The sequence below is a fragment of the Oncorhynchus kisutch genome, linkage group LG27, assembly GCF_002021735.2.
Source record: "Oncorhynchus kisutch isolate 150728-3 linkage group LG27, Okis_V2, whole genome shotgun sequence".
In the NCBI taxonomy this organism is placed as follows: domain Eukaryota; kingdom Metazoa; phylum Chordata; class Actinopteri; order Salmoniformes; family Salmonidae; genus Oncorhynchus; species Oncorhynchus kisutch.
The window spans coordinates 25,886,946-26,175,303 of record NC_034200.2 but is presented as its reverse complement, the minus strand read 5'-3'; the positions used below and the strand labels follow the sequence as shown (position 1 = coordinate 26,175,303).

At 42.4% G+C, this 288,358-nt stretch overlaps 1 protein-coding gene across 5 annotated transcripts; it reads right to left on the bottom strand.

Moving 5' to 3' along the window:
• Positions 1-57,817: 57,817 nt before the first annotated feature.
• Positions 57,818-274,970, bottom strand: LOC109871558 (partitioning defective 3 homolog). Of its 5 annotated transcripts, none has more exons than XM_031806546.1 (26): positions 274,524-274,970; positions 228,386-228,487; positions 186,248-186,428; positions 181,992-182,191; positions 181,023-181,166; positions 168,692-168,786; positions 167,561-167,644; positions 165,582-165,707; positions 160,888-161,089; positions 160,410-160,635; positions 157,298-157,437; positions 157,053-157,181; positions 154,578-154,613; positions 145,214-145,399; positions 143,142-143,312; positions 139,027-139,183; positions 133,387-133,561; positions 132,295-132,446; positions 129,353-129,397; positions 126,321-126,551; positions 125,166-125,394; positions 123,072-123,191; positions 110,648-110,902; positions 72,801-72,921; positions 67,012-67,160; positions 57,818-60,613 (listed from the first exon to the last, which is right to left on the bottom strand). In XM_031806546.1, exons 1-26 carry the CDS (start codon positions 274,641-274,643, stop codon positions 60,196-60,198), a joined length of 4,194 nt encoding a protein of 1,397 aa, XP_031662406.1. In that variant the 5' UTR covers positions 274,644-274,970; the 3' UTR covers positions 57,818-60,195. The 5 variants fall into 5 exon arrangements, with proteins under 5 accessions (XP_031662406.1, XP_031662404.1, XP_031662405.1 ...); XM_031806544.1 differs by having other exon boundaries at positions 145,214-145,402; positions 274,524-274,969; XM_031806545.1 differs by having other exon boundaries at positions 67,012-67,157; positions 145,214-145,402; positions 274,524-274,969.
• Positions 274,971-288,358: the final 13,388 nt, after the last annotated feature.

Genomic DNA, 288,358 nt, shown 5'->3' with positions numbered 1-288,358 from the left:
CAAACATGCTGTTATTAAAACACACTGCAAACATACGTTTTTTTTTAAACACACTGCAAACATACTGTTATTAAAACACACTGCAAATAAACTGTTTATTAAAACACACTGCAAACACTTTTTTTTAAACACACTGCAAACATACTGTTTTTAAACACACTGCAAACATACTGTTTTTTAAAACACACTGCAAACATACTGTTATTAAAACACACTGCAAATATACTGTTTATTAAAACACACTGCCAACATACTGTTATTAAAACACACTGCAAATATACTGTTTATTAAAACACACTGCAAACATACGTTTTTTAAAAACACACTGCAAACATACTGTTATTAAAACACACTGTAAACATACGTTTTTTAAAAACACACTGCAAACATACTGTTATTAAAACACACTGCAACTATACTGTTTATTAAAACACACTGCAAACACTTTTTTTTAAACACAATGCAAACATACTGTTTTTAAACACACTGCAAACATAGGTTTTTTAAAACACACTGCAAACATACTGTTATTAAAACACACTGCAAACACTTTTTTAAACACACTGCAAACATACTGTTTATTAAAACACACTGCAAATATACTGTTTATTAAAACACACTGCAAACATACTGTTATTAAAACACACTGCAAATATACTGTTTAGTAAAACACACTGCAAAACATACGTTTTTTAAAAACACACTGCAAACATACTGTTATTAAAACACACTGCAAACATACGTTTTTTAAAAACACACTGCAAACATACTGTTATTAAAACACACTGCAAATATACTGTTTATTAAAACACACTGCAAACACTTTTTTTAAACACACTGCAAACATACTGTTTTTAAACACACTGCAAACATACTGTTTTTAAACACACTGCAAACATACTGTTTTTAAACACACTGCAAACATACTGTTTTTTAAAACACACTGCAAACATACTGTTATTAAAACACACTGCAAATATACTGTTTATTAAAACACACTGCAAACATACTGTTTATTAAAACACACTGCAAATATACTGTTATTAAAACACACTGCAAACATACATTTTTAAAAAACACACTGCAAACATACTGTTATTAAAACACACTGCAAACATACGTTTTTTTTTAAACACACTGCAAACATACTGTTATTAAAACACACTGCAAACATACTTTTTTAAAAACACACTGCAAACATACTGTTTATTAAAACACACTGCAAACATACTGTTTATTAAAACACACTGCAAATATACTGTTTTTTAAAACACACTGCAAATATACTGTTTTTAAAACACACTGCAAACATACGTTTTTTAAAAATACACTGCAAACATACTGTTATTAAAACACACTGTAAACATACATTTTTTAAAAACACACTGCGAACATACTGTTATTAAAACACACTGCAAACACTTTTTTAAACACACTGCAAACATACTGTTTATTAAAACACACTGCAAATATACTATTTATTAAAACACACTGCAAACATACTGTTATTAAAACACACTGCAAATATACTGTTTATTAAAACACACTGCAAACATACGTTTTTTAAAACACACTGCAAACATACTGTTATTAAAACACACTGCAAACATACGTTTTTTTTAAAACACACTGCAAACATACTGTTATTAAAACACACTGCAAATAAACTGTTTATTAAAACACACTGCAAACACTTTTTTTTAAACACACTGCAAACATACTGTTTTTAAACACACTGCAAACATACTGTTTTTTAAAACACACTGCAAACATACTGTTATTAAAACACACTGCAAATATACTGTTTATTAAAACACACTGCCAACATACTGTTATTAAAACACACTGCAAATATACTGTTTATTAAAACACACTGCAAACATACGTTTTTTAAAAACACACTGCAAACATACTGTTATTAAAACACACTGTAAACATACGTTTTTTAAAAACACACTGCAAACATACTGTTATTAAAACACACTGCAACTATACTGTTTATTAAAACACACTGCAAACACTTTTTTTTAAACACAATGCAAACATACTGTTTTTAAACACACTGCAAACATAGGTTTTTTAAAACACACTGCAAACATACTGTTATTAAAACACACTGCAAACACTTTTTTAAACACACTGCAAACATACTGTTTATTAAAACACACTGCAAATATACTGTTTATTAAAACACACTGCAAACATACTGTTATTAAAACACACTGCAAATATACTGTTTAGTAAAACACACTGCAAAACATACGTTTTTTAAAAACACACTGCAAACATACTGTTATTAAAACACACTGCAAACATACGTTTTTTAAAAACACACTGCAAACATACTGTTATTAAAACACACTGCAAATATACTGTTTATTAAAACACACTGCAAACACTTTTTTTAAACACACTGCAAACATACTGTTTTTAAACACACTGCAAACATACTGTTTTTAAACACACTGCAAACATACTGTTTTTTAAAACACACTGCAAACATACTGTTATTAAAACACACTGCAAATATACTGTTTATTAAAACACACTGCAAACATACTGTTTATTAAAACACACTGCAAATATACTGTTATTAAAACACACTGCAAACATACATTTTTAAAAAACACACTGCAAACATACTGTTATTAAAACACACTGCAAACATACGTTTTTTTTTAAACACACTGCAAACATACTGTTATTAAAACACACTGCAAACATACTTTTTTAAAAACACACTGCAAACATACTGTTTATTAAAACACACTGCAAACATACTGTTTATTAAAACACACTGCAAATATACTGTTTTTTAAAACACACTGCAAATATACTGTTTTTAAAACACACTGCAAACATACGTTTTTTAAAAATACACTGCAAACATACTGTTATTAAAACACACTGTAAACATACATTTTTTAAAAACACACTGCAAACATACTGTTATTAAAACACACTGCAACTATACTGTTTATTAAAACACACTGCAAACACTTTTTTTAAAACACACTGCAAACATACTGTTATTAAAACACACTGCAAACACTTTTTTAAACACACTGCAAACATACTGTTTATTAAAACACACTGCAAATATACTATTTATTAAAACACACTGCAAACATACTGTTATTAAAACACACTGCAAATATACTGTTTATTAAAACACACTGCAAACATACGTTTTTTAAAACACACTGCAAACATACTGTTATTAAAACACACTGCAAACATACGTTTTTTTAAAACACACTGCAAACATACTGTTATTAAAACACACTGCAAATATACTGTTTATTAAAACACACTGCAAACACTTTTTTTAAACACACTGCAAACATACTGTTTTTAAACACACTGCAAACATACTGTTTTTTAAAACACACTGCAAACATACTGTTATTAAAACACACTGCAAATATACTGTTTATTAAAACACACTGCAAACATACTGTTATTAAAACACACTGCAAACATACTGTTATTAAAACACACTGCAAACACTTTTTTAAACACACTGCAAACATACTGTTTTTAAACACACTGCAAACATACTGTTTTTTAAAACACACTGCAAATATACTGTTTTTAAAACACACTGCAAACATAGGTTTTTTTAAAACACACTGCAAACATATTGTTATTAAAACACACTGCAAACATACTGTTATTAAAACACACTGCAAACATACTGTTATTAAAACACACTGCAAATATACTGTTTATTAAAACACACTGCAAACATAAGTTTTTTAAAAACACACTGCAAACATACTGTTATTAAAACACACTGTAAACATACGTTTTTTAAAAGCACACTGCAAACATACTGTTATTAAAACACACTGCAACTATACTGTTTATTAAAACACACTGCAAACACTTTTTTTAAAACACACTGCAAACATACTGTTTTTAAACACACTGCAAACATACTGTTTTTTAAAACACACTGCAAATATACTGTTTTTAAAACACACTGCAAACATATTGTTATTAAAACACACTGCAAACATACTGTTATTAAAACACACTGCAAACATACTGTTATTAAAACACACTGCAAATATACTGTTTTTAAAACACACTGCAAACATACTGTTATTAAAACACACTGCAAACACTTTTTTAAACACACTGCAAACATACTGTTTTTAAACACACTGCAAACATACTGTTTTTTAAAACACACTGCAAATATACTGTTTTTAAAACACACTGCAAACATAGGTTTTTTATAAACACACTGCAAACATACTGTTTTTAAACACACTGCAAACATACTGTTATTAAAACACACTGCAAACATACGTTTTTTAAAACACACTGCAAATATACTGTTATTAAAACACACTGCAAACATACGTTTTTTTAAAACACACTGCAAACATACTTTTTTAAAAACACACTGCAAACATACTTTTTTAAAAACACACTGCAAACATACTGTTTTTAAACACACTGCAAACATACTGTTTATTAAAACACACTGCAAACATACTGTTATTAAAACACACTGCAAATATACTGTTTATTAAAACACACTGCAAACATAAGTTTTTTAAAAACACACTGCAAACATACTGTTATTAAAACACACTGTAAACATACGTTTTTTAAAAGCACACTGCAAACATACTGTTATTAAAACACACTGCAACTATACTGTTTATTAAAACACACTGCAAACACTTTTTTTTAAACACACTGCAAACATACTGTTTTTAAACACACTGCAAACATACTGTTTTTTAAAACACACTGCAAATATACTGTTTTTAAAACACACTGCAAACATACGTTTTTTAAAAATACACTGCAAACATACTGTTATTAAAACACACTGTAAACATACATTTTTTAAAAACACACTGCAAACATACTGTTATTAAAACACACTGCAACTATACTGTTTATTAAAACACACTGCAAACACTTTTTTTAAAACACACTGCAAACATACTGTTATTAAAACACACTGCAAACACTTTTTTAAACACACTGCAAACATACTGTTTATTAAAACACACTGCAAATATACTATTTATTAAAACACACTGCAAACATACTGTTATTAAAACACACTGCAAATATACTGTTTATTAAAACACACTGCAAACATACGTTTTTTAAAACACACTGCAAACATACTGTTATTAAAACACACTGCAAACATACGTTTTTTTAAAACACACTGCAAACATACTGTTATTAAAACACACTGCAAATATACTGTTTATTAAAACACACTGCAAACACTTTTTTTAAACACACTGCAAACATACTGTTTTTAAACACACTGCAAACATACTGTTTTTTAAAACACACTGCAAACATACTGTTATTAAAACACACTGCAAATATACTGTTTATTAAAACACACTGCAAACATACTGTTATTAAAACACACTGCAAACATACTGTTATTAAAACACACTGCAAACACTTTTTTAAACACACTGCAAACATACTGTTTTTAAACACACTGCAAACATACTGTTTTTTAAAACACACTGCAAATATACTGTTTTTAAAACACACTGCAAACATAGGTTTTTTTAAAACACACTGCAAACATATTGTTATTAAAACACACTGCAAACATACTGTTATTAAAACACACTGCAAACATACTGTTATTAAAACACACTGCAAATATACTGTTTATTAAAACACACTGCAAACATAAGTTTTTTAAAAACACACTGCAAACATACTGTTATTAAAACACACTGTAAACATACGTTTTTTAAAAGCACACTGCAAACATACTGTTATTAAAACACACTGCAACTATACTGTTTATTAAAACACACTGCAAACACTTTTTTTAAAACACACTGCAAACATACTGTTTTTAAACACACTGCAAACATACTGTTTTTTAAAACACACTGCAAATATACTGTTTTTAAAACACACTGCAAACATATTGTTATTAAAACACACTGCAAACATACTGTTATTAAAACACACTGCAAACATACTGTTATTAAAACACACTGCAAATATACTGTTTTTAAAACACACTGCAAACATACTGTTATTAAAACACACTGCAAACACTTTTTTAAACACACTGCAAACATACTGTTTTTAAACACACTGCAAACATACTGTTTTTTAAAACACACTGCAAATATACTGTTTTTAAAACACACTGCAAACATAGGTTTTTTATAAACACACTGCAAACATACTGTTTTTAAACACACTGCAAACATACTGTTATTAAAACACACTGCAAACATACGTTTTTTAAAACACACTGCAAATATACTGTTATTAAAACACACTGCAAACATACGTTTTTTTAAAACACACTGCAAACATACTTTTTTAAAAACACACTGCAAACATACTTTTTTAAAAACACACTGCAAACATACTGTTTTTAAACACACTGCAAACATACTGTTTATTAAAACACACTGCAAACATACTGTTATTAAAACACACTGCAAATATACTGTTTATTAAAACACACTGCAAACATAAGTTTTTTAAAAACACACTGCAAACATACTGTTATTAAAACACACTGTAAACATACGTTTTTTAAAAGCACACTGCAAACATACTGTTATTAAAACACACTGCAACTATACTGTTTATTAAAACACACTGCAAACACTTTTTTTTAAACACACTGCAAACATACTGTTTTTAAACACACTGCAAACATACTGTTTTTTAAAACACACTGCAAATATACTGTTTTTAAAACACACTGCAAACATATTGTTATTAAAACACACTGCAAACATACTGTTATTAAAACACACTGCAAACATACTGTTATTAAAACACACTGCAAATATACTGTTTTTAAAACACACTGCAAACATACTGTTATTAAAACACACTGCAAACACTTTTTTAAACACACTGCAAACATACTGTTTTTAAACACACTGCAAACATACTGTTTTTTAAAACACACTGCAAATATACTGTTTTTAAAACACACTGCAAACATAGGTTTTTTATAAACACACTGCAAACATACTGTTATTAAAACACACTGCAAACATACGTTTTTTAAAACACACTGCAAATATACTGTTATTAAAACACACTGCAAACATACGTTTTTTTAAAACACACTGCAAACATACTTTTTTTAAAACACACTGCAAACATACTTTTTTAAAAACACACTGCAAACATACTGTTTTTAAACACACTGCAAACATACTGTTTATTAAAACACACTGCAAACATACTGTTTTTAAAACACACTGCAAACATACGTTTTTTTTAAACACACTGCAAACATACTGTTATTAAAACACACTGCAAACATACTGTTATTAAAACACACTGCAAACATACTGTTATTAAAACACACTGCAAACATACTGTTATTAAAACACACTGCAAACATACTGTTATTAAAACACACTGCAAATATACTGTTTTTAAAACACACTGCAAACATACTGTTATTAAAACACACTGCAAACACTTTTTTAAACACACTGCAAACATACTGTTTTTAAACACACTGCAAACATACTGTTTTTTAAAACACACTGCAAATATACTGTTTTTAAAACACACTGCAAACATAGGTTTTTTATAAACACACTGCAAACATACTGTTATTAAAACACACTGCAAACATACGTTTTTTAAAACACACTGCAAATATACTGTTATTAAAACACACTGCAAACATACGTTTTTTTAAAACACACTGCAAACATACTTTTTTTAAAACACACTGCAAACATACTTTTTTAAAAACACACTGCAAACATACTGTTTTTAAACACACTGCAAACATACTGTTTATTAAAACACACTGCAAACATACTGTTTTTAAAACACACTGCAAACATACGTTTTTTTTAAACACACTGAAAATATACTTTTTTTAAAACAAACTGCAAATATACTTTTTTTTTAAACAAACTGCACACACAAAAAGTGATGGACTGTTAGACTTCCCCTAAAACACCACCATTTAGAAAACAAACAAACGCAATAAGAAAGCAATAGCAACATCTAAAAGTGAAACATGTACTAACTACACAACAGATGTAGGATCTTAATTTGAGCCAGTTTGCTGGAAATTTGAGTGATTACGTGGATTACAATGAATGGACATTTTTCTAGGGGTTGATACATTTTTCATTAGTGCAAATTAACTCTGAATTTAAAAAGTATAAGCTTTTTAAAATCTCAAATACACTATAAATGTTCATTTCCTGCTGTGCAGCAACAAAAGAGTGATTGCATAAAAAATCTGTGCATTAATCTAAGTAACATAATAAAAACATTTGCATCAAAATCTGACAGTTTAAGCTAGAGATATATATTTTTTTGCATGGGCACAATCCACAGCATCCGCTATGCCGGCAGTAGAAGTATGGAGGTAGTTTGGTGCCATCAAAAATAAGGGGTTAAATATGTGTAATCTCCTGAGATTTCTTATATCTCCTATACAGTTTAGATTTTTAGAGGTTTAAGATCCTACAGCTGTATGCTCTCTTGATAGCGCCCAGCTCCTAGCTCCTTCTGGATCTGCATGATACGGTCCAAAGCAAACCCAGCCAATCCTTTCACAGCTGAGACATCTCTCCATCTGCAGTAGTCCCATTTCCCAGCCCAGGGTACATCACACAGATGGCTGATTGTGAAAGATGATTCACTCACACTGACACTGTTCATGTTAACAGGTCCTCCAAAGACAAAATGCTGACGCCTATACCCTAGCTGGGATAATTCAATTGCAGTGCCATTCCAGAGGTAATAGAGTGTGCCAGTACCTCCTTGGCTTGCATGTGTATCATGGGAACTTCCGCTGCTCAGGGCCTGTAAAGCATCTGAGAGTATCTGAGAGTAGGAGTGCTGATCTAGGATCAGGGCCCGTAGTTATCAAGCATCTCAGAATGACTCCTAGGAATTGCGCTAAAAGTATGACTGTGACCTAATTTACTCACCGCTCAGAGTAGGACCTAAAAGGTAGTTATCAAGCGTCTCTCCCCTAGTCCCAGCAATGAGTAGGACTCAGTCGTATGACTTGATCTCAGCACGTTTTTATGGCATGAGAAGAGCCGTTAAGTGAAAGTCTGATGACATTTTGTCGTTTTTCCAAGTAGAAAAAGGGCACACTGAGTGGATTCCACATTTCCAAAAACAACACTGATACATTTAAGCAACATTAATATCAAACCAATTATAGGCTTAGCAACATAGTGTTACGATGTTTGTTTTGTATGCTATTCTTTCTTCTTATTATTGTTATATTAAAATGTAATCATCATAAAATATAATCATAATGGTGTTGGCCAATATTAAATGTGTTAGTAGGCCTATTTAGATGAAATAATAATCCCAGGCACACCGGCGTATGAAAGGTTGGCACTGTTGTGAGAGATAGGCTAATCTAACTCACCAAATGAGTTTGAGAGGACATTATGAACAGCTCTCACATTACCCTCTTTACATACTGTAGAACTACAAATCCCTTTTCAGTTTCTAGCTTTTTTAAACACATCATGTCATATTGTTGGAAATAAAAAAGAAAACTGAACTGGTGGGAGGAGGAAAGTATTATATTTTACTTGCAGGGCAAGTTGAGAAATTCAAAAGTATTATCAAGTGCAAATGTAATCCTACATTGACCAGACAGCAAAAGAATGACTCGTGGAGAGCCGTCTCTGAATTAATAAACGACACATTTCATTTTTCTGGAAGAACTCCTGAAGAATGTGAAAAACGCTGGTACACCATCCTACCAAACTGTAGGTTGGAGGTGGCCAACTTCTGGAAAAAAAAACAGATAGGCCTAAATTCAATTGATATGTTATCCACACTGTAAAGTAGACTATTTTGTTGTCTAATGGGTATTCTCTGCATTCAGGAGGTGGCCCTCCACCCAAACCTCTCAGTGCCATAGCTGAATGTACCTGGGGTGCTCAAATGTGACCCTCCGGCATTGGAGAGGGCCAAGACGCTGCACTTTTCAGGGCCAATGGGCAGTAGGATAAGTAGGATTTAAACTTACTGTTGAATTTAAAACACTTCACATTATATTTTTATTTAAAAAATAGAAGATTTCTTGTAAGCTAAACTGAAAACAATAATTATATTGTGCAGCGGATCTCTCGCTCCAGTGTCTGAGGGGATCTCCACTTCGCTGTTGCTGCAGGACGCACCATGCACCAGCAGACCCCGGAAGGGCTGGTGCCATCAAACCCCGAGGAGGACATTGCTCAGATGCAACTGGAGAACACAAAACATTAATACAAATGTAGCATTTGCAGGAGGAATATTACTCTCCTACAATAAAAATGGGGCACCCCAGCAGCTCCCTGGAAGGTTTGGTTCCATCAAACCCAGAGGAGGTTTGTACAACAATGAATTCAACTGAAATGGGTCTTCCACATTTAACCCAACCCCTCTGAGTCAGAGAGGTGCGGGGGGCTGCCATAGCGTCACCCGGGGAACAGTGGGTTCACTGCCTTGTTCAGGGGCAGAACTACAGATATTTTACATTTACAGCTCGGGGATTCGATCCAGCAACTTTTCGTTTACTGGTCCAAAGCTCTAACCACAACGCTACCTGCCACCCGACATTGCTCAGACGCAACTGGAGAAAACAAAACATTTTACAAGTTTTGCATTTGCAGGAGGAATATTACTCTCTTGCAATAAAAACGATTAAAAAACATGGTGTGCTTATTTGTTCATGGAAATCTAGCCTATACTTACATGTTAGTCCACTATGGCATATCTGTATGACGCTCTCCCATTCCAATAGCTTAATGTTTATCAGTAGCTAGATATTGGGTTCTGCCAGACCATTCTCCTGTGCTCACACAGCGCCAAACGAAGTGTGGAGATTGCTGTGCCAGCCTACCTAAAGTGAAGGTCGGCAAACAGTTGGCAGAAAAGTGTTCCCTCTTCACCCGTGGCATTGGGGTGCGCATTATCATCGTCTACATCACTTTCGTCAATATCAGTTTCTGGGTTTCCATTGACGGAAGGTAGAGGGATCCGCCGTAGTTTGTAGATGTCCTGCAATATTGCTCAATCCATTATTATGCGGCAGACTATCCATGGGCTGTGACGCATCTCTCCATGGAGTACATGAAATCTCTTCCACTGGCCAATTCTCCTTTCTACCACGCTCCTTGTGATCTTGTGAGCCCTTCAGATAAAATAATTGTACATGTCATTTTATATAGATTAATATGTTAATTATGCTGAAATAAAGTCCACTATATACTGTAGCCCAGTACTGTGGTACAGCTTTCGATTGATGAACGGGCCAATGATTTTAATGGGAGTACAGTCAATGACGCCAACTCCCGGAAAACCAGCGATTTGCATTAAAACAGCTTGTTTTTGAATAATCTGGCATTGACTGATGGATCAATGAACCTTCGATGATTTGAGAAGCCGTAATTGCCATCAGGGTTTGACAGATTGCTTTGCTGATAGTAGTCTGTGATGGACCCAAATCATGGCGGTTACACAGTCTCATTTTTTTCTGTAGCCAAGAAGCATAAAGTGGCGATAACTTTGATCTCTACAGAGAGAGCACACGCTCATCCCATAGATGGACAAATAGCATCACGGCCAAGGTCAGTCTAACCGATATCTTTTGATATCATTTTCAAATGTTTTTAAAACACACCTCCTCTCCCTAAATGTGCGTGCTTGCCGTCGTCTGGCAACTCCTAACCCGTTAAAGACACCTCTTGAGCTCTCTTAAAAACACCCTGAGATATGACATAAGTAGGCTACTCATAAGAATGTTGATAACATGCTCTTACTCCTATGCGTAAAATTAGGACCACATTTGGGTAATTCTGAGAATCTTCGGGCAGTTAGGACCAATTTCTTGATAACTAAGGCCCCAGGTCCCCCTGTCCATGTCATGTTACTCATTATGATCTTAAAGGCCAAACTCGAACTCTGAGACGCTTGAAACCTATGGCCCCAGGCCTGCTGACCTATTTAGTGCTGAAATCGGGTGAATTTGGAAAGGTAAATTTTTCGGTGAGTGTTGTTTATTTATTTATTCCATTTTTCGGTGAGTGTAGAGTATCAGTGTGGAGTGGAAGCTGAATAGAAACTGTAATGGTAACCCTTACTGCATAATATGATGTTTAATGGTGTCTTTTTTGTTTAAAAAAAACAGTAATGTAGTGTTTAGGCCGTGCACATGCATACAGAAAATAGCATGTGCAGCAGACCATTAGATTGTCATGGTGAAAATAACTACACATTTACATATCAGGCTTGCTTTCACATTCCAAGCCTTTCTAAAGCCTCCTCTGTGTTTAATCCAGTTATTTTCCAAAGATGAACAGTTTGTTGTTCAATGTCACTTCAGAGCAGCGAACAACCAGTCATGGCTAAATGTAACCTCCAGTAAATTATTGAAATAGGCCCATAAGTGGACATCAAGCCACTACAGCGATAATCGTCGCCACATAAGCATTAGTACCTTGCTACTAAGAGCTCATGTCTACTCACCTGACTACACATAGTGATTGCTTCCCAAATGGCACAATCCCTTAATAGTTATCTATAGGCCCCGGTCAGAAGTAGTACACTATAAAAGGAATAGGGTGCCATTTGGAACGCATTCATAATACATCTAAGGATACAATCGGTAAGGTATGCTATTTCTCAATGGAATCAGGAACATAAAGATCCAGAAGAATGTGATTAAGTAAAAATCAATAAAGCACATCCTTTGCACATTGTATGGACGTCATCATTACTTCCAAAAGTATCCCTTGTCCCAACCTGGACATAGAGTCTATCTTCCATTCAAGGATATTTGGTGTAATAAACCCAATCTAAAAGCCTCTCTTTCCATTCAGTGGAAGTTGTGTACAGATAGACTACATCCCAAATGGCACCCTATTCCCTGCATAGTGCACTACTTTTGACCAGAGCCCTATGAGCCCGAGGAAATAGGGGTGCCATTTGGAACGTAGATCCTCATCTTGGCCTGTTATTCAAGCTTGACTGAGGAGCTGTTAGCAGGCTGTGAAAGCCTCTGTAATGAGAGCAAAGGACGTTAGGCTGTTTAGCACATCACATAAACCTTCATTACTGGGGGCTTCCATACAGCGTTAGGGGAAGGAGGCTGTTGCTTATTAAATTCACTACTCTATTGAATGGTTGGGGGAACAAACATGTCCGTCATAAAAGCCTCAACAAAATGATGCCTGTTATCCCATTTTGGCAGCGCCGTGGGTAACACGAGAAGACATAAGGGTAGGAACAGGGGGGGAGAAGAAGGGTGTAGACCCCTGATGAGTCCGATTTTCTGTCGACATAAGTTACAATTATTTCCGTCTGGATCGTTTTAGAGTGCCACTTAGCATCAGTCTGTCCAAATGGCACACACGTGTCCACCTGGCATGGGACTGTGTCCCAAATGGTACCCTATTCCCTACATAGGGCCCTGATCAAAAGTAGTGCACTATGTAGGGAATAGGTTGCCATGTTACTCATTGGTCCCGGAAACTGAAATAGGAAGTGATGGACAAAATCAAATCAAATTTTATTTGTCACATGCTTTGTAAACAACAGTTGCAGACTAACAGTCAAATGCTCACTTATTGGCCCTTCCCAACAATGCAGAGAGAAACAAAATAGAGAAACAATAAAAAAGTCATAATAAAAGCTGTAAAAAAAATACACAATGAGCAACCATAACTTTACTATATACATGGTACCGATATATATATATATAAATACACATATACATACACCACCATACATACACCACCATACATACACCATATGAGTCTTAGTACCGAGTCGATGTGCAGGGGTACGAGGTAATTAAGGTAGATACAGTTGAAGTCGGAAGTTTACATACACTCCACAAATTTCTTGTTAACAAACTATAGTTTTGGCAAGTCGGTTAGGACATCTACTTTGTGCATGACACAAGTAATTCTTCCAACAATTGTTTACAGACAGATTATTTCACTTATAATTCAATATATCACAATTCCAGTGGGTCAGAAGTTTACATACACTACGTTGACTGTGCCTTTAAACAGCTTGGAAAATTCCATAAAATTATGTAATGACTTTAGAAGCTTCTGATTGACATAATTTTAGTCTATTGGAGGTGTACCTTTGGATGTATTTCAAGGCCTACTTTCAAACTCAGTGCCTCTTTGATTGACATCATGGGAAAATCAAAAGAAATCCGCCAGCCATCAAATTGTAGACCTCACAAGTCTGAAGGTGCCACGTTCATCTGTACAAACAATAGTACGCAAGTATAAACACCATGGGACCACACAGCCGTCATACCGCTCAGGAAGAAGATGAGTTTTGTCTCTTGAGATGAACATACTTTGGTGCAAAAAGTGCAAATCAATCCCCGAACAGCAGCAAAGGACCTTGTGAAGATGCTGAAGGAAACAGGTACAAAAATATCTATATCCACAGTAAAATGAGTCCTATCTCGACTTAAGCTGAAAGGCCACTCAGCAAGGAAGAAGCCACTGCTCCAAAACCGCCATAAAAAGCCAGACTACTGTTTGTAACTGCACATGGGACAAAGATCATACTTTTTGGAGAAATGTCCTCTGGTCTGATGAAACAAAATAGAACTGTTTGGCCATAATGACCATCGTTATGTTTGGATGAAAAAGGGGGATGCTTGCAAGCCGAAGAACACCATCCCAACTGTGAAGCACAGGGGTGGCAGCATCCTGTTGTGGGGGTGCTTTGCTGCAGGAGGGACTGGTGCACTTCACAAAATAGATGGCATCATGAAGCAGGAAAATTATGTGGATATATTGAAGCAACATCTCAAGACATCAGTCAGGAAGTTAAAGCTTGGTCGCAAATGGGTCTTTCAAATGGACAATGACCCCAAGCATACTTCCAAAGTTGTGGCCAAATGGCTTAAGGACAACAAAGTCAGTGGCCATCAAAAAGCCCTGACCTCAATCCGATAGAACATTTTTGGGCAGAACTGAAAAAGCATGTGCGAGCAAGGAGGCCTACAAATCTGACTCAGCTCTGTGAGGAGGAATGGGCCAAAATTCACCCAACTTATTGTGGGAAGCTTGTGGAAGGCTAACCGAAACATTTGACCAAAGTTTAAATTGTTTAAACACCAAACACTAATTGAGTGTATGTAAACTTCTGACCCACTGGGAATGTGATGAAATAAATAAAAGCTGAAATAAATCACTCTCATTTCACATTCTTAAAATAAAGTGGTGATCCTACCTGACCTAAGACAGGGAATTTCTACTAGGATTGTCAGGAATGGTGAAAAACTGAGTTTAAATGTATTTGGCTAAGGTGTATGTAAACTTCCGACTTCAACTGTATGTACATATAACTAGCAGTAAAGTGCTATGAATAAATAATAAATACATAAATAAATAAATGATAATGTGACAAGCATCACCAGCTCTGCGGGGAAAACATCTGAATGATAAATAGTGTTCTTTGATATCTAACCAAGGAGATTGGTTAGATCCACATCTTCGATTGGAAGAAATCACATGCAGGCAGCCAATGCAGGAATGAAACAGAGAACTTGTGGCCTGGTTTAGCATAAAACCACCATCACTTGAAAGTAGTAAGAATTTATAAAATAACCACATCATGTCAGACCAACAGATATAAGAGTTAAAGCTGCAGTATGTATCTTTTTGGGTTACCCAAACAATTCACATAGTGTTTTTTTTTTGTCTTTTTCTTTTGTACACCAGCTTCAAACAGCTGAAAATACAATCTTTTCACAGCAGTTTAGATGGTACAATGATTCTCTACACAATAGTTAGCCTGTTTTTTCACATAAATCGAAATTAGGCAAACTATTCGAATTTCAGCAACCAGGAAATGGCGGATGGATTTCTGCGTAGTGCATCTTTAAAATACTAATGGTTTACAACAGGATTAGTCTTTAGGATTAGTTAGAGTAAGAGGCAGCGGTGCACTATGCTATGATAATGTAATGTACAAAGGAGCACATAAACAACTTAGATCCACTCTGACCTCCATAGAAGTAAATGCTCACTTTATTCCAGGTATTTAAATAAAGGCAGCAGCACTAACCATTTGCATAATCTGGTTAACTGCAATGCAGTTTGAATTCAACTAACGTGATTTTAAAGATGCACTACGCAGAAATCCAACCGCCATTTCCTGGTTGCTGAAATTCGATTAGTTTGCCTAATTTAGATTTATGTGAAAAAACAGGCTAACTATTGTGTAGAGAATCATTGTACCATCTAAACTGCTGTGAAAAGATTGTATTTTCAGCTGTTTGAAGCTGGTGTACAAAAGAAAAAGACAAAAAAAAAACCACTATGTGAATTTTAAATACAAAGGAACCAGTTCATCAGGGCTACACATTTATTTAATGAACACAAAAAAAAACATGTCAAATAATGTAGCAAATAGTTGAAGAGCAGTGTCTGAATCAAGTTCTAGCATTACAGTATTTTTGGTGTGTGGCTAATTGCTACAGTTGGCACTAGATCACAGTTCAAATTGACTGTGTGGAAAAGAAGACATTGGCGATACCGTAGAGATCCTATTAAATTGATTCAACAAAATGTATTTATTTATTAATTAAAGTCTTTAAAAAAATAGCCACTGCCCCATGTACTAATTGATTCCAATGTGAGAGACATTTGATCTTCAACAAACTAAAATGGGCCATGACTCACCCACTATTGACTGGCCAACATGGGAGATGGGGTAGGGTTATCATGGTAGCTGGGGTGGGGTTTGGTGGAGGGAAATGCATCTCTTCCCACAGCAGGGCTTCTAAAGCTGAATTTCAATACACCCGCGTCTGAATGTCAGTCCCAACTAGCGACAACTCAGAGGTTTACCCTACACAGCCACACAGCATGCGGTACACGCAAGCATAGAGTAAAAGCACAATTCTAACTTGGTGGTCAGTCATCAGTCATAACACTGCCTGATGCTAAGGGACATGCCTGAATGGGAGGAGGTGTGAAAATGGCCAGTATCATACAAATGAATCATCACTTGTTGAGCTTGTTCATTAGAGTCCTAGTGCCTCTTTATTGGTTTAAATAAGCTTTGTCACTAGGCATTACACTGTGGCTACACTCACTCACCCAGATGGGAATTCATGAGGCAATTAGTCAGCTAATGTTATGGCTTGGTGTATTGCCATGTGGAACCATGTGAAAGAAGCCATTGGTTTAGTTTGCTGCATGGGATAAATTGTCAGCTTGTGTTCTGAATTAGCATGAAGCTAATTTGGGCCTCCACGCCTTTTCATAAACAATAGGAACGAATCAACCCAGCCATGTTGCCATACTAAATCCTGTGTTTCATCTGATTTAGCCTTTGTGTTGTGAAGCGTCGGGAAATATGCTTCTTGAAAATGAAAGGTGGAAAACCTGCAGCATCAAACAGTGTTACTCTGTGTCTTCCAGTGTGTGAAGGGCAAACCCAGGGTAACAGATTGCACATCACAGAGAGGCCGTACAGGCTGGGCTCTCGGCTGTACATCAGACAATCTGGTACCTTCATCATTCTCACAATCATGATGCTCGACTCTGCTGTCATCATTCTCACTGGAGGACTCACAGCTTTCTCTTTTGTAAGAGACAAAAAGACAGTTCATGTTTGTCTGCCTCCATTACAGTATGCTTTAACTTTGTTGTTACTGTACATCACATTGATCTTTTGCCATGATTTGACCTTGCATCATCTCTCTAAAGGGGAATCCCATGCATTCAGTCAATGGGTATATTGAGGTAGATGGATAGATAGTAGAACTAGACACAGTGTGTCCTATTTAAGTAAGTCTTTCTTTATCACCCCCTTGAGAGTTCACTCGCTGTAATCTATCACAGACGTGTTCATTAGTTAGTGTGTACGGAGCATTCAGAAGACATCTCTCGCCTGGGAGCCCACATTAACTGCAGCATCAATGTGCCATATGCTTGGATCAGAGAGAGAGCAATTAAAATACTTTGATCATTATCTTTTTCATCTCAAGGTAAACCAGCCATGGGCATGGAGCCTTATGACAGGGTAGAGAATATATTACATGTATTCTTGCCAAGTACCTTACTATTTGTCTTCTTTACACCTAGGGAGAGTAAGAGTCAACGCCTTCAACCCATAACCTTCTGTCAATATTCCTATTCCAGAACATGGAAGGTAGCTGTTGTCATGGAAACACACTATCAACATGTCATGCTCACAAAAGGGATTGTATTCCACGTTTAACAGTAACAGAAACACTTTGCATCTTAAATGGGGAATCTGAGGTATCTTTTCTAGATTTCTAAATGAAAGTCACACACTACTGTAAGCTGCTTTTGATAAGTGTCTGCTAAATGGAATATTATATTATAATATTTCTAGCAAATTCTATTTTAGTGTTTTCTCTTACTACAATTTAATGTTCAACCACACTGATTCCATCAGCCTCATACTGTGCATTCTGTTGCATGATGATCGTGAACTACAGGAAACGGTGGGCCGAGCAGTCCCTCATTTTCATTGCCATAGCTGTAGTGGAGCGGGTCGAGAGCATCAAGTTCCTCTGTGTCCACATCACTAAGGATCTATAATGGTCCAAACACACCAACACACTTAGGAAGAGGGCACGACAACGCTTCTTCCCCCTCAGGTGGCTGAAAAGATTTGGCATGGCCGCGTGGGCCCTCAGATCCTCAAAAGGTTCTACTGCTGCACCATTGAAAGCATTTTAACAGGCTGCATCCTCGCTTCGTATGGCAATTGCTTGGCATCTGACAACAAGGCGCTACTAATTGACTCATTCGTTTCCCTCCTCTCCCCTGTAACTATTCCCCAGGTCGTTGCTGTAAATGAGAATGTGTTCTCATTTTAAAAAACAAAGGGTAGTGCGTTCGGCCCAGTACACCACTGAGGCAGAGCTCCCTGCCATCCAGGACCTCTATACCAGGCGGTGTCAGAGGACGGCCATAAAAATGGTCGAAGACTCCCGCCACCCAAGTCATAGACTGTTCTCTCTGCTACCTCATGGCAAGTGGTACCGATGCATCAAGTCTGGAACCAACAGGACCCTAAACAACTTCTACCCCCAAGCCATAAGACTGCTAAATAGTTAACCAAATAGCTACCCGGACTATCTGCATGGACCATTTTTGCACTAACTTTTCTGACTCATCACATCAAATCAAATTGTATTTGTCACGTGCGCCAAATACAACAGGTGTAGTAGACCTTACAGTGAAATGCTTACTTACAGGCTCTAACCGATAGTGCAAAAAAGGTATTAGGTGAATAAAAGGTAAGTAAAGATATAAAACAACAGTAAAAAGAGGCTATATACAGTAGCGAGGCTACATACAGACACCACAGTCAGGCTGATTGAGGTAGTATGTACATGTAGATATGGTTAAAGTGACTATGCATATATGATGAACAGAGAGTAGCAGTAGTGTAAAAGAGGGGTTGGCAGGTGGTGGGTGGCGGGACACAATGCAGATAGCCCGGTTAGCCAATGTGTGGGAGCACTGGTTTGTCGACCCAATTGAGGTAGTATGTACATGAATGTATAGTCAATGTGACTATGCATATATGATTAACAGAGAGTAGCATTCGTGTAAAAAGAGGGGTTGGGGGGGCACACAATGCAAATAGTCTGGGTAGCCATTTGATTACCTGTTCAGGAGTTTTATGGCTTGGGGGTAAAAACTGTTGAGAGGCCTTTTTTGTCCTAGACTTGGCACTCCGGTACCGCTTGCCATGCGGTAGTAGAGAGAACAGTCTATGACTGGGGTGGCTGGGGTCTTTGACAATATTTAGAGCCTTCCTCTGACACTGCCTGGTGTAGAGGTCCTGGATAGCAAGCAGCTTAACCCCAGTGATGTACTGGGCCATACGCACTACCCTCTGTAGTGCCTTGCGGTCAGAGGCCGAGCAATTGCCGTACCAGGCAGTGATGCAACCAGTCAAGATGCTCTCGATGTTGCAGCTGTAGAACCTTTTGAGGATCTCAGGACCCATGCCAAATCTTTTTAGTTTTCTGAGGGGGAATAGGCTTTGTCGTGCCCTCTTCACGACTGTCTTCTTGTGTTTGGACCATTCTAGTTTGTTGTTGATGTGGACACCAAGGAACTTGAAGCTCTCAACCTGCTCCACTACAGCCCCGTCGATGAGAATGGGGGCATACTCGGTCCTCCTTTTCCTGTAGTCCACAATCATCTCCTTAGTCTTGGTTACGTTGAGGGATAGGTTGTTATTCTGGCACCACCCGGCCAGGTCTCTGATCATCTCCCTATAGGCTGTCCCGTCGTTGATCAAGCCTACCGCTGTTGTGTCGTCTGCAAACTTAATAATGGTGTTGGAGTTGTGCCTTGCCATGCAGTCGTGGGTGAACAGGGAGTACAGGAGGGGACTGTGTATGCACCCCTGGGTAGCTCCAGTGTTGAGGATCAGCATGGCAGATGTGTTGCTACCTACCCTCACCACCTGGGGGTGGCCCGTCAGGAAGTCAAGGATTCAGTTGCAGAGGGAGGTGTTTAGTCCCAGGATCCATAGCTTAGTGATGAGCTTTGAGGGTACTATGGTGTTGAAAGCTGAGCTGTAGTCAATGAATAGCATTCTCACAAAAGTGTTCCTTTTGTCCAGGTGGGAAAGGGCAGTTAGGAGTGCAATAGAGATTGCATCATCTGTGGATCTGTTTGGGCGGTATGCAAATTGGAGTGGGTCTAGGGTTTCTGGGATAATGGTGTTGATGGTGTTGATGTGAGTCATTACCAACCTTTCAAAGCACTTCGTGGCTACGGACGTGAGTGCTACAGGTCTGTAGTTATTTAGGCAGGTTGTCTTTGTGTTCTTGGGCACAGGGACTATGGTGGTCTGCTTGAAACATGTTGGTATTACAAATTCAATCAGGGACAAGTTGAAAATGTCAGTGAAGACACCTTCCAATTGGTCAGCACATGCCCGGAGAACATGTCCTGGTTATCCGTCTGGCCCCGCAGCCTTGTATATGTTGACCTGTTTAAAGGTCTTACTCATGTCGGCTACGGAGAGCGTGATCACACAGTCGCCCAGAACAGCTGATGCTCTCATGCATGCCTCAGGGTTGCTTGCCTTGAAGCGAGCATAGAAGTGATTTAGCTCGTGTCACTGGGCAACTCGCGGCTGTGCTTTCCTTTGTAGTCTGTAATAGTTTGTAAGCCTTGCCACATGAGACGAGCATCGGAGCCGGGGTAGTATGATTCAAACTTAGTCCTGTATTGATGTTTGCCTGTTTGATGGTTCGTCGCAGGGCATAGCAGGATTTCTTGGAAGCCTCCGGGTTAGAGTCCCACACCTTGAAAGCTGCAGCTCTACCCTTTAGCTCAGTGCGAATGTTGCCTGTAATCCATGGCTTCTGGTTGGGGTATGTACGTACAGTCACTGTGGAGACGACGTCCTCGATGCACTTATTAATAAAGCCAGTGACTGATGTGGTGTTCTCCTCAATGCCATCGCAAGAATCCCGGAACATGTTCAGTCTGTGATAGCAAAACAGTCCTGTAGTTTAGCATCTGCTTCATCTGACCACTTTTTTATAGACAGAGTCACTGGTGCTTCCTGCTTTAATTGTTAGCTTGTAAGCAGGAGTCAGGAGGATAGAGTTGTGGTTGGATTTACCAAATGGAGGGCGAGGGAGAGCTTTGTACGTGTCTTTGTGTGGAGTAAAGGTGATCTAGAAATATTTTCCCTCTGGTTGCACATTTAACATGTTGATAGAAATTTGGTAGAACTGATTTCAGTTTCCCTGCATTAAAGTCTCCAGCCACTAGGATGAGTGGTTTCCTGTTTTCTTATTTCCTTATATAGCTGACTGAGTGCGGACTTAGTGCCAGTATCTGTCTGTGGTGGTAAATAAACAGCCACGAAAAGTATAGTTGAAAACTCTCTAGGCAAGTAGTGTGGCCTGCAATTTATCACAATATACTCTACTTCAGGCGAGCAAAATCTAGAGACTTCCTTAGATTTCGTTCACCAGATGTTGTTTAAATTTATGCACAGACCGCCCTCCCTCGTCTTACTGGAGTGTTCTATCTTGCCGGTGCAGCGTATTTGCCGCTAGCTGAATATCCATGTTGTCATTCAGCCACGATTCCGAGGTCGGGCACTGATGTTGGGCGATTAGGCCTGGCTCACAGTCGGCGTTCCAATTCATCCCAAAGGTGTTTGTTGGGGAGGTCAGGGCTCTCTGCAGGCCAGTCAAGTTCTTCCACACCGATCTCAACAAACCATTTCTGTATGGACCATGAACCATGACCATGAAAAACAGCCCCAGACCATTAATCCTCCTCCATCAAACTGTACAGTTGGCACTATGCATTCGGGCAGGTAGCAGGTTCTCCTGGCATCCGCCAAACCCAGATTTGTATATAGTCAGGCCATTCTACTGCCAATGTTTGTCTATGGAGATTGCATGGCTGTGTGCTCGATTTTATACACCTTTCAGCAATGGGTGTGGTTGAAATAGCCGAATCCACTAATTTGAAGGGGTGTCCACATACTTTTGTATCTAATTCAATTACCTTGTACCCCTGTACATCGACTTCGGTACTCTGTGTATATAGCCAAGCTATCGTTACTCATTGTGTATTTAGTATTACTTTGTATTATTGTGTTTTTACTTTTCTCTTATCTCTCTATTTTCTATTTCTCTGCGTTGTTGGGAAGGTCCTGTAAGTAAGCATTTCACTGTTAGTCTACACATGTTGTTTACCAATTATGTGACAAAAAGCATTTGATTTGATGGACAAAATGAAAGAGGGGACATTAAACTGATGTTCTGTCACGGGGGGGCACTCTGATCCCAACATACAGGTAATGCACTTCTTTTGACCAGAAGCCTATGGACCCTGATCAAAAGTAGTGCACTAAATAGGGAATAGGGTGCCATTTGGGACGCAGATGCAGACCTAATCAAATGGGCCTTGGCTGCAGCAGGATTCAGATGAGGTTTTTATGCAGCGGTTGGATGGGAGTCCATGCACAGCACTACAGGTGGGGAAGTGTCAAACAACCTCCCTTAGTTTCTCTATTCCAGTCAGACAGTATAGATTACAACAGTATGAGTCATAATAGCCATAAAACCTAGCGGTCAAAAAGGGAAATGGTTCCAATAGTTTTTCCACCATAAATTTTGCCCATAGGTGATTTTAGAAACACTTAAAATAAGGGCAGTGTTTTGTGTAGGCTTACTCTGGCGTGGCGTTTTGATAACCGTGTCAATCCCTTTCGGACAAGGTGACTTTTATCAAAATAGTTACCTGTATTTGTCCTCAACAAATTAAATGCTAATTAGCTGCTTATGTGGCCATCACAAAGAACTACAAAAACCATGATGAACTGGACAAGACTGCCAAATCGAGTCAAAGGTAAGAATCTCTGGATTAATAATTTATTTAAATGTACAGTGCCTTGCGAAAGTATTCGGCCCCCTTGAACTTTGCGACCTTTTGCCACATTTCAGGCTTCAAACATAAAGATATAAAACTGTATTTTTTTGTGAAGAATCAACAACAAGTGGGACACAATCATGAAGTGGAACGACATTTATTGGATATTTCAAACTTTTTTAACAAATAAAAAACTGAAAAATTGGGCGTGCAAAATTATTCAGCCCCTTTACTTTCAGTGCAGCAAACTCTCTCCAGAAGATCAGTGAGGATCTCTGAATGATCCAATGTTGACCTAAATGACTAATGATGATAAATACAATCCACCTGTGTGTAATCAAGTCTCCGTATAAATGCACCTGCACTGTGATAGTCTCAGAGGTCCGTTAAAAGCGCAGAGAGCATCATGAAGAACAAGGAACACACCAGGCAGGTCCGAGATACTGTTGTGAAGAAGTTTAAAGCCGGATTTGGATACAAAAATATTTCCCAAGCTTTAAACATCCCAAGGAGCACTGTGCAAGTGATAATATTGAAATGGAAGGAGTATCAGACCACTGCAAATCTACCAAGATCTGGCCGTCCCTCTAAACTTTCAGCTCATACAAGGAGAAGACTGATCAGAGATGCAGCCAAGAGGCCCATGATCACTCTGGATGAACTGCAGAGATCTACAGCTGAGGTGGGAGACTCTGTCCATAGGACAACAATCAGTCGTATATTGCACAAATCTGGCCTTTATGGAAGAGTGGCAAGAAGAAAGCCATTTCTTAAAGATATCCATAAAAAGTGTTGTTTAAAGTTTGCCACAAGCCACCTGGGAGACACAACAAACATGTGGAAGAAGGTGCTCTGGTCAGATGAAACCAAAATTGAACTTTTTGGCAACAAGGCAAAACGTTATGTTTGGCGTAAAAGCAACACAGTTCATCACCCTGAACCCACCATCCCCACTGTCAAACATGGTGGTGGCAGCATCATGGTTTGGGCCTGCTTTTCTTCAGCAGGGACAGAGAAGATTGTTAAAATTGATGGGAAGATGGATGGAGCCAAATACAGGACCATTCTGGAAGAAAACCTGATGGAGTCTGCAAAAGACCTGAGACTGGGACGGAGATTTGTCTTCCAACAAGACAATGATCCAAAACATAAAGCAAAATCTACAATGGAATGGTTCAAAAATAAACATATCCAGGTGTTAGAATGGCCAAGTCAAAGTCCAAACCTGAATCCAATCGAGAATCTGTGGAAAGACCTGAAAACTGCTGTTCACAAATGCTCTCCATCCAACCTCACTGAGTCTCTCGATGTGCAAAACTGATAGAGACATACCCCAAGCGACTTACAGCTGTAATCGCAGCAAAAGGTGGCGCTACAAAGTATTAACTTAAGGGGGCTGAATAATTTTGCACGCCCAATTTTTCAGTTTTTGATTTGTTAAAAAGGTTTGAAATATCCAATAAAATGTCGTTCCACTTCATGATTGTGTCCCACTTGTTGTTGATTCTTCACAAAAAAATACAGTTTTATATCTTTATGTTTGAAGCCTGAAATGTGGCAAAAGGGCACAAAGTTCAAGGGGGCCGAATACTTTCGCAAGGCACTGTACCTATTAGCATAGGTGCCAGCTACAGATTACGTGTAGGAGATTGCAGGGATTTTATGCTGATAATATTTTTTAAATCTGAGAATAAATAGAGCCGAATATATTAATACAAGTCACCTTGTCTGAGAGAGATTTACATGGTTATTAAAACGTCACAACAGGATAAGCCTAAACGAAACACAGCCCTTATTTTTTAAGTGTTTCTAAAATTCACAATGGGAAAAAATGAATGGAGGAAAAACAATTGGAACCATTTCCCTGTTTGACCGCAAGGTTTTATGGGTATAATGACACATCCAATGTGGGGCTCTATACTACCTCATCTACCCCATACACACATGCTTAACCAGATCCAAAATGGCTTCTCTGTATTTCAATAGATGCGTACACCTACTTTCGTTCAGAGAGATAGGCCTCCCTGGGCTCAGGTGCATCTCAGTGTATGGTCATGACTGAGCCAAATCTTTTCAGGCTCCTAAGATGATATTTCATTGAGTGGATCACAATGGACCTACAATACAAAGCAGAGTAGCTGTCATACACATAATACATACTGCAATTCATGTCTACTCTATGTTGTGACCTTACCATCCTATTCCCATTAGGCAAACCTCTTGGGACCCCTGGTTCACTTTCAGCCCTGTGAAGCACAATTCACAGCATTTACTGTAGACTGCTTGCCTCTTGCTATGGTGGTTATTTGTTCCATAGAGAGCCTCACAAAGTAGAGTCATTAATCACAAAGTACAGCTTGTCCTGAAGTTACTAAAAAGCCTCCAATATAGACCTTGAACACCAGGAAAGTTTGCCCAAGTTTTTTCAATGTAATTATTCTATTTTTGCAAAGCCTTTACTTTTCCATTTACTGTAATTGGGGTTAGCTCACACAGCATGAGCTCATTCATTTGACATCGTCGCATAAATGTGATTCAAAGTCTAACAGCTTGGCTGTATTTGGAGTATTCTTCTAATACAATATGACAAGTGATGGGTCCTTCTGCGACATCTTGTGCTCGGGCAAAGGTGACTCAGTGTTCCAGTAATGACATTGAGACTTTGAGCTATGACATCATGCAGCATACGCTGGCCAAACACTACTGCCACCATCCAAGGCAGTCAAAGGGGACCATTGCTCAACATTATGAGCTTGACTTGCTATCCCTAGTGCATGCGCGTTTCGTGTTATTGTGTGAAAACACATTGCTATTTCAGTTCACAACCACTCTAAGCAGTATTTTCTCAATCCAATTATTTTTTTATACAGACCATCATTTTGTCTTAAGCTTGATTGTTTGTGTGCCCATTCAAACACTTCAAACATGATCCCTTATAAATTCTTACAAATACTTTCCATCAGAGACTGTTTGCCAATGATGAAAACCATTTTGTGGGACTAAATGAAGCCATAATAGCTAATGATGCTGCCACTTCATCGCCTTTCTATTTTACCAAGCTGGATTGAATCCGTCACTTAGGCACATGATCACACTATCAGCCCACTGTTAAGGATGGAAATGAGAGATCCTCTTTCAAATGGTTGTTCTGTGCTGATACAGGGGCTGGGCAGTGGTGGAGAGAAACAAAGGACTGTGGGTTAATTATATTATCTGGCTAGGCCCAGATACAGTGTGTGTGTGTGTGTGTGTGTGTGTGTGTGTGTGTGTGTGTGTGTGTGTGTGTGTGTGTGTGTGTGTGTGTGTGTGTGGATGAATGTTGGTGGAGGAGATAAACTAGACATGTAGTTCCTCTGTCACAATGACTATAAACCCTTCAGCCCTCCATGCATCAGGCATACAGGGCCTGCCTGGGCCTCCCCTCTCAGAGAAAGGACCAGGTGGACCCAGTAGACACACACCATACATATATTTTTGCCATATCTGTATGGTGTTTTTGAGTACAAGCCAAGTTATACTGCTGATCTCAATTATTCTGTGCGAAAACGAAGATAACAATGGAATGTGGAGCATCTCAGAATTAATGGATCCGTGTCATTTAAAGTATACACATTTCTCTGCTAGGTTTAAAATATATACACATTTCACGAACAGCAACGAATGGAACAATAAACCTCCTGAAAAGTAACCCTTAACTTATACAACAATTGTAAATAGTTTTCTCTCAGATGCAGGAAGATTTAATGTTGTATGTACACAGAGTCAAGATTGTATCTATTGAGAAGATGACTTCCATATTGTACTTCCTTTCTTATTCCTGGTGAAAAACTGTGTCCTAAAAACTTTACTATGTGTGCTACAGTAAAAACACATCGTAGTACTGTAGTCTTCACACGTATTGCAATATTGCACAACATAAACCTTTTACTGCAGTGGGCTAAATCAGGGTCACACAGAGTGTTTCTGGGTAGTCTTAAATACATTTACTTTGAAACAAAAGTATACACCTCACACACATGGTTATGGGCTTAAAAAAAGAAGACACCTGTACCATGTCAGATACAGAGTTGAAACGTGTTCAAATTTGAGTTTGCATCCCAATATTACCCTTTATACACATCACAGAAGACTGAAATATAACAAAACTGTTTGACATAAAAACACCGGATTTTTGTCATAAAAAAACTCTTTATTCATTATGAAATTATGGAAACTATTAATAATATTCCACCCATGAGGCCAAAGAGGGCACGTTTGTAATTGACTGAAGGCAAGGGCTATAAAACAAACAAACCATAAAACAATGCCATTTGTTCAATTATAATAGCTTAATTGCTAATCAGTTACTTTAGGACAGTGTTAATTTCATTATCCTCATTTGCACTGATGCAATCTCCTGGCTAATTAACTTGTTCGGATGAAATGTCTTCCCTTATCTCCCTGCAAGGCAATTAACAAACCAACCAAATGGACCACCAAGAATGCAGTGTAATTGCAAGACAAAAGAGAAACTGAAAGGTGATCAACATAGGAATCAATGGCTATTTGTTATTAACAAGCTGGTTATTACTGTAAATTATGGATGAAATGCTGGGTAACATACTAACGTCAGTAAAAATAAGAACATCTCTAGCACACTGCTGGAGTGGTGGAGTTATCTTTTTTATTTAGTACAGTATACCTTTCTCTCCATGCACCTGTTGGCATGTCAAGGAGTGTGAGTTTACTTTCTAACATTCTGAAGTCCATTAGTATACTTTCTAACATTCTGAAGTCCATTAGTATACTTTAACATTCTAAAGTCCATTAGTATACTTTCTAACATTCTAAAGTCCATTAGTATACTTTAACATTCTAAAGTCCATTAGTATACTTTAACATTCTAAAGTCCATTAGTATACTTTCTAACATTCTAAAGTCCATTAGTATACTTTAACATTCTAAAGTTCATTAGTATACTTTAACATTCTAAAGTCCATTTGTTCACTTTCTAAAGTCCATTTGTTCACTTTCTAACATTCTAAAGTCCATTAGTATACTTTAACATTCTAAAGTCCTTTAGTATACTTTAACATTCTAAAGTCCATTTGTTCACTTTCTAAAGTCCATTTGTTCACTTTCTAACATTCTAAAGTCCATTTGTTCACTTTCTAACATTCTAAAGTCCATTAGTATACTTTAACATTCTAAAGTCCATTAGTATACTTTAACATTCTAAAGTCCATTTGTTCACTTTCTAACATTCTAAAGTCCATTTGTTCACTTTCTAAAGTCCATTTGTTCAATTTCTAACATTCTAAAGTCCATTTGTTCAATTTCTAACATTCTAAAGTCCATTTGTTCACTTTCTAACATTCTAAAGTCCATTTGTTCACTTTCTAACATTCTAAAGTCCATTAGTATACTTTAACATTCTAAAGTCCATTTGTTCACTTTCTAACATTCTAAAGTCCATTTGTTCACTTTCTAAAGTCCATTTGTTCAATTTCTAACATTCTAAAGTCCATTTGTTCACTTTCTAACATTCTAAAGTCCATTAGTATACTTTAACATTCTAAAGTCCATTAGTATACTTTAACATTCTAAAGTCCATTAGTATGTTTTAACATTCTAAAGTCCATTTGTTCACTTTCTAAAGTCCATTAGTATACTTTCTAACATTCTAAAGTCCATTAGTATACTTTCTAACATTCTAACATCCATTAGTATACTTTCTAACATTCTAAAGTCCATTAGTATACTTTAACATTCTAAAGTCCATTAGTATACTTTAACATTCTAAAGTCCATTTGTTCACTTTCTAACATTCTAAAGTCCATTTGTTCACTTTCCAAAGTCCATTTGTTCAATTTCTAACATTCTAAAGTCCATTTGTTAAATTTCTAACATTCTAAAGTCCATTTGTTCACTTTCTAACATTCTAAAGTCCATTAGTATACTTTAACATTCTAAAGTCCATTAGTATACTTTAACATTCTAAAGTCCATTAGTATGTTTTAACATTCTAAAGTCCATTTGTTCACTTTCTAAAGTCCATTAGTATACTTTCTAACATTCTAAAGTCCATTAGTATACTTTCTAACATTCTAACATCCATTAGTATACTTTCTAACATTCTAAAGTCCATTAGTATACTTTAACATTCTAAAGTCCATTTGTTCACTTTCTAACATTCTAAAGTCCATTTGTTTACTTTCTAAAGTCCATTTGTTCACTTTCTAACATTCTAAAGTCCATTTGTTCACTTTCTAACATTCTAAAGTCCATTTGTTCACTTTCTAACATTCTAAAGTCCATCAGTATACTTTCTAACATTCTAACGTCCATTTGTTCACTTTCTAACATTCTAATGTCCATTTGTTCACTTTCTAACATTCTAAAGTCCATTAGTATACTTTAACATTCTAAAGTCCATTAGTATACTTTTACATTCTAAAGTCCATTAGTATACTTTAACATTCTAAAGTCCATTAGTATACTTTCTAACATTCTAAAGTCCATTAGTATACTTTCTAATGTCCATTAGTATACTTTCTAACATTCTAAAGTCCATTAGTATACTTTCTAACATTCTAAAGTCCATTAGTATACTTTCTAACATTCTAAAGTCCATTAGTATACTTTCTAACATTCTAATGTCCATTAGTATACTTTCTAACATTCTAATGTCCATTTGTTCACTTTCTAACATTCTAAAGTCCATTAGTATACTCTTCTAATATTCTAAAGTCTTAATCAAATGTAATAGCAACAGAATGTGGGCTGATAATACAAGTCCCACTGGGCACACACTGGTTGAATCAATGTTGAATCAATGTAATTCAATGAAATTACGTTAAACCAACGAGAAATCGATATTGGGGTGGGATTTGCTCCCAGAGGCATTGTATCCTACATGTGGGTATGGAATTCCTCCTCAAAAGTTATAAATGTCCACCATCTGGTTATAGGGTGGCCGGGCCAGGCCCCACACGTCAGACACTTCCACAGGGTTTAGACATGGGGAGGCGTCTGGAAGTCTTCACCAGTCTACATTTGATTATTCTGTTATTTACTGTTAAGGTCGCATTGAAGAAGGGGACTTTTTGATGTCAGACTTGGTTAGGCAGAATGTGACACGCGCACATTTGGTTAAGCAGATAGTGAACTTTTCCCCCTCTATGGTCTGAACACTGTCCCCAATGAGAAACAGAGAAAATAAATGCTAGCTACAGATGCAGGATTTTAATTTGAGCCAGTTTGCTACAGCAGGAAAATAATCCCGCAGCAACAGGAAATTTGGATTATAATTAATGAACATTTTTGTCAGGGCTGATACCATTTTCATGAGGGCAAAAGAAATCTGAAATCTGAGAGAGAAAAAAGAGAGCGAGAGAGAGAAAGCTTTCTGAACTAACGAATACTATAATACTGTGTTCAGACTGTTCAATCTGTATTCCATGCATTGAACCCATTTACATTCAGGACGATTGCATTGTTTCTCAAATCCTTCAGAGCTGAATGCATTTCTACCCTGCAGACAGGCTTCTGAAGCTCAAACTGACTGTGGGTAAGAAAAAACGCACAACAATACACTGCCAGTTCCCTGGGCACTCTCTCTCCATCCTCTCTGTGCGCTTATGAGTGCAACTTTTCCCATCAGGTTGCAGTTTTACATATGCAATGTCATTATCTCAAAAATTATTCCATGTGCGTTTTTTAAGCCATTTCGCTTCATTTAATTCCAGCAGCGATCTATGCTTCAAGTTCATATGGTATCTTGAGATTGAATCAAAGCCCCAGACGTACGTACATGATGTAGAACCATCCTCACACCATAAAAAATACATGTAATGAGTCTTGTTGTCGTCCATAATTACATGCAATCATCCTTGCCCCTGGACGTAAAAGATTGTAAGATCAGTGTCTCTAATCATCTATTTCTTATAATTTAATGAATCATCACCGGTTCTGTGTTTCTGTGAAAGGCCTGAGAACAAGGCCTCTTATTTACTGCTGTGATGGATGGCGAGATGGTGCTTGTCTGTGTGTGTGCTTGTGTGTGTGTGCTTGTGTGTGTCTGCTTGTGTGTATGTGCTTGTGGATGTGCAGTAGATGGTGTGTGATGGTGATGAACCCGAATCATCGTGCTCCTCCTTCAAGGACTGTCATCAATGGTCTGCTTCCTGAAACATCTGCTGCCTGGTTATCAATCATCAGATGACCGCAACAGAACCCCCATGCAGGAAATTATAGGCTTTACTGCAACTTCAGGGCTGTGACCCAAATGGTACTCTATTCCCTACATAGAGCTCTACTTTTGACCAGAGGCCCATAGTGCTTTGGCCAAAAGTAGTGCACTATATAGGGAATAGGGTGCCAATTGAGACTTAACCCAGGCCTCTTCAGCTATGGAGGGACACAGCACAAGACCTTCAGCTTTTCAATCACCACTGTATTTCATTATCACAGTCATGTTTTCCCGCCACACATACAGCAGTTACTGAGTAGCTTCTAACATCGAGTATTGTAAAACCTAGAATCTGCACTGATTGCAGTGCAGGGAGGCCATCGGTTGTGTTTATAATGGTTTATTTTGACAAATAATTTGAGGTGGCTGCCTATGATTGTGCCAGATGTTGTCCCTAATCAAGTTGACAAAAACAGCAGGTCACAATTTAAATGATGATTGTTTAACATGCAAGCAGCTATAAGTTCACGTGTGCTGTCTTTTTCAGAAACTAAGGGTTCTCTGAGTGTCTGAAAGTTGCTATCCTGAATAGGAGATTCTCTGGATTTCTTGAAAACGTACAAATATGAGTATAACTACTGTTCCCCGAAGGGGGGAACGAGGCATGACATAAAATGGGGAGTCAACGACCAATCACATTCACCTGAAAAAAAAAATAGAAACACACCCAAATTTCAAATGAATGAAGAGCCCGCCCTCGGAAGCCCCGCCTTCCTGGCTATAGCACCGGGGCTCCATTAATATCCTCAATTCAATACTGCTCTTCATTGAACCCAAACCCCCTGATGACGCAGGGCCAAGTTATGTAATGCCCTGTTCCTCCTTCAGGGAACAGTAGTTATATTCATGACTGTACATTCCCTTTCAGTCGGGCACTCGGTATAACATACTATGGGGACATATACAGAGCCTTCAGAAAGTACTCACACCCCTTGACTTTTTCCACATTTGGTTTTGTGTTACAAAGTGAGATTAAAGTATTTTTGTCAACGATCTACACAAAATACTCTAATGTCAAAACACTAATATATCTTGATTTGATAAGTATTCAACCCCCTGAGCCAATACATGTTGGAATTACCTTTGGCAGCGATTACAGCTGTGAGGGTTTTTTGAATGACTACCACAGCACTGTCCCCCACACATACAAGTATCTGCAAGTTCCATCAGTCGAGCAGTGAATTTTAAACACAGATTCAACCACAAAGACCAGGGAGGTTTTCCAATGCATCGCAAAGAAGGTCACCTATTGGTAGATAGGTCAAAATAAAAAAAGCAGACATTAAATATCCCTTTGAGCATGGTGAAGTTATTAATTACAATTTGGATGATGTATCAATACACCCAGTCACTACAAATATACAGGCGTCCTTCCTAACTCAGTTGCTGGAGAGGAAGGAAACCGCTCATGGATTTCACCATGGTGACTTTGAAGGCCAATGGTGACTTTAAAACAGTTAATGGCTGTAATAGGAGAAAACTGAGGATGGATCAACAACACTGTAGTTACTCCACAATACTAACCTAATTGACAGAGTGAAAAGGAAGCCTGTACACAATAACAAATATTCCAAAACATGCATCCTGTTTGCAAGAAGGCACTAAAATAATAATGCAAAAAAATGTGCAAAGCAATTAATACAAAGTGTTATGTTTGGGCCAAATACAATACAACACATTAACGAGTACCACTCTCCATATTTTCAAGCATAGTAGTGGCATATTTTCAAGCATAGACAAAACTAACTAGGCCAATCAGTAACATTCAATGTCGTCTTGGTAAGCAATACCAGTGTGTATTTGGCCTTGTGTTTTATGTTATTGTCCTGCTGAAAGGTGAATTCATCTCCCAGTGTCTGGTGGAAAGCAGACTAAACTAGGTATTCCTCTAGGATTTTGCCTGTGCTTAGCTCCATTCTGTTTCTTTTTTTATTCTGAAAAACTCCCCAGTCCTTAACAGTTACAAGCATACCCATAACATTACAGTAAATCGGCTTTAAAATCTATGGTAATACTTGAAAATGGCTGTCTAGCAATCATCAACAACCAACTTGACAGAGCTTGAAGAATTTTAGAAAGAATCCAGGTGTGCAAAGCTTTTAGAGACATACCCAGAAAGACTCAGAACTGTAATCTCTGCCAAATGTGATTCTAACATGTATTGACTCAGGGGTGTGAATACTTACAGTTGAAGTTGGAAGTTTACATGCACCTTAGCCAAATACATTTAAACTCAGTTTTTCAAAATTCCTGACATTTAATCCAAGTAAAAATTCCCTGTTTTAGGTCAGTTAGGATCACCACTTTATTTTAAGAATGTGAAATGTCAGAATAATGGTAGAGATAATGATTTATTTCAGCTTTTATTTATTTCATCCCATTTCCAGTGGGTCAGAAGTTAATATACACTCAATTCGTATTTGGTAGCATTGTCATTAAATTGTTTAACCTGGTCAAACGTTTTAGGTAGCCGTCCACAATTTTCCCCACAATAAGTTGGGTGAATGTTGGCCCATTCCTCCTGACAGAGCTGGTGTAAACGAGTCAGGTTTGTAGGCTTCATTGTTCGCACACGCTTTTTCAGTTCTGCCCACAAATCGTCTATGGAATTGAGCTCAGGGCTTTGTGAAGGCCACTCCAATACCTTGACTTTGTTGTCCTTAAGCCATTTTGCCACAACTTTGGAAGTATGCTTGGGGTTATTGTCCATTTGGAAGACCCATTTTTGACCAAGCTTTAACTTCCTGACTGATGTCTTGAGATGTTGCTTCAATATATCCACATAATTTTCCTGCTTCATGATGCCATCTATTTTGTGAAGTGCACCAGTCCCTCCTGCAGCAAAGCACCCCCACAACAGGATGCTGCCACCCCCGTGCTTCACAGTTGGGATGGTGTTCTTCGGCTTGCAAGCATCCCCCTTTTTCATCCAAACATAACGATGGTCATTATGGCCAAACAGTTCTATGTTTGTTTCATCAGAGCAGAGGACATTTCTCCAAAAAGTACGATCTTTGTCCCCATGTGCAGTTGCAAACCAGTTTTGGAGCAGTGGCTTCTTCCTTGCTGAACAGCCATTATGGTTATGTTGATATAGGACTCATTTTACTGTGGATATAGATACTTTTGTACCGGTTTCCCCCAGCATCTTCACATGGTCCTTTGTTGTTGTTCTGGGATTGATTTGCACTTTTCGCACCAAAATACATTAAACTCTAGGAGACAGAACGCATCTCCTTCCTGAGCGGTGTGACGGCTGCGTGGTCCCATGGTGTTTATACTTGCATACTATTGTTTGTACAGATGAACGTGGTACCTTCAGGCGTTTGGAAATTGCTCCCAAGGATGAACCAAACTTCTGAAAGTCTACCATTTTTTTTCTGAGGTCTTGGCTGATTTCCATAGATTTTCCCATGACGTCAAGCAAAGAAGCTCTGAGTTTGAAGGTAGGCCTTGAAATACATCCACAGGTACACCTCCAATAGACTCAAATGATATCAATTAGCCTATCAGAAGCCTCTAAAGCCATGACATAATTTTCTGGAATTTTCCAAACTGTTTAAAGGCACAGTCAACTCAGTGTATGTAAACTTCTGACCCACTGGAATTGTGATACAGTGAATGATAAGTGAAATAATCTGTCTGTAAACAATTGTTGGAAAAATTACTTGTTTCATGCACAAAGTAGATGTTTTAACCGACTTGCCAAAACCATAGTTTGTTAACAAGAAATTTGTGGAGTGGTTGAAAAACAAGTTTTAATGACTCCAACTTAAGTGTATGTAAACCTCCAATTTCAACTGAATGTAAATTAGATATCTGTATTTCATTTTCAATAAATGTGCTAAAATTTCTTAAAAACATGTTTTTGCTGTCATAAAAAAAAAAAAATGTTTTACCTTTACTTAACAAGGTAGGCCAGTTGAGAACAAGTTTTGATTTACATCTGCAACCTGGCCAAATAAAGCAAAAGCAGTGCGACAAAAACAACAACACCGAGTTACACATGGGATCAACAAATGTACAGTCAATAACACAATAGAAACATCTGTACACAGTGTGTTCAAATGAAGTAAGGATTTAAGGCAATACATAGGCCATAGTGGCAAAGTAATTATAATTTAGCAATTAACACTGGAGTGATAGATGTGCAGATAAGGACGTGCAAGTAGAAATACTATTTACTAGTACTGTCAGGCAAACGTTTGACAATCCTTCCGGTGTGTCTGAGCTTTAAGGGTTAGTGGATAGTTAGTTGAAATGAACATCTACTGAACATTTACAAATGATCTACAATCTAATTGGGACTATCCAAATAAAGTGTTACCGGATCCACTGCCAAGGGATGTTCAGTTTAAAGATACACAGACTAGGTGTTGTTTTGGTAGCCATCTTGTTAAAAGTTGCTGTGAACTCCTAACCCAGACTTCAGTTGGGGAACTTGAAGGAACCAATAACATTGACTCCCTTGAATATCTCCCAGTCAGACACAAGCCAATCATTACATAACATCTACATTAATTGTTATTATGGGTTCAGGTTTCAATGTTCTAGTTCCAGTGTTTATGAGAATAAACACTAAAGTGAGTGATTGACATTTGTGATGTTGCAGTAGACCCCACATTGTCCTCCTGGGACCCCCAAAAATATTTTAATCCTCTAGCAGCTAAATATTCAAATCAGGGACACAGCCGTGGATCAGGACATCAAAGAGTGACCAGGTAATAATGCAGAGGGCAACCAGGACTCCTCCTGACCCCTAGCCAATTGGGGGGCTTGAGGACAGGCAATTATCCACACTTTCACATTCACCCCACCACCTTAAAGGAGATTGCAGGGACATGTCTAGGTGTGTGTGTGTGTGTTTGTGTGTGTGTGTGTGTGTCGAGGTCAAATTTGCCTTATCACACCTGGCTGAAGAAACAATGTTAAAACTCATCAAAAGAAGGGCAATTCCATGGTAACAGAATTACGCAGACTCCGATTTTTCACTTTAAAATGTATACCAAACAAAAACCATTGATTTCAAAGTTGAACAAATCCATACAACTCTATGCACAACGACTATTTTGAAAAATATATATTTCCTGGAATAACAGTGCAGATGGAAACTTTGTTCTTCCTGTAAATGTGTTTTTGTAAAAGGCCCAGTGGATTCGAAAAACGTGATTTTCCTGTGTTTTATATATATGTCCAAACTATGAGGTTGGAATAATACTGTGAAATTGTGAAAATGATGCCCCTTTAGTGTAAGAGCTGTTTCAACATTTCAGCCTGTTTTGGTGGGATGGAGTTTTGGCCTTCCATGGTGACATCACCATACAGTAAATTAGTTAATAGACCAATAAGAAAGAGAGTTCCAAATCTCTCTGCCAATAACAGCTAGTTTTCAGTTTTCCCCTCTCCAATCAGACCACTCCCAGACAGTCCGAGCAAAATTCTTGCTTGAGAAATTGCCCTTTGCTAAGAAGCTATTGTAACTGCTTTCTTCTGTGGACGAAGGAGAGGACCAAAGCGCAGCGTTGTTAGTGTTCATCATGTTTAATAAAGACGGTAAATGTGAACACTACAAAATACAAAACAACAAATGTGAAACACCGAAACAGTTCTGTCTGGTGCAGACTCACGAAGACAGAAGACAACAACCCACAAAAACCCAACACAAAACAGGCTACCTAAATATGGTTCCCAATCAGAGACAATGACTAACACCTGGCTCTGATTGAGAACCATATCAGGCCAAACATAGAAACGGGAAAACTAGACACACAACATAGAATGCCCACTCAGTTCACGTCCTGACCAACACTAAAACAAAGAAAACACAAAATAACTATGGTCAGAACGTGACAGCTATTTTATTTTAGACCATATTAAATTTAAATAAATCTAATCAAATTGTATTTGTATTTGTGTGTTTCCAAGGGTATGGAAGTCGGCCATAATAACGGCCATCTTTAAATCAGGAGACCCTGCTAACGTGAGTAACTACAGGCCCATTAGTATATTACCTGTGGTGTCAAAGGTTGTTGAAAAGTGTGTAGCAGAACAACTGATTGCCCACCTCAACAACAGCCCCTTCACATTACACTCCATGCAGTTTGGCTTCAGAGCGAAACACTCCACAGAAACGGCCAACTGCTTTCTTCTGGAAAATGTGAAATCCAAGATGGACAAAGGGGGTGCTGTTGGGGCTGTGTTTCTGGACCTAAGGAAGGCTTTTGATACTGTTAACCATGAGATTCTCATCACAAAATTGTCCAAGTTCAACTTTTCCCCTGATGCCTTGAGATGGATGAAATCATACCTTGAAGGCAGAAATCAGTGTGTCAGAGTGAGCAATGAGCTGTCGCCCACTCGTAGCTATGATGTGGGCGTGCCCCAAGGGTCAATACTGGGGCCCCTCCTGTTCAGCCTGTACATTAATGATCTGCCTTCTGTCTGTACTGGGTCTGAAGTTCAAATGTATGCAGATGATACAGTGATATATGTGCATGCAAAGAGCAAACAACAAGCTGCACAAGAACTCACTACTGTAATGGTCCAGGTTACAAAGTGGCTCAGTGACTCGTGTTTGCATCTCAATGTGAAAAAAACTGTTTGCATGTTCTTCACAAAGAGGGCAACAGATGCTACTGAGCCAGATGTCTATGTGTCAGGGGAGAAGCTCCAGGTGGTATCTGATTTTAAGTACCTTGGCATCATACTTGATTCCAACCTCTCTTTTAAAAAGCATGTGAAAAAGGTAATTCAAATAACCAAATTCAACCTAGCTAATTTCCGATTTATACGAAATTGTTTGACTACAGAGGTAGCAAAACTGTACTTCAAATCTATGATACTCCCCCACTTAACATACTGCTTGACTAGTTGGGCCCAAGCTTGCTGTACAACATTAAAACCTATTCAGTCTGTCTACAAACAGGCTCTCAAAGTGCTTGATAGGAAGCCCAATAGCCATCATCATTGTCACATCCTTAGAAAGCATGAGCTCTTGAGTTGGGAAAATCTTGTGCAATACACCGACGCATGTCTTGTATTCAAGATCCTCAATGGCATGGCTCCCCCTCCACTCAATATATTTGTTAAACAGAAAACCCAGACATATGGCAGTAGATCCACAAGGTCTGCCATGAGAGGTGACTGTATAGTTCCCCTAAGGAAAAGCACCTTTAGTAAATCTGCATTCTCTGTGAGAGCTTCCCATGTCTGGAATACACTGCCATCAGACACACATAACTGCACCACATATCACACTTTCACAAAATGCTTGAAGACATGGCTAAAGGTCAATCAGAGTTGTGAACAAGGTCCCTAGCTGTGTGTTGCCACTCCATGTTGTCTGTTGTCTGTAGCTTGTGAGGTGTGGAAACACTTTGTTGCTTTTATGAATTTTGTCTTGATGCTTTTTGTTTTATGCTGCTCTGTCTGTATGCTACGTCTTGCTTGTCCTATGTTGCTCTGTCTGTATGCTATGTCTTGCTTGTTCTATGTTGCTATTGTCTATATTGTAATTGTTTTTAATAACCTGCCCAGGGACTGCGGTTGAAAATTAGCCGGTTGGCTAAAACCGGCACTTTTACTGAAATGTTGATTAATGTGCACTGTCCCTGTAAAAATAAAAATAAACTCAACAAACTCAACTCAACAACCTTACAGTGAAATGCTTACTTATAAGCCCTTAACCAACAATGCAGTTTTAACAAAAATAACAAATAATTAAAGAGCAGCAGTAAATAACAATAGCAGGGCTACATACATGGGGTACCGGTACAGAGTCAATGTGTCAATATGTGGGGGGTACTGGTGTTGAGGTAATTGAGGTAATTATGTACATGTAGGTAGAGTTATTAAAGTGGCTATGCATAGATAATAACAGAGAGTAGCAGCAGCGTAGGGGGGAGGGCAATGCAAATAGTCTGGGTAGCCATTTGATTAGCTGTTCAGGAGTCTTATGGCTTGGGGGTAGAAGCTGTATAGAAGCCTCTTGGAGCCTAGACTTGGCACTCCGGTACCGCTTGCCGTGCGGTAGCAGAGAGGGTGACCAGGGTGACTGGAGTCTTTGACAAGACCTTCCTCTGACACCGCCTGTTATAGAGATCCTGGATGGTAGGAAGCTTGGCCACGGTGATGTACTTGGGCCGTACACACTACCTTCTGTAGTGCCTTTTCTGGGTATAATGTAATTATACTCAGATATTATTTTATATTAAGATCGAAACAGCTACATTGGACCTTCAAAAGTAGTCCGTGTTCATAGAGTTGTGGTTATGTTAAACTTTGGGGGTATACATTTTAAAATAAATCTGAGCCTCAGCATAATTCCGTTACCATGGAGAGGAAGAATGGATGAGGGAAGGAAAGAATCTGTCGGAATTAATAAGTCTTCTCCAGGATAATTGAATGGATAGATTTAGTGTGCCCACCTTTAGGGGAGCGAGTTGAGCAACAAGTAGACAGAATGGACGGAATGCGAGGCAGTTGATCTTGACCTTGAGATTCTGAATCCCCTCTCTGTTTGCTGGTAGCACTGTAGCACTGTAGCATTGACTGTGTGTTGGGTGGTGAAGGGGACAGACACTAAGATAACAAAACAGGAGGAATGAAGCTAAACAACACAGACTGTCTGTGTCAGAAATATTACCCAATTCCCTATATACTACACTACCATTTCCAACATAGCCAAAGATGATTTTATATCCGGTGTTAGAGAGATGCAGTTGTGTCTCTCCCCTCCTAGATTTTCTTCCCTTGTGGGAGAATGTTCACTCAAAGGTCATAGGTCAGCCAATGGGCTTGGCTCTAGCGGAGGCTACTACTCTTAATCTTATGTGAGTTCTGAGGCTCCGCTCATATCTGACTCTGGGGAAGGGAAATGTCAGCAGTCAAGACCAAGGTCGTTCTCTCTGGACACTGGCACATATGGTCAGGGATGAGCCTCAGCCCTCCCAGCCTTGGTAAACATGATGTAATAACCTCCCTCTGTGAGCCTGTAGTGTCACAAATGTCACCCTATTCCCAAAAAAGTGAACTACTTTTGACCAGGGCCCATAGAGTTCTGGTCAAAAATACTGCACTATTTTGGAAATAGGGCATCATTTGGGACGCAGACGTGATGTAACATCTCCCTATGTGAGCCTGAGTGTGTGACCCCAGGGGTCAACTTCTTCTCCCCTCAATAAAGACACAATGAGCCGTCCCTCATAATCTTAGTTAACAGAAGAGGATATGATAGAATGGTCTGTTACTCCCGTCTAAGCATTTAATAGGGAAACTCGAGGAATGGGCAGAGCTAAAGAGTGGAGAGTAGAAGTTGCTCAACCAACATGAGACATAAGAGCATTTGAAAGGAATAGGCGCAACTCTCACTCACAATTAAAATCTTGATGCTTTACAAAAATCGAATTCAAGCTAAAATCATGACATTTTGGCCGTCAATGGCTTTCATCAGAATCAGAACGGGAGGATACGACTATTGATCAGTATGCATCTGGCGTTGCAGAAGGAATGATAAGCAGGACTTCTTTGTATGGGCATTTTCTGAATGTGATGGAGGGATGATTGAAAAGGAAAATTGCAGCTATTCAGACAGGACAAAAGGCCAGTCATTTCAGACAGACTCCACACCTTTTCATACGTATCTGAGATGTGTTATGCTGAAGGTAGATTGGCATCGTGGACAAAAGCGTCTGATGCATGTTAAATAGGTGGCATTAAATAGGGAACAGAAACAGTGGAAAAGCTGTGTTGACTGAGTGGTGGGGAGAATTTGATATTGGCTGCCACCTACATACATTACAATAGGAATGACAGTGGGTGCTGAACACATGCTATTGTTTTCAACTGAATTCTGAAAATGGTGTTACAGAATATTGTTTTTCTTTAGTTGTGAATTGTGTTCTGGCAAGTGTCAATTTAAAAATAGATTTTAAGTTGTAGATTCAACTTAAAATAAAAATGGTCACTTTGTCTTTACCTCTGACTCTCTGGTGTCTGTGTTGGTGTGGCCCAGGATCCTAGAACATGTAACGGGAAATAAATAGGTTTAGTAACTATTAGAAACCTGTGACATTATTCTGAAGGCTGATCGAATGACAGTGGATTCTGAACACATGTTTTCAACTGCTTCATTTTTTCTACATACCAGATAGCACACACCACTGCATATCTTAAAGAGAAGATCAAATCAAATGTATTTATAAAGCCCTTCTTACATCAGCTGATATCTCAAAGTGCTGTACAGAAACCCAGCCTAAAACCCCAAACAGCAAGCAATGCAGAAGAGCCTCTTCTGCCCAGTCAGCGACATTGGGTTCCAACAGACCAAGGAAGGATCCAGGGTTCTGTCAGGCACCAGCCTGCATGTCAATAGACACACAGGTTACATCCCAAATGGCACCCAGTATATGCCCATAGGGCTCTGGTCAAAAGTAGTGCACGATTTAGGGAATAGGGAGTCATTTGGGACACAGACAGTCAGATCCATGGTTGAGAGAGGTAGGATAGTTACATGTGCAGGAAATCAATAGTATTGACACTCTATGAACTTAACGAGATTTAAACAACGGTCATGGTAGAAAGCATCAGAGATCACACTGCCTTTGGTTTGGAAATCTATCGTACCATGGCGTTGTCACGTCATCTGAGTGCTGTAAAGCAGGTCAGTGGAAAACACAGTAATATTCCATGGTATAGTGCAGTAAAATGGCCAACTTGTTTTTGATTGGCTTGAGCCTGGTTGTTTTGCTAATGTAGTAATTGGCCGAATCCAAATTAGGCCTAAACTGTAATGCAATTAATGTCCATCATATTATGATGAGTGAACTGACAGTTTTTCAATATGTCAACACCATGAGATTTTATTCCCTGTATTTTTTATTTATTGTAAATGCAACCTTATTTTAACTAGGCAAGTCAGTTAACTAGGCAAGTCAGTTAACTAGGCAAGTCAGTTAAGAACCAATTCTTATTTGTTTATTTAACCCGGACGATGCTGGACTAATTGTGAGCCGCCCTACGGGACTCCCAATCACATTCGGATGTGATACAGCCTGGATTCGAACCAGGGACTGTAGTGAAGCCTCTTGCACTGAGATGCAGTGCCTTAGACCGCTGCACTAAGTGAATGAATTCTACATAGTTCCGTAAGGAAGCATGGTGACACTTTACTTTACACCCAGTGTCATTACACTTGTCATATCGTCTTATCACTGTCATGATCCATATTGTGACATATATTGCGTTATTTTATGGCTGCTTATGACACCTACATAAGAGTGTCAAAACCCACATTCATTAAAACTAGTTTTTCCCTGCCAAGAAGTTTCCTTAAGTTTGAAAGTTTGTTTCTTAAATCATTTGTTGTTGTAATGAATTCTTTACAGTTATGTTTTTTTCATTATATTTTAAATAACTTATAGAAAATACACTTCATGAAGCATTATGACCATCCTGTGTCACTTTACTTGGACTAAGAAAATACACTTCATGAAGCATTATGACCATCCTGTGTCACTTTACTTGGACTAAGAAAATACACTTTATGACACTGTCAGGACCATCATAATCATATAAGACAGATGGGCCTATCATTTACATGTCCTTATATCAGTCATCAGTCAAAAAGAGGGTGTCTTGTCCTGCTCCTGAAATCTGCTCCTGCATTCATCCCAGTCAACAGCAGCAGAACATTGGGAAAGGTGAATGTGTCACATCAATGTGTGCGCAATTACAACTATAATTTAATATGTTCAATTTCAGAAAACGTTATGGAATATAAACATACTGTTGACACGTAAACTATGGTGTAATGGAATGTTTTGCCTTGTGGTAAGTTTTGCGAGTTTTGACACTCATGTAGGTGTCATAACCAGCCAGGTCTAAATATATGTGTCATGACAGTGTTAACTGTAACCTGTAACAGGTTATGACAGAATATATTAGCTGTTATAACATATGAGGACATGGTTATGACCGTGTCATAATGTGTCATGATGCTGGGTGTCACATAAGGTGTTACCGGAGGCACTTAGCTAAGTGAGAGCACCTTTAAAATGGTATGGTGAAATAAAAATGAAAATACGCAAGTATTTAAAAAGGCACTGATGCTTGGCAGCTTTGTTTACTGGGCTGGACATGAAAGGAAACAAACCTTAACTGTTCAATAATCACGCCACATTCTCCATTTAAACCCTCTTTGAACCTTCTTCCCACAATCCACTATGTGGAATTCCTTTCTCTGGAAAACATGCGTATCTCGTAAATTCAGCATGAGCGGGACTGGAATTGGAAATAGAATAAAACCTAATTGAACTACTGTGAGCCTCTGTGTGGGAATTGAAAAGCTGAATGTCTTTCAAAGATACACAGTTGAATGGTGGTGCAGAATGTTCATTGAATGTACCAACAATGCTCCCGAAACATCATTCCTCTATGGCTGCTTTTGAATTGGCTTGTTAGTTTGTCACACAATTGGCTCATCTGAATGCTGGCATGCCGGCAGTAGACACAATAATTAGCTATTTTACAATCATGTCTAACCAGAAGATGTGTAATTGTTCTGGTGATGGCACAGACACCAGGTCGGGGAGACACAATGAACCAACATGTGTGACTGTCTCACATTAACATGGGGTTAAATGATAGAAATCCCATTAAAATTACAAAGGTTGAACTGCCTGCCCTCCACACATTTCATGTTAATAAACACATAAGTAGGAAGGGCGTCCTACCATAAATCATTTCCCTTCATAACACATACGTAGATTATAATTTCCCTCACTTGTAATGCTTTTATCCATATAGATTCAACAGATCTTACCATTGTTTTTCCTCATGCTTACAGATGGAAGTATCTTACATTTGACCTATATTGTCATTTAGTCCATAATGTTGCTTGATTGGTGGTTAGGGTATTAGCAATACTGATCATATAACTGTGTTACTGCGGGTTTTCAGTGAAATTAGTTAGTACATTTCCTGAGGTACAGGAATATTCTCAGCGACAAAAGCGTGACCAGATTAAGATGCTACATCCATATTCCAGTCATTTTGTGAGACTTCTCATCACATCATGAACCAGGTGCTGAAAAGCACAAGATAGAATACAATTACATACGATATACATACAATTCATGCATTAAAGGAGTCATTGGTTCCCTAGATGTTCTGCCCCAAGCACAATGGGCCGGCCTGGGATGTTCTGTGTCCTAAATGGCACCATTTCTTTTGACCAGGGACATATGGGCTCTGGTCAATAGTAGTGCACTATATAGGGAATTGGTTGCGAGTGGGGACAAAACAATGGCATCAGAAGGACATTTGTCACAGTCCTGGGCTGCAGTGATTGTGGCACGAATTGATTTGGGATTTGGCCCTCTTATTTTATTTCCATTGCCTTCCTTTGATAACCCCCCCACTGCCACCACCACTCTTCTTCCTAGTCCACAGCTGGGCCTGGCTCAGAGAGAAGCAGCTGTTGGCATCAGACCAGACCAGGGGCCCAGCGCTGCATGGAACTAACAGTCTCCGCCTTCCAAATGGCACCTTTATCCTACATAGTGCCCATAGGGCTCAGGTGACAAGTAAGGCACTTTAAAGGGAATAGTGTGTCATTTGAGACACGATCTCCATCTTCCTCGGTCTGGATGGACAAGGCATGGGATCCTCTGAGGTGCTAGCTGCTGGAACATACAGCTCAAGGCATGGGATCCTCTGAGGTGCTAGCTGCTGCAACATACAGCTCAAGGCATGGGATCCTCTGAGGTGCTAGCTGCTGCAACATACAGCTCTTTCTCAATGTGCTCTTGTGTTTTTGCTTAATTTGGTCTCAGTGGTCACTGATAAGTTGGAAGGAAGTGTCGTGTCTTTGGCAATGCCGGATTAAGTGATATGACATGCTATTCTATAAAATAATTTCTCCGTCATCAATATTACCTGATTGAGCTAATCATGTAAATATAATTAACTAGAGAGTCGGGCACCACAAAATAATATTTATAGAGCTGTTATCTTCCGAATAAACTCTTAAAGGTCTAGTAATATTTTACATCAATAACAGTCAATATTAATCAACATTTTAATTCAGTCTCATCTGAAAGTTGTAAATTCTTAGTTATCTGCACGAACCCTGATTAACAAGTTGAACCAGCAATACAAAATTGTGTTTACTGTTAAATACCTAACTAATCACACATAATTACGCATACACATAATTAAATCATAATTTGATTAGAAATTACGTCATAAAGGAAAACGTCCCTGGCGGGCGGAACAGATATGACAGCTTGTTACACAAAAGAAAAGGGGCTGGGTTTGAGTGAAAGAGCGGGAAGACTGAGGAACAAAGGGCGAAGCTGTGATATCGTAAATACAGTATTTTATGCATTCTAAATTACCGCCCATTTGGAAAAGGAAAATGCAATAAATAATTACTCTGAGCTGTGCTTCGGTAGGTTGGTGGTAGATGGTTGGGCAACACGGCCTCCCGAGTCCTTTGAAGAATGTCTCTAGTCGTCAATTGGATCGTTGTAGTAACGTTGTTGGTTGATAGACGGGATACTCTGTCTGTTCCTTCCTAACCCTTGTTTGCATCTGCTGTTGCTAACTCAACGGCTAGAAGGTATCACTTCTGTAGTGAATAAGAGTTCAAGGTTCATACCATTCGCAACCAAAGCTCACGCTGATGTTGGCTTCGTTCTGTAGTTATTATCTGAACCATTCTGACATAGGACCGTCGTCCTCACGTCCTCGGAACAGGAGGTTACATTGTCGTCAAGGGCTTATATAGGAAGGGAAAGGAGGGCGTGTTTGAAAAGTTTTATAACCCATGTACCTTCACAGGGGTGGGCCACTGATTGAGCAGAGCCCTATCTTATGAAAACCCAAATCTCACATTTAAGAAGCTAAAATCACATTTCATCCCATCACGAATAATTTTTATATTCAAACATTTAAATTGAACAACAATTCCATGTGAATCCGATAACTCTGATGTGTAGACTTTCCACTGTAGAGTTGATGTCATCTTATCATTGATGAGAATGTATCAGATGACAACCGAACTGACATCATATTCATTAAGTACCACCGCATATGTTCCATTGGTCGGATTACCAGAATATAGTTAATTTCCCCCCAATCTCTATGTTAACCAAGGGTTTTGCAAATGTAACCTGAGTAGGGAAGAGAGAGGAAAAAGGGGGGAAGAGGTATTTATGTCTGTTATAAACCGACCCCCCAGGCCAACGTCATGACAGAAGGATGTGTATACTCGGCTCATCCTCTCTCCTAGCCACCACCCCCCTATTGCTGGTGGCTAATCCTAAAGCCAGTCAGTCAGTGAAATAGAAGCAGGTGACTCCTCGAGATGCAGCCAGCCAGGTTTGTGCCAAACCCTCTAAGGATGTAGCTGCTGACTGGGCCATGGTTGGGATTTATCCCACAGAGCATGGACCCCCTGGAAAACAGTGGCCAACGTTACAGAGTTGACTGCGGTGGCTAATAAAACTAAATTAGATCAAATATGATACTCACCATTTTAACTCACGTTCCCATTGAGCTCCTTTCTCCATGCTGGTGCATCATGTCTGAGATAATGAAGCTGGATCTAACATTACTTGTTGTGTACTATGGTATCATGTAATAACTGTCATTTTCATTAAAATGCTGACAAATTTTAATGTCTGTCTTATTTCTAAAATAAAACAGTACACAATCCACTGAAATATGAAATCATACAATGATAATATCTTCAGATGTCCATATGGTCTGTGATGATGAAGGTTAAGATGTTGGTCAAAAGTCGTGCACTGTGTAGGGAATAGGGTGCCTTTTGGGAAGCAGACCTGGTCAGCAGCTGTACTAGGCTGAGGAGATGGACAGAGCCTCCATGTTTTTTCATTTAGACCCCATCTTGGAGACTCTCCAGTCTTTATTTGCCATTATGGGCAGAAATGCCAGAGCTGAAATGGGTTTCTATTAAGCAGCAGTTTGAGGACAGAGGTCCCTTTCATTTCTTAAATTGTAGCTCCTTTTATTTCATGGTCTTTCTGTCATCTTGGCTAAGGCATATGGGTTGTGTGTACTGTGCAGTGCTTTCAAATGAAATAAAATATGTTTTACGTGCTCTTCAGCTATCAGACTACTTGATAGGATTATACACTGCTCAAAAAAATTAAGGGAACACTAAAATAACACCTCCTGGATCTGAATAAATGAAATATTCTTATTAAATACTTTTTCTTTACATAGTTGAATGTGCTGATAACAAAATCACACAAATATTATCAATGGAAATCAAATTTATCAACCCATGGAGGTCTGGATTTGGAGTCGCACTCAAAATTAAAGTGGAAAACCACACTACAGGCTGATCCAACTTTGATGTAATGTCCTTAAAACAAGTCAAAATGAGGCTCAGTAGTGTGTGGCCTCCACGTGCCTGTATGACCTCCCTACAACGCCTGGGCATTCTCCTGCCAACTCCTGGACAGTCTGTGGTGCAACGTGGCATTGGTGGATGGAGCGAGACATGATGTCCCAGATGTGCTCAATTGGATTCAGGTCTGGGGAACGGGCGGGCCAGTCCATAGCATCAATGCCTTCCTCTTGCAGGAACTGCTGACACACTCCAGCCACATGAGGTCTAGCATTGTCTTGCATTAGGAGGAACCCAGGGCCAACTGCGCCAGCATATGGTCTCACAAGGGGTCTGAGGATCTCACCTAATGGCAGTCAGGCTACCTCTGGCGAGCACATGGAGGGCTGTGCGGCCCCCCAAAGAAATGCCACCCCACACCATGACTGACCCACCGCCAAACCGGTCATGCTGGAGGATGTTGTAGGCAGCAGAACGTTCTCCACGGCGTCTCCAGACTATGTCACGTCTGTCACATGTGCTCAGTGTGAACCTGCTTTCATCTGTGAAGAGCACAGGGCGCCAGTGACGAATTTGCCAATCTTGGTGTTCTCTGGCAAATGCCAAACGTCCTGCACGGTGTTGGGCTGTAAGCACAACCCCCACCTGTGGACGTTGGGCCCTCATACCACCCTCATGGAGTCTGTTTCTGACCGTTTGAGCAGACACATGCACATTTGTGGCCTGCTGGAGGTCATTTTGCAGGGCTCTGGCAGTGCTCCTCCTGCTCCTCCTTGCACAAAGGCGGAGGTAGCGGTCCTGCTGCTGGGTTGTTTCCCTCCTACGGCCTCCTCCACATCTCCTGATGTACTGGCCTGTCTCCTGGTAGCGCCTCCATGCTCTGGACACTACGCTGACAGACACAGCAAACCTTCTTGCAAACAGCTCGCATTGATGTGCCATCCTGGATGAGCTGCACTACCTGAGCCACTAGTGTGGGTTGTAGACTCCGTCTCATGGTACCACTAGAGTGAAAGCTTCCTAAGTGGACAGTTTGATTTCACAGAAGTGTGATTGACTTGGAGTTACATTGTGTTGTTTAAGTGTTCCCTTTATTTTTTTGAGCAGTGTATATTAAAATACACACAGTGGACATAAGAGTATTCACATATGACGAAATTGAAACACACTCAATGGTATGGAAGGCACTTCCGGCGCCTCTCTTCGCGTTCCTACGTGTTATTTCTTACATTGGTACCCCAGGTAATCTTAGGTTTCATTACATACAGTCGGGGGGAACTACTGAATATAAGAGCAACGTCAAGTCACCATCATTACGACCAGGAATACGATTTTCCCGAAGCGGATCCTCTGTTTTGCTCACCACCCAGGACAATGGGTCGGATCCCAGCCAGCAAACCAAAACAACGTCGCCGTAAAAGGGGTAATCGAAGCGGTCTTCTGGTCGGGCTCCGGAGACGGGCACATCGCGCACCGCTCCCGAGCATACTACTCGCCAATATCCAGTCTCTTGACAACAAAGTTGATGAAATCCGAGCAAGGGTAGCATTCCAGAGAGACAGAGACTGTAAAGTTCTTTGCTTCATGGAAACATGGCTCACTTGAGACATGCTATCGGAGTCGGTACAGCCAGCTGGTTTCTTCACGCATCGCGCTGACAGAAACAATCATCTTTCTGGTAAGAAGAGGGGCGGAGGGGGGGTATCCCTTATGATTAACGAGACGTGGTGTGATCATAACAACATACAGGAACACAAGTCCTTCTGTTCACCTGACCTAGAATTCCTCACAATCGAATGTCGCCCGCATTTTCTACCAAGAGAATTATCTTCGATTATAATCACAGCAGTATATATTCCCCCCCAAGCAGACACATCGATGGCCCTGAACAAACTTTATTTGACTCTATGTAAACTGGAAACCACATATCCTGAGGCTGCATTCATTGTAGCTGGGGATTTTAACACGGCTAATCTGAAAACAAGACTCCCTAAATTCTATCAGCATATCGATTGTGCAACCAGGGCTGGTAAAACCCTGGATCATTGTTATTCTAACTTACGCGACGCATATAAGGCCCTCCCCCGCCCTCCTTTCGCCTATAGACCAAGACTAAAACAGGAAGCTCCCTCCACTCAGGTCTGTTCATCGCTGGTCCGACCAATCTGGTTCCACGCTTCAAGACTGCTTCGATCACGTGGATTGGGATGTGTTCTGCATTGCGTCCAACAACAACATTGACGAATCCGCTGAATCGGTGAGCGAGTTCATTAGCAAGTGCATCTGCAATGTCTTACCCACAGCAACTATTAAAACATTCCCAAACCATAAACTGTGGATTGATGGCAACATTCGCGCGAACCATTGTTTCGCAAGACCTCGCTGATCTTCAACACTAGGGCCCCACAAGGGTGCGTTCTGAGCCCTCTCCTGTACTCCTTGTTCACCCATGACTGCGTGGCCATGCACGCCTCCAACTCAATCATCAAGTTTGCAGACGACACTACAGTGGTAGGCTTGATTACCAAACACGACGAGACGGCCTACAGGGAGGAGGTGAGGGCCCTCGGAGTGTGGTGTCAGGAAAATAACCTCACACGTCAACAAAACAAAGGAGATGATCGTGGACTTCAGGAAACAGCAGAGGGAGCACCCCCCTATCCACATCGACGGGACAGTAGTGGTGAGGGTAGAAAGTTTTAAGTTTCTCGGCGTTCACATCACGGACAAACTGAATTGGTCCACCCACACAGACAGCGTGGTGAAGAAGGCTCGGCTGCACCTCTTCAACCTCAGGAGGCCGAAGAAATTTGGTTTGTCACCAAAAGCACTCACAAACTTTTACAGATGCACAATCGAGAGCATCCTGTTGGGCTGTATTACTGCCTGGTACGTCAACTGCTCCACCCACCGTAAGGCTCTCCAGAGGGTAGTGAGGCCTGCGCAACGCATCACCGGGGGCAAACTTCCTGCCGTCCAGGACACCTACACCACCCAATGTCACAGGACGGCCATAAAGATCATAAAGGACAACAACCACCTGAGCCACTGCCTGTTCACCCCGCTATCATCCAGAAGGTGAGGTCAGTACAGGTGCATCAAAGCAGGGACCGAGAGACTGAAAACAGCTTCTATCTCAAGGCCATCAGACTGTTAAACAGCCACCACTAACATTGAGTGGCTGCTACCAACACACTGACTCAACTCCAGCCACTTTAATAATGGAAAATTGATGTAATAAATGTATCACTAGCCACGTTAAACAATGCCACTTAATATAATGTTTACATACCCTACATTACTCATCTCATATGTATATATATATACTGTACTCTATACCATCTACTGCATCTTGCCATCTTTATGTAATACATGTATCACTAGCCACTTTAAACTATGTCACTTTTATGTTTACATACCCTACATTACTCATCTCATATGTATATGTATATACTGTACTCGATACCATCTACTGCATCTTGCCTATGCCGTTCTGTACCATCACTCATTCATATATCTTTATGTACATATTCTTTATCCCTTTATACTTGTGTGTATAAGGTAGTTGTTGTGGAATTGTTAGTTAGATTACTTGTTGGTTATTACTGCATTGTCGGAACTAGAAGCACAAGCATTTCGCTACACTCGCATTAACATCTGCTAACCATGTGTATGTGACAAATAAAATTAGATTTGATTTCAACATCAAACACATACTGTTAAAGGTACTGTTCCCCAATAAGCAATCATATCTTGAGACAATTTGGACACGTGGGGACATTTCACCGGTCCCCACAAGGAAAAAGGCAATTTTAGGCATAGGGGTTAGAGAAAATAGGATTTAGAATGGAAAGCAATTTTTTGGTCCCCACAAGAAAGATAAAACAAATGTGTGTGTGTGTGTTTACAGCTTCCAGAGGCAGACAGGGACAGTGATGAATAAGCATTATTAACAGGAGACACGGTCCTGGTGGTGTCATTAATCTTCATTCACCCAGGGTAGGTCCCAAATGATAACCTATTCCCTATGAAGTGCACTACTTTTGACAATTACTCATAGGGATCTGGTCAAAATAATTCACTACATAGGGAATAGGGTGCCACTCCCTCTCTCCTCCCAGCAACAGGCTCATCTGCAGGTCACTGTCAATAACAAGAAAGGAGGGGGAAATATGCTGGGAAACTAGAGCCACAATAGTACCAGTGGCTCATTTTGTGATTGTGTTAATGTGCAATGCTTGAGCCAAAATGGACCCATCTGTAGGTACAGCCAATAGGCAATACAGAGTAATTAAAAAGGCAACATCACCAGAGGGGGTTCTAATAAACATTCAGCCCCACGGCCCTGGTCAAAAGTAGTGCGCTTAATCTGGAATAGGGTGCCATTTGGGACACAGACATTGTAATGTAGAAATGTACCATATTCCCTTTGAGACAGTGGGAATATGGTACATTTCTACATTACAATGTATGTGTCCCAAATGGCACCCTATTCCACATTAAGCGCACTACAGAGACTGTAGCAGTGTGGCACGGCAGGGCATATGACATTACACATAAATTAAATGAAGAGACTCATTATTCAACTGGATGTACAGGAGATGCGCTCTATAAAAGCAGAAGAATAAATACATTATCTGGATATCCTAAAATTACAGGGAGAAAAAGAACAAAAACAAGAGAAAGTGTGTTTGTGTGTGTATGCTTGCAAATATGTATGGCCATTAGAGCCCAGTCCAATCCCAGAGACAGATCGTCTCTGGGGGCAGCTCCCACTACAGGTGTTGGGGTGTCCCCCTCTCTCACCTCACACTCTCCCCCATGCCCCCCTCCCTACCTTCAGGCTATGCTCAAACCCTACACCCCAACCCGGGCACTCCGTTCAGTCACCTCTGGTCTCTTGGCCCTCCCTACGGGAAGGCAGCTCCTGCACAGTCCAGTCCAAGCTCTTCTCTGTCCTGGCACCACAATGGTGGAACCAGCTGCTAGGACAGCAGAGTCCCTGCCCATCTTCCGAAATCATCTGAAACCCTATCTCTTCAAACAGTATCTTAAATAATCCCCCTCCTCACCTCGACCTCACCCCCCAAATAAATAAATTACCTTAAATAAGTGGGCTAAATCAAATAAAATCAAACTTGAAATTCATTTTAAATAAAAATATTTAACTTACATTTTTGGTTGAGATGGATACCTGATTACAACATAGCAATTATTCATTTGAAAACAAACTGGAATTAAAGCCAGACTAAGTCAGTGCTACAGATGGAACTATCCAAGCACAAAATAAATATCCTTCAAATATTGATATTTGGTTGCATTGACAACCAAACAATTCAATATCACTAAATATCATTCAATGTAAAATCAACCAGAGTTTGAAACCCTAGACCTATGTATTGCCTATTTTTAGTTGAATCCTGGGTTGAAAGCTGTTGATGAATTTGCAAATGCTATTTAGGCCTAAACAACATCATGATATTTGAGTGATAAAGTATGGTCACATTTAATTTGCTCTGTTAAACCTACCCTTTGAAATTACTTTAAAAGCAATAGTATATCTTATTTAGTTTTTAAGCAGAGATTGCTTAACAATGATTCTCACGATAGCACATTGGTAATAGTCGGTGACAAATATCATAGCTAAGCAGGGCTGGGCTTGGTTAAAACCCTGGATGAGAGACCAAAGGGTAGCTGTAGATAGATTCCCTAGGAGGTGCTGCCCAGCCTGTTCTTTTTTTTCTTCTGGTAGTGAATGTAACACTGAAGATCTGACGTTGTTTTAAAAAGGTACAAATTCAACATATTTTATACAAGGTTTGTCTATGTTGAAATTTGGTAATCATAATTCTGTGGTAGACATTTTACCTTCAAAACAACAATTTATGTTGATGTATTTTCTGTGTAGAATCCACATCACAAAACATTGACAAAGTACATTGAAACAATGTTGATTCAACCATTTTGCGCCTAGTGGGAAGCCACTTCCTGCATATGAAATATATCTGTCACAGAGAGCTGGACCATAACTTTTACAGTAAGTTTACACACTAGTAATTTATTGGAAGGGAAACTATCTATAGGCGCAAACTCTCCAGACTGCCTGGGCATCCCAAATGGGATATATAAGGCACTATGTAGGGAATATGGTATATTTTGAACACAGAGAACATGCTAGCCAGTATCTGTCCAGCAGGCATCAGAGAATGATTTTATGGCTAACTGGGGTTAAACAGAGGGAATAAGGCATGTTAGAGCCATTTCAGGGTGCATTTGAAAGACAAGCTGGGTGAATTCTGTTTGGAGTATAAACGCCTTTAGGAGTCAGGACTCAGTCATTTATTCTGTTGTATTCAGCTAGTGCTGCCAGGCTGCCTTTCTTACTTCCCCACAAGTCAAGAGCAGTAGCTACAAATTATACTGTACAAACTAAATACTGAGATAGTTTTTATAAAGCTTCCACAAAGAAGTGCCACAATCCTTTTTAATGGTGTTCCATGACAGGCCACAGACATGAGATTATTTTAGAGAATAGAAAACTGCACCAATGTGGATGTGATGAAACAGTTTGCTGAGGATTGGGGTGCCTGTCAACCTGTCTGTGTGTGGTAGGTAGCTAGATAAGTAGACAACACTATGGTCTATGTTTATCCATAGTAAAATCCCACCAGAGGTTCCTCCAACAGCAGAGGGTTAAGATTAGACCTGGGGGACTTCCTCCTATTGGTTTCCTTTGTCTCAGTCCCAAATAGCACCCTATTCCCAATGTCGTGCACTACTTTTGACCAGGGCCCATAGTGCTCTGGTCAGAATAAGTGCACTATAATAGGCAATAGGGTGCCATTTGGGACAATACCTTTGTCTCCTTCAGGATTTATGCTTCAGATTCTCTGTGACTAGCACAGCTTCCTCTCGAAACACCCTTAAAGACTCGATCCATCCCAGAGAATACAGCGTAAATACAGGGAAACCAGCAAGCAAGCAGAAACAGGTGTCACCTCAGTAACAACAGCCCTCACTGTACCAACCCACCCGATCTCCAAACGTGCTTCAGACCGGTGTTCAAAGACTTTTAATAAATAGCTTTACTTCTACTTGCAATGTTGGACTTTTCTATTGTTTCCATTGCAACAGGTAAGCACAATCAAGGACAGATACAGTATTTGAAATGACTTTGATGAGTATATGAACCCAGGTCTGACGTGTTCATGAGCTTGATCAAATCAAAATCAAATCAAATGTATATAGTCCTTCTTACATCAGCTGATATCTCAAAGTGCTGTACAGAAACCCAGCCTAAAACCCCAAACAGCAATCAATGCAGGTGTAGAAGCACGTTTTATTGCGTTTCAATATAGAATGATGGGGTATAATGAACCCCACTAAGTCTACGACGACAACAGTGAAATAGGCGGTTCTGAAGCCCAGTGTCTGTTATTCATTTCTCCATAGAGAAAGGCCTTTGAGGAAGTGATCCGTGGTGTGGCTGGGAGTTATGGAGAGAGGAGAGCATTACAAGCTCAGAGTTAGCTGTTAAGAGTATGAGTAATGATATGGCAGCACTGGCTTGGCTGGGGTACAAACACTTATTACCCTCAGTCCACACCAGACTGCTGCGTGAACCTGGGCTGAAAACAACTCAAAAACACAACAAAAAACTGAGATCGACCCTTCGGATGCTCCCTTACATATGGATTCTAGACTATTGTAAAATTAATCATCGCTTGTCTTACATGATGCAGTGTTCTTTATATTTTATGTCCCATCTAAAATGTATCCAATTCTCTATCACTAGGCAAGCAGATGAAGACCTCTGATTGTTATCCTCCTATCTTCATACTGATTCCATGGAAACTGTCCTGGAGAGGTCAACACGGTTAATCAATGCCAGTCTGAGCTGCAAGTTGAACACCATTGTTAAATAATGTTATACCATATACACGCCATATACGCACGTTTATATCAGACATATATTTATATACTAATGAGAAGAGGTGATATCCATATTGTTAAATGTATGGTATGTATGTTGTTAACTCAAAGCAGGCTGTGTATCCTGTGAGCTGAGCACCAGCTGAGGGTGAACACTGACCTCTCCGTGACCCTGGATGACCTTCACATTAGCATGGCGATGTCGGGCGATGCCCGGAATGCTGGAACTCAGGAAAAGGCCTCCGCAGCAACAACACGCTGTTCTGAGAGGGATTCAACATGTGTTTTTACTATCATGGACAAGAATGTGTAATGGCAAAATCTACTGTAGATTTGGAAACTGTGATGCATAAAAAAATGTATCTAAGGTCCCTCGTCATTCAGCTGTCTTTCAACTGGGTCATATCAGTTAGTGCACACCACAGAAAAACATTTTGCAATGTTTATGGAAAAATTCAAATTGGCCCGTTTGCTTCCGTTTGGTTCCAAGTGAATACGACCCAGTAGTCATGTGTTTGAAAAGACACAGCAAGAAAGCAAAAGAATGGTTGAGTGTCACATTTCCTAACTCAAACTACACACCAAGTCAGTCATAGTAGTAAAACAGCCAGAGAACGGGATCAAACGGACACGCCGTACGCAATAATACATATTTCTGGTTCCTCTGGTTGTGCCATAGAGGAAAGCCTGAAGGTCATTGACTATCTACGAGTCAGAAATCAAAGACAATCCTCCTCTGGCCGGAGGCTTTGCCAAAAGCATAGGGAGACGCCTCTCTCTCTGTGAGGTGTTCTTTTATAAATTGATGAAAGAGCAGACAAAGCTAAGAAGATAAAAGAACAGGATGAGATGAAAGGATTTCTTTCCTTCAACATATTTTTTCCTCCTCTCTCATATTCCTTTCAAGAGAGCCCCCCCCCCCCCCCGGTAGCTGAAACAGCTTAATGGTATTTGCTTAGAACGTCAACTTTAACCCTAGGAACACACACAGTAGCCCGAGTAATTTAACACCAACCGTATGAGAGACAATGGGAATGTGAGTGCAATTAAGAACAGGAAACACATCAGCCTTAAATTCTACAACATTCTGACTGCATTGACTATACAAACCCCGACACGCAGGCACTAAAGCACGCACACGTACACATAATCACAAACACACACACAAGCATACAGAGACAAGGATACAGAGACAAGGATACAGAGACAAGGATACAGAGACAAGGATACAGAGACAAGCATACAGAGACAAGCATACAGAGACAAGCATACAGAGACAAGGATACAGAGACAAGGATACAGAGACAAGGATACAGAGACAAGGATACAGAGACAAGGATACAGAGACAAGGATACAGAGACAAGGATACAGAGACAAGGATACAGAGACAAGCATACAGAGACAAGCATACAGAGACAAGCATACAGAGACAAGCATACAGAGACAAGCATACAGAGACAAGGATACAGAGACAAGCATACAGAGACAAGCATACAGAGACAAGGATACAGAGCCAAGGATACAGAGCCAAGGATACAGAGCCAAGGATACAGAGCCAAGGATACAGAGTCAAGGATACAGAGCCAAGGATACAGAGCCAAGGATACAGAGCCAAGGATACAGAGCCAAGGATACAGAGCCAAGGATACAGAGACAAGGATACAGAGACACTCGTAAAGCTGTTTACATGAAAGATGTGAAGCTAGAACTGCAATAACCTATTGATAGAAAAGGCAAAAGCATATTACAAATACAAGAGTGGATCAAACCAGACTCACTGCTACTAATGAGGATATAACCTGATATCACTGCCAGTTCATTATTCTAAGGAGAGGATGAAAAATCGAGGACAACCCAGAGATAGTTGTAAACAGGATGAAACAGCCTTCCTTTTATTCTAAATGTGATATGTACAGGAAACGTGTCTGTATACATGTCTAAACATATCATGTCAAAGTCTGAAAAACAATTGCACTGTGCTTACAATAGCTTTATACTTTAAACATTATGATACGTACAGCATTGTGAAGGCAATGTCAAACAGACAGGATACAAATACACTGATCAGCTGTGCAGAGGCTTATTTGAACTCTCACTGTAAAAAAGTCCCAAAACAATCAAAACACATAATGTGCTGTAGAGATGATAATATTATGTTAAAAACACATGGTGTGATGGTGTTGTGTCTATTTAGCTACAACAAGGAACAATCCACATTGTTTTCCCTATTCAGGAACTGCATGGCATCTCAGGCACTTATTATTGAACTGTCAACCTAGCCAGTGGTGTTCAGATGGTCCACCTGATCCCAGATCTATTTGCCCTGTCTTATTTACTACTCTGGGGTGATGTTTCCCCTAGGTACAGATATAGGATCAGCTTCCCCTCCCCCCAATCCTAACCTTAACCATTTAGTGAGGAAAATGAAAAACTGACATAAGATCAGCAACATAGCCTGGGGAACTTCTGCCTACACCCTTGTTAACTATAACGACCATAGAAATTAACAAGACAGATCTGGAACTAAGCTAGCAATGGACACCATACAACAGATTCCAACCAGACTGCAGACATTGGCAAGGTACTGCAGTACAGAGGACAGAACACAGTCTTATTTCCATGTTAGACGTGTTCAACAGCTGATTCCCTATTTAATGCACTACTTTTGACCATGGCCCGTAGTGCACTGTGTAGATAGTAGGGTCCCATTTGGGACACAGACTGTATTAACTCACAAATGGAAGCTAATGCATTTCGTATGGCTGTAATTGGCATAGGGAGAACACTGAAGCACATCTCCAAAGCAGTGAGGTGCCAGACTGTTCTGTTATAGTATACCACGAGGCGACACACAGAGTACGTACCACAGTCATTAGATTTTTCATCTTTTTTGTGCTCTCCTTTGTTCGGTTGAAATTCATCTCCACCATTTGGTACATTTCATAGACATCAGAGCATCGTTACATTAAAGGTCCAATATTTACAAGAGGAGAGCGACTCACTAGTACTCCGCTATACGGCAGCTGAAAGCAATTACCACTCAAACACTATTTATTTTTTATGAACAAGGGAAGATAGAACCTAAATCTTGAGTCGGTACTCCGATTGTCTCTCTGCAGGAGAGAAACTGTGGTGTGGCCCTCCACTACACAGCAGCCTCTAGGTGCTGTGTTCTGTTCTTTGGCTGTGGCAGGCAGCTTGTGATGCAAAATTCAGTGCAGGGTTGACGGGGGAAGAGTTGGAAAAGGACGTGAGGGGGAGGAGAAGAGGTGAACTAGGAGTGGAAGGGGGAAGAGGAGAGGTGGAAGGGGTGGTGGGGGGGAGGAGGAGAGGTGGAAGAGGAGGAGGTGAAAGAGGTGAGGGGGAGGAGGATAGGGGAAAGAGGAGGAGAGAAGGAGAAGAAAGTGGTGGTGAGGGAGAGGAGGAAGCCAGAGACAGGCAGGCCAGGTTAGCCGTGCCCAGAGCAGAGAGGCCAGGCAGTGGATCAGACTCTCTCTCTCTCCATGGAGATGGCACACACATGAATAATTTATGAGAGTCCTTCATTAATAACCAGTGCTATGCTCCCCCTCCTTTTACACACTCCCTCTCTTTTCTCTAGCCCACTGGTGACTACTGAAGTAAAGAAAAAAAGGATGAAAACAGAGAAATAGAATAGTGAGAGCTCAGCGTTGTTGTTTTGACGTGTTCGTGTACTACCAACTATGGGGAGGTTCATGTCCAGGGGAGGGCAGGTCAAGTAGGAGCCATGGTTTAACAAAACCAGGCGACCTTGTAAGTGTCCACACCACACTAGCATAACGCACATACATACATTAAAACAGTCTCGCGCACACACACACACACCTCCATGGTTTGAAAAAACATCTGTTTGCCTGTATGATTGTCAGAGCGTGAGGGTGACAGATGTCTATGAATCCCACAACACCACTACTACCCCAGAAAGCATCATGTCCATGAACACAGGAGGCACTGAAAGTCTCATTTAACAACAGTCTGTGTGAGGAAACAGGACTGACTGGGACTGAATGGAGGTCACTAAGAGGCCATTAATACTAACACTCACTGTGCATTCCCTATTCACATTGTCCACAACTATGGCACCTCTGGCCCATCCTGTCCCTATCCCCTCAGGAGTAGAAGGGCCTCCCCATTCATAGCTAATCAGCTCCTGAAGTCGTCGCCACCAACTGTGGCCTCTTCTTGGCTGCCCTGTCCCTTCCCCGCCCTTATCCCCTCAGGAGTAGAAGGGGCTCCCCTTCTCAGGCCCCTGCAGCCTGTTGAGCCTGGCCAGCTGGGAGGGCGAGGGGGGTATGTCCTGTCTATAGGGGCCCTTAGGCGACACAGGGTCCATGTGAGCTGAGTATGACGGAGTGGCGTTGTAGGTGTTGTTCCCGTGGTGCTCCTGCGGGGGTGCTAGTAGTAGCTGCTTCCCTTTGGCCTTCTGCTCCCTGCGTCTCTGCTCCTGCCTCAGCAGCTCCTGGGCCTCCAGCAAGACGCGGGCATTCACACTGCTCACCCCCGGGGAGCCGTTCCTGGAGCCCTTGTAGCTGGAGTAGCGAGGGTTCTCCTTGGTCGTCTGGAAGCCCTCGCCCGGCGGGTAGACCTTGACCCAGGAGTCCTGAGAGATGGAGCTAGGGTTTTTCCTGGGTTGTCTGGAGGGAGGGAGAGAATAAAAAGGAGACAGGGTGAGACACGAGTAAAGAGGTTAAGAGGGTTTTAAAGAGAAGGAGTTCAGAAAGAGAGGATTTTCCACAGAGAGAGGCTGGGGCAGACAAGGCACAGCGCCACACATGACCAATAGGCAATTTAGCACACGATAAACCAGAAATAAACACATACACCTAGAGGGACAGTGGCACAGCCATTCCCATCCATTTAGGCCTGTTGTGAAGCACAGACCGGCCCATTGGGTTTGATAGGCAGTAATAGCAGCCCTGTTGCAGATGAGACTCAACTCGGCCCACTATGTGTCTGCGGCGGTTTGACACTAGACATCTGACATGGTATCTTACATTTTAGTCATTTAGCAGAGCAACTTACAGTAGTTTATATTTTTGTTCCATACTGGTCCCCCATTGGAATCGAACCCCCTATCCTGGCGTTGCAAGCGCCATGCTCCACCAACTGAGCCACACAGGATCTTAAAAGCAGAGCTGTCAGCTTGCTCCCTTCCCTACTATATATATATATATATATACATATGTGTGTGTGTGTGTGTGTGTGTGTGTGTGTGTATGTGTGTGTGTGTGTGTGTGTGTGTGCGTGACATCACCCAGACTCATGCTTGACTGGGCACTTTGTTGACTCTGTATTCAGCCCTTAATAAGAAATGCAGGCCTTGAACACTGCTTATCGCAGGGGCAGGACAAATGGAACAGATACAATAACATCAACCAACTAGACCTGGGTTCAAACACTATTTTAAATCATTTAAAAAAAAAACTTAATCTGTGCTTGTCTGACCTAATGGACCAATAGAATAGTCCCAAAACTGTAAACCCCACCTATCTGGCACTCTTGGCAGGCTAGAGTAAATGCTCAAAAAGTATTTGAAAGACTTAAAATAGTATTTGAAGCCAGGGCTGAAACAAACAGGCTTCTGTCTCAGAGCCATGCATAATTAGCAGGTTTATCAACCAGCTGTGAAGAAACTGTATTATTTCTGTATTTGAAGGAAAAATGATAATGAGAAATGTACCCAGACCATTGTGTAAATACAACCGGCGGTTAGATACAGAAATGCTAGCCTTTCAACCAATAACAGAAACACAAACCCAGCTGTTTATTTTAAACCCATGCTTCAATGATTCCAATTTCAAAAGATGGGGCTCCACGACTCCATATCTGATTATATTTCATACATTGACACAAGAGACACACTTGGGCTGTTCCTCTGTAAATACATGTAAACCAGCTATCTATTCTCTTTTCCATTAGATATTATGCCAGTACTGTACATGTGGGCTGCACCCTATTCCCTATAGCGCACTACATTTGACCAGGGCCCATAAGGCTTTAGTTAAAAGTAGAGCATTAAATAGGGAATAGGGTGCCATTTGGGACACATGTCATTAACATGTAAGACACATTTTCTCTGTAAATAAATGTAAACCAGCTATCTCTTATGGATGGCATCTGTGTCTAAAGGGCACCCTATTCCCTACATAGTGCTCTCCTTTTGGCCAGGACCCATTGGACTCAAGTAGTGCACCATTTTAGAGAATAGGGTGCCATTTGGGAAGCACTTAGACAGCCTCTCTACAGACACCGAAGCCCTTTGGTCCTGATGTAAATGACAAGACTTTTGCTGTGAGATCTATACTGTGTGTCAATGATGAACATGGGCTCTCAACAAGCGTCATTGTTCAAGGCCTATTTTCACTTGAACCCCTTGTTTAGCAAAGCTTCACCAGGAGGAAACTGACCTTTATCTAAAACGCTGTTTATGAACACACTAACATGAATCACAAATAGGCCATGATTCATCCATTCAACCAATGACAGTATGTGTGTGTGTGTGTGTTGGAGAGTTTTGTGCTCTATGGGCCATATGAAATCAATCAAGATTGCAGAAGCTGATACCAGGCCCCATATTACTCCAAGTCAATGGCCTAGAATTACAATGGAATGTTTAAACAAACAGGTTTATCCAAACACAACTGGCCTTAATAGAATTACAATGAAATGACACCACAAAGCCACAGGATGTTTCTTTGACCAGGCATCGGGGAGACATTTATACAATACATCTCTGCCGTAAACAAAGCTGCTTCTTCAAATATTCATCAAGCGGGAATCTGTATCAGCAACCAATGACTAAGCTGAATTGATGAAGTACTAGCTAGCAGCAGTGGCGATAATAGCATGTCTTGGTGTGTAAATCTTGGTGGGGTAAACATTTTTTTTTTATGCATGCCAACAAAGCCACTACACAACACAACACTAAACAATACATTAATTGCACTATAACGGTGACAAACAGTGCACAGAAACCGTTAGGACCTACATAAAGCTGTCCCAACACCAGAGCTTTCTTTTCAGCACCATGGAGTGAATCCTGCTACACCTGGCTATAAGTGGAGCCTTGTCTGGCAGCGAAACAGCTAATTCTGCCTCATTTATTGCCTTTAAAAAAATATATAGCTGATATGGATGACTTGCTTAAACAAATGTGGTTTCTACTGACAATTAAGATGTTCAAACTATGACAAAGGAAGGATGAGCAGATAAGAGGCAATCCATAATTCGATTAAGACATGAATGAGCTTTTTTCCATCTACGTAATATTGCAAAAATCAGAAACTTAATGTCCAAACATGATGCAGAAAAATGAATCCATGCTTTTGTCACTTCTAGGTTAAACTACTGCAATTCTCTACTTTCCGGCTACCCGGATAAAGCACTAAATAAACTTCAGTTAGTGCTAAACCCGGCTGCTAGAATCTTGACTAGAAGTCCAAAATTTGATCATATTACTCAAGTGCTAGCCTCTCTACATTGGCTTCCTGTTAAGGCAATGGCTGATTTCAAGGTTTTACTGCTAACCTACAAAGCATTACATGGGCTTGTTCCTACCGATCTTTCCGATTTGGTCTTGCCGTACATACCTACACATACGCTACGGTCACAAGACACAGGCCTCCTTAAGATCCCTAGAATTTCTAAACAAACAGCTGGAGGCAGGGCTTTCTCCTATAGAGCTCAATTTTTATGGAATGGTCTGCATACCCATGTGAGAGACGCAGACTCGGTCCCTTCTTACATCAGCTTACATTATAAAGCCCTTCTTACATCAGCTGATGTCACAAAGTGCTGTACAGAAACCCAGCCTAAAACTCCAAACAGCAAGCAATGCAGGTGTAGAAGCATGGTGGCTAGGAAAATGTATTTAGTTATCAAGTCTTTATTGAAGACTCATCTCTTCAGTAGGTCCTATGATTGTTTGTAGTCTGGCCCAGGAGTGTGAAGGTGACCGGAAAGGCTCTGGAGCAACGAACCACCCCTGCTGTCTCTGCCTGGCCGGTTCCCCTCCCTCCAATGGGATTCTCTGCCTCCAACTCTAATACAGGGGCTGAGTCACTGGCTTACTGGTGCTCTTCCATGCCGTCCCTAGGAGGGGTGCGTCACTTGAGTGGGTTGAGTCAATGGCGTGATATTCCTGTCCGGGTTGGCACCCCCCCCCCCTTGGGTTGTGCCGTGGCGGAGATCTTTGTGGGCTATACTCGGTCTCAGGATGGTAAGTATGCTCTCTCTAATTCTCTCTCGGAGGAGGAGGATCTGAGCACTAGGACCATGCCTCAAGGCTACCTGGCCTGATGACTCCTTGCTGTCCCCAGTCCCCCTGGCCGTGCTGCTGCTCCAGTTTCAACTGTTCTGCCTGCAGCTATGAAACCCTGACCTGTTCACCTGACGTGCTACCTGTCCCAGACCTGCTGTTTTCAACTCTCTAGAGACAGCAGGAGCGGTAGAGATACTCTGAATGATAGGCTATGAAAAGCGAACTGACATTTACTCCTGAGGTGCTGACCTGTTGCACCCTCAACAACCACTGTGACTATTATGTTATTATCTCCACCCGGCACAGCCAGAAGAGGACTGGCCACCCCTCATAACCTGGTTCCTCTCTAGGTTTTGGCCTTTCTAGGGAGTTTTATTTTCTTACCTCCCTGGCATATTACATCATTTACGCAGCATACAATACATTTTTGGAGTCGTCTTGTAGTGCTGTGCTCACTTGAACAGGAAGGTGGTGCGGTGGTCCTTCTTGTGGGCAAATTTTGTCATAAAACGTTGTCAAAGTCTGGCATTGTCTGGATTTATGGTGCTTTCAATACAACTGAGAACTCTGGGGGGGGGGGGGGTGAAATAGGGCGAATCATGACGTCAGTGATCTTCCTCTAGAAAGAGGCCCGAGTTCCCGACAAACTAGACACAAATGTACTTATCTTCTTGCTCAGTTGTGCACCGGGGCCTTGCACTCCTCTTTCTATTCTGGTTAGCACCAGTTTGTGCTGTTCTGTGAAGGGAGTAGTACACATCATTGTACGAGATCTTCTTTGTTGATAATGGGCCTCTGTACGCCTTTGTAGATATTCCATTACAAAAGAAATCTGCCGTTTCCAGCTACAATAGCCATTTCCAACATTAACAATGTCTACACTGTATTTCTGATCAATTTTATGTTCTTTTAAATGGACAAGAAAAAATGCTTTTCTTTCACAAACAAGGACATTTCTAAGTGATCCCAAACTTTTGAACGGTAGTGTACGTGCTTTCAGTTCGTCCCATTTATTTTTTCAGCAATTTTCAGGACGGAAGGCATGGGCAGATTAGCTACTCGTCGCCTGATCCTCAAAAGGCAACTGAGATTTCAGGGTTTCAGTGTAAGAGAAACTCTTCGTCTAATCTGAGGTGAGTAATCTCAGTTCTGATGTCCAGAAACTCTTTTCGGTCATACGAGACGGTAGCAACAACATTATCTACAAAACAAGTTACGAACAATGCAATTTTGGTTTTAACAAAATAGCATGGTTGGTTTAGAGCCGATAAGACGGCAGCAATCCCCTCTGGCGACAATGTTTAGCTTCTCGCTAAACAAGGATGAACAATCCTCCAATGGTTCAAATTTGAAATTGGGTAATGCATCAGCAGGTTTCCTTGTCATGTCAGTCATTGCAGACCTTAGAGAGCTATTTAGAACTTGTCAGAAATGTCCAGAACAACTCAACCCATGTCAGCCAATGTTTTTTATCTAGGTTTTTTAGTCCATTGATTTTGTTGTAACGTTCGAGTACCTCAAATATCACATGAACACACAAGACAATATGTATAATTGCAGGAAATTCGCTTTAAACCTGCAAAATGTTATCTCAGCCAACAAGAGGGGTGTGAACAGTTTGTCAGTAACTTGTACCCATAGAAATAGACCTGGGGGTGGGGGGGGGGCAGGATGTTCTCTAATGTTGGAAAGGGCGGCTGAGTGAAAAAGTTAAGGAAACCCTGCTCTAATCCCTGAGCCAATCAGAAGCGTGAACTATACCTCTAACCGTGGGCAGATAACATGCTGACCACATCGCAAAATAAATGTACACATACGTGTTATTCAATCGTTGTGTCCAAGCACTAAAATAGAACTTGGTTCTATTTGTGACGCTCAAAGCGCAGCTGGTCCTGCCTCTCCCATCTCATTGTTTTTAAGTGCAAATACCCACGTGGGTGATTGAAAGATGAACTGAGATCCACACTCAGTTCATCTTTATGGTAATGCACCATAAAGTTGGTTGCCAACCGCCATATACAGTCCAAAGAAAAATAAGCCTGAAGGGAGGAGCGATGACGAGAAACTCTTTTGATTTACCTTTTTATCTGTGGATTCATTGTTTATATCCCAAGACAAATTAGCTAGCAACAGCAAGCTAAATTGACATAAACATTTAATGCTTTTTGACCTGTCCCCAAATTATTTTACTTAGTTCAGAGTTAGTTTGAATATTTCAAATTTCTGCGTGTCCTGATTGCATCTGGTGTGGGTGAACAAAATCAACTTGCGCGCGTGCGGTTTCTTCAGCATGTAAGGCCACAGACAGACACACCACTTCCTGTAATAACACACAGATCATGTAGTTCAAAGGTAACTTCATTCTCAGATTAGTGCGATCATGTCAGATTACTGGGGTGGGTAATGTGACACCCTTGTTGCATCCCAAATGGAACCCTGTTCCCTATATCGTGCATTACTTTTGACCAGGGCCTATAGTGCTCTGGTCAAAAGTAGTGCACGATGTAGGGTATAGGTGGCCATTTAGGAAGCAGTCCCAGACTGTGGTTTAACTGAGCTTATTCTGAGATTTGGCTGTGGGTTTGGTGCTTTGGACTCCAGACAGGAATGACCTGGTTGTAGATTCCGGCTGATAATATCAGGCTGATGTCATCCATATGAATGGTTAATACCATGGCCAATTGGTCATTAATATGTAATGTTACCTTGACCTGGGAAAACAAATAGGGACTACAGGTGTTCTTTGTGTGTGTTACACACATACACACTTACCGTGGCAGAGAGCTGTACTGTCTCTGCGCCTGTTGGAAGGCGTCTCTCTCCTCCTGCCTCTGTCTCTGCATCTCTACAGACACAGAGTGTCGGCCTGTCTGTTGTCTGTCTGTCTGGTACGGGCTTGGACCGGTGTTGGTGGTGTTCTGCTGAAAGAGGAATGGGCCAACATCCTGGTTATTCAACACACAACTTTCACAGACATGTACTGTACACCAGAGCCATGTATTTAGTGTTTGGACATTGAGTTATGTAATATGATGCATTTACAGTACATGAACCCTTAGACATGAACCTACGGATAAATGGAATGCTCAAAGGCACAAACATGGCGTCCATTCTAAAAGTTGGCCGAACTATCTAAATATATAGCTCTGCAGTACACTTACCAGGAGGCATCCAGAGATGACATTACCTGTCCTTGTCCTTCATAGTGCTCAGGTAAAACGGACAGAGAGGTTAGGGAGGATGGAGGACCATGCTGGAGATGTAGGGACAATTGAGATGTGATGAATGTTAAGTAGATGTTAAAAGGGCCAAAGCACCGTTTTTATCTCAGTATTAAATCATTTCTGGGTAACAATTATTAAGTACCATACTGTGATTATTTTTCTTTTCAAAAAAAAAAAAAAAAAAAAAAGTCATTTCTCAAGCATGATTTCTGCTTGGACAGCCTGGGAATGGTCTGAGTGGGAAGGGCAGAAAGAGTTGGAACTCTTTCTTATTGGTCTAATAACTAAATTAGACTCCAACCCACCAAAGCAGGTTGACATTTCAGGTGGTCTTTTCAAACAGCTCTTACACTATAATTCCAACCTCATAGTATGGAAATAGATACAACAGGAAAATCACATTTTTGATTGCACTGGGCCTTAAAAGAAGCAAGTAGCTGCTCCGCTGACATCGTGACAGGGCTTCCTCCCTCCTCCCTAGCACAGGTCATTAACCCGCCTGAACACACAGTGTACACCACCGTACGGCAAGGCACCTTGGAATAGCATCATCATTTAATTATCTCCAGCCCCTCCTGGCAGATGACTGCATCACAAATGGCACCCTATTCCCTAAATAGTGCATGAATGGATAAGGTCCTAGTCAAAGGTAGTGCACTATATAAGGAATAGGGTGCCATTTGAGAGAGACATCCCACATCCTCCCTAGAACATGTCGGCGTAACTACTAACGACCACACCTTTGTTCTTCTTCCCCATCTTTCATTAGCCATGAGGTGGGTGTAATGGCTGCCGATCAGTCATAATACAAAGGCAATCTAATTATTTTTATGGGCAATGCCAACTATTCATACAGTGCCACACTAGTGGTGGGAGGGCCATAAAGAGATTAGTCCTGTCATCGCTGAGAGGACTTCCGAGACATGCACATAAACATAATGAATCCCTGCAATCATCGGGGATTGATTGGCATAACCTGGCTGTTGCCGTGCTGTATCTGTTGCCATGGCGACACCAGACAGAACATGGAACAAGGCCAGGGACACGTAAAGGCAGCTCACCTCCATCCATGTCGCTAGCTCTCAGTCATTTTCAGATGTGAATTTTACTGTGATTATACACGTACAAGTAAATTACAATTTGCAATATGGGGGAGTATTGGGGAATGATCCCTTTAGTGTCTTGAAATAATACCTTAGTAACATGAGGAAACACCAGTAGATAAAACATGACCCAGAAGATCTAAAGCTAATGGAGGTATTAAAATGAACAATACAGTGTGGCAATATAGCGCTGCTGGCGGAAGCAGCCAGTCGATGCACTGCTCTGTGTGGTAAATGACTTCAATAAAGGTTCCCCAATGCAACCACAACACAGATTGGATATCTATCCATCAGTCACTGTGATGGAATTAGCCCACGGAAACTAGGGTTGTGGTTCTGTAGGGCACACCATAGCAAAACTCTTTGTAACGGAAAGTGAAAAATCGGTGTTCTTACTTAGCAAGTTCAGGTAGTACCCAGTTCCAAAACATTTTCTACCTACTGAACTTGCTCTCCTCTATAGTGAGAAATATACCATCCACAGGGGTACCAATCAGGGGATGTAGAGCTGTCTAACTGCACTTCAGCTAACCTGGAACACCTAACTAAACAGCATGCAGAACCGGATAATTAGGGAAATTATTCTGCAGCCCACAGAAATTAGACAGGCTGGACTTCAGAGAAATTGGACAGCAGGCCTCAACAGGCAGGCTGTAGAGGAGATAATGCACAGAGCTGGCCAGATCTTTAATATCAATACCTGCTAAGAACACTTACAGTGACAGGGTCAGTGCTTCTACATGGCCGTAACACCTATACTCTCCCTTCACTGTTGACCCTATGGGCCCTGGAATAGAATTCCCAGAATTCCATTCACCTTGTGTATGTTCCATGATGGGTGGGTCAGCGGACATATTGAGATAACCCACTGCGATTCTATTCCTTTGGACTTGACATTAGTCTAGATCAGGCACTGTGGCCACTACAGAAGGCATGATGTTGATTGAGCACTCTGGTCAAAAGCAGTGCACTATAGGGGTCGACCGATTATGATTTTTCAACGCCGATACCGATTGTTGGGAGACCAAAAAAAGCCGATACCGATTAATCGGCCGGTTTTAAAAAATGTATTTGTGATAATGCCAATTACAACAATAATGAATGAACACTTATTTTAACTTAATATAATACAATAGGTCGTTATTGCGTTGGACTTGTTAACTGTAAGGTTGCAAGATTGGATACCCTGAGCTGACAAGGTGAACATCTGTCGTTCTTCCCCTGGACAAGGCAGTTAACCCACCGTTCCTAGGCCGTCATTGAAAATAAGAATGTGTTATTAACTGACTTGCCTAGTTAAATAAAGGTATAAAAAATAAAAATAGGCAAATCGGCGCCCAAAAATACCGATTTCCGATTGTTATGAAAACTTGAAATCGGCCCTAATTAATCGGCCATTCTGATTAATCGGTCGACTTCTAGTGCACTATATACGGAAAAGGGTGCCGGCTATATATGTTCCTGTTTTCCATAATGTGGCAATTAGTATGGTAGGGAAAAAATAACACAAAATGACTCTTTACGATTCTGTAAGAGGTTGGTTATTCAGAAATAAATTGTGATTGCAATAATGTCCGACTGTCCCTTTAATGTTGCTGTCGTGGGAACATTATGTTCTATCAGTAATGTAAACAAACAATGCAGTGGTATTCCCATAGGGCTCGGTTCAAAAGTAGTGCACTAATTAGAGAATAGGGTAACATTTGGGACATGACCTACACAGAAGTATTCAGACCCCTTACAGTAGTAGGATTAACATGGATGTAATTGTTATCAACAATCTACACAAAATACTCAGTAATGTCAATGTGGAAGTTTTTTAAAGATAAATAAAAACGTCATAACCAAAATAGTCATTGCTTAAGTATTCAGCCCCTTTATTAAGACGAGCCTAAAGTAGTTCAGGAATAACATTTGGCAAAATAAGTTAAATGGATTCATTCTGTGTGAAATAATAAGGGTTGACATGATTTTTATTTGACTAACCCTTCCTCAGTCCCTCATACAAACAACATCTGTAATGTGTCAAGTATTGAATTTCAAGCCCAGATTCAACTACAAAGACCAGGGAGCTTTTCAAAAGCCTCAAAGACAAGTGATTGGTAGATGGGTAACTAAAACAAATCAGACATTGAATATCTCTTTAAGCATGGTCAAGTTAATGATGCTGTGGATGATGTATTAAACCACCCAGACACATCAAAGATAGTCGTCCTTCGGAACTGAGCTGCAGGACAGGAACTGTTCAGTTATGTTACCATGAGACCATTGGTGATTTTAAAAAGCTACAGAGTTCAATGGCTGTGATGGGAGAAAACTGAGGATGGATCAACAACGTGCTTACCAAGAAGACCAGTGAATGTGAAAACCTATACCAAGACTTGAAAATGGCTGTGTAGCCATGATACCCGACATCTTGACAAAGATTAAAGAATATTTAAAAGATAATAATGGGCAAATGTTGCACAATCCAGGTGTGCAAAGTTCTTCTAGGCATTCGTAATCCAAAGGTGTTTCTAACATGTATTGACCCAGGGAGCTGAATACTTATGCAACCACTATATTTTCATAACATTTTGTTTAATCTTTAAAAAATGCATTGGCTACTTTGAGTATTTTGTGTAGATTGTTGAAAAAAAGTTTACAATTAAATCCATTTTAATAACACTAATCCCAACTGTGAAGAAATCAAAGGGGTCTGAAAACTTTTACAAGACACTTCATATGCATGTTGACTGTTCAGAGAAACAGAGTGGGGATGGAAAGCTCTCTCCCACACATTGCACACAACTTACTCAATTATAGGGTACTAATATCAAACAGAACTCAAAACAAGACCAAGCCCTTTATTTGATTTATCATCACCTATAAGCGAAGCCCAGGGTCAGTACGCATCAGGCGTCTCAGAGTAGGCATGCTCATCTAGGATCAGTTCATCCTTTTAGAACACAATGAACGATCCTAGATCCGTACTCCTACTCTGAGACACCTGATACATACAGCCCCAGATGTCAATGGAGTCGGTTCATTAGCTATCAGTTTACAAATGTTGGAACATTCATTCAAATCAAGCCTTAGACAACACAATAAACACAAACTACTACATGTTGACAGTCTAAACCAGCTCTAAAAACGTCACCGCAAATTACAGGTCTATATGATGAAAGTTGAATTAGTAGAAATGTACGTCATATGGACAATGTATAAGATTAATACAACAAGTCAATAAATACATTAGTGCTTACAGGAAAACAATATCATACAACAACAGACATATTAAAGTAGTGACTCTCAAACATTAGGCAAATCATTTGGTTGATATTCAGATTTTTACATCATAATTGACAATGTAAAATGTATACTTAAGGCATACTGCTGGTGCAATGGAAGAATAGTGCCGATTTTAATCGAGGGACCAAATACCTTCAATTAGGTCATAGAAAGGTCTCCAATTTTGTTCAGTTTGAATTCTCACTCATTCTAACTTGGTGGCCAACAGCCATGCCATCAAAAGGGAGAAAACCATACCTAAACCTAAACCCATATTCTAAAAAGGCACAGTTAAAACCAGAAAGCCACACACACATAAAAGAAACCTCCAACAAGGAAACACAATCAGACACAGATAGGAGTCCATTGGTCCATGTGAAAGTGGGGGGGATCCTTGTGTTGTGAGTGACAGACAGACCAACAAATGGCACTGATGGCAGATTGGATGACAAGGGTGGTATGAAGGGAGTGGTGGTGGTGATGGGGGGGCGGGGTTAGAGGTCAGGTGAGCGTGCCAGAGGGACACATGCCGGTGGAGAGGTTGTTTGTGTCCCAAATGGCACCCTATTCCCTTCATAGTGCACTATTTTAACCAGGTCTCAGAGCTCTGGTCAAAAATAGTGCGCTAAATAGGGAATAGGGTGCCATTTGGGACGCAAACATTGTTAGAGTTATCAGAGCTACACAGCCTGGGTTAGGTGGGAGGCCTATAGAGGAGTTAAAGAGAAGAGGCTCCATGGGCTGACGTTCAGTCAGTGTCATACTGGACAGTCCATGCTCAGGCCAGGCCTTGTGGTTGTGTTGTTAGGTAGTGGGAGGCTCCACGGTGCAGCCAGCCAGCAAGTATAACCAGCCAGCCAGGGTGTTAGCAGCCCTCCCAGGCTGGCAGTGGAAGTGGTTAGTGAGGAGTTGGTCCATGGAGAGGCAGGCAGGCCTGGTTCTCAGCCCGGTCTCAGACACTCACCCAGGGCTGCTCGAAGCTATAGGTGCGTCTCCGGTCGTCTGGGTCATCGTCCTCCCTGGCCTGCTGGAACTCATGCCTCAGCCGCTGTATCCGGTCGTGGTTGCTAGGCGCTAGTCTGTTGCTGGAGGGGGGAGAGAGAGGAAATACTAGATGAGCGGGGTGGTGGGCCAATATGCATCCCAAATGACACCCTAATTCCATATAGTGCACTACTTTTGACCAGAGCCCGTAGTGCACTACATTAGGGAATAGAGTGCCAATTAGAATGCTGTTTATCAGCGTAGCTGGGAAATGGTCCAGAAATGGGTAGATACAATGTATATTTATGATAAGTGAAGGGACTAACACACAGTAGAGCCTCAGACATGAATCAAACTAATAAATAATGATGTTTTATTTATAACCATGGCGTACGTCCCAAATGGCCCCACTTTTAACCACAGCCAATGGGTGCTGGTCAAAGGCAGTGCACTATAAAGGGAATAGGGTGCATTTGGGAAGCAGACGAACAAAGCAGAGTAATGAACAACAGTAACTAGTTTAGCTACATCCCCAGGTCACTCATCACTCACCATCCATTGTCTTTAGGCCCACTCATAACAACCAAGCCATTAAAACATCACCTGGCTCACCTGACTAATTACTGAATTGACTTTGACAAGAGACAAAGAGGGCGGAAGTCTCTGCATTATCCAATGGAGCAGACCTCGTCCCAGAAGCACTGATGAAGATTACATGGGGGGGAGAGCAAGAGAGGGGGGAGAGGTGGGCTATCTAGATGTACGTGAGAGGACAGACAGGTGGAGGTCATCTGTGTTCCCATAGAGTGAAGCTAATTAAAACCAGTGTTAGACTCTGAACAGCCATGTCAGGACAGAAGACCAGAGAGCAGCAGCATAAGAGAAATCCCAAGTTTACTGTTCAACTTTCAAACACAGCCAGTAACTTTTCTGGACATCCTTTTATGATCTCTTAAAAGTACCCCGTCTCCTCTAATTTTAAAAGGAGGACCTTTGAAATAGCTTAATATAAGATCCCAAACATCACCAATAAAGCACTGATTCCAAAAACAGACCCATCTAAGGCTGTTTGATAATCTATGAAACAGCCTCATATGTTTTCACAATCATTAACAACATAGCATTGGATAAATAGCTAAATCATTAATAACATAGCATTGGATAAATAGCTAAGTCATTAACAACATAGCATTGGATAAATAGCTAAGTCATTAACAACATAGCATTGGATAAATAGCTAAATCATTAATAACATAGCATTGGATAAATAGCTAAGTCATTAACAACATAGCATTGGATAAATAGCTAAGTCATTAACAACATAGCATTGGATAAATAGCTAAATCATTAACAACATAGCATTGGATAAATAGCTAAGTCATTAATAATATAGCATTGGATAAATAGCTAAATCATTAATAACATAGCATTGGATAAATAGCTAAATCATTAACAACATAATGATTTAGCTATTTATCCAATGTTATGTTGTTAATGATTTAGCTATTTATCCAATGCTATGTTATTAATGATTTAGCTATTTATCCAATGCTATATTATTAATGACTTAGCTATTTATCCAATGCTATGTTGTTAATGACTTAGCTATTTATCCAATGCTATGTTGTTAATGACTTAGCTATTTATCCAATGCTATGTTATTAATGACTTACCTATTTATCCAATGCTATGTTATTAATGATTTAGCTATTTATCCAATGCTATGTTATTAATGATTTAGCTATTTATCCAATGCTATGTTGTTAATGATTTAGCTATTTATCCAATGTTAACAACATAGCATTGGATAAATAGCTAAATCATTAACGACAAACACTGGTTCCAAAACCAAAGAACAGACCCATTCAGCCTGTATGGGGTTCGAAACTGTCATGCGTGATCTGTCTAATCCCTGTGATATGTAACACAGCCATATACCCTTTGAACACATATGAACCCGGGGCACCATGTGTGCCCCCCTGCCTATAGGTCACAGCCCCATCAGGGGTCACAGCAACAGAACCCCTTTATTAACAGATATTAGCCTGCCATGCAACCTGTGAACATATGGCTCTCAACAGAGCACTGGGCTGTTCCCAAATGGCGCCCTATTCCCTATAGTGCCCTATTTAACCAGGGTCTATAGGCCTCTGGTCAAACATAGTGCACTATGTAGGGAATAGTGTGTCATTTGGCAGTGCTGTAGCATCATTTTATTTTGAACAGTCATTGTTTAGAATGACAGTTTAAGAGGACAGTCAGTGGTCATAATACTATGGCAGGCTATTATTGAATTGAAAAAGCAAGTGTGTGTGCCCTATCCTTCCTTCATCACAACACTGTGTTTGAAATGGAACAGAAACGTTTGGAAGCTTCAATGTACCACTATCATCAAATAGCCTTAAAAAAAGGGACTTCAATTATCATGGATCGAGAGATTACCTCAGTCTTTTATTGTTTGCCAAGACTCTTAAAATCAATGATAAAACAGAACAAAAGAAATACAGAAGGAGTTAAGAAAATCCCCTGCAGTGTGGTGAGATTTAACATTAGATGAGTTACATCCTATGGACAAGCTCCCTCAATATCTGCTGTGTCTGGCCTGATGGGTCATTGTTTACAGACTTAAGCCTCTGGGGCTCAACAGACTGACTTGGGCTGCATCCCAAATGGCCCTCAGTTTCTTTGCAGAGCCCTATAGGCCCTGGTCAATAATAGTGCACTACATAGGGAGCCATTTGGTACATTGGATTGGCCTGGCTGCTGACTAGGAAGCCTGGAAAGCTATTTATTTCATGTTATGATAGGATGTGCCCTTTGAGTTCTGTCTGTGGCTTATAGCTTGGTCAGGACACAAAGAGGCTGTGAGTTTAGCATAACACGACGTCAGCCGAGAACCGAACAAAACTACTTTAAAAAGTGCTTGGAGGCCCACTGTTGAGGGAATATTAGCCGTGGAATGGGGCCACAGCGCCGTCTCCGGCCTTGACCTGGAGGAGACAGTGGATCTGTCCCCCAGATGCGGACTCCCGTCTGTGTGGCCCTGTGTGAATGTAAAGGCTAACAATGCTTTAATTATTTCCCCTCAAAATCGACAGCAGATGTTCGCTGCCATAAATCTAAAACCTGAAGCTCAGGTTTGAGCGGCAAAGAGAAAGTGGTGGGTCAAACTTTGAGCCCTCGTCCAAAACTCATCTTTATGCCAACGGAGTTGGAAGCCGTCACATTAGCCTGGTCCAAGATCGGTTTGTGTGTTCTTGCCAACTCCTATGGGAGCTAGACAGTACAAAGATCTAGAAACCAGGCTACTGTCACATTACCGTCCCTATTAATCATCCCACCCCAAATCAAAGGCGGTCTATAGGGGAACCCCCTACAGTAGAATGTACAGTAAGTGACAGTAGCAGCTGATCCAAAGGCTGTCTATAGGGGAACCTCCTACAGTAAAACGTACAGTAAGTGACAGTAGCAGCTGATCCAAAGGCTCCTGATCCCCTGGATTACATCTGAATGGCCTCTTTCAGAACTCCTCTTCCTTCCCAGCCTCAGGACACAAGAGGCACCTCACAGATCGATTGGTACACAGCATAAATGGAAAACACCCATTCTGGTCATATTAATATGGGGGTTGGAGACCAGCATTCTTATTGGACTCAGAGGGAAGAGAAGAGTACCACTGGGAGTGATTGAGGCTTTACGAATCCATCTCTGAATGAGAAGTTCATCCCTGTTCAATCCCAGGCTGTAAAAGCCAGCTGCTGTTCTGACAATGTTGCCAGCCAGCCTTGCTGTGCACTGTTTTTACTTGACCACTGCACTGACTCATGTTGTTTTAGTCTACATTGTGTTGTGTAAATAAATGTATGCTGTTTTCTTGGCCAGGGCTCATTTGGAATAAAGAGTTCAACTACATGTGGCTTCCCTGCATAAATAAAGGATAAATAAATCAAATAAAACCAGACAAAAAGGAGTCACATGATTATATGATCATTGGGATGGAGACCGTTTTTGTTGTGATGAACACCCTTGTGGCGAGTTTAAGGGGAAAAGCACTAGTGGCATTTCTGTTTAAAGCCCCCATGCAATATTTATCATTTTAAATCATCACTGTATGTCTAAAATCACTATGTTTATTTATAAATGAAAATAACTCATTTATTTCCATGAGCCTCCATTGGCCCTTGAAATGCTCAGTCTGATCATGTGGGTGTTAGGAAACAAATGTGAAGATTTACATATACAGCCCTGGTTGGCTGGTAAGATGGTCTAGAGCAGGGGTTCCCAACCTAAGAATGAACAGTCATTGGTCTATTATAATCAGATCACATTCTGACATGTGGGACAAATACTACATTCCACCTGAACAGGCTGAATAATTCTAGCTATTTTTTCAAACATCTTACACAAAAAGGGCATTATTATAATTTAACAATTTCAGAGTATTATTTATAAATACTTAATTTAACAATGTCAGAGTATTATTTATAAATACTTAATTTAACAATGTCAGAGTATTATTTTGACAGTGTGGAACTATATATATATTTTTTTAAAGAAGGGAAATCACATTTTTAAACTGCACTGCCCCTTTAAGCTGAGAGGAAGAGAACACATCTCAAAGGCTGCATTTACACAAGCAGCCCAGTTCTCCATTTTGCTCCCTCTATGACATGTTACAGCACCCTTACAAGTTAACGGCCTTAAAGAGGCAAGTTGGTGATGCTGACGATTTCTTTATTTCTTTATGAAATTAGAAATGGAAAAACATGGTTAACCAAAAATCCTTACAAAGTGGTTGCAGATTATACAGGTAATTTAATACATTTAAATCGGGTGTGAAGTGCATGGCGATTATGATAGGTACTCGCGCAGAGCTTAAGTTATGATTGGTGGGTTCATAACCATATTTAGGGGCTGTAGATATATTTCAGTAAGTGCTCTTTCTGACAGCTGTGATTGGTCCATTGACTGATTGATTTGACGTGATGTATGGAGGCCATAGCCACAGGAAGTAGGGGTGCCAGGTGTGCTGTAGCACCCCCTGAAAAATCAGAATTTTTTAAAAAGCAGACCGATATAGCAGTCTGTAGCTACTTTAGCCCTATGGGCCGTGTTCAAAGTTAGTGCACTATAAAGGGAATATAATGTGATTTGGGACGCAACCTTTGTCTCTCTGTTACGACGCCCTCATAGCCACCCAACCGCCATCCATCACACATGACATCTCACCAGTTGATCATGGCCTTGACTGCAGGACATTATGTCAGAGCTCTGTGATGGTGTAGACTAGGGGATGAACACTTAATACAGTATACACGATCATTTTGCATGTCATCTGTGCATTCAGTGTATTTATGTAGTGATGTGTAACAGATTCCTAGGGGTTGAAGGCTACTGTTCTATGAAGGATTTTGCAGGAGGCCCAGATATTTCACTATTGTCTGGCTTTGGTGAAACAGATGTTATAAAGTACAATGATGCACGCATGAGATGAACTGTCTGTATGGTGCAGCAAGGATTTGAGATATGGCACTTATGACAGATCGCAAGTCCTGCTTAGAAAGCTCCCTTCCTAGTAAAAGGAGAGACTGTAATAAAAGGAGGACAAGCAGTTCAATGTATTTGCTGGTTGTAACCTAGTACACAATTTATATATTGGTTTGTAAATCATGAAATTGTCCAGAAATTAAAAGCAGGCCTATACCATGTTACATGCTTTAGTACTACTGGTGGCGCCATACTTTGAAATCAAAAACCATCTCTCTCCATAACAGCACAATTTCACGTGAGTAAATATCAGGCAAATATCGCATTGCAGTCTCTGCTGACAGCAGTGTCTCTGGAAATATATGGCTACATTGTAAAACTGAAAAGACAATTAAATCTAATCCATTATGTCTGTGGATTCCAATGTTTACTGTGGAGAATGTTACACATGTGGTTGCATCCCATGGAATGGCTAGTACTTTAACATGGTGCTATTGGAGCAGAGGAAAGCTTGGCAGTGTATGGCTACTGTTGGACATTTACATGCGTTTTGGATCATTGTTTTGTTCTGTAACCATTGTTTTGTTTTGCCATTTCTTAAATCACACTGAACAAAAATATAAACACAACATGTAAAGTGTTTGTCCCATGTTTCATGAGCTGAAATAAAATATATTCCATATGCACAAAACGCTTATTTAGCTCATTGTGTACAAATTTGTTGACATTCGTTAGTGAGCATTTCTCCTTTTCCAAGATAATCCATCCACCTGACAGGTGTGGCATATCATGAAGCTGATTAAACAGCATGATCATAACACAGGTGCAATGGACAATAAAAGGCCACTAAAATGTGCAGTTTTGTCACAACACAATGCCACAGATGTGTCAAATTGAGGGAGCATGCAATTGACATGCTGACTGCAGGAATGCATTGAATGTTCATTTCTCTACCATAAGCCACGACCAATGTCATTTTGGAGGATTTGGCAGTACGCCCAACCGGCCTCATAACTGCAGACCACATGTAACCACACCAGCCCAGGACCTCCACATCTGACTTCTTCACTGGTCATTTATGAACATTTGAACATCTTGGCCATGTTCTGTTATAATTCCCACCCGGCACAGCCAGAAGAGGACTGGCCACCCCACATAGCTTGGTTCCTCTCTAGGTTTCTTCCTATGTTTTGGCTTTTCTAGGGAGTTTTTCCTAGCCACCGTGCTTCTACACCTGCATTGCTTGCTGTTTGGGGTTTTAGGCTGGGTTTCTGTACAGCACTTTGAGATATCAGCTGATGTACGAAGGGCTATATAAATACATTTGATTTGATTTGATTCACCTGCAGTATTGTCTGAGACCAGTCACTCGGACAGCTGGTGAAACTGTGGGTTTGCACAACCAAAGAATTTCTGAACAAACTGCCAGAAACAGTCTCTGGGAACCTCATCTGACTGCTCATTGTCCTCACCAAGGTCTTAACCTGACTGCAGTTTGGCGCCGTAACCGACTTTAGTGGGTAAATGCTCACCTTCAATGGCCACTGATGCTGGATTAGTGTGCCCTTCACAGATGAATCAACTGTACTGGGCAGATGGCAGACAGCATGTATTGCATCGCGTGGGAGAGTGGCTTGCTGACGTCAACGTTACGAACAGAGTGCCCCATTGCATTTTATCGATGGCAATTTGAATGCAGAGAGATACCGTGACGAGATCCTGAGGCCCATTGTCAGGCCATTCATCTACCGCCATCACCTCATGTTTCAGCATGATAATGCATGGCCCCATGTCACAAGGATCTGTACACAATTCATAGAAGCTGAAAATGTTCCAGTTCTGTCATGACCTGCATACTCACCATGTCACCAATTGAGCATGTTTGGGATGCTCTGTATTGATGTGTAGGACAGCATGTTCCAGTTCCCGCCAATATCCAGCAACTTCGCACAGCCACTGAAGAGGAGTGGGACATCATTCCACAGGCGACAATCAGCAGCCTGATCAACTCTATGCAAATGGTGGTCACATCAGATACTGACTGGTTTTCTGATCCACACCCCTTCCTTTTTTTAAGGTTTCGGTGACTAACAGATCCATATGTATCTGTATTCCCAGTCATGTGAAATCCATAGATTAGGGCCTAAAGAATTTATTTCAATTGATTGATTTCCTGATATGAACTGTAACTCACTCAAATCTTTGAAATTGTTGCATGTTGCGTTTATATTTTTGTTCAGTGAAAATGCAACAGAATCCTTATTTCACCATACTGAATTATTTTTTTTGTTATATACAGTGGGGCAAAAAAGTATTTAGTCAGCCACCAATTGTGCAAGTTCTCCCACTTAAAAAGATGAGGCCTGTAATTTCCATCATAGGTACACTTCAACTATGACAGACAAAATGGGAAGAAAAAAAATCCAGAAAATCACATTGTAGGATTTTTTATGAATTTATTTGCAAATTGTGGTGGAAAATAAGTATTTGGTCACCTACAAACAAGCAAGATTTCTGGCTCTCACAGACCTGAAACTTCTTCTTTAAGAGGCTCCTCTGTCCTCCACTCGTTACCTGTATTAATGGCACCTGTTTGAACTTGTTATCAGTATAGAAGACACTTGTCCACAACCTCAAACAGTCATAGTGTACCTATGATGAAAATTACAGGCCTCATCTTTTTAAGTGGGAGAACTTGCACAATTGGTGGCTGACTAAATATATAATATGAATATATAATATATATTAAAACAAATATATAAATAAATACATATATATATTTATATATATTTATTATATATAAATAAATAAATAAAATATATTTATTTATATATCTTTATTATATATAAATAAATATATATATTTATTTATATATATTTATTATATATGGGCTGGCATGGTTATATATATATTTACACTTTTTTATTTAATCTTCATTTATCTAGGCATGTCAGTTAATTAAGAACAAATTCTTATTTACAATGACTGCCTACACTGGCCAAAACTGGCCCTATGACTTGAAAGAGGTGATGAAGCAAAAGATGACGTTCTGTCATGTCCTGATTTGATAGTTGAGTAAATAAACACAATTCTAAAAGTAGTACATAATTAATCACTTTGATTTTTGAATTCCTGATTCATGCTTTCGGGAAGAAATTGTCCTCCCTTGAAACTTTGAAGAAGCTGCTGTGGAGCTGGTTGGTAGTTCTGTCAATGTCTGCAGAGCCTATATCCCAAATGGCACCCTATTCCCTATATAGTGTACTACTTTTCAACCAGAGCCCAATGGACACTATATAAGGAAAAGGATGCCATTTGGAATGCACATGATGTTTCATCCTTGTGAGTAAGCCCTCTCCGTGTTTGTTCCGATGTACATAGAGAGACAGAGCTGGCAGTGTGTGTTGGCTCTTGGCCAGAGGAACTGCCCTTTGAGGAGAGTGTGTGCTTTGAGTCGTGTCTGAGAAGGTTTGGAACATGCATACAGAGTCTAATTTGGCCCGGGGTCATAGACAGTAGGTGAATCCATTAGCCTTAGGTCCTCTGACCCCCTGAGTAAATAGATACACTGTAGATCAAAATAAAGATGTCTACATTCCTCTCACTGAAGAACAAACTAGACCAGACACAGTATGATCTGGGTTTCTACCTCAAATGTCCTATATTTCCTTGAATTAATAGTCTAAACCTGTGTGTGATGACTTTGGTATTGATCAGCCTCTACTGCAAATTAAGAATCAATGCAATTTGATCACTGTTAATTCCAGATAATCCTGAGATTACCTTTAATCCCAGGTAGTAAACTGAGACCTAATGAATGTCAAAAATGACATTTTTAGCGACATCATGTCGGACACAGACAGAGGCACATGTAGCATCTAAAACGGGTCTGTTTAATTCCGGTCCTGGAGATACACTTCTGGTTTTTGTTTCTACCTGGTAGTTAATTGCACTCATCTGGTGTCCCAGGTCTGAATTAGTCCCTGATTAGGAGAGGATGAAAACCAGAAAACCAGTATGTTGTTGCCAGGCACATGACTACAACATACTGAGCAGCAGTCAAGGAGTCTCTCAGTAAATGTTTTGAGTTGCTCTCAATCAATACAACTGGATTATCAGCTAGCCTCATTTTTCACTGTGGAGAGAGGCTCTAGCTAGCTACCAGCTGCTGTGTTGTCTTTGTGAGATGGTGTGCTTCTCTCCGTGAATCTGATAACATTTCTTCAACCAACAGCTACAGCTGCTGCTGGCTTTGGTTTGGGCTGGGGGGTGACATCCCTTTGGGACCTGTCCATCTTCCTCATCAGCCGGGTATATCAGTAACTACATCAGCAAATGTTTATTCAATACTCGTATTGTAGTTCGCAAAACAGTCACGTCTCCGGGTATAAATCCCAGATAATTTATCTGTTTAATTAAATGTTTAATTAAAACTGTGATTTTTAATTAAGCATTCACTCAATGATTTTATTAGAAATTCACATTATGATTATTCTCTGATGAGGTAGATAACCACCAAACCCCACAGTGAGTCCCAATGGAACACTCCCCCGGTCTCATGCAACACTCCCCCGGTCTCATGCAACACTCCCCCGGTCTCATGCAACACTCCCCCGGTCTCATGCAACACTCCCCCGGTCTCATGCAACACTCCCCCGGTCTCATGCAACACTCCCCCGGTCTCATGCAACACTCCCCCGGTCTCATGCAACACTCCCCCGGTCTCATGCAACACTCCCCCGGTCTCATGCAACACTCCCCCGGTCTCATGCAACACTCCCCCATTCTCATACAACACTCCCCCATTCTCATACAACACTCCCCCATTCTCATACAACACTCCCCCATTCTCATACAACACTCCCCCATTCCCATACAACACTCCCCCATTCCCATACAACACTCCCCCATTCCCATACAATACTCCCCCATTCTCATACAATACTCCCCCATTCTCATACAATACCCCCCCCCCCCCCCTTCTCATACAATACTCCCCCATTCTCATACAATACTCCCCCATTCTCATACAATATTCCCCTGTTCTACCCAGGTCTTTTTTCAGTTAATCAGATACTGTAAATCCATTTAGGTCAAAGAATGAGATTCCATTTACGTAGTCTATAGGCCATGTTCAGGTTATTCAGCAGCTGGAGGGAGCAGCATACAGTATGGGTGGACTGTTCAGACTGGAAATGACCCTCAATCAGCAGGCTGATTCTTTCACCATGTCCAGAGAGGAGTAAAGGAGGGCTCTGATGCCCTACACCATACACTGACCACGCCATATGATTCAAAAGAACACCACACAATCCTGCATCTCAAATGCCACCGTATTCCCTATATAGTGTTCTAGAGAGACATACACATAGAGAGAGAGAGAGAGAGAGAGGAGAAAGAGAGGGGTGAGAGGATTGAGAGAGGATCACTGGTCAGTTAGAAAGTTTTTCTTTAGTAAATTACTATGGGTACAGGGGCATGAACTTATATTTCATCCACTGGATCATGGAATGCATAAACGACTCAATGGATAGTCAATAGGTGATCAGGTCAGGTGGACATCCCAAGTGGACACAAAGTGAACATTCCAGGGTCTGACAGTCAAAGGAAGAGGGTCCACAGCCAGGGTATGAAGCCAGCGTTAGCCATCCATCATGATCTCAGCTTTAGCATATCTGGATATACTCTGAATAAGGGACACATTACTCACATAAATGAAAAGCGGATTTCAGTCATCAATACTATGCAATGAAAGAGAATCCTTTCCAAAGCAGCAACAGGAAACAGATAAGACGCCCGTGGCTGGGCTAAGGCGACAGAAGCCAAAGTGAAATAAGCGACGACGGAGGATAAATATAATTATAATGTGAACTCTGGAATGGGGGAAGGCCCTGACGGATGGTATAATTCTAATGCCCACTGATAACTTCAGCATGCGGTTGGTGGAAAGGGGGAAATGGAATTGGAGCTGTCCAATTTCTAAGCTGGATCTAAGCAGGCATATGGCTTATGTGTTTCTCTGTCCAAAACACTGGGAGTGACTGATGGCACTTTTGAGGTAATAGTTCCCATTTCAGAGGCTTTAATGTCTGAGGAGTTGGAGGAAGCCTGGCTAGCATCTGATAAAAATCACAATTTAGTCAAATTAGAGGCCATTATCATCACGAAGCAGGCAGGGCCTGCTCTGTTTAGGCCAGAATCCCAAATGGAACCCTATTCCCTATAGAGTGCACTACTTCTGACCAGAGCCCTATGGGGTCTGGTCAAAACTAGTGCACTATCTAGGGATTAGGGTGCCAATTGGGTAGCATCCTAGGACTTCTCACAGAGGTGAAAATGGAGGTAGAAAAGTAGACAAGGTCTTTGTTCTGGGAGTGCAGTGAGTTTTTGGAAAACTCATATTTTGATGCTGTATGATTGCTATGGTAATGTATGTCCAGCATGCCACAGGAACAGTTCAGAGTTGGACTTCGTCCCAAACGGCACCCTATTTCCTGTTTCTGGCCAAAAATGTGTGCACTATGTAGCTAATAGGGTGCCATTTGAGACAACCAAAGTAAAGCCTAGCTGTGCCTGCTGTTTTAATGTTTTATCTATAGCTACGAGCAAGAACAAAAACAAAGTCTGTATTCAATTCACCCTGGTGTGGGTTCCCACGAGTTTATTGGAAACATGGACTTTCCTAACACTTTGAAGATACACATTCTGACTGGGGTGTCAATTTTTGCAGGGAAACACACTATGGATCTGACCCAAATGGGACCCTATTCCCTATAGTGGACTACCTTTGACCAGAGCACTACAGCATATAGGGAATTTGAGACGTAAACCATTGGAATGTCCAGGTTAAGCCTAATACCCCACGTTCACACAATATCCAACGCACATTTATCAAATAAAAATGAAAACATGACCAAAAATGAATTGAATGTGATTTGCTAGGGGGAAGGAAAGAGGACAATCTTCAATAGAACATCCTGCCTAGGAAACTCCAATGGGAAGTGAGGCAACTGGCTCTCTCACAGCGGCTGCATCCCAAATGGCACCCTATTCCCTTTATAGCGCACACTTTATTTAGGGTGGCAGGTACCCTAGCTGTTAAAGCATTGGACCAGCATTCGAAATGTGGCTGGTTCGAATACTCGAAATCTGTCAATGTTCCCTTGAGCACGGCACTAAACCCTTATTTGCTCCAGGGGCCCCATACTACTATGGCTGACCCTGTGAAGCAAAACATTTCACTGCACCCATCAGGTGTATGGGACAAAACATTAGTTACATTTTCTGGACAAGGGCTCATTGGGTGATTTTGATCAAATCATTTCTGAAGCTCAGAGATCACTGTTTTAGATCAAATACAACACATATGAACATCTATACTAAAACAGACAGCGAACAGATGTAGTCCCAAATGGCACCCTATTCCCTATATAGTAAACTACTTTTGACCAGGGCCTCATACTGTATAGGGTGCCATTTTGGATGTAGTTCCTGTATATCCCACCAGAGCAGAGAGCTTCGATCCAGGAGCAGTGCTCGGCTTGAGGATACCCTAGGCACCCTCTCCTTGGCCTAGAGGGGAAACCAGGTGCTGAGGACTGAACCAGGCTTAATCGGTCTTCCCAGGATGCAGCACAAAGACTTTCCTGCCTTAGTTTCTCAAGACAAATATTTCAAAAGGAGGCCATCAAAATACCCACCACATCAGTAGGGTAGAGCGGTTTCCTCCCCCACACCAGTCTCCTTCCTGTCTTTAAAGGCAACACTGCCATTCTATTCTCTCATTGTGCTGACCCACAGGGACTGCCATACGATGGAATGCTCTGCTCTCTGTGCTGCTGTGTCGAGAGATGGTTCTTCCAACCCAATGCCATTCATACATACAGTTCATTTTGCTGTTCATTCTGGGTTTGACTGCTTCTTGCCTGTACAGATGTTCTGCACAAAGATTCCCCTCCCAATGTAAAACATGTATTACAGTATTCTATACTTGTCCAGCAGACATGGCTGTCCTACTGTAGGAGCAATATATAGTACCCATAGAGATGTATTTGCTTAGCTATATGTTGAAAGCAACATAATGGGACATCTTATTTGAACAGTCATCTAAATGTAGGTTAATAGATGAACTAGGTATAGGCCTAGCTATCACAACACCACCTTGAAAGGGTAGGGGATAAATTAAGAACATAGCCAACCAAAAACCTTCCCTGGTCTTTTCACAGACTCACCTCTATGACCCCTCTAAAAAATATCTCCAAACTAGGCCTGAGCACAGCTGTTCTGTATCTGAAAGGTCAGAGGGCTAGGCGGTGTGTGCGTGCGTGCCTGGACTCAAAGCCTACCAGACAGACACGAGATGAGACAAGTGCAGAGCATCAAAGACCACGACTGGAAATCTCTAGAAATCATGTCAGGTTATTAAAAATGTTTGGCAGACACACGTCGCATGTCTCCACGGTTCAAAACTCTCCAGACAACCCGGCAAAAAAGAGGCCTGACAGGACTCCCTTCTGAAGGTAGGGCTGGGGTGTGGGAGCAGGACAGAGGGGGGGAGAAAGGGGCTCAGTGAAGGTAGGGCTGGGGTGTGGGGGGTAGCAGGACAGAGGGGGGGGGGAGAAAGGGGCTCAGTGAAGGTAGGGCTGGGGTGTGGGGGGTAGCAGGACAGAGGGGGGGGGGGAAGAAAGGGGCTCAGTGAATGTAGAGCTGGGGTGTGGGGGGTAGCAGGACAGAGGGGGGGGGGAGAAAGGGGCTCAGTGAAGGTAGGGCTGGGGTGTGGGAGCAGGACAGAGGGGGGGAGGGGAGAAAGGGGCTCAGTGAAGGTAGGGCTGGGGTGTGGGGGGGTAGCAGGACATAGGGGGGAGGGGAGAAAGGGTCTCAGTGAAGGTAGGGCTGGGGTGTGGGGGGTAGCAGGACAGAGGGGGAGGGGAGAAAGGGGCTCAGTGAAGGTAGGGCTGGGGTGTGGGGGGTAGCAGGACAGAGGGGGGAGGGGAGAAAGGGGCTCAGTGAAGGTAGGGCTGGGGTGGGGTGAGAGGGTCAGTGGAGGGAAGGTAAGATTGGAGTGAATGGAGAGAGTTTGAAGGAAGAGACTAAGGCTGAGAGAGAGGGGGGAGAGATTGAGGTTAGATGAGAGAGAGAGGGTCGGTGGAGGCAGGGGTGAAGGGATGAGGAAGGGTCAGTAAATGGGAGGAGGGGTGAGGGGAGACCTGGGGAATAGTATGACTAACCCATGGAGGATGGAGAGGAGGGGTGAGGGGAGACCTGGGGAATAGTATGACTAACCCATGGAGGATGGAGAGGAGGGGTGAGGGGAGACCTGGGGAATAGTATGACTAACCCATGGAGGATGGAGAGGAGGGGTGAGGGGAGACCTGGGGAATAGTATGACTAACCCATGGAGGATGGAGAGGAGGGGTGAGGGGAGACCTGGGGAATAGTATGACTAACCCATGGAGGATGGAGAGGAGGGGTGAGGGGAGACCTGGGGAATAGTATGACTAACCCATGGAGGATGTTCAGGGCAGCTGCTGACACAGGCCTGTTTCATACAGCACTTACAGGGTCCCAGAAATAACACCCTTACTATGAGGAGCTTCTGTGGTGCCACTTTCAAAGGACCCACTGTCATGACATCTCCTTGCGTCCCCAATGGCACCCTATTCCCTTTATATACACTACTTTGACCAGAGCCCATTGGGGGAATATGTAAGGAATAGGGTAACATTTGGGGCAAAGTAGCCTAAGCCCAGGGCATTTGTAGTGCAGACAGGCCAGCCTGGTGTGGACCTGGAGGTGGTAACCTCACTAGGGTAGGCCTGTAACGCTGACACTGGGCCAGGTATAAGTCACAGGCCCCCTGCCCAGGGATCACAGCCCAGGCCCCAGCATTCCTAATGGGACCCTATTCCCTATGTAGTCCACTACCTTTGACCAGGGCTCACAGGGAACCCCTGGAACATACAACCCCATCCCTCTCTCTCTCCCTCCCTCCCTCTCTCGTGATCACCCCCATTACTCCTCCTTATTGAGCTGTCAGCTTCCAACACCTAAGGGACCACCCACCCACCAGCCTCAAAAGACAGCAGCAAAACAATAAAACTAACATTACAGAACATAGCATAACACATCCGTTTATTTCCCAGGGTCTGTATTCCTAAAACTCTCTCAGAGTAGGAGTGCTGATCTAGGTTCATTTTTGCCTTTTAGATCATAATGAATACAATTATATGGACAGGGAGGACAGGATCAGATCAGCATTCCTACTCAGAGATGCCAGGTCTATGAGGAATACCTGGATATTTCATATCTATTCACAATAATGCATTGATAATGCATTAGTTACATACATTAAATCAGTGATGCACAAGTGTCTTATTATTTATTCACTCTTCACTAGCCTTTAGGGTATGGCAGGAAAGGGAACACTAAGGGAATAGTCAAAAACTGGAAATGTGCAGTATTACTACTTCCATGAAGTGGATTGTATAGTAACTCTAAGGAACTAAAGCACAATACACATGCTCTTCATATACTACTACAGTACTCATACAATCCTACTACAGTACTCATACAATACCTTCTTTGTCTCACTGAGTTGTCAAGTTCAAGCAGCATGCAAAGCCACAAGGGAAATGGGGGGGAAACCAACACAAGTGTTATTATTCCGATTGACATTAAGCTTTATGGCAAAATTGACACAAATCCCACACAAATAACACTAAGAAAGAAACCAGGGGGATATGATAAAGGTTTTAAGGATTAGTAAAAACCAATGGCTGTTCAGTCACACCCAAAACCTTTCCTTCTTGGAAGGATTATCCAGAAAAGTAGTCACCTAATACAGATGGTATTAAAGTCCTAAACTATGTTATAAAAAGGTGTAAGCTTCTCTTCTATTAGAGATTAGTGGCCAGAATCACTATGGCTGCGTTTACACAGGCATTCCAATGACCAGACCAATTAGTGGGAAAAAATGATCAGAATTGAGCTGCCTGTGTAAACGCAGCCTATGAGAAACATGGAGTTAATTTAAAGAGATAAAAAATAGTTTTTGCACAATAACACACAACTACAGAACTAAACCAACCAAAGCTCTGTTGAAGCTTCTTTCCGTTGTCATCAAGTTTTACTGAACTATTTAGTAGTCACTGTTGTAGGTTCCATTTCGTAGACACAATATTTCATCTGGGCAAAAATTGGGCAATTCACACAGAGGCGATTTCCAAATGGTTGGTTTTAATGGCGGTTTCCTGTATATGCCTATGGAACCAGAGCCCAGAGGGGAAGGCCCGGGTAGCCTCCAGTAGCTCTGCCTGACCCCGTTCCCTTTGAGCAGGCTAATACAGTCACCGGGACACCCCTCTGGAGAGGTATCATATCCCCTTCATTCACTCAAATATTGAGTCTCAAATGAAACCCTATTCCCTATGTAGTGCACTCCTTTTGACCAGGGCCCATAGGGTAGTGCACTATACAGGGAATAGGGTGCCATTTGGGACTGAGATGAAGTCACCCCCCTCACACCCACTCTATAATATGCCTCTGACTGAGGGAGAATACATATACAGTCCAATTTGCAGCATCACTCAGACACAGATAAACAGACAGTGACTGATGGGTACTTAGCAGAAAAAGGACACATTTATACACCACTCTGTCTCTAGCAGTCTCTTTCTGACTACAGTGAGATATTAATATTCAATAAGCACACATATCATATAGGAGAATAGAGAAATAATATGCCCTAATCAGAAGGTGTCTCCGAGGTCACATCTGCCCAGATACGAGCCAGGGAATGGACCAATAAAAACCCACGGAGCATCTTAAATAATGGATATGATGAAGGGCCCCTTAGTTGATTGGCTAAATTGATTGGCTGGTAGTAGAGTGACTAACTGCTCTGTGCTGGTGTGGTATAAATCATGTGTTAAAAGGATGATCACCAGGACTCCAATACATATTGATTAGTCATTATTTGTGCTAACAGAACAGGGGTGGGGGCCAGTGGCCATCCATTACTCATGGGGGGGAAAAACTAAATCAATAAGTCTGGGTCTGCGTTCCAAATGGCACCCTATTCCCTAAACAGTGCACTACTTTTGACCAGGGCCCAAAGGGAATAGTCTGCATTTCAAAACAGCCAATATCGAGGATAGGTCTGGCCATAGATCTTTTGTCGCACACACACACACTCCTTCTCCTCTCGTCAGGGATAGTTTAAGAAAAAGTGACCAAGGCTCGGCAGTCTTTACAAAGCCAGGGGGGTTCAGTTCTGTTCTAAGAGATGTTATGGTCCTTAGATGTGGCTCTGTAACCATAAGCTGACTGTCAAAGGAGTTAAATGGCTCCAACCATAAACATACACCATGACAACGTGCCATCTGTTATAAATTCCCCTATAACCACCCATGGAACATCTAAATAGCATCCCAGATGGCAACCTGATGGGCCTTGGTCAAAAGTAGTGCATGACATAATTTTTTAAAATTTGACCTTTATTTAACCAGGCAAGTCAGTTAAGAACAAATTCTTATTTTCAATAACGGCCTAGGAACACTGGGTTAACTGCCTGTTCAGGGGCAGAACGACAGATTTGTACCTTGTCAGCTCGGGGGTTTGAACTTGCAACCTTCCGGTTACTAGTCCAACGCTCTAACCACTAGGCTACCCTGCTAGGACTAGGGTGAAATTCAGAACGCATCCCTTACTGTACATGCTACAGATGGATCAAAGACTTGGTTCCTCAAGTATGTCAGGTCCTGTTTTTTCATCCCAACAAATCCTTCTGTAAAGGAACGCAACATCAGCATCCGTAACTCTTAGCTACTGATGCCCCTACACCAACCTGTGTGTCAGTGATCACAGATCAAAGAGAAAAAGGGGAAAACCATGCTACAACCTGCAACTACACACATGTGCACATAGAAGCGCGCACACACACACACAGGAAAATACCCTGGACCACAACCGATAGAACTATGACCACTGGCCCTGCTCTCCCCTCATGGGCTCTCAATTCTACCAACCACCGATCATAGGACCTCTGTAGTCTGCTCTGAAATGGACCAGGGAACTAGGGGGCCCGTCCTCAACCAGTCACCCTCACACACACACACACACACACAACACAGTGGAAGGAGATCTGGGATGCCTCCTAAATGGCACCCGAGTCACTGAGCTCTGGTCAAAACTAGTGTACTACACAAGTGACATGGTTCCATTTGGGACGCACACCTGCCTGCGACAGCAGCAGTCAGACCTCTGCAGTGAAAACTGACAGTTCTGGGTCTGGATCTTCTCAACAGTGAGACAGGAAATGGATATTCATCTTAATAGCCCCACAATCTGAGAGACCTTGGAAATGAAATACTAATTATGATTCTTTTAATGTTAGGTTTCCTTTGTGGAACTGCTGGGGTATGACAGTGACTGCTGAGCTAGACTCAATCTGTGGTAGAATAACCACTAACAGATAGTGGTCACAGTGCACATATTCCTTTCGTGGAGTTTCTCTGTTTTTGTGCTGTTGACATTGTGAAAACTACAAGCGACTCGACACACAGCTTAACAGTTGTGTCACTGACTTTGTCATGGTTATATTCATTTAATGTTTCAATGTAAAAAAAAGGTTCCTTAAACAGACTTTGAACTAGTCAGATACAGGGGCTTCAGAAAGTATTCACACCCCTTGGCTTTTTCAACATTTTGTTGTGTTACAGCCTGAAATTTAAATTGATAAAATTGAGATCGTGTCACTAGCCTACACACAATAACCCATCATGTCAAAGTGGAATTATGATTTTAGAATTTTGTACAAATTAATAAAAAATTAAAAGCTGAAATGTCTTCAGTAATTAAGTATTAAACCCCTTTGTCATGGCAAGCCTAAAGTTCAGGAGTAAAAATATGCACTCACACTGTGTGCAATAATAGTGTTTAACATGATTATCTCTGTACTCCACACATACAATTATCTGTAAGGTCCCTCAGTGGAGCACAGATTTAACGACAAAGACCTGGGAGTTTTCCAATGCCTCGCAAAGAAGAGCACTTAAAAAAGCAGACATTGAATATCCATTTGAGCATGGTGAAGTTATTAATTACACTTTGGTTGGTATATCTGACTTTTCAAACTGTTTAGGCTCCATGGATTGATGAGGAATTGTAAAACTATGGTTGAAAGATGGGGCAAAAGGAGTGGCTAATAAGGAGCAGGAGCTGCTCATCTGACTGGCTTAATGCAAATTGAGAAATTATGTGACTAAACTCAACGAAAAGAAGAAGAAACTATTACAAAGCCAAGATCAATGATATAAAGAATGACGGGGAAAAAAACTTGTTCTTTAAATGAAATTATGGGCAGAAAGACAAATTCAACTACATCTTTCATCGAATCTGATGCTTATTCATCATAAAACCATTTGATGTTGCCAATTATTTTTATGATTATTTCATTGGCCAAGTGGGCAAACTTAGGCAGGAAATGCCAACAACGAACAGTGAGCAATTGTATTCATGCATAAAAACACAAATCAAAGAAAACCAGTGCAAGTTTGAATTTTGTCAAGTTAGTGTGGGAGAGGTGGAAAAATGATTATCATCGACCAATAATGACAAACCTCCTGGCATTGACAACTTAGATGGAAAGCTACTGAGGATGGTAGCTGACTACAGCCACTCCTATCTGTCATAACTTTAATCTGAACCTCAAGTCTTTGTCCTCAGGCCTGGAGGGAAGCCAAAGTAATTCCGCTACTCAAGAGTGGTAAACCTGCCTTTACTGGTTCTAACAGCAGACTTATAAGCTTGGTGCCAGCTCTTAGCAAACTGTTGGAAAAAATTGTATTTGACCAAATACAATGCTATTTCCCTGTAAACAAATTAACAGACTTGTTGAAATAAATTGATTAATAAGAAGATTGATATTATTGACCATAACCTGTTGTTGAAAAAAAAAATGTGCTATGGCATTTCAACCTCTGCCATATCATGGATCCAGAGCTTTATCCTTTAATGGAAGCTTCTCTAATGTCAAACATGTAAAGTACCACAGAGCAGCTCTCTAGGCCCTCTACTCTTTTCTATTTTTACCAATGACCCATCACTGGCATTAAACAAAGCATGTGTGTCCATGTATGCTGATGATTCAACCATATATGCATCAGCAATCACAGATAATGAAGTCACTGAAACCCTTAAAGAGTTGCAGTCTGTTTTGGAATGGGTGGCCAGTAATAAACTGGCCCTGAACATCTCTAAAACTAAGAGCATTGTATTTGGTACAAATCATTCCTTAAGTTCTAGACCTCAGCTGAATCTGGTAATGAATGGTGTGGCTGTTGAACAATGAGGTAACAAAATTACTTGGCATTACTAGCCTGTTCAACCTCCCTTTCGAATCGTCTGAGATCACCGAAGATTGAAAAGCTGCCACGGTCATCCCCCTCTTCAAAGGGGGAGACACTAGAACCAAACTGTTACAGACCTATATCTATCCTACCCTACCTTTCTAAGGTCTTCGAAAGCCAAGTTAACAAACAGATCACCGACCATTTCGAATCCCACCATACCTTCTCCGCTATGCAATCTGGTTTCCGAGCTGGTCATGGGTGCACCTCAGCCAGGCTCAAGGTCCTAAACGATATCATAACCGCCATCGATAAAAGACAATACTGTCTTTCGACTCTGTCAATCACCACATTCTTATGGGCAGACTCAACAGCCTTGGTTTCTCAAATGACTGCCTCGCCTGGTTCACCAACTACTTCTCAGATAGAGTTCAGTGTGTTAAATCGGAGGGCCTGTTGTCCGGACCTCTGGCAGTCTATGGGGGTGCCACAGGGTTCAATTCTAGGGCAGAATCTTTTCTCTGTATATATTAATGATGTCGCTCTTGTTGCTGGTGATTCTCTGATCCACCTCTACTCAGACGACATCATTCTGTATACTTCTGGCCCTTTATACACTGTGTTAACTAACCTCCAGATGAGCTTCAATGCCATACAACTCTCCTTCCGTGGCCTCCAACTGCTCTTATATGCAACTAAAAATAAATGCATGCTCTTCAAACAATCGCTGACCGCACCTGCCCGTCCGTCTTGCATCAATACTCTGGACGGTTCTGACTTAGAATATATGGACAACTACAAATACCTAGGTGTCTGGTTAGACTGTAAACTCTCCTTCCAGACTCACATTAAGCATCTCCAATCCAAAATTAAATCTAGAATCAGCTTCCTATTTCGCAACAAAGCATCCTTCACTCATGCTGCCAAACATACCCTCATAAATCTGACTATCCTACCGATCGTTGACTTCGGCGACATCATTTACAAAGTATCCTCCAACACTCTAAGCAAATTGGATGCAGTCTACCACAGTGCCATCCGCTTTGTCACCAAAGCCCCATATACTACCCACCACTGCGACCTGTATGCTCTCGTTGGCTGGCCCTCGCTTCATATTCGCCGCCAAACCCACTGGCTCCAGGTCATCTATAAGTCTTTGCTAGGTAAAGCCCCACCTTATCTCAGCTCACTGGTCACCATAGCAGCACCCACCCATAGCATGCACTCCAGCAGGTATATTTCACTGGTCACCCCCAAAGCCAATTCCTCCTTTGGCCACCTTTCCTTCCAGTTCTCTGCTGCCAAATGACTGGAACAAATTGCAAAAATCACTGAACCTGGAGTCTTATATCTCCCCCACTAGCTTTAAGCATTAGCTGTCAGAGCAGCTTACAAATCATTGCACCTGTACACAGCCCCTCTACACATTCCAACATCCAACTACCTCAGCCCCATATTGTTTGTTGTTGTTGTTGTTCCTTTGCACCCCAGTATCTCTACTTGCACATTCATCTTCTGCACATCTATCACCCCAGTGTTAATTGCTAAGTTGTAATTACTTTGTCACTACGGCCTATTTGTTTCCTTACCTCCCTAATCTTACCTCATTTCCACACACTCTATATAGACTTTTCTATTGTGTTATTGACTGTGCATTTGTTTATCCCATGTTTAACTCTGTTGTTGTTTGTGTCGCACTGCTTTGCTTTATCTTGGCCAGGTCGCAGTTGTAAATGAGAACTTGTTCTCAACTGGCCTACCTGGTTAAATAATGGTGAAATTTTAAAAAATACAAAAAATGATTCAATGGTTGTAAAGATGGGGAGAGGTCTAGCAGTAATAAAGAGATGCTGTTTTTTGACACCACCATGCAAAAAGCAAGCTCTGCAAGCTCTAGTTTGTCTAATCTTGATTATTGTCCAGTCGTGTGGACAAGGAAAGACCTAGTTACGCTGTAGCTGGCCCAGAACAGAGGGGCACGTTTTGTTCTAAATTGTAATCAGAGGGCTGATAAATACTATGCATGCCAGTCTCTATTGGCTCAGAGTTGAGGAGAGACTGACTGCAAAAAAAAAAGAAAAAAAAGAAACAATGTTTTGAAAATCCCAAATGGTTTGCATAGTAAACTTACACACACTTATCCCACCAGACATGCCACCAGGGGTCTATTCACAGCGTACAGTATTACATATATAGAGCCCTTATTGCATAGAACTTCCTTCCATCTCACATTGCTCAAATAAACAGCAAATCTGGTTTAAAAAAACAGATAAAGCAATGCCTCTCCCCTATATAACCTAGATTGTTTGTGTGTATGCACTGATATGTAGGCTACTTGTGCCTTTTCAAAAAATGTATGTAGTTCTCTCCTTGAGCTGTTCTTGTCTACTGATGTTCTGTATTGTTTCATGTTTTGTGTGGACCACAGGAAGAGTAGCTGCAACGTTTGCAACAAGCAAATGAGGATCCTAATAAAATACCAATACACAGTCACTACAAAGATACAGGCATCCTTCCTAACTTAGTTGCCAGAGAGGAAAGAAACCACTCAGGGATTTCACCATGAGGCCAACAGTTACTTTAAAACGGTTCCATACACTACAGGTCAAATGTTTTATAACACTTACTCATTCAAGGGTTATTAAAAAAAAAAACTATTTTCTACATTGTAGAATAATAGCGAAGACATCAAAACTGTAGTAACCAAAAAAAGTGTTAAACAAATCAAAATATATTTTTAATTCCTCAAATTGCCACCCTTTGCCTTGGTGACCAGCTTCACCTGGAATGCTTTTCCAACAGTCTTGAACGAGTTCCCACATATGCTGAGCACTTGGCTGCTTTTCCTTCACTCTGCGGTCCGACTCATCCCAAACCATCTCAATATTGTTGAGGTCAGGGGATTGTGGAGGCCAGGTCTCTCCTTGGGCAAATAGCCCTTACAAAGCCTGGAGGTGTGTTGGGTCATTGTCCTGTTGAAAAACAAATTATATTCCCACTAAACTCAAACCAGCCATGCTGGTTAAGTGTGCCTTGAATTCTAAATAAATCACAGACAGTGTCAACAGCAAAGCACCCCAACAACATAACACCTCATCCTCCTTTACAGTGAGAAATACACATGTGGAGATCATCCGTTCACCCACAACACGTCACTCAAAGACACGGCGGTTGGAACCCAAAATCTCCAAATTGGAATGGTTTCTTTGCAGCAATTCGATCATGAAGGCCTCATTCACAAGGTCTCCTCTGAACAGTTGATGTTGAGATGCATCTATTACTTGAACTCTGTGAAGCATTTATTTGAGCTGCAATTTCTGAGGCTGGTAACTCTAACGAACTTCTCCTCTGCAGCAGAGGTAACTCTGGTTCTTCCATTCCTGTTGCGGTCCACATAGGACTCGATTGTTTTTGCGACTGCACTTGAAGAAACATTCAAAGTTCTTGAAATGTTCCATATTGACTGACCTTCACGTCTTCAAGTAATGATGGACGGTCGTTTCTCGTTGCTTGTTTGAGCTGTCCTTGCCATAATATGGACTTGGTCTTTTACCAAATAGGGCTATCTTCTGTATACCCCCCTACCTTGTCACAACAACTGTGACTCAAACGTATCAAGGAAAGAAATTCCACAACTTTTCACAAGGCATACCTGTTAATTGAAATGCATTCCAGGTGACTACCTCATGAAGCTAGTTGAGAGAATGCCAAGAGTGTGCAAAGCTGTCATCAAGGGGTGGCTATTTGAATAACACTTTGTTTACTACATGATTCCATAGGTGTTCTTTCATAGTTTTGATGTCTTCATTACTACTCTACAATGTAGAAAATAGTAAAAATAAAAACATGTTTTCACTTCGTCAGTATGAGGTATTTGTGTAAATGTGTTAGAAAAAAACCCTACTTAATTAATTTCAATTGAGGCTGGAACAAAATGTGGAAGTCAAGGGGTATGAATACTTTCTGAAGGCACTGTACTTTATACAATACCAGATTAGCATAGCAAATTATTGGTTTCGAAAGGAGTGATTGGGTTGTGCTCTATACAGTTATTGCCTGGGCAATCTCCAAACAGCAGATGCTAGTTTCATAAGACCGTGTGCTAACTAATTTCTATGGCCTCACAAAAAGAAAAGCACTAGATTGTCAGATATCAATACATGGAAATTCAAGTCAAACATTCTTCAAGTCAAAATCCAAAACCCGCTTTCTACGCCAGATGCACTTCTTTTATGTATTCAATCTTGTGAATGAAAACCCACTGGGCCTTAGATCCTCTGACTTCAGCTCCAAATTAACCAAATTGCCCTTTCAGTTAAATCATCTCATTTAATTAAATAAAGAGGGGACTTTTTGTACTAACTTTTTGAGGGAACTTGTGTGGGCAACAGAAGTAATTGCTCTGAAGTGAGTGGGTGAAATGGTGGTCCCCTAAGCCCACAACAGTTTCAGCTACATCACAAATGGCACCCCAGTGCACTATATAGGGAATAGGGTGCCATTTGGGATGCTACCTTATTTTCATTAGAGGGCTCTGTGAATGCAAACTACCACCAGGGCCATTTCATTTCAATACAGTTTGGATGAAAAGTGACACACGCACGTAAACACTTCAATTTGGAAGAAAACTTGATGTGAATTATCTCCACTGCGTAAACCTGAAAACTAATTTCACATGTTCGACTTGATTGCTTTGCACAGCTCTGCCGTGGTGAGTGAAATACACCAAATAGCACAGAGTCTGCTTTGGGAGGGAGTTTTCATTAAGCTGATTTTTAAAAACAACTAAATAATCAGTGAATTATAATAAGATAGATCATATCTTTAGAGCCAATATTTTCCTCAACTATTAATATTCAAATGACAGTCAGACAAAAAGCAGAATTTGAGTTTTTACTAGGGACCAAGGTAATGGGGGAACATTTTACAAATACAAAGCACTTTTAGAAATGTAATGTGGTTTAGGGAGTTGTGACAGTGTTGGCTGATTTGGTTCTCGGGCAGAGATACGGGACACATCTCTCCTCAACCAGTGAGTAATATCCAGACTGATGCCATCAAACTGTTCTCCCTATCTGACACAGCCAGGAGTTGGGAAGATGAGGGTGAATTAAAATGTGTGGTCCAGACGCAGGGCTGGCTTTCTGACTGCTGATGTGAAGAGGAAACTCAGACAGTCTTGGAGGACAGTGGAAGTCGATAAAAATGCTTTTTAGGCTGTAGTGTTCTGTTTTTTATTGCCCGACTGCTGATGACAGCTGTAGTGCTACAGTCCCCTCTTCCCTGCCTGGTTAAACCTGAGGCTAGGGAGGGAGGGAGGCTATACTGGGCACTGGGATCACAGATCTGCTCCTCATTTCCTGTAAGGGGACACCACACACAGTGCCCTCCCTGGCTCTTTCTCAATTCATCTTTCCTCAATTACTTGTATGTTCTCTCCTCGCCGACGCCTCAAACGCATTGGAGAAGGTCTGAAGGGAGGGACCTTGGACCTTCTCTTCCAATAGGGTTGAGATGGCAGATGTAAGGAATTGTGGAAAGACTAATTGAGATCGTGCTCCTCTCCATCTCACTCTGGCTGCCCAGCTTCACCGATGTCACCTGACCACCTAATTCTGAATTCTATCGTCAGTATTTCTGGGCGTGCTGCAACAATGATTGGCACACTGCTTGTACCAGTGTTTTGTATTATGTGTGCCAGCACACAACATAATACACATCACTGGTACAAGCAGTGTGCCAATCATTGTTGCAGCACGCCCAGAAATACTGACGATAGAATTCAGAATTACAGTTCCAAAATCAGATTGGGCAAAGTGTATTCTTGAGCATTGAATCGGAACATCAGTCAAAAGATCCTGACAGCGTTAACCTACAGTGCAGGAAATGAATGTTTCCTGTTGTGTCACTGCAAACTGGAGGCATTGTATGGATTCAAGCCATTGGGTAAAGTACAGGTGGCAGAAAACAATGCAATACTCTATTTGGGTGTGATTAAATACGGGTCAGTCCCATTAAAAAAATATATACAATGTGGGCTACTAATGTCGCCAACTCTATTATCTTACAAAGACGCTTTCCCATCCCAGAGTGAGGCATCATGGCACAGCTGGTATTATCTACCTGGGGCAACAGAAGACATGTTGTGGAGGGAGAGAGAGGGAACACTCGGTGGGCTGTTCATTCAAAGGGACCCTATCATTAATGATTAACGAGATGGCGTCAGTGATCATTTTCTCAGAACACCTCAAACAGAGATAAATTGTATTTATTTGAATAGCCCGGAAGCTACTGTACTAATGAACACACTTCAATCCATAAATAAATGTCACAGACTAGCGGTATTAAAAGTGTAGTAGATACATTTTTTATATTGTTTTTTAGTGGGAAAGTAACAAACATTTGTACTGCTTTTGACGTATAGACCAGAAGGTTTGAATACAAAAACATGAAAAGATGAGTTGAGTGAAACTACCACAGAACTTCCTTGCTTCAGTATTCCCTACCTGCGTTCCTGAGGGAATACCAACATGCTAACACATCCAGTTGAAAGGGAATGGCTGATAACAGTAGCTTATGAAAGTTGGAGTTTCATACTCAGATTTGGTTGTGTTCTTTAATTTCCCATGGTCCCAGAAGCATTGAGAATGAAGGGGGATTCCTGCCAAGGCAGGAACGGCATAATAATGGTTTCTCTCACTGGTGATCTTTCAAAACTGTCACCGCCTGCCTGTCAGCCAGTGATTTAATCGAGCAAGATTTTCTAATTCCCTGTCGCTCCAGGTATCTCGGTTGGAAACTGAGAACATTTGAAAGATTACGCAGCACGTTGGAGAGAAGAGAGAAAACAAGCACAAATAACACATTCAGAGTGTCGTTGACGGCTGGGCGGGTGGCAGGGAAAAGCAAACAATGCAGGGCTTGACATTCACTTTTTTAGCCACTTTTTTTTTTTTTTTTCACTTGTCCAAAAGCTCAAGGTAGTTGTCCCCAAAAAAGTAATGGTCTGTAACACCATGGGCCAAAAAGGTGACTGAAAATTGTGTTTTATGATGCAAGAAACCACAAAATAACATGCATTATTATCACCGGTATTGACAATGTAAGACTGCTGGTCTCTGATCCCACGCATATCTCCTGCCGGTGTGGCCTTGAGCAAGGCACTTAAGCCACCATAATGTAAAATACTGCACGAATAGGCTACTGTATAAAACACATGTGATCTGTCAACCCTCTGGAGAGCTACTGGGTGTGCAGGCTCTTGACCCAACCCTGCTCAGACACACTAGTCAACTTATCAAGGCCCTGTTGAGCAGCTGATTTTTTACAATGTAGTGAGTTCGAGCAGGGCTGGAGCAAAAGCCTGCACACCCATCTCCTGGTGGATGGCCAGGGAGATATTGACAGCACAGGAGTTAGGAATCTAATAATATTTGTTTTTACTTTGTCAGAATTATATGGCTAGTAATGAATAGAGGAAAATCCTAGCAAATTTTGAGCGCTTGAGAGACTGTTTACAACCATAGTTTGCAGCAGTTGTTATACAATGCACTCTGCAGAGATTGGTGGGACAGTGTGCAGCACATCGCATCCGGAGGACACTTTGATCCAATTCTGATCGGCATAGCCTAATTGTTTGATAGTGATTTTTGCATGATTTTACATTTAATCTATAATCTTGTTAGGATGACCTTCAGAACAGTGTAGGGAATAGGATGCCATTTGTGATACAGCCCAGGCCTTCATGGGATCAATGATTCTAACAAAGACAAAGCCATCTTAAAAGCCAGGCAGTAGCCTCTCTCTCTACATCTCAGCATCCCTCTCCTCTCAATAGGATTCAAATCTGGATTGTGTAGGGAGGGTCTCTCTCCTTGGATTCTTCATCTCTATTGCAGCACACCCAAATATTGCAGTCACTATCAAAAACTCTGTTCACAACCTCCTCCTCCTCTCTCCCTATGATCAGACCCAGACATCTAGCCAGAGGAGAGAGCAGACCTGGGTTCAAATAGTATTTGAAATCTATTACATAGTTTGAGGGTTTGCTTTAGCCTGCCTAGAGTGTCAGTTGAGCAGGGATTGCCCTTTAAATTAGTTTAATTTCTCCAGACAAGCTCAATAAACAGGGCTAAAGTACTTGAAAGATCTCAAATAGTATTTGAATTCAGGTCTGGAAGAGAGCTGGGGCTTTATGAGTAGAGATGAGCCACAGCCCTGTATGCCCTGTCCTCTCTGATGTGCAGTGTTGTCTAGCAACGGGAGTCTACAGTTCAAAGGTCTTCAGTCAAATAGGTTATAATTCCCTTCCTCAACGTGTTAATGTCATAATACGGCCCAGTTTAGGGTGAGTTAACGCTCTGGAGGAGAGGGCCGGGCAGTGAACCTCCAGCGGTGGATTATTTTTAAAATATTTTTTATTTAACCAGGTAGGCTAGTTGAGAACAAGTTCTCATTTGCAACTGCGACCTGGCCAAGATAAAGCATAGCAATTTGACACATACAACAACACAGAGTTACACATGGAGTAAACAAAACATAGTCAATAATAGAGTAGAACAAAAGAAAAGAAAAAGTCTATATACAGTGAGAGCAAATGAGGTAAGTTAAGGAAATAAATAGGCCATGGTGGTGAAGTAATTACAATATAGCAATTAAACACTGGAACGGTAGATCGGCAGAAGATGAATGTGCAGGTAGAGATACTGGGGTGCAAAGGAGCAAAATAAATAAATAAATACCAGTATGGGGATGAGGTAGATAGATGGGCTGTTTACAGATAGGCTAAGTACAGGTGCAGTATTCTGTAAAATGCTCTGACAGCTGGTGCTTAAAGCTAGTGAGGGAGATATGAGTCTCCAGCTTCAGAGATTTTTGCAATTCGTTCCAGTCACGGGCAGCAGAGAACTGGAAGGAAAGACGACCAAAGGAGGAATTGGCTTTGGGGGTGACCAGTGAGATATACCTGCTGAAGCGCGTGCTACGAGTGGGTTGCTATGATGACCAGTGAGCTGAGATAAGGCGTGGCTTTACCTAGCAGAGACTTGTAGATAACCCACTGGCTACAGGTTTGGCGACGAGTATGAAGCGAGGGCCAACCAACAAGAGCGTACAGGTCGCAATGGTGGGTAGTATATGGGGCTTTGGTGACAAAACGGATGGCACTGTGATAGACTGCATCCAATTTGTTGAGTAGAGTGTTGTAGGCTATTTTATAGATGACATCACCGAAATCGAGGATCGGTAGGATGGTCAGTTTTACGAGGGCAGCATGAGTGAAGGATGCTTTGATTGAGATATAGGAAGCCGATTCTAGATTTAATTTTGGATTAGAGATGCTTAATGTGAATCTGGAAGGAGAGTTTACAGTCTAACCAGAGGTATTTGTAGTTGTCCACGTATTCTAAGTCAGAGCCGTCCAGAGTAGTGATGCTGGACGGGCGAGCAGGTGCGGGCAGCGATCGATTGAAAACATGCATTTAGTTTTACTTGCAGTTGGAGGCCACGGAAGAAGAGTTGTATGGCATTGAAGCTCGTCTGGAGGTTAGTTAACACAGTGTCCAAGGAGGGGCCAGAAGTATACAGAATGGTGTTGTCTGCGTAGAGGTGGATCAGAGAATCACCAGCAGCAAGAGCAACATCATTGATGTATACAGAAAAGAGAGTCTGCCCGAGAATTTGACCCTGTGGCACACCCATAGAGACTGTCAGAGGTCCAGACAACAGGCCCTCCGATTTGACACACTGAACTCTATCAGAGAAGTAGTTGGTAAACCAGACGAGGCAATCATTTGAGAAACCAAGGCTGTCGAGTCTACCAATAAGAATGTTGTGATTGACAGAGTCAAAAGCCTTGGCCAGGTCGATGAATATGGCTGCACAGTAATGTCTCTTATCGATGGCGGTTAAGATGTTGTTTAGAACCTTGAGCGTAGCTGAGGTGCACCCATGACCAGCTCTGAAACCAGATTGCATAGCAGAGAAGGTATGGTGGGATTCGAAATGGTCAGTAATCTGTTTGTTAACTTGGCTTTCGAAGACCTTAGAAAGACAGGGTAGGATAGATCTAGGTCTGTAGCAGTTTGGGTCTAGAGTGGCACCCCCTTTGAAGAGGGGGAGGACCACGGCAGCTTTCCAATCTTTTGGAATCTCAGACGATACGAAGGAGAGGTTGAACAGGCTAGTAATAGGGGTTGCAACAATTTTGGCAGATAATTTTAGAAAGAGAGGGTCCAGATTGTCTAGCCACATAGGTTGCATCTGAATTGGCACCCTATTCCCTATATAGGGGACTACTTTTGACCAGTGCCCTATATAGGGAATAGGGTGAGGAGTAGGGAATAGGGTACCCTTTGGTGCAGACATTGATAGAAAAAGCATCCAAACACAAACGACTGGTGATTGGTGTAAATGTGGGTCGGCAGGCTTCAGTGTTACATGGTCAGTGGTGGTGTGTGGAGTGAACCTAGGCAGTCCACAGGAGAACTCAAACCAAATGTGTTTTTAGCTGGATGGATCCAGAAGTGATGAGACAAGAGGAAATCATGTCAGAAGTACATAATGAGGCCAGTGGCATGAAAGAAAGGTGTGTATGAAGCAGATACAACAGCTAGGACATTGGAAATGCAAATGTTGAAGCCACTTTGTTTTTGTTTTTTAGGATGGATCAAAAACAAGTGGATTCAAAACACATAAAACCATGAACATAGTAGGGTAATAAAATTGCTGTTGTTCCACCAGCCTAGCGTGTCAGTGGAATAGGCCTTCAGACAGTGACCCCAGAGGGAAACCACTATTATTGCACGAATAAGGACTCTGTCAGCCTGGAGCCAGATATAAGAGGAGAGATGATTACATCTTTCTGTCAGACATCAGACAGGGTCAACACTGGGCAGCACAGATGGCCATCTAACTGTCCCTGAATGACCAGAACGTATTCTGTGCTGTGTGTGTGTGTGTGTGTGTGTGTGTGTGTGTGTGTGTGTGTGTGTACACGCCACACTGAGCCAAAGGTTCTTTGATAATCAGATGTTTGTTGGGTTCAGATGCATTATCCAACCCCCAGAGGAGTTCTGTCTCTCTGGGTAGGGTCCTGCACTGAACAGTAAGCCACATTATTCACAAATGGAGCAGCCTTCAAATGAAATGACAAGATAGAAAATCCATGGGCACTTTGAGGGAATACATACCGTAATGGTATTCCACCCTTTTGTTTCAGTGGGGCTTTAGCATCCATCCCTTAAGCCTACATTTCATTAGGATAATAAAATAATTTAGGTAAACTATACTCATCTCAGTATTCCATACATTTCAATAAAGTCTAAATTAAATACATAATACAAAAGATTGCTGTCTGCGATGTCCTAATTTTGCTGGCTATTACTCAAAGCACCAGTCCTATAACATGATCATCCCAGCATGAAAACAGACAGACACAGATACAGTAAACAGATTTGAGGCTTATCATATGTTAGTAGGGAAGGATAGGAGATGCAGGTAGCATCCTAAATAGCACCCTAATCCCTATATAGTGCCACTACTGGTCAAAAGTAGTGCACTGTATAGGGAATAGTGTGCCATTTACCACAAATCGCACTTATTCAACCGACTGACATTGTCACCCATCCCACTCACATTCACACAACCTTCTTTTCAGCTTTAAACCTTGGCGTTGTCAAGGTAAATAAGAGCTTCAAAACCTTTTTAGGACTGGAACTAAGCTGTATAAAACACCAACAACCTAGCCAGAACAGTGAAGACAAAGACAATGGCCACAGAGGTATACTCTCCCACATTCAGACAGGATTAGAGCTGCACAATTCCAGTAACTTTTCCCAAATTTCCAGGTTCTCTCTAAATGGTAATCAGGAGAGAATCAGCAGGAAATCCAAAACCCTCCAACCAGGATTTCTGGGAAACCTAGGTATTTTGGGAAAGTAAGCTGGATTTTGCAAACCTAGACAGGATTTCTATAGAACCATAGTGTCCAGTCCTGCCTCCCCAGAGGTTGTTGGCCAAGAAGGATCCCTGGATTAGGCAGAAAACAGAAAGGCATGTCTCCCCTATAGATTAACTAAGGGATGACTCTGTCACAGAAGTTCAGATGGGAGATGACAGTAGCTGATTGTTAAATTCTGCAGCCACATATTTAAACAGTCACTGATATTACCAAATACAGCACACGATGGTTTACTGAGTAAAGAGTAACGACTCTGTAATAAACTGTTAATTACAGTAACGGGTCCAAGAGTACATCAGCTATACATTCTGTCTGAGTCCCAAATGCCACCAGTACTTCAAATATATTGCCCTACTTTTGACCAGACCCCATAGGGCACGGCAAAAGTAGTGCACTATATTGGAAATAGGGTGCCATTTGGAACGTTCCTATATACCAGACTTGATCATGTCTATCTGCTGATTATCTATCAGAGGTCAAACGTTGGATTATAGTTTATCAAATGAACGTATCATTTTAAATGACAGATGAGGTTTGTGTGTAGTGTCTACAGCTTATTCAGCCTGCTGTTTTAGTAACACTATTTCAACCACAGTGACTTTCTCTCAACACATTCTTACCGATTTCACGGTTTCTCTTAACAGTTTGGTTTTCCACAACACCCATTCTTTCCCCATCATTGTAGGTGGTAGAATCTGTGGTGTGTATGTGTGTGTGTGAGAGAGAGAGAGACTCGAGGGACTCCTGTTGGGTATCTGAAAGCCCTCTGTCTGAATAAAGGGGGATTACCTGTGTGTTTACCCACGTTTTATGTGGGAATTAATTGCCCTCGGACGCACGCGCACACAGCCCCACCCCCGAGTGGTCCCACATTCAACTGCCTTTTCTATTCATCTGCAAAGCTGAGCAGACGGATCAAGGTTGAAGTGACCCCCCGTGGTGTGATGTTACTCACTCTAGGGCCTTATCAGGCTCCCAGAACCTCATTATACATCCCAAATGTCACTAGTGCACTACTTTAGACCAGACACTATATAGGGAATAGGGTGCCATTTGTGACTGCCTCTCAGATGCTGCTTGGCTAGCTGTTTTATATAATGCTTCGGGTGTGTTTGTGACTGCCTCTCAGATGCTGCTTGGCTAGCTGTTTCATATAATACTTCGGGTGTGTTTGTGACTGCCTCTCAGATGCTGCTTGGCTAGCTGTTTCATATAATACTTCGGGTGTGTTTGTGACTGCCTCTCAGATGCTGCTTGGCTAGCTGTTTCATATAATACTTCGGGTGTGTTTGTGACTGCCTCTCAGATGCTGCTTGGCTAGCTGTTTCATATAATACTTCGGGTGTGTTTGTGACTCGATGTGACCACTCCTGTATGTCGCTTTGCTCCGACGGAGTTTTCTTACAGGCCTAACTGAACACAATAGAGCAGATTCAATAATAACAGAGAAGGGGAATCAAATCACATAAGATCCCAGAGGGAGCATTCAACCAGGTTCTCTATTCTCCTGGAGGGGGATGACACAATACAGACACAGGAGATAATTCACTAGTTTAAACTCCATCATGTGATGGAACACTGCATTTCAGGCATTCACGATATATACACCAATGAAAGCCCACCTCTCTTGAACACATTAAAGGGGCAAACAGGGATTGGAATATCCTTTTTTGGACAGGGGATATTTTTGATCTCATGGATGGTCTATGAATTTGAGAGTTGTTACATTACTTCAGCCCAGTTCCTCAGCTGTTTACCAAAAACATGTTGGGTGACCGCTTTGTTGCTGTTTAAATCCCAGAATTCTCCCAGTGTTCTGTGCTTCTCACTAAAGTAGACTACATTGTTATGGCCAACACAGTTGTTGCCAAGTACATAATTGCATTTTCAGTCTATTTGGGGGCTTAGGACTTACAAGGTTATGACAAATGTTACCAGATGTCAAATTTGAACTCAAGACCTTGTGAAATATACACAGTAATTGTGGGAAAAGGTTACTGAGATAAGTTTGGGCTTTGCACAATATTTTTTTTGGCAGACGGAGGGGGCAAGTAGGACCAACCACAATATCCAGGAGAGGTTATGCAATTTGGCAGAGGACCATGAAGGACTAGCTCACAGAGAGAGAATATTCTTACCTTACAGCTACAGTACCACCAATACAATAAATATAGGACCCGTACCAAAATAACAATTACTGCACAACAAACAGAGTAATTTCAACATAAATTATTTTCTTTCACTAACTCTATAAATCCTTTACCAGGCAGCCCATACTAGCCCAGCCATGTTGCAGTTCCATACTGTAGGCTAATACACAGTACCGATGCCTATGAACTCCACAGAAAGCTCTATGCTGTTTCAACTATGTTGCACCAGTATGGTTGCGTCTCAAATGGAACCATATTCCCTATATAGTGCACTACTGTTGACAAGGCCCTGGTCGGAAGTAGTGCACTATATAGGAAATAGGGTGCCATTTAAGACTCCGCCTGTCACAACAATATGATTGAGCTGACAGAAGTCAGTCATGGTTCTCAGGGTGGAGGAAATGGCTGACTTCTCCTCTGGGTTTCATGAAGCTCCCGGCAGACTAATTTTACGCTGCACAGTTAAATTGAAAGTTCTGATGGTCCGCAGTTTTGCAAGCAACTACTGTAGGCAATTAGAAAATGAATTCCACTGCATGTTTATGCAGCTGCAGGTTTGTTTTCCTTCTCTGCCAAGCAGACAAAAAGGGCAATGGGTGATGTTCCAGCTCTAAGAGGAATGAAAGAGGGAGGAGACTAGTCCCCAAACGGCACTATTCTGGCTTTCATATTCGGAGACAAACAAGGGCAGTTGAGAAAGCACATCACCCCTCACATACAGGGTATGACTGTCCAATGTCCACCATTATCATAGTAACACATACCGTAGGTCTTAGTGCCATGGACATGAGTAGATATTATATTGTGGGTCACATATCAATAATTAAATCAGTCTCTCAATCATAGCATTAGCCCTGAACTACATAGTAGAAGTCAGGGTTTTTTACTCTATCAAAAAAGGGCTTAGTAGGTGGGCGTGGCAATGGGCGCGGTCGGCCCGGTGGAATTTTAGATAACATTTTTAGAGGCCCCCACATTGTCGGTGTAGAGAATTTCCCGGAATTCTACACCTTTCTCCATGGAGCTGAATCGTTGTGGTGCATCATGAACACAAACATGAAGTCCTTGACTGTTTATTGAACAAGTGCTCTATGATTTTGCTAGTCTCGTTCAACAGCAGCAGTGCATGGTAATGCTATTCACTTCTTCACACATCCTCGCTCTAGAACTACAGGTAACTGCCAAAATAAAGGAAACACTTGAGTAAATGAGGGATACAAAGTATATTGAAAGCAGGTGCTTCCACACAGCTGTGATTCCTAAGGTAATTAACATCCCATCATGCTTAGGGTCATGTATAAAAATGCTGGGTAGGCCATTCTTTTGTGTACCATGGCTATGCCCCCATAGGATGACAATGCCCCCATCCACAAGTGATCACTGAATGGTTTAATTAGCATGAAAATGATGTAAACCATATGCCATAGCCGTCTGTCACCTGATCTCAACCCAACTGAACACTTATAGAAGATTCTGGAGCGGTGCCTGAGACAGCGTTTTCTCATGGAATAATGGTATCGCATCCCTCCAATAAGAGTTCCAGACACTTGTAGAATCTGTGCCAAGGTGTATTGAAACTGTTCTGGCTCAACACCCAATTAAGACACTATGTTTCCTTTATTTTGGCATTTACCTGTATAAAGGAACACTAACACTGTGGCAGCACAATAATTTACAAATCAATACTACATGCAGTATTAATAATATACACACTGCTGTGAGTATAGGAACATGTGAAATAACACCCTGTATTCTCTTTGGCTAGAGAAATCACATAATTCATTATGTAATACGCTTCAGGCCATACAGACTTACAATTTAATACTGGTTCTGCGTCCCAAATGGCACTGTAATATTGGGTCAGCGTCCCAAATGGTATCATATTCCCGATGTAGTGCACAAAAGTTCTGCACAATAGGGCACCATTTGGGACGCAGGCACGGACTACTGCTGTAGACAGAGGGCACACAGGCTTATGGTTTCTCATAGCTTCATGTGTGATGTACAGTACTGTCACTGGTACATTGAGTATGAATGAATACATGGTAGGAATACAGATCATTGATGTACGATGATGTTGGAGTATTGTTGTAAAACCAATCTGGGACAATTAAGTTGAAGTTGGTAAAATTAAAATATCTTCCATTCCACAAGAGTCTGGGGAATGGTGTGAGATGATTGACAGATGCCAATCCCAAAGGAAAGTAAACCGGATCAGCCTGAGGACCAGACTTCGATTCTGAGTCACAAACGGTTTATCTACAGTCCTAAACCAGCACTATATTCCCAATATAGTGCACTACTTTTGACCAGGGCCTATAAAAGTAAAAGCGCAGCTATGTAGGAAATAGGGTGCCATTTGGGATGCATTTTATGAACATACAACAGGAGTGAGTAAGTGAAAATGTAGAAATGTTGCCTCCCTTTCCCCCTAGGACCAAGGTAATCACCAGTGAGTCCCTGTCAGTAGAGTGGTGATATTTAACTGCCTTTCATTCCTGTGGTTATTTTCCTGGGGTGAGGTGTGTTGACTGGACTAAGACACTTCAGTGCAACAGTGTTTGGCCTAGCGTTACCTAGGCACAGCAAGATACTATTTTACCTATAAAGGAATGAGTTCTTCAACATCACCAGGGCTTGAATGATGGTCTTTAGCGCGATGAATTGGTCCATAAAAACAATGTACCAGGCAGAAGTGCTAGTTAATAGTAATAGTAATTCTTGATAGTGGTATTTATAGTGGTATTACTACCTCTCTTCATCAGCCCCGGGTTCAAAGACAAACCCTGCCCATCTGCCACTCCTGGCAGGATTGAGCAAATGGCCAAAGTATTTAAACCCAGTTCTGCCCCTCATAGCGTAGGACCGACCCTCGGCCCCCTACCTGTCGGCGGAGGGAGGGCGTCCGTTTGCGTTGCGGGCCTTGCCGAATTGTGTGTAGAGGGAGGAGTCTTGGTGGTGGTGGTCGTTGTCTCGGGGGCTCTGGGGACGGCTGTGACCGCTGCCCAGGGATGTGTCCAGGGGCCCGATGCCGGCATAGGGGTGCTCCTCGTCTCGGCTCAGGTTGATGTCCAGGATCTCAGCGTAGTCCCTCTCCCGTGCCTGCCGCTCCCGCAGCTCCCGGGTCTTAAGCTGGATCCTGGAGGAAAGGAGACACGGAATGTTTCTTTATGGATTCAAAAGGAAAACCGTGGATGACACCCTATTGAAATCAAATGTAATTGACACATGCACTGAAAGCAACAGGTGTAGACTTGACTGTGAAATGCTTACTTACGGGCCCTTTCCAGACAATGCCAAATTAAGACTGCACTGAAGATAGGAAACACTGTCACCACTGATAAATCCACCATAATTGAGAATTTCAATAAGCATTTTTCTACGGCTGGCCATGCTTTCCACCTGGCTACTCCTACCCCGGACAACAGCACTGCACCCCCAACAGCAACTCGCCCAAGCCTTCCCCATTTCTCCTTCTCCCAAATCCATTCAGCTGATGTTCTGAAAGAGCTGCAAAATCTGGACCCCTACAAATCAGCCGGGCTAGACAATATGGACCCTTTCTTTCTAAAATTATCTGCCGAAATTGTTGCCACCCCTATTACTAGCCTGTTCAACCTCTCTTTCGTGTCGTCTGAGATTCCCAAAGATTGGAAAGCAGCTGCGGTCATCCCCCTCTTCAAAGGGGGGGACACTCTTGACCCAAACTGCTACAGACCTATATCTATCCTACCGTGCCTTTCTAAGGTCTTCGAAAGCCAAGTCAACAAACAGATTACCGACCATTTCGAATCTCACCATACCTTCTCTGCTATGCAATCTGGTTTCAGAGCTGGTCATGGGTGCACCTCAGCCACGCTCAAGGTCCTAAACGATATCTTAACCGCCATCGATAAGAAACATTACTGTGCAGCCGTATTCATTGATCTGGCCAAGGCTTTCGACTCTGTCAATCACCATATCCTCATCGGCAGACTCGACAGCCTTGGTTTCTCAAATGATTGCCTCGCCTGGTTCACCAACTACTTCTCTGATAGAGTTCAGTGTGTCAAATCGGAGGGTCTGCTGTCCGGACCTCTGGCAGTCTCTATGGGGGTGCCACAGGGTTCAATTCTTGGACCGACTCTCTTCTCTGTATACATCAATGAGGTCGCTCTTGCTGCTGGTGAGTCCCTGATCCACCTCTACGCAGACGACACCATTCTGTATACTTCCGGCCCTTCTTTGGACACTGTGTTAACAACCCTCCAGGCAAGCTTCAATGCCATACAACTCTCCTTCCGTGGCCTCCAATTGCTCTTAAATACAAGTAAAACTAAATGCATGCTCTTCAACCGATCGCTACCCGCACCTACCCGCCTGTCCAACATCACTACTCTGGACGGCTCTGACTTAGAATACGTGGACAACTACAAATACTTAGGTGTCTGGTTAGACTGTAAACTCTCCTTCCAGACCCATATCAAACATCTCCAATCCAAAGTTAAATCTAGAATTGGCTTCCTATTTCGCAACAAAGCATCCTTCACTCATGCTGCCAAACATACCCTTGTAAAACTGACCATCCTACCAATCCTCGACTTTGGCGATGTCATTTACAAAATAGCCTCCAATACCTTACTCAACAAATTGGATGCAGTCTATCACAGTGCAATCCGTTTTATCACCAAAGCCCCATATACTACCCACCATTGCGACCTGTACGCTCTCGTTGGCTGGCCCTCGCTTCATACTCGTCGCCAAACCCACTGGCTCCATGTCATCTACAAGACCCTGCTAGGTAAAGTCCCCCCTTATCTCAGCTCGCTGGTCACCATAGCATCTCCCACCTGTAGCACACGCTCCAGCAGGTATATCTCTCTAGTCACCCCCAAAACCAATTCTTTCTTTGGCCGCCTCTCCTTCCAGTTCTCTTCTGCCAATGACTGGAACGAACTACAAAAATCTCTGAAACTGGAAACACTTATCTCCCTCACTAGCTTTAAGCACCAACTGTCAGAGCAGCTCACAGATTACTGCACCTGTACATAGCCCACCTATAATTTAGCCCAAACAACTACCTCTTTCCCAACTGTATTTAATTTTAATTAATTAATTTATTTTGCTCCTTTGCACCCCATTATTTTTTTATTTCTACTTTGCACATTCTTCCATTGCAAAACTACCATTCCAGTATTTTACTTGCTATATTGTATTTACTTTGCCATCATGGCCTTTTTTGCCTTTACCTCCCTTCTCACCTCATTTGCTCACATTGTATATAGACTTGTTTATACTGCATTATTGACTGTATGTTTGTTTTTACTCCATGTGTAACTCTGTGTCGTTTTATCTGTCGAACTGCTTTGCTTTATCTTGGCCAGGTCGCAATTGTAAATGAGAACTTGTTCTCAACTTGCCTACCTGGTTAAATAAAGGTAAAATAAATAAATAAATAAAAGACAATGCAAAATTAAAAAGAACATTTGCACAAAAGGAAATAGTAACAATAAAATAATGAGGCTATATACAGAGTATACCAAACATTTGCACCCCCCTTTTGCCCTCAGAACAGCCTCAATTCGTCGGGGCATGGACTCTACAAGGTGTCAAAAGCATTCTACAGTGAAGCTGGCCTATGTTGACTTCAATACTTGCCACAGTTGTGTCAAGTGGGCTGAATGTCCTTTGGGTAGTGGACCATTCTTGAAACACACGGGAAACGGTTGTGCTTGAAAAACCCAGAAGCATTGCAGTTCTTGACACAAACCTACTACAATACCCCTTTAAAAGGCTCTTTTGTCTTACCCATTCACCCTCTGAATGGCACACATATCTCAATTGTCTCAAGGCTTTAAAATCCTTCTTTAACCTGTCTCCTCCCCTTCATCTACACTGATTGAAGTGGATTTTAAGTGACATCAACAAGGGACCAAAGCTTTCACCTGATCAGTCTATATGTCATGGCAAGAACAGTTCTTCATTTTTTTATATACTCAGTGTACAAGGACTTCCAGTACAGTCAATGTGCTTAGGTACAAGGTAGCTGAGGTAATTGAGGTAATATGTATATGTAGGTAGGGGTAAAAGTGACGAGGCAATCATGATAGAAGATTATAAACAGCGTTGCAGCAGCATGTGTAAACATTGTGAAAGAGTTTAAAAGTTTGTCTGTGGGGAGTCAATATGCATGTGTATGTTTTGTGTGTATAAGCATATGTAGTATCTATGTAGACTGTGTGACTGTAGAATGTGTGACTGTGTGGGTAGAGTCCAGTGAGAGTGCATAGAGCCAGTGCAAAATATATAATATATGCAAATAGCCTGGGAAGCCATTTGATTAGCTGTTCAGTGGTCTTATGGCTTGGGGGTAGAAGCTGTTCAGGAGCCTTTTTTTGTCCCGGATACCGCCGAGCGGTATCATAAAGAAAAGTCTATGACTTTGGTGGCTGGAGTCTGACAATTTTTAGGGCCTTCCTCTGACACTGCCTGGCATATAGGTCCTGGGTGGCAGGGAGCTCGGCCCCAGTGATGTACTTGGCCGTACACACTAACCTATGTAGCGCCTTGCGGTCGGATGCCAAGCAGTCGCAATATCAAGCGGTGATGCAGCCAGTCAAGATTCTCTCAATTGTGCAGGTGTATAACTTTGAGGATCTGAGGGCCCATGCCAAATCTTTTCAGCCTCTTGAGGGGGAAGAAGCATTGTCGTGCCTTCTTCATGACTGCGTTGGTGTGTTTGGACCATGATGGGTCCTTCGTGATTTGGACACTCGACCCGCTCCACTACAGCGCTGTCAATGTGAGTGCGGGCGTGCTCAGACCTAATTTCCTGTAGTCCACGTTCATCTCTCGTCTTACTGACATTGAGGGAGAGGTTGTTTTCGTGGCACCACACTTCCAGGTCTCATCGTCGTTGTGGATCAGGCCTACCACTGTTGTGACATTGGCCAAGGTAATTATAAGTTGTGTGCGGCCACGCGGTCGTGGGTAAACAGGGAGTAAAGGAGGGGACTAAGCACACATCCCTGAGGAGCCCCTGTGTGGCAGAAGCACTGTTGCCTACCCTCACCAAATGGCCCCTCAGGAAGTCCAGGATCCAGTTACAGAGGGAGGTGTTAAATCCTTAGCTTAGTGATGAGCTTGGAGGGCACTATGTTGTTGAACGCTGAGCTGTAGTCAATGAACAGCATTCTTACAAAGTTGTTCCTTTTGTCCGGGTGGCAAAGGGCAGTGTGGAGTGCAATAGCGATTGCGTAATCTGTGTATCTGTTGGGGTGGTATGCAAATTGGAGCGGTTCAAGCGTGTCTGGGACGATGGTGTTGATGTGAGCCAGGACCTGCCTTTCAAAGCATTTCATGGCTATAGATATGAGTTTCTACGGGGAGATAGTATTTAGACCGGCTACCTTGGCATTCTTGGGTACAGGGACTATGCTTGGTCTGCTTGAAATATGTAGGTATTACAGACTGGGTCAGTGAGAGGTTGAAAATGTCATTTGCCAGCTGGTCGGCGTATGCTCTGAGTACGCAGTTAACCTGTTTAAAGGTCTTACACTCTATCGGCTACGGAGAGCGTGATCACAGTCATCCGGAACAGCTAGTGCTCTTATGCATGGTTCAGTGTTGCTTGCCTCAAAGCGAGCATTGAAGGAATTTAGCTCGTCTGGTAGGCTTCCCCCTATATAGTGTACAGCTTTTGACCAGAGCCATAATACAGTGAATAGGGTGCATTTGAGACAAACATTTTTACATCCTTATTGTAAAAGGCGGCTGCACCTTCTTTCTATAACACTTATGTAATTTTAAACCCCCGTGTAAACTTTCCACTGCTGCAGTGAAATAGTTCGAAATTCTGTGACGGTCTGAGTAGGCTACCTTGGGAAGGGTGGAGAAGCAGAAACTTTAACCTAATCAATGTCTGATCTGTAATGGCAGTTCCTTTCCCAAGGATCAGTTGGGATTTGCAAATCCGCCGGTAAAACACATATTGATTGGTCAAGGCCAGAGGCTAGAGAAAATCCACCTCTAATTGACTGTCTGTATGAATTTACTCCTCAGGTGAGGTTCAGGGCCTTCTCTTCACAGCTAGACAGAAAAACAGAATTGTTTAGTGCGTCCTAAATGGCACCATATTCCCAATGTAGTGCACTAGGCCTGGTCAACAGTAGTGCACAATATAGGGAATACGGTACCATTTGGGACACCGACAAGCTTCTGTCTGGTGAATCAACTGTCCGGAATATATTATGTATACATCTAATCCCACTTTCCTTTCATTCAGTATGTTTTATCATTATTGTGTACCTTTTACCACCAAGCAAAGGTGTAAAGTACTTAAGGAGTATCTGAACTTGACTATTTATATTTGACAACATTTACTCTAATTCCTAAAGAAAATATACTTATTGCTCCATACATTTTTCCTGACACCCAAAGTACTCGTTACATTTTGAACACTTGGCAGGACAGGAAAATGGTCCAATTCACACATCCCTGATCACCTGTACGTCCTCTGATCTGACGGACTCACTAAACACACATGCTTTGTTTGTAAATTATGGCAGTGTTGGAGTGTGCCCCTGGCTATCCTTAAATCAAAAATTAAAACACAAGTGCCGTCTCGTTTGGTTAATAAGGAATTTGACATTTTTTATACAGAAGTATATTTTAGCAATGAGGTTCACATTTGATACTTAAATCGGTAGGCAACTTTTTGGGCGATCAGACAAAATTCCCAGAGCAATGCGAGTTATAGATGTTTTCAAGTAGTGATCAAAGTCTAAGAAGGGGTAGATCTGTTCTATGTGCACTATTTCTATGCTTCCCGTTCTTTAGTTTAGCGTATTTTACTTTTGGTTTTGTACACCAGCTTCAAAACAGCTAAAACAACAACATTTTTGGTTATTGAAAATATATTTCACAGTGATTGATGGTACAATGATTCTCCACACTATACTAGCTTATTTTGTAACAAACTGAAAATTAGCTAACTATTAGAGTTCTAGTAACCAGAATATGGCAGAACTATTTCTACTTAGCGCAACTAGGTATATTTAAAACCTAATACTTTTACTCAAGTAGTATTTTACTGGGTGACTTACTCGAGTCATTTTCTATAAAAAGTATGTCTACTTTTCCTCAAGTACGCCAATTGGATACTTTTCCCACTGCTGTCACCAAGGGACATCACATTATTGTTACACAGTGAACACAATGGAACATTGTTCTGTGTGGAAAATGAGGAAAGGCCTCTCACCAACCCTGGTTCTTATGCCATCTACTACCCCCTCCTTCCCTAGTGTAGAACCCATTATAGCTCCTAGCCACCTACTCTTTGCCAAGTAGAGATATTTCCATCTCTCATCAGGACCAATCATTAAGACCTGGGAGGGTTTCCTCACAGAAACATGTCAGGGCTGAGGCCATTGTTTGGTCCTACGATTAACTCAGTCCTTCTTTCTGGCTGGCCCACTTGGATAGAGGCTCAGGATTATGACATGTGTTGGCACTTGCTATTCTCAAGATAGAATATCTCATCTGAATGGATTGGGGAACAATTAGCATTTTTGTAGTACAGGGTAAACAGAGCAATTTGAGGAAGACGATTCAGCTGTAGTGGTTCTTTTAGAAGATGTAGGGATTGAGATTGTACAGGGCAGCTGCTGTTGTAAGGAGACAAATTCATTCCGTCGGTCTAGCTAGCCTGATTAGAACATAGCATTGGTGACCCCTTTACCTCCCTTCCATGGAAAGGCTTCTGAGGGAGCAGATTGCCATGTCTGCCCTCATCAGCAGCACAGTGTTTCCCATCACTAGCTTACTACACTCGCAACACAAACCTTGTTTTCTCCAGGTTTAAAGAAAGATCTCTCAAGGGCCTGTTTCCTTCTGGTAATGTAGATATTCGCTGAGTCTACAAACAAGCTTTAGAGTGTCTTCACTCAGGGCAGGCTACAGTGCTAATGTGTTATTAGAGGACTTTGTTTTCTAAAAAAAATCCTAAACATAATATTATTCAAAAGATTGCTTAGTCTATTCATCTCAGCGACTGCCTAGAATATGTGATGAGCTCTTTTTGAGCTCATCAGGGAAATATTACTGCCTTTATGGAGAAATATTGTCCCGTATAATGACTATTTTATTTCACAGTTAAATGGAAAACCCTTTTCTTTGACTTACCATTTCATTATGCATATTTCTTGAGGCATAATTATTTAGATTTCCCTGTTGAGTGCTAGACGAAGCAAACCTGTCCTCCTTTCTCTTTCCCTCGTTCCCCGGCAGTAAAGAGGCCCAGAGAGAAGCAAGGGGATGATAATTGCTAGTTTAAAGGTTGATAATTGGCGTAGCTGTAATTATGTGCTCGTTGAGGTAGTCCCTCCTTGCACTTAAAATGAATACCTTAGCTGTTCACCACAGAATGGTCTGTAGGGAGAGGGGTGGAGGAGTAGGTAGATAGCACACTGAGAACACAAGTGTTTCATCTGGATAAGAAACGAAGCATGATTGATGATCCACCCACACTGACTTACTGTAACTTGAGATCCATCTAGAGATTAGTATTGAATGTGATCAAAAATGTACAGAGGACATTTTGTGTTTAATGCAGAGACCTATGTACCACAGTGATGCAGATATATACTCCATGACCAAAAGTATGTGGATACCTGCTTGTCGAACATCTTTATTCCAAAATCATGGGCATTGATAAGGAGATTGTTCCCCCTTTGCTGCCATAACAGCCTCCACTCTTCAAGGAAGGCTTTCCACTAACAGTTGGAACATTGCTGTGGGGACTTGCTTCCATTCAGCCACACAAGCATTAGTGATGTTGGGCGATTAGGCATGGCTCACAGTCGGCATTCCAATTAATTCCAAAGGTGTTGAATGGGGTTGAGGTCAGGGCTCTGTGCAGGCCAGTCAAGTTCTTCCACACCGATTTCTACAAACCATTTTTGTATGGACCTCGCTATGTGCACAGGGGCATTGTCATGCTGAAACAAGAAAAGGCCTTCCCTAAACTGTTGCCACAAAGTTGGAAGCACAGAACTGTCTACAATGTCATTGTATGCTGTGCGTTACGATTTTCCTTCACCGGAACTAAGGGGCCTAGTCTGAACCATGGAAAATAGCCCCAGACCATTATTCCTCCTCTACCAAACGTTACAGTTAGCACTACGCATTCGGGCAGGTAGGTAACCCAGATTTGTCCGTCAGAATGCCAGATGGTGAAGTGTGATTTATCACTCCAGTCCAATGGCGGCAAGCTTTACAACAGTCCAGCTGACACTTGCGCATGGTGGAGTGCGGTGGCCCCGGCCATGGAAACCCATTTCGTGAAGCTCCCGACAAAGTTATTGTGCTGATGTTGCTTCCAGAGGCAGTTTGGAACTCGGTAATCAGTGTTGCAACCGAGGACAATGATTTTTATATGCTACACGCTTCAGCACTCGGCGGTCCCATTATGTGAGCTCGTGTGGCCTACCACTTTGCGGCTGAGCTGTTGTTGCTCCGAGACGTTTCCACTTCTTAATAACAGCACTTACAGTTGGCCGGAGCAACTCTAGCAAGGCAGAAATTTGAACTGACTTATTGCCTCCTATGACGGTGCCATGACAGAGCTCTTCAGTAAGCCCTTTCTATTGCCAATGTTTATCTATGGAGATTGCATGCTGTGTGCTCGATTTTCTACACCTATCAGCAACGGGTGTGTCTGAAATATCCAAATCCACTAATTTGAAGGGGTATCCACACACTTTTGTGTATGTATATATATATATATATATATATATATATATATATATATATATATATATATATATATATATATATATATATATATATATATATATATATATATATATATATATATATATATATATATATATATATATATATATATATATATATATACACACACACTTGTATATATATATATATATATACATATATACATATATACAAAAGTATGTGGATACCCCTTCAAATTAGTGGATTTGGACACAATCATGAAGTGGAACGACATTTATTGGATATCTCAAAGTAAAGGGGCTGAATAATTTTGCACGCCCAATTTTTCAGTTTTTGATTTGTTAAAAAAGTTTGAAATATCCAATAAATGTCGTTCCACTTCATGATTGTGTCCCACTTGTTGTTGATTCTTCACAAAAAAATACAGTTTTATATCTTTATGTTTGAAGCCTGAAATGTGGCAAAAGGTCGCAAAGTTCAAGGGGGCCGAATACTTTCGCAAGGCACTGTATATATATATATATAAATAAAATTGCTACTACAGTAAGTCATGTCAGATTTATTCATACAAGTGTTTCCTATAGGTCTGATCATAATGATTTCTGGAAGGTTCAACTCTCGGTATTTCATGACAAGATAATTAACATATGTATAGCAATGTCTTATGATCTAAATAAATTGTGCATAGATTCACCTTGCAGTATATTTCCTTCTGAATCCATAATCTTCAACACTTATTAGCCGAGAGCCCAAAGCAAAGGGAGCTATTTTGTTGATGTGAATTTATAATGGCAGTCCCTTTGATTTGGTCTCCATGTCCAAGTGATTGGCTGTGCATCAGCACTGTAATGACATGGTACGTAGAAATGGAAGTGTTGTGATGAGTGTGATCATTATCACCCACAGCCAGGGCACTAAATATCTTGGCTTCAAAAGAAGCTCTCATGTCAATGATTGCCCCCAAAACTTTCAGTCCTTTAATAGAGGGTAAATCAAAGGAAACACTCAGTGCTGCAGTAGGGTGGTGTACATCAAGCCCCAACAACACTCCCTCTCTCTATTTTTTAGTTGCATCCCAAATAGCACCCTATTCCCAATATAGTGCACTACTTTAGACCAGGGCAACTATATAGGGAATAGGGTGCCACTTGGGACTCTCACCCTGTCTCTAGCGTATGTGTGAATGTAGCTTTCAGTTGACTTGTGGGATCACAGAAAAGGATGTAGTCATTGAGACAGGGGCAAGTAAGACAGGCCGGGGAAGGAAGACAGAGCAGGCTCTTTCAGTGAGGCTTCCCAATATGTTGACCCTTGAACTTTCTTTGGCTCCTGGTAGAAATAGAAAAGACGATGTGACCGACCAGAAAGCCCTGTTAATGGCTTTAGTTGAGTTTTGCATCAATGGTACATTTCAGTGACAGCCATGTCTTGTGCAATATCCTATTTGACCTCAAGTAGTATAATTTACTGTATGATGCCTGTATAACTAAGTACTACAAAAACACAATTTTAATTTTGAGGAATCCACGGTTGTGTCCCAAATGCAGTAGTTGGAGAGGAGAGGAAGCAGCGTAAGTACACAAGAACATGTCATAAATCGGTGAAAACATCACAATATTCAGTTGCATTTTGTCAAACCAGTTATTACTAAACATTATAGGGTGTTATCACAATGTGAATAATCGCCCTCAAAACTGATATCTGAACTTTCTAATAATGTGAAATAGAAGTGTTAAATACCATGTTTTAGGGGCAGTGATCATGTACCTAAAACATGTACAGTTGAAGTCAGAAGTTTACATACAGCTTTGTCAAATACATTTAAACTCAGTTTTTCACCATTCCTAACATTTAATCCAAGTAAAAAAATCCCTGTCTTCGGTCAGTTAGGATCACTACTTTATTTTAAGAATGTGAAATGTCAGAATAATAGTAGAGTGTGATTAATATCAGCTTTTATTTCTTTCACCACATTCCCAGTGGATCAGAAGTTTACACACACTCAATTAGTATTTGGTAGCATTGCCTATAAATTGTTAAACTTGGGTCAAACATTTCGGGTAGCCTTTCACAAGCTTCCCACAATAAGTTTGGTGAATTTTGGCCCATTCCTCCGGACAGAGCTGGTGTAACTGAGTCAGGTTTGTAGGCCTTCTTGCTCGCACACACTTTTTCAGTACTCCCCACAAATTTTCTATAGGACTGAGGTCAGGGCCACTCCAATAACTTGACTTTGTTGTCCTTAAACCATGTTGCCACAACTTTAGAAGTATGCTTGGTGTCATTGTCCATTTGGAAGACCCATTTGCGACCAAGCTTTAACTTCCTGACGGATGTCTTGAGATGTTGCTTCAATATATCCACAGAATTTTCCTACCTCATGCCATCTATTTTGTGAAGTGCACCAGTCCCTCCTGCAGCAAAGCACCCCCACAACATGATGCTGCCAACCACGTGCTTCAAAGTTGGGATGGTGTTCTTTGGACATTTCTCCAAGAAGTACGATCTTTGTCCCCATGTGCAGTTGCAAACTGTAGTCTGGCTTTTTTATGGCGGTTTGGAGCAATGGCTTCTTCCTTGCTGAGCGGCCTTTCAGGTTATGTCGATATAGGACTCGTTTTACTGTGGATATAGATACTTTTGTACCCATTTCCTCAAGGTCCTTCGCTGTTGTTCTGGGACTGATTTGCACTTTTCGCACCGAAGTACGTTCATCTCTAGGAGACCGCGTCCCCTTCCTGAGCGGTATGACGGCTGCGTGGTCCCATGGTATTTATTCTTGCGTACTATTGTTTGTACAGATGAACATGGTACCTTCAGGCGTTTGAAAATTGCTCCAAAGGATGAACCAGACTTGTGGAGGTCTACCATTTATTTTCTGAGGTCTTGGCTGATTTCTTTTGATATTCCCATGATGACACGCAAAGAGGCACTGAGTTTGTAGGTAGGCCTTGAAATACATCCACAGGTACACCTCCAATTGACTCAAATTATGTCAATTAGCCTATCAGAAGCTTTTAAATCCATGCCATAATTTTCTGGAATTTTCCAAGCTGTTTAAAGGCATAGTCAACTTCTGACCCACTGGAATTGTGATACAGTGAATTATAAGTGAAATAATCTGTCTGTAAACAATTGTTGGAAAAGTTACTTGTGTCATGCACAAAGTAGATGTCCTAACAGACTTCCCAAAACTCTAGTTTGTTAACAAGACATTTGTGGAGCGGTTGAAAAACGAGTTTTCATGACTCCAACCTAAGTGTACGTAAACTTCCGACTTGAACTGTATGTATGTATGTGTGTATGTTCAGTAATAAGCTTCGGCATTTACAACCTGGTGCCCAAATGACTGGCACATTGCCCTCCTGCCCTATCCTTCATTAAACTGAGTTGAGCTCGTGTCCTGGGGTTTGTCTAGTGGGTAGCACCCCCCAATGCCTTTCAGCACATTACGCTTGTATTCGTGTGGGATTGAATCCCAGTCCCACCACAAAACATCTATTTTTTAACTGTCCTGCCAGTCTCTATAACAATAAAACATTATTACAAAATGGTGTGTGTAGACAGACACTGACCTCTCCTGCTCCAGTCTCATCCTCAGTGTTTCTTCCTCTGAGGCTTGCAGCTCTTCCGGCCTCCACTTGCTTGACCCTTTACGCTCAATTTTCTCTCCGTCCTTGCGATGTTTACCAAACCTAAAACATAAATGGGATCAGCAGACAATTTTACCGAAATGGCTTCGATTTGGGTATTTCTATGTGTGCATCCCAAATGGCACCCCATTCCCTAACGCACTCCTTTTAACCAGAGCCCTATTGGATCTGGTTAAAAGTAGTACACTTTATAAGGAATATAGAATATATTGCCATTTGGGACACATTCAAACAGTTCCCCCAGAGATAATAACTAGTTAACTACTAATGGTGATCAACTCTGCCACTCTCTCCAACTTACTTCTGATAAAAACTCCAAATGTTTAGCTCTCAACTTTTACATTCTACTTGACTGAGTTTTCCTAGGCTAACTCAGAGGGAAATCGGCCTGCAGAGTCTCAGAGTGTGAGAAACAGAGCGGAGCGAAATACAGCAGGGGGAGGTCTATTGCCTGATTAATTGATCAACAAATGGCCTCAAATGTAGCATAAAGTGGTCGACAGTGATGTGTAGATGTTAATATTGAGAATTGTCCTATCTATCACAGAGACAGCGGGTGACAGTTTCTCTTTCCACGCCAGTGGCTTCCATTAAGTCTCCTTAAACACCAGCCACGTCCCAATATTAATTGGGACTCCAAAATGGTACCCTGTTCCCCTTATAGTGCACTACTTTCAACCAGAGCCCCTATGTATCTAGGGAATAGGGTGCCATTTGGGACACAGTTGAGATTTATGACAGGAGGCACAAGTGAAACTTTGAGATGAGGACATTCATCATGACAGAAGGGCATTTAACATTCTTAATATTCTGCGCACAGAACCCTTATCACTTCTCTGCTCACGAGTTCAACACCACTGATAAGATGGGAATTTACAAGAGATATTTGAACTAAAGAAGCAGGTGACTTGAGACTTCAAGTTCAACGGCTCTGAGAAAAAGCGTCAACAGAGAGAAAGAGAGCGAGAGAAAGGGAGAGAGACTGCATTGCTTTATATATTTGCGGTCAAGTTATTTTCTCAGATAAAGAATGTCCATGAGAAGATAACGATGAGCCACGGCAGTTTAACATCCAACGACAGAGATATTAGATGGACAGACAGGATGCATTGCAATCACATAAGACGCATTTCAAATTAATCTTGATGTGATAAGGTCTGGCTTGACAGTCTGACTATAGCACAGCTCGAAACCTTTCATGAGTTACAGTTCTTCACTTTACTACACCGTAGCATTGAAAAACCAACCATATTGACAAATCCACACGTGTGTGTGTGTGTGTGTGTGTGTGTGTGTGTGTGTGTCTGGGCAGTGGCCATTTTGAGGAGGCTGCAAAGCGAGCAGATTGGGTGTTGCTTTGAGTCCAAGTTTTGATTGGTGTAGAGTAGGAGGGAGGATGCTGTGGTCTGATGGTAATGAGGCTTTGATTGGGCTGCAGTGTGTGTGTATGTGCGTGGAGCCCAGAGAACTGAGAGGGTCAGCTCCGACTAGCCTCTGTCTGGTGTCTCTGTTTAGAGAGCGACTAACACACTCCAACCAGACCTGTGTTTAAAAAGTATTCAAAGTTATTTTAAATACTTTATCTGGGCTTGATTAAAGTGTGTGTGCGTGTGTGTGTGTGTGTAACTACTGACAGTGCTCAGGTCAATAATGATTCTAACTTTCCCTGCAATTATAGCAGCCAAACAATTCAAGCTTCCAGAAACCTTTAAGCCAAACACATCTGATCTGCATGTCTGACAGGAGCTCCTTATTATTTTACACTATCGGCATTCTCTGTCAGAACCACTTTTGTACACTACTTTTACTAAATAAGTTGTGCACTATATATAGCGAATAGGGTGCTATTTGGGACATAACCTCTGTCAAAACCACTAGGAATAAATAATGTATGCATCATTGGCATCTCAGAGACCATCTCAGACAATCAGATGAAAGGCATGACCCACTTATAAGGGTGGGTAAAAGACTGGTAGAGGAGAATGGAGAGTGTGTATGTGTGCGTACGCGTCCTACCTGAACATGTCTCCCAGGCCTTTCAGCATGCCTTTCTTAGCCTTGTTCTTGCTGTCCTTCTCTTTGTCCTTCTGTTTCTTTTTGTCATTCCCTCCCTTGTCCTTCTCGTCTTCATCCGTGTGGTTGCCGTTGACCAACGGTCTCTCGGTGTTAGGCAGTGGCGTCAGATCTGCCACGGTGGACACAGAGTCGCGCCCGGACCGAGAGCTCCCCTCGGTGTCCTCCTCCACTGGACAGACAGTAACAGAACGTTTTATATTGCTGGAATCTTTAAAGAAGAAATGGTCTTTGAATCTTTGATCTTGAATCCTTACTTTTAATACACACAGGTAACTTGAACTTTAGCATTAATTGTGTATAGATATCAATGGAAGATAGAGTATGTGTGAAAGTATTTGGCTTTTGGTTAGCTAATATTTCTATCCAATATAATTATATCTTACATGTCTCCTGAACTAAGATCTGTCCAATAAATGTCTATCTTACGGAGGTACACTACCATTCAAAAGTTTGGGGTCACTTAGAAATGTCCTTGTTTTTGAAAGAAAAGCTAATTTTTTGGTCCATTAAAATAACATCAAATTGATCAGAAATACAGTGTAGACATTGTTAATGTTGTAAATGACTATTTAAGTCGGAAACGGATGATTTTTAATGGAATATCTACAAAGGCGTACAGAGGCCCATTATCAGCAACCATCACTCCTGCGTTCCAATGGCACGTTGTGTTAGCTAATCCAAGTTTATAATTTTAAAAGGCTAATTGATCATTAGAAAGCCCTTTTGCAATTATGTTAGCACAGCTGAAATCTGTTGTTCTGTTTAAAGAAGCAATAAAACTGGCCTTCTTTAGACTAGTTGAGTATCTGGAGCATCAGCATTTGTGGGTTTATTAATGATCAATTATCCTTTTAAAATGTAAATATTCCATTAAACAATTGTTAAAAAATCTGCCGTTTCTAGCAACAATAGTCATTTACAACATGAACAATGCCAAAACTGTATTTCTGATCAATTTAATGTTATTTTAATGGACAAAATGATAAAAAAAATTCAAAAACAATGACTTTTCTAAGTGACCCCAAACTTTTGGACGGTAGTGTATGTCCAACAGAAGTCTATCTTATGGAGATTTGTCCGACAGAAGTCTCTTACATGTCTCCATGTCCTCATCGTCATCCTCTGTAGCGGCTGGCCTGTCGTATGACTTGTCGATGGCAGCCCGGAAGCTCTCATTGCAGCCCCGCCCCCTGACGATGCGTGGGCGTGGCCTGTGGAAGGGCATGTCACCGTTCAGCGTTACCTCGGCAACGGCTGTCTGTAAACTCTCTAGAGAGCTGGACTTCTTGAGGCCTAAGAAAGGACCCACGTCCCTGGTGGAAGACCCTGGGGAGGAGCAACAGTATCAAAACTTACTTATTTGATTAAGCTGTGAGGGAACCAAAGGAGATTGTATTTTTTTAATGCAGGGCTGTGTTCAACTAAAGCACCTTGTTATTTTACTTGACTACCCGTGAGTTGAAAAGAAAACTTGGATGGGGCTCACACTAACATGTAACCAAAACAGGTTGTGTTGCATTGAGAAAAAAGTGGAATAACTTTTACAAATGATAGTGTTTTGGCTAAAGCCTAGATAAGAGTATGTCCCACAAATGCAAATCTGGACCTTATATTTTTCCTCTCTAATCAGGAACTGATTTAGACCTGGGACACCAAGTGGGTGCAATTAATTATCAGGTAGAACAGAAAACCAGCAGACTTCGGGCCTCGTAGGGTCAGAGTTGAGTACCCCTGTAGGTGTACAGTACATCTCTTGTCCATCACTCACAGGTTGAGGGGGTATTGTAGATAAATAAAATGTAGAGTGGTATGGAGGCGTGGCGAGGATATGTCTCAAATGGCACCCTATGTAGTGCATTACTTATGACCAGGACCCTTATAAAAGTAGTGCACTATACACAGAATAGGGTGCTATGTGCATTGCAACCAGAGAGTGGGATGGATTACCTCAGGGGAACAGCCCAGCTGACTCTACAGCCCTCTAATCCACAGAGTATACTGTAGCAGAGCTACTGGAACTGGGTAAACAAGAGGCCCGGGGAGCTAATACTAGTAGTGCTTTTTATAGGGAATAGGGTGCCATTTGGGACGCAGGCCTGTTGTTTCTAGCCTCCAGTTCAAGACTCCATCCACAAAATATTTGTAAAACACGATTTTTGTTCATCGGAAAAATACATTGCACAATAACCACTCAATTACAATTTAAATTGTAGAAATGTAATTTCACCCTAATAACTGTTATTATAGGCTAATAGATTTCAGGCTATTTTCTTAAGCGTTTCAAGGGTTATTTTGTCTGCCCGGCCCCTGTGCTACACTCTCCTCTAATCTACACATTCACTCCGAGCTAAAGCAGCAATGAGGCATGGTCCATTTAGCAGGCCCAAAACAAATCCCAAATCCTGGGAAAATGGTCACAGTGACAGCCTGGGAGAGGGAGTGACGTCCCATAGAGTTCTGGTCAAAAGTAGTGCACTATAGGGAATAGACATAGCATAGCCTGCGAGAGGTGGGACACAATAGCCTGGGCCAGAGGGCCATACTCCTCCACTGATTGGCTATAGGACATTTTTGACACAGGCTATATCCACATGTTTGTCCACTAGGTTAGTAGAGGGCAATGGAGAGGTGTTTGCCCACTGTTATACAGCTCCCTAATGGCCAATAGCAACAGTTATTCCTTCAAACTTTCCAAGACGTTTCCAGTCGATTACGTGCCTACATGTGCAACTCCAGTGGGTCCTATAGTCACACAGGGATTCTCAAATGGCACCCTATTCCCTACATAGTGCACTACTTTTGACCAGAGTTCCATGGGCCCTGGTCAAAAGTAGTGCACTATAAGGTTTAGGGTGCTATTTGGGACTCTTCCAGGGTATTCCCTGTTTGACATTCCTCCTGACTGCAGGGTGATTGATACCTGTATTTATTATCATAAGGGAGCACCACCGATCTCTGTACGACCCACGTTATCTTCAGTTTGAATAGGGTGGCGGTCTGTATAAATACGCCTAGTACAGATATGTAGAAGGTTGGAGGTTGCCAGGTCTGACTATCTGAAATTCTCAAACAAACCGCTGCCTGATGTTCTTGACTCACGCCGTCTGTCAGAGGTCTGAATTCATGTCATTTTTAAGACTACCACCGAGGTGTGACTGGGAAGCGTGCGGTGGGGCTGCTGACTGAAGGCTAAAACCAAATGAATGTGGTTTGATGCATGAAAGCCCATCAGCTGCTGCTTCAGTGAGACGTTAAGAGGACAGGACAGCCTGATGAAAATGAATAGGCACCAGCCCTGCTTGTTCAGGCTGCAATGTATTCAATTTACCACCTTCCACCTTCGCTCCACTTCTCACTCCCAGCCAAGCAGCCACAATATCCACAGCCACCCACATTGAAGCGTGGGGCAGCTTCCCTAATGGAACCCTATTCCCGAAATAGGACTCATAGGGCTCTGGTCAAAAGCAGTGCAAGAAAATAGGAAATAGGGTGCCATTTGGGACGCACTCCAGGTATCTCTGTTGCAAGTGACTGCTCAGACAATGTTTGGAGAAAACAAGAGACATTAATGACATATTTAGTCTCGTTCATGTGTTCAGTAGTTCTACCAGACTGCTTCTATTTCCTGATGGTTCCCTTCATTTTTCCTGCTTCACTGTGGCGTACATTCTGCTAAACCCAATTCTTTCTCTTGCTTTCACTGTGCCATTCAGCTAAATCCCATCCTTCGAAGGAACTTCTATTTAGAGGTGGCTGTGAAAACACACAGCTGACAATGACGGATGACTTGCTGTCAGTTTGCAGCCCAGCCAAGGACAGAGCGTTCTCTTTCTCTTGCTCTCTCTCAATCTATCGCGCTCTCAGTCTCTCCCCCTCCTCACATCCCCATCCACAGAACAATTAGCAGTGCTACCGTGTCTTAAGAAAAATCACTGCCAAGTCCATATTCACCCACCCACAATTCCACCGCAATGACCTCAAACTGTCTCAAGGTTCTTTGTATTCTATTCTCTTCTCATAGTGAGGTGGTAGATTCTAAAGCAGGTCTGGATTTGCAGGATGGAATGTGGGTAGCAACTGGAATGGATGAGGTGTCCGTTCTCCCTCAGTGACATGTCACTCCTTACCTGGTGTGTTCTCTCTGCGAGGGGTGAGGTTAATCTCGTCGGCTACTGTTAAAGGGGGGCAACACACAGTTAGGATTGGTTAGTGAGCACATTCCACATGCAAACATTCCAGCAATGTTACTGTACAGTGCGTACATCACATCTTTGGGCAACTTCAAGGGCAATCAGATACCATGCGAGACACAGACAGAAAGACAGGGAAATGGAGGGGTTTAGGATAGCAATCAGAGCTATTGTGATATAAACAGTGCAGGTCTACAATAATTCAGTGGGGACCAGAAGCAGATTAGATATAGGCTGTGTCCCAAATGGCACCCTAATCTCTTGATAGGGCATTACTGGTCAAAAGTAGTGCACCACACACACATATAACAGGGTGCCATTTGGGACACAGGCATAGTGTGGGTGAGGTGGAAGACTGTCAGGCAAAGCGATCAGGAAGGTTTAATGTCATCTGAAGTGAGCTGAAACCTTATTCTGAGGTGTGCAGCCTGTTTGATGTCACATAAAAAAGACAAATGCATCACACGTGGATTACATAGAGTAAAAGCCACAAATATCAGGGTGTACAATACAAGTCTTACAGATGCAATTAACAATGAGTGGGTATGTAGGGTCTTCGGAAAGTTCTCAGAACACTTGACTATTTCCACATTTTGTTTTACGTTACAGCCTTATGCTAAAATGGATTGTTTTTTCCCTTCAATCTAAACACCATACCCAATAATGACAAAGGAAAAACAGTTTTTTGCTTTGTCATTAGAAACTAAAATATAACATCTTTAGGATCTCTCTGTACTTTGCTCCGTTCATCTTTGCCTCAATCCTGACTAGTCTCCCAGTCCCTGCCGCTGAAAGACATCCTCACAGCATGATGCTGCCACCACCATGCTTCACCGTAAGGATGGTGCCAGGTTTCCTCCAGACGTGATGCTTGGCATTCAGGCCAAAGAGTTCAATCTTGGTTTCATCAAACCAGAGGCTCTTGTTTCTCATGGTCTGAGAGTCTTGAGGTGCCTTTTTGGCAAACTCCAAGCGGGCTGTCATGTGCCTTTTAGTGAGGAGTGGCTTCCATCTGGCCACTCTACCATAAAGGCCTGATTGGTGGAGTGCCGCAGAGATGGTTTTCCTTCTGTAAGGTTCTCCCATCTCCAGAGTAACTCTAGAGCTCTATCAGAGTGACCGTCTGGTTTTCTTGGTCACCTCCCTGACCAAGGCCCTTCTCCCCCGATTGCTCAGTTTGGCCAGGCGGCCAGCTCTAGGAAGAGTCTTGGTGGTTCCAAACTTCTTCCATTTAAGAATGATGGAGGCCACAATTTAATTTACCACAGGTAGACTCCAATAAAGTTGTAGAAACATCAAGGATAATCATTGGAAACAGGATGCACCTGACCTCAATTTTGTGTCTCACAGTAAAGGGTCTGAATGCTTATGTAAATAAGGTATTTATGTTTTTATACATTTGCAAAAATGTCTAAAACCCTGTTGTCACTTATCATTATGGGGTATTGTGTGTAGATTGCTGAGAATTTTCATTTATTTAATGAATTTTATAATAAGACTAACGTAACAATGTGGAAAAAGTCTGAATACTTCCGAAGGCACTGTATTTACAGTAAATATTCAAAAGTATGTGGACACCTCTTCAAATGAGTGGATTCTGCAATTTACACCACGGCCGTTAAAATCAAGCACACAGCCAAGCAATCTCCATAGACAGGCCATTCTACTGCCAATGTCTTATTGAAGAGCTCAATGACATTCAACATGGCACCGTCATAGGATGACACTTTTCCTACAAGTCAGTATGTAACATTTATGCCCTGCTGGAGCTGCCCCGGGTTAACTGTAAGTGCTGTTATTGTGAAGTGGAAACATCTAGGAGCAACAACAGCTCAGTCGAAGTGGTAGGCCACACAAGTCCACAGAACAGGACTGCAGAGTGCTGCACGTAGAGCGTAAATATAGTCTGTCCTCGGATGCGACACCCACTACCGAGTTCCAAACTGCCTCTGGAAACAACGTCAGCACAATAACTGTTTGTTGGGAGCTTCATGAAATGGGTTTTCACGGCTGAGCAGCCGCACACAAGCCTAAGATCACCATGCGCAATGCCAAGCATCTGCTGGAGTGGTGTAAAGTTCCCCGCCATTGAACTGGAGTGATGAATCGCGCTTCACCATCTGCCAGATGGGTTTGGCGGATGCCAGGAGAAAACTACCTGCCCCAATGCATAGTGCCAACTAACGTTTGGTGGAGAAGGAATAATGGTCTGTGGCTATTTTTCATAGTTCGGGCTTGGCCCCTTGGTTCCAGTGAAGGGAAATCTGAAAGCTACAGCGTACAATGACATTCTAGACGATTCTGTGCTTCAAGCAGTTTGGGGAAGGCCCTTTCCTGTTTCAGCATGACAATGCCTCCGTGCACAAAGCGAGGTCCATACAGAAACGGTTTGTCATGATTAGTGTAGAAGAACTTGACTGGCCTGTACAGAGCCCTGACCTCAACCCCCTCAAACACCTTTGTGATGAATTGGAACACCAACTGAGAGCCAGGCCAAATCTCCAAACATCAGTGCCTGACCGCAATAATGCTTTTGTGGCTGAATGGAAGCAAGTTCACGCAGCAATGTGGAAAGCCTTCCTTGAAGAGTGAAAGCTGTTATAGCAGAAAAGGGGGGCCAACTCCATATTAATGTCCATGACTTTGGAATGAGATGTTCGACAAACAGGTGTCCACATACTTTTGGTCATGTAATGTATGTGCCTAATTTGGGTATTCCTAACCATTCAGAGGGCTGGTTTCACAGACACAGAGGACTAGGGCTTAATCTCTCTGGTAAACCGACCTAAAACATCGTGCCATTGGTTCCAGGAGGAGCTGACCTATAGGGTGTCAATGAGAGGTAGGAAAGGGACATGGGTGGATGTTTGGGTTAGTACCTAGATCCATGCTCTTGGACTTGCGTGTCTTGATGATCTCCAGCTGACCGGCATCTCCAAACTGCTTTGTCCGTTTCTCAGACATGCTCTGTCTGCCGAAGCCCTCCCTCTGAAAGGCTCCGTCTGGGTCAGTGTCATCAGGGCTCAGAGGGCTACAGGGGGGAAGGCAGTGATGGAGAGAGACAAAGACAGACAAAGAGGAAGTGAAAGTGAGGGAGAGGATAAAGGATAGAGAAAGAGAGAGAGAAAGGACAGAGGGAAAGAGAAGGATAGGATGAGATTATTCTCGTGCAAATCAAACAGTCATCATCAATGCCTTCCAATCATCAAATCAAGCCACTGCAGCTCTTCGAGTCAGGACCATACCTGAGGAGCCACTGATTACAGCAGAGACTAATTTGATTGGGCTGGCCCAGTTACAATCACCACCCACTCAGACCAGCCCAGCCCCACTGATGAGAACTGACTGGGCCTCCTCATCACATAGTGGCAAAAGCCCTTCACGTCCAGGCTACTACCCAAATGACACCCTATTCGTATTTACAGGACTACTTTTGACCAGGGTCATTGGGCTCTAGTAGTGCACTATATAGGGAAAAGGGTGTCATTTGGGATGCAGTCCCAGTTAAGTGGGTAGCAGGTAGGTGTGCCTGAGTTTCCTTTCAAAATCAGATGCTTCAGCAAACATAGGAGACACATCGACCGTATGTTTCAACATACAGTATAAAGAAAAATATATACCTACAGTGTATTTCAGCATAGAAAGAAACAGTGGAATCTTTTGAACACACAGTACTAGGTCTAAATAGCTACAACTGAAATAATACTAGCATTCCATTGCGAAACCTTAGCAAAACATCTTCCGGATTATCAAAACAAATGTTAAGCATGACACACTAACAGCTGATATACACAGAAAGCCTAAGCGGTGTTCGTGGAGATATGTGTGTCGTTTGACTGAGGTAACAGAAGGTAATGAGCCAGTGCTGAAATAAGTCCCAAATGGCACCCTACTCCCTACGTAGTGCACTACATTTGACCAGGGACCATAGGCCACTATGTAGGGAGCCATTTGGGACTTTGTCCTCTCACCTCTCATTCTGAATTTGAATCTCTTTGGCCCAGGGGGGAGGGACCCTCACGTCGTCATGTGAGCTGGAAGACGATTGGTCAGAGAGATGGGTAGGAAGTACAGGCAGCCTATCGTCTTCGATGATGACTGTGTCGTCCTGGGGCATGTTGACTGTAGGGGAGAGCTGGTAGTTACCTATAGGACAAAACAGAGAGGCATGATTGGAGAAGGCTTTGATATACATCACACAATAAACACATTTAAAGCGTTCATTTGATATTCATTGGACATTTGATCCTTTGATATAACACGTAACTAATTTACCACAATACATGCTTTAATTTAAAAGCAGACCCAGAGTGAAATTCTCAATCAGTTCCTATTTAAATCATCATGCTGTGTTTGGCAGCATCTGGCATGACATTGTCAAGTGTCATTATAGTGAGCTTAATGCAAGCTGTGGCATTGTGAAAAACTGAAAACTATTGACTTTGGCACGCTCACCGAGCAAAGCAAAAAACCTTCCCCTTTCTTTGTGTCCAATAGAGGGATTTAAAAACACATTGCTATGCAATGCATGACGCTATCCTGTCTTTGGGGGTAACTGAGCATCTGAAGAAGGGTGGTCTCAATGCTGTATAATAGCACTCCACAATGACGGAGAGAAAAGTTGGCGTTAGGAATCTGTTTGGGTCTCATGGCAGGAATACAGGACTTTCCACCCGGGACGTGAGGCCTTGCGCCAGGGTTAGTGTTTGTTTCTCATATCCTTTCACACTGAGAATCTGTGTGGTACTAAATATAACCATAGTTCCACACTGCCCGGCCAGCTAGCATGGCTGGATTGATGAATTGTGGTGTGCTGAAAGTTCATAGACTCACCAGTCTCAATAGCAACCAAAAGGTCGCTGGTTTGAATCCACGATCATACTACGTGAAAAATGCCCTTGAGCAAGGCACTGACACCTAATTGCTACTGTAAGTCACTCTGGATAAGAGCGTCTGCTAAATGACTACAATGTAAATAGAGCAGAGGGAGTGTGTGTGTGTTTGTGCGTGCATGCTTGCGTAAATTTAGAGTTGTTCCTGTCGTCTCTATCCCTGCTGTGTGTGTGTGTGTGTGTGTTTGTGTCTTTTCGGGGAACTCTGGTGTGTGTGAGTTCTAAAGCAGTGTACATTGGTCTTCTAAGGCAGTGGGTCTAAAACCTCTCCTCGCGGAACCCCCCCAGACGTTCTCCTCGCGGACCCCCAGACGTTCTCCTCTCGGACCCAAAGACATTCCACAACTTTGTTGTAGCCCTGGACTAGCTCACCTGATTCACCTAGTCAAGGGCTTGATGATTAGTTGACCAGGCTCAATGGCTCTGTAATGAAACACGACTGTAGGTGAGTAGGAATGAAGGTGGCAGGCACCGAGTAGACCAATGAATAAATCTACTTCTGTTCATGCTTTTTTCTAGAAGCAATCAACTTTTTTGGCAGGCATCCATCCATACATAAGAATGTTATTATGGGTCCCAAATGGCACCCCATTCCCTTTATAGTACACTACTACTCTATGGGCCCTGGTCAAAAGTAGTGCACTATATCGGGAATAGGGTGGCGTTTGAGACGCACAAATTGTAGACCAATCCAAGGTCACTATTTTACCAACAATGGTGAGCAGAACTCAAAGCACCTGACTCGGTGGGATTTATTTATTACACTTTCATTACAGTTTACAGTAGCCCTAATAAAAATAGACATCGCGACAAAGGAACAATAGTTGCAGCGTCTTTACAGAATTGTCTCGTCTTCGGTAAAAGCAATTATCAGATACTTTATGTGGCAACATGCCGGTGAATACTGAAGAGGAGCAGGATTTAATAGCTGAGAGGAATGCCAGGCCAGATTAAATGGGAGATAGAGTCTGGAGGTGAGAATAATTGGGCAAGGGATGCAGGAAAAGGAGGGTTTTATTTTGCTACTGTCCAAGTCCATCTGCATAATTCGCATAAGCAGGGAAATTGCCTTCGGTCCACTTCTTGAAGAACGAGCCGTTGCCAAAAGATGAGAATAATTAACTCAAGAAACATCTAATCCTCTAATTGTCATAGCAGTGCGGTAGGCCTGCACAACAATAGGAAAATGATCAGAGAAATCAGGCGAAGCCAAACCGGGTGTTAAGTCTTAACTAAAACAATACAACTAACTCATTATGCCATTGTATTCTCAGGATATATTTAGCAACATCATCAAGTCGAGCTTAGAAGTGTTGAGGTACAAAGTGATATGTATTTATTCAGTTTAGAATTTTGGACGCACTGTTTTTTAAAACTAGCTAGTCCACACGTATTCCTGCTGCCTGGTCTGACTGTAATCTGAACACAGCACAGTCTCTCCTGGCCCATAGACTACTACTGAGGGGAATAAGGTACCATTTGAGACAAACATCTTCCTTCATCCAATCTCTGTTAAACAACGCCAGTGAATTAAATACTGGCTTATAAAGGGCTTTAACTCTATTCCAACCACTTTCAATCTGACATTAACACAAAGCCTCACTGGCAATTCCTAACTCTAGGCCTGCCAAGACATATGGAGAAATAAGCTTAGCTAAATAAGCATCGCTATGAATCAAAGTCAAAGTTAAAACATTTGCTTTTCTAACCAGAATGACTCAAATTTAAGGCCCACGAGTGATGCACACAACCGAGATGAATATCTATACTTTTGAGGAGATGGGAAATGTTGTCCATGCTACATCAATGGGCTGTACGGTGCATTCTGGGTGATTCTGATACAAGGAGCACTCTCCTTCAAGGAGTAAATGGGAGTCTATTGAGCACTAGCTCAGACAAAACATTAGCACAAATTACATCAACAAGAAGTTAAACATTACAAATCTTTCCCAAGATGTCCAATAAATAACTTGCTATCATGACATTACATACTTTCATGGAAAATAGGCACTTTTCTTGACATATACACTGACTTTGAGAAGGGATTGAGTAACGATTAGCGTAGCAACCACGTGACGCAGCATGACAACGTGAACACAATTCATCGACAGTCTACTGGGTGGGGCGTTATAGGTTCCTTCATTCATTGGATTCCTATCTCTTTTCTATAATCAAATCAAATTGATTTATATAGCCCTTCTTACATCAGCTGATATCTCAAAGTGCTGTACAGAAACCCAGCCTAAAACCTCCAACAGCAAGCAATGCAGGTGTAGAAGCACGGTGGCTAGGAAAAACTCCCTAGAAAGGATCTCTGGCATCGGCACCATGCAATGCATCCTGGACTAAAAAGAGGCAGACAAAACGGGAAAAAGTTGAGACAAATATGACCAATAGCTCATTCAATAGAAGACATCCTCCCGAGTTATGACATCAGTCAGTATTGAAATCTATGATGGACGTTTTCGCAATCTAAAAGTGGTATTCCTATTAACTTTCAGTATGGTGAGAGCGACTATCACGGTGCTGCGTCATACCGGACGGATTTCTCCCTGCTTGAAGGCCAACAACTCAGATACACATGAAAACATTGAATTACCCAGGAAATTGATAGTACATCACTCAGAGATGCACAAAAACTATATAACATTCAAAATGGGTGAACCTTTCCTTTAAGAAAATGAGTTTAGTGCTACTCCAATAGAAAAAGTAGTACATTCCCCTGCGACCCCCAATGTGTGTGTTTACAGTAGATTAAATGATCTGCGACCACCTGGTTTGCCAACACAGGAAATGGAGTAACTGACTGTGCTATGAGTTCAACTTTCAGTAGATCTTAATGTCTCGGAAAATGTACGGGAAAAGGTCAGACAATTTACAGCTCAGGGCCCTTGTATGGTGTAGTGCAGACCTTCTGATTGATTCAGTGGTTTGTGTGCTCTGTGAATCCCTGAGCTCTCTGTTTGGAGTCTGCCTGTTCTGTCAGCTCCTCAGGGTGACCCTGGAAGAGAGGAACAGTACTGTTTGTGTAACCATACTGTGTGTGTGTCCGTACTGTGTGTGTGTGTGTGTGTGAGGGCCTTGGGCTGACAGACAGACAGAACAGCAGGCAGTTTGATGGGAGGACAGCTTTTAAATGGTTCGGTCACCACAGAGATTTAATCAATCACAGGTTTTAGATACCAGCCAGCCAACCAACCAACCGCTAGGCCAGGTGTTACAACAGAAGATAGTGCTGCACCTATTCCAGTCCACCCAGTTTGGTAACAGAATGAAGGCACAAACAGCCCAAACCGCCATTCTGTTTGCAAACGTTGCAATTTTCTGTGGAAATTGTTCAAACTAGTCCTTGTGCATAGAGCTGTATGGTTTGTTTAACTTTGGAATCATTGGTTATTGTTTGACATACATTTTAAAGTCAAAGATCTGAGTCAATGTCACTGTTACCATGGAATTGCCTTCTAATATTATGACGTGAATACTTTTTTAGCCGTATGAATAATCAAACGGTGTCCTATTAGTTCTGTTTTAATTAATAGGGCTTTTTTTTTTAAAGTAACACACATCTCAGCTTGGCTCAGGTGTAAATTGGCTCTTATCAACCCTGTTAGTTTACAGTTTGTAGAGTGTGATGTGTGAATGACAAGAGCTGGCATTAACCCAGCAGTAAGGCTGTAAGAGGAGCTGGTGCTAACCCAGCAGTGAGGCTGTAAGAGGAGCTGGTGCTAACCCAGCAGTAAGGCTGTGAGAGGAGCTGGTGCTAACCCAGCAGTAAGGCTGTGAGAGGATCTGGTGCTAACCCAGCAGTAAGGCTATGAGAGGATCTGGTGCTAACCCAGCAGTAAGGCTGTAAGAGGAGCTGGTGCTAACCCAGCAGTAAGGCTGTGAGAGGAGCTGGTGCTAACCCAGCAGTAAGGCTGTGAGAGGATCTGGTGCTAACCCAGCAGTGAGGCTGTGAGAGGATCTGGTGCTAACCCAGCAGTGAGGCTGTGAGAGGAGCTGGTGCTAACCCAGCAGTGAGTCTGTGAGAGGATCTGGTGCTAACCCAGCAGTAAGGCTGTGAGAGGAGCTGGTGCTAACCCAGCAGTAAAGCTGTGAGAGGATCTGGTGCTAACCCAGCAGTGAGTCTGTGAGAGGATCTGGTGCTAACCCAGCAGTAAGGCTGCGAGAGGAGCTGGTGCTAACCCAGCAGTAAGGCTATGAGAGGATCTGGTGCCAACCCAGCAGTGAGGCTGTGAGAGGATCTGGTGCTAACCCAGCAGTGAGGCTGTGAGAGGATCTGGTGCTAACCCAGCAGTAAGGCTGCGAGAGGAGCTGGTGCTAACCCAGCAGTAAGGCTGCGAGAGGAGCTGGTGCTAACCCAGCAGTAAGGCTATGAGAGGATCTGGTGCCAACCCAGCAGTGAGGCTGTGAGAGGATCTGGTGCTAACCCAGCAGTGAGGCTGTGAGAGGATCTGGTGCTAACCCAGCAGTGAGGCTGTGAGAGGAGCTGGTGCTAACCCAGCAGTGAGGCTGTGAGAGGAGCTGGTGCTAACCCAGCAGTAAGGCTGTGAGAGGAGCTGGTGCTAACCCAGCAGTAAGGCTGTGAGAGGAGCTGGTGCTAACCCAGCAGTGAGGCTGTGAGAGGAGCTGGTGCTAACCCAGCAGTAAGTCTGTGAGAGGAGCTGGTGCTAACCCAGCAGTAAAGCTGTGAGAAGCTATTGGGGGGACCTGACTCACCCATCATTCGGCCCATTAGTGTCTGCCGCGGCATCAGGTTGTCGTCCAGGCCCTCTATGCCTCCGTACAGGGAGTGGGAGATACGACGCTCCCGGTCGTCCAGCAGGGTGGAGTTGAGGGTCTGCTCCGGTCCCAGGGGGCTCCCAGAGGCCTCCAACTACACATACAGAGGCATTGGGAAGACCGGCACAATCAATACATTGGATGAAGGAATCCTTATTATACTGGAAATGTGCAGTATGAGACAGAAATTCTCCCTTAAGTACATTTGTATTAAATCTTGATATTTGAGCTCGTGTTTTGTCATTCTAGCTCAAAGACACAACCCTATTATGGCTATTTCACTCACTGTGGGATTGCAGCAGCGATTACAGCTAAACCTAGAGATTATCCATCACCCCGTCTGTGAGGGACCGGTTGCACCGGTAGACACAGGCAAGTCTCATGCTACATAGCCCCAGCACCACCACAGCTAGGCTAGCTAGATAAATGACAGACCTGTAGAGGCAGGTTAGGTTCATGCTACATAGCCCCAGCACCACCACAGCTAGGCTAGCTAGATAAATGACAGACCTGTAGAGGCAGGTTAGGTTCATGCTACATAGCCCCAGCACCACCACAGCTAGGCTAGCTAGATAAATGACAGACCTGTAGAGGCAGGTTAGGTTCATGCTACATAGCCCCAGCACCACCACAGCTAGGCTAGCTAGATAAATGACAGACCTGTAGAGGCAGGTTAGGTTCATGCTACATAGCCCCAGCACCACCACCACCACAGCTAGGCTAGCTAGATAAATGACAAACCTGTAGAGGCAGGTTAGGTTCATGCTACATAACCCCAGCACCACACAAGCTAGGCTAGCTAGATAAATGACAGACCTGTAGAGGCAGGTAATATTATCCACAACACCACCATGGTTAGGATAGCTTGATAAATGACTATGGATTTTCAATAGCTGTTAAGATGCCTGCTGAGAACATTCCCCCACAGGAGAGCAGCAAGGTGCCACTTTCCTCAAGGGGCTATCTGACACACCACTGTTTATTGGCCAAATAGGTCATTTACTGCCTTGGACACTTTTAAACACACATGACTGAGGAGCTGGGGAGGAAGTGGGAGTGAATGTGTGTGGACCATAGAATTACATGGAATCAATAGAATCTCTATGGTGAGGATGCCCTCATTGTTTGCACTTACAATCTCCTCTCTCACAGATTTTAACTATACACGCTGATATCCTGACACATATTAAGCCTAGTCCAAGTGTAAAACGCATTCACAGTGGAGAGACTCTTCATTTAAAGAACTTCCTAGTCCAGGACTAGTTTAATGAGTTTGGGAAACCAGCCATAGAAGTGCAATGGTTTCTGTATTCATGGCTCAAGGTGAAGAAAATGACTTGAAGACTGATGTGCATCACAACAAGAGGAAATGTCATCAGTGAATAATCAACCCATAGCGCCTTCATTTCCTATGTTTGATAAATGTGCTGATAACAGAGACAGGTGTGATACAGGCAGGTTCAGTTCATTTAATGCAGAAACTGCTCAACATTCACCAAGCAGACCTGGCTAGTAAAATGAGAGTAAAAACAGGTGTAGGAGTAGGAGTAAAAACAGGTGTAGGAGTAAAAACAGGTGTAGGAGTAAAAATAGGTGTAGAAGTAGGAGTAAAAACAGGTGTAGGAGTAAAAACAGGTGTAGGAGTAAAAACAGGTGTAGGAGTAAAAACAGGTGTAGGAGTAAAAACAGGTGTAGGAGTAAAAACAGGTGTAGAAGTAGGAGTAAAAACAGGTGTAGAAGTAGGAGTAAAAACAGGTGTAGAAGTAGGAGTAAAAACAGGTGTAGGAGTAGGAGTAAAAACAGGTGTAGGAGTAGGAGTAAAAACAGGTGTAGAAGTAGGAGTAAAAACAGGTGTAGAAGTAGGAGTAAAAACAGGTGTAGGAGTAGGAGTAAAAACAGGTGTAGGAGTAGGAGTAAAAACAGGTGTAGGAGTAAAAACAGGTGTAGGAGTAAAAACAGGTGTAGGAGTAAAAACAGGTGTAGGAGTAAAAACAGGTGTAGAACCAAATGACTGTGGGTGGAGATCTGGAAAATGATTTCTAGAGAGGTCAAACAGACTGTTGGAAGTCAGCCTGTCTTTACTTTAAATTAGATGGCTAATGAAACGGGCTGCAGAGTGCAGGGCATATCGTTTGTACGTGTGTGGGCCTGTCAACAAATCACTGCTCTACTCATTGCATAGTCCATCCTATAATTAAACTGGTGCTAGGCTGAACTCTATTGGGTCAGAAATGTGATTAAGGCATTTGTCCGAATAGAATAGCCCTGCGTGGGGGTTTAGTACTGAGGAAATAGCAGTTCAGATTCAGAACAGTTTGCCACTGATTATTACCCTAAAGAGGTCAAGTTAGGAGGATAAGTCAGAAAGAGAGGGATGGTGTGAGTTGATGGGAGACAGGAGTACAACCTTTCCATCAAGCTGTGCCACATGAATGTCTAGGACCTTGGTCGAGTTCCACTATGGCTCAAATACGTCACACATTCTGTGGACTGCAAGAAAAATGTATCAATAAAGTATCCTTCTATATAGACACCTAGAAGCATAATGCTCTAGTCTACGCCATCCCCACAGCTGTACCCGTGATGCAGATATTGAGGAGTCTTCCCGTGTGTGTGTACCTCATAGCCAGTGTTCTCTGCTCTGCTCTCACCAGTGGCTTCTCCACAGCACAGCCTGCAACCTGACGGCAGCGCATGGCTTAGCACTTAGCCCCCTCTCTGCTTCCAATTACCAGCTGCACCATGGGAAATCACAGGTCTGACATGTACTGTAGCAAGAGGCACACAGTACACACTACAACAACCAAATCCACCGTTGCAGAGTAGACACAACTCTCCAATAGACAAGTGATCAAGCCAGGATGGAGTATGCAGAAATATTATGACATTGAAATGTGGAGAGGGAAGGCGGTAGAGAGAAAGAGAGAGGGAGCGAGCAAGGGACAGAGAGTGAGTCTGCAGTGTATCAACATAACATTTAAATGAAAAAAAGTAATGTGTAACTTGGATGGCCAGTCGTCACTAATTCTCCCAGCATGCCTCGGGACATGGAGGCTAAGAGGAGAGCAAGGCTGCCTCCCAAATGACACCCTATTCACTTCCTCAGTGTTTCCCACCTCCAGTCCTCCAACACACATTGTTGTTTTAACCCGGGACAAAAACAGCAGATTCAACTCATTGAGGGCTTGATGATTATTTGGCAAGTTGAATGAGGTGTGCTTGTCTGGGGCTTCGACAACGTGTACGGTTGGGGGTACTGGAGGGCTGGAGTTGGGAAACGCTGCAATACATAGTACTTTTCTTGACCAGAGCCCGATCGATCATGTTTAACAGTATTGCATTAAATAGGGAGCCATTTTGGGATGCAGTTCATGTCATGTGAACTGCTGTGACCCAACCGGACTAGCTGATCTTTCATCATATTCCTAACATAGCTCTCTAGTCCAGAATAGTGGCTTTGGAATTTAACACCGAGAATGCATGTGGGAGGGTGCGTGTTAATGGTAACTGAACAACTATCAAGTGTTTTTGAAAAAGTGTAAAAAAAAAAAAATAGAGATTTCTTGAGAGATATGTCAAAAGGTATCATGACAGTGTGACAGGTGGTCTATATCTTATTCAGGATTCATTGTGCATTTTTATAAAATTACAACAATTTTCTGCTAAAGAAATGCATATAGAAAACAGAATGCAGTCCTAAAAAAAAAATATTAATCTTTAATTTGACAATTAAACGAGAAAAAACAAACAATACATTAGCAAAGAAGAATGGAGCCACACTGCTCTCAGACGCTGCCTCCAAAGCCTCCAACAAGCCTAACATCACACATAGACACCCTGGGTTAAAAAACATATTTCAGCATACAAGCATGTTAGTCAGTGGAGGCTGGTGAGTGCAGGACAGCTCATAGTAATGGTTGGAAAGGAATGCATGTTCTTATGCGTTTGACACCTTTCCATTCATTCTGTTCCAGCAATTACTATGAGCCCACCCACGGCTGGTGTTAGTCGTATAATCTCCACAGCTTTAATTAAGCGATGGTCAGGCCTACCTCGTTGCGTTTAGTGACCCTCCTGGCCACAATCAGCTGAATCATCCCCCGCTTGTTGCCCTCTACCGACATGGACTTCCTTAGCGTCTCCATGGCTTCCTGGTTGGTCTTGCCTAGCAACGACTCCCCGTTCACCGCTATCAGCTGGTCGTTGACCCGCAGCCTTCCATCCTGTTCACGCAGGATATGACAGGTAGGATGAGAATCAGTCAACACGCACAATCAGGCTGTTCAATGCATTAGCACTATAATGTTAGCCTGGTCCCAGATCTGTTTGTGTTCTTGCCAACTCCTTGTCACACCAAGCGACGCCCAGGTCACTTAATTCCATAAGGAGTTGGCAAGAGCTCAGAAACAGGCAACTGTACTGGCAGTAGAATAATGAATAGCAGAAAAGGCAATGAAGTTGAATCTCTGTCAAATTAGACATAACAGCTATCAGAACTGCTAGACATAAGATGCTAATAGGATGGTTAGTCTGGTATATTTGTATTTATTAAGGATCCCTATTAGCTGATGCCAAGGCTGCAGCTACTCTTCCTGGGGTCCAGAAACATTAAGGCAGTTTAATACAATTTCAAATATTACATGACATTTCACAACACATTAAGCGTGTCCCCTCAGGCCACTACTCTACAATACATGTGTATGTGTGTGTAGAGTGTGTGTCTTATGGGTATGCCTGTGTGTGTGTCTCTTCACAGTACCCACTGTTCCATAAGGTGTGCCTCCCATAGACTGTTCTGGACTTGGGGATCGTGAAGACACTGGTGGCATGTCTTGTGGGGTATATTATGCATGGCTGTCTGAGCTGTGTGCTAGTAGTTTAAACTTCTTATAAAAACAAGAAGTGATGAAGTCAATCTCTCCTCCACTGAGCCTTGAGAAATGTACATACATATTATTCATTTTAAATCTCAGAGTACATTTAAGGGATAGCTGTGCTGCCCTGTTCTGAGCCAATTTTTATTTTCCCGAGGTCCCTCTTTGTGGCACCTGAACAGTAATCCAGGTGCGACAAAACTAGGGCCTTTAGAACTTGCCTTAATGATAGTGTTAAGGAGGCAGAGCAGCGCTTCAATATGAACAGACTTCTCCCCATCTTAGCTACTGTTGTATTAACATGTTTTGAACATGACAGTTCACAATCCAGGGTTACTCCAAGCAGTTTATTCTCCTCAACTTCCTCAATTTCCACATTATTATTTTTAAGTCTAGAGAATGATTTGTCCCAAATACAATGCTTTTAATTTGAAATATTTAGGACTAACTTATTCCTTGCCTCCCATTCACAAACTAACTACAACTCTTAAAAAAAAATGCAACTAAGTGTTGCTGTGATTTCACTCGCTGTAGTAGCTGACGTGTATAGTGTTGAGTCATCCGCATACATAGACACACTGTCTTTACTCAAAGCCAGTGACATGTTATTAGTAATGATTGAAAAAAGTAATGGGCCTAGGCAGCAGCCCTGGGGAATTCCTGATTCTACCTGTATTATGTTGGAGAGGTTTCCATTAAAGAACACCCTCTGTGTTCTGTTAGAGAGGTAACTCATTATCCACAATATAGCAGGGGGTGTAAAGCCATAACAAGTTTTTCCATCAGCAGACTATGACCGATAATGTCAAAAGCTGCACTGAAGTCTAACAAAACAGCTCCCCCAATCTTTTTATCATCAATTTCTCTCAGCCAATCAGTCATTTGAGTAAGTGCATGCTTGTTGAACATTCTTCCCTATACGTGTCCTGAAAGTATCTTGGCAATATGTTTACAGTAAAATAGCACTGTATCTGGTCAAACATAATATTTTCCAAAGGTTTACTAAGGGTTGGTAACAGGCTGATTGGTTGGCTATTTGAGCCAGTAAAGGACGCTTCACTATTCTTGGGTAGGGGAATTACTTTAGCTTCCCTGCAGACACATACTTTCTAGTCATCTTAGATTAACGATATGGCAAATAGGAGTGGCAATATCGGCCACTATAATCCCAAAAATACCATATTATTGATTACTTGTATGAGCATGAAAACTTGCACATTAGTTCAAATGAAAGGTGAGAGATGACTCACCTTGCAGGCAGCTCCCCCGTTGATGATGGACTTGACGAAGATGCCCAAGTCAGAGTGGTTCTCCTTGGAGCGGTTGCCCTTGACGCTGACCCCTAACCCCGCCGACCCGGAGTCACTCAGAGGGATCTCAAAGGTCAGGAACTCCCTGGTACCATCCGGGGTCAACACCAGGTCATCCTCCTCAATCTTCTAGAACAGAGAGGGAGGAAGGACTGTGTTACTGGTCATTGTTGCGACAGTGCAATCTACTAATTGGAAACACAGAAGCAGCGGAAAGCCCTGCTTACATCTATGAAGTTGGTTTCAGAAGAGAGGATACAAATGTACAATACAGATGTGACCGTGAGAGTTCTTTGGGCCAAGGATACATACTAACGTTACCATAGGTCATATGTGAACAATTGTAGCAGCACAGTGGCTATCATAATGAAACACAATTGACAGGAGAATATAGGTAAGGAGTGTCCACTGGATCAATTCTGTGACCACCTTTCAGGCCCCAACACAGCACTAAATAATGTACAGTGCATTTCCTACACAGAAACAGACACTATATCACAAAATGCAACAGGTGCTTGAACCTCATTGAACAAAAAAGCTATTCCTTTGCCTTTAAAAAAAAAGCTATTCCTCTGCCTTTTAAATTGACAGCTGTCCTTTGAATAAATCTGCACACTTAACTACTGGAAATTATGTGCATGTGTAATGAATGCAGTCATAATCAAGCTCAGTGTCAGACATTCATTAGCTTCCATTGTTTGCAGAGAGAGATCGGATTACTTTGTGGAGAGAGGGAGAGAGCGGGCGAGGGAAGAGCGCAAGAGAAGAGAAAGAGGAGAAAGAGTGAGAATGAATTCAGGTGGAACAACAGCAGAATTGCCTCTCCTCCCCTCTTCTTCCCCCATCTCCAAGACTGCATGCTGCTTTGTATTCCACAGGGTGTATCAACCTTAAGCAGGGGGAGAATACACCCCCCCCCCCCCCCCCACTACACCCCTGGTTGCTCTGAACAGCATCACCTGAAGCTATTAGAGAGGTGCTCTCAACTTTCCCACAAACCTGTCTATTTGATGACATTGTAAAGTCACTTGAAACAAATTAAAAGCGCAGCGAGGAGAGAAGGCGCTGGAGGTTGTAATTGCTGGAGCGAACCCATGCGTGGAGAGCACTGTTGGCTGCCCTTTTTAAAGCAGCTCTCTTTCTCTGCCTGAGACTGGACGCTGATAGAGCATGAATATCAAACACCTGGGATAATAGACAGACAGGAGTCCAGGCAGACTGACATGGAGGCGTGTGCCTGCATGCATGCGCACTAAGAGAAACTCACAGCATGGAGTACAAACTGCACACACTCACTTACACAGGAGTGAAGTCATAGTCAGACTCCACATGGAGCGGGCCAGTGAGTGATTAAACAAGACAAGGAGCACCTCAATGAATTATGTGATGCTAACATGCAGGTAATGTGTCTTTTAATATCTCCATCTTTAAGGCATATTCACAAATAGCAACTGTCCCTATCCTCCTAAACACACACACCACCTCTCAGATGGTGCATTACACACACCAGCTGGCCTAAAAAGTTGGTCCACGAGATTAGAATTATTTGAGATTAGAATGAAACTCCACAGCCATCCATAGTAGAGGTCGACCGATTATGATTTTTCAACGCCGATACAGATTATTGGAGAACAAAAAAAAGCCGATGCCGATTAATCTGCCGATTTTTAGAATGGATTTGTAATAATGACAATTACAACAATACTGAATGAACACTTATTTTAACGTAATAATAATAATACATCAATAAAATCAATTTAGCCTCAAATAAATAATGAAACATGTTCAATTTGGTTTAAATAATGCAAAAACAAAAGTGTTGGAGAAGAAAGTAAAAGTGTAATATGTGCCATGTAAGAAAGCTAAAGTTTCAGTTCCTTGCTCAGAACATGAGAACATATGAAAGCTGGTGGTTCCTTTTAACATGAGTCTTCAATATTCCCAGGTAAGAAGTTTTAGGTTAGTTATTATAGGAATTATAGGACTATTTATCTCTATACCATTTGTATTTCATTAACCTTTGACTATTGGATGTTCTTATAGGCACTTTAGTATTGCCAGTGTAACAGTATAGCTTTCGTCCCTCTCCTCGCTCCTACCTGGGCTCGAAATGAAAACAGCCACCCCTCGAAGCAGCGTTACCCATTCAGAGCAAGGAGAACAACTACTCCATGTCTCAGAGCGAGTGACGTTTGAAACGCGATTAGCGCGCACCCCGCTAACTAGCTTGCCATTTCACATCACATCGTTACACCAGCCTAATCTTGGGGGTTGAAATGCTTGAATTCATAAACAGCAGAGCTGCTGGCAAAAAGCACGAAAGTGCTGTTTGAATGAAGGCTTATGAGCCTGCTGGTGTCCACCATCGCTCAGTCAGACTGCTCTATCAAATCATAGACTTAATTATAACATAATAACACAGAAATACGAGCCTTCATATTATTCATTAATATGGTCGAATCCGGAAACTATCATCTCGAAAACAAAACATTTATTATTTCAGTGAAATACGGAACCGTTCCATATTTTATCTAACGGGTGGCATCCATCAGTCTAAATATTCCTGTTACATTGCACAACCTTCAATGTTATGTCATAATTACGTAAAATTCTGGCAAATTAGGCGGCCCAAACTGTTGCATATACCCTGACTCTGCGTGCAATGAACGTAAGAGAAGTGACACAATTTCACCTGGTTAATATTGCCTGCTAACCTGGATTTCTTATAGCTAAATATGCAAGTTTAAAAATATATACTTCTGTGTATTGATTTTAAGAAAGGCATTGATGTTTATGGTTAGATACACGTTGGAGCAACGACAGTCCTTTTTCGCGAATGTGCACTGCATCGATTATATTTTTATTTATTTAGATTTTATTTCACCTTTATTTAACCAGGTAGGCAAGTTGAGAACAAGTTCTCATTTACAATTGCGACCTGGCCAAGATAAAGCAAAGCAGTTCGACAGATACAACGACACAGAGTTACACATGGAGTAAAACAAACATACAGTCAATAATACAGTATAAACAAGTCTATATACGATGTGAGCAAATGAGGTGAGATAAGGGAGGTAAAGGCAAAAAAAAGGCCATGGTGGCAAAGTAAATACAATATAGCAAGTAAAACATGAATGGTAGATTTGCAGTGGAAGAATATGCAAAGTAGAAATAAAAATAATGGGGTGCAAAGGAGCAGAATAAATAAATAAATAAAATAAATACAGTAGGTAGTTGTTTGGGCTAAATTATAGGTGGGCTATGTACAGGTGCAGTAATCTGTGAGCTGCTCTGACAGTTGGTGCTTAAAGCTAGTGAGGGAGATAAGTGTTTCCAGTTTCAGAGATTTTTGTAGTTCGTTCCAGTCATTGGCAGCAGAGAACTGGAAGGAGAGGCGGCCAAAGAAATAATTGGTTTTGGGGGTGACCAGAGAGCTATACCTGCTGGAGCGCGTGCTACAGGTGGGTGATGCTATGGTGACCAGCGAGCTGAGATAAGGGGGGACTTTACCTAGCAGGGTCTTGTAGATGACATGGAGCCAGTGGGTTTGGCGACGAGTATGAAGTGAGGGCCAGCCAACGAGAGCGTACAGGTCGCAATGGTGGGTAGTATATGGGGCTTTGGTGACAAAACGGATTGCACTGTGATAGACTGCATCCAATTAGTTAAGTAGGGTATTGGAGGCTATTTTGTAAATGACAAGGCTATCATTGAAAATAAGATAGTGTTAACCGACTAGCCTAGTTAAATAAAGATAAAAAAAAAAGATTTCCGATTGTTATGAAAACTTGAGAAAACTTGAGAAATCGGCCCTAATTAAATCGGCCATTACGATTAATCGGTCGACCTCTAATCCATACCCCCCCCCCCCCAATACTGCCATTCCCCCCTGATGCAGTCACGGTGTGCTTTATGTGTAGGAACAGGTGTCATCTTGAAACATCACTTTAAGGCAAGGGCATGTTATGTTCATTCACTGGGCCCTCTGAAACACATACATTCACACACGAGAGACATGAATGCAGCCGCATCTGCACCGCGGAACAAATAGCACCGTGTGAGTGAGAGAGGGAAAGACAGAAAGAGCCACAACAGTAATTAATTGCACTCAACTGCATTCTATTGTTAATGCTTTATCAGAGATGACTTACTGAGTCGAGGGAGAGGGAATGTGTGTGTGATCATGACATGGTTACACATTACATGGTAACTGCCACTGATGGTTTTTCAATTTCAACTTGTTGTAATTTTCTGTAACGCAGTTTGCGACAATATCAACCACTATGGATATAATAAGCGATGGATTGGTACTACTGTACTGTATGTGTATGTGGTAAACCAAGGCCTAGTACCAAATGCCAGCATATTCTCTAGGAAATAGGGTGCCATTTGCAACACATTCCATGTGTGACAACTGTCCCCATTGTGTCCTCAGGCTAACACCCTTCGAGCCTCAAAGATAAATAACCTATTACTACCAACAATTACACGATGATTAATGATTAACGTTGGCAATGTTCTGATTCACTTGTTGTGGAGGGTCTATGTGATGTTTCCTGTTGCGTTTGACCTGTTCCCTATGTAATGCACCAGTGCTACCAATGAAATGTTCTAATTCAGAGCCCTGAGTGCACTGCTTCTGACCATAAGTAGTGCTTTATATAGAGACCATGTTGCCATTTGAGACTCAAAGATATTCTGGCTGTACTGGTATAAGAGCCTTAGTGCTGCTTGCTGTCTTGCCTGGCACCACAACAGAACAGTCAAGTTCATGTGTTGTTGAGAGTCATGTGGAACAAAGCCTCAAACAATAGATAACATCTGCTGTTTATAATTGAGCCCATTATGGAGGGAATATGCTGGGAAGGAGAGAAGAAAAGGATTCATTGGCAAGGCTTGTAAATTCATACACGAGAGAGAGATGAAGGGAACGTGTTGGGAAGGAGAGAGAAAGAAAAAGATTAAGGGAATGTCAGGAAGGAGAGAGAGAAAGAAAGAAAAAGAGAATGAGATGAGGTAATATGTCAGGAAGGAGAGAGAGAAAGAAAGAAAAAGAGAATGAGATGAGGTAATATGTCAGGAAGGAGAGAGAGAAAGAAAGAAAAAGAGAATGAGATGGAGTTAACTCTGTCGGGAAGGAGAGAGAGAAATATAGAAAGAGAACTTCGGGAAGGAGAGCGAAAGAGAGAGTGAGAAAAGAGAAAAAGAGTCGAGAAAGAGCGATGGAGGGAATGTTGGGAAGGAAAGAAAGAGTGAAAAGATAGAAAAAGGAGAGATTGAGAGAAAGAATGAAATGGAGATAATACATATGTCAGGATGCAGAGATAGAAAGAAAAATATATAGAATGAAAGAAAGATGGAGAGAATGTTGGGAAGGAGAGATAGAAAGAAAAAATAGAGAAAGAAAGATGAGAATGTTGGGAAGGAGAGAGCGAGAGATCAAAAGAAAGATAAATAGTGATGGAGAGAATGTTGGGAAGGAGAGAGAAAGGAAGAAAGAAAGAAAGGAGAAAAAGTGAGAGAGAAAATGAGATGAAGGTCATACAGTATGTCGGAAGGAGAAAGAGCAGGAAAAAGAGAAGTAGATAGAGAGAAAAAGAGAATGAAATGGTAATGCAATATGTCGGGAAGGGGAGAGAGAGAAATAGATGGAGAATATTTTGGGAAGTAGAGAGAAAGAGAAACTGAGAAGGAGAAGAGAGAACGAGCAAGAAAGAGAGCGAAAGAGAGCTTGCTATGAGTCCAAGGTGTATAACGTGTAGGTTCACATTGTGGTAGGAACATGCCAGGAAGGAGAGAAGGGGATTCATTGACGAGGGCTTGTAAAATCCCACAGGAAAGAGATTGCTTTGAGATCCAAGGTGCCTCCCACTCTGGATTGGGTCTCATCTAGGCACCACAATAACTTCAAGTAAAATGTTACTGAGGAAAATCACACAACTGGGCCGTTTCCCCATAAGAAAATTCTACATCTCCTGGTTACACATCTCCTGGTCCTGGTATGACAGGTTTACTGGAGAAGGACCCCCCTGAACTAAACCTATACTTAGATTATCAGTCAGATGAAGGCAAGATTGGTTCGATATGCCAGCGGGGATCATAACCAATCATTCTCCATTTGGCCACAGACCACGCTTGTGATAAGAACCATGAATGCAGGCAGAGGTCAGGTATCACAGGGAACATAGAACTACCACTCTAGACTGCTACCTCGCTCTCCAACCAAGGCGCATGGATTGAGGAACGAACTGAAATGGTCACAGAAGCACCAAATGTATAAATAACGATACTGAATGGCTGACTGATACAGTATAGTTAATCATGGATCTATTTCAAAACAAAGTATATTCTAATGCATTGATTCCATCTGAAATACACTGTTGAATTATTGAACTCTTTAATGACTTTGCCTCCCAGATTGGTAAAATGACGAGTTGGCCAGGTTGTTAATGCCACTGAATCATTTCATTCCCTGAGCCAATTATTTAAGTAATGAAAATACATCCCCCTCTATAGAACCCTACTGAACTCTTGAATGAATTACATTTTTTTCCAATCAGTGCACAATTGGAGGACATGGAGAATTTATGGACATCGTGCAATAAAGTTAAGTGCATTTGTCTGTGGGCTGCATTGCATACCATCATCAATAATAAAATGTTGATGATGGTTGACTCAATATTTACAAACCTGAAACTACCTACCACGTCACTAACAGCAAAGCAGAGGACAATCTGAACTAGACAAGAAGTATAGTCTTGTATAGTCTTTGGAGAAAAAATGTTTGTCTCTGTTTTCATTTTGAAGGAAGATGCTAACTAGTATTAGCGCAATGACTAGACTCTATGGAACGCTAGTAGGTGTGTGTGTGTGTGTACACACAAACGGATTCAGCTACTTCAGCCACACCGTTGCTGACAGGTTTATCAAATAGAGCACACAGCCATGCAATCGCCATAAACAAATATTGGCTGTACAATGGCCTTACTGAAGAGCTCAGTGACTTTCAATGTGGCACCAGCGTCATAGGATGCCACCTTTCCAACAAGTAACTTCGTCAAATTTTTACCCTGCTAGAGCTGTCCCGGTTAACTGTCAGTGCTGTTGTTGTGAAGTGGAAACGTCTAGGAGAAACAATGGCTCAGTCAAAAAGTGGTAAGCCACACAAGCACACAGAACGAGATCGCTGAAGCACATAAAAATCGTCTGTCCTCGGTTGCAACACCCAAACCACCTCTGGAAGCAACGTCAGCACAAGAAAAGTTTGCCGTGAGCTTCATGAAATGGGTTTCCATGGCCGAGCAGCCGCACACAAGCCTTAGATAACCATGCGTCGGTTGGAGTGGTGTAAAGCTCGCCGCCATTGGACTCTGGAGCAGTGGAAACGCATTCTCTGGAGTGATGAATCACACTTCACCACCTGGCAGTCTTGACAGACAAATCTGGGTTTGGCGGATGCCATGAAAACGCTACCTGCCCTAACGCATAGTGCCAACTGTAACATTTGGTGGAGGAGGAATAATGGTCTGGGGCTGTTTTTTCATAGTTCGGGCTAGGCCCCTTAGTTCCAGTGAAGGGAAATCTGAATTCTACAGCATACAATGACATTCTAGAATTTAGACAATTATGTGCTTCCAACTTTGTGGCAACAGTTTGGGGAAGGCTCTTTCCGGTTTCAGCATGACAATGCCCCTGTGCACAAAACGGGGTTCATACAGAAGTAGTTTGTCGAGATCAGCGTGGAAGAACTTGGCTGGCCTGCACAGAGCCCTGACCTCAACCCCAACGAACACCTTTCTGATGAAATGGAACATTGACTGCGAGCCAGGGCTAATTGCCCAACATCAGTGCCTGACCTCACTAATTTTCATGGCTGAACGGAAGCAAGTCACCGCAGAAATGTTCCAACATCTATTGGAAAGCCTACCCAGAAGAGTGGAGGCTGTTATAGCAGCAAAGGGAGGACCAACATAGCGCAATGACTAGAAGCCTAATGCTAGTTAGCATTGGCTCAAACTACCTCTAACTTCCCTCAAACTGAACGCAGAGACACAAAAATGGTATCCATGAGTTCTTCTGACTCTGGGGAAGTAGATAAAGGAATAGCCAAAAAAAATTAGCATATTCTGTATGTTATCCATATTCAGTATGTTAGTATGGGTATTCAAACAAGCTAATGACCAACGATAACATGGCTATATACACAGGGTAACAGTTCCGAGTCGATGTGGAGGGGTATGAGGTAATTAAGGTAGATATGTACATATAGGTAGGGATAAAGGGACTAGGCAACAGGATAGATAATAAACAGTAACAGCAGTTTGTGATGAGACAAGAGAGTTAGTGCAAAAAGGGCCAATGCAGATAGTTAACCAAATAGCTACCCGGATTAACTATTTGGCGGTATTATGGCTTGGGGGATAGAAGGTTCTAGACTTAGCGCATCGGTACCACTTCCCGTACGGTAGCAAAGAGAACAGTCTTTGACTTGGATGGCTGGAGTCTGACAATTTTTAGGGCCTTCCTCAGACACCGCTTGGTATAGAGGTCCTGGATGGCAGGGAGCTCAGCCCCAGTGATGTACTGGGTGCCCCTTTACTCAAACATTGGTAGTAGGGCTGCGTGATATCGGCAAAAAATATTATTACAATTTTTGATTTTATTTGTGATTATAGATCAAAATACCTGTTGGAATCATAGAAATAGAATGATCTAGAGTTTGGCAGAGAGCAAGATACACAAACAAATTGTATCATGTAGAAAATGTGGATTTATATTAAGAAGCAAAGTGGAAAGCTGCATAGTTCAAGTTAGGAATCTATTGACTGCATGCTGCTTTTTGGTCAATGCATGCTGAGTGAATCTGGAGCATGAGGAACTGCCTGCTTGAGTGACATGGGGCAGGGGGATTGTGAAGCTGCCTAAAGAGGAAAGACTGAGTAGAGAACACTGTCAACTTGAATAATAAATCAAAACTGAAAAATAAAAAAATGGAAAGTGCGTTACAATGGTGGTTCAAAATACCACAGCCCAATTTCAATAAAAATGTGGATAATCGTGCAGCCCTAATTGGCAGTGTTGCAGGCTAGCTCCTAACATGCTGCAGGACCCAGGCAGGGTGCTGAGCAGCGACAGCCAGGGGTGGGTGGGCCCGACAGTGGTAACACTTTAAATCAGAGGACTGGTTCATTGTAATGGCTGGAACAGAATCAAATGTTTGATGCTATTCCAGCCATTATCATGAGCCGTCCTTCCCTCACCAGCCTCCACTGTGTAGTGTAGGCGACAGGTTTAGGTGACTTACCAAATCTCTGGGGCTTTGCATCTGGGGTTCTGCATTCTAGAGGAGACAGGGGATAGAAGAACTGTAGTCAATGACAGATGTTTGCAGCAACACTGTACATCAAATCTAACTGAGGGAGGAGCATCTACAGTATACATCAGGAAAACTCCTATCTGGACCTCGAAGCCAGTTCCACTGCTGAGTTTCATTCTTAATCTCTAACGACTGGTTTAGACCTGGGACACCAGGTGGGTGCAATTAAACATCAGGTAGAAGAGAAAACCAGCAGTGTTCTGGACCTCCAGGCTCATATGAATACCACGGGAGAAAATGAACAGCAATGAAAACTAAAATGTCTAATAATGATCCATGTATCTACAGTAACATGCATTTATCTGGACTGTACAGTGGTACCAGTAACAAGTGTTTCACATACCAATAGAGAAAGCATTTCTTTACCAAACTGCACATCTACACGCACCACTACAGGCCCTCTATAGATATCATTATATCAGTAATCATTGCCTAGGGCGAGGAATGTCCTGCTCCAGCGCTCTATCCCACAACTACAGAGTAAGAAGAACCAGGCCTATGTTCACCCTGGGGGTAGAAGAGGTTCTCTCTCCCATGTGTAATTTAACTAACCCTAACCCTGGGGGTAGAAGAGGTTCTCTCCTTTCATGTGTAATTTAACTAACCCTAACCCTGGGGGTAGAAGAGGTTCTCTCTCCCATGTGTAATTTAACTAACCCTAACCCTGGGGGTAGAAGAGGTTCTCTCCTTTCATGTGTAATTTAACTAAACCTAACCCTGGGGGTAGAAGAGGTTCTCTCTCCCATGTGTAATTTAACTAACCCTAACCCTGGGGGGTAGAAGAGGTTCTCTCTCCCATGTGTAATTTAACTAACCCTAACCCTGGGGGTAGAAGAGGTTCTCTCCTTTCATGTGTAATTTAACTAACCCTAACCCTGGGGGTAGAAGAGGTTCTCTCTCCCACGTGTAATTTAACTAACCCTAACCCTGGGGTAGAAGAGGTTCTCTCCTTTCATGTGTAATTTAACTAACCCTAACCCTGGGGGTAGAAGGGGTTCTCTCTCCCATGTGTAATTTAACTAACCCTAACCCTGGGGGGTAGAAGAGGTTCTCTCTCCCATGTGTAATTTAACGAACCCTAACCCTGGGGGTAGAAGAGGTTCTCTCTCCCATGTGTAATTTAACGAACCCTAACCCTGGGGGTAGAAGAGGTTCTCTTTCCCCAGTGTAATTTAACGAACCCTAACCCTGGGGGTAGAAGAGGTTCTCTCTCCCATGTGTAATTTAACTAACCCTAACCCTGGGGGTAGAAGAGGTTTTCTCCTTTCATGTGTCAGATGAGACGGCAGCAGACAGATGAATAGATCAAGTCTGCGTTCCAAAAGGGCACCCTATTCCCTATATAGTGTACTACTTTTGACCAGAGCACTATGGGCCCAGGTAAAAAGTAGTGCACTACATAGGGAATAGGGTGGCGTTTGGGATACATATTGAGTGAAAGAAACCTGGTCTATTCAGAGGATGAGTATTGATCCCGATAAGGCCTGTTCCCTATAGCACACTACTTTTGACCAAGATTTTTGGGCTTTGGTCAAAAGTAGTGCACTATGCAGGGAATATGGTGTCATTTGGGACGCAACCCAGGATAAAGAGCAGCACAATCAATCAACAAGCTGAACGGTCATGTGTTAGGAGAACAATACTTAGTGGAGAACAGGGAGATGAACTAGATCTGTGAAACAACATACTAACACAAACAACATACTAACACATACAACCACAGGACCTAACACACATACATACATACAACCACAGGACCTAACACACATACATACATACATACAACCACAGGACCTAACACACATACATACATACAACCACAGGAGCTAACAACACACACATACATACAACCACAGGAGCTAACAACACACATGCATACAACCACAGGACCTAACAACATACATGCATACATACAACCACAGGAACAAACACACATGCATACATACAACCACAGGACCTAACACACATACATACATACATACATACATACAACCACAGGACCTAACACACATACATACATACATACAACCACAGGACCTAACAAAATACATACAACCACAGGACCTAACAACATACATACAACCACAGGACCTAACAACATACATACAACCACAGGACCTAACAACATACATACAACCACAGGACCTAACAACATACATACAAACTAACACACACAGACTTTCCTGAGAGTAGGGGACATATGACAAATGGGGACTAGAGAGGAGGGAAGTAATCATGTGTAACTCTTTGTTGTATGCTCACACTGCTATGCTTTATCTTGGCCAGGTCGCAGTTGCAAATGAGAACTTGTTCTCAACTAGCCTACCTGGTTAAATAAAGGTGAAATAATTTTTTTTTTTTTTAAAGTAGAGTTTGCTGTGATATGGGAGCAGAGAGACATACCACTTCTCTGGGCAGGAAGGTCTCCTCCTGTCGTAACACCACAAGCCCCACAGCCCCTCCCATGGGCGTGGCCCTCAGCAGACAGACCACCTCCTCCTGGGTCAACCCAACCAAGTCCACTCCGTTCACCTGGAAGACAAATGGCCATTAGTAACATACAGATTCACATTCATTTTGAGACCGCTAAAGCCACCTGAGATCACTAATATGATCCTTACAGCTACTCCCTTCATCTCGGGTCTCACCTCCAGCAGCCTGTCTCCAGCCTTGAGGTGTCCGTCCTGGATGGCAGCTCCTCGGGGCAGGATGTTCTTCACGTAGATGGGCGCCGAGCCACCGATGGGGACGTCACGCGATGTGATGCTGAAACCCAGACCCTCCGGACCTGATGGAAGTGTGAGAAAAAGTGTGAGAAGGCCTATATTTGAACTTGCCTTCATATCACAGGTACACTAGGATGTACACAGCAACAAAACATATAGTCCAAATGGCCATAGAAAACCAACAGGCATTCCAAGAGGAAAACGGAACATGGGAAGGAATTTGGACGACTAGTAGGGAATGTTGAGACAAGACGCAGTGTTGAACCTGCAGAACCCTCCCGGCCTAATGAGACCAACTCAATCTGAGTGTAGAGGATGGGGATCGGACCGCTTCTCTCCCAGACGGCACCACATTCAGAATGTCTCAGTAGAATGTCTGCCCAGCCTAATCCCTCTGTCTGAGCTGTGTACGGTAATGCAAGCAAGGCAGAACGCAAACAGAGGATTCCAGAATGCTCAGAGGATTCTGTTTCAGAACACTCCAAATCCCTTCCATGTCAATAAGCCAATCAACTTCCCACCACAGTATGTGCACGTATTACACTTACCAGTAAATGGCTTAACCATCGCTATGCTTCACATGGTACACAGGATCTTTGAAGACACATTAGCTTGATTAGGAAAGACGTGCTCTAATTCCAGATTGATTGTGTTACAGCTTGGGTTTTGTGAAGAGGCCAGTGAGTCGGAGTTACCAAGCAAACTAACTAAGTAAATCTATCATCCAAATAAGGTTTAGTCTGCACTCGACACATAACAAGCCAGGCAAAGTCTCATAAATGAATGTTAATCTGCAACTACTGTACTCATTCAACCAAAGCAAACAAGGAATGGAAGGAGAAATATCTTCCAGAACTTGGTGGATGATAACAGAGCTACGTTTACGTTGTCCTCCTACTAAATGGAACGATAGACACCTGGATGTGGTCAGTGGGGATCTTATTAACAGGAATCAACCAGGTTGGGAGTTACGGCTGCTTTTTAAATGGCACCCTACAGTACTCCTTATATAGTGCACTCATTTTGACCAGTCCACTATAATATAGCGAATAGAGTGAAGGTTGTGATCCATCCCCGATTTCTGGCCTGGGCCTTTCAGTACTCTGGCTTGGTTCCAGGCCAGGGGTCCAGGACAGTGGAGACATCCCAACACAGTGCTGGTGTGCCATATGGACTGGGCCCTTCTATCTTCAACATTGCTTTTGACACAGTGCACACTACAGACAGACAGAGTGGCTGCTTAGCAACAAGCCCTCTTGCCCACCACACCTGGCAGGAACACACACACACACCTGGTCCTTATGGCAGAGACCGGTATGTTTGTGTCTCCTATGGCAGAGGCCTGTGCCGTGCCAACTCTGACCAGCTGTCAGTCACTGCATACACCCCTGAAGTGTGTTTCATTAGGAATTTATGGCTCAATCTGTAACACATTTTCTGTCCACCATTTCAGGCAAAAGTGTGAAGCTGTTTGGCCATCTTTATTCAAGTCTATGGCTAGATCGAATGATTCTGAAGTGTGCATCTCTTCATGAATCAATGAGATGAGACTGGCATATGTTTATTTGGAAGCTACTGTAATAATTATATATTTCCACCCAAACCATTTGCTGCGTTCCTCCTGAACAGAACAAGTATTTATTTATCCAACCTCATCACACAGACCTAAACACAGCATTTTATTTGTAGAATCTAAGAGGCTAAATTCTTAGACTGAGGGAAAGTAACACTGAGTAAAATGGCCTGTTTCCAAGCGTGTACAAGTCAGTCAGAATACCTGTAATGATAAGGAGTAGAAGCTCAGTATTGAGAAGTCAGAGCTTGACCAGTCTTGATTAGTTGGCTCTGGAAGGTCATGGATAATTACACTAAATATTTACACTAATAGCCCCTAACACCTTGTCTATTGTCCTGATATCACGGCCCAGTTCAGCTCAGTAGGTAACCTATGCCAAACATTTATTTAATAGGCATATAACAGAGTTCTAAAAATGTCTTAAGAACGACAGTCTATTTAGTTTATGGAGTCTATACTCATACAATGGTCAATTAAAGACCCAATATCAAACTTTATTTGAAGTGTATTTAAAATAACATGCTTAATAAAACAATCAAAACAAAGGCGTCATTGATTAAAGGGATCCTAACACCTCAAGCAGTTTCACAGTACGACGCAAAGTACTTAAAAATACAAGCATGATACAAACGATGAATAATTAAACCATTTTTACTGCTATAATATAAGAAATTAACTAAAGCTTTGTTGTCAAATTCCAAATGCTACAGTAGGCCCCTTGATTTCTCATAGTTTCACCTTCAAGTAGCCTAATGCCTAAAAAGCAGCCTACTTGAAACTGGTACTACCACAATTAGTCTTTGTAGTCGTGGTAACCTGCACTTTATTCTGCCATTTTTTTTTTTTGGAGGGGGTATTTAATTAAGCTTATTTCATTCATTCTTTTTTGGAAGAGAGTTTGGTATTTTTTTAATGTACGTCTTGGCTTATCTTGTACACTCTTTCTAATGTTTCATTTCATTAGAGATGTTGCATTTTATAATTTGAACACCTGTTCTTTTTTGACAAACAAATGTGGGGGGGGGGGGGGGGGGGGGTCTGTAACAATGGTGAGGTGTGAGTGTCAGGTTAACCACATGGTATGTCTCAGGATGGACAAAGGTGCAGTCAGGATCTGAACACCCCATGGTTCCTCCCCATGAGAAACAAGTTTGAGTGTTCGGAGATGAAACACCTAAGTTCTTCTGCCTGGCATGGAAGTGGCTAGAGTCCAGAGGTGTAAGGATAATGAAGAGTCTGAAACTAGGGTATTTGGTGAAGTGTTTTTGTTAGTTTTGGAGTTAAGCAAGGTTTTTCGGTTGTTCGGCTAGGCGCCAGCCGAACTGAAGCATGCTGACGCCTTAAGACAATTTTCTTAGACCCCTAGCCAGGATTAGATGTGCTGGAGAGGATTAGATCAATGCTTTGTAAGGTCCAATCACAGATTTTTTAGGTGTGTATGTATGTGTGTCGTCTGACCTTTTTTCAGCTGGATGTTCAGTCTCCTGCCGACCTTTTTGGTGAAGCCCGCCGTGGGGGTGGAGTTTAGCACCCTGTGAGGGGAGGGGGTGCGGCCTGGAGGGGCATGGCCTAATGGGGGCTTGCCCATGGAGCCCCCATGGGCAAGCCCATGGGGGTGAGGTAGAGAGGTGTAGGCGTCACCCTGCTCGGGGTGCTGGTGAGGGTGGGGACCACGGGACATCCTCTGTGATATAAGATAAGACAGCATTTCATTATCAGTTTAGAAAGAAATTTGCCTTGCATCATAAACGCAACGACAGACCCTCGTAACCCGGACGGCGCTGGGCCAATTGTGCACCGCCCTATGGGACTCCGATCACGGACGGCCGGGATCAAACCAGGGTCTGTAGTGACGCATGTAGCACTGAGATGCTCCGCCTTAGACCGCTGCGGCACTCTGGACACTCGACAGACAATATACAAAACGTAGAGAGACCTGTGGGGTGTGGTCCAGGCCTGAGGTTGTGCTGCTTCTCTCGCTGGCTAGGGAGTCAGGGCTGAAGCTTCCAGAGGAGTACGCCACGTCGGGGTTCCTCTCGCTGTGCGACAGCTGCTCGTACTGGGCCTTCATCAGGTTGGGAACCACATGGAACATGATGACTGGTGAACGCATGGCCTGGCGGAACATGTTCTGGGCTCTCAGGACAGGAAGGAGGGAGAAGCAAAACAACTCAACACAGATGTTGGATCCGACATAGTCTGCATCTCAAATGGAACAGGAGGAGTGTGTCCTGAATGGCCTCGTCGAAAGTAGTGCTCAATAAAAATTATTTGGTGCCAATTTATGACTCAAGCACACATTACACACTACATTAGTTGTGGTTATCAACCCTGCTGGTAGGGCACCTGCACAGCACAGTGGTTAAAGCTTGTAGAGAGTAAGAATGTATAGCTTTAGAATAGGCTTGCCAGTTTCATCATGTAATCCCTCATATGGCTCAGATGAAAGGAATGGGGTTTCTGAAGCACGTTTGGAGAAAAATCATTTTAAACCCCAACATTAGGTAGTGTAGATATGAACTGAAACCATCTATTTAGTGTAATCTTACCATAGCAGTAGTCTTGTTAGCCACACCTGTTACAGTAGATTAAAGCAGACTTTGCTAGACATCTCGGATATGTCCCAAATGCCACCCTATTCCCTATATAGTGCTCTACTTTTCACCAGGGACTTTAGGGCTGTGATCAAAATGAGTGCTACATTGGGAATAGGTTGCCATATGGGATGCACACAGGCAACTCCTCTCTCAAAACAGATTAACAGACATCATTACCCCACTCCCAACGACCGTGCAATTCCTAGCCTTATTCCCAGCCACTAGTAATATTCCCAAATCAAATGTGATTTGCCACAAGCTCCGAATACAACAGGTGTATTACAAATCAAATCAAATTTTATTTGTAAAATACACATGGTTAGCAGATGTTAATGCGAGTGTAGCAAAATGCTTGTGCTTCTAGTTCCGACAATGCAGTAATAACCAACAAGTAATCTAACTAACAATTCCAAAACTACTGTCTTATACACAGTGTAAGGGGATAAAGAATATGTACATAAGGATATATGAATGAGTGATGGTACAGAGCAGCATAGGCAAGATACAGTAGATGATATCGAGTACAGTATATACATATGAGATGAGTATGTAAACAAAGTGGCATAGTTAAAGTGGCTAGTGATACATGTATTACATAAGGATGCAGTCGATGATATAGAGTACAGTATATACGTATGCATATGAGATGAATAGTGTAGGGTAAGTAACATTATATAAGGTAGCATTGTTTAAAGTGGCTAGTGATATATTTACATCATTTCCCATCAATTCCCATTATTAAAGTGGCTGGAGTTGAGTCAGTGTCATTGACAGTGTGTTGGCAGCAGCCACTCAATGTTAGTGGTGGCTGTTTAACAGTCTGATGGCCTTGAGATAGAAGCTGTTTTTCAGTCTCTCGGTCCCAGCTACGATGCACCTGTACTGACCTCGCCTTCTGGATGATAGCGGGGTGAACAGGCAGTGGCTCGGGTGGTTGATGTCCTTGATGATCTTTATGGCCTTCCTGTAACATCGGGTGGTGTAGGTGTCCTGGAGGGTAGGTAGTTTGCCCCCAGTGATGCGTTGTGCAGACCTCACTACCCTCTGGAGAGCCTTACGGTTGAGGGCGGAGCAGTTGCCGTACCAGGCGGTGATACAGCCTGACAGGATGCTCTCGATTGTGCATCTGTAGAAGTTTGTGAGTGCTTTTGGTGACAAGCCGAATTTCTTCAGCCTCCTGAGGTTGAAGAGGCGCTGCTGCGCCTTCTTCACGATGCTGTCTGTGTGAGTGGACCAATTCAGTTTGTCTGTGATGTGTATGCCGAGGAACTTAAAACTTGCTACCCTCTCCACTACTGTTCCATCGATGTGGATAGGGGGGTGTTCCCTCTGCTGTTTCCTGAAGTCCACAATCATCTCCTTAGTTTTGTTGACGTTGAGTGTGAGGTTATTTTCCTGACACCACACTCCGAGGGCCCTCACCTCCTCCCTGTAGGCCGTCTCGTCGTTGTTGGTAATCAAGCCTACCACTGTTGTGTCGTCCGCAAACTTGATGATTGAGTTGGAGGCGTGCGTGGCCACGCAGTCGTGGGTGAACAGGGAGTACAGGAGAGGGCTCAGAACGCACCCTTGTGGGGCCCCAGTGTTGAGGATCAGCGGGGAGGAGATGTTGTTGCCTACCCTCACCACCTGGGGGCGGCCCGTCAGGAAGTCCAGTACCCAGATGCACAGGGCGGGGTCGAGACCCAGGGTCTTGAGCTTGATGACGAGCTTGGAGGGTACTATGGTGTTGAATGCCGAGCTGTAGTCGATGAACAGCATTCTCACATAGGTATTCCTCTTGTCCAGATGGGTTAGGGCAGTGTGCAGTGTGGTTGAGATTGCATCGTCTGTGGACCTATTTGGGCTGTAAGCAAATTGGAGTGGGTCTAGGGTGTCAGGTAGGGTGGAGGTGATATAGTCCTTGACTAGTCTCTCAAAGCACTTCATGATGACGGATGTGAGTGCTACGGAGCGGTAGTCGTTTAGCTCAGTTACCTTAGCTTTCTTGGGAACAGGAACAATGGTGGCCCTCTTGAAGCATGTGGGAACAGCAGACTGGTATAGGGATTGATTGAATATGTCCGTAAACACACCGGCCAGCTGTTCTGCGCATGCTCTGAGGGCGCGGCTGGGGATGCCGTCTGGGCCTGCAGCCTTGCGAGGGTTAACACGTTTAAATGTCTTACTCACCTCGGCTGCAGTGAAGGAGAGACCGCATGTTTTCGTTGCAGGCCGTGTCAGTGGCACTGTATTGTCCTCAAAGCGGGCAAAAAAGTTATTTAGTCTGCCTGGGAGCAAGACAGCCTGGTCCGTGACTGGGCTGGATTTCTTCCTGTAGTCCGTGATTGACTGTAGACCCTGCCACATGCCTCGTGTCTGAGCCGTTGAATTGAGATTCTACTTTGTCTCTGTACTGACGCTTAGCTTGTTTGTTAGCCTTGCGGAGGGAATAGCTGCACTGTTTGTATTCGGTCATGTTACCAGACACCTTGCCCTGATTAAAAGCAGTGGTTCGCGCTTTCAGTTCCACACGAATGCTGCCATCAATCCACGGTTTCTGGTTAGGGAATGTTTTAATCGTTGCTATGGGAACGACATCTTCAACGCACGTTCTAATGAACTCGCACACCGAATCAGCGTATTCGTCAATATTGTTATCTGACGCAATACGAAACATGTCCCAGTCCACGTGAGCCTCTTGTTTTAGTTTCTGTCTGTAGGCAGGGATCAACAAAATGGAGTCGTGGTCAGCTTTTCCGAAAGGGGGGCGGGGCAGGGCCTTATACAACCTTACAGTGAAATGCGTACTTATAAGCCCATTACCAACAATGACAGAACAATGATGAATATTCACTCCCATGTCAACCTCTAATGATGTAGCCCTCCCACCAGTTCCTCAAAAATATAATGGAGAAGCTTTTCTGACATTTAGCATGTGTGAAAACCCTGTCTTTTTATATATAATAAAACTCCGTTTTTAACTATTCTTGTAGACCAGGGGTACTCAACTCTTACCCTAAGACATCCAGAGCCTGCTGGTTTTCTGCTCTACCTGATAATTCATTGCACCCACCTGGTGTCCCAGGTCTAAATCAGTCCCTGATTAGGGTGGAACAAAGGGAAAAATGCAGTGGAACTGGCTGAAGTCCAGTTGCGTTTGAGGGCTGTAGACTGTTGTTCCTGTCCTGAACTGGACTCTAGAACTTCACTCCCATTCCTCCCAGAATCACATGGGAATCCTGTTCAACCACTAGGCTACACTATGGCCATAGGTTATTGTGAGTGTGTAAGTGTGCACACAAAACAAATGACAGCTGTTTTTTCACAGTACACCAGTGCTTATGCTTCTGAAAAGCACATTACATAAAGCATGATGAGGAATGTAAGATTGCATTCAAAAGCTTTAGCTGGATTCTAGAATGGCATGCAAGCAGCGTACAACAGAACTAGAATGAATAGAATGGCCTCCCCCATTCAAGTCAATGACACCATAATGGGTGGCCTGGCAGCCATTTTGACTGTACAAAATAGGAATGAAGGAGGAAGCCATCATTCTATTTCTATGGAACAGTATCTGCAGCAGAGAACAATGGGAGGCAGCAGCAGTTAGCTAGGCTGTTAAGATCTGCTCAGACTGAGGAGCTGAGGGAGAGAGACAGATCAAAGCCGGGGATGCCCTGAAAGTCAGAAGCCAAGCAAGTTGAGCAGAGGTAGGTTTGATCTAGGAGTCTAATAGGAAGATGTTAGCATCCAGTAGCAACAGATGGAGCTGCTAAATACATAGAGGTATAGAAAGGATTGCAAGTATGGAGAGGACAGAGGCTGAGAGGAATGGCAGGAAGCCTCCATATTACCAAGATCCTACAGTAGGAACGACTTAGGAATCATCAAACAGGAATGGGGTTAGCTTAGCAACAGAATGCAGCAGAGGCCATGCTTTGGTTAGAAGACATGGCAGTGGAGAGTAAGGGAGAGGAGCAGAGGAGGGCTGGCAGGGAGTGGAGGGGGGCTCAGGACCGGTGGTCCCGGTCGGTAGGTACAGGCGTCTTACTGTTCAAAGCGGATGTTTCGCAGGTCTCCATTATTAATGCGTACGATGCAGTCATTCTCCCGGAACAGACTATGTTGCTCCGCCTTGCCTCCCCTCTCCAGGCGCTTGACCAACAAGCCGAGAGTCCTGGAAACATTCAGAAGCAGACGTTGGTGTAATACGGCTGGCAGCTGTGGAAGAGGCCTTAGGGTTCAATATGGCTGTTGGGGTAGACAGAGCAGGCCTGGAAAGGGGAGGACTACTGAAGCTCCAGCAAACACCTAGGCTCTACATGAATAAGGTGTGTTTCAAATGGCACTCTATTCCCTATGTAGTGCACTAGTGCCATGTTGGATACATGCATAGGCTCATAACGAAGAGATAAGCAACATGTCCTCCATGTCATCTGCATCCTTACCTTGTTCACAGGCTAACACTGATTGGTGTATGGTTTTAATTCATGGCAAAGTGTAAAGTGGAAGTGAGATATGAGCCACTTTGTCTTGGCTAGATTCCCAACCTGGTCACATTCCATTCTGGCCACCTAGTCATCCCCCTCGTTCCTAAATCGGCATGTCACTCCTCATCTCTCCACCTGATAGCTGATGTGTGGTGAGCGTTCTGGCACAGAAATGGTGGCCATGAATCACTGAGGTGGGTGCCTCACATTGGGTGTGGATGAGGTGAAATTCTCCCTACTATGTAAAGTGCTTTGAGTACCTCAGTTGGTAGAAAAGCGTTACATAAATTCAAATAAATTATTATTAAGTTGGCGGCGTTATGTTTGTCAGTAGTAATTTTGGTGTCTGGATGAAAGTGCCGGTCTTCTAAAACAGCATAGGTCTAATTACTGTAGCTAGGTGTGCCCGTTCTCTCTACCTGAATGCAAAGTTTCGCTCCTGACTGAGCTGCCTTATGCAAAACAAATAGTCTTCAGCTGTGACAGCTGTCAGAGAAAGCAGTAACCCTCCATACAGTAGCAAGATGCCTCGGGCTTCCTGACTGCTACACAATGCTGACTTCACTGAAATACTGAATACAGAGTAGGTCATCCAAAATCATACAAATTACCATAAAGTGCTAGAACTATTAAAATAATACTTATTGTTCACAGGTATGTTTAAACACAGATTCATTATAACAAAATATGTTTTCCAGAACTTCTAGTTGGAAGTTCCTCTGAATCAGTAGCGAATAAGCTAGCCTGGGTACCCGTGTTTGCCATCATGCCAATCCTTGCCACACCTCGTCATGTTTGGCATGACAAGGAGTTGACATGACAGCACAATCAGATCTGGGACCAGGCTAGGAATTGTAAACCTAGCTCTGTGCTAGTGGACATATGTGAAAGAGCTGGACCATTAAATAAATGATTCCATTACATCTTCTAACAGAGACTGTAAATGTGTATAGGACTGCTGAGTACAACCTTTACATCATGTAAATACTTCAGACAGGAGTGACGGAGGAACATGACAGTCACCTGCAAGCACTGAACAATCCTGATTGATCACTGTAAACTAGCTAATCACTTCATGATGTGAGCATGACATGCATGTTGCGTTGTTCCATGTGTAAGGGGAGTGTGTGTGTGTGTGAGTGTTTGTTTTACTGGGTCACATGAGGATGCAGGTAACATAGCAGAATAAGCTCGCTCTCTCTCTCTCTCTCTCTCCCCCCCTCCTTCCCTCTCTCTACTCCCCCCTCCTTAATCGTGGCAGTGTTATGCCTGCGTAGCGTAAGTATCCTGCTGCCTTTTTTTTTTTAACCTTTATTTTACTAGGCATGTCAGTTAAGAACAAATTCTTATTTTCAATGACGGCCTAGGAACAGTGGGTTAACTGCCTGTTCAGGGGCAGAACGACAGATTTGTACCTTGTCAGCTCGGGGATTTGAACTTGCAACCTTCCGGTTACTAGTCCAACGCTCTAACCACTAGGCTACCCTGCCGCCCCTATCTATCCGTCTATCCAGTGGTGGCTGTAGTGGGAGGGCTTTACCTGCGGTCCTGGGCACTGAAAGGCACTACATGGATCCCCAAGGGCCCGCCGTCATTGGACACTTCTACCAGCTTTACAATGTCACTGTGAGACAATGAGGATGAGGAGGGGTGAAACCACATGGAAATCAGGAAGGGGAGAAAAACAACAACAAATAGAGCAGGAAGAAATGAATAAACAACTAGGGATGAGCATTACGCCAGGTTTTGGTTTCTCCCAACATCCCAGGTGACAGAAACGCATCATTCAGAACCCAGTTCTAAGGAGCGTCAAGGGAGGTTTCCATACACACTACATATACATATCATATCTTATGTCTTGACCTTCAGACAGTCTATCACATAGGATTTTTATAGGGAAATCTGAGACAAGTAAACTATCAAATTCCTTTAAAAAAATAGTGTTGTACTTGTATTCTTTGACCTCTAACCCCTCGAGTTTCCATAGATTGGTGCTTAGTAGTTGTGTTTCTATTACCTTTAGGACAAAGGTTATTTGCATAAAAATATAGTTGTATTCTATTAGGAGGCGAGGACGCCTTCCTTTTGGGGCGAAATAATATCAATAACATACTGTACCTGAAGATTAGACTGATGGCATGAAAGAGATGGCAGTTAGAAAATGAGTGTTATTACTATCACCATGACAATGGATCAGTACATGATACCTTTTATGGTTATGACGACATTTGGTTTATGCTCAAGTTCCTTAAAAGAACATTAGCCAGGGGTTTAAAAAGATTATCTCCAAACTTGTGGAATTCAATATGTATTGGCCTAAATCTAAGACTCTTGACAATAAATGATTACATGGAGAATACAATATAAGATCAGAAGTGTTAGGTTCAGCTTAGAGGTAGGTAGTTAACTGGTACTCATTCCACTGCTACAGATTAATGTTATTCCTGTACTTGTTAGGGATCAATGTCAGGTGATCAGAGAGGTGGTTACGTTGAGACAGAAGCTCTGGATGAATCCCAAACGACACCTTATTCCCTATATAGTGCACTACTACTTCTGACCAGGATCCACAAGGCTCTGGTCAAAAGTAGTGCACTATAAAGGGAAAAGGGTGCCACTTGGGACGTAGTCCTCGATCTGTAATTGGACGACCCTTTCAGAGACGACTTACTCCAGTGACCTCACAGGGGTGTGGGCCATACAGGAGTCAGCTCGGCCAACCGGCTCGATCCTGCCGTTCTCCTCCTCCCCGTGCCCCCCCTCCTCCTGCAAAACAAGACAACAACCATAGAATTACATGTCTACAAGGATCTATGCCTGCAACATGAGCATCTTATCAAACCAAGCCTCCCGAATCTCATTGGCACAGACATTGAAAGATGGTCCATTCCACACCGGCTGAAATGAGTCACAAAAAAATGGTACGCAGACAACATGACATAAGACGGGTAACCTACATATGAGCACCCATTACAGCCTATGCCACTATTAAAACCTGAAAAATGTTCAGGACTGATTCCTATTGTGAGAGCGAGAGAGTGAGAGAACAAGGAGTAAGAGAGAGAAAAAAAGATGGACTAGACAGGGTCATTAAAATTTCATGGTGATACTGGAGAAGGCAGCAACAGCTCGCCTCATCAGTATGAAAATGAACACATCGCCACAGTTCCCTGTACGGTTGCCATGACAGTGCACTGTTTGCTGCTGCGGGGGGGGACATACAGTGGAGGGCTGCAGTACACCGGTAATCTAGTCCTGTTCGTCTCCTTCACAACAGGATGACAGTGGCTACAGTGCATGTCTCATAGGAATCATGTCCTATGCTTAACAGGTTGTGAATGGGTTTCTAAACAAGAGGAAAACGGTTTGGGACACTGTGGGTTACACGTACATGACAATTCTTGCATGGTGTAGACATAGAAAGGGAGATATTTATGAAAAGGTCAAGAAAAATACAATCTTCACATTCTATTCCCAAAGACAACACTATGCTCCTTGAAGAGCATGTGAATCACATTCATCACCACAGATACAGGAGGAAAGTCACACGGCCACATTTCAATAGTAGCTCCTTCGATGGACTTTTGTTTTATTCATCGAGTTACAATTCCATTTCCTGATTTGCACAGTGGGGTTCAACTTGGCTCTCTAACATCACAGTCTGAGTCCCAAATGGCCCCTTATTCCTTTTATAGTGCACTACTTTAGACCAGCGCCGGCTGGACCCTGGTCAAAAGAAAGTGCACTCTAAAGGGAATTAGGGTGCCATTTGGGATGCAACAGTGTCTCTCCCCCCAGGTAAGGCGCAGGGACACTGAGGTGACAGAAAATGTTGAGGGGACAGTGGCAGTTTTCCATCAGTAAACGACTGGCTCGGGGGTATAGGGCCTCATGACAAACACAAACTGCCTATACTAGCTCATGTTGACTTGAGTGAATCAAATGGTTTTGTTTGCACTAAAACACATTCAAAAATGCCCCTACAACACAGACAGCTACAGTACAAGATGTGCTTTGAAGATCTCACATTTGATTAATACAACATCAACCAAATAACTGTTCAAACGTCACTTAACTGCACTATGGCACCAGCCCCTCCTGTGACATCAGGTTGTACATATCCTCCCATTCTAACCAAGTGGTTAGATCATCACATCTATAATTCAGGGCTGGGCTTGGAGTTAATGGCTACTGGGAAGACAGGCTACAGGCGGGTAGGTAGGGCAGGTCGTGGCCCAAATGGCACCCTATTCCCGTTATAGTGCACTGCTTTAGACAGCTCCTAGTGCTCTAGTTAAAAGTAGTGCACTATATAGGGAATAGGGTGCCATTTGAGAAAGCCACAGGACAGGACATATTTTATTTTTCAGCTGAGTCATTGTTTGTTTCCTCATCTTAGTGCGAGTGTCTTGTCCACAATGGCACTCGGGCCTGTGGGCTCATTACATTTTAATAGTAAAATCCATCCCCGTGTGAATGAAGTGGACCGTGTAGCAGATGGCCAAAGTGCACTTTAATGAAGTGTGCTCCCGCTGGAAATGGACAGCTGATTGTTTACGGACACAAACACAAGAAAGAAACACAACACCCATACATTACCTACAAGACAGACTAATACATGGAGTAAACGTGGAACTTGGACATATGCTCTTAGCCCAGGTGACTACTCTGAATATCCTTTACACTTAACCCCACTACATCTTCTGTCCTGTCCAGAGTCACATATGTCCATCCTGCCTCGCTGCCATGTTTTCATAACAGGAGGAAACACTGGGCGAGCACAATGCTCCTCATCCACAATCGGAGTCTTGACAGAGACACACCGGACAAACAGGTTCTGGGTCAGTGGCTGGGTGACCCCTCTCAGGAAACCCCTCAAGGATAGATTTGGGTCAATTTCTGGGGAATGTGATATGTATACACAGAGTTCCAGGTGCCCCCAGGATCATATAGGAGCCCTATACCACGTCATTCAACTACCACGACATTCAACTCCACCTAAAACGTCATTCAACTACACCTGCCACGACATTCAACTACACCTGCCACGACATTCAAATATACCTGCAACGACATTCAACTACCATGACATGAATGCCATGGTAGGTGTAATTTAATGTCATGGTAATTGAATGTCGTGGTTGGTGTAGTTGAATGGCTTGATTGGTGTAGTTTAAACTACACCAAACACGACATTCAACTACACCAACCAAGCCATTCCACTGCCACGACATTCCACTGCCACGACATTCCACTGCACCTGCCACGGCATTCAACTACACCTGCCACGGCATTCAACTAACACCTGCCACGACATTCAACTAACACCTGCCACGACATTCAACTAACACCTGCCACGACATTCAACTAACACCTGCCACGACACCTGCCACGACATTCAACTACACCTGCCAAGACATACAACCGCACCTGCCACGACATACAACCGCACCTGCCACGACATTCAACCGCACCTACCACGACATTCAACCGCACCTACCACGACATTCAACCGCACCTACCACGACATTCAACCGCACCTACCACGACATTCAACCGCACCTACCACGACATTCAACCGCACCTACCACGACATTCAACCGCACCTACCACGACATTCAACCGCACCTACCACGACATTCAACCGCACCTACCACGACATTCAACCGCACCTACCACAACATTCAACCGCACCTACCACAACATTCAACTGCACCTGATGTCATTCAACTACACCCACCACATCATTCAACTACACCCATCACATCATTCAATTATTCTCATAAACGGTCTAAGAATTGAGAGGGGATAGATTTAAGATACGCAGTCTAAGTGTAGTAGGACTGTCAGTGTCAACTCAAGTCATTGCGATTATCTGAAATAGGCCTCATCGTTGCGGTTTTGTTAAGTGGCTCTTACCAGTATGCAAGGCACGTAAACACTTTCCTGGTGGATGGTTGAAACTGCTGAGGCTGACACGACAATGCACCCCTCACCCAGTCTGAGGTAGTGTAAAGCTAAGGACTGCCTGGTGTACTGTCTGTATATAAAACAGGCAATGAGAGTGGAGAAAAAGCCAAAAGATAAAACATCCAGCTAAGCCTTTTTCAGAGCAACAGCAGCAGAGCAATAACAATACGGAGGCGCAACATTAGATGTATCTACTTTTATCTAATTACAATGAGCTCTGTCGGTAAATCCACTTAATTCATGAGCATCAATTTCAGATATCCATACGATCACTGACGGAGCAAGGGGAGAGGAGATATCCATACGATCACCGACGGAGCAAGGGGAGAGGAGATATCCATACGATCACCGACGGAGCAAGGGGAGAGGAGGTATCCATACGATCACCGACAGAGCAAGGGGAGAGGAGATATCCATACGATCACCGACGGAGCAAGGGGAGAGGAGATATCCATACGATCACCGACGGAGCAAGGGGAGAGGAGATATCCATACGATCACCGACGGAGCAAGGGGAGAGGAGGTATCCATACGATCACCGACAGAGCAAGGGGAGAGGAGATATCCATACGATCACCGACAGAGCAAGCGGAGAGGAGATATCCATACGATCACCGACGGAGCAATGGGAGAGGAGATATCCATACGATCACCGACGGAGCAAGGGGAGAGGAGGTATCCATACGATCACCGACGGAGCAAGGGGAGAGGAGATATCCATACGATCACCGACGGAGCAAGGGGAGAGGAGATATCCATACGATCACCGACGGAGCAAGGGGAGAGGAGATATCCATACGATCACCGACGGAGCAAGGGGAGAGGAGATATCCATACGATCACCGACGGAGCAAGGGGAGAGGAGATATCCATACGATCACCGACGGAGCAAGGGGAGAGGAGATATCCATACGATCACCGACGGAGCAAGGGGAGAGGAGATATCCATACGATCACCGACAGAGCAAGGGGAGAGGAGATATCCATACGATCACCGACGGAGCAAGGGGAGAGGAGATATCCATACGATCACCGACGGAGCAAGGGGAGAGGAGATATCCATACGATCACCGACGGAGCAAGGGGAGAGGAGGTATCCATACGATCACCGACAGAGCAAGGGGAGAGGAGATATCCATACGATCACCGACGGAGCAAGGGGAGAGGAGATATCCATACGATCACCGACGGAGCAAGGGGAGAGGAGATATCCATACGATCACCGACGGAGCAAGGGGAGAGGAGGTATCCATACGATCACCGACGGAGCAAGGGGAGAGGAGATATCCATACGATCACCGACGGAGCAAGGGGAGAGGAGATATCCATACGATCACCGACGGAGCAAGGGGAGAGGAGATATCCATACGATCACCGACGGAGCAAGGGGAGAGGAGGTATCCATATGATCACCGACGGAGCAAGGGGAGAGGAGATATCCATACGATCACCGACGGAGCAAGGGGAGAGGAGATATCCATACGATCACCGACGGAGCAAGGGGAGAGGAGATATCCATACGATCACCGACGGAGCAAGGGGAGAGGAGATATCCATACGATCACCGACGGAGCAAGGGGAGAGGTGGTTACGGACTAAATACCAACAGGACACACCGGATGTGAATCTGCATAGCAATACCCCCTGTATATAGCCTCATTATTGTATTGTGATACTTATTAAAAATGTTATATTTTTTACTTTAGCTTATTTAGTCAATATTTTCTTAACTCTATTTTCTTCAAATGGCTTTGTTGGTTAAGGGCTTGTAAAAGTAAGCATTTCACGGTATTCAGAGCATGTGACAAATACAATTACATTTTAAATGCTGTTTTAATGGACGTAGAAAGTAGAAAACACTGCAACGAGACGAAGACGACATGCAAGTGTTCCTTGTAGAGAGCTCATTTATACATAAACCCATCTTAACAGTTTCCTCTGACAGACTGACTACCACAGGACAGCCCTGCTATAGTATACTCCTTCCCTGATACCTGCATTGCTTATTTTTTACAACAATCACACAAATTCCTCCTGAATTGACATAGGTGCTGGTCCAACACATAGCAGCGGTTTATGTTGTGTTTGGGGGGGTACAGGACACAGCGTAATTGGTCCAACACATAGCAGCGGTTTATGTTGTGTTTGGGGGGGTACAGGACACAGCGTAATTGGTCCAACACATAGCAGCGGTTTATGTTGTGTTTGGGGGGTACAGGACACAGCGTAATTGGAAACATATGAGACATGAGGCACTGCAGGAGCTGTAATACACATGCACACACACAGTACTAATAGAGTCTGAGAAGGTGGGATCCTTCATATGAGCTTCCTGATCATCTCTGAAAGTTGAGTGGGATCACACAAACACATTTGTATTTGTTACGGCTGTTATACAATACATTCACATTAAGTGTGTGCCATCAGGCCCCTATTCTACAACACAATACATTCACATTAAGTGTGTGCCATCAGGCCCCTATTCTACAACACAATACATTCACATTAAGTGTGTGCCATCAGGCCCCTATTCTACAACACAATACATTCACATTAAGTGTGTGCCATCAGGCCCCTATTCTACAACACAAAATACGTGTGTACGTGTGTGTATAGTGCATATGTTATCACCTGTTTGTGTTGCTTGACAACCCCCACTGTTCCATAAAATATACTTTATCTGGTTTTAATTTTACCGCTGGCATGAGTTACTTGATGTGGAATAGAGTTCCATGTAATCATGGCTCTATGTAGTTATATATGCGCAGTACAAATAAATAGCATAATCATGTGTTTACATTTGGAGCTGTATTGATTTCGACCTGACTAAATGTAGTATTGCATTGTTTCCACCTGTTAATGTGTGAATTCCAGAAGTGTTTACGGTCTCCGAGTCCGCTGTGCCTCCGTCCCAAATGGCACACTATTCTGTATTCCGTGCACAAATTTTGACCAGGCCTGTAGGGTTCTACGCAAAAGAAGTGAACAATAAAGGGATTAGGGTGCCATTTGGGACACATACATTCTCTCTACTGTGGTAATGAAGCTGGTGTGAGACTGTTTGCATGGAGGGAGCCATTTCTCACTCCACTGAGCACATCGAACACTGACAACACTGAACAGGAATTAACAGGCTTGTGTGTGCCAGCCAAGGTGAGGATGAAACAGAACAATGAATGCATAGTTTCACACAATGGGGAGGAGGAATAAATATACATAAGCAGAATACACGCTACACTGAGGTAACAATAGAACAGGGTTCCCCAACTGGCGGGCCCGTGGGCCTTTATTTGGCCCAAGTTCTGCTTTTTTCAAATATTCATTGTTGGACACACAATTCCATAAAAACACCAGGAAATCAGCTCCAAGTCACTTAAATTGAATAAATCTGTTGCCAAGTATTCCCACAGATATTAGACACACGCATGATCATACAGAAATGTAAACAAGGTTTGAAACTATGTTTAGGTCAAACATATCTGTTTGGGCTTCTTGTGGTCAATTTGCAGTCTACAAATTATTTGTAATTATGTTCCAGCCCCCTGACAGTCCGCTCAAGAAAAAAATGTCCCGTGGCTGAATCTAGTTGATTTCTGCAACAGAAATTGCCCCTGCATGTTTAAGAAATTAATCTACAGATTAGCCGTAAAGGAGCGAAGGTCACTTCAGTGTTAGTTGGTTAACATAAAGCACTTGCTAAAGGTCGATTGCAGTGGTATATCAGAGTAACATTGTGTTACAGGCAGTAACAAGCTCCAGAGTGACGCAGCGGTCTAAGGCACTGCATCTCAGTGCTAGAGGCATCACTACAGACCCTGGTTCAATCCAGGCTGTACCACAACCGGCCGTGATTGGGGAGTCCCGTAAGGAGGTGCACAATTGGCCCAGCGTCGTCCGGGTTAGGCCGTCATTGTAAATAAGACTTTGTTCTTAACTGACTTGTTAAACAAAATGTTCCATAAAACAAAAAATGTCAGGTTAATAAGAGACCTACATAAATGGTGACAACTGAAAGCTGGGGTGGAGATCGCAAGAAAGAAAAAGCAAACAAATTTCACAAGAGGCCTATTACCCACACAACTAGTCCTGTGAGATAGCAGTCTTGGAGCTAGCAGGGAAGACGCATGGCAGTCTTGGAGCTAGCAGAAGATAGAGAAACTACAGCTTTTTTCCTCATTAGAGAAAAGGCTGGTGGAGTCACATTTATCCTAGGTTATGATAGTATGCTTATAATGGTACCAACTGCTTTCTTTAAAAGTGAAGGAATTTCACCTTTGTGGCTCCCCACTTTGCAAGAGAGTTGGTTCTGTTCTGCTATAGCGTCAAGCAGTCCATAAAGACTCAGAGTGCTAGGATTTAGGATCAGACGTGCCTTTTAGATTGTAGCAAATACATAGACAGGGGGGCTTAGATCCTTGATCAGCACTCCTACTCCAAGACAATTCAGCATATGTGGCAAGGCTTCTAATCATCTTCTAACGACTACAAAAAGAAAGCTAGTCACGCCGTGGACATCAATGCCACCCTACTAGACGAGCGAAGCACCTTTTTCTCACACTTCGAACAACAACGACTGATCTGCCGAGGAGAGCCCCTGAAGACAATGAGGGCTACGTCCTTACGGTCTCCACGGAGAACGTATGGAAGTCATTCAAGCATCTTAACCCTCGCAAGCCTGCCGGCCCAGACGGCATCCCTAGCCGCGCCCTTGGAACATGTGCAGACCAGTTAGGTATTGTGATTTGGGTGATTTTCAATCTCTCTAGCACAGGCCGTTGTCTCCACCTGCTTCAAGATGATTACCATCATCCCCGTGCCCAAGAATGGGGAAGTAACTGTACAACTACCGACCTGTAGCACTCACTTCGCTCATCATGAAGTACTTCAAGAGGCTAGTCAAAGACCACATTACCTCCATCCTCCCTGACACACTCACTGCACACTGCCCTCAACCAGGACAAGAGGGATGCTGTTGATTGACTACACCTCGGCCTTCAATACACTGTGGGGAAGGTACGACAGCAGCCCCCCCCCCCCTCCATAGCCCTATGAGTCCTGGTCAAAAGTAGTGCACTCTAAAGGGAATAGGGTGCCATTTGGGATGCACACCAGCATTTGCAGATTGAATTTGGGATGGATACAGATATCACTGGGCTCGTCCAGTCTGTGGGGAGACACAGTCTGACAACTGGTAATGCTCTTGTAAGAATGGAAATCAGAAGGACAGAACGGCAAGCACTGTTTTTATATTTGTGTTACACAGTCAGGGGCCCATACTAAGTGGTATCATGCCAGGGCACTGCATCGTGTCAAAGTGGGTATTAGTTCTAATGATATAGATGGCATTCTGGCGCTACTTTTGATAGTACTACTCATGTTTAAACCAACGATAAAACACAAGGATAAAGGACATCTCCTGCTCTCGTTCCCCTGTTCACATTTAAGTGCCCTGTTCTCCTGCTCTCGTTCCCCTGTTCACATTTAACAGTGTCCTGTTCTCCTGCTCGCGTTCCCCTGTTCACATTTAACAGTGTCCTGTTCTCCTGCTCGCGTTCCCCTGTTTACATTTAACAGTGTCCTGTTCTCCTGCTCGCGTTCCCCTGTTTACATTTAACAGTGTCCTGTTCTCCTGCTCGCGTTCCCCTGTTTACATTTAACAGTGTCCTGTTCTCCTGCTCGCGTTCCCCTGTTCACATTTAACAGTGTCCTGTTCTCCTGCTCGCGTTCCCCTGTTCACATTTAACAGTGTCCTGTTCTCCTGCTCGCGTTCCCCTGTTCACATTTAACAGTGTCCTGTTCTCCTGCTCGCGTTCCCCTGTTCACATTTAACAGTGTCCTGTTCTCCTGCTCGCGTTCCCCTGTTCACATTTAACAGTGTCCTGTTCTCCTGCTCGCGTTCCCCTGTTCACATTTAACAGTGTCCTGTTCTCCTGCTCGCGTTCCCCTGTTCACATTTAACAGTGTCCTGTTCTCCTCTCATTCAGGTATTGACCATCACAAATCTGAAGAATGGTTTCTGGAAATCATTAACCGTGTATTGATTGCTAGGGGGTTGCGTGTTAGCGTGTTGTGGGGTTGAATGCCGCGACAATATGCACAATGCCTCTGTGAGGGAGAAATTCCCAGGTGTCTTTCTCTGCTAGAAGTGGACCCTCAGGGAGAGACCAGCCTTGGAACTCCCATCTCGCTCAGCGGGGGTGTCACATTAAAACAAAAGAGAACAAAGCTCACAGGGAGAGGAGAAAGATAAAGATGAGACAGAACGACGGCGAGATTCTAGTACGGTCGGTGCAGCCATGGAGACCAGAGAGAGATGAGGTGAGGTAGGAGAGGGGAAGAGGAGCAAGCGAACGGAGAGTAACCTAGAACAAATAATACCACTCCCCGATTAAGTACTTCTCCACAATCCTGAGGCCACAGCAGCACCTACTGGTACGGAGAAGAGCCCCGGCCTCTATGGGCGTACGGAGAAGAGCCCCGGCCTCTATGGGCGTACGGAGAAGAGCCCCGGCCTCTATGGGCGTACGGAGAAGAGCCCCGGCCTCTATGGGCGTACGGAGAAGAGCCCCGGCCTCTATGGGCGTACGGAGAAGAGCTCTAGTACCTCTCTAGTATCTGTATGGGCTTATGGAGCTGTGGTCCCCAGTGGCCAAGACAAGAAGTCGACCAATCACCCTCAACTGTCTTATTAAGCCTCATACAAAACACCTCCACCGCTAGCTACCAGGAAGCCAGCAGCACATCCTCCTGAAGCAGCTCCATTAGCCATGATTTATGGCTCCACGGCCTAGCTTCACATGATTTATCATACCAAACCAGGTGACTGTAGGCTTCCGTTCTGCACCAGTGCCACCTGAGGGACTTCCCCCATCTTTGTTGTAGTGTGCAGGACATCAGGGAGTGCTGGAGGGACCCTAGCTAGCAGTTAATACTGCATGTAGTTAGCCAGCAGTGATGATTAACCTACTGTTTGTACGGCTGTGTGAAACAGGCTTCTCATCTCCAGGGTGGTTAACTAATGCACCGATCACTAAACCAAGTCCAACCATGACAAAGGACATGGATACACACCATGGCCTAATGGACAAGGACAAACCGGACAGAATGATGATTAGGTAAATCCATGGAACGGTGGTGGTATCTTTTTTCACCTGACATGGATTGCATGTGTAACATTCATTCAGGAGCTGCATGAAGCGTATACAGCCAGGGGCAACCAAGCACATCCACGCTAACCTCAGGCAATACTGATACAAGTGAGAATTGAAGCCAAAGCCTATTTCTAATAAATATTCATTTCTAAAGAATTCCAATTACAGCAGCGAACAAGATATGGGTGGGCATTGGGTATTGTACAGGCATCTCCTCTTTCATCTGCAGGTGTGTGTGTGTGTGTGTGTGTGTGTGGGGACTGGCTGTTACTGCAATACTCCGGCCAAAGAGACAGTTCACATTGCATGATGGTGTTCAATGTAATTTTTTTAATTGAATTGAAAGTCTCACTCTCTGCTATCTATGTTGAGCCAGACACGCACACGCAAGAATGTATATGCACCCATACTTTATAGATAGTAAGTGTATTCAAGCATACCAAAAAGTGTATTGAATCCCCTTTGGGTCCTGGTCAGAAGTAGTGCACTATAGAGAGAATAGGGTGCCATTTAGGACACAACCATAGTGTTTTCTCCACACTGTCATCCAAGGGATCCCCCATCAGATTGGCTGTGAGATACTCTGTCTGCTGTGAGAAGTGGTCGGTCATTACCTAGAAGTGTATTCAAGCATACAAAAACAGACCCTACAAAGTGTTTTTACACACTGTCGCCCATGTAGTCCTTCTTCAGATTGGCAAGAGAAGTGGTCATTACACCCTGCTCCTGCACTGCCAGCTGTGGCTCATTAAAACACATGACAGTTTTATGAACACACACACAGATCTCTGCGCTCTCATGTTGCCACAGCAACAGTACCTGTTGCCAGAGCGGATGAAGGCGATAACATTTCAGGATTCACATCACAAACTCAGTTTGAGTTTTCAGAGCATTCTCAGAACCTCAATGACTTTCAGAGTTCCATCACTGGACAAACAAGACATTTCCCCCAACTTTCAACATCCCTCCATCCTTCCCCTCTGAAAAAAATCTGAACAAACACTTACAGCAGTGAGAAAGCAGAGCCACTTGATTCTTCCCAAATGGCAGTCTATTCCCTATATAGTGCACTACTTTAGACAGGGCCCATAAGGCTCTGGTCAAAAGAAGTGCACGAAATAGGGCATAGGGTATTATTTGTGATACAACCACTGACCCTTCACGGTGATGGCAAAAGCCCTATACAAAACAGACATCTGTTGGGAGATGCCTCTCCAATCCAGTCTGATTAATGGAGTGACTAAATCGTTCATGGCTTCACTATTCCTTTTCAAATCAGCTCATATCTCATGGCGCTGACAAAATAAATGAACGGTCGGAAGAAAGAAGTTATATGACGATCACTATTATGAGAAACATCCTAGGCTATGAACTTCCGGCTTGTGTCCTTAATAGCACCCTAGTCACTACATAGTGCATTACTTCAACCAGAGCTGGTCAAAAGAAGTCCATTATATGGAATAGGGTGCCATTTTGGACACCAGTTGTCGTCAATGTGGCTTCTCCACAGCAGAGCAGCTCAGTCGGCCCAGCGCCCACAGACAGATGAACATCTGAACTCATTCTGTCAGTAATGCCATGGTTTACATGGAGGAGTTGGAGTGAAGCAGCGAGGGCGCAGAGGGCAAAGGGCGCAGAGGGCAAGGGGCGCAGAGGGCAAGGGGCGCAGAGGGCGAAGAGAGGGCGAAGGCGCAGTGGGCGAAGGCGGAGAGAGCGAAGAGAGCGAGGACGCAGATGGCGCAGAGAGCGAGGGCGCAGAGAGCGCGGGACGTACTTAGCAAGGGCCCCCACACTCTGGATAATACAGTCTTCTAAATGACTCAAATATACGTAATGTTAATGTGACCAGGTTTGCATGTACAGTACAGTGTGTGGTGCTACCTGCTCCTGTCTCTCCAGCCAGCGGTCTACCATGGGGTGGTTGGCGCTCAGGGAGGAGCGGGCCGTCTCTCTCTGGAACTCTCTCTGGTTTGCCCAGGTCCCTGAGTCACGGGGGAGACTACGGTACGTGTCCACAACCTTACCCTAGATAGAAAAAGGAACAAAGAAGAATCTTAGGGCTGGTTTCCCAGACACAGATTATGCCTAGTCCTACTACAGGCTAGGCTTAATCTGGGTCTGGGAAACCATCCCTTAAAGGGATACTTCAGGATTTTGGCAATGAGGCCCTTTATGTACTTCCCCAGTGTGAGAGGCCCTTTATGTACTTCCCCAGTGTAAGATGAACTCATGCATATCACTTTATTTGTATGTCCAGTATGAAGGGAGGTAGCAGATACCATAGACTTCCAGTCACTGTGTTAATGCTAGCTAGCAATTGCGCTAGAGCTAGTAAGTGACTTCCTTCAAACTGCACACAACTTCCTTCAAACTGACTCTGGGGAGGTAGATAAAGGGTTTCATTTACATAATCCCAAAGTTTCCCTTTAAAGATAAAGGCTATAAACATAGTTAGCGTGGGGGGCCCTTGCTAAGTTCGTCTACATACAGTACACTTAGGGGAGAGCATTTGAGAGGACACAAGTAGCTAATGTCATACACTGTAGATCAGGAGTGGGCAATTTATTGGCCTTGAGTGCCATGTTGGGATTCCGAAATTGAGGGCCGCACTAACTTCCTTCAAACCACATTTGCTGGCCAGAAAAAAAGGTAAGTTATTTGAAAATACAAAAGGGCCATTTTAACATATTTTCCATCTAGTTGTAGACGTTCAAGAGTGGACTGGAGTGGTTTAACCCAAAATAATTATCCGTTTTTTACTCAAACCTCCTGCGGGTCAGATTGAATGGCCATAGTTTGCCCACCCCTGCTTTAGATAGTGTACAGGGGAGTTGTATGATCGTTGGCAACCTTTCTCTCCAGGCTGTTGGCTTCAGTGCTGGTGTCTCCAACAGAGTGTCGTGGTTTGAGGAAACCAGCTGTGGTGGACCAGCGGGTGGGGTTCTTCCTGGACGGCTCCTCTGGCGGCAGGGTCACACGGGGGTCGCTGAATGGCCCGTTGACCGTAGCCAGTGCTGGATCACTGCTGCGACGCACATGGAGGGGCATATCTGGAGGAGAGCAAGAGACCGTGCGAGATGGTGAACGACAGAGAGGAGGGAGAGACAGAGAAGGTCAAAATGAGTTTATTTGGGAAAGTATGTACTTCCTTACTTTGGCCCATCGCTCCAGCAAACAGCTGGGTTTCATTCAGTTGACCTTCACTCCAGGGTCCTCCATATTGATGTCTGCTTTATGTCACTTTATTAGGTTTGTGTATTGGTCCTAATCAGGACCTTAGTTTCAGCAAGGACACATGTTTGTGTTGTAGTCCAAATCAAACAGACTATGATGCTCAGCAGCAGTTCTTGCCAATTCCCTTCTCACAGTAGTAATTAGTCCATTCTTAATGTGAACCAGAGCAGTGTGGGTGATTCTCTCTTATAAAGCCATTACAGTCTGGGTTCCCAGTGCTGTGTCAATACACAAATCAGCAATAGAATTAACAAAAATTAGAATTCAGAGTTCACCACTATCAGCTGTAAATTGGTGTTCTGGAGCCCACTATTATGCCTATGCTCAGTAATTATCGGAGGTTGGTGTAGGCTGACTTGCCAAGTGAAATAAAGGTTGCATAAAAAAATATTATGCAGGGGTTCCAAAACCTTTGGCCCGCGACCCCATTTTCATACAAAAAACATCTGTGACCCCACTATGTAAAAAAAAAGGTATGTAATCAACAGCCAATGTTTACTTTTGTTATTTGGGCTATAAAGCTAGAAAGGTATTGGGAAGTTCAGAAGATCATCAGGCAATAATGTATTATATTCTGTGTAGAAAATAACATTGATGTTCTTTTTCCCCCAGTCTAATTTAGTGCCTGGTCTTGTCCACTCGGTTCTAACGGCTTGTGGGCATAGTAGAGGGAAACATTATGTACCTGACAGTCATTTTTCGGTGATGGGGTCATAATAAAGCTCTTTATTACAACGGCATCTAGCGTAAGTTTTGTGAAACAAGCGCAAATTCTTTCGCAACCCCATTTTAAAATCAGGCGACCGCACACGGCGCCGTGACCGCTAGTTTGGGAAACGCTGGGTTAATGATTGAGTAGCTTCGGAGAGCTTTCACATTAAATTGTACTAAACAGGTCAGTCAACTAAATTGGATTTTTGAGATTAGATGTGAATATGCTATAATGACAAATTGTCGGCATAATCAGACCAAGCAGGTTCCTAATTTATAACCTTTTAGAGCAATATACTTTCTAACCTCATCTAACTATAGTTAATAACTTATTATGGCTGGGGGCAGTATTGAGTAGCTTGGATGAATAAGGTGCCCAGATTTGCCCAGAGTAAACTGCCTGCTCCTCAGTTCCAGTTGCTAATATATGCATAGTATTAGTATATTTGGATAGAAAACACTCTGAAGCTTCTAAATCTGTTTGAATGATGCATGTGAGTATAACAGAACTCATATGGCAGGCAAAAACCCGAGAAAAAAAATACAGCCAGGAAGTGGGAAATCTGCAGTTGGTCGATTTTCAACTCAGCCCCTATTGAAGATACAGTGGGATATTGGTCATGTTGCACTTCCTAAGGCTTCCACTAGATGTCAATCGTCTTTAGAAACTTGTTAGAGGCTTCTACTGTGAAGGGGGGCTGAATGAGAGGGGAATGAGTCAGAGGTCTGCCAGCAGCCACGAGCTGGTCACACGCATTCACATGAGAGGTAGCTCCCGTTCCATTTGCTTTTCTGAAGACAAAGGAATTCTCTGGTTGGAACATTATTGAAGATTTATGTTAAAAACACCCTAAAGATTGATTCTATACATCGTTTGACATGTTTCTACGGACTGTAACAGAACTTTTTGACATTTCGTCTGCAACTAGTGAACGCGCTTCGTGAGTTTTGATTTGTTTACCAAACGCACTAACAAAAGTAGCTATTTGGACATAAATGATAGACATTATTGAACAAATCAAACATTTATTGTGGAACTAGGAGTCCTGGGAGTGCATTCTGATGAAGATCAAAGTTAAGTGAATATTTATTATGTTATTTCTGACTTCTGTTGACTGCACAATATGGCGGATATATTTTTGGCTTGTTGGGTCTCTGAGCGCCGTACTCAGATTATTGCATGGTTTACTTTTTCCGTAAAGCTTTTTTGAAATCTGACACAGCGGTTGCATTAAGGAGAAGTTGATCTATATTTCCATGTATAACACTTGTATTTTTATCAACATTTATAATGAGTATTTCTGTAAATTGATGTGGCTCTCTGCAAAATCACCGGATGTTTTTGGAACTACTGAACATAACTGTGACTTGGCTCTGACATAATCGTTTGTGGTGCTTTCGCTGTAAAGTCTATTTGAAATCGGACACTGTGGATTAACAACAAGATGACCTTTAAAATGATATGAGATACTTGTATGTTTGAGGAATTGTAATTATGAGATTTCTGTTGTTTTGAATTTGGTGCCCTGCACTTTCACTGGCTGTTGTCATATCATCCCGTTAACGGGATTTCAGCCCTAAGAAGTTTTAACTGACGGTATATCTTTTTTTTAACAGGGCCTAATTTTATATTACTATATCTTGCAAAACTGGTATAAATTGAATGAATCTGCACAGGGTCCTCTATGTAAATTGGGACAGTTTTTAATGGAAGATGACATTTTGCCAGTAGAATAATTTGGACAATTGGCTCATGGCCAAAGAGTAAAGAATACACAGCTAACAAGACTGGATAGCGGAGGGACTCTGAATAAAATGAACTTCTATTTCTAATAGTTTTTCTGATCATATTCCTAATTATAATCTTGACAATTAATGGAATGCTGTCTTCAGCAATTTGATTCCAGTAGGCAGCTAGAGGCCGACAGAGGCCTCGGAGTTTGAATCTGGGGAGGCTGGGTGGTCAGACGTGTTAGGACAGAGTTATCTCCTCCCTCCCTGTAATGCTCTGTCCCATGACTAAGACAGAGACACCATAGTTCTGAACACGTCTCTCACGCTCCTGGTGAACAGACACCCGCTTTCACAGCGCAGCATCACGGGACTCCTGCTCGGTGTTCCAGTTTGGATGAAGGAGATAGTCATAAACAGAACTCTATGGTGATGTGTCACTGAATGTTCTGGGAGACATGCAGGGGAGAGGAGCCATTGGAAGTAGCACTGAGGAGCCGCAGCATAGTGGAGACATTCCCATCGGTCAGAACATGGTGATGTGACACTGAATGTTCTGGGAGACATGCAGGGGAGAGGAGCCATTGGAAGTAGCACTGAGGAGCCGCAGCATAGTGGAGACATTCCCATCGGTCAGAACATGGTGATGTGACACTGAATGTTCTGGGAGACATGCAGGGGAGAGGAGCCATTGGAAGTAGCACTGAGGAGCCGCAGCATAGTGGAGACATTCCCATCGGTCAGAACATGGGAATGTGGCACTTGGTGTCTTCAAAAGCCTTGGAGATATTGGAGCCTTGGAGGTATTTTATTAAAACAGTGTCTTAGCTACAGCTTTTCCAGGGTTCCGCTTTCTGTTGTGGTCCATTTATAGGACCCAGTGGAGCAGCAAATAAGCCGTTGATATTTCTGACATAGTTTGGAGAAGAACGCTGAAAATGGAGCTTAACTTTGTTGCTTTTCTTTTTGTGCTGCACACAACAACTAAATGTTTGTATATACTGTAGCACAGTCTTGTTTGCTGTTGATGACATACTGCTATTCTGTTACAGAACTCCCACTCAAAAACAGTTTCCAACCAAAAGCCCACTTAGACTAATGTTAGTTAATGGCATCTTCCTGATGTTCTGTAACCACTCAAGACCAGCGGGCCAAAACATTTAATGTGATCATTTTATGTGGCTAAAGAACTGACTGCCCTAGATTCCTCCCACAGGAAAATATATGCATAGCCACAGTAGATATATCTGTATGCTACATAATTCCCATCAATGGTTAATGCTCCTTGGACCCAGTGCAACGTTCTGATGCAAAACGTTGCCGAACGTTGCAGACAAAAGCCATGAATAGAGCAGACATGATTCCTTGGTGTACATGTCGGAGAGGCATGCTCGTTTTACGTAGCCCAGGCGTTTGATTTGTGAACTTACTAGTTCGGAGGGCGGACGGAGTGACTTCTATCTCGCTGGCGGCCTGGTAGGGCTGGAAAGCAGACACGCTGCTTGTGTTGAGCTCGGTGGCATACAGGTCGGGACTCTGGGTGCCCGTTGAGCTGGCGCTGGTGCCGTCGCCACCATGGTGAGGTTCCTGTTCATCATACACCGCCACCAGCTGCCGGAAAGAGGGAAAAAGATGATTACTTTATTGACCATTTACATGTACTACATATGCAGAAGTGGCAGCTACTCTTCCTGGAATCATTACATTATCAACAGACATGTATCTTTTGTAAATCATATACTGTATCTGGGAGCAAGACATACAGTAGCAGTCAAAATTTGACACCTACTCGTTCAAGGGTTTGGTTACTACATGATACCATGTGTTATTTCATAGTTAAGTCTTCACTATTATTCTACAACGTAGAATAGTAAAAATTAAGAAAAACCCTTGAATGAGTAGGTGTCCAAACTACTGACTGGTACTGTATAGAATAGTGAAAAGCTTAGTGTGTGGTGTGAAGGAGTAATAGAAAGTCGGGAAGAAGTGAGAGAGAGGTGGGAGGGAATATGAGCAAGAAAAATGTGTGAGACAGAAAGAGAAAAAGAAGGAGAGAGAAAGAGAGAAAGGAGGAAAAAGAAACAACTTAAGAATTCAAGTTGACGTCTGACTCTAATCGATATGGATCCCACCAATGATTTTATCTACTGTATGATTCAGGCTTCCTCTCGTACGGAGGCCTTATTAATTCCAAGGACAAGAACCCCTGCAGTTAATTGAATATGACATTCAAGCCGTCACTAAGACGTCCACGTGTGTTCAGCTGGCTTGCGTTATTGGTTCGGTGCGGAGAGGAAGGATCAAAATAGTTCAAAAGGCCATTAACAGTACAGTCACAGTCACACAGGCAGAAAGCCACATTAGAAACGGATCTTATTCACCATGCAGTACAGCAGAGGCCCAAAGGCAACCAAATGTTGTCCGTCTCTGACTCCCGTACTGGCCACAACAGAGACAGAGTCAGGCAGAGTTTGAGGGCACAATAACACTACCGGTATCTGTCCACTGGAGGTATACGGTCTTTTTCCCAAATGGCACACTATTCAATGTAAAGTGCACTTCTTTTGACCAGTCTCCAGAATGTGTCACTCTCAAGCCTATGATAAAGGATCCGTGTTAATATCTACTGGTAAGTTACATCCCATGGTAAGGATGAGAATGATGCACTAACATACTAATCACTATATCACAACACTGTCTCTCAGGTTGTTTGAATTGCATTTCACTCTTATCACATTCACTGTATCTCCAGGTAGGGGAGTGTTGAGTGTGCGGAGCTAGGGTGACTGTCATTGAATTTGGGATGATGGTAATTGGCCAGCCGAATGACCGCGGTCTCCGTAATAACCGTTCAAATAGCAAACGCTATGCTCTTGACTGCAATAAAATGAATAGAACATGTCCCCATTCAAGTTAATGATGGCATGGTTGGGTGGACTGGCGGCCATTGCGAGTGTCTTCATAGGAGCAACGCAGGAAGTGTACTCAAGATGTGCTGTGATTTGTTGATTCGACTCAACTGACATTACAGAAAACAAAAAAGACAACAGGATTCTAACTAGGAAAGTCAGTTAAGAACAAATTCTTATTTTCAATGACGGCCTAGGAACAGTGGGTTCTGCCAGCCCTGTTCAGGGCCAGAACAACGTTCTACAATCTTGTGGTCAATGGATAGCTGAGGAACCTTGTCAGCTCGTGGGTTTGAACTTGCAACCTTCCGGTTACTAGTCCAATGCTCTAACCACTAGGCTACGCTGCCGCCCCATAATTAGAATGAACATACAATACCAGGCAGCCATTGCGAGTGTACCCATAGATGTGGTAAAGGAGTTTGGGCATATTCAACAAATCTAACAAAGTGGATATTAGTCAAATCCATCATGATTTATGTATTGTAACAGGACCACAAGTTTCAAGGTTTAAATGTCGTCACATGCACAAGTACAGTGCAATGGCTTTCTTAAAAGCTTTAAAGATAATTACTTAAGTCCGATTTGGATATATTTGGCAGTTTATGCTGCATAACATGTAGAAAATGGTCCCTTTTCAGTTTGTCCCTTTTCAAGTCCCGTTTGTACAAACTGGTTAGCATAGCAAGCATACGGTAATCAGTGGTGGTAGTCAAAGTACATTTTAACTGTAATGCTGTTGATTGGTAACGATGACTAACATGTGTTGGGCTTAACATCCATACAAGCATTATACTCAGATTTTGACCTCAACATAATGTGAAATACATATAAACCATCATCTAAATGTATGATCATTTTGTTGGGGACAATGAGAAGACTCGCAATCTTTCCCCCACTAAATGGCAATTCCATTGTTTTGGTCGAGTTCGATTGACCTCTTTACCACATCTATGAGTTTACCAGTCAAATTGCCAGGGTTAGAGGTTCCAAGCCCTATCTATTATTTATATTGCCATGTGTGCTGCTGCATTGTGCCAGCCCTATGTGGAGTGCCCAGAATGTGAGAGGTTACAATCTTGTGGTCAATGGATAGCTGAGGAACGCTCAACTCCGTTCTACAATCTTGTGGTCAATGGATAGCTGAGGAACGCTGAACTCCGTTCTACATGCTTGTGGTCAATGGATAGCTGAGGAATGCTCAACTCCGTTCTACATGCTTGTGGTCAATGGATAGCTGAGGAACGCTCAACTCCGTTCTACATGCTTGTGGTCAATGGATAGCTGAGGAACGCTCAACTCCGTTCTACATGCTTGTGGTCAATGGATAGCTGAGGAATGCTCAACTCCGTTCTCTTATATTGAGGCGGAGTTGAGTATAACTGGTCAAGCATTTTGTTAACAACAACATTGAGTCACCATCAGTCGACACTTGTAGAAATGTCCTGAACCACTGAGGTCCTTCCGCAGGGTGCTGAAATACCTACTTTTTAATGTATTTTTTAAACAATACAACCACCAACTCACCACTTGTTCTGCCCCTGAACAAGGCAGTTAGCTTTTCCTGTTCCTAGGCAGTCATTGAAAATAAGAATTTGTTCTTAACCACTTGCCTAGTTAAATAAAGGTAAAATAAATAAATATATAGCACACAATTTTACACAGAGCAGATTTTTATAGGACCAAAAAATCTGCATCGTGTTTATTTATTTTTGCCATGGAAGAAATATTGTGATACTGGTATCATCCCGTCGCTAGTGTGCATGCATGTGTGTAATTCTCTGTTACCCAGTTTGAACACAGGTTTTACACCTCCCTAAAGGATAGCGAACACCACAATGGACACAATGGCCATAGCAATGAACTCGCAAAAAATCTGTATAACCATCCTCAACTCTGTCTACTAAATCACATATGGATAGAGGCATATGGAGTGCTTTATAACAATGTCTATCACATTTCACTCATTCGATTACAATATACTTCATCCTTCAATGTCATGTTCTAGTGAGTTGCCCAATGCCTCATGATATATCCCTGTGATTTATTGGTTACAAACCAAATGGCACCCTTTTCCCTATGTAGTGCATTATTTTTGAACAATGCCCATACGGTTGTGGTCAAAAGTAGCGCACTAGTCAGGGAATAGGGTTACATCTGGGACACACTCAGTAAAATCATACCATAAACATCAAGTTAATAACCTCTCATCTCCATCTGAAATACAGGGTCCAGGGGGTCTACTTGTACATTAAACTGCCTCATGCTACAGACACGTGCTCCTGCCCTATGGGCCGTTCTGGCATGAACAAGGCTTACTTACTTACATAGCCTCAGTAGACATGGCAAATGAAACCAACCCAAACAGGGGATGTCCACTTCTCTTAGAGCAGTCCACGGTGTTCTTTGGCTAACTGGGAGCAGGCAGGTGTCACACTCTGCCCGCAGAAGTAGGACCTGTCTGGCTAGACCCTGTATGCCAGGTGTATGCCAGGTAATTTTTTGGGGGAATTGTTAGTTAGATCACTTGTTCGTTATTACTGCATTGTCGGAACTAGAAGCACAAGCATTTCGCTACACTCGCATTAACATCTGCTAACCATGTGTATGTGACAAATAAATTTGATTTGATTTGATTTTGATTTGAAATACTAGAGGCGAGATAGCAGAGCTGTCAGCGAGTGGAGGGAATGGCCCAGATCCTTGGCCTACATAGCGGTCAACAACCAGCACTAAACACCATGTCTCTGTCATAGCCAACATCTACAACCCATAACACCAACCATCGCCGTGTCTACAGCCAACATCTACAACCCAAAACACCAACCATCGCCGTGTCTACAGCCAACATCTACAACCCATAACACCAACCATCGCCGTGTCTACAGCCAACATCTACAACCCATAACACCAACCATCGCCGTGTCTACAGCCAACATCTACAACCCATAACACCAACCATCGCCGTGTCTACAGCCAACATCTACAACCCATACCACCAACCATCGCCGTGTCTACAGCCAACATCTACAACCCATACCACCAACCATCGCCGTGTCTACAGCCAACATCTACAACCCATAACACCAACCATCGCCGTGTCTACAGCCAACATCTACAACCCAAAACACCAAATGCTCAGCTGGGTCTAAAGCCAACATCCACAACACCCAATATGTATGAGCCCAACCAGGCCAATAATATCCTCATAAGTAGCTGATTAAACACTGTCTACAGACAAAGAAAATAAATAGCTTATAACAAGACTCAAATCATGATGTGGTGAAAACAACCCACGAGGGTCAGTAGCAGACACTGGAGAGATACATACTGTGCTGAGCCCATTTGATGAGTTTTGTTTGATTTGTGGCATGATAGGGGCGAGATGACTTGTTTATAGACTTTTATTATAAGATATGGTCAACATCACACAAGCAGTCAGGCATCAATTCGATCCAATCCGCCCATTAAATCACAGTGTCTTGACAGATGGCTTGTAAATATAGACGTACAGTACAATCACATTTGACGCAAATCTTACACACGCAAGTCAGAGAGCGAGCATACAACCCACTCAAAATATAGAATCATGTTCAAGTGTAGAACAATTGTGACTAGAATGGAAGAAGCAGTTTGACTGTAATAACCCCCTATCCATTTCACTTAATGGAAACTACAGAAAATATCTGGGGGAAAAGGTGTATCTGAATAAGACCTGCGCCAAAAGTATGTGGACACATGCTCGTCAAACATCTCATTCCAAAATGATGGGCATTAATATGGAGTTAGAGCAGCAACGGGAGGACTAACAGCCTCCACTCTTCTGGGAAGGTTTTTCCACTAGATGTTGGAATATTGCTTCCCTTCAGCCACAAGCGCATTAGCAAGGTCAGCACTGATGTTGGGCGATTAGACCTGGCTCGCAGCTGGAGTTCCAATTCGTCAAAGGTGTTCGATGGGGTTGAGGTCAGATTTCTGTGCAGGCCAGTCAAGTTCTTCCACACCAATCTCAAAATTATTTCTGTATGGACCTCACTTTGTGCACAGGGGCATTGTCATGCTGAAACAGGAAAGGGCCTTTCCCAAACTGTTGCCACAAAATTGGAAACACAGAATCGTCTAGAATGTCATTGTATGCTGTTAGGATATCCCTTTACTGGAACTAAGGGGCCTAGACAAATCACAAAAAACAGACCCATACCCTTATTCCTCCACCACCAAACCTTACAGTTGGCACTATGCATTAGGGCAGGTAGCTTTCTCCTGGTATCCGCCAAACCCAGATTTGTCCGTCAGACTGCCAGATGGTGAAGTGTGATTCATCATTCCAGAGAACGTGTTTCCACTGCTCCAGAGTCCAACGGCGACGAGTTAACACCACTCCAGCCGACGCTTGGCATTGCACATGGTGATCTTGGGCTTGTGTGCCACTGCTCAGCCTTGGAAACCCATTCCATGAAGCGCCTGACGAACAGTTATTGTGCCGACGTTGCTTCCAGAGGCAGGTTGGAACTCAGTAGTGAGTGTTGCAACCGAGGACAGGCGATTTTTACACGCTTCAGCACTCGGCGATCCCGTTCTGTGAGCTTGTGTGGCCTACCACTTTGCGGCTGAGCCGTTGTTGCTCCTAGATGTTTCCACTTCACAATAACATCACTTCAAGTTTACCGGGGCAGCTCTAGCAGGGCAGACATTGGACAAACAGACTTATTGGAAAGGAAGCAATCATATGACGGTACCATGTTGAAAGTCACTAAGCTCTTCAGTAAGGCCCGTCTACTGCCAATGCTTGTCTATAGAGAATGCATGGCTATGTGCTCAATTTTACACGCCTGTCAGCAGCGGATGTGGCTAAAATAGCAGAATCCACTCATTTGAAGGGGTGTCCACATACTTGTGTATATAGTGTACATTGAATTACAGAGATAATGGAATCGTAATAGGGGACAGAGCTATACTAATGCAAATGAATTAAAAAAAGAAATCATTTCCTGGGATAAAGGCTAGACAAAGGTTATGTTACAGCTTTCATTTATAACAAAGTGAAATTACACGTAAGCTGTAGGAAATTGAAACTAAAACCTCAACTACAGTCCACATCTTTCAGATACGTGAGAACTGAAAAGTTTTGTTCTCACATGAACTACTGTACATGTGCTGCTTGTGTTAACATTCTCACATAGAAAACTTGGAGAACGGAGACAAAACAAGAACAGGCTCCACAAACAATAGGCCTACTTAAATCAAACGGTCACATGTACCGAATACAACGAGTGTAGACTTCACCGTGAAATGCTTACTTACAAGCCCTTAATTCTTCTAGAACCGCATTGTTGGTTAAGAAAAATGTTCGAAGTAGACAAAAAAAAAATGAAGAGCTATGCCATGTGTATTGCTTTAGGCCTACTGGTTAATTCAACAGAATACCACCCAATTAAGCACCTCAGTATAGTCTGAAGAATTAGGAGCAACTAACTTCCTAAGCCTGGTGGGAGAACAGTTAATGAGAATCATGCATCACACAGTATCACCCTTAATCACATTTGAGGTACATTTTTCCTGTTTGGACTGCAATAACAGCTTCTCAAGCCAATCAACACTTAAATCAGACATCATGGGCTTATTTTACAATGCGGGTGTTCAATTAGCTGGGAACAATTTGTCTCGCGTCGCGGCAGAGAAGGATGCGCTTAAAGGAAGCTGTATGAAAAGGCTCAATGACAACATCTATGGCTGAATGTCAGAATGGCATCCTGGCGTGCTTTCCGCTGCACTATGGAGATGTTTGTTAAAAATACAGTATCTCACCCAACTCCTACATCTAAACAGATCCAGTAGAACCCACAGAGCTTGGCTGATAATACAGTCCACTTGGCAGACACAGGAAGAAGGAAACGTCAGTAAATAACTTCAGTTAGGTTTACATGGTGACTGTAGAGCGGCAGTGTATGGTTTCTCCAGGTCTTTGGTGGGTGTTTGGTTATTAACTAGGTTTATGGAGTCCCAAGAGAGCAGAGGACATGGAGACAGTTTGCTACTTCACACTCCCAGCATGGGCCAAGGTGTTCTAGACACAGAACACTACGCATTCTATTTCTATGGTTCAAGAAGAGAACAGAGCTTAGAGACGGATCTTTGAGTATGCAGGTGCTGCCATTGCCATCATGTTGCTGGGCGATTCTCGACAGCAATAGCTTTTCAATTCCCCTCATAAAAGTCACGGTGAGTCCACAACATTTTTATGAGGTGGTGTCTGCGCTACCGTCGGATCGTTAATCAACACACATTCTGTCTGAGTAGCTTGTTTTCCTGTACAGAGACACTGGGCCTTAGTTGTAGCCATTTGAGAGAGAACCTGCCAGCAGAACATGGCACTTCTTTGTATGTGGTGCAACATCTATCCTGGACTGTAGGAAAGGCGATTGCTTTTCCTGCAGTGCGCTAAATGCCACGTGTGTGACTGCCCTTTCCAGCCAGCTCCTTGGAAAAAGGGACATCTTCCAAAAAGGAGCTCGAGACATCCTGAGCTCCCTCCTCTCAATAGCCTCAGAAAGTTTGCAAAACGTACAGTAATAAATGGTGAAGTCTTTCTCCATAGTGTCTGTCTGGCCAGAGAACATAACACTTCCTCCAAGTGGGAGTCAGATGCCTTCTGACTGTACCGTATTCACTGGACTGGCCAGCTGAGTAGAAGGGAAGTTGCATCATTCATTGCGATACAGCTGGCTAAGCTCAACTTTATCAATGTTGAGCAATTATATTGTGTTTCACAACTCGACGAGCCAACATGTGGAACTTATTTTCTTAAATGTAACCATTATTTAACTAGGCAAGTCAGTTAAGAACAAATTCTTATTTACAATGATGGCCTACCAGGGAACAGTGGGTTAACTGCCATGTTCAGGGGCAGAACGACAAATCTTTACCTTGTCAGCTCGGGGATTCGATCCAGCAACCTTTCGGATACTGGCCCAACGCTCTAACCACTAGGCTACTCAGGAAAGAAAACAAGAGCTCCCTTGCTTATCGCAATAAATCTGTACAATTAAAAGTGATCAGCGTGAAAAGGTACTGAAGCAGAAATGTTTCATCATACAGCGTCTGGAAGAGTCCCAGGTGTCCAATACCTCCCACCCTGTGAGGCCAGGTCAGCGTTTCCCCCAGTAAAGAAGGGCTTTGACCCATTTGGGATGCAGAGTAGGGATGCATTCAGAGCCCCTCTCGACCTCTAAACAGCTCTGCTTTTCTCAACTCATCCAGTAACAGGGCCCCTGATAAGGCCAAGGCCTACACCGGTACGCACTTAATGAAGAAGAATCAGCTAGAGCTATGGCTTAAAGAGTAACACCATAAGCCAACTAAGCTACAACAGTCAATTTGGCACCCTATTCCCTACATAGTGCACAACTTTTCGACCAGAGGCCTATGGTGCATTATGTAGGGAATATGGTGCCATTTGGGACGTAACCTATTATAAGTGAGCCGACAACAGCTAATGGTCATTGTTCGAGCGGATGAATAAGTCCCCGTCCTGACCCACGATGCATCTGGAAGAGATCAACGCTGTGTTATTGATGAGTGCTGACGGTGAGCGCCAACACTTAACCCCGTCAGCAGGTCAAAATGGGGGTTCTGAGACTGGCACTCCATGGGGACTTTTTGGGGAATTGGACTTTTCACAGTCCTCTTTAAAATAATCAATCTCAGTCCTCTGGGGTAAAAAAATAATTTAAAAAAAGAGCTCAGTTCTCTTTGTATTCACACTGCCCTTGGCGTTGAATGAGGACTCAACTCTTATGCAGGTTCACTTCACTTATTTTGGGGTCTGAGTTCTCTTTGCGTTCACATTGCTATGTTTAGAAAGGAAACAATATCTTTTTCCTAACATTCACTCAATGCATTCTGGGTTTTGACAAAGTGCAGGACCAGCCATTCCATAATCATTGTAAATCAGAAGACACCAATAATTTGTGCATGTTAATAGTAAGAATATAAATAGCTGAAGAATAACTGCAGATTAAATAATTCTGTAGTTGTAATTGTTTCGTACTGTCTTTTGTGTTCACACAGCAAAGACCTTGGAAGTCATCAGCCACTCAGCCTTTTTAAAATACTCCAAACCAGGTGACAGTAGCGTTGTTTGGCAATGAATATCCGTACGTATTGCTTACGGTCTAGATTCCAAGCTATCTGCTCTAATGTTGCTATTTTGTAGAAAGCCCTTGTTGTTACAAATCCCAAATTCCTTTCTAAACACTAGCTAGATGGCCACAGCTAGATAACTACCGAGCAAGATGAAGAAACAATTTGAATTTTTCCCCATAATCCTGCCAGTGCCAGCCCATAGCTAAGGGTTTTTCTTTAATTTTACAATTTTCTATCAAATGTAATAATAGTGAAGACCTCAAAACTATGAAATAACACGTGGAATCATGTAGAAACAAATCAAAACATATTTGATATGAGATTCTTCAAAGTAGCCACCCTTTCCTTGATGACAGCTTTGCACTCTTGGCATTCTCTCAACCAGCTTCATGAGGTAGTCACCTGGAATGCATTTAAATTAACAGGTGTACCGTGTTAAAAGTTAATTATTGGAATTTCTTTCCTTCTTAATGTGTTTGAGCCAATCAGTTGTGTTGTGACAAGGTAGGGTTGGGTATACGGCAGATTACCCTATTTGGTAAAAGACCAAAGTCCATATGGCAAGAACAGCTCAAATAAGCAAAGAGAAACAGTCCAGCATTACTTTAACACATGAAGGTCAGTCAATACGGAACATTTCAAGAACATTGAATGTTCCTTCAAGTGCAGTCAGAAAAACCACCAAGCACTATGATGAAACTGGCTCTCATAAGTACCGCCATAGGAAAGGAGCCAGAGTTACCCAAATAAATGCTTCAGAGTTCAAGTAACACACATCTCAACATCAACTGTTCAGAGGAGACTGTGAATCAGGCCTTCATGGTCAAATTGCTGCAAAGAAACCACCACTAAAGGACACCAATAATAAGAAGAGAGTTGCTTGGGCCAAGAAACACGAGCAATGGACATTAGACCGATGGAAATCTATACTTTGGTCTGATGAGTCCAGATTTGAGATTTTATTCCAACCACCGTGTCTTTGTGAGAAGCAGAGCAGGTGAACAGATGATCTCCGCATGTGTATTTCTCACCGTAAAGCATGGAGGTGGTGGTCTTATGGTGTGGGGGTGCTTTGATGGTGACACTGTCAAGTGATTTATTTAGAAATCAAGGCACACTTAACCAGCATGGCTACCACAGCATTCTGCAGCGATATCCAATCCCATCTGTTTTGCGCTTAGTGGGACTATCATTTGTTTTTCAACAGGACAATGGCCCAACATACCTCCAGGCTGTGTAAGAGCTATTTGACAAAAAAAGAAGAGTGATGAGTGCTGCATCAGATGACCAAGCCTCGACAATCACCGGACCTCAACCCAATTGAGATGGTTTGGGATGAATTGGACTGCAGGAAAAGCAGCAAACAAGTGATCAGCATATGTGGGAACTCCTTCAAGACTGTTGGAGTTCCAGGTGAAGCTGGTTGAGAGAATTCCAAGAGTGTGCAGAGCTGTCATCAAGGCAAAGGGTGGCAACTTTGAAGAATCTAAAATATATTTTGATTTGTTTAACACTTTGCGTTACTTCATGATTCCATAGTTGATGTCTTCACTATTATTCTACAACGTAGAAAACACTAAAAATAAAGGTGTCCAAACATTTGATTGGTACTGTATATAGAATTATGCATTGGCTCCATGCTAACTGAGGGAGTTAAGAGTGTCTCATAAGTCTACATCCTGATTCTCCACCCTTTTCCCGATTGTCCACCATCGATAACTCCGATCATGGAGTTAACGATGGTGGAAACTCTTCTCTAGCTAGCCAATGCTTACAGCAATCCAATGCTTGTTCATCCATGGCAGGAAGTGTACAAGTACACACTTCTTAAAAAGAAGCTGTCGCAACACTCCTGACCTTTGACCCCGTCTTGGAAACAGCCTCCTCATACCTTGTCTCAAAGCATGTATTGTAGGTTGGCAGCCATCTCCCGTTCTCTTGGTTAGCCTTTGACAACATTAATTTTCACTAATGCAGGCTCTGGCATCAGAGGCACCCTTAAATGACACTAGCACAGCGATAGTAAGGCCTATTCTGTGGTGAGATAGTCATTTAAAGCTGAGCTAATTCTCTCCTTCAAGACTGTTGGAAAAGCATTCCAGGTGAAGCTGGTTGAGAGAATGCCAAGTGTGCGCAAAGCTGTCAAGACAAAGGGTGGCTACTTTGAAGAATCTCAAATATATATTGATTTGTTTAACACTTTTTTGGTTCCTACATGATTCCATATGTTATTTCATCATTTTGATGCCTTCACTATTATTCTACAATGTAGAAAGGACAAATAAAGAAAAACCCTTGAATGAGTAGGTGTGTCCAAACTTTTGACTGGTACTGTAGGTAGCTAACTAGCTGGTTAAAGACACGGCACTAACTCGGCAGCTAACACAGGCAGCCGTTTCATGGAAACTCGCTAATCCATTGTGATTTAATTATAAACGTCAATACTAGCTACAGTGGTTAGCTAGCTTGGAGGAAGTATTTAGTGTTGTGTGCATTGCATCTGTGCACTTACCATCTCATAGCCTACATGGCATATGAAATGTGACTGTCTCATCTGTGGATATACGGAGAAAAACTTTTTTTAAACATTGTTGGCTCCCCCACGTGGGGGTTCGTGCTCTCTGATTGGCGCAAAGTCAAGTTGTTGGCCACTGAGGAGCATTGCAATTGGTTGGTCGCTACCAGGTCGGCACGCAGCAGGTACCGCTTATGTTCTAGCAAAAGAAAGAAAGGCCTCCCACTGTGATCAGTATCTATTTGGCAGTCTATCGGCAGTGAGATTCTTGGTGTGTCTCATGCTTAAGAGCTAGTATTGATTTTGTACTGTACTGTGATTCTCACCAAATATGTTGTTTTCACACTATTCAAACCCCACAATCAAATAAACAGCGTATGAAGCTCTCTTAGCCTATAGATCACATTGCAAACAAATTATCTTAACTAAAAACACAGGTTTTGGAATTTTTATGCATCCTTGACCATCGCTAATCAATAGGCCTATTCAAAAACACCACACCTTTTCTTCTGCAAACCTGCACATCAACTTGTCTCTTTTGGCACCAATGTGAGGGGTTATGTCAGGGGAAACAGTGTTGCAGTAGTCTAGTCTAGTGTGTATTCCTACACCAATGACAAGTGAACCTGGGGAGCTTTATGTTCACATCATCCTAAAAAAGGGAAACGGACCCCGGAATTCAATCAAACTGAATGGTCTCAGTTCGGTTCGCTTAGAGGATCTTGAGTAGTCCAAGTTCCTTTGGAGTGTTCACACTGAACACAAAATTAAGAGAACCGCACGGAGTTCACAAAAACTGGCTGAAAGGGACCAAGTGTAAAAACACCCTTATCTGTAATTGGAGGACGAGTGCACATTTGAGGGGGTGGAGTGACAGTTTGTTAATGAGAAATTATAGTTCTGCTGATGCCGTCAGAAATAGGACACCGTCCTACTTCAGTTTGATAAGTATACTTATCCCCTTGGATTCATTACATTGGGCAGGATTTGGATTAGAAAATACTACACTTCAAATACATGGAAATCTCATTGGAGATTAGCGCTCATTAAAGGTCTTGACAAACCATGATAAATGCATTAGGTTATCAAGAGGTTCCAAGAGAGGACCAACTCCATATTGTCCACTTCAGACTGCTCAGCAAATTCTCCATTTAATTTTGCACTGGGTTCTGACTCAAATGTGAAACCCCCCCCTCCCCCCCAAAAAACATTTTCTCAGCAAAAGCTAATTTTCCTGCTCTCTTTCTTCAGTCTGTCTCTCTCTGCCAAAGGTTGTCTTGCTTCTCTGTTTTATTCCTTCTCTCTGCTAGAAGACCACTAGGAGCAATGAGAGCCCTCAACGTACTTAATCACATCGCTCTTCCTTTCACCATCCTAACCTCCCAGAGCTAAGCCACAAAACCTAATTAAACTCCAATAAGCACAAATTAAACTGTCAAATCAAAGTCATGTCTTTGGGAGTTTGGCACAAATCAAAATAAGATGGACAGACCGGCAGCATCCCAAATCACACCCTTCTCCCCTATATAGTGCCCTATCCAGCACTGGTCTAAAGTAGCGCACTATGTAGGGAATAGGGTGTCATTTGGGACAACGTTTGAGACATGAAGACGCCCTGGTAACATTGGCGTAACACAAGACATCATTTTCACAGGAGTCATCAGTTTAAGTGTGTGCTTACCTGCCTGGGCACAGTCTGCTGTTCTGGCACTGGGGAAGGGGCATGACGACACTGGGGAAGGGGCATGACGACACTGGGGAAGGGGCATGACGACACTGGGGAAGGGGCATGACGACACTGGGGAAGGGGCATGACGACACTGGGGAAGGGGCATGACGACACTGGGGAAGGGGCATGACGACACTGGGGAAGGGGCATGACGACACTGGGGAAGGGGCATGACGACACTGGGGAAGGAGCATGACGACACTGGGGAAGGGGCATGACGACACTGGGGAAGGGGCATGACGACACTGGGGAAGGGGCATGACGACACTGGGGAAGGGGCATGACGACACTGGGGAAGGGGCATGACGACACTGGGGAAGGGGCATGACGACACTGGGGAAGGGGCATGACGACACTGGGGAAGGGGCATGACGACACTGGGGAAGGGGTATGACGACACTGGGGAAGGGGTATGACGACACAAAACTGACTGTGGCACACAGGGACAAATCAGTTCCCACTTTGCTCTTTTGCTAGAACTAAGGGCATAATGTCCCGGTTCACATTTTAGCATGTCCTTATGACAATGACTTGTGACTTTAATTATATGTGATCTTCTGCTATTTACAGTACCATAGACACCCTGACCCAAATCAAGTAATTCAACAAGGTGGTCAGTTCCCAGTGTGTTCCTAGATGCTGATCACCACCACCGTGCCCAAGTCAGACACTGTCCAAATTCAATTTGGAAGTATGTTTTATTTTTTTAACAGGTTGCTACCGTAGTTCAATATTGACAGAACTTTCTAGGTCAGTGCAGTACCCACAATGGACATGTGAAACTTGTTTGGAGCACAATACAGTCCACATGCGATGCAGTTGGAGGAAAGTGGAGCCTGTGGAAAAGTATAAGAGACTGGCTGCCAGTCTGACTGCCTGACTTCCCAGACCTGACTACGGACTGGGAAATGACTTGCCGGCATGGTCACATCAGATCCCAGAGAAAATAGCCATACCAAACGAAGACCGGGAGGAGACTTAAGTCCAATGGATAGCCTAAACCTTCACACACATAACCTACAGTGTACTGAGAGGTGGCAGTCACAGTAAAAGACAAAGACCCAAAGAGAGTAGAGGAGAAATCAGTCTAACAGATAAACCACCACAAACATATTCACCCAGACACACTGTGGAATCTGTTAATGGTGATGCTGAATTGCCACAATGGAGGTCAACTGAAGGCCAGGATCAATCATTGAATGATACGTTATGTTACTGCTAATGCTTGGCTTTGGTTGCCTCGTAGGTCAAAATATGTTTAAAGCAAAATGCTGCTAATATTATTAATACTACATGCACACACACAGACTAACAAGGAATGCCAATACGTTGCACCCAAATTTAATACAATCACTATCTGCTCCCTTACAAGACCACTGAGAGAGTACTACCGCGGCACTACTACCGTACTACAACAGGGGAAGTGGAAACGCTATACAGCCTAAACTAGACTATTGCCAATTACCAAATGAAAAATAGGGAGTAGAACTGGAATTCAGGCTTGCCCATGGAGACGTGTATATTAAGAGGAAACGTATACTTTATTCGGTGTCTGGGGAGGAAGAGGAACACAGCAGCACACAAGGCTGGCCTTGTACTGCATGAAATAAACACTTTTACGTATAGCAAAGACAGCAGAAAATCCTAACGATACAATACACATTGTCCCAAAGAATAGAACAAGCTGTGGAAAACTTGAGAAAAGGAAGCTAGCTAATTTGCAGTGACAAAGGATGCCTGTGTAAATGCTGTACAACATGAAATATTACAGCACATTCACAAGTAAACATCTCCAAGTCCTGCTTTACAATGCATATACATGTTGTACACAAAAATAAATGATTTTTTACATCCTTCCACTCAATAACAAGCATGTAGATACTCATCCGTACTACTGCTTTGGACTAGAGTGGCATAGCAAGCACAGTTAATAGGCCTATGACTGAGCAAGAAATCACCAGGCCTACAGTATTTTACTATTTTCATACTGGGCCATAGCTTCAGTACATTTCTCAGTCTGACTCCAAACACATGGACATAATAAACTCAACATGAGTGTATGATGTCCCTATACACATAAATAAATGACAGGCAGACTGTCCCTCCCGACCAGAGAGAGCTACAGCCAACAGATCTGTCACGACAGACAGGAATAGTTTGTGTGTCCTAAAATGGGACTCTATTCCATATACAGTGCACTCGGGAAAGTATTCAGATCCCTTCCCTTTTCCACGTTACAGCCTTATTCTAAAATAGATTCAATAATTCCCCAATAATTCACCATCTCTGCACTGTTTGACCAGGCTCTGTGCAAAAGTAGTAGTGCACTATAAAAGGGAATAGATTGCCATTCATAGTACTGTTCATATGGGTCACTATCTGCAGAAGACAACTATTCTTGAAAGTCTGAGAAATTACTCTCAAGCCCATTAAGACAGGAGGTCTCTGGCTTCTACCAAAATTTCCTGTCAGAAATTGGACATAAGCTGACAGAAATGGGTCATTATGGGTGCAGTTTTGTAACAGGTTTTTGAGACAGACAAATATTACTTTAAATTGCTCCAAGAAATCCTTTCAATTGAGTCCAGGACCAATCATGATGGTGCTACGATTTACAGTTCCAAAGGGGATCTCGAAACAGAGGAAATAGTTTTGTCCTTCAGTGATATTGTTACAGTAGCACAATTTCAGAGATGAAACAAATAACAGATGTACGATAACTTTAACATGGGTTGAGGAAAACAGTTTTAAATTATTAGCTTGTCTGAAACTGAACAGTCCATATTTGCTCTAGAATGTCTTAAAATTATTTCTCTTAATTTCTTGAATTCCTTGGAAACCTCCATTTCTAGCTTCCAACACGAAACAGACAGAAAAGAGAGGGAATGTTTAGAGGTACCTTGACTCACTCTGCAATAAGTGATACTGACAGCGAGCTCAAATATAACCATGGGGACCACAGAGGTCTGTATCCACACCCTCTATTTTAAGGGTCAAACTTGCCCTGGTCTGCCCAACACCCCAGCCAGTTGACCCCCTCCTAAATCTCAAATTTTCTCTCACGAACACTCCAACTCCTAATGAAAGGCTGACATGCTATACAGGCAATTTGCTTCTCCTTGAAGCAAGGCTTCTGATTTTCAAAGTGAAATTACCTTATTCTCTTCTAAGAAAATGTATCAAGAGCAGTATCCACGCACAGCAAATCGCTGACAACCCTTGTGACCAAAATGAGTGCCACACTTTTGATAGCCTGCCAGAGAAGAGACCCAATCAATCTCCTATTGAAAAGATTGCATGATCATCACTTCAGCATTATAGTCATTACTTACTTTGATTATCATCAAGGCATTGAATATGCTTAATATGATAGGGCCTAGTCTACAGTAGACTGGACCAAATGTAGTCTCAGTACACACTTACAGTAAGGACACGGATTAAAAAGAGGTTTCCCAGACAAGATGCCCATCACCATCAAAACACCAGACGTAATGATCAAATTGGCTGTCTGTGGTCTGTTCCAGTAATTCCCTCTTTTACATAGACTGGCTAATGCACACAGCGCGACACAGCATGGTAGAGAGACGGACTCAGCCAGCGATCCTATCCATCTGCGAGTAGCCTGCAGTCCATTGAGGGGTACAGATAGAGAGCACAGATACAGACCCATTTATTCCCATTGGGTGGTGAGAGCAGTGATTAGTGGTTGGCTGGTTGTGCACCTCACTTGGTCTTCCCATGTTAAAACCATTCGACCTAAATCAGTCCATGCCAGGATCTCTGGCGCTGTCTGTCTGTCAAGTGTGGGTTCTCCCCCACAAAGAAGAGAAACTGTCCACTTCTCACAATCCTTAAAACAAGCAGCAGATTGACTATTAGCCAAAACACTGCCCATGCCTGTGTTGTCAGATCAAAACCAGGACTCATAAAAACATAAATATTGGTCTATATGGCTAAGTAAGCCTTGTCTGAGCCAGAATGGACCATAGTGCCAGAAGCCATCTCCTGTTTATGTAGCGTGAGGAAGCTGTATGTACAAGTACACCCCCTGGACAGAACACTAGTCTATATGACTGGCCTAGATGGTAAGAAAGTCTGAGACATGAAATACAGTTCAATTAGATTTAACGTTTCATTTAGTCACATGCACAGGGTCACATATGTTGTTGCAATGTACAGTGAAATACTTAAGCTCCCAGCTCCAACATTGCAGGTGGGGGTAGGAGTAGCGGTGGCTATTCAGCATGATACATGTCCATTGGTTTGGGGGCAGGGTAGACGTCTGTTGAGAGGGGGGTTCAAAAGAGGAGCAGCGGGGGTGGGGGTTAAGGAAGTCCGGGGGGCAGCGGGGGCAGGTAACCGACTAGTCGTGGCTATTCAGCAGCCTGATGGTCTGGGGGTAGAAGCTATTGGCCAGTCTGTCTGTTTTAGTTATGATGCTCCTGTACTGCCTGCGTCTAAGTGATGAAGCGTGGAGAACTGGCTGTGGCTCGGGTGGCTGAGGTCCCTGATGATCTTCTTGGCCTTCCTGCGACACCTGGTGTTGTAGGTGTCCTGGAGGGCAGGCAGTGTGCACCCAATGGTGCGTTCGGCTGAGCATACCACTTTCTGTAGTGCCTTGCAGTCAGCAGCGGTGAAGATGCCGTACCAGGCTGTGATGCAACCCAACAGTATGCTCCCGATGGTGCTCCTGTAGAACACTGAGGGACATCAGGGACAGGACAAATTCCTTCAGGCTCTTGAAGTTAAAGAGTCGCTGCCGTGCCTTCTTCACATGTGGTTTGATCATTCCAGCTCCCCTGAGAGGTGTATGCAAAGGAACTTAAAGTCCAGGATCCCAGTTGCATACGGAGGAATTCAGTCCAAGGGATGTGAGCCTAGAGAGCATTATGTTATTCAATGCCGAACTGTAATTGATGAACAGCATCCTCACATATTGCATTCCTCTTGTCAAGGTGAGTGAGGGCAGTGTGCAGTGCAATGGCGATTGCGCCGTGGTAGGCAAATTGGAGAGGGTTGAGTGTGTCAGGAGGGAGGAGGTAATGTAGTCTGACTAGCCTCTCAAAGTACTTCATGAAGACAGAAGTGAGTGCTACAGGTCGGTAGTCATTCAGTTCAGTTACATTTCCATTCTTGGGCACGGGGATGATAGTGAACATCTTGAAGCAGGTGGAGACAACGGCCTGAGCTAGAGAGAGATTGAAAATGTCCCAAACAGCTAGCTTGTCTGCACATGCTCCGAGGGCGTGGCTAGGGATGCTGCCTGGGCTATAGCAGCTTTGCAAGTGTTAACACATTTGAATGAATAACACACAGTTGAAGTTTGGAGTTTATATTCACCTTGGTTGGAGTCATTAAAACTTGTTTTTCAACCACTCCACAAATTTCTTGTTAAAACTTCTTGGTGACAGGGGCAGTATTGAGTAGCTTGGATGAATAAGGTGCCCAGAGTAAACTGCCTGCAACTCTGTCCCAGATGCTAATATATGCATATTATTAGTAGAATTGGATAGAAAACTCTGAAGTTTCTAAAACTGTTTGAATGATGTCTGTGAGTATAACAGAAATCATATGGCAGGCAAAAACCTGAGAAAAATCCAACCAGGAAGTGGGAAATCTGAGGCTTGTAGTTTTTTAACTCCGCCCCTATTGTAGATACAGTGGGATATTGGTTATGTTGCACTTCATAAGGCTTCCACTAGATGTCAACAGTCTTTAGAACATTGTTTGAGGATTCTACTGTGAGGTGGGACCGAATGAGAGAGGAATGAGTCAGGTGTCTGGCAGATTGCCACAGGCTCTGAGGAGCAGTCACGAGAGAGATAGCTCTCGTTCCATTGCTTTTCTACAGACATAGGAATTCTCCGGTTGGAACATTTATGATAAAAACATCCTAAAGATTGATTCTATACTTAGGTTGGCATGTTTCTACGGGCTGTAACAGAACCTTTTGAACTTTTCGTCCAACGTTTGGCTGGACCTGAACGCACTTTTGGAATGGTTTACCAAACACCTTAACAAAAGAAGCTATTTGGACATAAATGGACATTATCGAACAAAAAAACTACAATTCCTGGGAGTGCATTCTGATGAAGATCATCAAAGGTAAGTGAATATTTATAATGCTATTTCTGACTAATGTCGACCACCCAATATGGCAGATATATTTTTGGCTGCTTTGTCTGAACACTGTACTCAGATTATTGCATGGTTTGCGTTTTCCGTCAAGTTTTTTTTAAATCTGACACCTCGGTTGCATTAAACAGCTTGGAAAATTCCAGAAAATTATATGATGGCTTTAGAAGCATCTGATAAATGATGTCAATTAGCCTGAGTCAATTGGAGGTGTACCTGTGGATGTATTTCAAGGCAGGCCAACCTTCAAACTCAGTGCCTCTTTACTTGACAACATGGGAAAATCTAAAGAAATCAGCCAAGACCGCAGACATTTTTTTTTAGACCTCCACAAGTCTGGTTCATCCTTGGGAGCAATTTCCAAACACCTGAAGATACCACGTTCATCTGTACAAACAATAGTATAAACACCATGGGACAACGCAGCTGTCATACCGCTCAAGAAGGAGACGCGTTCTGTTTCCTAGAGATGAACGTACTTTGGTGCGAAAAGTGCAAATCAATCCGGGGGTGGCAGCATCATGTGGGGGTTGTTTGCTGCAGGAGGGACTGGTGCACTTCACAAAATAGATGGCATCATGAGGTAGGAAAATTATGTGGATATATTGAAGCAACATCAAGACATCAGTCAGGAAGTTAAAGCTTGGTCGCAAATGAGTCTTCCAAGTGAACAATGACCCCAAGCATAATTCCAAAGTTGTGGCAAAATGTCTTTAGGTCAACCAAGGCAAGGTATTGGAGTGACCATCACAAGGCCCTGACGTCAATCCTATAGAAATTGTGTGGGCAGAACTGAAAAAGTGTGTGCGAGCAAGGAGGCCTACAAACATGACTCCGTTACACCAGCTCTGTCAGGAAGAATGAGCCAAAATTCAACCAAGTTATTGTGGGAAGCTTGTGGAAGGCTACCCAAAACATTTGACCCAAGTTTAAATTGTTTAAGGCAATGTTACCAAATACACTCAATTAGTATGTAAACTTCTCACCCACTGGGAATGTGATGAAAGAAATAAAAGCTGAAATAAATCACTATTAGTCTGACATTTCATTCTTAAAATAAAGTGGTGATCCTAACTGACCTAAGACAGGGAATTTGTTCTAGGATTAAATGTCAGGAATTGTGAAAAATGTATTTGGCTAAGGTGTATGTAAACTTCTGACTTCAACTGTATGTCCTCTGTGGAGACTGTAAGCAAATAGCCCTTGTTGTCTTCAGGGGCTCCCCTCGGTCGCTCAGAGTCACTATGCTCGAAGCGTGAGAAAAAGGTGTTTAGCTCATCCGGTAGGGCGGAGTTTGTGTCCACGGCCTCCACCCTTAGATCTTCCCAGCTCTCCCTCTCTGGGCGTCAGCACCTTCTGAGGTATGGTTGCCACAACAGCGAGAGCAGAGACAAAAGCAGCATTGGTTAATGAGGATGTTGTGAGTACGTAGCTCACGCCACACAGCCATGGTGGATGGCTGGCTTCTCCTCTCCATTGACCCCATTACCAACCAACGCTCTTGTCCCAGCTCTCACCAATGCGGCTGCAGCCTGAGTTGATGTCAGCAACTTAAAAGAAGTTATGCATGTTTTATCTCCCTGTTTGTATGGGATTAACATGTGATGGGTGGTGAACTATCAAATCTAATTTTGTTTGTCACATGCGCTGACAACAACAGGTAGTTGTAACAGACCTTACAGTGAAATGCTATGAGCACCTAGCAATGTTACTGTAGCTACTAGCTAACATCACAACACCATAAAACATCTTAGAGGGCTGTTGTGTACTTCAGAAATGGGCTTCCTCTTGGCAGCCTAATGAAAATGAAGGGGCCCCAGCAGTTGGTGGGTGGAGGTTGAGGAGGTACAGTATTGGGTTAGTTCATAGTGCCTCTCTCCTCTCCTGTTCCTCCTCAGGCTGTGTGTAGGCTAAATGAGATTTCCTTGGTGTGATTGGGTCAGTGGTGGTCTTTCCTCTCTGGCTGGGGGGATGCTGTTTAGATGGAGCTTTATGAGATCCTAAGGCAAGAGGCGGTGCAAGAGGCGTCACTGCAGTACCTTGTTCAAATCCAGGCTGCATAACATCCGGCCGTGATTGTGAGTCCCATAGGGCAGCGCACAATTGGCCCAGCGTCAGCCAGGTTTGGCCGTGGTCTAAGTAAGAATTTGTCCTTAACTGACTTGCCTTTAAGTTCCACAATGACAGTTGGAAAGGCTGGCACGAGAGGCTCCGTTTTCTGACCCGGGCGGAAATTCCATTCTGACCCATTCTAAAGACTTCCCAGTCATTAGAGTGGAAGAAACCTCTTCTGGAATAAAGTCAGCACTTCTGACTGACTCTGCCTCCATCACATCACCACATCCTGTTGACCTGCATGTATACACTTCCTGCTCTATCCCTTCCTGTCCAAGGCATTTCTGCAGTGACAGGGGAAAATGCAGGAAGTCATCGTCGCAGGGAGGCACAGGCAAGACCACAACACTGCTACTGTTTGGATGACCGGACAGGCAAGCGCAGCATAATGGTTTGACTACCTGTATTCTATTGTCCTGCACATGATGCAAGTATATGGGGGTTTAGAGTCTGTGCTCTCCTCCCAGAGAAGAGAAAGGGCCGGCACCATCTCAATGCTAACACCACAGTGTCCCCTTCTGGAAGTTAAGAGTAGTCATTGTGTGTGTGTGTGTGTGTGTGTGTGTGTGTGTGTGTGTGTGTGTGTGTGTGTGTGTGTGTGTGCAGCATCAACAATGGGCAAAACCTATGCCTATTCAAGGAAGGCTTGGGCAAGCAGCACACAAACACTTCCACATTGTGAGATGCATTCCATCAGGAGAACAGAGACAAAGCAGGTGGGGAGAAAACGAATGAACTGTCATATGAATGAACCAACGAACTGTCGTATGACAAGAGATTTCTATCACAATTCCTCAATGTGATATGTTGTCACAATAGGCAATTGAGGGCTAACTATGTCCCCTCTAGTGTACAGTAATAGACAGAAGAGAATACCCACACGTCTCAGTGTGTGGGTGTGTGAACTGAACGTGCTGCCACAGTGTGATAGTTAGCTAGCGGACTCATCACCTACACTCCTGCTACTGTTTATTGCCTATCCTGTTACCTAGTGACTTTATGAACATATCTACCTCAATTGCCACGTACCCCTGCACATTGACTTGGTACTGGTAACCTTGTGTATGTACAGTAGCACAGTTATCATTACTTATTGTGTATTTATTCCTCAAGTTGTTTCCTTTATGTTCTCTGCATTGCTGGGAATAGCCCGTAAGTAAGCATTTTACTGTTAGTCTACACTGAGCGTACAAAACATTAGGAACATATTCCTAATATTGAGTTGCACCCCCTTTTGCCCTCAAAACAGCCTCAATCGTCGGGGCATGGAATCTACACGGTGGGTGTCGAAATGTTGACTCAAGTGCTTCCCACAGTTGTGTCAAGTTAGCTGGATGTCCTTTGGGTGGTAGACCATTCTTGATACACACAGGAAACGTGTTGATCGTGAAAAACCGAGCAAAGTTGCAGTTCATGACACACTCAAACTGGTGCGCCTGGCACCTACAACAACCCCGTTCAAAGGCACTTAGATCTTTTGTCTTGTTCATTCACCCTCTGAATGTCACATACACAATCCATGTCTCAAGACTTTAAAATCCTTCTTTAACCAGTTTCTACCCCTTCATCTACACTGATTGAGATGGATTCACCAGGTGACATCAATAAGGGATCATAGTTTTCATCTGGATTCACACGGTCAGTCTGTCAAGGAAAGAGCCGATGTTCTTAATGTTTTGTACACTCAGTGTATACCTGCTGTTTACCAAGAATGTGACAAATACATTTTTAATTAGGACTTGATTTTATTGTGTGCCATGTAGGCCTAGCTACCACTTCCTGAATCCTCACTGCATCCTCACGACAAGCCATTTCTTCCCAAACAAACAAACCACAGCTGGCTGGCACTGGTGACTCACTGTGGGAACCCGGTGGCTAGACGGCACTGTGTGTGTGTGTGTGTGTGTGTGTGTGTGTGTGTGTGTGTGTGTGTGTGTGTGTGTGTGTGTGTGTGTGTGTGTGTAACAAGCCCTCTTCTCTCTGGGCAGGACAGCCTCTTGGGATTAACAATGGAGGGTCCAGTGTTTGCTCTGTCATAAAACCAAGTATGTGTCCCAAATGGCACCCTATTCCCTATACTACTTTAGACCGGGCCCATAGAACTCTGGTCAGAAAAAACTGCACTATATAGGGAATAGGGTGCCATTTGTGATGCAGACAAGTACTGGCCAAGTGTGGGAAACAGAGCCAAACCCCAGTTAGTGGTTTCCTGTTTTACTAGGCGAGACATTTCAATGAGCTGTTACATGTAACGATGAAAGCGTGTACACATTCTCCCACTAATGACTACATTAGTCCAGCAATGTCAGAGCAGGACAATCTCAATGACTATGTACCAAGGGAGACCTCTGTTGGTCAAAGTTAGACTGTCCTGACAGAGAGAGAACAGAGAACACACAACTGGGCAGTATTACAGTGTTGACCTAGGACCAGGTCCCCTCCCTGTCCATTTGATCTTATTCCTTCTGATCTAAAAGACTAAATTGATCCTAGAGCAGGACGCCTACTCTGAAATGCTTTATGAATACAGACCTTAATCTCATGAATGGACCTGAACATTCAAAGGATTTATTACTTTAACTTGGATCGATTAGACAGGCACCTCTACCTAAAACAGCATCAACGACACAGTATGTGTCTTGAAGTGACAGACATCTCTCACACACAGGAAACCTAACCCTAACTCCTAGCCTTTATCCCCCAACCCTAATCCTAATAGCATTTTTCCTTGTGGGGACCGAAATGTCCCCAGTCTGATTTTGATGGTTAGTTTACTATTCTCTCACACACCCCCTTCAATTGGAGGCGAGGCTACAGTACATGTAACAAAACATCCCACAGTTCATATGTAACTAAGCCATATCTGAGATGAGGACCCAGCTGAGAACAGAACACAAAGCGGTATCGCAGAGTTTCTAAACCCACAGCTGCAAAAATCACGACTTCCGGCACCTCTTGTGAAATAGACCACGAAGACCAGGCCGGCGTTTAGGGTTTGAGAAGTCAATGAGAGAAGTGAAAAATTCTTCCTTAGTTAATTTTCTCCAAACCTGAAGGCATAACCTAGATTTGAGCTAATGGCTTAAGTAGTCGAACACGTTATTACTACAACCTCGTGAGAGTGACAAACTGACACGTTTTCATTTTAGTCAAAAACTATATCTAAAGAATGCATTTGATTTGACGGCCTGCACATGCGTAGTTCGGCATGAAACGACCGTTAGACCCGATGAAGTGTTTCTGCGCATGAGCTTAGCTAGCCAACGTAACCATGACATTGCCTACAAGTGTGATCAGAGACTTCAATTGGAGAAGAAGTGTTTGCCCATCTCCATGGCTGTATTGTGTGTTGGCGTATCTGTGTTGTGTTGCTGGGTAGTTGTGGTCATGGCTCCAAAAACATATAGGCCAATAACAGCTCATTGTGGCTGCTCTTAAAAAAAAACTGAAGTCTCAGTAGTCAAGGTCTTTGGGTGCCAATAATCACTTATTATTACGTTAAGAAAACAGCAGAAAACACTTTCAATCTTTCATTCACACAAACTTTCAACAAAAGGTGAGAAATATGAATAATCTTCCACGCAGTACTATTACCGCTTTCAAAAGGCAACAGATTATCACTGAAAAGCTTAAGATATTACAGTCAGCCAGGGTGAGAATTGCAGTCAGCCAGAATAGAAATGCGCATTCAGCCATAGTTGAGATGAAGCAGTGGAGGTGGAAAAGGAAAGACATGTTGCACTTACAGATGTACACCTCAGGAGGGCAGCGTTGTTCCTCTGTACTGACCCTGGGCTTACTACATGCTGGCTAAGGATGTGTTTGTAGTGACGCTATGTCAACGTGACAAGCACACAAACACACAAAAAATAATAATAATAATAATTTAAAAAATCAGTTTTATTGTAACTACTGGTATGCCAAATAGATTATGTTGAAGAGTTTGCTAAGAAACCAGTCTTCATTTTCAGGAAACACAGGAGAAAAGTTTGTCCTTTACCCCAAATTCCCTCAGACCATAAAAAAACATTCAGCTGGGAGATGGAGAGAAAGGAGGTTCCAATCTGATTAACATCTGCTCTTCATCTTTTACAGCCTGGATGTGTCCCAAAAGGGACCAAATTCCCTTTATCGTGCAACCTGTTTAATATGGACTCCTGTGGACTTCACACACAAATAATCAGATTTTCCCTGTGGCCTCATACAGCAGACAAAAACCCACACTGTCTGGGAGAAAGTACTCACACCCCTTAACTTTCTCCACATTTTGTTGTGTTACAAAGGGGGGATTAAAAAGGATTTAAGTGTTGTTTTTTGTCAATATACACAAAACACAAAGTATCAGAAAACTAAAATATTACACAGGGCTCTTAAATAATTTAATTTAAATGTTAATTGTATTTTTTTGATCACACAAACAATGAGAAAATATGGAAAAAATAAATGAAATGTTAATTATATAAAGCAGCTCGTGTCTGCCAGAGAGGAGCCTCGGCCCAAACCCCAAGCAATACCTTTGGCCCAGATAACTCACACTGGAATCGTCCCGAGCCCAATTCCCACATCGTAGACATTAGTAATACATTACGTCGGCCGAGTCTGACTCTCAGCAGAGTTAACTCTCCGCATCTATCAAGACAACTGGAGCACTAAATAGCACCTGGATCAGCACAGGTGAAACACCTTCCCACTAATGGACACCCGAATGTGTAATACATACCGACCTACACGGTGAGCCCTACCTGCTAACGAGCTTTACGTGCTAAAGTCCAACCTCAAAACACAAATGGAAAATCCTAAACCTGTAACAAGTGTAAGGGGTGTGCAACACATTCAGCAGAAAATGTTTTCGGATGATAACAGATGTGCAACGCCATTTGGCTAGCAGCCACAAATAGCTAGGTACATTAGCTTACAATGAAAAAGCAAGGCGTTTTTGTCAGAGAATGCAGCCAGCAAAATTCCCTAATGTTTTGTTTGAAGTTAAACTTGCATTTTAAATTGCAGTCTTAAGAAAAACTACACTGGAGGAAAGTACTGGAGAAAAGTTGCCCACTCATCAGATCGTGTCAGAACTCGGTCTGGTGATGCAATGAGGGGAGCAAAGATATTTCATCCAAGTGGAGAAGTACAACTGAAGCAGGAAATTGTCCTTTTACATTCATGATTTTGACCGTGGATGAAGCCGAGTAGAATTTACAATAAGAAGCATTTTAGATCTGCATTTACTTAACCAAGCAAGATACTTTTTCTACGTTTTATCTGTCCCTTTCTGCATGAAAATGGCAAAATCCTGCATTAACACAATCCCTGGTGATGTCTTGTATTTGCCACAAACATAACACTTCGTATCTAGGACAGAAAGTTAATTTTCGCCACATTTTTTACAGTATAACTTTAGTGCCTTATTGCAAACTGGATGCACCTTTTGGAATATGTTTATTCTGTACAGACTTCCTTTTCACTCTGTCATTTGTTAGTATGGTGGAGTAACTACAATTTTGATCCATCCTCAGTTCTCCTATCACAGCCATTAAACTGTAAAAATGTCTAAAAACATAATTCTACTTTGACATTGTGTGTGTGTGTGTAGATCAGTGACACATTCTCAATTTAAACCATTTTCAATTCCTGATGACAAATTAGGCGTAGCCTACTTGAGCAGGCTGTAAAAGAAATGGATACAAATGTTAACTTAAAGATGGAATCCTTAGCGGTGAAACTGCCACGTCCGATTGCGATATTACAAAGATGTTACTTCAAACCACAAAGACAATTTTCCTTTGGACATCGCATATGATGCTAGATGCTCATCTCCTCCAGTTAAAAACAAAACAAAATAAAGTGTGACTGGGGCGCCGTTTCACCTTGGATCCCAGCTTTAAAGAGGGAGCAAAAGAAAAGGCTTCTGTCTTAACTTCTTTGGGACTGGGGGGCAGTATTGAGTAGCTTGGATAAAAAGGTGCCCCGAGTAAACTGCCTGCTACCCAGGCCAAAAAGCTAGAATATGCATATAATTAGTAGATTTGGATAGACAACATTGAAGTTTCTAAAACTGTTTGAATGATGTCTGAGTATAACAGAACTCATATGGCAGGCAAAAAAATGAGAAAAAATTCAACCAGGAAGTGGGAAATCTGAGGTTTGTAGTTTTCCAAGTCATCACCTATCGAATATAGTGTCTATGGGGTCATATTGCACTTCCTATGGCTTCCACTAGATGTCAACAGTCTTTAGAACCTTGTTTGGGGCTTCTACTATGAAGGAGGAGGGAATGAGAGCTGTTTCAACCAGGTGTCTGGCAGAGTGCCACGCGCTCCCGTGAGAGTTAACTGCGTTCCTTTTAATTTCTAAAGACAAAGGAATTCTCCGGTTGGAACATTATTGAAGATTTATGTTAAAAACATTAACAGAACTTTTTGACTTTTTGTCTGGACCTAGTGATCGCGCCTCATGAAATTTGGATTACTGGGCTAAACGCGCAAACAAAAAGGGAGGTATTTGGACATAAATGGACTTTATCGAACAAAACAAACATTTATTGTGGAACTGGGATTCCTGGGAGTGCATTCTGATGAATATTTATAATGCTATAATGCTGACTTCTGTTGACTCCACAACATGGCGGGTATCTGTATGGCTTGTTTTTGCGTCTGAGCACTGTACTCAGATTAGTGCATGGTGTGCTTTTTCCGCAATAAAAAAAAAAAAATCTGACACAGCGGTTGCATTAAGGAGAAGTGGATCTAAAATTCCATGAATACCACTTGTATCTTTTAGCAATGTTTATTATGAGTATTTCCATAAATTGATGTGGCCAAAGTAAACAGATTTCTGGATATAAATATTAACTTTATCGAACAAAACATACATGTATTGTGTAACATTAAGTCCTATGGGTGTCATCTGATGAAGAGCAAAGGTTAGTGATTAATTTAATCGCTATTTCTGATTTTTGTGAGCCCTCGCCTTGGATGGAAAATGGCTGTATGGTTTTCTGTGACTAGGTGCTGACCTAACAATCGTTTGGTGAGCTTTCACTGTAGAGCCCATTTGGAAATTGGACACTGTGGCTGGATTTACAAGAAGTTTCTCTCTAAAATGGTATAAAATATTTGTATGTTTGAGGAATTTTAATTATGAGATTTCTGTTTTGAATTTGGTGCCATGCAATTTCACTGGATGTTGGCGAGGTGGAACACTACCGTCCCACATATCCCAGAGAGGTTAAGCCATTCTCTGACTTACTGTATCTTGCCTCCATGTACAGATCCCCACTCATCTCAGAGTTTGCACCTAAAAAGGCTTGCTACATTATCGGTCCTGGCCACAGACCCATGACAGAGCAGGAGAGCCATCCAAAAGCCTCATCACAACAAAGCAGATCAAAGGCGTCGCTCATTCGCTCTCTACAGTCTTGCAACTGCTCCCCATCTCCCTGGCTGTATGACTATCTATGACTCACTCATGTAAACGTGGGTGTTTTCCTCTCATGGGGGATGGGCTGAATGTGAGACTTAAACGGTAGCCTACACACACCATTGCTACATACACTGCTTTATGTGGTTCATCATAGCTCCATGGAAACCTAGGCTAACAAGGAAGGCTACCATTGAGCCACAGAGCGATGGCAAGGTATTTCCCATAAGAGGCTGTGCGTGCGTGCGTTCGTGCGTGCTCCCATAAGGCTGGCTTTCATTAACTCACCAACTACACCCACTTTTTGGGAAGTACAACATGTGGCTTGTAAAACACAAGGTATATTCAGTCTTTACAGAAGGAAACACCCAATATGCACTGCTCAAAAAAATAAAGGGAACACTTAACACAATGTGACTCCAAGTCAATCACACTTCTGTGAAATCAAACTGTCCACATAGGAAGCAACACTGATTGACAATACATTTCACATGCTGTTGTGCAAATGGAATAGACAACAGGTGGAAATTATAGGCAATTAGCAAGACACCCCCAATAAAGGAGTGGTTCTGCAGGTGGGGACCACAGACCACTTCTCAGTTCCTATGTTTCCTGGCTGATGTTTTGCTCACTTTTGAATGCTGGCGGTGCTTTCTAGTGGTAGCATGAGACGGAGTCTACAACCCACACAAGTGGCTCAGGTAGTGCAGCTCATCCAGGATGGCACATCAATGCGAGCTGTGGCAAGAAGGTTTGCTGTGTCTGTCAGCGTACTGTCCAGAGCATGGAGGCGCTACCAGGAGACAGGCCAGTACATCAGGAGATGTGGAGGAGGCCGTAGGAGGGCAACAACCCAGCAGCAGGACCGCTACCTCCGCCTTTGTGCAAGGAGGAGCACTGCCATAGCCCTGCAAAATGACCCCCAGCAGGCCACAAATGTGCATGTGCCTGCTCAAACGGTCAGAAAAAGACTCCATGAGGGTGGTATGAGGGCCCGATGTCCACAGGTGGGGGTTGTGCTTACAGCCCAACACCGTGCAGGACGTTTGGCATTTGCCAGAGAACATCAAGATTGGCAAATTCGCCACTGGCGCCCTGTGCTCTTCACAGATTAAAGTAGGTTCACACTGAGCACGTGACAGACGTGACAGAGTCTGGAGATGCCGTGGAGAACGTTCTGCTGCCTGCAACATCCTCCAGCATGACCGGTTTGGCGGTGGGTCAGTCATGGTGTGGGGTGGATTTTCTTTGGGGGGGGGCCGCACAGCCCTCCATGTGCTCGCCAGAGGTAGCCTGACTGCCATTAGGTACCGAGATGAGATCCTCAGACCCCTTGTGAGACCATATGCTGGTGCGGTTGGCCCTGGGTTCCTCCTAATGCAAGACAATGCTAGACCTCATGTGGCTGGAGTGTCAGCAGTTCCTGCAAGAGGAAGGCATTGATGCTATGGACTGGCCCGCCCGTTCCCCAGTCCTGCATCCAATTGAGCACATCTGGGACATCATGTCTCGCTCCATCCACCAACTGTCCAGGAGTTGGCGGATGCTTTAGTCCAGGTCTGTGTGGAGATCCCTCAGGAGACCATCCGCAACCTCATCAGGAGCATGCCCAGGCGTTGTAGGGAGGTCATAGAGGCACGTGGAGGCCACACACACTACTGAGCCACATTTTTACTTGTTTTAAAGGACATTACATCAAAGTTGGATCAGGCTGTAGTGTGGTTTTCCACTTTAATTTTGAGTGTGACTCCAAATCCAGATCCATGGGTTGATAAATTTGATTTCCATTAATACTTTTTGTGTGATTTTGTTGTCAGCACTTTCAACTATGTAAAGAAAAAAGTATTTAATAAGAATATTTCATTCATTCAGATCTAGAATGTGTTATTTTAGTGTTCCCTTTATTTTTTGGAGCAGTGTATTTTTCTGTATACAGGCCTACTTCTAGGTCAATGTACAGTGAATGTCTTGACAAATGTGCATCACGCTGGTCTTAATGAGTAGTGCCCAAATGATGAATACCCAGTGACAGCTTCCTTTCACAACATTCCACTCTAATCTCATTAGAAGCATTTAACCATAATTAATATTGAGTTTTCCGCTTCCATTCAGTTTAAATCCGCTTCAAGTGTTTGAGTGTTTAAATGGCCACTTGTGTTTAGCAGCAGCTACCAACATATCATATGAATCATGTTCCTGACTTGGTCTTAGCCAGTAGACTCTCTGGTCTACCACTACAGAGGCTCAAACAGAGACCTTTCTACCCGGTCTTCAAAAAGGTCTTGCAGCGAAAGTCGGCAAATCCACGTGCTGAGGTAAAAATGGTGTGCGCGCGCTCGGGCAGTAAGACCCAGCACCACGGATATGAAAAGCATGGTACCTTAGTGTGTCTTAACCTCATCTATAGACCTTTCTATCAACCACATCTTAGCAGAGTCCTATAGACACCATGCTGTTCCCATTAGGACGGGACGCAGGAGGAGCGTGGAATAGAAGGTCATTAGTTAGCAGCTCTTCTCTGAAGGAGGCCTTTGATGGAGAGGCAGATGAAGGATATCACACACACAGGTCACCACTAGGTTATGTAGTGATGGGTGGAGACAGGTATACCTACTATTTGATGGGGGTGGGGGCCACAAAAAAACAAGTCGTCACGAGGGGCCGCAGTTGGCCGTTCTTAATATAACTGATGAAGAAATGGGCCCTACCCCGGGCGGTAATTCAGCCATGCTTACTAAAAGTTTCGAAAGCTGGTCGCTAACTTACAAATCTAAATACAAATTGCTGACAGACTAATTGAGTGACTGATGCACAACCAAATTTGGAAATTGCACCTTGTGTATTCTATTTTTCCAACCCTCAACAGTAAGTTGAGACCCCGACCGACTTCAAATATATATCTTTTTTAACATTTTTATTTATTTCATAAATTGGCGGGCCTCTAGTTGCCAATCCCTGCTCTAGGGCGTCTCTGCTCTCTCTATGGCTTCAGAGAAGATTTAATGAAAGTGATAAAAGCATCCCAGAGGCATGGTCTAAGTCAACTCATCACCAGTTTGAACCATGTTTTTTTTTAAGTGTTTTTCTTTCCACACAACTGTATTTATATTTAATGCTTTAGAATACATAAGACATTCCTCATAAGTACCAGTATGTATTATAATGGGGTCAATACTCATTTTTAAAGCATCATAAAACATGTGTGCTCCAAAAATCATTGCACTTGGCAGACAAACAAGCAGGCTAAATATAGAGGCCCCAAAATCAATACATGTAAACATTTATGTTTTTGTGGATATAACACAATTGAACAGCACCCGCCCAAAGGGGAACACAGCAGGGTTTGTCGATAAACGTGGATTTGTTTGAATTCACAAATGGCTGTTACCTCACCAACCTTGTTCTCTATGGAGCACAAGCCAACATTGTTTCACTTTCAGCAGATGTATAATTGAGCCCAAACCTTGAGTCTGGTATAGCAGGTAACACCACCCGATGCAGCACATTGGCCTGATAGGTGACCCCTCAACGAGGGTACGTATCCTGGCGCCACCGCTACCTCAGCATCTCCCTACCCCACTGTCCCCCTGCTCATTTCCACATCAGTCTCAATAAGTTAATAATACTGAAGCCAAGCCCCTGCCTTCCAACGAGAGGTGTCCTGTAATTCAGGACAGGGCAGTAGTGGGTCAGTCCTCCCCCATTCCATCCAGACCAGCATGCCATAGAGGGGGAATCAGTATGTAACATTCAGACCGGGATTCCAGTCATAGAAACACTTGACAGTGGTTTCACTGGGTCCAATGAGTGGTTTGACTTGCTGGGGTGTGTCCTAAATGACTATCCTTATAGGTCCTGGTCAAAAGTAGTGCACTACACACAGTGTAAAAACCATTAAGAGCACTTGCTCTTTCAATAACAGACTGACCAAGTGAATCCAGATGAAGCTATGATCCCTTATTGATGTCACCTGGTGAATCCATCTCAATCAGTGTAGATGAAGGGGTAGAAACAGGTTAAAGAAGGATTTTTAAGTCTTGAGACATGGATTGTGTATGTGACATTCAGAGGGTGAATGAACAAGACAAAAGATCTAAGTGCCTTTGAATGTGGTGTTAGAAGGTGCAAGGCGCACTAGTTTAGGTGTATCAAGAACTGCAACGCTGCTGGGTTTTTCATGCTCAACAGTTTCCTGTGTGTATCAAGAACGGTCCACCACCCAAAGGACAACTGTGGGAAGCACCGCCCATGCACCACACTGACAGATGGACAGGTTAGCCCTCGTCCATCCATGTGCGTGTTTAATTGAATTTAAAGTGGATCTACTCACTTTCTGACAGCACCCATTTTGATTTGAACAAAACCTTCTAAAAAGGGAAAATAATTGTTGAAGTGCTCAGAAGGTGACTTTTTGGACCCGAATGCCAAAGCATTCATGTTAAGGTAAAATGTTATTTTTTTCTTTTCAAGGAATACAATCGTTTGACAAGCCTGTTTGTCAGCTTTTAGATGATAATCTATTCCGGTGATGAAGACATGGATGTTTCATGGTATGGTGGGCTGGGGTTGCAAAATAGGTCAACTTTGAGCCTCTTTATTGCTGGAATGTTTTGGCATTCAGGTCCAAAAAGCAACGTTCTGAGCACCGCTACAACAGGTAGATATGTACGGAAGGTTTAGTTCAAATCAAAAGGGGTGCTGTCAAAAAGTGATTGAATTTAAATGTATTTACACAGAAGTGCGTGTCTGTCAAGAAGTGATTAGGTGGAGATGGCCCGTGCAGCTGTCTGCCCTGCCCAGACACACAGATTCCACTGTGTGTGTGTGTGCGCGCACACACACACACACACACACACACACACACACACGTGTCCTTCCCAGACACATGGGGAATGTGGGGTTGAAACAGCATAGCCCTAAAGAGTTCATGACCTCAGGAGGGTGCAGGGACACGCCAGTCACCTGGCACCAAGGTTGTGTGTGTGTGTTGAATGTCCTTCTATCCTCCATCTCTGGGTAATTATTACTAGGCAGACATTGACTGACCGTTAAAGACGGGAATACCATCAAGACTCAAGGCTGGACTGTGGGCCAAAGGAGAACACATGGAGGGAGGGACAGACAGAAAGACACACAACATCTGAAAAAACACTCAGTGAATCCCTGAGCTGTCTGCCACCATTCCTGGCAGCAGCGATGACACGCTGTAACCCAATAAAAGCCACATCGCTCACCAGGCCACACATTCCTTCTCCACAGTCTTTAAAAAGCATCTCACACATGTCAGAGATGCAGAGCGAGTTGCCAGGAGAGTGCAGTCATGTTTAGTGGAGTGGTTATTGGGCTAGAAGCCGATTATGGCATCATACAGCTATGTAATTAACTCCAGGTCAGAACTGCTGTAGCCACAGAAGTGGAATGAGTAGAACGGGAATCCACAATCAACTCTCTTCATTCATGTCTACCTATTACATTTCTATGGCTGTAGAGTATCAGACTAAACTGACCGACACAACAATATATACAGACATGTGTGTCCCAAATGGCATCCTATATAGCGTACTACTTTTCACCAGTGCCCACAGGGAATAGTGTGCGATGGAGACATGGCAAGGAAGAGGAACATGGAGAGGAGTAGGAAGGACACCAGAGACGGGAGCCTGTGTTTCCATGGAATGTGTCTGCCCCAAATCTCAACATTCCCCTTTGTAGCACACAGCTTACTTTGTGCAATTTGTCTGTCTCATTTGTTGAATTGGGATCTGAAAGGTGCATGTACCTACATAGCTGCTCAAAGTGATGGCGTGTCATATTGCTCCCCATCTAGGGCGTCCTGAGGGCGGCGTCAGTAGACCAGTGTGGGGACCCTGCAAAGGCCCCTTCCCAGAAACCGCATGCGCTCATCCCTGAAGGCATTCAAAATGCAGCTTGTGCATTCACTTGGCTACAGTGGCAGGAAGCGGGGAGCCAAGAGTGTGGCACCCGGGGGTGTGGACCGAGTTGTTACTCATCATTTGAAAGCAGGCCACTCCCTGGTGAAGTTTAAAGGGCGTAGGCGACAGTGTGTGTGGTGTGTATCCAGAGTGGACGCAGGGCAAAGAGTGGGAGATATCTAGTAACTTCCTCTCTACGTGTTCTGTGCCACTTTGCAGGATGGGGCCGTGCTTCCAGAAGATCCATGACATGTTGTAGGCTAAATGCAAACACTCAAATGACAGGGTGAAATATGAATTTGTCCTCCAAATCGTATTAGGGAAATTGTGTACTTTTTAGAATTGTACTTCTCTGAAATCTCTGTCTGCATTCACTGAATTGTTGTCAAAGTAGGCTACTACTTCTACATTTTGTTTCAGACCTGGTCTGTACTAATCCTTATTGAGGGTGTCTATATTTTGAAATAGTCTGAATGGTTGTTTGTATTTTTACATTGTTACATAAGTAAGAATTGTTGTCAATCAAATAGCCTACTTTGGGTGGGTTTTGAAATACTTTCTGAATATTGTCCTCCGGTTACATTTTCACATATTTATAAGTATAATAGATTATACTTAGTAAATTTGACTAAATTACTCACGCAAAATGTACTACAATTTAAATACTCTTGTTTATTGTTGTGTTGAGTGTTAATAATGAGTGTCTACACAATGGAAGACGATGAGTGTTATTCACATCGACATGAATGTGGTGTCATTAAAGAAGAGGTTGTGCTCTTTAAAACTAAGTTAACGAATGACAATTACAAGTTCTTTGTTTTTGGAAGTCTACAGCAGCGTTCCAGAATTATATTGGGGTCTAAAGGGTTAACATGACTTGAATGAACATATGACATTACCATGGAATTATTGCATGACAATCCTAGGCGACCCGTGAGTTTACGGGTCAAATTGCCCGGGTTAGAGGTTCCAAGCCTGTTCTATTCATTCTCTCCCTCTACGTTTGCTGCTGATGCAGCAGCATTGTGGTCATTCAGTCAGCTGTGCATCTGAATTTAAGTTTAATTTATGGTTATGACGATTATTTTCTTTTCGTGACTGTCTTCATCCATAACCATCAGTTACGCAGCTATACGGTAATTGTGCCAGCACTAAGGTCACGGCATTCACTTACCCCCTTTATTGTAGAGATGCTGATCCACTAACTAACCATTTATTGTGGAGAGAAGCTTCCGTCAGCCACTATGCTTACTAACTACACCCATAACTGAACGAAGCTGCTCTCTCCCCCCGCCCATCTCCCTCTACAGATTAATTCAAGCCGTCAGTCACTTCCAATCCCAGTCTCATTCATCATCCATCCCCCTTGAATAGAATCACAGGCTTTAAAAAAAATAAAATCGGACATGGGCCCTAATCTAATAGACAACAGCGAGGCAGTTAACCCACTGTTCCCCGGGTGCCGAAGATGTGGATGTCGATGAAGGCAGCCCCCAGCACCTCTGATTCAGAGGGGTTAAATACTGAAGACACTTCAGTTGAAGGCATTCAGTTGTACAACTGACTAGGTATCCCCCTTTACAAGTTTCCATTCAGCCTTTTTATGCAAGTAAAGTACATGTCAGCTAAATATATTCACGCCAGGCCTGATGGAAACAGAACATTTTCGGTAAACTTTTAAAATGTTCACAAAACACGCTACACAAGTTGGCTGATTAATTAGGGCCGATTTCAAGTGGTCATAACAAATTGGTAATCGGCCTTTTTGGACGCCGATTACATTGCAATCCATGAGGAGACTGCGTGGCAGGCTGACCACCTGATACGCGAGTGCAGCAGCAGAAGGACCTGTGGCTGCAAGGAGCCAAGGTAAGTTGCTAGCTAGAATTACAATTATCTTTACATTATCACTAGTTAACTACAAATGGTTGATGATATTACTAGGGTAACTAGCTTGTCCTGCGTTGATTATATGCAATGCCGTGCCTGTTCATTTATCATGCGTTGATTATATGCAATGCCGTGCCTGTTCATTTATCATTGAATCACAGCCTACTTCAAAAGCGCATACTACTTTTATGCATTTTTGAGAATATTTGCATGAAAATATGTCTACAATTGGATTGGAAACATGCATACACTCTCAAACAAACCCACACCATGGTCTGGATAGAGCCCGAATCAGGCTGTCAACTCTGGTAAGAGTCACCCACATTAAGCAGGATTGCTACATCCACTATGTAAGAAGAACGTTAGTCAAACATTTGCTCACTTGTATATGCAATACACACTGTACCAAACCTACATCTGGTGGAGGTTTCCCACATGGATTCCCATATTAAATCTCCGGCTGCAACTCATTACAGCATCCTAATGTTATCATTACGTTGGTCACATTCAGTCCAGTGTATTGCGGTAACACGGATTCTGATAAAGCCCGGTGCCCTTGGCGCACAGCAGACCCAGCTGAGAAGGTGACCCTTGATGACCTCTGCTGTCCCTCACTCAGAGGATTCGCTCTCCATCAGACTCATTTCATAATGGTGAGAAACAGTGAGAGATGAGGAAATGAGACGAGGGGCCAGAGGGGCCAGAGGGGCAACGGATGTAGCTTACAACTCTGTACTCTGCGTTTGACCTAACTGTGTCTGTCGTAAAGGGAACCTGATTCCCTAGAGAGAGCCATATGGTCCCTGGTCTAAAGTAGTACATCATATAGGGAATAGGGTTGGGTGCGGTCATAGTCTATTCTGTGGAGAGGGGTGAGTGAAGTAGCCCAATCCTTTTCTAAGTAGACAGGCAGTTTACTGCTTGCCTCGTCTATTTATGCATCTATGTTATTGATGAATAACAAACATATGGATTCACACATCTGGACAGGTCAAGAAGTGGAAAGACCTACATGGTCATTGGGAGGAAAAACACATTGTTCTAACATGATACAGGTTCCAAAATAAAGGATACACCAACAGAAAGTCTTAACAGGGCGTTGGGGCACTACGAACCAGAACTGCTTCAATGCACCTCGGCATAGATTCTCCAGAATCTCCCACAAGTCTTTAATTGGGTTGAGATCAGGTGACAGACGGTCATGGCATATGGCTTAAATCATTTTCATGCTCATTAAACCAAATCAGTGACCACTCGTGCCCAGTGGATGGGGGAATTGTCATCCCATGGGGGTATAGCCTCATTAGCCCAAACGAATGGCCTCCCCAGCATTTTTATAAATGACCTTACGCATGATGCAATTTCTATATACTTTCTATATCCAATCTTATTTGTCAAGTGCACGAAATACAACAAGTAAGGTTTTTAATACAACCTTAACTCTATTTCAAGAACTGCATATTTGGTAAAGAAAATATTTACTAAATAAACTAAAGTAATAAATACAAAGAACACAATAACGAGGCTATATACAGGGGTTAACGGTACCGAGTCAATGTGCAGGGGTACAGGTTAGTCAAGGTAATTTGTACATATTAGGTGGGGGTAAAGTGCTATTGCAGAGATAATAAACAGCAAGAGGCAGCAGTGGAAAATGTAAATAGTCCGTGTGGCCAGTTCAATAATTATTTAGCAGCATTTTCCCCCACTTTTATTTAACCAGGTAGGCTTGTTGAGAAAAGTTATCATTTACAACTGTGACCTGGACAAGATAAAGCAAAGCAGTGCGACACAAACAGAGTTACACATTGAATAAACAAACATACAGTCAATAACATAATAGAAAAAGTCTATATACAGTGTGTGCAAATGGCGTGAGGAGGTAAGGCAATAAATAGGCCATAGTAGCAAGTAACTACAATTTAGCAAATGAACACTGGAGTGATAGATGTGCAGATAATGATGTGCAAGTAGAAATACTGGTGTGCAAAAGAGCAAAAGAGTTCAAAACAATATGGGGATGAGGTAGGTAGATTGGATGGGCTATTTACAGATGGGCTGTGTACAGCTGCAGCGATCGGTAAGCTGCTCAGATAGCTGATGCTTAAAGTCAGTGAGGGAGATGTTTGCAATTCGTTCCAGTCACTGGCAGCAGAGAACTGGAAGGAAAGGCGGCCAAAGAGGTGTTGGTTTTGGGGATGACCAGTGAGGAACACCTGCTGGAGCGCGTGCTACAATGGGTGTTATGGTGACCAGTGAGCTGAGTTAAGGCGGGGCTTTACCTAGCAAAGACTTATAGATGACCTGGAGCCAGTGGGTCTGGCAACGAATATGTCGCGAGGGCCAGCCGAAGAGAGCATACAGGTCGGAGTGGTGGGTAGTATATGGGGGTTTGGTGACAAAACAGATGGCACTGAGATTACTCAGCAAATTGGATGCAGTCTGAGTGTTGGAGGCTATTTTGTAAATGACGTCGAGGACATTCAGTTTTATGATGGTGTTTGGCAGCATGAGTGGAGGCTTTGTTGCGAAATAGGATGCTAATTCTAGATGTAATGTTTCATTGGAGATGGTTAATATGAGTCTGGAAGGAGAGTTTACAGTCTAGCCAGACACCTAGGTATTTGTAGTTGGCCATATATTCTAAGTCAGAACCGTCCAGAGTAGTGATGCTAGTCGGGCGGGCAGCGATCAGCTGAAAGGCATGCATTTAGTTTTACTAGCGTTTAAGAGCAGTTGGAAGCCACAGAAGGAAGGTTGGATGGCATTGAAGCTTGTTTGGAGGTTTGTTAACACAGTGTTCAAATAAGGGCTTGGGGATAGAAGCTGTTAAGGAGCCTTTTGGACCTAGACTTGGCGCTCCAGTACCGCTTGCCGTGTGGTAGCAGAGAAAACAGTCTATGACGTGGGTGACTGGAGTCCCTGACAATTTTATGGGCTTTCCTCTGACACCGCCTAGTATAAAGGTCCTGGATTGCAGTAAGCTTGGTCCCAGTGATGTGCTGGGCCGTACGCATGCCGAGCAATTGCCATACCAGGCGGTGAGGCAACCGGTCAAGATGCTTGCGACGGTGCAGCCGTAGCACCTTTTGAGGATCTGGGGATCCATACCAAATATTTCCAGTCTACTGAGGAGGAAAAGGTGTTGTCGTGTCCTCATGACTGTCTTGGTATGTTTGGACCATGGTAGTTTGTTGGACACTCGACCAGCTCCACTACAACCTCGATGTGAATGGGGGCGTGTTCGGCCCCCCTTTTCTTGTAGTCCACGATCAGCTCCTTTGTCTTGCTCATGTTGAGAGAGGTGTTGTCCTGGTACCACACTGCCAGGTCTCTGACCTACCTAGAGGCGGTCTCATCGTTGTCAGTGATCAGGCTTATTACTGACCCGTGTTAACGATCAGCGTGGCAGATGTGTTGTTACCTATCCTTACCACCTGGGGGCAGCCTATCAGGAAGTCCAGGATCCAGTTGCAGCGGGAGGTGTTTAGTCCCAGGGTCCTTAGCTTGGTGATGAGCTGTGGGCACTATGGTGTTGAACACTGACCTGTAGTCAATGAACAGAATTCACACTTTTGTCCAGGTGTGAAAGGGCAGTGTGGAGTGCAATAGCGTTATCGGTGGATCTGTTGGGGCCGTATGCAAATTGGAGTGGGTCTAGGGTTTGCGGTATGATGGTGTTGATGTAATCCATGAACAGCCTTTCAAAGCACTTCATGGCTACCTGTGTGAGTGCTATGGGGCGGTAGCCATGTAGGCAGGTTACCTTCACTTTCTTGGAGACTATGGTGGTCTGTTTGAAACATGTAGGTATTACAGAATCGGTCATGGAGAGGATGAAAATGTCAGTGAAGACACTTGCCAGTTGGTCCGTGCATGCCCAGTACACGTCCTGGTAATCTGCCCTGCGGCTTTGTGAACGTTGATCTGTTTAAAAAGGTCTTGCTCACATCAGCTAAAGAGAGCGCGATTACACAGTTGTCCGGGAACAGCTGATGCTCTCATGCATGCTTCAGCCCTTTACGACAGACACATGCTTCAGTGTTGCTTGCCACGAAGTGAAGATAAAAGGCATTTAGGTAATTGGGTAGGCTCGCGTCACTGGGCAGCTCGCGGCTGGTTTCCCCTTTGTCGTCCGAAATTGTTTGCAAGCCCTGCCACATCCAACGAGTGTCAGAGCCGGTGCAGTAGGATTCAATCTTAGTCCTTTATTGGCGCTTTGCCTGTTTGATGCTTCATCAGAGGGGATAACAGGATTTCTTATAAGCATCCAGAGTAATGTCCCGCTCCTTGAAAGCGGCAGTTCTAGCCTTTAGCTAGAACTGGATGTTTCTGGATATGTACGTACAGTCACTGTGGGGACAACGACATTGTTGATGCATTTATTGATGAAGCCAGTGACTGAGTGGTATACTCCTGAATGCCAATGGATGAATCCCGGAACATGAGTTTCCATTATTTTGGCAGCAACCTAGGTACGTGTATCAAACAACAAATGCCAAGCACTAACCAGATAGCCAGTGTTGTTGCCAAAAGGGTTGTTCACGTACAGTGTAGGCAAAACCTACTTATGCCCTGAGTTTTTGCTCTCATGTCATCCTTTATAGATGACACATGGCCCTTGCTTGAAGTAGCATTTCCAAACACGTGTTTACTATAGGACAGTGAACAACTGACAAGACAGGCAGGAGAAAGTGCTAGAAAACAGCATGTTGGACTCAAACCCACTCTCTCACCGTCTTAAACCACTAGAACACCCCATGCTTCAGTTCCCTTACCCGGTCTTTGTCATCAGCCACATCACACAGCACGTCATCCAGGTCCAGGATACCTCCATCCCCATGCTCCAACCGGTGAACCTGTAACCAGTAGCTGGCATCCTAGGGGAAGAAGAAGAAGATTCATGTATTGTCCATTTACTGCATGAGCAAGAGAAATGGGTCTTTTACATATCCCATTGTCTCTGGTAAAAATACCCATACAACACATGGAGAGGAGAGACTGCCTGAGCGAGTGGGAGGGAGGAGAGAAAGAAGGGAGAGATGTTTAGGGCCAGTCTTGACAGGGTTGAGACGGTTTAAGAGCACAGCGACGTGAAGACTGCCCTGAGGGTAGCCACATTATACAATTTATACTGTATAGACTGACAATCTTTCACAATACTGGGAGAATGACCTGCATTACAATCTGGTTCCATTTACAAGAAATGGCCATGGCTAGGGCCATAACACAGCAGACACAGATCAGCATGTCCACAGATTCAACAATAAGAGTGTTGGGAAACAGCAAGAGAGGAGACAGAGAAATTGAGAGAAAGAGTGAGAAGAACCAAGAGGTAGGTCTACACAGAGAGACAGAGAGGAGAGAGCAGATATACAGAGAGTGATGAATATGGCTGGCTGGCACTGTAATATATTCTGCATTCTGTAACCATGACTGATGTGTCCCCATGGTGTTAAACCCTGACAGTGAGGGACAATGGAGGAGACCTTGTGGAGCTGACGCATAGCATTAAGATCTTTACGACTCTGACAGACAAGTCACTCACCACATTTAGGCAGTACTGGACCCCTGGAGATACCATCTGGGACAGTATTCATATAGCGTCTCAAAGTAGCAGTGCTGATCTAGGATCTACTGTAAGATCAGGACTGCCATTTATTCATTATAGAGTTAAAAGGCTAAACTGATCCTAGATCTTCATTCCTATTCTGGTAGCCTCACTCCTCTCTCCACCACCCCCTCACACATCAGACCTGGGGAAAGTGTGGAAGGGAGGGGGAGGCACCTCTCCACTGATACCCCCTTGAAGGAACGGTTTTGGTTCAATCAATCACATATTAAAGAGGACCTGTCTCAGATGGCAATAAAACACAGATTTGTTCCTTAGGGCATACAACGGTAAACTGAGTGTTTGGAAATGTGTTTCTTATTGGACCAGATCATCCCTCCCTGTTTGTCTGTTTTGTTCCATTTGGTGCCTAATGAACACAACCTTGGTAACTAGGGTGCAAATTAGGGTGCAAAATTAGGGTGCAGCCAGAATGACAGTCTGTCAGGGGGATAGAGGGAGTGGACTACAGGAAAAAGTGGAGAGCAGAGCACACATTTACACCAATAGATTCCTTAACATAACCAGTTAAATTGACAAACTGGACCTACTCGGTGCATCCTTAAAGAACCAGTCCCTTAGTGGTCAGATGGCTCAGGGTAGGGTGCAAACACAGAGTGTACACAAAACAAATCACAATGGGGGAGGGAGTGAGGTGGTGGGTGGCCAAGTGGCCCATTTATTTTCTAAAACACAGTGTACAAACTGGATTGATGTTAATCTATTCTCACGATTTTAGAGCGAGCGCGAGACAGACAGACAGGTTGATCTATGATCCACAGTAAGCACACTGGCCCTGGGGCGAGTAGGCCACTCTGACCCCTTCTACAACACTCATCAGCCTCTCACTTCAACACTGCAATGGTATGGCCTTTTATGGTCTGTTCAAGGCTGAAGTATTAAAAAAGGCTGAAGTGTTAAAAAAAGGCTGAAGTATTAAAAAGGCTACTATTCCCCTTTCTGTGGCCATTCAGTTGCTTACAAGAACACCTATATACTGTATACACAGCTTCAGAGCAGTCATATCCTGGTTGAACCAGAGCCGTCAGTGATTTTCAGTGAATATTGGCCCATGTCTATTTTGTATTTCTACCCAGGGGGCTTGGCCTCAAGCACGTGTTCTGTGTAGTAGTCTGTTGAGGGGATACTATATCTTCTTTGGTTAAACAGGGTCAGCCACATCAGAGAGCAGTGTGTAAAATGCATTCCCAGAAACCCCAGTCCGTCCAGTAAAAACAGCCTAGTGTAAATAACACACCACATGTCCCAGTGGGTTTCTGGATCTGGAGTAAACAAGGACAGTTGTGGTGGTGTAGCATGCTGGAAACCCGGATCCTATTCATTAGTGCACACGTAGCAAATCGTTTGGCAACAAACAGTTTTGCAACGAAAAACAAGCAGGTTCAGGTTAGGCTAGTTCACTCCATGTTTGGCTGTTTTCTTCCATTTCGGCACAGCTTCTGGCCTTACTCAACTCCCCACCCTCAGACACACATTACATAAATGATCAAACCAATAGCCTTTAGTGATGGGGGGGAGGGAATCAACAGTTACATATTGGGATTTTTTGTTTTTGTTGATATATCGTGTTGTTGACAAAATCCCAATAGAATTTTTGCGCTTGTTAGCTGTACCGGCACCAAAACAGCAGTATTTTTTCTTCATAGCTTGTTCTCCATATTCTAAATAGGGAGACAATTAGTCGCTTGAATCAAAATGAATCTTATTTCAACACACACACGGTGGGAACATCTCAGACAGGCTCCAGCTCTGTCCTCATCAACAGACTCTAGCAGCAACAGGCCTGGAGTTAGAATGGCTGCAGGAACACCCTTCTGGTCTCAAACATGTACAGAAAGTAGTGTTACGCGTATAGGAGTATGTGTAGAGTTCAATGAGAAGTCTAGAACTCTGCATGCTATAGCTAAGAGTGCTAACCTGATCCTGGGGTTCCCCCTGGTTCACCTAGCTTGGCTGCATGTTGCCTTTGGCCTTACTCCAGACCTGCCCAGAGCCGTAGTTAAGGCCCTTCTTTACGAGGATGTGTCCTGGGTTTAGAGGTCGACCGATTCAATCGGAATGTCCGATTAATTAGAGCCGATTTCAAGTTGTCATAATAATCGGTAATCAGCATCATTGGACACCGATCATGGCCGATTACATTGCACTCCATGAAGAGACTGTGTGGCAGGCTGACTACCTGTTATGCGAGTGCAGCCAGGAGCCAAGGTAAGGTGCTAGCTAGCATTAAACGTATCTTATAAAAAACACTCAACATAATCACTAGTTAACTACACATGGTTAATGATATTACTCGTTTATCTAGCTTGTCCTGGGTTGCATATAAATCGATGCGGTGCCTGTTAATTTATCATTGATTCATAGCCTACTTTGCCAAACGGGTGATTTACCAAGCGCATTCGCGAAAAAAGCACTGTCGTTGCACCTATGTGTACCTAACCATAAACATCAATGCCATTCTTAAAACCAATACACAAGTATATATTTTAAACCTGCATATTTAATTCATATTGCCTGCTAACATGAATTTCTTTTAACTAGGGAAATTGTGTCACTTCTCTTGCATTCTGTGCAACAGAGTCAGGCTATATGCAGCAGTTTGGGCAGCCTGGCTCGTTGCAAACTGTGTGAAGACCAACTTCGCCAAACAGGGGATGACTAAACAAAAGCGTATTTGCGTAAAAAGCACAATTGTTGCATGAATGTACCTAACCATAAACATCAATGCCTTCTTTAAAATCAATACACTGAATTATATATTTTTAAACCTGCATATTTAGTTAAGAAATCCAGGTTAGCAGGCAATATTGTGTCACTTCTCTTGCATTCATTGCACGCAGAGTCAGGGTATATGCAACAGTTTGGGCTGCCTGGCTGGTTGAGAACTAATATGGCAGAATTTTACAGAATTATGACATAACATTGAAGGTTGTGCAATGTAACTGAAATATTTGGACTTACGGATGCCTCCCATTAGATAAAATACGGAACAGTTCCGTATTTCACTGAAAGAATAAACGTTTTGTTGTTTCCGGATTTGACCATATTAATGACCAAAGGCTAGTATTGCTGTGTGTTTTATTATATTAGAATTAAGTCTGATTTGATATTTGATAGAGCAGTCTGAGCAGTGGTAGGCAGCAGCAGGCTCATAAGCATTCATTCAAACAGCACATTCGTGCGTTTGCCAGCAGCTCTTCGCTGTGCTTCAAGCATTGAGCAGTTTATGACTTCAAGCCTATCAACTCTCGAGATTAGGCTGGTGTAACCAATGTGAAATGGCCAGCCAGTTAGCGGGGTGCACGCTAATAGTGTTTCAATCGGTGACGCAACTCGCTCTGAGACCTTAAAGTAGTAGTTCCCCTTGCTCTGCAAGGGCCGCGGCGGCTTTTGTGGAGCGATGGGTAGCGATGCTTTGAGGGTGGCTGTTGTCGATGTGTTCTTGGTTCGAGCACAGGTAGGGGCGAGGAGAGGGACGGAAGCTATACTGCTACACTAGCAATAATAAAGTGCCTATAAGAACATCCAATAGTCAAAGGTATATGAAATACAAATGGCAGAGATAAATTGTCCTATAAATAGTATATTAACTACAACCTAAAACTTCTTACCTTGGAATATTGAAGTCTCATGTTAAAAGGAACTACCAGCTTTCATATGTTCTCATGTTCTGAGCAAGGAACTTAAACGTTAGCTTTTTTACATGGCACATATTGCACTTTTACTTTCTTCTCCAACACTTTGTTTTTGCATTATTTAAACCAAATTGAACCTGTTTCATCATTTTAATGAAAGTTCAAATAAAAGTTTTCATTCAGTATTGTTGCAATTGTCATTATTACAAATAAATACAATTAATAAATAAATATAATAAAATTATATATTTTTTTAATCGGCCGATTAATCTGCTTTTTTTGGTTCTCCAATCGGTATCGGTGTTGAAAATCATAAATCGGTCAACCTCTACCTGGGATAATGCAGAGCACCATGGGTTCTGGGCACAGTCCAAAACAGGCAGTGGAGGTTCTAGCTCAGTGCACAGACAGGCCACTCTGTCAATGACGTGTGTTGCATCGCCATGCACTGCTGAGCACTAAGAGCAGTATGCACAAAGACCAGTGCTGTACTGAAGGAACAGGCTGGCTGGAGGGAGGCTGGACTGTGTGACAAGGCTAAGCATACCACTTTTCCCCTCTCTCAGCATCTCTGGCTGCCTTGCTGGCTCCCAGCATTTCTGGCTGCCAGCATCTCCCTCTCCACACTTTCACGCTCCCTTGCGCTCTTCCAGAACTTCCACATTTTGTTACAGCCTGAATTTAAAATGGATTAAATTGAGATTGTGTCACTGATCTACACACAATGGCCCATGATGTCAACATGGAACTTCGTTTTTAGAAATGTTAACAGATTAATAAAAAAAGGAAAAGCTAAAATGTCTTCAGTCAATAAGTCAACCCTTTAGTTATGGCAAGCCTAAATAAGTTCAGGAGTAGAAATGTGCTTAACAAGTCACATAATAGGTTGCGTGGGCCCACTGTGAGCAATATAGTGTTTAACATGACTACCTCATATCTGTACCCCATGCAGAATTATATGCAAGGTCCCTCAGTCAAGCAGTGAATTTCAAAACACAGATTTGAGGTTTTCCAATGGTTTGCAAAGAAGGGCACCCATTGGTAGATGGGTTTTAAAAAAAAAGAAGTTGACATTGAATATCCCTTTCACCATTGTGAAGTAATTAATTTAACTTTGAATGATGTATCAATACACCCAGTCACAACAGAAGAGACAGGGATCCTTCCTAACAGTTAACAGAGAGGAAGGAAACCGCTCAGGGATTTCACCATGAGGCTAATGGTGACTTTAAAATGGTTACAGTTTGATGAGTGTGATAGGAGAAAACTGCAGATGGATCTACGACATAGTTAGGGCTGGGCGATATGGCCTAAAAATCTAGATTTCTTTTCAAATTTATGGGCAATTCACGATACATCTCAAAATGTTAACGTTCTTTAAAATAAGCTTTTTTGCTCAATGAAAAAAAGGTCAAAACCTTGCATGTACAACTATACCTATGCTAAATATAGGCCTTCCACAACCATAAGACCCACTAATAAATTCATTATTTTATCAAAATAGTTTAACCTGTTTTTTTGCAATAATCACTGATCTGGCTTTCGAGTCTATGAAAATGCCCCTTTAGTTAAACCAGAAACATGCATAAGGCACATTCACTAATAATGACTAACTTCTGGTAGTATTATAGAACATTAACACAGGTCTCAATCTCTGAAGCACAAGCCCACATGCTAGTGAGTAGTCAGCTAAACGTTAAATATGAAGTCTAGCCAACTTGGATCTATTTGCTTGCTAACAAAGTAAAACAGTGGAATTTATAAACACACCCTCCTTCCCATCTCCAACTGTTTGAAACACAGCCTGTTCACTTTTAGATGTGGAAATCAAGTGGCCTAACTGGATAAGATGCTGCTTATTTCTCAGAATGACAACGAGTTGCCAATTCTTTATATAAATGTGTCTTATGCTCATTGCACATTAATAGAACAAACTAGACAGCTAGCACATAAGTCTGGCTAAAATGTTGCTAGCGGGTACGTGGTACCGCAATGCCACACTTGACAAACTGAGCATTAATTTTCCACAATCAAGTTCATTGATACTCTCATTTTAGTAGGGTCTGCTCTGTTCTACATTTTTGGAGTTGAGACATGAAAAGGGCATCGTTAGAAAGGCAGAGTTCTCCTCTATTACAGTCAAATAAATGTCTAAGAGTTTGTGTCCATATGACCGATTCGGTACGACCAAACCTGAAATGCAAATAGCGAGTTTAAACTGCTTGTCAGAGAGGAAGAAGTTATCTTTTGTCGTTGTTGTGAGTGGCAGGGGAATGGGCTTGGTGTCTGTGTGTGAGTGGAGAGGTACACAGTGCACACAGCACAGAAGGAGACCAAAAAGTCTTGGAACGATCATAAATACGAAAACTATATATAAAAATGTTGATTCTTGCGATACAGGCATTTTGAACATTGTGTTAAAACACACATTAGAATTAAACTAATTTGATATATTACCCAGCCCTATTTGAAGTTACTCCACAATACAAACCTAAAATGACAGAGTGAAAAGAAGCAAGCCTGTACAGAACACAAATATTGTAAAACATGCATCCTGTTTGCATTAAGGCACTAAAGTAAAACTGCAAAAATACTTGGCAAAGAAATTAACTTTACGTCCTGAATACAAAGCATTATGTTTGGGGCAAATCCAACATGTCACCGAGTACCACTCCTCATATTTTCAAGCATGGTGGTGGTTGCATCATGTTATGGGTATGCTTGTCATCGGCAAGGACTAGGGATGTTAGGCTTAAAAGAAATGGAATAGAGCTAAGCACAGGCATAATCCTAGGGGAAAACCTGGTTCAGTATGATTTCCAACAGACACTGAAAGACAACCTAATATGCAAGCCCAAAAATATACACTGGAGTTGCTTACAAAGATGACATTGAATGGTCTTGAGTGGCTGAGTTACAGTTGACTTAGATTTTCAAGACTATGGCAAGACTTGAAGTTGGCTGTATAGCCATGATCAACCTTGAACTTGACAGAGGTTTAAGAATAAATATGCAAAAATTGTACAATCCAGGTGTGCAAAGCTCTTAAGAGATATACCCAGAAAGACTCAGCTGTAATTGCTGCCAAAGGTGATTCTAACATGTATTGACTCAGGAGTGTGAATACTTATGGAATGATATTTCTGTATTGCATTTTCAATACATTTGCAAACATTTCTAAAAGCATGTTTTCACTTTGTCATTATGAGCTATTGTGTGTAGATGGGTAAGATTTTTTATTTTATTTAATACATTTTGAATTCAGGCTGCAACAAAATGTGGAATAAGTCAAGAGGTATAAATACTTCATGAAGGCACTGTATATTTATACTTCATTAATATTAATGATATTACAGATGCTGCATTTGTTCTGCTCAGGCAGAAGTCATCCTCACAACACAGTTTCTCAGCAGCCCTAATGCAGGTTTAAGAGCCAAACTCATCCTTCTTCAAATCTCTCCCTATCCCTACAGCGAAGAACAAAGGCATGTTTAGTAGAGAAAACCCATTCCCCTCCTTCCTCGGTCATGTAGGCTCATTTGCATGTAGTTTACTGTATGACTGACAAAAACTTGCACTGCCATGAGGTTTTAGTATAGCCCTGAGAACTAGTTTTGCTGCAGTGCTCTCTTTCTGGTCTGAATTAATGCAGAGAACAAATTGGAGGGGGAAACACGTGCGTGTACACACACATCTGAGAGCATAATTAAGTGACTGTAGATTTAGGATTAAGCATGGAGGGAGAGCCTCTCCGTGTGTTGCGTTGACAGATGGAGGACAGTAAGTTACTTAGGCAACGTGGCTGGGAGCTGACAGAATGAAGACAAAGCTACTGCAACTATCTGGGGGGAGATTAACAAACATTACAACATAATACAATCCAGAGAAATCCCCTTACTTCTTTCTCCTGTCCTAGCAGCAAGCCAACCCTACTGTAATGTACAAAGGATTCCCTATTGCACCCTATATAGTGCAATACTTTTAACATGCGCCCTTTGGAGCCTCGTTGAAAGTTGCGCACTAGGCTATATAGGGAATAGGGTGCCATTTGGGAGGTATCTGAGGAGTCTGCTAGGGGGTGAAAGAGTTTGGGATTGGACCAGGCTCCAGACCAACATCATGGTCTAGAAATAGCTAAATGAGCACATAGCCAGTCTCATCTAGGCCAAGACAAACAGCAGAGACCTTAATGACAATAGAACTCTGAGGTACCCTTTCTTTGGCGAGAACAACTCTAGCATGGTTGATTCTGGAGGACTCTATTACCGTACAACCCTCCAACAGTCTGTGTCCCAAATGGCACGCTCTTTCATTTTGACCAGTCTATGCTCGCCTTTACTGTTTATCTGATCAGAAGGCTGACAACTCAACCGGTGAGGTAGACTATTAGCTAGACACACATGAAGCTTTGGCCATGGCCCACACTACCTCTAATAATGTAAAGAGATGTAGAAGGAAGATCTTCCTTCATATTTTGGTAGTGTAAAAACACCCTGTGTGTAAACTGGGATTGAGAAACATGGTGGTTTGAGGGAACAGAGCCTTCCAGACACAGCAGAGATGTGAAGCAATGGCGCTGCACAACACAAATTAACATTAGAACAATATTGTGTCATGACTCAAAAATCACCCAAAAATCAACTTTGACAAATCTCGCTACAAATTTGGGTATATATTGTGAAATCGGCGACCACACAAGGTCACGTACACCGTGCACATGCTTGTGTCCTAAATAGCACCCTATTCCCTACATAGGGCTCTGGTCAAAGTACTGCACTATATAGGGAATAGGGTGACATTTGAAATGGAGATAAATAATGACAGGCAGAGGGGCCAATACAACACTGGTCCTATGGAGTGTGTCCCCCAAATGGCACGCTATTCCCTATATAGTGCACTAGTTTTGACCAGGGCCCAGAGAGGCTGGTCAAAAGTAGTGCACTATATAGGCTACCATTTGGGACATAGCCAGGGCCTGTGTCAGTAACAAGATATGCCTATTACCTAGCCTACGTGCATTACTCTCTGCAGGCATGGCTTTGTGCTTAGTCCTGAAGTCAAGTGCGTTACATTCCTCCGTGTGTGTGTGTGCAACTATAAGCTCATCTGGAATCTTAAGTATAGGTCCTCAGTGGGAATTACTACTTACTACTTATTCACTCAATTTACAACCCGGCTGCCCTTTTCTAGTGTTACACTGTGTGATAGAGAGACTGTAGTCAAAAATAACTCCTGTTAGACTGATCTGAGGAAACGGAGAAAGGGGGTTGAGAGGAACGGTAATGTCTCGTTTTAAATCACAATGACATGGCACAAAAACACAGCCACAATGAACCAGTTGAGCTAGCTATAGTTCTCAGCTATAGAACTCTGTCCTCCAAACCAGTCTCTCTCTCCAACACCCCTCTTTCGTCACCTCGGTACCAGGCCAGTCAGCCCGCAGACAATGTCTCCCAAATGGCACCCTAATCCTTATATAGTGCACTGCTATGTAGGGAAAAGGGTGCCATTTGGTTGTAACCTCAGAGCACCATCAGACAGGACTCAATATCTCAGAGGCTTCCTCTTCCACATGACATACAGCCAGGAGCTAGCCCCTCTAGTCCAACCACCCCCCCCCCTCGTGAGCTCCCGGCCACAGGGCCAAGCATACCCTTCCTGGAAGGGGTCCCACTCAATACACAATGTTACATTCAGATTTATTAAGTGCAGTTGTGGGTCTCTGATCCAATCGAGAATGAAAAGATTAAAAACAGGAGGCAGAGTAGATTCTACAAATATCTGTCATTACTTAGACTGGATGTTTGCTCGTTACTTCAATCGTTAGGGTCGAGCAGAGCCCCTCAAAGCACTTAGTAGGATCCCGTTTCACATCAGGTTGGAATAGTTTGACCTATATTAGTGGCAAGGTTTTGCTGAATTTGAACTGGGGGGAAAGAGAGGCTTGGCAATGAGGAGTAGCTAGGTCTACCTCTGTCACCCCATTTGATCTCAATCCACCTAAAGAAATAATCTGCTTAACCAGGCCACATGAAAAGCTTTTTAGATGAACAGGACTAGGAGAGCAGCACACACTGCCACTACGACCTTCAGGGGGACTAACCTGGAACGCTAAATCAATTCACTGTCAACCAGTGGAGAAAACACAGCACTTCACAGCAGAGGCCGTTTCTCAACACCATGATGTGAGAGCAAAGGAGGTGTAGACCAGAGGTCGACCGATTATGATGTTTCAATGCTATGATTTTTCAATCCGATACCGATTATTGGAGGGCAAAAAAAGCCGATACCGATTAAATTGGCCGATTTTATTTATTTACTTGTAATAAATGACAATTACAACAATACTGAATGAACACTTATTTTAACTTAATATAATACATCAAAATCAATTAAGCATCAAATAAAATATGAAACATGTTCAATTTGGTTTAAATAATGCAAAAACTAAGTGTTGGAGAAGAAAGTAAAAGTGTAATATGTGCCATGTAAGAAAGCTAACGTTTAAGTTCCTTGCTCAGAACATGAAAACATGTGAAAGCTGGTGGTTCCTTTTAACATGAGACTTCAATATCCCCAGGTAAGAAGTTTTAGGTTGTAGTTATAGGAATTATAGGACTATTTCCCTCTATACCATTTGTATTTCATTAACCTTTGACTATTGGATGTTCTTATAGGCACTTTAGTATTGCCAGTGTAACAGTATAGCTTTCGTCCCTCTCCTCACCCCTACCTGGGCTCGAACCAGGAACACAACGACAACAGCCAAGCAGAGTTACCCATGCAGAGCAAGGGGAATAACTACTCCAAGTCTCAGAGCGAGTGACATTTGAGACGCTATTAGCGTGCACCCCGCTAACTAGCTAGCCATTTCACATCGGTTACACCAGCCTAATCTCGGGAGTTGATAGGCTTGAAGTCATAAACAGCGCAACTCTTGAAGCACAACAAAGAGCTGCTGGCAAAACGCACAAAAGCGCGGTTTGAATTAATGCCTACGAGCCTGCTGCTGCCTACCACCGCTCAGTCAGACTGCTCTATCAAATCATAGACTTAGTTATAACATAACACACAGAAATACGATCCTTAGGTCATTAATATGGTCGAATTTGGAAAATATAATCTCGAAAACAAGACGTTTATTCTTTCAGTGAATTACGGAACTCTTCCGAGTTTTATCTAACGGGTGGCATCCATAAGTCTAAATATTCCTGTTACATTGCACAACCTTCAACTTTGTCAAAATTACGTACAATTCTGGCAAATTAGACAGCCCAAACTGTTGCATATATACTGACTCTGCGTGCAATGAACGCAAGAGAAGTGACAACTTCACCTGGTTAATATTGCCTGCTAACCTGGATTTCTTTTAGCTAAATATGCAGGTTTAAAAATACATACTTCTGTGTACTGATTTTAAGAAAGGCATTAATGTTCATGGTTAGGTACACACTGGAGCAACGACAATCCTTTTTCCCGAATACGCACCGCATCGATTATATGCAACGCAGGACACGCTAGATAAACTAGTAATATCATCAACCAAGTGTAGTTAACTAGTGATTATGATTGATTGATTGTTTGTTTTTTTATAAGATAAGTTTAATGCTAGCTAGCAACTTGCCTCAGCTTCTACTGCATCCGCGTAACAGGCAGTCTCCTTGTGGAGTGCAATGTAATCAAGTGGTTAGAGCGTTGGACTAGTTAACTGTAAGGTTGCAAGATTGAATCCCCCGAGCTGACAAGGTAAAAATCTGTCCTTCTGCCCCTGAACGAGGCAGTTAACCCACGTTCCTGAGCAGTCATTGAAAATAAGTATGTGTTCTTAACTGACTTGCCTAGATAAATAAAGATTAAATAAAGGTGTAAAAAAGGGCCTAATCGGTGTCCAAAAATACCGATTTAGATTGTTATGAAAACTTGAAAATCGGCCCTAATTAAAATCGCCCATTCCGATTAATCGGTCGACCTCTAGTGTAGACACAGAGACAGCCACAGAGAGAGTGACAGAGAGACAGCCACAGAGAGAGTGACAGAGAGACACAGAGACGTAAGTATCCTCTCCCCTCGTGTGGGTGTTGAGGAGATTAGGAGTGTTCCCTAGAGGCCTAGCGAGGACACAGGGAACCCAGTGTTAACGAGGAGGGAGGAGCATCTCTCTCACTGATACCTTTCTCTAGTTGAGCCAGGGTGGGTCAGACCTTGGTTTAAATGCTATTTGAAATAATTTCGCATACTTTGTGTTCGACTGAACTTTCCTGGCTTAAAGAATAGACCCAAACGCAGCCCATTGAGTGGAACTCCAGGCAGGCTAGTGCAAATGCTCAAAGTATTTGAAAGATTTAAAATAGTATCTGTACCCAGGTTCTGGTGTGGGTGAAAGAGAGCTGGCCAGATGGTGTCACAGGACACCCAGCTCAGACAGCAGGCTAGGGGCAGTGTGTAAAAAGACACCATCCACAATCACAGAGTGGCTCATTCATCCATTAGACCCTCATATGTGCAGGTCAGCGTAAGCACTACACGGGCACGCAAGCACATACTTTGACCACAACCCGCCGTAACCCAAACGCCATTCACAAATTGGACATTTTGCTCCTTGAGGCAGCTAAAGTTGTTAATGACGCAATTCAAGTAGGGCTACAGAGTTCTGCTTTGGCTTTAAAAAAACTAGTTGTAGCTACCTGCACCTACCAGGATTCTAGTATTAAAAATTCAAGTTGCAGTTTGGTATTTCACCATTATATAAAAGTCTATGGTATTTCACCATTATATAAAAGTCTATGGTATTTCACCATTATATAAAAGTCTGGTATTTCACCATTATATAAAAGTCTATGGTATTTCACCATTATATAAAAGTCTGGTATTTCACCATTATATAAAAGTCTGGTATTTCACCATTGTATAAAAGTCTATGGTATTTCACCATTATATAAAAGTCTATGGTATTTCACCATTATATAAAAGTCTATGGTATTTCACCATTATATAAAAGTCTATGGTATTTCACCATTATATAAAAGTCTATGGTATTTCACCATTATATAAAAGTCTATGGTATTTCACCATTATATAAAAGTCTGGTATTTCACCATTATATAAAAGTCTGGTATTTCACCATTGTATAAAAGTCTGGTATTTCACCATTATATAAAAGTCTATGGTATTTCACCATTATATAAAAGTCTATGGTATTTCACCATTATATAAAAGTCTATGGTATTTCACCATTATATAAAAGTCTATGGTATTTCACCATTATATAAAAGTCTATGGTATTTCACCATTATATAAAAGTCTATGGTATTTCACCATTATATAAAAGTCTGGTATTTCCGCTGGAAAGAACAGCAATTAAAGCAAATGAGCAAAAGACAACAAATCTAAAATCACAATAATGTTCATGAATTAAGTCTACGTTATCAGACATTTTTCATTCCATTACGCCTACTCTGAAAGATAACACAGCCAACAGCTCATTGTAACAAATGCGCATCCAAAATGGCACCCTATTCCCTTCCTTATATAGTGCACTACTTTTAATATAGGGAATAGGGTGCCATTTGGGACGGAATTAAATGGCATTCCGATCCCCTAAATGAAGCAGCCAATCCAAAAGCATATTGTGGAATAGCATGGAGACAGAAAACATCCTGTGGGCAAACATTTCTGCTTTTCAGGAAACCCAGTCATGAGAAATTGATAGGGAATGTACAGTATTATACTCCAAGATCTGTATAGACACAGTGACTGTTAAAGCAACATTTTAGCACAGTGCCTTTCAGCAGGGAAAAAAATCAGGTTTCCTCCTACCGCTATTCATTTAACCACGTCAAAACAAATATGCATTGAGTACCTTCCGAACAACGCCAAGTCTGCAGTCACCTTACAAGTACAGAAAAATTAAAGTTCAAATGTAAACATTTTCGCAGACAGCAAAAAATAAAAAGCAGAGTGGAGCAGAGAAAAAAATACAGCCAATTGGAATTTCTATTTAAGGTCAATCCATTAGAGAGAAATGGGAGGGAAACCAAAGACACACGTCAGAGTCTTCAGTTACACTGGCTGTCACACTGCCAACACTACCCCTTACTTAGGGGTTGATTGAAGTCTTAGTGGAAGACAAACTATCCCAGAATTGAGAAAGGGGTTGCCAGAGCCCAGAATTCAGCAAACACTCATAAGCCTGAATGGCAGTTCAATAAATAGGAAAAGTTCCCCCACACAAATGAATCCAGTGGAACTTCACAAATTGGGGATAAGAGGTAGAGAGCATTAACCTAACTGAATGGAGAGGAAGTCCAAACAAGAGGAAAGCAGACGTGGGAGTGCTTTAGTGATAACCCAAACAAATCCTTTATTCTTTAGGCACTCTTCTGTCAAGGGGATTAGGCCATTTTGAATGGATAACAATTTGAGACCATATCACTTCTATATGGATTATTTTGTCTGTCTGGAAGCCTGTTGGGCTAGGGGGACATGTCCTAGCATCATCCTATAGATGATAGGAAACAACAGGCAGAACAGGGCTGTGTACCATAGGGCATCTGTGACCCGTTTCCTTATACAGTGCAAATCTTTTGACATTTCTTTGAGAAATGTCCCTTTTTCAGGACCCAGTCTTTCAAAGATATTTGGATTTTTATAAATGAACTTCATAGATCTTCATTGTAAAGAGTTTAAACACTGATTCCAATGCTTGTTCAATGAAGCATACATTATTAATGAACATGCACCTGTGGAACGGTCATTAAGAGACTAACAGCTTACAGACGATAGGCAATTAAGGTCACAGTTATGAAAACTTAGGACCCTAAAGAGGCCTTTCTACAGACTCTGAAAATCACCAAAGAAGCCCAGGGTCCCTGCTCATCTGTGTGAATGTGCCTTAAGCATGCTGTAAGGAGGCATGAGGACTGCAGATTTGGCCAGGGCAATAAATTGCACGTGTAGCCACGTGTAACAAAACCTGCACAGGATCGGTACATCCGAACATCACACCTGCGGGACAGGTACAGGATGGCAACACATGCTGGAGTTACACACAGAACGCACAATCCCTCCATCAGTGCTCAGACATTCCACAATAGGCTGAGAGAGGCTGGACTGAGGGCGTCTAGGCCTGTTGTAAGGCAGGTCCTCACCAGACATCACCGGCAACAACGTCGCCTATGAGCACAAACCCATTGTCGCTGCACCGGACAGGACTGGCAAAAAGTGCTCTTCACTGACAAGTCGCGGTTGTGTCTCACCAGGGGTTATGGTCGGATTCGCGTTTATCGTCGAAGGAATGAGCATTACACCGAGGCCTGTTCTCTGGAGTGGATCGATTTGGAGGGTCCGTCATGGTCCGGGGCGGTGTGTCACAGCAGGCAATCTCAACTCTGTGCCTTACAGAGTAGACATCCTCTTCCCTGCAGGCTCATCCTGACATGATCCTCCAGTATGACAATGCCACCAGCCATACTGCTCATTCTTTGCGCGATTTCCTGCAGTGTTCTGCCATGGCCAACAAAAGAGCCCGGATTTCAATCCTATTGAGCATGTCTGGGACCTGTTGGATCTGAGGGTGAGGGCTAGGGCCATTCCCCCCAGAAATGTCCGGGAACTTGCAGGTGCCTTGGTGGAAGAGTGGGGCAACATCTCGCAGCAAGAACTAGCAAATCTGGTGCAGTCCACGAGGAGGAGATGCACTGCAGTAAATGCAGCTGGTGGCCTCACCAGATACTGACTAACTTTTGACCCCCCCCTGTTCAGTGACACATTATTCACCAGAACCACACACATTCACCAATGACCAACTACTTGTAGCAGGAAAATTAACACAGATCTCTAACAATCTCTCAAGCACAAGCCCACATGCTAGTGAGTAGCCAGCTGAACTCGATATTTTAGACAAATTGGATATAGTTGCTTGCTAACAGGGTAGAACAGTTGAACTGTTATGACTATACCCTCCTGTCCATCTCTAATTGTTTGAACAGTTAAATGTAAAAATGTAGATTTCCGCCTAAATAGACGTGCTCAAAAGTAACTGCTATTCGTGTGTAATTACATTATTCTGACATGCAAAACACGTGGTATATTTGGAAAGAGCGACATCTGGAAGATAAGGAAATGATTAGAAGATAGGAGTTCCACATTTCAGAATAAACAAGATCAAGCACACACAAAATAACAGTTTATTTTATTTTTGAAAGTCATCTTTCAAACTGTGGCATATGAACACCACTGGGGGCACAGGTAGAGCGGGCAGCTTGACACCGGGGGATCCCAGTCGGAGTTGCTATCACTGTGAAAGAAAACATTTAAAAAATATTTGTATTGTATGAGCCTTTTATCATCACATAAAATAAACAGATATGTATTGTATAGAGCAGAGGGAGCAGTCACGAAGGTGAAGTGCTGTTCCATTCACACACACCCAAACAAACCACACATTTCATTGCAGAAAAAAAAAATGTATTTTTATATATAATATATATATATATATATATATATTTCATAAACCGGCATTAGCACTTACCCATCCAGAAGTACGTCCTGTCCTTGCAGAAACAGCTCCTCAGTTCACTTGAATCATAACACTCAAAGATTCCTCAAACAAAAAATCTCTCACTTTCACTTTTTCACTTTAGACTTGGACTTCGCTTTTCCTGATTTAATTCGCCATGATATCTTCAATGAAATCGTTGAAACTACAACTTTCCGAAATACTGCAACGCGTAAAAAGCCTTTACAGCAACTCCTCTGATCGTCAAGGCGAGAATGGAGTTCCCTGCGCGTGCGATTACAAACAAGGAATTGTGGTCCAACCCAAAACCATTACATACTGGCGTTTACCTCAGCTCATTGGCTATCTACCCAGCTAGATTTCAAGAAGATCAGTGGTCATTGGGCAGAAATATAGTCAATCAATGAAGCTTCCCTAAAATTATTGGTGCGTAAGGTAGTCATTGATCCTTGTCTTCAAATCAGCTCACTTCGGTCAATACTCCCTGCAAAAAAAACAATGACGTTTGGCTGTGTTGTAAACATCCAGAGGAATGCACTGAAACCCACCATGACTAGATAAACGATTGTTTACAGGGGGAAATCACGTCGAATGCTCCGTAAAAAATTGATAGAGATGGAATTCACGGCACAAACGGTTTACAAAATGTTTCGATTTAGGCTATAAAATGGATTATCAACGAAAACGGCACTTCATTTTATCACTGGGACCCTCAGGAAGAGAAATAAGAGCAAGATATCAGAATGCAAGTCATAATTGTACCTTCAGATGTGAATGTGTAAAAACTGTCATGGCGGAAAATGTTTGTTGTTGATTGCTCTTCTCAAACAAAAGCATGGTATTTGTTCTCTGTAACTGCTATTTTAAATTGGAAAACGGAGTTTGATTACAAAGATTCTAATCTTTTGAAGGGTGTAAGACACTTGCATTTTCAAGAATGTTTAATGTTACGACGTTGTATTTTTAGTTGTCACTCTGAAATTTCCCCTGATGTTGATCCCTGTATGGGGATCGCAGCCATAACAGGTTAAAAATGCGTATGCCCATATACGGTAAGACATACCAAAGATTTGAAGGCACCGATCAATAGCCAATATACTCAGCTTTCCACAGACTACCATTCTCATACCAGACGGAATTGAATCAAATAAATCAATTAGGGTCCCCAGCTCACTTTGTTAAAATATTGAAATCAGGTAACCTACCTGGATAAGACGCGTATTTCTTAGAATGAGAACGAGTTGCCAATTGCTTATATAAATGTATTTTTATGCACATTTATAAAAACACAGACCAGACAACTAGCGCGTAACAGTCTGTGGCTAAAATGCTGCTAGCAGTACCCACACTGACACTGGCAACAGAAACAGCACATTAATTTTCCACAATCATGTTCATTGCTAATCTCGGTTTAGTAGGGTCTGCTCTGTTCTACATTTTGAGTTGATACATGAAAAGGGTATTGTTAGAAAGGTTCATTTCTCCTCTATTACAGTCAAATCATGTTTAAGCGAGTTGGTGTCCATATGACCGATTCTGTTGGACCAAACATGAAATGCAAATAGCGAGTTTAAACTGCTTGTTGGCAGAGAGGAAGTAGTTATATTGCATCTGTTGTTGTGAGTGGCAGGGGAATGGGCTTAGTGTGTGAGTGAGTGGGAAGGTGCACAGTGCACACAGCACATAAGGAGTGAAGGAGACGAGACAACGCTCATGAAAATACAAATATATGGACACCTTGATTCCTGCGATACAGGCATTTGGAACATTGCGCTAAAACATACATTTCAATTAAGTCTATATACGTCGCCCATCCCTAGCCGAACAGTACTATATAATTCGCACTCTGAATTGAGTCATGTGGGGTTCAACGGGGAATATAATCCTTGGTGGGCGTGTTGCCGCCGACAGGACAGGACCTCTGACGAGTAACAGGCAAGCAGAGCTCACAGTCTGCTCATTGTAAAAGTAGAGAGAGGAACAGACGAAGTCCTGATCCACTGGAAATGAAGATGGCCCTTGCAAATGCGTGTGTGTACTGTATAGACTAGAGTGCAGAGAACACTAAACATTTTTTTTTATTTAAAAAAATCAAGGTGCACAAAAAGGAATTCAGTGTCTTTTAGGCCAATCTATTCTGCACACAATTTTACAGAGCTTACAATAAACAGACTAGAAAAGCCAGGCTAGATCTTCAGATACACGCCCGTCTTCACCCCAGGACTAAGTTGTTCAAGATTAAAGCATTTAATCACGCTTAAAAAAAAAAAGAATCTTATTATGTCAGATAGTTTTTGACAAGAAATCAAAGCAAAACAAACAAAAAAAAGTTAGTGCCACACAGAGTCCCAAAAGTCACCCTATCCCTATTTTGAACACAACTTTTAAAAACAGGGCTCAGTGTGGGGGAAGGACAGACCGACTACTACCTGGTAGGACCGACATGTCTCCACCCTCTTCAGGGCACAGTGGTGCTTCCACAGCCCATTAACCTGCTGTTATTCTACACACAGTACACCTGCTGTCTGCTACCTGCTGATGTCATGCTCTCCTGGGACATGGGTTATGTTACTATTGGGGGGGGGGGGGTGTAGCCCCGAGGTTCTGAATGAGGCCACACACGGCAACTTGAGATTCACCCCATCTTCTTGCTACATTAGATAGAGTGTATCATATCACCAGTCTCATTGGTTATTGATACAGTTTGCAGCAACATAGCAGCACATTAAACAAACTAGAAAGACTGACTTGAAAGTACAGAATACAAAGCAATGGAAGTGATTGGGAAGAACGTCAGGAAGTAAGTACAAACAGAGCTGAGAGGAGAGAGAGCAAGTATGGCTTTCACACACACACACATAGCTGGCTGCTAGATCAATGAACTGAATTGCATTTATAGACCTTCAGCAAAGTGAGGCTCAAGAGGCAGCAACTCAAAGCTTTGGCAGACCTGAGATCAGCTTTGGAGGGGTTCGGTGCCAGCCCGGCGCCATTTCATTCTGGGCCTCTTCAGGTTTCAACCTGGATTCTTAACCCTCTATTTCATAAGGCTGTCACTTCATAATGGCTGATCTCAAGTGACTTAAGGTGGTCAGAGGCTGTGTCCCAAATGGCACCCTATTCCTTAACTCCATGGGTCCTGGTCAAAAGGGTCCCATTTTCTACACATAATAGTTCAAATCAGTAAATCTGATCAGAGATCCTACACCAAGACAATAATTTCTTATGAGCCAGCAAAGTCTATTGGGTGATGGCTTCAGTTAATCGTCATTACCAACAAGAAGGTCCTACCAAGGATGATTTAGCTATTTGATTATGAATTACGACCCCTTGAAGTATCAACAAAAAATATTAAAACAATTAATTGATTACATTTTTTTTTATTTGGCCTTACTGCTACTAGCCCATACAAGTGCATTGAATAACAGATTCACTACATGGAACAGTCCCCCCCAGAAAATCTAAAATAAGTTTGTTCTGAAGTGTATGTCCTATATCTGAGCGATAAGAAAGATCAATGAAAAAAATTGAGTTCAAAAGATCACTTAGAAATGTCCTTGTTTTTGAAAGAAAATTGATCAGAAATACAGTGTAGACATTGTTAATGTTGTAAAGAAAAGGCCATCTCTCAGACTGGCCAATAAAAAGAAAATATTAAGATGGGCAAAAGAACACAGACACTGGACAGAGGATGTTGAGACTGGTGTTTTGCGGGTACAATTTAATGAAGCTGCCAGTTGAGGACTTCTGAGGCGCCTGTTTCTCAAACTAGACACTAATGTACTTGTCCTCTTGCTCAGTTGGGCACCGGGGCCTCCCACTCCTCTTTCTATTCTGGTTAGAGACAGCGCGCTGTTCTCTGAAAGAAGTAGTACACAGCGTTGTACGAGATCTTCCATTTCTTGGCAATTTCTCAGAAAAAGAATAGACTGATGAGTTTCAGAAGAAAGTTATTTGTTTCTGGCCATTTTGAGCATGCAATCGAACCCACAAATGCTGATGCTCCAGATACTCAACTAGTCTAAAGAAGACCAATTTTATTGCTTCTTTAAATCAGAACAACCGTTTTCAGCTGTGCTAACATAATTGCAAAAGGGTTTTCTAATGATCAATTAGCCTTTTAAAATTATAAACTTGGATAAGCTAACACAACGTGCCATTGGAACACAGGAGTGATGGTTGCTGATAATGGGCCTCTTTACGCCTATGTAGATATTCCATTAAAATTCGCAGTTTCCAGCTACAATAGTTATTTACAACATTAACTATGTCTACACTAAATGTTATGTTCTTTTAAAAATTGACAAAAAGTGCTTTTCTTTCAAAAACAAGGGGAATTTCTAAGTGACCCCAAACGTTTGAACGGTAGTGTATACTTCTTCAGACGAGTGGCTTGTGGATGTCCTAGCAACCGACATTAATTTCTTACGAACAAGTACACCTCCACAGAGGGTTCATATTAGTGTGTAGCCGAAACTGTTCAGACAGACAGAAGTTGGCAGATGGGCTGTACTGAGTCCCAAGATGCTTGTGTGTGTGTGTGTGTGTGGGGGGGGGGGGGGGGGGGGGGTCGTAGAGCAAAACAGAACACCGTCGAGTTTGTGAGTCTCATCTTTTCACAATGCCGGGGAAACTAAACCAAATCATGAATTTCTGTCAAACCTTGTCCATAGACTGCTTACAGGGCAAGGAAATCAGTCATTTTGTCATTTGGGTAACTATCCCTTTGTGGAAATGCTGCTTCCTTCTGCTCTTCAGGGAGGTGGCTGAGGTGATGACAGAGTTGTCTGAATTAGACTCTGTTCCCTGCAGTGTACTACTTTTGACCAGGGCTCATAGGTCTCTATTCAAAAGCAGTGCACTGCATAGGGAATAGGGTGCCATTTGGGGGGGACAGACCAGAGAATAACAGTGTTGAGCCCCGGAGCACAGCTGGTGTCATTTAACTTGTGTTGAGCTGATTATGCAGAGGCTTGGGTTTTGTCCCAAAGGGCACTCAATTCCTTTTATAGTGCACTACTTTTGATCAGGGCCTATAGGGCTATGGTCAAAAGTAGTGCACTTTATAGGAACAGTAGTGGCATTTGGGACACATCTTTGGTGGGTGCCCTATTCTCTCCCCCACCACCCTCCAGTGAAGAGACTGCAGAGCCTCCCAAAGGTGCTCCAGGCATGTATCTGATGAGCTCACTCGGTTTAATCTATTCCCCTCAAACAAATAAAGTCAAAACAGGACTGGAACAGGGGAATACATGGTGCCACTCCCCAAAATAGGAAAACGCTAAAATCAGTTATTCAGTTGCAGCTGAGCAGACAGTTACTTACACAGCCCATTTCCATGTGTGCAGACTCATAAGAGCAACCGATCATTCTGTGAGGAGAAGCCTAAACTAGGAATATTTTGTTGCAGTGACAGGCAAAACTAAACATGTTAGCAGTTGACAAGGTTCTCCCAAGGATCAAAGTTCAAATCTTACCACTGAGGAAGAGAGTGCACCGCAAACGGCATCGTATTCCCTACATAGTGCACTATTTTTTGACAGAGATGTACGGCCCTGGTCAAAAGCAGTGCACTATATAGGGAATAGGGTGCCATTGAGGACACTGATGTATAATGTCGTGAGAAACGCCAGCGCCTGTAACAGATCTAAGATAGTGTTGGGACTGGATCCTAAGGACACTGGCTGTGATTTCCCTTAGTGAGTGCCTAGGCCCAGGATGTTAGTATGGAGAGTCAACTGGGGAGGTGTCCCAAATGGCACGCTATTCCCGATATAGTACACTATATTCCCACCGGACAAGCTCCTTCCACTCAGACCGACTCAAACTACAATATTTCGTCATTGGGAAGTGGAGAGATAGCACTCAATGAAATGAATTGTGACGAGGAGTTGCTGCAGACAGTCCATATCCCAACACCTTACAGCTTCCTCCTCCTTCACACTGCTGGATGGGAGGTTGTACATGTCAGGTCAGAATGAACGTGTACATCTAAATGGCCCCCTACATAGTGCATTACTTTTAACCAGGGTCCATATGGCTCTGGTCAAAGCTAGTGCACTATAAAGGGAATAGGGGGCCAATTGAGAATATCTCTACTCAACTGGTCCCAATGCGTCATCACCCACAATCTACAGCAGATTATAACCAGAGGATGCAGTTACATTGTCCATATCACCCACAATCTACAGCAGATTATAACCAGAGGATGCAGTCACATTGTCCATATCACCCACAATCTACAGCAGATTATAACCAGAGGATGCAGTTATGTTGTCCATGTCTCAAATGGCACCCTATTCACTATGGGCCTTAGTCAAAAGTAGTGCACTACATGGGGAATTGGGTGGCATTTGGGATGCACATTGTGTGAGGATTAGTGACGAAGCGGAACAGTTTTTCGCTGCAGAAAGTGCTGGTTGTCACGAACATCACATTCTTATATCATACTAAAGCTAGAAATAGGCTATCCTAACAAATTAGTTAGGTTAGGTTTTATTTCAGCCGGAGCCTTTATATTCAGTTCAGGGTAATTCTATGAACATCAGCCTGAGAATTTTAAAGGTCAGTCATCTTCAAATGAAAACATGTTAATAACAGGTTTATTTTACAGCCTTTACATGCAGTTCAATGCTCAATGCCATTGTACCTTATGGTCAAGTGAATATTAACTGACATGTTTATGACAACTGAGACGGGCCTTAAAATAACAACCAATAACAGAGGGGATGACTTGCCAAAACAATAACTCTATATTAGCAGTGGTAACATCCCTGTGCCAGAGTACTGGAGGCTTGCCCTCCCTGTAGAAGTTGTTTTTCTTCTCAAGACTTTGAATATTAGCACTAAGGTGTGGACCCAGGTGCCGGTATCATTCAGGAGAGACTGACTGTAGAGCATGTAGAGACAGACGCACACACAGACCGGTTTGGACAGGCAGACGTACAGTCACTGACAGACAGCTGGGTCCAGCCGTGCTTCAGATTGTGCTGTGTGCTGCTGCTTACTCCTCAGTCCTGGCAGAGTTTCCTTTAAAAGCCCAGGCTGTGAATATCAGTAGGATTGCTGTTCTAGGATCAGGTCTCCCCTGTATGTAATCTTATCCAGTATGATCACAAAGGCCAAACTGATCATAAATTAGCACTCCTAATCTGAGACGTTACATACAGGCAAATGTACTTACTTTGACAGCTGCTCTAATCTACACTCTACTTCCTTTCAGGCCCACAAAAAGTACAAGTACTTGCCCTCACTCAGTGTAAACTTAAACGAATAAAACCAGATAAAGTATGTAAAACCAAAAATGGAGCTACATATTTTTTTTTATACGATCCTATTTGAGAACTAACCAAATCCAAACTATAAAGTAGACAGACAGGCAGTAGGGCTGGGTATTTCCAGGTACCTCACCAAACAATATCACAATTCAGCCTTACTTAGGTGTTGTGTACTAGGCGGTGTCAGAAGGCCCCCAAAAATTGTCAAAGACTCAGAGTACCAAGTCTAGGACCAAAAGGCCCCTTAACAGCTTCTACCCCCAAGCTATAAGACTGAACAATTAATTTGTTTTGTACACAACTGCTACTGGCTGTTTATTATTATCTATGCATAGTCACTTTACGCCTACCTACATGTACAAATTACCCTGACTACCCTGCACATTGACTTGGTACCGGTACCCCCTACATATAGCCATCGTTATTGTTATTTTATAGTTTATTTAGTAAATATTTTCTTAACTATTTCTTGAACTGCATTGTTGGTTAAGGGCTTGTAAGTAAGCATTTCACGGTAAGGTCGACACCGGTTGTATTCGGTGCATGTGACAATTCGATTTATTGCGATTGTCACGATTCTATGTATTGTGATTGAAAACTGATTTTATTAAGGCTCCATTGCTCACATATATCTGCTGCAGGACAAGAGAAAACAAGTTGTTTTGATCAGGCATGGAAATAGAAGTGCTGTAAACAAATTGTCTCCCGGTTGAAAAATATTGAGAACAAGATATGAAGGAAAAATACAGGATTTTTGGTGCAGGTACAGCCAACTACCACAAAAATAATATTGCAAGATTGTAAAAAAACAAAACAATACAATACATACATAATTATAAATTATTCTATACCCCCCCCAATCAGGGAGAATCTAAAATAGCCAAAATGTCATTGAATGGGCCTCCCATTGATTTTGTTAGTGTTTGAGTCTCTCAGATAGCATAAGAAATGGCACGAAATGCAGCCAAGAGGACAGTCTCAAAACTGAGGTCAGGGACCACATCACCAGAGTACATGAAAGAAAACCTATTGCACATCTCTAAACCTATACCCAGTAGTTTAAAAGGGAAACATCAAGAGTCATCCTATGCCGTTAAGACGGTCCTTCAAAGATGCTTGTTTTGTCACAAACTGAAATTAGGCAAACTATTAGAATTTTAGCAAGCTTGTGTAAAGAATCACAGTACCATCTAAACTGCTGTGAAATATACAGTATTTTCCATAACCAAAAACATTGTATTTTTAGCTGTTTGAAGCTGGTGTACAAAACTGAAAGTAAAAGAGCAAAAACTCAACTTAACGGGAAGCATAGTAATAGCACACATAGAACAAATCTACCCCCTCAGACTTTCTTTCAATGAGAATGACAGATCTATAAACACACGTCTATGTGAATTTGGTCAGGTCGCCCAAAAATATACATATTGTAGTTTTAAATATGTCTTAATCCAGAGACAAGGAACCAATGATATGCGTACATTTTCGAAACACAAAGCCACTGGAGAGGCATTCCAAACCAGTTTTAGAAAAGTGAAATTCTCAGCCACACCTAATTAGAGCAAAACCTAAGTCTGAATCCCAAATGGCACACAATTCCTTATGTAGGGAATAGCGTGCTATTTGGGATGTAGCCAAAGTGACCACTATGGAGAGTAATGGTTCTCTTACTCGCATTAAGTGGAGGGAGCCTAAAGCTACATGGAGCTGCAATTAACATTGACGGATAAATTAATCTGCTTATTTCAGTGCAAATCAAATATCTCAGCATAAGTCATAAAAAGGAGACATTGTTGATCTCTAAAGAACACAGACCTTCAGAACATATTTTTGCAGAGATGAGTTATAGAGAACACTTGTTTACTATGAACACTTGCAGTGTGTTCTTTCAGAGGTTCAGCTTGAGAGGGCTGGGAGATGGAGTAGTGCATGAAGAAGAGAGGGGGGAGATGGAGTAGTGCATGAAGAAGAGAGGGGGGAGATGGAGTAGTGCATGAAGAAGAGAGGGGGGAGATGGAGTAGTGCATGAAGAAGAGAGGGGGGAGATGGAATAGTGCATGAAGAAGAGAGGGGGGAGATGGAATAGTGCATGAAGAAGAGAGGGGGGAGATGGAATAGTGCATGAAGAAGAGAGGGGGGAGATGGAATAGTGCATGAAGAAGAGAGGGGGGAGATGGAGTAGTGCATGAAGAAGAGAGGGGGGAGATGGAGTAGTGCATGAAGAAGAGAGGGGGGAGATGGAGTAGTGCATGAAGAAGAGAGGGGAGATGGAGTAGTGTATGAAGAAGAGAAGGGGAGATGGAGTAGTGCATGAAGAAGAGAAGGGGAGATGGAGTAGTGCAGGAAGAAGAGAGGGAGCGATGGAGTAGTGTATGAAGAAGAAGAGGGGGGAGATGGAGTAGTGCAGGAAGAAGAAGAGGGGGAGATGGAGTAGTGCAGGAAGAAGAGATGGAGTAGTGTAGGAAGAAGAGGGGGGAGATGGAGAATGATGATTAACATTCATGAGTGATACTGCCCCCAGTCAGCAGAGGATGTTAGCTACACAGACCAGTCTTCTTTATGTCTCCCACACTGTCAGGTCCAATAGCAAACTGTAGTTTGGTTTAAAAATAACCCCAGGTATAAGGATATTTTTCTCATGACCAAAAAAGACGTAGGCCTACTGTTGCCAAAGTTTCATTTGGTGATGTCACCTACAATTTCACCTTGAAATGTATCATAAAAACCATATGGAAAACTGGCCTGGAACTAAAAAGAGGCTGCTCATATCTGAGGCCAAACCTTTGTATAATCATACGCGAGGCATAAATGGTTAATTACATGGAAATCAAGGCCACAACTAGAGATGTCGACAATGTACTAGGCTATACTATGGCCATGTCAAATTTGACAAAGTGGCAGTTTTTTTCTGGAGTTCGTGTAATCCTCACCAAAAATAAAAATAGTGGGAGCAAAAAAATAACACTGGGCCTATATGTGCGGTGTATTTAATGCCAGCTGTAGTAAGACAGCTAGGTCTTGCATTCACTGGCATGAATGTGCCATTTTCCCATCTCTGTAAAGGCAGCCTGGTAGAAAAAGACAGTGTTCTTACTACAACATCGCAATACAAAGCCTGTCAAACAGCCTCGGAGGACATCTGTAAAATGTTGACTGATAACTGGGCTGTCCAACTCCAACCAAACACGTCATCTCACTTTTAACATCACAGTTCTTAGTCAGGATTTCCATTTCAAATTGACCAGGCCAATTAATAGAACTACTGTATATAAATAAGGGACTTTCTATTTTCTAAGAAGACTCTGTTCAGTCAGTGAACACATGGCAGAATTTGACAATATAGGAATTATTTAGTCAAGAGATGCTAATGGGTTCACGACTACAGCGGTAGCTGCGGGGCTTTCTAGAAGGTGTTTACAGAAAGACAAACCAGAGGTCAAACTCCAGCACTGTGCTCTGGTGCCTTGTTCTTTTTGGTGGCCAAGACAGTATTTACATGCTATGAATATTGTTACAACAAGCATGGTGTTTTGAGAGATTGCAGTACAGAGACTATTGAACAGGCTTGTGAAATACACTGAAGGTAGACTATAACAGTGTGCATGTATGTAATAGTGAGTGGGTTGAATTTAGAGGTGAAATAAAAACATCTATGCGAGTCTCATTATAGATGCAGAGTTTCAGTGGGCACCAATAGCCCTGGCTGAATGATTGAGGTGACATTGTCATACATGTACCTCCTGCACTGCTGGAGCTAGTAACATTAAGCATTTAGCCGCATCGGCTATAACACCTGCAAATCTGTGTACGCAACCCATCCATGTAGATTTTATTTGTATAATCAATTTAGGACATGGATCTGTAGGAGCTTCAAGGACAGACTAAGAATCATTTCCCAGTCTGGGCTGGTGACACCTCTACACTGCTAAATACTCCAATGTCTCTACACTGCTAAATACTCCAATGTCCTTCCCACATTTCACTTTGCATTGCACTCAACATGCCTCTATTATAAAACAGCACAGTAAGATAGTTCAATCAAATAAAACAAATCGCTACTGCAGCTTAGACTTCAACTAAACTATTCATATTCTGACAAAAAAGGAATCTTGCTCCAAACAAGCATTTCCCTCTGTGTTTCTTGTTTGACAGTCCTCCTTCCACCCAGACAAGGTTAAACAGCTCCTATTAACCGGTCATTATCTTGTCAGGAAGAGAGGAGAGGCAGGCAGGAGTCAGAGGCTGGGTTAACACAGGCCAGGGCTGAGGGCTGGTAGCTAAGGGGCACAGCTTTGATTCCCCAGCTGCGATAGAGCATTTCCTCAGCACGGACTCAACAACACTCCAGGGATTGCTAATACAGAGAGCTCAATTTGTCCCTTGCTCAGGGCCATGCACAGACCTTCCAGGGGGCAGATGGTCAAAATATTAATGACTGGCGAACTTGACAGTCAGTTCCGAATATAAAACAAAATATTTATAAAGATAATATATTTATTATATGGCAACTTCTATGACGTAGGTGTGGCCATATGTGAAACTGTCCATTGGAGAGTTGTATGAAAATATACTAGCATGCCTTTTAACAGAACATTTTAGTGTCTAGACTCAGTCTCTCCTTTGCTCAGAACTCACCTACAACTATCGTTAGTGTGGTTAAGTATAGACTGGTTGGCTGACAACTAGAGCCAGGACAATAGTAGTATTGCAATACTCCTTAGTATCATGGCAAGGAAACAAAAACGTAACTTCTTTAGGAAAACCGCCCTAATGTTGGAAACAAACATTATGCTGTCATCCAGAGTCACTTTATTTTCCAAGCTACAGTGCACAAATATATGGATTCATTTTTGCCTTGAGAAAGAAAAAAAAGAATTTATTTATTTATTTATTTTATACAAAACAACAGTCTTGAATGATGCAGAGGTTGTTGATTTTGCTCACCACAAGTCTGTCCATCCAGAATCACAACAACACACGGCCTTCTGCCCCATTGAAGTGCATGCATTGTTTTCGTGAAGTTGTCAGAAGGGACAAAACCAGTGTGTGTGTGTATGTATGTATGTATGTATGTATGTATGTATGTATGTATGTATGTATGTATGTATGTATGTGTAGATATATATACACACATACATACATACATACATACACACACTGGTTTTGTCCCTTCTGACAACTTCACGAAAACAATGCATGCACTTCAATGGGGCAGAAGGCCGTGTGTTGTTGTGATTCTGGATGGACAGACTTGTGGTGAGCAAAATCAACAACCTCTGCATCATTCAAGACTGTTGTTTTGTGAGCACGTGTTACAATTCACAGTTAGTCATTGTTTTGTAAATGCAGGCTGAAAACTACCCAGGGTCTTGCCTTGGCTCCAAGTTAGAGCAGGTCTGCCAGAGCCATGGCCCAGTGAAACACTGGTGCCGGCCTGAGTAGATGGAAACAGAAACGCCTGAGGCTTTGGGTAAAACACTGAGGTAAATTCTCATTGACCATGAGATGATGCAATGGCACATTTCCAAACAGTAAGGGAGCAGCTTTTCGCTACACCCGCAATAACATCTACTAAACACGTGTATTGAGCCAATAACATTTGATTTGAATATATGCTATACATAGCATTTCCCATCTGAGGCCAACCAGTACTAGAGCTCTGTTCTGTGGTACACTCACTGGTGAGGACATCAAGGCTCTATGTCAACCATCTCACAGCAGGACGGCTGATTTAGGGTCTGTTTTACCTTTTAAATCATAAGGAATGAGATTATATGGATAAGGGTGGACAAGATCCTAGACGCTTTGTGAATATGCCCTGTTCTGTGGTGCACACACTAGCTCAGAGAGCCTGACATCAGATTTAATACTTAACAACCCGTCACTGAAAACCATTCTGCAGATATCAACATGCACTTGTGGTTTTGTACAGATGTCTGGGTTAGGCTATGCTTTACTGCAGTCTTAACTCAAACTTAGAGGTGCAGTCTCCAGGGTACCGAATCTCAAATCTACATGTCTGCATCTCAAATAACACCCTATTCCCTTTAATAGGCAAATAAAAAAAAGGACCTCCTGCTATATATAGCAGATAAATATTGTGCACGTCCCAAATGGCACCCTATTCAGTGCACTAATTTTAACCAGGATCCATAAGGTTCTTGTCTAAAGCAGGGCAGCATATAGGGAATAGGGTGCCAGTTGGGACGCAACCATGGTCTCATCAGCCTGAGCAGTGACATCAATTTCAAAGGGCATAATTATTTATTATTCATTAAAATTACTTTGCAAAGAAAGTAGATTTAAGACCATGCTGGTTTAAGCTTTTTGGTAGTGGTAGGACCTACAGGCTAGCTCTAGCACTGGTTTCTTATTGTATCACTAAAGCACCACATTTCACACAACACAGACCACACTTAACTGGTTGTGGAATGTTGATGGTAGCCTAGCATTGCTCAAACAAACGGCACCAGCCTGAACGGTGCAAGAATAAAGATGTCTGTGCAAGAAGTAAAAAAGACGTGATGTAAAGGGTCTTGAAATGAGTCGATGCATTTTTGCGGAGTGGAGTCGTTCGTACAGTACATCTGAGCCACGGAAAGATGTTTATTTAATGGCCAGACATTCCTCTGAAACAATCCTCTCCCTGTGCTCAGTTTTCCACACACATGCCTTGACATTTCCAAGTGTTCAGTTATGGAGAGCTCTGAACAGGCCAGCCTCCCCACAGAAACGTGCTTCTGAGGACAAGAACACATTTATGGAGCTGGGGAAACAAAAACCAAAGATGGGTTCCATCCCAAATGCCATCCTATTCCCTATACATATTGTACTACTTTTGACCAGGGCCCATAGGACGATAGTCAAAAGAAGTGCAATATATAGGGAATAGGGTGCCATTGGAACACAGTCATGGAGCTGGGGAACAAAACCAGAGATGGAGAATGAAACAGATCAAATTTGATTCAATTTATTTTATCATTAAAATGAGCCTGCATAGTACTCTTAGTGTGGCGCAGCCTTCTAACATTATGGAGGATTACACACAAAGACCAGAGGCTTGTTTCAAATGTGGTCTTCAACATACATGTTCATGAGGGTCCTATGCTGCAACAAGCCAAAATGACACCTGGTTTAATTAGAGTAAACTGGCTCAATGTTACCACAGATACAAGTAGAGTCCAACTGTGTGCATTGTTCATAAGAATGGTCTCATTGATATGATATTTAACCAAGTTTCTGGTGAATTATGGAAAAACTGTTAATCCCAAATGGCACCCTGTTCCCTACATATTGCACTACTTTTAACCAGAGCCTAATGGGTATAGGGTACCATTTGGGACACAACCTGTATGCTGCTGCTATCCAGTTATACGTGGCTACCTCAGAAGAAATAACTGTTCCAGAACAATTGGAATATTCATGAGGCATAAACCACAATGATCCTCTATTAACAAACTCAAACTAAGGTTACATTTCTTATAACCTCAAAATGGAGACTTCTGTCAGCAAGGAGACCGGCTCCAACACCAGTGGCCAGTCGTAGATATTGATAAAGAAATAAGAACACTAGAAAAAACACCACTGCTTATGCTTCGATTTGAAATTTGATTTGATTCGATTTGATTTGAAGGAGACCAAATAACCCTGCAGGGAAGCCAAATTTGGGAGTTTCTTCAATGGCCATATTCTGCTTGCCAGAACAGGCCAAACAGACCACCAGCTTCAGGAACACGCCCATGACTTACCACAAACACACTTCTGTGGAGGCAACCCGAAGAACCTTATTTATAAATCAACTCAGGTCTGCGCATCTGAGGCTGTGCACCCAACCACGTATAAGAAAGTTCTGCAGGCTGACAAAGGTGGACAAAGACATGCAATAAACTCAGGGCAAAGCAGGGAGCGGATATCATAAAAGCTAAAGAAAAAAATATTAAAAGCTGTCTCACCCAGTCATGACCAGTTTATATGCAGGCACTTCCTCAGTTTATGGAAAAGACCTAAAGCTAGAGCTTCTCAGCAGATGCAAAAATGAGACTTCAAACCAAAAACTAGGCCTATATCCCATCAAGACCTCATCAAAGCCTCGTAAAGTGTTGTGTCCCGTAGTGGTGGCTAGTGAGGGGAGGAAGGCTCATAGTAACAGCTGGAATGTAATGAATGCACCGGTATCGAACTCTTGGAAAATGGGAAAAGTATCCCATTTATTCTCTTCCAGCCATTACCATGAGCCAAAGATCAAATTTTAAATGTGCCACCGGCCACCTCTGGTGTCCCGTCAGCTAGACATAGGCACACATGAAAAAATATGTCACTCATTGGCCTGTTTTCTCATGGGAGCATGGAGCATATGTAGCTATGCAACTAGGCTTGATTCACATAAGGCGGCCATGGATGTTGCTAGTTCTGAGCAATACGGTCTAACTATAATTTCACAAAATGTTACACATTTGACGATATTTTAGGTGTTTTAATAAAAGTTCTAAATATGTTTTATGAGTAGTGTATGACCTTAGGGTTGCAACACATACATTGTGTTTTTTGGGGGCTTTCATTCTGATTGATTGAACAGTATAAAACAAACTTGGAATATAGTGGGCACTTTGAATAGAGTTGTTTGACATGTCAATGGATGGAAAAAAATGGGGACAGGGCAGGAACCAAAGTGTTGGTCAGTGTTTCCCAGTGGACCCTAATTAGATGTTAGATTAAATGTTCTCTTACTTGTGCTGCAGTCCAAACACATTACCCCCTCAGCCCTTAAGCTAGCCACTTTCCCTCCGGGGAGGGGGGGGGGGGATCCCTGTCGAAACCGGATGCAGTTTGATTGCCATCTTAAGTGGAGGTCAAATTTACTAACGTTGCCCCATCGACCCTTGATTTAGCATGAGGGAGCGAGTGAACACCTTTGGTAACTTACGGGGTTGATATGACCCACAATTCAATGCAAACTGTATGTCAAACTCTGGTGGCCGCGAAGTGTCAACAAGGCTGCATTTTCAGCATGTCAGAAAAATAGCTAGCTTGCTAAAAAAAATATATATATTTTACCGTTGGAAAATAGTCTTAATGTTTTAGTGAGGAGCCAATAAAACTTAGCTAGATAAACATATTTTGGAGATTCCGGAAATGTATTGGAATAAAAACACGTAAACTATAAAACTAGCTAGCTAGCTATGTGTAACTGTAGCTAGCTACCTGACAGGAGTGCTAGATATGTTAGCTTACTAGGTACATTAATAGCTTTATGTTGGTTGTTTTAAGCTCAACTGCAAGATTTCCACCAAGGACATCGCCTCTCCGATCATCATTCCCCCTCGCTTGGGCAAGGGGCATTTAAGGTACACCTGGATGTGACAATATAAAATGATATTCAAGGTGTGAGTGTTCAGGAGGCTGTCTGCTTTGAGTTTGAAACGCGGCCTTGAAGTAGTTAAAATATTCATGCATCACCTATTCCTTTATGATTTAGAATATGCCATTGCACACAAAAAAAAAACTAATTCTGATCTAGGCTTACAGCAGCACTGGTATCAGGCTGTATTAGCTAGCGACGTTTTCTCTGACTAAGAACATTTACCTAGCTAGCTTGCCAGCTAACTCGCGATTAGCATTAGTGGCTAACACAATTTATTTTAGCCACAACATGCTAAATGTTTGCAGATGTAACAGTTGTTAAAGTACTATGTGAATTTCACCAGGTTCATATATTAATATGTCAAGTATTGATTTGTTATTATGCATGCCTGCATCCTGGGAGAAGGGGAGTGTGTACTTACGTTTTGCCCTGCGTGCTCGTGCTCGTGCTCAAATCATTTTGATGCACTGAGGTAGGCACGCTTTTTCTGTCTTCAGAAAAGTTTGATTCTTTTAAGTACAAAGTCATACACAGTGTTTTGTTCATGAATAATGATGTATATTTAGATGTTACTCATAAGACGGTGGTATTGTTAAGATGCACTTGTAATTGTACTTTTTAGGATGATATCAACATTCTGAATTCAACATGCGGTTAATAGCTAGCTAAGGTATTAGCAGGCTATTGTATGTGTGAACGATGGCTAGCTCCTGGAATGATCCCAGTCCCTCCTATTGTGCATCTGTTGTAGAAAGAGGCGACAATTCTCAGAACAGATGTGCTCTACAAATGTTTTGTTTCCTTTTGGATGCAGGTATGTGGTTTTATCTATGTAAAATATGTTATGTATAATAAGGAGAGAGTGTATTAATTTTTGTATTAGAAAATCATTTTGATGCACTGAGAGAGAAAGAGGCGACGATTCTCAGAACATATGTGCTCTACAAATGTTTTGTTTCCTTTTGGATGCAGGATGCAGAAAGTGAGTTCTGCTTTATTACAACTACCTGATCTCCAAAGTCCACGTCTATAGTCTCAATCAACCACACACAACGCAATGTTACAGCGGTGCAGTATAGCACCGGTTACACAGACAGTAAGATCGTGTTATTAATATAAATCCACAAGATTTCTATAAAGAAACAGCATAGTTGTCACCAACATCTTGTTGCATCTGCAACATTGACCATGCAGACTCCAAGTGGTTGTGACTCGTGGTAGAGCCCAAAAACTGCTCTCTGAGTGACAGTGGGCGGGGCTGTGTGGAAGGAGAGAGACGACAAGCAGCAAACGGAGTAAACAATTATTTTTTTAACTGACATTACACGCGGCGGAGTGGCATAAAATTTTACAAACACTGAAATACTGCTATACAAGGCCAAGTAAAAACCCAAACCTGTCCATGCATCAATATATAGTGAAATACAGTAGATGTAGGAAACACTCAACTGACTGGATCTTTGCCAGGGTGCAAGTAATCTGTTTGCATAGCACTCTGTAAACCACTTAAGCACTCCATGTCATGAAGTGTTATGATTTAACTTCCCGTTAACTCGGTTCCATGAGGCCACTAGTGCTGCCCTTAGAGATGCCATCCCATGGAGTAGAGCTACGTATCCCTACTACTGTGTCACTTCCTGTAACATGCAGTTAGAAATTGTTTAAAATCAGGGCCTGTATTCATAAATCGTCTCAGTGTGCTGATCTAGGATGAGATTTGCATTTTAAATCATAATGAATAAGAATGGAAACATGATCCTAGCTCAGCACTCCAGATGTTTTATGATTTTGGCTGCACCAGAACACATTTATTCAAAGTAGTCAACTCCCAACAACTGCTCTCGGGGCGCTGATGACATGGGTGTCAATTAAGTGAGGCCCCCACACCTCTCTGATTCAGAGGGGTTGGGTTAAAGCTGCAAGACACATTTCTGTTGAATGCATTCAGATGTGCAACTGACTAGGTATCCCCTTCATTAAGATGTCAACGCTGGAAACTCAAATCTGACGGCTTATGCAAGGCCGTTACATGCAGCTGGGAAACGGTGTAAATCAGTATGGATGCAAAAACCCAAAAGGGCTCTGGTCAAAAGCAGTGCACTAGATAGTAAATGTGGTGCCATTTGGGATTCAGCCAGGGTCCCAATCATTGCCCAGGGATCATCACACATGATCAAATTAGCTTTTAATCCAGCATTGGAGCACGAAGCCAAACCACTGTCTCACACGGCCCTGTGACAGGATCAAACACTGTTCAGCAGCAAAAAGTGCAATATTATAGCCTGGTTACCAGTGTTAGTGCTATCATGCCACTCCTTGCATGTTTGTTTGGCATGGCAAATAGCATGATAACAAACAGACTGGTACCAAGGCTAGCAACATTCTATGGACTCATTCTATGATTACATTCTGCGTGTACTGTAGGAAGTGAAGACCATAGTGTCTATTGTATTCAGATAGTCCTTTCGAACATAACAAGAAAATGGACAAGTCCATAACTGAGCCATTTCCTTGGAAAGTCTTGTTTGAGTGGTGATTAGAATGACCGCATAGACTCTGCTCACAAGAACTTTTAAGTGGTGCTGAGCAGTAGCTCGCACGTGTGATGCACTGCACCATACTAATGACCATAGCATCAACACTTTCTTCTCACATGCCCATCCTGAGGCATTGCAGATCAGATCAAAGGCAGTTTCACATTAATCAAAATAGTAATTTGTGTAATGAAATAAAATTAAATATACCTGGGCAAGACCATCACTTTTGGTGGTTGAAATAATTACCCTGTCATCAGTTTAACTAAAAATAAATCAGAATTGAGGTCCCCATTGTAAATACCAAGTAGGCCTATGTATGTGTCATCACAAAACATTCCAAGTTGTTTTCCTCAGGGTCCTTAATCCATCCTTTTCTATCTGAACTTAAGTAACCAGAATTGTCAGCAATTAACACCAGCAATCACTCAGATGAATGGTCAGAGCACCTTTCCTGTACCTTATCTGGATATTGGGAACAAATATCATATTATTCGAATACTGAAATGCTTTCCCGAAAAGAGAATGGTGTTGACAGAATGCCATTGAGAAGACCACTTAGGCCTACATGCTTTTCTTGAACAAGATCCACGTGGTGTTCAGATGGAATATTACATTTCCATTTTAGTCATTTAGCAGATGCTCTTATCAAGAGCAATTATTATTAAGTGCCTTGCTCAAGGGCACATTGACAAGTTCTTTTTTAACCTAGTCTGCTCAGGGATTTAAACCAGCAACCTTTTTATTAATCACAAAACATTCCAAGTTGTCCTTTCCATTCCAATCCTTTTCTATCTGAACTTAAGTATCCAGAATTTTCAGTAACACCAACAATTCATATCCAACAGCAATCACTCAGATGAATATGCAGCAAAGTGGCCTGGCTGCTAGCTGCTGTGAGCTCTGGAGCTTGGCCACCTGAGGTCCCAGGGGAGGACGTCATTCATCCTTTAACACCCGTTACAGACAATGAAAAAGAAACGCGGTCAACAAGTGGTTGGAGCGCTTTTCCTGTACTTTAATACTAAGCCTACATGTCACATCAGGATTTTTTAAATGTATTTAACTAGGCAAGTCAGTTAAGAACAAATTTACAATGGCGGCCTACCAAAAGACCTCCTGCGGGGGCTGGGACAACACTACATAAAGAGAGACCTAAGACAACAACATAGCAAGGCAGCAACACATGACACAGCATGGTAGCAACATGGTAGCAGCACAAAACATGGTACAAACATTATTGGGCACAGACAAGAGCACAAAGGGAAAGAAGGTAGAGACAACAATACATCATGGAAAGCAGCCACAACTGTCAGTAATAGTGTCCATGATTGAGTCTTTGAGATGAAACTGTCCAGTTTGAGTGTGTGTTGCAGCTCGTTCTAGTCACTAGCTGCAGCGAACTGAAAAGACGAGCAACCTAGGGATGTGTGTGCTTTGGGGACCTTTAACAGAATGTGACTGGTAGAACATGTGTTGTATGTGGAGGATGAGTGCTGCAGTATATATCTCAGATAGGGGGGAGTGAGGCCTAAAAGGGTTTTATAAATATGCATCAACCATTGGATCTAGCATGGGTAGGATGGTCATCTGAATCAGGGTAGGATTGGCAGCTGGAGTGAAAGAGGAGCGATTTACGATAGAGGAAACCAAGTCTAGATTTAACTTTAGACTGCAGCTTTGATATGTATTGAGAGAATGACAGTGTACCGTCTAGCCATACTCCCAAGTACTTGTATGAAGTGACTACCTCAAGCTCTAAACCATCAGAAGTAGTTAGTCACACCTGTGGGGAGAGGGGCATTCTTCTTACAAAACCACATTACCTTTGTTTTGGAGGTATTCAGAACAAGGGTAGAGAGAGCTTGTTGGACACCAAGAAAGCTTTGTGGTAGAGCATTTAACACAAAATCCGGGAGGGGCCAGCTAAGTATGAGACTGTATCATCTGCATATAAATGAATGAGAGAGCTTCTTACCGCCTGAGCCATGTTGTTGATGTAAATTGAGAAGAGCGTGGGGCCTAAGATTGAGCCTTGGGGCACTCCCCTGGCGACAGGCAGTGGCTGAGACAGCAGATTTTCTGACTTAATACACTGCACTCTGAGGTAGTTAGCAAACCAGGCCAAAGACACCAATACTCCTTAGCCGACCCACAAGAATGGAATGGTCTACCGTATCACAAGCTTTGGCCAAGTCAATAAAAATAGCAGCACAACATTGCTTAGAATCAAGGTCAAGGGTGTCATCATTGAGGACCTTTAAGGTTGCAGTGACATTCATTCACTACCCTGCTTTTACTCTCCTGAAGTTGCTGGTATAGGCTACAGAGGAGTAGCCTATACCAGCAAGCTCCACAGCTCATTACTGGTGGTGCGTTAAGACTATCAGAAATACTATCAGATCCCCAAATGGGCACATTTATATGCCTACACATGTGCACAGGCCGGTAGCCAAAGCTTATAGGCCTACTTCTAGGCGTAATCAGGTGTCCTTACTCAAAATTGACAGGAGCGTCCAAACAAAAGACAATTACTAAATTAACAAAACTCGTAAATGGAATTACTTTTTTAAATAAACAAACTTGTTTCTCACAAGTGTAGCATAGTTTGTGCGACCTGCAAACAATGTGTCCACTCCGACAATGAGAACGGTAAAGACAGGAATAATAGACTGCATTAACAGAAATTACAGTAACCAAAAAAACATTGTAGATTTGAAATAATTGGAATTAATGGTAAATGTACTACTGGTTATATATGTAAATGGGGAATTGATAGACTAACAAGCAAACAAACAATTCACAATTAATTATGAACAAAGAATGTGCCCAAATTGGAGGGAGAAAGAGCATTCTGGAGAGACGTGCATTGTGAATCTTATCCATTGTGGCAGCTGTGGGCATGGCTTAGTTCACTGAGATGGGCGTGAAAAACACAGGTGTCTTGTGTGTGTGTGTATATATATATATCATGTTGTGTTGCTGCCATGCTATGTTGTCTTAGGTCTCTCTTTATGTAGTGTTGTCTCTTGTGGTATGTGTTTTGTCCTATTCATTCATTTATTTATTATTTTATTTAAAAAAAAAATATATATATATATATATATACACAGCTAAAAAAAATAAAGGGGAACACTTAAACAACACAATGTAACTCCAAGTCAATCACACTTCTGTGAAATCAAACTGTCCACTTAGGAAGCAACACTGATTGACAATACATTTCAAATGCTGTTGTGCAAATGGAATAGACAACAGGTGGAAATTATAGGCATTTAGCAAGACACCCCCAATAAAGGAGTGGTTCTGCAGGTGGGGACCACAGACCACTTCTCAGTTCCTATGCTTCCTGTATGATGTTTTGGTGACTTTTGAATGCTGGCGGTGCTTTCACTCTAGTGGTAGCATGAGACGGAGTCTAAAACCCACACAAGTGGCTCAGGTAATGCAGCTCATCCAGGATGGCACATCAATGCGAGATGTGGCAAGAAGGTTTGCTGTGTCTGTCAGCATAGTGTCCAGAGCATGGAGGCACTACCAGGTGACAAGCCAGTACATCATGAGACGTGGAGGAGGCCGTAGGAGGGCAACAACCCAGCAGCAGGACAGCTACCTCTGCCTTCGTGCAAGGAGGAGCACTGACAGAGCCCTGCAAAATGACCTCCAGCAGGCCACAAATGTGCATGTGTCTGCTCAAACGGTCAGAAACAGACTCCATGGGGGTGGTAGGAGGGTCCGACGTCCACAGGTGGGGGTTGTGCTTACAGCCCAACACCGTGCAGGACGTTTGGCATTTGCCAGAGAACACCAAGATTGGCAAATTCGCCACTGGCGCCCTGTGCTCTTCACAGATGAAAGCAGGTTCACACTGAGCACATGTGACAGTCTGGTGACGCCGTGGAGAATGTTCTGCTGTCTGCAACATCCTCCAGCATGACCGGTTTGGAAGTGGGTCAGTCGTGGTGTGGGGTGGCTTTTCTTTGGGGGGGCCGCACAGCCCTCCATGTGCTTGCCAGAGGTAGCCTGACTGCCATTAGGTACCGAGATGAGATCCTCAGACCCCTTGTGAGACCATATGCTGGTGTGGTTGGCCCTGGGTTCCTCCTACTGCAAGACAATGCTAGACCTCATGTGGCTGGAGTGTGTCAGCAGTTCCTGCAAGAGGAAGGCATTGATGCTATGGACTGGCCCGCCCGTTCCCCAGACCTGAATCCAATTGAGCACATCTGGGACATCATGTCTCGCTCCATCCACCAACGCCACGTTGCACCACAGACTGTCCAGGAGTTGGCGGATGCTTTAGTCCAGGTCTGGGAGGAGATCCCTCAGGAGACCATCCGCCACCTCATCAGGAGCATGCTCTAAAATTCATTTTTTTAAATGCCAGGGTGGGGGAGCAACGAGAGCAGCAATACCTAGCAAACGACTTTAGTGGGTTTCTTTGTTTTAAAGTTATGTTGTGGGTGAGAAGTTCACAAGAAGCTCTGGGTATTTAGATCAAAGCTCATTGCATACATAAGGAGTTTCATTTCGAGCCTAATTTCCACCTAGAAGCAGTGGCGTGTATTCATGGGGGAAGCCAGGCATTGCCCCAAAAATGTACCAATAAATTAAAATAAAATATTTTCTCTCCGAGTTTCATAGTGTTCCTTCATTTCGCATGAGGCTGAATGTATCTCACCAGAGAAAGCATCAGAGCGAGCGAAACAGCACCCCTTCGTTTTTGTGATGAAACTAAAGGTGTAGTTCTTTAGTGCCACTTCTTATGGTCTCAGCCTTAAGCATATATATCAATGGCAAGGTATATAAACCCATCAGTTTAAAAATGAATTCAGTAAATGTCAACCTAGAGAGTCAGGCAAATAAAAGCAATTTTCTAAACAATATTTTGGTTTGTTGCTAGCTAGTTTGCTAGCCAGTTCAAGTAATGGCCGGAGTACAGTCGTGTCCAAAAGATGAGAATGACACAAATATTAATTTTCACAAAGTCTGCTGCCTCAGTTTGTATGATGGCAATTTGCATATACTCCAGAATGTTATGAAGAATGATCAGAGGAATTGCAATTAATTGCAAAGTCCCTCTTTGCCATGCAAATAAACTGAATCCACAAAAAGCATTCCACTGCAAAAGGACTAGCTGACATGATTCTCTCGTTAACACAGGTGTGAGTGTTGACGAGGACAAGGCTGGAGATCACTCAGTCATGCTGATTGAGTTCGAATAACAGACTGGAAGCTTCAAAAAGGAGGGTGGTGCTTGGAATCATTGTTCTTCCTCTGTCAATCATGGTTACTGGCAAGAAAACACGTGCCGTCATCATTGCTTTGCACAAAAAGGGCTTCACGGGCAAGGATATTGCTGCCAGTAAGATTGTACCTAAATCAACCATTTATCGGATCATCAAGAACTTCAAGGAGAGCGGTTCAATTGTTGTGAAGGCTTCAAGGGTGCCCAAGAAAGTCCAGCAAGCGCCTGGACCGTCTCCTAAAGTTGATTCAGCTGCGGGATCGGGGCACCACCATTACAGAGCTTGCTCAGGAATGGCAGCAGGCAGGTGTGAGTGAATCTGAAAGCACAGTGAGGCAAAGACTTTTGGAGGATGGCCTGGTGTCAAGAAGGGCAGCAAAGAAGCCACTTCTCTCCAGGAAAAACATCAGGGACAGACTGATATTCTGCTAAATGTAGGTACAGGGATTGGACTGCTGAGGACTGGGGTAAAAGTCATTTTGTCTGATGAATCCCCTTTCCGATTGTTTGGGGCATCCGGAAAAAAGTTTATCCGGAGAAGACAAGGTGAGCGCTATCATCAGTCCTGTGTCATGCCAACAGTAAAGAATCCTGAGACCATTCATGTGTGGGGTTGCTTTTCAGCCAAGGGAGTTTGGCTCACTCACAATTTGGCCTAAGAATACAGACATGAATTAAGAATGGTACCAACACATCCTCCGAGAGCAACTTCACCCAACCATCCAGGAACAGTTTGGTGATGAACAATACCTTTTCCAGCATGATGGAGCACCTTGCCATGCGGCAAAAGTGATAACTAAGTGGCTCGGGGAACAAAACATCAATATTTTGGGTCCATGGCCAGGAAACTCCCCAGACCTTAATCCCACTTGTGGTCAATCCCCAAGAGGCAAACAAAAACCCACAAATTCTGACAAACTCCAAACATTGATTATGCAAGAATGGGCTGCCATGTGGCCCAGAAGTTAATTGACAGCATGCCAGGGCGGATTGCAGGTCTTAAAAAAGGGCCAACACTGCAAATATTGACTATTTGCATCAACTTCATGTAAATTGTCAATAAAAGCCATTGACACTTGTAATGCTTGTAATTATACTTCAGTATTCCATAGTAACATCTGACAAAATATCTAAAGACCCTGAAGCAGCAAACTTTGTGGAAATTAATGTGTCATTCTCAAAACTTTTGGCCACGACTGTATACCTGACAACGTCTTAAAACGTTGGCTACTTTTGAATTAAATATTATGGGAAAATAAATGTAACTGATGTGAAATGGCTAGCTAGTTAGCGGTGGTGCCCACTAATAGCGTTTCAATCGGTGACGTCACTCGCTCTGAGACCTGAAGTAGTTGTTCCCCTTGCTCCCCTTGCCCTGCAAGGGCCGAAGCTTTTGTGGAGCAAAGGGTAACGATGCTTCATGGGAGGCAGTTGTTGATGTGTGCAGAGGGTCCCTGGTTCGAGCCCGGGTCGGGGCGAGGGCACAGACTGAAGTAAAACTGTTACATAAACCCACAACATCATTATTTACAAGGCAATATCGAGCTTACAGAAAATAGCTTAACGCCACTGCGTGACCAAATAAAAGTAGGTCATTCTATCTGAGAATTTTAGACCTCCTGCGTCATTGGTCTAGTTGCTGTGGCAGTCCGGTAACCACGATAATGGAAACGTAAACTTTTTTCCATGTCTGTGTGACAAGGAAACTGACAGTTGAAGTGACAATCTAGACATTCCCCAGGAGTATAAATGAAACATTTTGACCAGCGACACATCGCATTCTAATTGCCTACAGACAGACCAAGTATAAACTGGCCATTACAGGTTATAGAACATCACAACACAGGTGGCAATATGGCTTAGTTTTTCTGGCATGGCTTCCCCAGTGATTCTACCCATGCACCACTACTGCTTAGAAGACCAATTCACTCTCAGCTTGAGAATATTCAGTATTTCCACACTTCTCTTTCTTCCATGATAGAAGTCTGTTACAATTATCATCAGTTACATTCTAATTGCATTAGAAAGTCAGCTTGGAAAAAACCAATGACCACATAATTTCTATCAGAGGGCAAAGAAAAACTTCCACCAAAGTGTAAACTATACTGACAGCACACAGCCAAACACTCAAAGTATATGCAGGATTGTATTGATATAGATAAGGCTAAGTGTAAGTCCCCCAGATATGCTCCACCAGTCTGCCTCCCAGTCACAGCCTCACGATAGAAATAGGTCCATTCTTCTCCAGCGCTTCACTGTCAGACATCATTGAATTATTGAAAGGACATGCACTCACTGCACCATGTCATCTGGGTTACTAACATTGAAACAAATCAGACTGCTCCGCCACACAACGCTGTGCCATGCATGATTTAATCATAGAATCCTCATGTTCCTGGATCCTACATACATGTCTAGATCTAATATCAATGTAATCAAGTTTGTTGTCAATGACCTTTAAATATAAAAAAAATAAAGTTACATATTATCTTTTTGGGAGACCCAAACAATTTCACAGAAATGTGAGTTTCAAGTCTGTCATTTACATTCAAAGCAGGTCTAAGAAGCGGTAGATCTGTTCTGTGTGTGCCGATTTTATGCTTCCTTAAGTTTTGTTCTTGTATCTTTTACTTTCAGTTTTGTACACCAGCTTCAAACGGCTGAAAATACAATCGTTTTGTTATGGAAAAGCTATTTCAAAGCAGTATAAATGGTTCAATGACTACACTATATATATGTGCTTGCTTTGTCACAAACTGATATTAGGCAAATTATTCGCATTTTAGCAACCAGGAAATGAAGGATCGATTTCTGCATAGTGCAGCTTTATAGGTTGCAATATGGTCTGCACCCACATACAAAAACAGTTTATGCGTGTCTCCTGTATGAGGGAAATTAGCATTCTGGTGAAGTGAATCAAATAACCAGCTACTGTATCAACTTTGCATCTCCAAAACTGAGTAATCAAATTATCTAGTTCTCAGCTGTCCAGGCATGCCAGTACAACCATCATATGCTAAGAAATTGCACAATATCATTATAGTCAGCTGAACCATTTATCCTGACATGGAAGTTTATCTTCAAACAAATATCAATGAAGGTTTGTTCTCCTGTCCTCAGTCGACTCTTAAAAATGCAGGGCACATGCTGTTTCCCTCTTTCCTCAAGGGCAAATTGCTCTCAGGAAGCATGTGGCTCAAGAAAGATTCTTCCCCACTTCCAGTTCAAACAATTGAGACAGAATGGAAACAAACCATGTTGGGAAACATTCTACCATGCATCATTCTAGAAGTTTGATTTTAATTTGGGATGTGAGAAGTGAGATAGACTCTCGAGATACAATCTTTGTTTGAAGCCCTCTTCCTCGATTGATACTAGCCTAGCTGGGTATAATTTTAAATGGTATTTCTATCAGAAAAAAGGGCATCACTGAGTTTTTTTTTTTTTAAACACACATTGGTCAAGCTAAGCAATTATTTTTTTAGGTGCATTTCACAACCTGTTAGTTGCATAATCCTAACAGGATGGAACCTAACAGGGTGGAAATCTGGAGCCTAAATTAGACAGCTCTGTGAGTGTGAAAGATTGAGCTAGCATAACGGTGAACACTTGAATCGGATTTTAACTTCTATCAAACATTTTGAAATTTGGTTAATTTTCTCAATAATTTAGCCTAACAGAGTGGACATTTATGAGTGTGAGACTGACATGGGACATTAAATGTATTCATATTTCTCGTGGAAGTGGATGAATAACACCGACGGACATGGCATAAAACGCCTATATCCACTGAGGAGAAGAAGAAAAGTGTTAAAGATGCATATAATTCCATTTCAAGGTCCATATTTTTGTTTTTAAAGGTAAAATAATAAATGGTTTTATATTTAAAGCATTTTGGAATCTACATTTTACACTAAATAAGTGATATTTCCTGGGAACAGAAATGGCACCCCATATTTAGGAATGACCCAGCTAGCAAGCTAGCCACCGCTTCTTAGCTAGCTAGCTATGCCAGCAACATAATAGGCTAATTAGCTAGGGGTAACAAAGTCAAGAGAAACTCGGGTGCCAGTGAAAATGTAGTATAGACATCTTGGTAGCATAATAATAATAATAATAATAATAAAAAGGTACAATCGGCATGACATCGATAGGAAATTTTACGCTTTTTAAAAATTACATGTGTTAATTAAGTTAGGCAGTATCCCCATTTCAAAAACAATGCCATCCTGCAGCTTGCTGATGCTAACTAGCTAGCTATAAAAGTCAGCTAACTAGCAAGCATCCAGCTAGCAGCTTCCAAGGAACCAAATCTCGAATTGGTAGATATCATTATCCCTTTACTTCTAGAACTAAATAGGTTTGCATATTATATCCTAGTTAGTTAACTTCTTAAGTTAGCGTTATGTGCCATCTTTCCATGCACTTCAGTTGGGAAAGGGTGAAATCCCAAATGAAGTTTTCGTGGATTTACACAAGACTTTGCCAACTATGGTGATGTATCAACTCAGCCTAACATGCATTGTTTGTTTTAGTCATCAGGATAAAACGAAAGGCATGTTGAATAATTGTCATTTTAGCTCATCTCTTACAAATTTGCGCCATATTTGCGCGAGCCTCAAGTCCAGTCCAGGCATTGCAACATTGTTTCCAGATCCAATGCTGTGAATGGAACATTGGAAACAAACAGGCCATACAAAGTAAACGCGACTTACCTTTGCAATTGCTTTTTTGTATCTCATGACGGCTTGCTGGATGAGAATATGGATTTTGATATTTCCATCTCCGCACGGTACCACCACCCTAGTCCTTCCAAAACACACAGTCACTTTCATAGTTTAATATCCGATAGATCTTGCCCAGATTCGGAGGAAAACCGAGGATAAATTATCCCTTTGAAAGTCAGCCGAAACATGAATTATCTTTGGTTATTGAATCTTGTATCCTTAAAAAGAGATGAGACCAAAATATCTTTCACATTTTATCCAGGGACGACATTGTTAGCTGTGTGTTTCTGACCACCTGTTTAGTCCTTCTCCTTCTGTTTCCACGTTCCCAGACTAGTGCAGGGAGCAACAGCTCCATCAGGATTCGATTGGGGAACGGCCTCCACACGCCGGTCAAGACTGGAACTGTCGAAGGTGGTATATGGCGCGCGCGAGCAATTGCACCCATGTGTGCGTGAACAATTGGGTGATTTCGAAAAATATCTGAGATCTTGACAATATTTTGTAATGAAAAAAATATTTCCTGCAAAGGAACCTCTTTAACATGCAATATTATTGAATCATATCCCTACAAATGGCACACTACTCCCAGTCCTTAAACAGTAAACTAGGCCTACTTTAGAGGTAAACATGTCACAGGAATCCTCCAGGAGATCAATCTGCTCTTCTATCAACTATTTATTTCTGATACATGTGTATGTGCGTTCTGCATATTGAATATATATTCAAACGCAATAAACACGTGTAGGCCTATTTTGATGAATACAACTTAAACAAAGATATCTAGCACTTAGGAATATAGTTATTTTTTGTTTTATTGCATAACAGAAATCTCAAGGACACAAAACCTTGATCTCCACCTGCCTGGTGCTATTTTGGTGCTTTGTTCTAGTGTCCTAACCTAAAACTGAAACCAAGTCCCAATGACAACCAGAGCGAATCCACTGTGAAGCTTGTGGAACAGCTGCCTTGACTTGGCACATGGCTAGTTCCACAGAACATGTCTCTATGCGTGTGAGGAGCCTGCTCTCACCATGACTGTGTACCAAATGGGACCTTTTTCCCATAGGGTCCTGGTCAAAAGTAGTGCACTATAAAGAGATTAGGTTGCCATTTGGGATGTAAGCCATATTAACTTTTTATATGGGCCTGTGCTCCATGAACAGTGCTGTCCCAAAAGTGTGGGCTCATGGGTGAGTCACACATGTTCTAAGGCAGAAAACCAAAGTTACTGAATACAAGGCCATTTGTCTTCTAACTACAATATGACTTACCTTGACGTGCTTTTTTATATCTTCCTATGCCCCAGGTTAGGGCTCAATTCGAATTGAAGGCAGTCAATTCAGGAAGTGGATTTGAATTCAACATTTAAAAAATGTAAAAACTTAATAATTAGCTTCTACTTTTCAGTTTGTAGTGAAGTCTGAAAATAAATGCCCTTTTTTAGATTATTTAATTGTAATTTTAGTTTACTTTCTGAATTGACTGCCTTCAATTCGAATTGAACCCTACCATGCTATGCCCCAGAATTGATGAGCATATCTTCGTGCCCCAAAAGCCTGAGCTAAAGCAGAAAACCAAGCTATTCCACAATATCTTGTGACTTTTCCTAACACAGGTTCATGGACTTACAGTACAAACAGTAATGTGTTTATCTCTGTACACACTTTATAAAGTGTATACAAAGGGAATGCTTCAAATGTTTGTATTTTTGCATACTGTTACTGTGGTTACACCTCTGTAAATATTTATCAATATTTCAACATTGACCACCTGAAAGAAGATCTTGACCAAGGCCAGCTGGTGCAAATGCTTTAAAATGACCTTTAAATATTTGTTTTCTTTATTTCTTAATGTGATGTTATACATTTACTCAATAATGTTTGCCTGACAGAATTGTAGTAATAACTGTAATGGGTCAATGAACTCTTCACATCTTGAATGTTCAGTTTTTTACTGTTTTTATTGCCATGTCAACATGCAAGTTTTGGGCGACACCTTGTGGAATATTTACGTGCTGCACTTGGCTTACTTGACCTGTAAGAAGCATAGGCCATTGACGAATGTCCTCTATCACACTAAGTTCAGGGCAAGTTTTTCCAGTTGCGGCCTCTCTCTCATCAGTTTGGGATGACATCTCAATATGAAGGCATATGCCATCTCTTGGCATGTTCAAACAGCAGCCTGGCTCATCCCAGGATTCTCTTCCAGTGCCAGAGGGTCTGGTGGGCTGTATAGAAACTTGGCTTCTCCATCACAACAAACTCATAACACTGCCTGTGTCCCAGAATGCACCACATTCCCTATATAGTGCACTACTTTTGACCAGAGCCGGGTACCCTGGTTAAAAGTAGTGCACTACATAAGGAATAGGGTGCCATTTAAGATACATCCATAACTCAGCCAGCCAAGGCCCTGGGCAACACAACTCATCATGTCACCATTTAAGGCTTAATCCTGACAGTCAGACACAAATGAACATCTTTATGGGCAGTCAAATGTAACAGATAGCCCACAGCTTGCTTAATAAAAGTACTGTTTCCTTCCTCACCAGCCCACTCTGGTATTCAATATTGAATCCTATCTCGCAAACATAGGTGGCTGCCCTCTGGACAACTGCTCCACCAAGAAGATAAACATTTGATGCCACAGGTGGAGGCATTTCAAGCTGAGAAGTCTAAAAGCGCTGAATCCTGGCCTCTGTACTAAGGCATATTTTTGTGTGTGTCTGTAATGTTTTATTAGTTTTTCATTGTGTAACAATGCACAATCAATATAACTTATTTCATCATGTAGCCTTATTCCTATACAACATGTAGAAGTCTTTTTTTTGTAAGTGTTCATGTGATCAGATAGTACAAGAGGTATGCTAATACGCCACCCCCTGGTTGTTACAGAATAATATGTACATGTAGGTAGGGATAAAAGTGGCTAGGTAATCAGGATAGATAGTAAACAAGGCAGCAGCAGTGTGAAAGAGTGTCTCTATTTGTGAATGTGTGTAGCGTCAATATGCATGTGTGTTTTGTGTGTATTTAGAATTATTTTTAATTTTTTTGGTTTCACCTTTATTTAACCAGGTAGGCTAGTTGAGACCAAGTTCTCATTTACAACTGCGACCTGGCCAAGATAAAGCAAAGCAGTGCGACACAAACAACACAGAGTTACACATGGGATAAACAAACGTACAGTCAATAACACAATAGAAAAGTCTATATACAGTGTGTGTAAATGTAGTAAGATTAGGGATTATATGTCCCTCGGCTATACAAGAGAGTCAGTGCAAATACATGGGTTCAATGCAAATTGTCAGGGTAGCCATTTGATTAACTGTTCAGCAGTCATATGGCTTGGGGGTAGAAGCTGTTCAGGAGGCTTTTGGTCCCGGACTTGGCGCTCCGGTACACTTGCCGTGCAGTAGCAGAGAGAACCGTTTTAGAGCTTTCCTCCGACATTACCTGGTATAGAGGTCCTGGATGGCAGGGAGCTCGGCTCCAGTGATGTACTGGGCTGTATGCACTACCCTCTGTAGCGCCTTACAGTCAGATGTCAAGCAGTTGCCATACCAAGCGGTGAATCAGCCAGTCAAGATGCTCTCAATGGTGCAGCTGTAGAACCTTTTGAGGAACTGAGGGCCTATGCCAAAACTTTTAAGCCTCCAGGGAGGGAAGAGATGTTGTCATGCCCTCTTCACGACTGTGTTGGTGTGTTTGGCCCATGATAGGTCCTTAAGGATGTGGACCCAGAGGAATTTGACGCTATCATCCCGCTCCACTACAGCCTAGTCGATGTGAATGGAGGCGTGCTAGGCCCTCATTTCCTGCAGTCCACAATAAGCTCCTTTGACTTGTTGACTTTGACAGGAGGTTGTCCTGGTTCTCTGACCTCCTCCCTATAGGCTGTCTCATCATCGTCGGTGATCAACACTGTCGTGTTGACGGCAAACTTAATGATGATGTTGGAGTTGTGCTCGGCAACGCAGTCACGGGTGAACAGGGAGGGCAGGAGGGGACTAAGTAAGCAACTCTGAGGGGCCTGCGTGTTGAGGGTCAGCGTGGCGAATATGTTGTAGCCTACCCTCACCACCTTTGGGCGGCCCGTCAGGAAGTCAAGGATCCAGTTGCAAAGGGAGGAGTTCATTCCAACGGCACTTAACTTAGTGATGAGCTTGGAGGGCACTATGCTGTTGAACACTGAGCCGTAGTCAATGAAGGTGTTCCTTTTGTCCAGATGGGAAAGGGCGGTGTGGAGTGCAATAGAGAGTGTGTCATTTGTGGATCTTTTGGGGCGGTATGTGAATTGGAGTTGGTACAGTATCTGTGCCATCATGGCATCTTCTTCTTAATTGGATGATTGCTCCCAACTAATAGGAATACCCACTCAATATCCATGCTAAAATGGGTTATATCCATCAGGCACAACTCCAATATAAAGTTTCGGCTCCAGAGTGGCACAGCAATCTAAGGCACTGCATCTCAGTGCAAGAGGTGTCGTACAGTCCCTGGTTCAAATCCATCTGGCTGTGATTGGAAGTACAATTGGCCCAGCTTTGTCCGGGGTAGGCCGTCATTGTAAATAAGAATTTGTTCTTAACTGACTTGCCTAGTTAAATTTCAAAAATTAAGTCATTTTCTTCCAAAGTTTCACTGATATTTATTTCACTAGGAAAGTCAGTTAACAAATTCTTATTTAGAATGACAGCCTACCCCAGGACCAGCCTGGAATCTAAACAGGGTTTTTGTAGTGACGCCTCTAGCACTGAGATGCAGAACCCCATATCAGTGCATTTTTAACAACATAACCATTATGAAACTTCTATACTTAGAGAAATTCTGTTGAGAACAATCATAAAGTGGTTATTAATAAGCTGTTGTTCTGTGAAACCAACAGGTAACGTTAGGCATTAGCATGTGCCTGTTCCCCATTGTAGAGACAAATAACTATTCAGGTTGGTTTTGTAGTTGTACACTGGAGAGCACTAATTTAAATTACATACAAAAAACTAACGGCATGATCCTGCTAGTGCATTGACAGACCATATTGTGCTACCACGAACCTGGCATATTGATGACAAACATGTTCACCCTTCTCATCTAGGAAACCATAGTTTGATTACATATTGGATGTTTGCACGCGGACATGGATATTTACCAGAGTACTGCTCTTATGAAATGCTGGATGACCAAAGAGTGTTTAGTTATAAAAGCAATGTAAGAGACTTTTCCAGTCCCCTGAGACACTCAGGACTGCACTCGTTTTAAACCTAGCTACTTTCAATCCTTCACAAGACATGCAAATGCCACTCTAGGATTTAATGGTAAGTAAGTAAGCCTTGGACAAGTAAGCCTTGTCTGAGCCGGAACAGCCCACAGGGCCTCTGTAGCGTGAGGCACCTTGATGTACAAGTACACTCCGTGGACAGGACATTACTCGGCTGCAGGGCCTTAGCACCAATCCATCGCCTTACTAAATGGCAGATTGACAATAATTATCTGATTACATATACTGCACATTGTATGGGCATATTATATTGTATTTTTGTCACAGTAAGAACATAAACGGATGACTCAGGAATTTAACATGCAGCCTATGTGTCATGTATGAAAGGTTATTGATATGTAGTATGTACGTACATTTGTTTTCTTAAGGTCCACTTATTCAGTTAATATATGGTTGTGAATTAGACCATGATGGAATCCAGAGGGGACTGTACAAGTTCTCTGTCAATGGGAAATACACTCTCTTTCTTTGGATGATGACACCATGCTCTGGAGCCACTCAGTTCCCCATGCAATGGCATTAGCAACTAAGACCATTCTGGATGGGTATAAACTTTAGAACCAAAGTAATTTGCCCTATGTGAAACGTGATTGTGTTCCAAGATTGAAGAATGTTTACACACATAGTAAGATGGCCATCAACAGAAAAGGTAAGATCACTTATTAAATGTTATGGCTCTGACCATGCATTGGTTCAATTGATATAGATTTGTAAAACATGTAAATAAAAAATCATCTTACAGCTATCAACTTTTAATATTAGTTGCATGATATTAATATATATAGTTATTGTACATTGCTATAAGAGTACAGCAAGGCTTCACATGCAGATATGATCTAGTTTTGGCTTGATCAGATAGGGGCAGTTTTTCTGTTAGATGTATTTGAAATACTTACTATACTAACTTTTTTGTATTTTGTCATTTTGCATTTAAAAAGGGCTGAGTTATTTTTTACAATTCTAACACCAATGCAGCAAATCTCGAGTAATAGGGGCCACAAAACACTATGAACTGTGCCAATTGTCTAGGCTATTGGTAGTGTTCAGCATGTTAGCCAAGGGTCATAGACAGGTTGTTTTTATAAATGTATTTCCTGCACAATATTTTTTGGGAACCAGTATTTTGTAGTTTATTTTGATATGTTGGTCTTTAGGGTATTTTGTAACAAGACACATTGGATGTATCTGTGCACATCTTCGATTATAGGCGTAATTATACCAACTGTTGTCTTGTGGCATTCAAAACAAACTGTACTGTATGATGCTAATCAAATAATCTGAGACATACCAACGTATGATGGTCCAACCACATTTCATTGGAATGACACCGGAACAACGTAGGAACAAATAACTATCTTGTATGACCCGTTTGGCAGCATTGGCAACCTGTGCATACACACTACAATATAGCTTACTTAATATTTATTGTATGTGAATGTGGATATTTAGGCAAAATTTGAAGTTAATTCCTGATTTGTATAGTACAATACTGTATACTATAGTACTGTATTGTACCCACAAGTATAAGTAGGTGGGCAATGGTTATTGTACAAAACTGATGATTGTAGAAATAAAGGATTTGGAAGTTCACTTTGTCTTGCAGAGTGCATAGGATTTTGTATTGTAATGTTATCTCCTTGACAGTTTGTCCTGAAGTGGTCATTAGACCTAGAACTGGAGAAGACCGGGTCAAGGACATCTCTGTTAAGTGGGAGCTGGATGGGAAGCCAACCTCTCTACATGTGGCAACAGACATCAAACCTAATCATGATTTGACTTACCAACTGCATAAAACCATCTTCATCTCTGGTTCTAAACACTCATACTCATGTTGCGTGGAGCACAGCAGTCTACCCGAGCCTCTACAGATCGATCAGGGTGAGATAAAGATTCATTTGCGTTCCCCTTTAAATCAAATATACAGCTGAAGTCGGAGGTTTACATACACCTTAGCCAAATACTCAGTTTTTCACAATTCCTGACATTTAATCCTAATAAAAATTCCCTGTCTTAGGTCAATTAGGATCACCACTTTATTTTAAGAATGTGAAATGTCAGAATAATAGTAGAGAGAATGAATCATTTCAGGTTTTACTTCTTTCATCACATTCCCAGTGGGTCAGAAGTTTACATATACTCTATTAGTATTTGGTAGCACTGTCTTTAAATTGTTTAACTTGGGTCAAACATTTCAGGTCGCCTTCCACAAGCTTCCCACAATAAGTTGGGTGAATTTTGGCCCATTCCTCCTCACAGAGCTGGTGTAACACACTTTTGCAGTTCTGGGCACACATTTTCTATAGGATTGAGGTCAGGGCTTTGTGATGGCCACTCCAATGCCTTGACTTTGTTGTCCTTTAAGCCATTTTGCCACAACTTTGGAAGTATGCTTGGGGTCATTATCCATTTTGAAGACCCATTTGCAACCAAGCTTTAACTTCCTGACTGATGTCTTGAGATGTTGCTTCAATATATCCACGTAATTTTCCTCCCTAAAGATGCCATCTATTTTGTGAAGTGCACCAGTCCCTCCTGCAGCAAAGCACTCCCACAACATGATGCTGCCACCCCCGTGCTTCACGGTTGGGATGGTTTTCTTCGGCTTGCAAGCCTCCCTCTTTTTCCTCCAAACATAATGATGGTCGTTATGGCCAAAACAGTTCAATTTTTGTTTCATCAGACCAGAGGATATTTCTCAAAAAAGTATGATCTTGTACAGTTGCAAACCGTAGTCTGACTTTTTTATGGCAGTTTTGGAGGAGTGGCTTCTTCCTTGCTGAGCGGCCTATCAGGTTACGTCGACTCGCTTTACTGTGGATATAGATACTTTTGTACCTGTTTCCTCCAGCATCTTCACAAGGTCCTTTGCTGTTGTTCTGGGATTGATATGCACTTTTCGCACCAAAGTACGTTCATCTCTAGGAGAACATACTCCTTACTGAGTGGTATGACGGCTGTGTGGTCCCATGGTGTTTATACTTGTGTATTATTGTTTGTACAGACGTGGTACCTTCAGGCATTTGGCAATTGCTCCCAAGGATGAACCAGACTTGTGGAGGTCTACAATTATCTTTCTGAGGTCTTGGCTTGATTTTCCCATGATGCCAAGCAAAGAGGCACTGAGTTTGGAGGTAGGCCTTGAAATACATCCACAGGTACACCTCCAATTGATTCAAATTATGTCAATTAGCATATCAGAAGCTTCTAAAGTCATGACATAATTTTCCAAGCTGTTTAAAGGCACAGTCAATTTAGTGTACAGTGGGGCAAAAAATGTATTTAGTCAGCCACCAATTGTGCAACTTCTCCCACTTAAAAAGTTGAGAGAGGCCTGTAATTTTCCTCATAGGTACACTTCAACTATGACAGACTAAATGAGAGAAGAAATCCAGAAAACCACATTGTAGGATTTTTAATGAATTTTTTTGCAAATTATGGTGGAAAATAAGTATTTGGTCACCTACAAACAAGCAAGATTTCTGGCTCTCACAAACCTGTAACTTCTTCTTTAAGAGTCTCCTCTGTCCTCCACTCATTACCTGTATTAATTGCACCTGTTTGAACTTGTTATCAGTATAAAAGACACCTGTCCACAACCTCAAACAGTCACACTCCAAACTCCACTATGGCCAAGACCAAAGAGCTGTCAAAGGACACCAGAAACAAAATTGTAGACCTGCACCAGGCTGGGAAGACTGAATCGGCAATAGGTAAGCAGCTTGGTTTGAAGAAATCAACTGTGGGAGCAATTATTAGGAAATGGAAGACATACAAGACCACTGATAATCTCCCTCGATCTGGGGCTCCACGCAAGATCTTTGCAGACAGAGTTCAGTGTGTCAAATCGGAGGGCATGCTGTCCGGTCCTCTGGCAGTCTCTATGGGGGTGCCACAGGGTTCAATTCTCGGGCCGACTCTTTTCTCTGTATATATCAATGATGTTGCTCTTGCTGCGGGCGATTCCCTGATCCACCTCTACGCAGACGACACCATTCTATATACTTCCGGCCCGTCCTTGGACACTGTGCTATCTAACCTCCAAAGCTTCAATGCCATACAACACTCCTTCCGTGGCCTCCAACTGCTCTTAAACGCTAGTAAAACCAAATGCATGCTTTTCAACCGGTCGCTGCCTGCATCACCACCCTGGATGGTTCCGACCTTGAATATGTGGATATGTGAATATGTGGACATCTATAAGTACCTAGGTGTCTGGCTAGACTGTAAACTCTCCTTCCAGACTCATATCAAACATCTCCAATCGAAAATCAAATCTAGAGTCGGCTTTCTATTCCGCGACAAAGCCTCCTTCACTCACGCCGCCAAACTTACCCTAGTAAAACTGACTATCCTACCGATCCTCGACTTCGGCGATGTCATCTACAAAATTGCTTCCAACACTCTACTCAGCAAACTGGATGCAGTTTATCACAGTGCCATCCGTTTTGTCACTAAAGCACCTTATACCACCAACCACTGCGACCTGTATGCTCTAGTCGGCTGGCCCTCGCTACATATTCGTCGCCAGACCCACTGGCTCCAGGTCATCTACAAGTCCATGCTAGGTAAAGCTCCGCCTTATCTCAGTTCACTGGTCACGATGGCAACACCCACCCGTAGCACGCGCTCCAGCAGGTGTATCCCACTGATCATCCCTAAAGCCAACACCTCATTTGGCCGCCTTTCGTTCCAGTTCTCTGCTCCCTGTGACTGGAACGAATTGCAAAAATCGCTGAAGTTGGAGACTTTTATCTCCCTCACCAACTTCAAACATCTGCTATCTGAGCAGCTAACCGATCGCTGCAGCTGTACATAGTCTATCGGTAAATAGCCCACCCATTTTTACCTACCTCATCCCCATACTGTTTTTATTTATTTATTTACTTTTCTGCTCTTTTGCACACCAATATCTCTACCTGTACATGACCATCTGATCATTTATCACTCCAGTGTTAATCTGCAAAATTGTAATTATTCGCCTACCTCCTCATGCCTTTTGCACACAATGTATATAGACTCTCTTTTTTTTCTACTGAGTTATTGACTTGTTAATTGTTTACTCCATGTGTAACTCTGTGTTGTCTGCTCACACTGCTATGCTTTATCTTGGCCAGGTCGCAGTTGCAAATGAGAACTTGTTCTCAACTAGCCTACCTGGTTAAATAAAGGTGAAATACAATTAAAAAAATCTCACCCCGTGGGGTCAAAATGATCACAAGAACGGAGAGCAAAAATCCCAGAACCACACGGGGGGACCTAGTGAATTACCTGCAGAGAGCTGGGACCAAAGTAACAAAGTAACATTAGTAACACACTACGCCGCCAAAGACTCAAATCCTGCAGTACCAGACGTGTCCCCCTGCTTAAGTCAGTACATGTCCAGGCCCGTCTGAAGTTTGCTAGAGAGCATTTGGATGATCCAGAAGAAGATTGGGAGAATGTCATATGGTCAGATGAAACTAAAATATAACTTTTTGGTAAAAACTCAACTCGTCGTGTTTGGAGGACAAAGAATGCTGAGTTCATCCAAAGAACACCATACCTTCTGTGAAGCATGGGGGTGGAAACATCATGCTTTGGGGCTGTTTTTCTGCAAAGGGACCAGGACGACTGATCCGTGTAAAGGAAAGAATGAATGGGGCCATGTATTGTGAGATTTTGAGTGAAAACCTCCTTCCATCAGCAAGGGCATTGAAGATGAAATGTGGCTGGGTCTTTCAGCATGACAATGATCCCAAACACACCGCCCGGGCAACGAAGGAGTGGCTTCGTAAGAAGCATTTCAAGGTCCTGGAGTGGCCTAGTGAGTCTCCAGATCTCAACCCCATAGAAAATCTTTGGAGGGAGTTGAAAGTCTGTGTTGCCCAGCAACAGCCCCAAAACATCACTGCTCTAGAGGAGATCTGCATGGAGGAATGGGCCAAAATACCAGCAACAGTGTGTGAAAACCTTGTGAAGACTTACAGAAAACATTTGACCTCTGTCATTGCCAACAAAGGGTATATAACAAAGTATTGAGATAAACTTTTGTTATTGACCAAATACTTATTTCCCACCATCATTTGCAAATAAATTCATAAAAAATCCTACAATGTGATTTTCTGGATTTTTTCTCTCTCATTTTGTCTGTCATAGTTGAAGTGTACCTATGATGAAAATTACAGGCCTCTCTCATCTTTTTAAGTGGGAGAACTTGCACAATTGGTGGCTGACTAAATACTTTTTTGCCCCACTGTATGTAAACTTCTGACCCACTGGAATTGTGATACATTGAGTTATAAGTGAAATAATCTGTCTGTAAACAATTGTTGGAAAAATTACTTGTGTCATGCACAAAGTAGATGTCCTAACCGACTTGCCAAAACTATAGTTCGTTAACAAGAAATTTGTGGAGTGGTTGAAAAACGAGTTTTAATGACTCCAACCTAAGTATATGTAAACTTCCGACTGCAACTGTATGCATTCTATATATTTGAGATGTTTTGGATTTTTTTTCATCCATTTCTTTTATTTCAACAGTTCCACCTAATAAACAGTGTTGATAATTGCAGTTCTGCTTTGGCTGAAATGCAGATCTAAGTAAGTTTGGAAAATTATTATTAAAAAAACGTTGCCATTTGACAAAAACTTTCATTCAATACCCATATTATTTGTATAGCTATGTATTGAATGGTAGCCTTTATAAATATAGGCCCATTATACTGTATTTATACTATACTGTTTGCTTTACTAGTATTTTGAGATATGCCGCTACACAAAATGTACCAATATATTTCTAGAGACAAAGTACAAAATTACATTATGTAAGGATATTTTGTAAAACATTTGAAGTATTTTATTGTTATCTATGTGCAAAATGTAAAACAGTTCATTCCTGTTAGTGTTATGTTACTGTTGTACTTTCACATTTTTTTGTGTAGAGGTAGACTCTGAGATGACGTTGCAACGAACAATGTTCTGAGGAAACTTGCCTTTTGCCGGAACCAGATTAAGAAAGGATAGTGTAAATGAGGCCAGCAGAAGGACAACTTTCCTGCCACTGATTCTGTTGATAGCAGATATTTTGATTAAGGTCTACATGCAATAACTGTGAAATGTGGTTGTTTTTCCTTGACTGTAAGTTGCTCTGGATAAGACAAACTGCTTAATTACTAAAATGTCAATGTAATGTTAAATCATGTAAATTGTTTAATATAATAATTTCCTGATCAGAGCTGTCGATTGAGGGTTGTGTTACCCCCTGCTGCCGCTCTTTGTACCTCCTGTTGTCCCCTTGCTGTTGCCTCACCATCTGGACACTGCCCTCCATAATTGCATCCCAAATGGCACCCTATTCCCTATATAGTGCACAACTTTTAACCAGGACCCATAGTCCTCTGGTCAATAGTGCACAACTTTTAACCAGGACCCATAGGCCTCTGGTCAAAAGTAGTGCACTATATAGGGAATAGGGTGCCATCTGGGCCATACACAGGTACATCTTCCTAGATAGGAAGGGAGTGGTAAAGGTGGAGGAGGGGACAGAAGCCAAGCTATGGTCAGTGTTTTATTTAGGAATTTTGTAACTGTGGTTTGGGAAGCCAATGCCCTCCCCCCAACACAACACAAGCACCGTTACTCACATAAACACACGCACATACACACACTTGAAGGGACCTGGCGGGCAATACTTTGCCCAACTATTTAATAATTTTATGTGCCCGTAGCCTAATATATTCAATATTTCAACATAAGGGTGCTACTGTAATGACTTCGTTCTTTAACATTAGCTGGCTTGGTGTAGGAACAGTATGACCTGACCTGGCATAAATGCCACCATATGGTGGCCCTGGGGGGCCAATGACAAAAAGTATCTTTCCATAGAAAAGGGTAGGTAACATATCAGTCCTGGTCAAAAGTAGTGAACTATATAGGAAATAGAGTGCAGTGGTCTAAGACACTGCATCTCAGTGTAAGAGGCATCACTACAGTACCTGGTTCGAATCCAGGCTGCATCACATCCGGCCGTGATTGGGAGTCCCACAGGGCTGCGCACAATTGGCCCAGCGTTGGCTAGACCGTCATTGTAAATAAGAATGACATGCCTGGTTATATATATATTTTTTTTTAATAGCCATATGTAGCAATGTTCTCTCAATATTTTCAGCACTGAGCAAATTTCAAGTCTGCTGAGCTCAAATATATATATATATATATTTACTTAAGAATGTGTTTTCAATTATTGTTTTTATCTGGGTGTACTGATGTGTTGTATGTGTATGCAGGGCTCATTTGAGAAAGAGACCTTGCTCTCAGCATGACTCCCTGTCAAAATAAAGGATAAATCAATAAAAAATGTATACATTTCAAACCAGAGTTGTTTTCCCGTTTACAACCACTAGATAGCACATCCAGATAAAATTGAAATACTGTAAACTTTGTCTGACTACTCCAACTGAAGTTTGTGCAGCCAGGCAACTCTTGGCCTACATTACAAGTTACAACATGTACAACAATGTACAACAAATACGATCAATGTTAAGTGTTCACTGTGCACATGGGAT

Coding starts and splice junctions, on each gene's coding strand:
- LOC109871558 (XM_031806544.1), bottom strand. CDS start 274,643: ATGAAAGTGACTGTGTGTTTTGGAAGGACTAGGGTGGTGGTACCGTGC. Junction 186,429..228,385: donor TGGCTGATGACAAAGACCGG/GTAAGGGAACTG, acceptor TCTTTCCGGCAG/CTGGTGGCGGTGTATGATGA. Junction 129,398..132,294: donor GTCCAAGAGCATGGATCTAG/GTACTAACCCAA, acceptor CCCCTTTAACAG/TAGCCGACGAGATTAACCTC.